The following is a 288358-nucleotide window of genomic DNA, read 5'->3' on the forward strand; positions in this document are numbered from 1 at the left end:
ATCAGTGACGTCCCAAATAAAGATCATCAGTATTTGAGATCTGCTTAAAAGTCTCTGCAACGCCTAAAGGATTTCAGACTCGCTATCTAGATAATATGTCAACGCTCGTTCGCTCTCTCCGCAAGCAGACGCTTTCTGTGTGTCTTGCATTGTTGGACGAAGTAAACTCACCAGCAAGCCGGGAGCCCGAAGTAAACTCAAGAGGCAGCACATTTCGCTTTCCCCTCTGCAGGCACCAGGCTATCTGCCCTCCGCAGGAAGCAACACAGCTAACCGCTAGCTGGATGCATCCCTTTTCCCTTTAAGGTCAATTAATTTGATGTCAACTGACGGACCTTAGGAGTGATCTCAGGTACTCCGCGGAATGCAACATTAGGAATTAATTTACTCCAGCGTTCCCTATTAAGCACTTTTGTGAATGAGAGTGTGTTTTCTCTGATGTGGCCCCTTGTCTGTTGATGCAGCCCTGCCGTGTGTCACCCCGCTTCCACCCATCCAGACACTCTGCGCTGGGATTCCTGGCTCACTTAGCGCCTGGCTATCTCCACTCACCCACAGCGAATTGACTTGGGTCCCGTTGCTGTATGGTATTTCGCCCTGAGGAAGGCAACTTTAACTATGTCATGGAACTATTGGCCAGACAGTTGGCACTTTTGCCGAAACGTGGTCTAATGATGTCAATTTAAATTTACTGTTTATGTCGCTAACTTTTTTGACACACACACATAGGCAGACCTGTTAGCAAATCGTAGGACATAGAACACATTTTACTCTTGCCAACATTTTTGAGAACAACTTGTGCAATGGCCCAATACAAGCCATAAATAAGAATATTGGCTGGGATCTAGGCCACTATACAGTTGGCAGTTTGTTGTCCAGTTTCTTTTAGAATACTCTTTTGTCTACTTTGTTCAAAAGTTTGAAGAAATACCTACATAGTCCTACTCGCCCCACTGCCATACAGTGTGAGCCTCTCCCCATGGACCTTCATATTATTCCGGAGCTTCAACGCATGTGCTATATGCTCTAGTCCTACTCACCCTACTGCCATACAGTGTGAGCCTCTCCCCATGGACCTTCATACTATTCCGGAGCTTCAACGCATGTGCTATCTGCTCTAGTCCTGCTCACCCTACTGCCATACATTGTGAGCCTCTCCCCATGGACCTTCATACTATTCCGGAGCTTCAAGGCATGTGCTATATGCTCTAGTCCTACTCACCCCACTGCCATACAGTGTGAGCCTCTCCCCATGGACCTTCATACTATTCCGGAGCTTCAACGCATGTGCTATATGCTCTAGTCCTACTCACACCCTGACAAATAACTTGTTACTCGAACTAATTATTAATTAAACCCACAGCAGTGCGGACCCTCTTGTTTTAGTCTAGTTCTTAATCCCTTTCCTCACTGCTTATGGGATAATTCCCCCCTTTTTCTTTGTGTTAGAACGCATGTGCTATATGCTTTAGTCCTACTCACCCTACTGCCATACAGTGAGAGCCTCTCTATGCTCTAGTCCTACTCACCCTACTGCCATACAGTGTGAGCCTCTCCCCATGGACCTTCATAATATTCAGGAGCTTCAAGGCATGTGCTATATGCTCTAGTCCTACTCGCCCTACTGCCATACAGTGTGAGCCTCTCCCCGTGGACCTTCATACTATTTTCCGGAGCTTCAAGGCATGTTCTATATGCTCTAGTCCTACTCACCCCACTGCCATACAGTGTGAGCCTCTCCCCAAGGACCTTCATACTATTCCGGAGCTTCAAGGCATGTCCTATATGCTCTAGTCCTACTCACCCCACTACTATACAGTGTGAGCCTTTCCCCATGGACCTTCATACTATTCCGGAGCTTCAACGCATGTGCTATATGCTCTGGTCCTACTCACCCTACTGCCATACAGTCAGGGGTGGACTGGGATTTAAAAGAGGCCCTGGAAACAATTACTGGGGACCAAAGAAGGCCCTAGAAATAATGTTCTAAGTGGCCACATATGACACATTTTCAGCAAGCCCAATGTTTTTCCTATGCGAACATTAGGAAATGCCACACAAAAGAGGCCCAGGGTGCAGAGGCCCACCGGGAAATCTCCAGAGTTCCCTATGGGCCAGTCCACCCTGCATACAGTGTGAGCCTCTCCGCATGGACCTTCATACTATTCCGGAGCTTCAAGGAATGTGCCTCTCCGCATGGACCTTCATACTATTCCGGAGTTTCAAGGCATGTGCTATATGCTCTAGTCCTATTCACCCTACTGCCATACATTGTGAGCCTCTCCCCATGGACCTTCATACTATTCCGGAGCTTCAAGGCATGTGCTATCTGCTCTAGTCCTACTCACCCCACTGCCATACAGTGTGAACCTCTCCCCATGGACCTTCATACTATTCTGGAGTTTCAAGGCATGTGCTATCTGCTCTAGTCCTACTCACCCCACTGCCATACAGTGTGAACCTCTCCCCATGGACCTTCATACTATTCCAGAGCTTCAAGGCATGTGCTATCTGCTCTAGTCCTACTCACCCCACTGCCATACAGTGTGAACCTCTCCCCATGGACCTTCATACTATTCCGGAGCTTCAAGGCATGTGCTATCTGCTCTAGTCCTACTCACCCCACTGCCATACAGTGTGAACCTCTCCCCATGGACCTTCATACTATTCCGGAGCTTCAAGGCATGTGCTATCTGCTCCAGCCCTACTCACCCCACTGCCATACAGTGTGAGCCTCTCCCCATGGACCTTCATACTATTCCGAGGCTTCAAGGCATGTGCTATCTGCTCTAGTCCTACTCACCCCACTGCCATACATTGTGAGCCTCTCCCCATGGACCTTCATACTATTCCAGAGCTTCAAGGCATGTGCTATATGCTCTAGTCCTACTCACCCCACTGCCATACAGTATGAGCCTCTCCCCATGGACCTTCATACTATTCCGGAGCTTCAAGGCATATGCTATATGCTGTAGTCCTACTCACCCCACTGCCATACAGTGTGAGCCTCTCCCCATGGACCTTCATACTATTCTGGAGCTTCAAGGCATGTGCTATATGCTCTAGTCCTACTCACCCCACTGCCATACAGTGTGAGCCTCTCCCCATGGACCTTCATACTATTCCGGAGCTTCAACGCATGTGCTATCTGCTCTAGTCCTACTCACCCTACTGCCATACATTGTGAGCCTCTCCCCATGGACCTTCATACTATTCCGGAGCTTCAAGGCATGTGCTATATGCTCTAGACCTGCTCACCCCACTCCCTCCCAGGTACAGGAATATGTTGCAGGTTGTGAGACTTGTATACGGTCTAAGGAAGATCATTTGAAGAAAGCTGGGTTGCTGCAGCCATTGGCCACTCCCACACAACCTTGGGGGTGTGAATCCATGGACTTTGTTACTGAGCTGACCCGAGATGGAGATTGCGATACAATCTTGGTGGTAGTGGAATATTTGGCGAAACAAGCTAATTTCATACTGTCTGATGGTATTCCAAGTGCTGGTACTCTGGTGGATTTATTCTTGCAGCATATAGTGAGATTGCGTGGACTGCCAAGAACAATAGTATCCTGCTGGGGGTCACAATTCACCTCTCGTTTACGGTGTGCTATCTGTAAGTTAAACAGAAATTTCCTGCACATTATCCACTAGTTACCATCCCCAGACGGATAGTCAAACTGAAAGAGTAAATCAGACCATGGGGCAATATCTGAGGTGTTTTCTAGCCAAGAGCAAATCCTCGTTGGTTTGGTCTCTTTGGCTGGCGGAGTTCTGTTATAAAAATGCCAAACATGATTCATTGGGAATGTCCCCTCATTTCTGTCTGTATGGCCAAGATTGTCAAATGTTACCAAAGAGGGTTACAAGGTTTAATAAGATCCCGGCAGTTACTGAACGCACACAGGAGCTTCTTTAAATACGAGAGAAGGCATTCCAAAATCTGGACAAGGTTAAGGTGGTCTATAAGAGGCAAGCAGATCGGAAAAGACGATCCAGTCCTAAGTATGTGGTGGGAGATTGAGTATGGTTGTCCACTCAGCACATTAAGTTGTTTGGGTATTGTAAAGTTTCCTTGCTTCATCAGACCGTATCCCAGACCGTATCCCATTGTTCAGTGTGTTTCAGATACAGCGGTGCAATTGAGCTTGCCTTCTCGTATGAGGATTCATCCAGTGTTTCACATTTCTTTGGTTAAAACACCAGCTCCTGGTGTGGTGACAAGAAAGGCTCTGGGGGTGATGAACGATGGTCAGGAGGAATTTGAAGTTCAGCACATTCTGGACTCCAAGTGGCATGGGAAATGCTTTGGTATCTGATTTCCTGGGTGGATTGTGGTCCAGAGGACAATTCTTGGGAACCAGTGGAGGCAATGCATGCAGACCATCTGGTAAGACTATGTCATTGTTCCCATCCGGGTAAGCCAGGTCCAGGGAATGGCCCTAGAGGAGTGGGTAATGTAAGGAAAAAGGGCTGCAAAGCGGCCTTAAGACAGGGTTCCCATGCAAAAATGGGTCAAAAACTACATTCCCATGAGTCAGTTGGGTTAAGGTTCTCTCTGACGGTGAAAATGTTAGTTATCTCTGGGCAGCTCTTACCGGCACTGTCTATATTGATTGCCGTGTAGATCTTATGTGCAGTAGGGAAGGCAGCTTTTGGTACAAGGGGAGGTGGATAACAGGGCAAGCCCAGCACTATCAAGGCAAGCCAGCCATATCAGGGCAAGCCCAGACCTATTAAGGCAAGCCCAGCCCTATCAAGGTGAGCCAACCCCTATCAAACCAAGTTCAGCCCTATTCAGACAAGCCTTGCCCTATTTAGACACGCTCTGCCCAAGTACAGTGAGTGAAGTCATATCACACAAGCTTAGCCCTATCAAGGTAAGTCCAGCCATATCAGGTCAAGTCCAGCACTATTAAGGCAAGCCCCTCCATATCAAGACAAGTCCAGCCATATCAAGGCAAGTCCAGCCATATCAAGGCAAGTCCAGCCATATCAGTGCAAGCTCAGCAGTATTAAGGCAAGCTCAGCCCTAGCAAGGTGAGCCCAACTTTATTATAGTGAATCCATTGATATAACGGCAAGCCCAGACCTATTAAGGCAAGCCAACCATATCAAGGTGAGCCCAGCCCTATCAAACCAAGTTCAGCCCTATTCAGACAAGCCTTGCCCATTTAGTCACGCGCTGCCCATGTACGGTGAGTCAAATCATATCACAGTAAACCTACCCTATCAAGGCAAGTCCAGCATATTAGGGCGGGCCCAGCACTATTAAGGCAAGCCCATCCATATCAAGGCAAGTCCAGCCATATCAAGGCAAGCCCAGCCATATCAAGGCAAGACCAGCCATATCAGTGCAAGCTGAGCAGTATTAAGGCAAGCTCAGCCCTAGCAAGATGACCCCAGCTTTGTTGAAGTGAATCTAGCCATATTAAGGCAAGCCCAACCGTATAAAGTCAAATTAAGCCATATTAAGGCAATCAGAGCTTTATTAAGTCAAGTTGATCCCTATTAAGATGAGCTTAGCCCTATCAGCCTTATATTTAAAAAAATGTATTTATTTATTGGATATTTGTAAAGCGCCTATATAACAAATGGAGTTTCAAGATGCCACAAGACAAAAAACGGGGGTGAAGGGGATAAGGGAGAAAGATACCAAAACGGTCCTACCATTGTGACATTTGAAATGTGCAAGTGTAGAACAAGAATTGCGAGGGCAGGGGGGGGTTCTGGTCTGCGCAAATTAAAGTAAGCTCAGCCATATTAAAGGCAAGCTCAGCCATCTTAAGGGAAGATCTGCCCTATTACCGAGAGACTAGGCATATCAAGGCAAGACAATCCACACAAATCTAAGTCAAGCCCACTCCTGCATCTGTGCCATGGAATGCTCAGCCCTATAAAGGGAAGCCCAGCCCTATCAAGGGAAGCCCAGCCCTATCAATGCAAGCCCAGTCCTAATAAGACAAGCACAGCCCTAATAATAAAAACCCATCCTTAATTAAGGAAAGGTCATTTCTATCTAGCAAGCCCATTCCTCAATCCCTACCAAGGCAAGCCCAACCCTTACAAAGCTAGCTCAGTCCTATTAAGGTAAACTCAGAATAATCAAGAAAAGCCCATCCCTTTGAAAGCAAGCTCATCCCTATCAAGGCAAGCTCAGCCATATTAAGGGAAGATCAGCCCTATTACAGCGAGTCCAGCCAGATCATGTCAAGCCCATCCCTACATTACTGCCATGGAAAGCCCAGTCCTATTAATGCAAGCCCATTCCTAATAAGGCAAGCACAGCCCTATTAATGAAAACCCGTCCTTATCAAGGAAAGGCCATTTATATCAAGGCAAGCCTATTCCTGAATCCCTACTAAGGCAAGCTCAACACTTGAAATACTAGCTCAGTACTATTAAGGCAAGCTCAGAAGAGTTAAGACAAGCCAGGACCTATGAAAGCAAGCTCAGCCCCAGCAAGGTGAGCCCAGGTTTATTAAAGTGAATCCAGCCATATCAAGGCCAGCCCAGCCCCATCAAGGCAAGCTGAGCCCTATTAGGTGACCATAACCCTGTCCAGGCAAGTCCAGCCATATCAGGGCACTTTCAGCACTATTAAGGCAAGCTCCGCCTCAGCAAGGTGAGCCCAGCTTTATTAAGGCAATCTCAGCTCTATTAAGGGAAGCCGAGCCCCATCAAGGCAAGCAGGGCCCTATGATGTGACCAAAGCCCTATCCAGGCAAGTCCAGCCATATCAGGGCACATTCAGCACTATTAAGACAATCCAGCTCTATTAAGGGTAGCTGAGCCCTATTAGGTGACTGGAGCCCTATCCGGGCAAGCCCAGCCATATCAGGTCACGTTGAGCCCTATTAGAGCAAGCTCAGCCCCAGCAAGGTGAGCCCAGCCTTATGAAGGCAATCTCAGCTCTATTAAGGCAAGCTCATCCCTAGCAAGGTGAGCCCAGGTTTATTAATGCAATCAAAGCCCTATTAAGGTGAGCTTAGCCCTATCCAGGCAAGTCCAGACATATCAGGGCACGTCCAGCACTATTAAGACAAGCTGAGCCCTATTAAGGTGAGCTTAGCCTTATCCAGGCAAAGCCTAGCCTTATCAAGGTGGGACTACCTTATTGAGGAATCTCTATTACAGCAAGTCCAGTCATATCAAGGCATGACAATCCATAAAAATCCAAGCCCAGCCATATCAAGGCAAGACCATCCCTACATCTCAGCTATGGAAATCCCAGTCCCATCAAGGGAAGCCCAGTCCTATCAAGTCAGGTCCACCTCTACAACGGTACCATGGGAAGCCCAGCAGAGTGAAGAGAATCCCAGTCTTATTAATGATAGCCTATCCCTATCAAAGCAAGCCCATCATTGTCAAGGAAAGCCCATCTCTGTCAAAGCAAGACCATTGCTCATTCCCTACCATGGCAATCCCAAGCCTTTTAATGGTTGCTCAGTCCTATTAGGGAAGCTCAGTCCTATTAAGGCAATCACATACCAATGAAGGCCAGAACAGCCCTACTGGGCTAGCTCAGCTGTAAGGCAAGCCCAGCAAGCCCAGCCCAAGTAATTTGAGTTTATTGCTTTAATGTGCTTTGTTGGCTTCTAAAAAAGCACCACTGTGTCCTGCCAAAGTCTTATCGGTGCCCCCCAGAAGTGGAAAATGCCTGGCCTTTCCTGAAATCTAAGGCACGTTATAATAAAAATAATAATAAAAATAAAAATAATAATAATAATAATAATAATAATAATGAGGCACATCACGTGGAGGTTATTCTGGAGTATTGAGGAATTATGGAAGTTCTCAATGGTGAGTTGAAGCTAATTCAAGAATTATTCATATATTAATGACTCTTCAATTCCTTGTTGCTCTCTGTTATACTGAGCGTCACGCTGGTGCTGCGTACATGTTCGCTGGGCCTCTAGCTTGGATCTTGAGGCCAGACTGATAACGGGGGACTTGAGAAGTTGATGTAGAGCAAGGAACTAACCCAACACTCTACCCTAATTCAGGAAGAGGGGTCAGTGCTGAGTCGATTCCCAACATCATGGGACAACACTTCCCTAATTTGCATGGTATTGTAACAGTGCAAGCACTGACAGGGCAGGCCACAGCGAATACGATGATGCAAGTAGGCAGATGGTCACTTGGGTTGAGACAGAGGAAAACGATGAGCACAACCCATAAGGGCTCCACAGGTGCATCAACAGATGGAGGAGGAAGGCTAGGTGGGTACACCAGGCAGACAGATAACCAGACAAAAAACTGGCTGGCAGGCAAGAGGGATCCCCATGACAAACAGGGAAAAGGCAGAATAAGAGGATCAAGGCAGGCAGTTAGAGCAAAGGGGAATCAGGGGAGAAAGTTGGCCAGGAATCAAGGGGGAGCATGAAGGCAAGATAAAGGCAGGTGACAAGCAGGGCAAGGCAAAAGGCAGGATCCAAGCAGGGCTAGGCATAACAAGGAACACAAGGAGCATAAAGGTGCAGTAAACGGACTAGCCAGGAACCGCTTTGAGACACACAGAGCCAACCAGCTCAGTACCTGAAATAGTGCTGCAGGAGGTAAAGCAAGACTTGAAGGGCATGCGGATGCATCTACGTAACCCTCAGTAACGATGAACATAGCTGTCAGTGCACGCGCAGTTCAGAGATGATGGCAGCTCCCCAGTGAGTGGAACACTGCAGGGTACCATTGCAGAAAAAACCCATTGTGGATACATGTGCCAGGATGGGACCCTGAGAGCCCCCAGTTGCCACACAAGATGGCAGGTAAGTGGGATGACACTATGCCTCCTCCCAGGAAGGGCCACAACCCTGGACTTCCCCGGGTACGTGCAGAAGAACATGTGGACCAGGCATGGTGCAAGGACATTGGAACAAGGCTCCCAAGAGCGATCAATGGCAGGATAGCCCTTCCAATCAACCAGATATTGAAGCACTCCACGCCGGATTTGCGAGTCACAGATCTCTTTTACCTCAAATTCCGGGACACCCTGCAGGAACGACCATCGGTATCATTTGAAATGGATTTAAAAGGGATACATGAAAGACCGGATGCACCCGCCAGGCCGTGGGTAATAGTAGGCGGAAAGCAACTGAGGACACTCATTTGATGATCTTAAAAGGACCGAAAAAGCTGGTAGCCAGCTTAGTGGGGGGATTCTTGACTGGCAAATTCTTAGAGGAAAGCCAAACCTGGTCTCCCACCTGAAACAAGGGCTCTGGTGTATGTCTCCTGTCTGCCTGTACACTCATGCAATCCTGTGCATCTGCCAAGGCCACCTTGGCCTTTAGATGTTGCTCCTGAATCCGAGCCACCACAATGTCTGCAGTCGCAATGGGACTGGGCATTACTGGCCGTAGAGGATGTAGTTTCAGATGTTGCCCAGTGGAGCAGTAGAAGAAACTCAGAAAAGTGGTTGAATGTATGGCATTATTGGATGCCACTTCTGCCACACCCAGTTGACGGTACCAATTTTCTTGGGTGGCATTTGCATAGCATCACCGATACTGCTCCGGGGTCTGATTGGTGCGCTCGGTCTACCCGTTGGTTTGGGGATGATAGCCAGAGCTTAATGCCCATTGGATACCTAGTTGTTTGCACAATTGAATCCAGAAGTTGGAAAGAAACTGAGAGCTCCGGTCAGACAGCATCTTCTCGGGTAAGCCATGCAGACAATAGACTTTGTGTAAAAATACCTATGCTGTCTGGGTTGCAGTAGGAATGGAAACCAGGGGTATGAAGTGGGTGGTCTTTGTAAAGCAGTCCACCACCACCTTGATACAAGTGTGGCCGTCAGATGCAAGAAGTTCAATAATGTAATTCATGGCAATAGTGTGCCAGGGAAACGGTGGAATTACGGTGGGTTGTAATAATCCAAATGGACATTTGTGGATGGTCTTATTCTGGTTACAGACCGGACAAGTACTCACGTAGTCGCGTACTTGGTCTGCCTATCGTGACCTGCAAAACTGTCAGGCTATTAACTGTTTTGTGGCCTTCACCCCACGGTGTCCACTCATCTTGGCATCATGGAAACTGTGTTATACCACAGAACAAAGAGCTGTCGTCGGTATGTAAAGCCATCCCTGAAAGAACAGCAATCCACTCCATTCGGTAACGTCCGACATTTGTAGAAGATCAGGCTTCCATGAGTCTGTTGCTGTTTCTCGTAGGAAGGTCTGTAGGTATGGTTATACCCGACACATGAAGCGTTTTGGGGAGAGAATCAGCGTTTTGTTCTCTAGTATCACTGGTACGGTCTCCAAGGAATGTGACAGGGCATCAGCTTTCTGATTCCTTTCACAGGGACTGTAAATCACTTTGAAGTCAAATTAGGAAAAGATGAAGGCCCAACAGGCTTGTCTGGACATTCGGCAATGCAAGAACTGTAAATGCTGCAGGTTCTTATGGTCGGTTCGTACCTCCACGATAAATTGACCCCCAAGGAGATGATGACACCATTGCTCGAAAGCAGCTTTTAAGGCTAATAGTTCTTTTTTGATTACAGAATAGTGCTGCTCACTCGTAGTCCGTTTTCATAAACAATAGGCAATGGGAATGTACCGTTCACATCTCCTGGATGGGTTACAGCAATACTGCCTCTACGGCAACATTGGAAGTGTTGGTTCCCACTATGAACTGTACTACTTCATTGGGATGGCATAAGATGGTACAGACATGAATGTAGTCTTAAAATATTCAAAATCCATCCGGGCTCTGTCTCCCCAAAGAAAATGCACCTTGATACTGGTCAGAGCGGTCAGTATTGAGGCCGACTGGGAAAACTTCATTTTTTAATGGTTTGGACCTTATTAGGAAACATTTGAATATCGACATTGCTGATAATGTATCCCAGGAATTCCATCTGTTCCTGGTGAAAAAGACATTTCTCAGGTTTGGCTAATAAATGGTTCTGGAGCAATTTTGCAGGACTTGCTTTACATGTAATACGTGGTGTTTGAAGGGAAACCAAAAAAAACAAAATGTCACCCAAGTAGACTCAGCTGGTTAAACCAATAATATCGGAGAAGATGTCTGTGAAACGCTGTAAAACGGCCAGGACATTACACAGTTGGGCACAACCAAAAAGGGCTCCACAGGTACACTGGCAGATGAAGGAGGCAGGCTAGGTGGGTACCGCAGGCAGAAAGGCATATAACCAAACAAAAGACTGCCCTGGCAGGCAAGAGGGTATCCCCAGGACAAACGGGGAACAGACAGAATAAGAGGATCAAGGCAGGCACTCAGAGCAAAAGGGTAAACAGGGGAAAATGCTTGCTAGGAATCAATAGGGAGGAGCAGAAAGGCAAGGGAAAAGGCAGGAGACATCCAGGGCGAGGCAAGAGACATCCAGGGCAAGGCAAAAGAAAGGCGCCGAGCAGGGCAAGGCAAAACAAGGAACACAAGGAGCGTAAAGGTGCGGCAAACGGACTAGCCGGGAACCGCGTTGAGGCTCGCTGAGCCAACTGGCTCGGTTCCTGAAATAGTGCTGCGGGGCGAAATCGAGGCTTGAAGGGCAAGCGGAAGCAACTGTGTAGCCCTCAGGACTGTGCATGTGCAGAACGACAAACACATTGCGGATACATGCACCAGAATGGGACCCTGTGAGCCCACAGTCGCCACACGGGACAGCCATTAAGTGGCGTGAGACTCTCTTTATCTCTTAAAGATAAGAAGTACTTTTAGAATAAGATAATGAATATTGCTTCTTAAAGGATTTACATATTATACAGGCATGAAATTCGATAGTAAATACAGAAATAGAGATGTTGGACTTTATGTTATCCTAAACCTTTTAAACAAACAAAAAATAATGTTGGGATCTTTCAAAGTTGGCCTTTCTGTTCTGGAGAAAGGTATTTCACACTTAACATTGACATTTCTATGTAGAATGAGGCTGGGCTATCAGCTGTGATTTGCAACTCAATTTAATGACATTAGCAAAGGTTCTTCATGACACGATGAAGCAATATATGAATGCTTTACCTGTACACATAAATATATGGTTTAACACATACACTGCAGCAACCAAGATCCATGTCAGGGGTGTGCTGCTCATCCAGTCCAGGTTTTTCTTGCATTATAACCTATCAGGTTATCTGTTCATGTTCTCCTCAATGCTTTCCCTATGAGCCACCTGGGACCTCTGTGTTTACAATTCAGGTATGGATCACCCCTGAATGGATCTTCTGATGACGGCCCATATCCCACCTCATAGCTCAGAGTTTCTCACTTGAATGGATCATCTGATGGCACACAAAGCAGACTTCTGAGCAAAGCTTTTCTTATGCACTGGTTCAGTTTCCTGCCAGCGTGGACCATTTGAGGTTTGTGCAGGTCAGAGCCCAGAGTGAAGCTTTGCATGCATTTTGTGCACCATTACAGTTTCTCCCCAGTTTGCTGCATCAGATGCCTGGAGAGAGACGAACCCGTACTGAAGCTCTTCTTGCACTCCGTGCACTGGTATGGTTTCCCCTCCATTATGCAGAATCTCATGTGATAACAGATGAGAGCTCTGAGGGAAGCTTGTCAATCACTCTGTCCACTGGTATGGCTTCACTCAATTATGGATCCTCTGATGTGATAACAGATTACCCCTCTGTATGAATCTTTTCTCACACTCCATGCACTGGTATGCTTTCACCCCAGTGTGCAACATCAGATGCCTGGAGAGAGAAGAACCCGTACTAAAGCTCTTCTTGCACTCCGTGCAATGGTATGGATTCCCCTCCAGTATGCAGAATCTCATGTGATAACAGATGAGAGCTCTGAGGGAAGCTTGTCAAACACGCTGTCCACTGGTATGGTTTCTTCCTAGTATGGATCCTCTGATGTGATAACAGATGAGAGCTCTGATTGAAGCTCCTCTTGCACACTGTGCACTGGTATGGCTTAACTCCAGTATGGATCCTCTGATGTGTTAACAGATTAGATTTCAGAGGGAAGCTTTTCTCACACTCTGTGCACTGGTATGGTTTCTCTCCTGTATGCAACATCTGATGTCTGGACAGATTGGAGCTCTTAGTGAAGCTCTTCTTGCACTCCGTTCACTGGTATGGCTTCAATCCAGTATGAATCCTCTGATGTGATAACAGATTAGATTTCAGATGGAAGCTTTTCTCACACTCTGTGCACTGGTGTGGGTTCTCTCCTGTATGCAGCCTCTGATGCCTGGAAAGAGAAGAGCAATGCCTGAATTTTTTATTGCACTCCGTGCACTGGTATGGTTTATCTCCTGTATGCAGCATCTGATGACTGGACAGATTAAAGCTCTGAGTGAAGCTTTCCATGCACTCCGTGCACTGGTACGGTTTCCCTCCTGTATGCAGCATCTGATGCCTGGACAGATTAGTGTGATGAGTGAGGCTTTTCTCGCACTCCGTGCACTGGTATGGCTTCACTCCAGTCTGGATCCTCTGATGTGTTAACAGATTAGATTTCAGAGGGAAGCTTTTCTCACACTCTGTGCACTGGTATGGTTTCTCTCCTGTATGCAACATCTGATGTCTGGACAGATTGGAGCTCTTAGTGAAGCTCTTCTCGCACTCCGTGCACTGGTATGGCTTCAATCCAGTATGAATCCTCTGATGTGATAACAGATTAGATTTCAGATGGATGCTTTTCTCACACTCTGTGCACTGGTGTGGTTTCTCTCCTGTATGCAGCCTCTGATGCCTGGAAAGAGAAGAGCAATGCCTGAAGCTTTTATTGCACTCTGTGCACTGGTATGGTTTATCTCCTGTATGCAGCATCTGATAACTGGACAGATTAAAGCTCTGAGTGAAGCTTTCCATGCACTCTGTGCACTGGTACAGTTTCCCTCCTGTATGCAGCATCTGATCCCTGGACAGATTAGTGTGATGAGTGAAGCTTTTCTCGCACTCCGTGCACTGGTATGGCTTCACTCCAGTATGGATCCTCTGATGTGATAACAGATTAGACCTCAGAGTGAAGCTTTTCTCACACTCTGTGCACTGGTACGGTTTCTCTCCTGTATGCAGCCTCTTATGGTTGGAAAGTGAAGAGCAATGCCTGAATCTTTTATTGCACTCCGTGCACTGGTACATTTTCTCTCCAGCATGGATCTTCTGATGTGCTAACAGAGTGGAGCTTTGAGTGAAGCTTTTGCCACACTCTGTGCACTGGTATGATTTCTCCCCAGCATGGATCCCCTGATTTGCTAACAGATGAGAGCTTAGAGTGAAGCATTTTTCACGCTCACTACCCAGGTGTGGTTCCCCCCCATCTGCAACATCTGATTCCTGGATAGATGGGAGCCATGACTGAAGCTTTTCTCACGCTCAGTACACTGTGTCATTTTGCCAGCAGGATGCTGTGATATCTGTACAAGTGTGAGCTTTGGGTGATGCCTTCTTGAACTCAGCACACTTGTATTAGTCTGTTCTCAGTACAGATCATCTGATGTGAGCAGGGATGCATGTTCAGAGCAGAGATGCAATGCAGAATGGGTGCTCCGGTGCATCGAGCTTAGCGTGATGTCTGATCACTCTCCCTCTGGCGACTCGTAGTGCTGTACTTCTTCTGCAAGGGCTGTTGCAGTTATCACTGCTGCTCGCCTGTAAATGAGAAATAATGGCCAGTGAGTGCATGAATTAAGGAGGGGGAGGAGGAGGGGGAGGGGGGCTTTCAGACTGTCAGCCAAATCTTACAGTAGGTGAAATATAATAGCTAACATTGCTATCACATTATATATAGCGCTTCATGCCGGGTTCCAAACGCTGTAATAACAGATGCTATTTCCCAATGTAAAGGTGCTCGATGGAAAGAAACCGGGAAGGGTTAAATGCTGAGTCAGCAGCACTGGGATATGAACCTGGGTCACGCAAGGTGAACACAGATGCCGGGGGCGAGCACCTACCTTGCTGACTTATAAGGTGAGGGGTAACCCTAAAGAGGAGCTCAAGGCCTGTGGTGCTATTGGCTATAATGCAGGGGAAGTATTTTTGTTGTTTGGCAAGTTCTGTTTGGGGCCAAGTGACTGAATACACCATGTTGATTGCACTCAATGTCAGTCGTCCAATGTGTTCCTCAGGTTGTTTCAGCTATTGGGGGCACTGCTTGCCTATTCCTCACCACCCTTTGGGGTGCAAGAATAAAGTGAGGAGTGCATCAGTACAGGCAGAGTTATACTGTTTCTCTGGTTCATCCGGTGCTAATGCAGAGGTCACAAGTGCTGGGGTGTCCCTGCATCTGCCCCTGTGGGGTATAAACAGTGCAGCAGTGTGCATCAGAGGGCAGGTCACACTGCTTGCTCTGGTTCATCTGGTACTAATGCAGAGATCTCAAGTGCTGGTGTGGGATATAAACAGTGCAGTAGTGTGCATCAGAGGCAGGTCACACTGCTCGCTCTGGTTCATCTGGTACTAATGCAGAGATCACAAGTGCTGGTGTGGGATATAAACAGTGCAGTAGTGTGCATCAGAGGCAGGTCACACTGCTCGCTCTGGTTCATCTGGTACTAATGCAGAGATCACAAGTGCTGGTGTGGGATATAAACAGTGCAGTAGTGTGCATCAGAGGCAGGTCACACTGCTTGCTCTGGTTCATCTGGTGCTAATGCAGAGATCACAAGTGCTGGGGTATAAACAGTGCAGTAGTGTGCATCAGAGGGCAGGTCACACTGCTCGCTCTAGTTCATCTGGTGCGAATGCAGAGATCACAAGTGCTGGGGAATCCTTGCATCAGCCCCCTGTGGGGTATAAACAGTGCAGTAGTGTGCATCAGAGGGCAGGTCACACTGCTTGCTCTGGTTCATCTGGTGCTAAAGCAGAGATCACAAGTGCTGGGGAATCCTTGCATCAGGCCCCTGTGGGGTATAAAAAGTGTAGTAGTGTGCATCAGAGGGCAGGTCACACTGCTTGCTCTGGTTCATCCGGTGCTAATGCAGAGATCACAAGTGCTGGGGTGTCCTTGCATCAGCCCCCTGTGGGGTATAAACAGTGCAGTAGTGTGCATCAGAGGGCAGGTCACACTGCTTGCTCTGGTTCATCTGGTGCTAATGCAGAGATCACAAGTGCTGGGGAATCCTTGCATCAGGCCCCTGTGGGGTATACAAAGTGCAGTAGTGTGCATCAGAGGGCAGGTCACACTGCTTGCTCTAGTTCATCCAGTGCTAATGCAGGGATCACAAGTGCTGGGGTGTCCCTGCATCAGCCCCCTGTGGGGGTATTAGCAGTGCAGTAGTGTGCATCAGAGGGCAGGTCATACTGCTTTCTTTGGTTCATCTGGTGCTAGTGCAGAGATCACAAGTGCTGGGGTGTCCCTGCATCAGCCCCCTGTGGGGTATAAACACTGCAGTAGTGTGCATCAGAGGGCAGGTCACACTGCTTGCTCTGGTTCATCTGGTGCTAATGCAGAGATCACAAGTGCTGGGGTGTCCATGCATCAGCCCCCTGTGGGGTATAAACAGTGTGGTAGTGTGCATCAGAGGGCAGGTCACACTGCTTGCTCTGGTTCATCTGGTGCTAATGCAGAGATCACAAGTGCTGGGGCGTCCCTGCTTCAACCCCTGTGGGGTATAAACAGTGCAGTAGTGTGCATCGGAGGGCAGGTCACACTGCTTGCTCTGGTTCATCTGGTACTAATGCAGAGATCACAAGTGCTGGGGTGTCCATGCATCAGCCCCCTGTGGGGTATCAACAGTGCAGTAGTGTGCATCGGAGGGCAGGTCACACTGCTTGCTCTGGTTCATCTGGTGCTAATGCAGAGATCACAAGTGCCGGGGTGTCCCTGCATCAGCCCCCTGTGGGGTATAAACAGTGCAGTAGTGTGCATCAGAGGGCAGGTCACACTGCTTGCTCTGGTTCATCTGGTACTAATGCAGAGATCACAAGTGCTGGGGTGTCCCTGCATCAGCCCCCTGTGGGGTATAAACACTGCAGTAGTGTGCATCAGAGGGCAGGTCACACTGCTTGCTCTGGTTCATCCGGTGCTAATGCAGAGATCACAATTGCAGGGGTATCCATGCATCAGCCCCCTGTGGGGTATAAACAGTGTGGTAGTGTGCATCAGAGGGCAGGTCACACTGCTTGCTCTGGTTCATCTGGTGCTAATGCAGAGATCACAAGTGCCGGGGTGTCCCTGCATCAGCCCCCTGTGGGGTATAAACAGTGCAGTAGTGTGCATCAGAGGGCAGGTCACACTGCTTGCTCTGGTTCATCCGGTGCTAATGCAGAGATCACAAGTGCTGGGGTGTCCTTGCAGCAGCCCCCTGTGGGTTATAAACAGTGCAGCAGTGTGCATCAGAGGGCAGGTCACACTGCTTGCTCTGGTTCATCCGGTGCTAATGCAGAGATCACAAGTGCCGGAGTGTCCCTGCATCAGCCCCCTGTGGGGTATAAACAGTGCAGTAGTGTGCATCAGAGGGCAGGTCACACTGCTTGCTCTAGTTCTTAAACTGAAAAGTGCACCAGCAATGAGGTGCTGGTGACCTGTTCATCAGCAGCACGGGTGTAAAGCAACTGTTGACACAGCCATCAAAGGATAAGTTCGGCAGCTCCCCAGCTCATCTGCTGCTGGAGGTTCTACTCCAAAGCTCACCAGTGCTGCTGCTGTTCTGTTCATCATCTATTTTAGCATAGGGGCCTCAAAGGGAAAGTGGCTGAAGGGAGGAATGAGGCGATGGCCCCTGGATGGCCCGTGCGGGAGGAAGATCACGAGTGCTGCTGGAGGTGGTTCTATTCCAAAGTTCACCAGTGCTGCTGCTGGTGGTGTGCTCATCGTCTCTTTTAGCATAGGAACCTCAAAGGGAACGTGGGTAGAGGCAGTAATGAGGTGATGGCCCCTGAATGGCCCCTGGGGAGGAAGCTCACCTGCTGCTGGAGGTGGTTCTGTCGAGTTCACCATTGCTGCTGCTGGTGTGTTCATCATCTCTTTTAGCATAGGAGTATCTAGGGTGACGTGCCTAGTGGGTGCGAATGTGGATGGCCCCTGGGAGAGGAAGAGCACCTGCTGCTGGAGGTGGTTATGTAAAGTTCACCAGTGCTGGGGTGTCATAATCTCTTTTAGCGTAGGAGTATCTAGGGTGAAGTGGCTACTAGGCAGGATAGTTGTTGATGGTCCTTGGGGAAGGAGGGGATAGTTATTAGCCTTCCCTTAAATTGCCATTAGGATTAGTGGTTACATAATAGTGGGAGTTTGAGAGCTGTGTCCTGTTCCACACTCCTGAGCTTCAGTGTCCAAGATCTTCTCTGCAGCACAGGTGAGATGCACTTACCTACAACAATGGGGGAGATCGGTCACCACAGCCCTCATCGCCCAGTTGCCATCATTTACTTCACTTGGGTGACACAAGGTGGTGATAGAGTGCATCAAACACCTGCTACATTTTTTTTAAAAGAGCTTTAACCTGGAGCCACTGCTGAGGTAGAGATACTTGCATTTGAAGCATGGGAATGCACCATAACAGCTGAATGGATGGTTACTGAAAGGACACTCATTTTTATCCCGCTACACTGACATCAACCAGTCCTGCTGGTACGCCATAATGGCCTCTGAATGAATAACTAGTGGACCCGTTCAAGATATCAGCTCTATAGCCGCATATAGTTGACCAGGGCTGGACTCTGCTGGTGCGCCATCCTACCCTCTGAACCATTGGATAGTGGACTTGCAAAAGAAGCAGCTGATGGGCTGCTCAATGTTGAGAAGAGCTGGAACCCTACTGGTAAGCCACCGTAGCCTCTGAATGAATGGCTAGTCGGATTGTCCCAGATAGCAGTTGAATGGCAGTGTATTGGTGAGAAGAACTGGAACCCTGCTGGTACGCCATCCTAGCCTCTGAACGAATGGCTAGTGGACCCGTACAAGATAGCAGATGCATAACAATGTATTGTTGACAAGGGCTGGACTTCCTGGTGCGCCATCCTAGCCTCTGATCCATTGGATAGTGGATTTGTAATAGAAGCAGCTGATGGGCTGCTCAATGTTGAGAAGAGCTGGAACCCTGCTGGTAAGCCACCGTAGCCTCTGAACGAATGGCCAGTGGAATTGTCCCAGATAGCAGATGCATGGCAGTGTATTATTGAGGTTAGCTGGAACCCAGCTGATGCCATCCTAGCCTCGAAACGAATGGCTCGTGGACTTGTGGAAGATAGCTGCTGCATGATTGCTCAATATTGCAAAGGACTGGAATCTTTCATGTTTTCCAAAGGTGCCATCCAAGGCTGTGACTGCACAGGACATTCACATCAACCATTTGAGCTGGGCTGATACTGAAGGTCTGACCCTGAACCTTGCAATGGAGGCATTACCACAGCAAGGGTCACATCAGTCTGTTTCCAGGCTCACTCTAAAGATCCTCGACAAGACCACCATCTCTCTAGTCGCTTCTTAAAAAGACTCTGGAATAGATTAATCTGGCAATCCTCTTGAGAGCCAAACGGATGCCCCGCTGAGAGGAAGAGTTTGAGATCTGGATTGATAGGGCCATTCCTGTGGAAAAGGAAGGGACCTGGCAGTCTAGTATAAAAATGGGGTAGAATCATTGAGGTTTTACATGGAGAAGCAGCTGAGACCAGCCACTTTGAGCGCCCCAGGGCCAGATGTATCTGTGTGGAAAGTGCTCACTACGCGGCAGCATTAGAACATTCAGAATCTGGGACTGAGGTTCCCCTATGGTATTTGAACATCAGAGGTGAGAAACTCCCAGTGTATGTGACTCACATGGAGTCACATTTATAACTGGCTCATGTCACACAGATGCTGCCACACATCAAAACTGGATGTCGCCCTTGTGGAGCAAGTACTCACTGGGACCAGAGAAGACCAGATAATGCAACGCAGAAGGAAAATTCACCAACCTTTATGGTCATCTATCCAGAAGGCAACAGATATCAAGACCACAAATCAAAGTGGAATGTCATGACTCATGCCCGTGAAGCAGTCAACCACCACAGGATGTGACCACAAAGAAATGCAGAAGGGAGAGGAAGACCTGCAGCAGACGATGGATGCTCCTGCAGTGGGAGTACCTCTGGCCAAGCATCTCAGAGCAGAGAAAAGGGGCTGTGGATATGAACTGAATAGAGGGGTACCCAAGTGACCATGAGTCAAGAGTATCCTGACATGGAAGCCCCCTGAAGAGAGGGGTACCCAAGTGACCATGAGGCAAGAGTATCCTGACATGGAAGCCCCCTGAATAGAGGGGTACCCAAGGGACCAAGCTTCAAGAGTTCCTGACATGGAAGCCCCCTGAAAAGAGGGGTACCCAAGTGACCAAGCTTCAAGAGTATCCTGACATGGAAGCCCCCGGAATGGAGTGGTACCCAAGTAACCATGAGTGAAGAGTATCCCAACATGGATGCCCCCTGAATAGAGGGGTACCCAAGCCAAGTGACCATGAGTCAAGAGTATCCTGACATGGAAGCCCCCTGAATAGAGGGGTACCCAACTGATCATGAGTCAAGAGTATCCTGACATGCAAGCCCCTGAAGAGGGGTACCCAAGTGACCATGAGTCAAGAGTATCCTGACATGGTAGCCCCCTGAATAGAGGGGCACCCAAGGGACCAAGCTTCAAGAGTTCCTGACATGGAAGCCCCCTGAATAGAGGGGTACCCAACTGATCATGAGTCAAGAGTATCCTGACATGGAACCCCACATGAATAGAGGGGTATCCAAGTGACCAAGCTTCAAGAGTATCCTGACATGGGAGCCCCCGGAATAGAGTGGTACCCAAATAACCATGAGTCAAGAGTATCCCAACATGGATGACCCCTGAATAGAGGGGTACCCAAGTGACCATGAGTTAAGAGTATCCTGACATGGAAGCCCCCTGAATAGAGGGATACCCAACTGATTGTGAGTCAAGAGTATCCTGACATGGAAGCCCCCTGAATAGAGGGGTACCCAAGGGACCAAGCTTCAAGAGTATCCTGACACAGAAGCCCCCTGAATAGAGGGGTACCCAAGTGACCATGACTCAAGAGTATCCTGACACAGAAGCCCCCTGAATAGAGGGGTACCCAAGTGACCATGACTGAAGAGTATCCTGACACAGAAGCCCCCTGAATAGAAGGGTACCCAAGGGACTATGACTCAAGAGTATCCCGACATGGAAGCCCCCGGAATAGAGTGGTACCCAAGTAACCATGAGTCAAGAGTATCCTGACATGGAAGCCCCGGGAATAGAGGGGTACCCAAGTGTACCAAGCTTCAAGAGTATCCTGACATGGAAGTCCCCTGAATAGGTGGGTACCTAAGGGACCAAGCTTCAAGAGTATCCTGACATGGATACCCCCTGAATAGAGGGGTACCCAAGTGATCATGAGTCAAAAGTATCCAGATATGGATGCCCCACTGACCTTCTGCTGCAAGTGTGGCAGGGCAGTCATTCTGGGGCCAGATGTAGATATCCTGGGACTCCCGGGTAAGAGGGAGAGTGATTGAAGATCTACTGGGCCTTTGGACTATAGGGAAATGACAAACCCGGGGGAGGAGCTTCTGTGAATGCTAAAGGGATGTGAGCTAGGAGATGTCAACCTCCACAAACAGCTCAGATGCTGAAGAACGCTGATGAGGCAAGATGTACCAAAGCCCCAGAGGCGGCAAAGAAATCATCCGAGTTCTGGTCAATCCCAAGGACAGTCTGTCACCATCCCTGCGGGAAGCAGCTTTATTATGGAAGGAGCTGCCACTCTGGTGGTCCTGGAGGAGGCCACCAGCATGGACACACTAGCACGAGGCATCCTGTGGAAGGTCCTGATGATGACATTGGGGGATATGACTGAAGCCACCATTCCCAAAGGACAGTCTGTCCCCATCCCTGCGGGAAGCGGCTTCGTGGTGGAAGGAGCTGCCACTTTGGCGGTCTTGGTGGAGGCCCCCGGCATGGACACACTAGTAGGAGGCATACTACGGAAAGTACAGCTGATAACAATGGGAGACATGACTGAATCCACCATTCCCAAAGGCCAGTCTGTCAACACCCCTGCGGGAAGCGGCTTCATGGTGGAAAGAGCTGCCACTCTGGTGGTTCTGGTGGGGGCACCCATCATGGCCACACTAGAAGGGGGAATCCTAGAGAAGATACTGCTGATGAAAGTGGGGGATATGACTAAGGCCACCATCCCCAAAGGACAGTCTGTCACTATCACTGCAGGATGCAGCTTCATGGTGGAAGGAGCTGCCACTCTGGTGGAGGCCCCCAGCCTCAGAGGCAAACCTTTAGATGAGAAAGTAGGAGTTAATCTCTCTTCTAATCTGACACCTGAACAACAGGAAGAGTGCAAAGTTTTGTTAAATCAATTTGCCCCTCTGTTTTCTCTAGCACCAGGCTTGACCCCTTGGGGCCAGCATGATACCAATACTGGTGACTGTTTACCTGTCAAAAGCAGGGGTTACAGGATGTCAGAAAATGTAAGAACCCACATCAAAGGAGAGGTCAACAAGATGCTTTATCTCGGGGTAAAAGAGCCCTCTACTAGTCCATGGTCTAGCCCAGTTGTGTTAGTACCAAAAGCAGGATCCAAGGAGTTGAGATTCTGTATGGACTATAGAGCCCTAAATGCAGTCACTAAGACTGATGCCCATCCTTTGCCAAGGAAAGATGAGCTGGTGGATAGACTTGGTTCATACGTTCCTCAGCTCATTTGATCTCACGTCAGGCTATTGGCAAATAGCCCTAACTGACCATGCCAAGGAGAAAACTGCATTCTCCACCCCAGTAGGCCTATACCAGTTTAGGGTTATGCCTTTTGGACTAAAGAATGCACCTGCTACATTCCAAAGGATGGTTAATCAGGTTCTGAATGGGATGGAGGACTTCTGCATGGCATACTTGAATGACATTGCAGTGTTCAGCCCTACTTGCAAAGAACATGTTGACCACCTAGGATATGTTTTGCAGGCTCTTGAACAGGCCCATCTGACCATAAAGGAACGTAAATGCCAGATTGGTTGGAGTAAAATGGTCTACCTTGGGAATGAGGTAGGAGGTGGTGAAATAAGGCCATTGCTCAGCAAGATTGAAGCTGTGCAAAATTGGACAACCCCTTCTACTCAAACCCAGGTGAGAGCCTTCTTAGGCCTCACTGGGTATTACAGGAATTTCATTGAGAACTATGGGTCCATAGCTTCTCCTGTGAATGTAATCTCCTCTCCAAAATTCCCTAAAAAGTTCAAATGGAATGAAGAGTGCAATCAGGCCTTTGAAATTCTGAAGAAAGCCCTTTGTCAATCTCCAGTTCTCAGAGCTCCTGACTACCACCAACCCTTCATTGTGCAAACAGATGCTTCCAATATAAGTATAGGTGCAGTCCTCAGTCAACTGGATGAGAAAGGTAGGGAGCAGCCTATTTGCTTCATCAGTAGGAAACTGAAGGAACCTGAAACAAGGTGGGCAACTATTGAGAGAGAATGTTTTGCCATTGTGTGGTCTTTGAAGAAGTTTAGACCATACTTGTATGGATCTACTTTCCTTATTCAAACAGACCACCAGCCCTTGAGATGGTTGATGCAAATGAAAGCGGAAAACCCAAAACTGCTAAAATGGTCAATCTGCCTCCAAGGGTTTCATTTCACCATTGAGCACAGGTCAGGGTGTCACCACCAAAATGCTGATGGTCTCTCTAGGATGTATGTTATCGTCTAGAGGTATGAGATTCATCCAGGAGTGGATTAAATCCTCCTGTCCCTTAGTCTTGGGGGGGGGCAAGTGTTAGGGAAAATTCTCTGAATAGGCTAATTTCCCAAACCTAGTGATTCCCCCAGCAGCTTTGCTGGATTTTTGGGGTTTATTTGTTTCTCCTGCTAAGAGTGAGACTCTTTTCCTCCCACTCTTAGACATGATTTGAGGATGTCCTTTGACTTTGTAATGTGTTTTATGGGCTATGGGGTATTTTACTCCATAGGGTTTGATTTTACCATTGAGCACAGGTCAAGATGTTACCACCAAAATGCTGATCGTCTCTCTAGGATGTTTATAACCGACTAGAGGTAAGAGACTCATCCAGGAGCGGATTAGATTCTCCTGTCCCTTAGTCTGGGGGGGCGAGTGTTAGGGAAAATTGTGATTCTATGGCTAATTTCCCTTACCTATAGACTCCCCCAGCAGCTTTGCTGGATTTGAAGGGTTTGTTTTTTTCTCCTGCTAAGAGTGTTACCCTTTTCCCCATTCTTAGGCATATTCGCTATGTGTGTTCTAGGCTATTTTTGTGTTTAATGTCTATGGGGTTTATCTCACCCTCATAGGAACCATCTTTATCCACAGGTGTTACACAGCACCCTCCATGCAGTGACACAGGGGTGTTGTAGCAACCTCTAAACATAGACTCCATACCCTGGGACCGACTACTGTCTCCCAGGGCATGTAAAGTCCCCATTGACTTTACTAGTCACTCTTTATGAACAAAACCATTACAAACCATCTTACTATGGGGGTACTGGCAAGGGTTAATAGTTTTTCCCTTATGTTCATTTTCGAGAGGGGACCGTACAGTCCCTCTCTCAAACGTTTCTGGCTGGTGGCAGTGGTTACTACCAAAAATATTCGAACACAAATATTTCCCTATGGGATTTTCCCATTGTTCGAGGCTACCACATTTACTGACAGCCTCTAACATACTGCCGGGTTATTTTTATATTAACTTTACTCCGGTAAGTTCTCTAAGATCCTAACCCAGGTCGGGGATCCTTTGGTTGTCCTTTTGACGGGCTTCTGCCAAGAAGCCCTCCTTTCGGCGCCACTGATTCTGGGGTGGATCCATTGTGTGGGAGGGGGAGTAGGACCGCTGGACAGGGTTGCCTCAGCAACCCATGTTGCATTCTGCCCTGATAAGATGGAGGATCTCCCGCCAGGATGACGACTCCACGGTGTGAGTGACAGCTATGCTGTATGAATGGGGATCTTTTTGCATAAAGGCAGGGTCCTGAGGACTGGAAGAGCAAGACGTTGCCACTGGAACTAAGAAGCCAAAGAGGAGAGTAGCCAAAGACATCTGCACCAACTGTACCACCGGTGAAGCCCTGCTGCAGCGTCTCACCACTTTTCTCCACATGACGAGAGAAGATCTTCATCTGCAAGAGCCTTCTTCCCTTGAGCTGGTGGGACCAACCAGTTTGCCAATCGCCTTCCAGGACCTGCCTGGTCGAATCGCCAGTGCCCTGCACTCGGAGACCGGATAACCAGGCACCCGTCCATCCGGACCGTGATTTAAAGGTGATTTTATTTTGTTTGGCAGCACTGCGGCTGGTTTCATCCCAGGGCAGTGAAGTAACTCGAACTTTCCTCCACAATGAGAGTCTCTCTTCCTCTGCTGGATCTCCTGAACGGCAAGAACTGCCAGGAACAACCGCCACCGCAGGAGCCTCTTCTCCATTTTAAGGTATTTTGTTCCGCCAGGCCTCCCTTTTCGTTTGGTAGCACTAAAGGTGTTTTAAATCCTTTACCTACCTGCTGGGTTGGCCGCTCCTATCCTCTAACATTGTCTTTCACCTTCTGCAACCACCTTTTCGAATCGTTTAACAAAGACTTGACTGTAGCTACAAGAACATTTTTGGTCCTGGGCTCTTTGCTCTGTACCACTGACTCTGGCACAGGCCTATTGACTCTGGCTGAATCTGTTATAACTGCCCTCTCTAGATTGCTTCTCACCTAGAAATGTGTTGGTGCACCTAACTCTTATAACCACCCTTTCCTTCCCACTTTTAAAACTTGTGAAGTGCCATTTTGCTCGGTTTTCACCTCAGTATTATACATGCTAAAGTACTGCCTTGTCTAAACCTGTTTCCAATCTTATTGGGAAGTGTTGCTAAGGTGTCTAAGAGTATATTCCTGTATAACTTGTCCTTTCCCTCCCTTGTGAGAAATTGATAGAGTGCCATTTGTGTTTGGTTTTCACTGTGCCGTTTTGCTCAGTTTTCACTCTTGCTCAAACTTGTCTACAATTTAACCAGGGAGTTGTGTATAACTTTCTTGACTGATTTTAACTTGCTTTAATAACTGTGATTTACGTGTTGAACTAGAGGTGTGTAAAATAAATAAATATATTCTTTTTAATAAAAGCTTTGGTCAGTGTTTCCTTGTACCATTGTATTGTAGTCATATGGTGTAAACCCTGAATACTGCTCATCTTCCTCTTGAGATACGTCTGACTACTTAGCCAAAGCTACCAACTAAATCTTTGTGGTACAGACTGATACCAAAGGGGATGTATTGCTCATACCTGTAGTCTTAATGTTCTGTAGTGCTCCACAAGGGAACTGCACAGGATTCTGCCTAACAGGGCCTGCTGGCAGGTGCCCGTCACTGGGGGTGGGGGACATGAGTCTGGGCCTGCTGGCAGGTGCCCGTCACTGGGGGTGGGGGACATGAGTTGGGGCCTGCTGGCAGGTGCCCATCACTGGGGGTGGGGGACATGAGTCGGGGCCTGCTGGCAGGTGCCCGTCACTGGGAGTGGGGGACATGAGTCGGGGCCTGCTGGCAGGTGCCTGTCACTGGGTCTGGGGGACATGAGTCGGGGCCTGCTGGCAGGTGCCCGTCACTGGGGGTGGGGGACATGAGTCGGGCCTGCTGGCAGGTGCCCATCACTGGGGGTGGGGGACACGAGTCAGGGCCTGCTGGCAGGTGCCCATCACTGGGGGTGGGGGACATGAGTCAGGGTCTGCTGGCAGGTGCCCATCACTGGGGGTGGGGGATATGAGTTGGGGCCTGCTGGCAGGTGCCCATCACTGGGGGTGGGGGATATGAGTCGGGGCCTGCTGGCAGGTGCCCGTCACTGGGGGTGGGGTGGGGGACATGAGTCAGGGCCTGCTGGCAGGAACCCATCACTGGGAGTGGGGGACATGAGTCGGGGCCTGCTGGCAGGTGCCTGTCACTGGGTCTGGGGGACATGAGTTGGGGCCTGCTGGCAGGTGCCCATCACTGGGGGTGGGGGACACGAGTCAGGGCCTACTGGCAGGTGCCCATCACTGGGGGTGGGGGACATGAGTCGGGGTCTGCTGGCAGGTGCCCATCACTGGGGGTGGGGGATATGAGTTGGGGCCTGCTGGCAGGTGCCCATCACTGGGGGTGGGGGATATGAGTCGGGGCCTGCTGGCAGGTGCCCGTCACTGGGGGTGGGGTGGGGGACATGAGTCAGGGCCTGCTGGCAGGAACCCATCACTGGGGGTGGGGGACATGAGTTGGGGCCTGCTGGCAGGTGTCCGTCACTGGGGGTGAGGGACATGAGTCGGGCCTGCTGGCAGGTGCCCGTCACTGGGGGTGGGGGCCATGAGTCGGGGCCTGCTGGCAGGTGCCCGTCACTGGGGGTGTGGTAGGGGACATGAGTCAGGGCCTGCTGGCAGGAACCCATTAGTGGGGTTGGGGGACATGAGTCGGGCTTGCTGGCAGGTGCCCATCACTGGGGGTGGGGGATATGAGTCGGGGCCTGCTGGCAGGTGCCCATCACTGGGGGTGGGGGACATGAGTTGGGGCCTGCTGGCAGGTGCCCATCACTGGGGGTGGGGGATATGAGTCGGGGCCTGCTGGCAGATGCCCGTCACTGGGGGTGTGGTAGGGGACATGAGTCAGGGCCTGCTGGCAGGAACCCATTAGTGGGGTTGGGGGACATGAGTCGGGCTTGCTGGCAGGTGCCCATCACTTGGGGTGGGGGATATGAGTCGGGGCCTGCTGGCAGGTGCCCGTCACTGGGGGTGTGGTGGGGGACATGAGTCAGGGCCTGCTGGCAGGAACCCATTACTGGGGTTGGGGGACATGAGTCGAAGCCTGCTGGCAGGTGCCCATCACTGGGGGTGGGGTGGGGTGGGGGGACATGTGTTGGGCCTGCTGGCAGGTGCCCGTCACTGGGGGTGGGGGACATGAGTTGGGGCCTGCTGGCAGGTGCCCATCATTGGGGGTGGGGGACATGAGTTGGGGCCTGCTGGCAGGTGCCCATCACTGGGGGTGGGGGATATGAGTCGGGGCCTGCTGGCAGGTGCCTGTCACTGGCGGTGTGGTGGGGGACATGAGTCGGGGCCTGCTGGCAGGTGCCCATCACTGGGAGTGGGGGACATGAGTCGGGGCCTGCTGGCAGGTGTCTGTCACTGGGGGTGGGGGACATGAGTTGGGGCCTGCAGGCAGGTGCCCATCACTGGGGGTGGGGGACATGAGTCGGGGCCTGCTGGCAGGTGCCCGTCACTGGGAGTGGGGGACATGAGTCGGGGCCTGCTGGCAGGTGCCTGTCACTGGGTCTGGGGGACATGAGTCGGGGCCTGCTGGCAGGTGCCCGTCACTGGGGGTGGGGGACATGAGTCGGGCCTGCTGGCAGGTGCCCATCACTGGGGGTGGGGGACATGAGTTGGGGCCTGCTGGCAGGTGCCCATCACTGGGGGTGGGGGACACGAGTCAGGTCCTGCTGGCAGGTGCCCATCACTGGGGGTGGGGGACATGAGTCAGGGTCTGCTGGCAGGTGCCCATCACTGGGGGTGGGGGATATGAGTCGGGGCCTGCTGGCAGGTGCCCATCACTGGGGGTGGGGGATATGAGTCGGGGCCTGCTGGCAGGTGCCCGTCACTGGGGGTGGGGTGGGGGACATGAGTCAGGGCCTGCTGGCAGGAATCCATCACTGAGGTGGGGGACATGAGTTGGGGCCTGCTGGCAGGTGCCTGTCATTGGGGGTGGGGGACATGAGTCGGGCCTGCTGGCAGGTGACCGTCACTGGGGGTGGGGGACATGAGTTGGGGCCTGCTGGCAGGTGCCTGTCACTGGGGGTGGGGGACATGAGTCGGGCTTGCTGGCAGGTGACCGTCACTGGGGGTGGGGGACATGAGTTGGGGCCTACTGGCAGGTGCCCATCACTGGGGGTGGGGGACATGAGTTGGGGCCTGCTGGCAGGTGCCCATCACTGGGGGTGGGGGATATGAGTCGGGGCCTGCTGGCAGGTGCCCGTCACTGGGGGTGTGGTGGGGGACATGAGTCAGGGCCTGCTGGCAGGAACCCATTACTGGGGTTGGGGGACATGAGTCGAGGCCTGCTGGCAGGTGCTCATCACTGGGGGTGGGGTGGGGTGGGGGGACATGTGTCGGGGCTCCAAAGTGCCCCGACACATGGATGCCTGCGGGACATGTGGAGGGTGCATGGGCTGCCTGCGGGGCATGGTGAGGGTGCATGGGCTGCCTGCGGGGCATGGTCTGGGGTCATAGGCTGCCTGCGGGTCATGGTCTGTGGTCATGGACAGAAAACTGTGCAGTTCCCTTCGGGACCACTGCCAGAAGTTTAAGACTACAGGTGTTGGCAGTAAACCCAATTGGTAGCAGTCTGTATCACCCAGATTTACCTGGTAGCTGTGGCTGAGCCTGCTGGCAGGTGACCGTCACTTTGGCTGAGCAGTCAGACTTCGTTCAAGAAGAGTTAGGCAGTATATAGAGTATACACATTAGGTACAAAAATACAGTAGCACAAGCAAACACTGACCAGAGCTTTGGTTAAAAGTAAATAATTATTTATTTAAAAACACACTTGTAAAAATACACTGGCACTAATATGTCAAGCAAGTTCAGACACAGTCATTAGAAATATATACACCTCCCTGATTAATTATTCGACAAGTCTTAGGAAAAGAACACCACTTATTATCAAATACAGAGGTGATCGCTTAACCAAGATGGCACTCCAATAATTATTTAAAAAGGGAGGGAAAAGGCAGAATTAGAAAAGCACACAATACCAATGCTTTTAAAAGAACCACAGCAAGTCAAGAAAGGCAGAGTCTATCGTAGAGAAAGAAAGTTCATAGGCCAAGCCCACTCTTGGAGAGAGCAAGGTGGAATGTGCCCAAGATCACACAGTTGACGTACACTTTAAAAGTCTTTGCAAATAGTTCAAAAGGAGTTGGATCAGTTCAGAAAAGATACTTAGCAGGTCCCGGGTCTCCCAGGATAGAGAGTCAAGGATTTACGGGACACCTTGAACAGTCTGTTGCAAGGGAGACCCGGCGGGACACAGTACCTGAAATGGTGAGAAAGCTCCAGCGGGGGCAGTTGTTCCTAGTAGCGGTTGCAAGTCAGTGCTTCGTCCAGGGTAAGAGAAGATCTCGACGTGGAGGAAAGCTGGAGGTTGTTGCACTGCCAGGGAAGAAACCAGCCGCGGAGTTTCTCGGTTAAAAGGTAATACCCTTTTATTTGCGGTAGTGGTAAAGCGTGGCTATCTGGCTGCCGGGGTGCTTGGCACAGGCGATTCGACCACAAGATGATCCAGGAAGGCAAAAAGAGGGTGAACTGGTTAACCTCACCAGTTCAAAGGAAGAAGACTCTCCAGGATGAAGATCTTCTCTGTCGTCGGGAAGTGGTGAGTCGGTTCAGCAGGGCTCCACCGGTGGTGTCGTTGTTGCAGGTCGGCTCAGCATCTCCCTCTTCGGATTCTTTAGGTCCTGTGGCGACTTCTAAAGTTCCAGTCCCCAAAGTCCTGCTTTTATGCAGAAAACCCCCGTTCACCAGTCCTAGCTGTCACTCAAACATGCTAAGTGGTGAGCCGGGCGGCACCACTGGGCCAATCACGCAAGAGTGCGACTTGAGTTGCCGAGGCAACTCAGTCCAGGGTGCCTATTCCCCCCTCCCACACATCCTGTAGACCCAGACAGAGTGGCACCACTTTTGGAGGCTTGTGTGCAGAAGCCTGCCAAAAGTGGAACAAAGGGCTCAACTTGGGTTGGAGTTACAGAGGTGAACACAAACGCCATTTTAAAACTGAGTCCTGGCAAAAAGACCCAACCAGGGGATAAATATTAATTAAATAACCTGGCAGTATCTTTAACATTGCACCAAAAAAGTGGTGCGTTTAAAATGAATGGGAAAATCACATAGGAAATATTCCGGTGGAATATTTTGCGTGGTACCCACTGCCACCAGCCAGAAACTCGATGAGGGGGGACTGCACAGTGCCCCCTCGAAAAACAGACCCAGGGGCAATCTAATTACCCCTGCCAGTACTTCCACAATATGATGGTTTGTACCGGTTCTGTTCACAATTTAAGACTAGCAAAGTCAATGGTGACTTTACATGCCCTGGGAGACAGTAGTCAGTCCCAAGGTATGGAGTCTATGTTTGGGGGTCACTATGGCACCCCTGTGTTACTGCACTGAGTGTGCTGTGTAACACACTTACCGAAAACACATGAAACCCTATGGAGTAAAAGACCCCATAGCCCATAAAACACATTACAAAGTCTAAGGACATTCTCAAATCATGTTTAAGAGTGGGAGGAAAAGAGTCTCACTCTTGCAGGAGAAAAAAAAAACCCAAAAATCCAGCAAAGCTGCTGGGGGACTCACTAGGTTTGGGAAATTAGCCTATACAAAGAATTCTCCCTAACATGGACTGCCTGCGGGGCCTGCGGGAGGTGTCGGGTGGTCCTCTGAGGTGGCCAAATTACATGTATTACTCCCTGCGCACCCCCGGAATACGCGTACCCCTCTCGTGCCAGGACAATCACATAGAAAACTCCACGCGCACCCCCGGAATACACGTACCTCACTCGCGCCACAACAATCGCATGTCAAACTGCACACGCACCCCTGGAATATGCGTACCCCGCTCGCGCCAGGACAATCGCATGTGAAACTGTACGCGCACCCCAGGAATACGCGTACCCCGCTTGCGCCAGGTCAATCGTGTGTGAAACTGCACGCGCACCCCTGGAATATGCGTACCCCTCTCACCTGTAAAACTCCCCACGCACCCCCAGAATATGCATACCCCGCTCATGCCACGACAATCACGTGTGAAACTGCACACACACACCCGGAATACGCGTACCCCACTCGCACCCGGACAATTGCATGTAAAACTCCCCGCGCATCCCCGGAATACTCCTACCCCGCTTGTGCCAGGACAATCGCGTGTGAAACTGCATGCGCACCCCTGGAATATGCGTACCCCGCTCGCGCCAGGACAATCTCATGTGAAACTGCATGCGCACCCCCAGAATAAGTGTACCCTGCTCGTGCCAGGCCAATCACGTATGAAACTGCATGTGCACCCCTGGAATATGCGTACCCCGCACGCGCCAGGCCAATCGCATGTGGAACAGCATGAGCACTACCAGAATACATGCAGGCAGCCCATCCCCCCTGCCCATGCCCTGCAGGCAGCCCATCCACCATGACCCGCAGGCAGGTCATGACCCCAGACCATGACCTGCAGGCAGGTCATGATCCCAGACCATGACCCGCAGGCAGCCCATCCACCCTCTCATTGCCTCGCCGGCAGCCCATCCACCCTCCCTTGTCTGGCTGAATCTTGGACCAGCTTCATCCCGAAAAAAAAGAGTACTAAAATCCTACCAAGAGATAGAAAACATAGCCATAAATTATCCCAACAGCCAGGAAATGTGAAGAAGCAATTTAATTGACACATGCAACCCAAACAAAGTACTGATTTGGAAAACATGTGTCTGTATGACATTGCCCAAAACTATGCCTACAAAAACAATGTCACACCAAATGAGACAACTGGCAAACATTCAATCTCACCAAACCCAGACTAATTAATCATATAAAGTTATCATTTAAATATTCACAACATAGAGAACTGCATTACATGGCCCTACCCCAACTTTTTAAACCTTGGAGAAAAGAAAACACATTATTACGTGACTATGACTCAATTGAAGCTGAATTAAAAGCAAATGAAAGCAGTATAACAAATGACAATGGACCATGAATGCCAACAAAATGAAGAAATTAAAGCTCAACTAGACAAAGGCACTCCTGAGGGCAGTCAGGAAGCCAAGAACTACTTGGAGAACCACTCATTCTAAATGAAGCAGAAATAGCCATGACTGAGGTAGAAAATACCTTGTATCAGTATAAACCATCTGAGGAAGACTTGTCAGTGATGGAATCACAGCTAAATGATGAACAACTCACCATTTATATAGACATGACTCAAGAAATTGAACATGGTTTTAAACATGAAATTAAAACCTATAGCTGTACGAATTATAAACCTCTGCTCCTGTGTAAGTGGTGGAGCTGGTTCTGGTAAAACATTCTTAATTAAAATAATCAGCAAATTTCTAAAAAACATAACAAACAACATACTTTCGGCTGCAGTAACAGCCCCACAGGTTTAGCTGCCTACAATTACAGGAGGTGTAATTTTACACCAACTATTACTCCTCCCCGCAGAACACCAAAACAAATTAGAATACTACAAATTATCAGCAGAAGCTTCTACTGAAGTACGCAGAATTCTAAAACAAATGAAAGTGCTCCTGATAGATGAAGTAAGCATGGTTTCTGACCTCATGTTGGCTTTAATTTATCTCAGAATGTAAGAAGTCATTAAAACCAACCAAAAACTGTTTGGAGGAAAACATGTTATTGTTTTCGGAGACCTCCTACGGTTAACACCAGTGGAAGGCCAACCCATTTTCAAAACATTAGGACACAAACAATGCCGCAATACCCTCGGCAGCATTGGAAATGTAAATCTCTGGCAACATTTTCACTGCAGAGAACAAACTCAAAACGTGTCAGTCTGCAGACCTCACATATGCTAACATTTTAAAAAGCAGTAGAACTGGTCTGCTTACTAAAGATGCAAAGTCCATCTTAAATACACTAATCCATGAGTTATATGGACGAAACACATCTGCTCCTGCTGTCCTGGCACAATTACCTCAACAAAATCTTAAATGTATGTCCTTACTGACAACCCTTGCAAGCTGTAGTCAATTCAACGAGACAATGTTGAAAAAAGAAATGCAAACCATACTACATATCAGCTCCACAGACAAACTAGAAGTGCACAGCATGACGCTTCCTATGTGTTAACAAGCAACAGCACGACTAAATACCTAAGAAAAATGTATCTCCAACACAGCCAGATTGGAGAAAGTTTTGGGTTTGGGCCTCATCACGAGTTGGGCGGTAGCCCTTAAAAGCGGCAGAAAGATTGAAGTGCTGCATTTACTACTCTGCCCAATCTTGAGTCTGGCATATTTACGCCCAGCACACAGCTGGGGCTAAAAGCACCAGATAAATTACCATTTTTAGCACAATTACAGCTGGTGGTATTACTGCACAGTAATTGCACCGAAAATTCCCCATTGGGTCCAATGGACCCAATGGGGAATAAGGAGTAATGTTGAATGCCCAATCCATGATCTGCCGGATGGTTGGGTGCTACCCCAAATAAAGTTGGATACCGCCCAACTCATGATGAGGCCCTTTGTGTCTAAACTGCAGAGTAATTCTAAAACGTAACCCTGACATAGAACAAGGTATAGTAAATGGAGCAATTGTTACAGTTGTTGGCTTCCAAACATATCCACATGACAACATTCAGTTTGTCAACATCCACTTTGACAAACTTGCAGAAGTTAAATAAATTGGCCGGACAATAGCACATTTCCTTCTTTTCAAAGACATGTACGTATGCATATGCAGAGCACAATTTTCTCTATCTCTTGCATATGCTGTCACCATTCACAAATCACAAGACCTGACCCTAGATCAAGCATTGATTGACATTTCCAGCACAGTCTTTAAAGAAGGTATGAGTTACGTAGCACTTTCACGTCTGCATACACTCAATAGTCTATTCCTAGTGAACTTTGATGCAAACAAAGTGAATGCTGACATTGCTTGCATCCTGGAATACAACATGTTATGGCCAGTATACACACCCCATCTAGATATATACCCTGTACCTCTAAAAAGAAATCTTCTAGAAGACAAGTAATATAAACAGAAGCTATAGCAGATCTCCCAATGATACCGCAAAACAAATAACCAACTCCTTCTGCATCAAACAATACATCCACAAGTCTGTCTAGTGGAAGTCATCTGCACATCCATCAGAAATGAAAGACACAAATGTCTCTTCTCCAGAAATATCTGCAGGCCCATCAAATGATCCACAAACATAACTCTCTGGTCCATTTAAATTCTGCAACACAAATAGAGTAAATGTTTATGCTAATGTGACAATGAATCTTCTCTTTCAATTGCCACCAACTGTTCACAACAGTTAGAATATGCCAACTGGTATGTAACTACTTCAAGCTTTCCCTTAGTTACAACATACTTCAAAGAAACATACTATCACTGTTTTTTAATCCAGTACAGATTTTCTTTCCCAATGATTATTTAATATCAAACCAACAGCAGTGTGTCGTACACTAATGTTGTACCAAACATAGTACTTAGAATGTACTGTTTATGAGGGTCTAAAAAAGAAAATGTATATGTAAAATTGTATACAACTACAGCTTTTGAACTGTCCTGCTTAAAAAATTGTACTGTTTCTTTTCCACAGAAAATAAACCGGACATTACAGCTTCATAACGCTACAAAACTAAGTAACCACAGCAATTATAGTCAAATACATATTCTATGAGCACTATCCTCAATTGTACTAAAATCATAAGTATCATATACAGTTCAATTACATAGTTCCTCCATATTACAAACACTTTGTACTCCCACTACATTATCTATAATTACTATACGCATATTACTACTATGGCGATTCTGGCCATACTCCTACGATATTACCTATAATTACAATACGCATATTACTACTATGGTGATTCTGTCCATACTCATACAAAATTACCTATAATTCCTATACACATATTACTACTGTGGTGGTTGTGCCCAGTGCACATATTCTTGGGGCCATGGCCTGTGGCAATATCGCCCAGAATCGGGCCACTGGCCTCAACCACCACAGTAGAATTAGCTATGTAACAAATACCTACCATACACTGCCAACTAATAAAACTCTCCCTGGCCCCTTGCAATCGAAATGATGTCCATGGAGACCGAAATTAACTGCAGACTCAGCAGCATTTCCAAACCCTTTTCACCTATAAAAAGAGCTCCGCATTACCTTCATTCCACTTCCCTACCATTTCTACACCCTCTTCCAACCATCAAATAATCCCAAATGTCTTTTACAAGCTGTCTGTCCACGGACGACCGCACTGTCCGTTGACAGCTGTGACACCTGCACAACCTTTTTCAACCTACATGAACAGCCCCATATGATCTTTCTTCCATTCCCCCACCCTTCCCAGCCTGTCTTTCCACCACCAAATGACCCAAAATGTTTTTTACAGACTTTTTCCCCAGCGTGCTGTCCATAGGCACCCGTGACTGTCTGCGGATCCAACATGGCGGGCGTTTCCAAAAATACACCTCATGCTCTTCAACATCCAATCAGCGGCCGTGTCCGAGGTTTGCGGACCTCTCATTGGCCTCTAGGCCAATCGTAGGCCTGTCCGCAGACCGAACAGGGAGATGAGTCCCCAGACTGAACCCAGATATCACTAATTTTATTTAACAACTTTTTGGTTGTTTTAAAAAAAAACTACTGGATGGATTTCCACCAAATTTGCAAAAGCACGTTGTCAGGACCAAGCCGCCACTCCTGCCTCAAACTTGTTGACAATCCATCCAACGGTTTGGGTTGTAGGTGTGAGCAACATTTTTTTTCCATTGCGTCTATGGGAAAAACACACATTTTGGGGCTCTGTAAAATTTTGCACCCCCTGCACAAGACCTCCCCAAACTTTGCAGTTGGGCTACATACGTTTTTGCAAACTTTTGTGAGGATTCATCCAGGGGAACCGGAATTTATAAGCCACCAAAAAAGTGCTCTTCTTATGGGTTGAGCAACTAACCATAACTACAGAACCGCTACTGCAGGCCCTGTAATATATATATATATATATATATATATATATATATATATATATATATATATATATATATATATATATATACATATATATATATCAGTGAAAAAAACTTTGTTAAAGGGACGTTATGGTTCCAAGTAAAACCGAAAAACCCTTGAAATTCGGCAGTTATGGTAAGCTAAGCAACCATAACTCGCGCCACCATGGTGCACTGCTAAGACTAACACCCAGGACATCAAAGATGACATCACAAATGTCATTGATGACATCACTGATGACATCACATGTGTATGTACTTCTCATGGAATATGTGTAGAAGGGATTCTTACTATGTTGCAAAAAAAGTGTCAAGAATCATTGCAAGAAATATACCCTAATAAGTGCATTGAACGATGCATTGATATAAATAGCATCCTATTATGGGGTTCTATCTAGTATACTAAGCTACTCATACAGAAACATAACATTGTGTGCAGCGTACAAGATGAAGGTATGATATTCGTAATGTTAATATGTTGAATAATGAAATGATAATTGTTTTCTTAATAGATTTTTGTGTACTGTGAAATATGTAATAAGTAGCTAATAAAACCCATGTATTACATAATTGCATTACTATAGACAAAACACAAAGACACAAGAACACATACCAATATGGGTATATACAGGGAAAGTGAAGTTAGCAAAAAAGCACAAGTAGTAGCAGAAACAATTCATAACTTAACTGATTAGTTTCATGCAAATAAATGATTGCTCTGTTTGAAAGCTGCTATCTACCCTATGTATATGTATCACTTGATGTGATTGGACCCTAAGGAAATTAGTGTGAGTACAATGTATACAAATATGACCATATATAGGGAAAGTACAGCCATAAAAAAACAACAAAACTGTCAGAAAGTGCTCATAAATCTAGTGATTATCTTTATGCGCAAAAAGGATTGCTGTCTTTCAAGCTTGTGTTTTCCCATATGTATATGTTTCATATGATGTGACTGTACTCTAAGGGAATTACTGTAAGAACCTATTAGAAGGATACGTCTACAAATAAAATATAATTCTTAGTTTCTGACTGTTACTGAAGAAAACCATGTGGCCTAGATATGTCAGCAAAAGAAAAAATAGTGAGGCAGACATGTGATGTCATCAGTGATGTCATCAATGACATTTGTGATGTCATCTTTGATGTCCTGGGTGTTAGTCTTAGCAGTGCACGGTGGTGGCACGAGTTATGGTTGCTTAGCTTACCATAACTGCCGAATTTCAAGGGTTTTTCGGTTTTACTTGGAACCATAACGTCCCTTTAACAAAGTTTTTTCACTGAATTTCATAGGTTTTTAGTAGCGCAACTTTACCATAACGTCCCTTTAACAAAGTTTTTTTCACTGAATTTCATAGGTTTTTAGTAGCACAACTTAACCATAACGTCCCTTTAACAAAGTCTTTTCACTGACTTTCATAGTTTTTTAGTAGCACAACTTAACAATAATGACTTTGACTTTATATACATGTCATATGGAACTGACTAGATCTCTTCTTATGAACTTGATGTCCGCAAACTTATTTAATGTTCGCGGACATGTTCGGAGAACAGTTCCACCACCTAAAAACTCTGGGGAGGTATTTGTAATAGTTATATCATAACATAGGAACATTTAACAAATTCACAAAGCAGCACACATACAAAGTATATGTAGTAATACTTAAAAAATGTTACCCATATATGTAACACACTAACCATTCATGTAAATACAATATGTTTTAAAATGGAATATACCAAAAGAAGATAAAGTGGCTTCCACCATAATTACCTCACAGACGCTCCACAACCAACAGCAAGACCAGACGTATACACTACTGATTACATATCTCACCAGACATAGCAAGTGCACTTCTTTTTACACATGTATTTATAAACTTTCTATATTAGAAAAAAAAAAAACATATTACTTCTTTGTTTTCTCACAGAAATGTGTAGTACTCTGGACTGGCTAGAGGAGCATTTCCCACGAGACGAAATGTTAGAAGATAGTCCACCTAATGGTACACACTTTACTGTATAAACCAATTGATAAATATTATTTTGTATACATTCAACATATACATTCTTTTTTTACAGACCCTACAAAGATTGCAACTACCAAAGAAAAAGAAGTGGTGGATAACACTCTTGAACACATTACCCACAAAATGGACCAATTTATGGCAAATTTTATGGATTTAAAGAACTTTGTGGAAGATCACCTAAAACCACCAACAACATACCATTGTCCCACCTGTACTTGTCCCCCCTCACAATATCCCATTCATTTATCCCCAAACTCTCTCCATGGACCACAACGTTTTGATGAGATTTGCATCCCTTCTTCACCTGATCCCACTGATATTGAAAACCCTAATTCTCCTGTTTTTGTTTCTGTTTCTGCCCCACCTTCTCAGTCATAAATTGTTTATATATGTTAAATAAAGTTACTTTTCTTATATTGTGTTGTAATTACTTTCAGTTCCTTGTAATAAAACCAATTTAGGTGTCCACGGACACCGCGGTTGTTCGGAAATGTTCATAAAGAAACGAAAATCTAACTGTCCTGAGGACACTACATCTGTCCGTAATGTTCTCATGCAAGTTCAAAATGTTCTAAGAACACTCGTAGTGCCCTGAAATGTTCGTAAAGAAACAAAAATTAAAGTGTTCTAAAGAACACTATATCTGTCCGTAATGTTTGCTATCAACTTAAAACTGTCCGAAGAACACAATTGCTGTCCTGAAATGTTCGTAAATAAATGAAAATGATGTGTCCTGAACAACAGTACAACTGTTCGTAGTGTTCGCTACCCAATTGAAAGTGTTCTAAGAACACAATTGGTGTCCTGAAATGTTCGTACATAAACTAAAGTACACGTGTCCTGAAGAACACTATATCTGTCCTTACTGTTTGCTACCAAGTTTAAACTGTTCTAAGAACACACGCGGTGTCCTGAAATGTTTGTTTCATGTGTGACGCACTTTTAATTACTTCAGAACCCGAACAGTGTCCGTAGGACATCAATGCGCATGCGCTAACCAATCTCCGTGCACTTGGTGTCCTGCGGACAGGCGCTTCCTTCACAGACTAGTTCGCAAACAGATCATATGACCGCGCCCACGCTCATCGTGTGTCCTGAAATGCGGACACTGTTCGTGTCCCCGAACAATTTAAAAGTACATTTTCAGTTAATCCATAATATTTTTCAATAAAATCTCACCATGCCAAAAGTCCCACATAGCAATCTTGAGTTTCTATATACCTTTTGAAACTTTCCAATCCTTTTTTTGTGTTCCATCTGTCCGCGCACAGTGCGCATGTCCACGGACCGCGCACAAGCACCCCTATAAAAGACCACGCCCAAGAGCTTATTCCCATTGTGTTTCTGGATATTCTTCAGAACACAGTGATTTTTGCTGCCACCTGCAGACTACACATCATCGACATGGCATCCTTGGCTGCTGAACTGCCACTTGGTGCTGCACCTGCTTCAGCACCACCACCACCCCCTCCACCACCACCACCTCCCCAAGGGCCTGAAGGGGGGAACAGGACTGAGGATGCGGAGGAGGAAGAAGAGGATGATGAGAATGAGGTAGAGGAAATCCCTACTACCCGCACTAGGCGTGAGTCTTGGGTGTGGCGGTTATTTACCATTCATGGGAATGGTCCTAAGGCTCGTGCGAACCATGTTACCTGCAATGAGTGCAAAATGATACTCAGTCGCGGGAAGCACGGTAACTACAGCTTTGGGACCACTACTATGAAGCGACACCTGAGGTCATTTCACTCTGGGGCTATTCGCAGGGTTGTACCTTGCGAAGAACGTAGCAGGTTGATTTCCTCTACTTCATCCTCTGTTTCTGATCCTGTCACCACAAGGACCACCTCTGTGGGAATGCTTATTTCTCAAGCTGCCTCACAGGCCATACAGAATGCTGATGACCCTTACCTTTCGAGGGTCACAGTTGTATGTATGTACTGTGACACATTACTCTGCAGGGGGGAGCGACTTCGGAGTGCTTTTGAGACTATCGTCTCAGAGCACGAGAAGACCTGCTCACTACCCAAACAAAACCCACTCTACATCTTCCTCTCTCAGCTCGCCCTTTCTTATCCCTGTGGTTGGTGTCCCCCCCCCTTTACCCTCCTTTACCCTCCTCTCCTAGTGTGTCATGTCTGAAAAAACAAAAAAAATACAAAATTACAAAAATCAAAAAAAAATAAGGCTCTTTTCAGAGCCGCCTTTCCCAGTTAAAAAATAGAAGTGAAAATAAACGAAGCAGGGCTCTTTGTATTTTTTAGAAGTCCGCGGACAGTTCGCGAACATTAAAAAAATTGGGTTACTACTCCATCACAAACATTGTAATTTTATCTGGAAAGAAGTGGTGGCTCTGAAAAGAGCCTTTGGGTGGTGTTTGTAAGTCAAAAATTGTAAATGCTTAACATCTACTTCAAAATCGTTGTTCTAATTCCAAAAAAGGTCGCAATGCATTTTGTACATTTCTCAGAAAAATCTGATTGCCAGCATAAGTAAGATGGACTCCATCTCTGCGAAAAATATATGTACTACAAAACATAATATTTTCATTGTGAAAAGAAGACATGCCAAAATCTCTTAGAAAGCCACAAACAGCCTTATTAACATTGCGCCTTGCTTTTTCCATTTGTGGACCAAATGAAGAAGAACAAAGCCACATTTGTCTCTGTGCAATCCGTGAAAATATCACTTGCGAATTAGGAAACATGTCCATAACCTTCCTCAGTCCTTCTTTCATAGCAAATTGCAAAACAATTCCAGTCACATGCCCTAAACTGTTCCCTCCACAATGAATTACAATTATGTCTGGATGTTGCTCTGTCTCCAAAATAGCACAGAGAGGTAGCAAGTCCAACCACTTCATTCCACGTACTCCATGCCAGTGTACTTCCACATGTGGGAATCCAAGATCTACAGCTACTCCACAGCTTTCTGCATGCACCTTCAACCAATGTATCCACGAATCTCCTAAAATCCAAACAATCTGTTTTCTGAAACACACAGCCATAGCTATCTTTTGTTCTCTCAGCAAAAAGAGTATCTCAAAAAATCTCTCCTGGCACAACACACCCACCAAACTTTCCTGACCAATCCCTTTCAGTGCTTATTCTCATTTGCATGACTTCTGAACCCACAAATCTCTGGATGTAACTCCCGATGGCCGGGAACTACCGCCATGCCGCGGACATATCGTAACATGAACAGCCCTTCTACCATTTCCACTACACTCTCTCTGCCATTCCCTCATTGGATGTACCTCAAAAATCACATGACCATGCACCAATCACATTCAAGACCTCTACATCTAACTGCATCATCATAGATCAGCACTGCAAATGTACTCTGAATCTCTCTGAGTACAAGTGTCATATCATTGGCAAGCAGCATCTAACAGAAATACTGTACAAGTCTTCAAGATTTCTACTTGCAACTCCACGCATATCCATATGCATGAACACAAACTTCAGGTATGCATATTTTCTGTATAGTACATGACATAGCTCTCAAACATTTTTGTTTTACAGGCGGGTTAAATCACCCGATTTTGTTTTTAGCGGGTGAGACGCCCACTGGAATGAATGGGCGTCCAGGAGGCTTGGCGGGTGAGTCTGCCCTTTACAAGGCGTGTGACACCCACCAAAACCGTGTCACTTGAGAGCTATGGTAGATGAACACATTTTCAAACAGACTTTTACCTTGTAAAATCTGTTAAATGAATTTACTGTACTTTTTTCAATTTCCTAAAATCAACTACCACTTATACACCTTTATACTTTTTACTTTCTTTAAACACACACTCAAATCATGTTAAACTAACATTTTTTAAATGAAATATATAGACTACATATATTCAAACAAAATTGCATGCATGCACAATCTATGTTTAAACCTTTATAAAAATACTTATACAATTTCATATTTTTGTTTTTATTTATTTATTTACTTAATTACTTTAAATTAGACATGACATTGAGGCGCTATTACCTAGAACAGTTTACTTACAGAAATAGTGGTATTCACTAATATATTATAAATTTCACAAGACATAGTAAGAGAGCGGATACTTGTCGAACAGCCAGTGAAGTCAGGAATTGTCTCTGACCCACTGCTTACCTGGAGTTCCTACTGGAGAAGTGCTGTCCTTCTTCTATTGCTACTATCAACCAGAGGGGTGTGGACTTAAAAACCTCCTCTTTCCGCGGAGCGGCGCGGAGTCGGTGCAGAGTCTCGTGAGTCTCTGGAGGCTCACGAGGCTTACGAGGCACCTTCTGCCATCTAGTGTGTGGTAAACATGGACTGCGAAAAGCAGCTACCGCGAATCATCCACCACCCTCTCACGCGTCTACAGCTGCGCAGAACTGAGCGAGGAGTACCTTCGAAGACAACCGAAACTACAAGCCCAAATAAGGAGGATTCTGCGACTGCACAAGTAAGAAAAATATGCGGCCTTTCTTCCCCGGCCCCTCGTACTATCTCTCTCCCAGACCCCTTAATACTTAAGCCTCGTGAAAATCATTCAAACACGAGAGCTAATAACATTGTAACTGATGCAACATCTATGGAATACTCATTTGATGACCCACCCCAGGCTCACCTCATGTTTAAAAAAAAAGTCCTTCCCTCACAGTCGGCTGGCTCCATTGGGGGCGGGTGAGGTGGGGGCCGCCGGGGTGTATGCAGCTGCCGCGGTCGGCTGCTGGTGCACCGAGAAGGAGGCGGCGGCGAAGGAAGGGTCAATCCCCCGCGATCCAAGAGATCAAGGCGTGCAGTGTGCCCGGGGGAGGGAGAGGGGTGACCCTGATCCCCTGGGGGCCACGGGAGGAGGGAATCTCATATCTGAGCCGCCGCAGTTGCGAGTGTTGGCCTTGCAAGCCGCGCAAGTGGCTGGACTGGACGCAGACCCGGTGCCTGTAGTCATAATGCCAAGAGACAGGCGCCTAACTTCAGACTGCACAAGTGACTGGTTAGAATGCGCGCTGATCTGTCCAGGAGTCCCCGTGAGTGCTCAAAAGTTTCATAAACCAATTACTCACCCTGCCCTCATACTAGAGCTAGATGATAACGATACAGTTTGCACCACTGAGACTCGAAAAAAATATACAGATTGTAATAAGGAGTGCATGGAAGTTTCCCACTTGTTGGAAGAAACAGATGTAAACTGTAACGTCAAGAACCCAGCATCTGAAAAACTGGAAAGATGCAATGACGCCTCTTGCCAAGACGAGGCGAGGATTGCCTCGCCACAAGAAAATATAAATCCTGTTTGTTCAAAGAGCAACACTATGAAAAAAAGCTTGCAATCCCCTGCAAAAAAACAAAATTCGCTGGCTATTGTAAACAAACTGCTGCTAGATTTGACTGAACTGAATGGCTCTCTAACCTCAAAACCAGCCATAGCCATTGAATCAAAAAGCAATCTAGAAGAAACACACAGTGAACCATGTCGAACACAGCAAACACCACCGATACCAGTTAAAGAATCTACCCCGCGGAATCACTGGCTAGGTGGTGCAAGAAAAAGAAGACGGGTAGCTGAAAGTCTGTCACCTCCGTTCGAATGCTCACAGAATAGACCCAGGCAAATCGATATTACTCCTTCGACAAACTTAAACGGCAATCATCAAGAGAGATGCTCCTCACCTAAGATTATTCTCAGCCTAAGTACAGAAAAACGGCCAGCCTCATCTAGCAATGATGAATCTCTCTCATACTCTCCAGAAGAACAAAGGCATAATTCAAAACCAAAACGATTGAGTAATAGAGTTCCATCAAATCGAAGTAGGAACGATGCAAACGTTCAGAAACTAATCAAGGAGGCTTTAAATGAATTAAGACCTTTTGTCATGTCTTCACTGACAATAGCGATAGCCCCTATGCTTAAGATGTATGAGCAAATTAACGAGAATATAAAAGATCTCTCAACCCTGTCTGCTTTGATGAATTCGAAACTGCCTCTCGCAGAAACCCAGGGAGCTATGACAACTGCCAAACTATGGGGAAACATCCAAAGAATAGACCAGTCCATTAAGGACCTTGCAGACCAAAAGAGAAATAATACTGAAGACAAGAGGGTTTTAGCTGAGGTGACCAGAGAGGCACTGGGGCTATTAAAACAAAGTCAAAAACTGAGAAGGGATGAAGTGGATCCAAACACGATGACATCTCAGCAATCTTCATCGAGGTCTGTTGTTACCCAAATGAAAGGATTTGAGGGGCTGAATCAACAACCGGTGAGCCGGACCGGTACGGCAATACCATATCTGTCTGGACACCCAGACAAAGAAACAACACAAGTTCGTCCTGGAGTAATGGAAGGCATGGAACCGTCTATCGTGGGAACTATATGTCCCACGTTGATGCAAACTATACAGGTTTCCTGCCCATCGTCAAATGTGGCGAATGTTACTCATAATCTTTACCCTGTAACGTGCCAACCAAACATTTGCAATCAATTGGAAAAAGAGAAGACTGCAGCCGTCCAGGATTCTACCCCCCAAACAGAAGTGTGCCCAACAACTTCTGCCAATGCCGATGGCATCACAGAGTCCGGTGACCTCAATTCGCAAGTTCCACATGTTAATCAAAATCCTCAGTCTACAGGTGAAAAGAAAAAGATCGTAAGCATCCTCAACACACCAAATGAAACGGACTTTCCATCCCCATGTCCGACAAATGAAGTGGAGGTCTCTAGTTCAAGTGGAGGAAATATTTCTGGTCAAAATTTAAGTAAGACTAAAACTTACGATATATTTCAGAAACCGAACCTGGCCACTTCAAGTCAAGAACTGGAAAAGAAAACAAAAAATCAAAAATGCAAGAGAAAACGAAATAATCTCGGCTCAAGAAAATTTCTCAGGAATCTGAAGGCAGTGAATGTCTTCGTAAACACAGAACAGCCGAGTGCAAGTCTCAAAAAAGCTCTGCCAAATCCTAAAACAAACGAAAAAACCATTGTTGATGAAACAATTGTCGTAGATGAAAGCGTAGAAATTGCACAGAGCGAACTACTTGATCTCTCTACCTACGAAGATGGATCATGCTATGAGGAAACTGAAGAGCAAACTGCTGAGGACTCTGCCAATCAAAGTTTTCCACAAATTGAGAACAAGCAGCTGGTAAAACACACACAAGTTATGGCAAACTGTGGAAGAATCTGCCAGCTAATATTGCCCATTGAAGACTTAAAAGCCCCAGACCCAGTACAACAAGAGACCAAATTCGAGACAATGGATGAGAAAAGAAAACGGCTAAGAGCTGGTAGCGGTTTGATTGAAATATCACACAACAGAAATGATACAGGGACTATAACAAACAGTCTAAAGGTGAAGGATGCTGCTGGAACACCGAGATGCCACACTCCACCAGGTAAACCCTTACTTAAAACATACTCAAAGGATCCTACAATAGGATCAACCGCCAAAAAGAATGACGGAACCTGGAGGCAAGCCATCCAAAAAAATAGTCTACAAAACAGGAAACACAAAAAGCCTGGGAGGCACGTATTGATCCTGGAACGAATTTTAGATACAAAAGATGGCCTAACGTTAAATAGAAATAACGTATTACGCCTATTACATCATGTGCCCGGCCTTCGCTCCATAGAGTCAAATGATATTCAAACAGTCGAATTTGTAAGTGATTATCGAAATGACAAAGTCTGGCTTCACATTGACTCCGCTTTACACCCGGCGAACAAATAAAAATTACAATAAATGGAAACATAAGCACTGCAACAAATGAAAACGATGAAATACAAGACATAGAAAAGCCAAATAAGAGACCAAATTGGAACTGGTTAGCGGGTGCCCTGGGCAGTAAATCGAGCTAATGCCAACAAGGGCCAGTCGGCCCGACCATTAACATTCTTTCTTGGAATACAAGAGGCTTCATTCACCTATTTAATGACCCAAAAAACTGGAGCAACGATCAAACCGTTATCTGCCTGCAAGAAACATGGATGGCAAATTGTCCTGTGTCCGACGTATACGAGATAGCTATAAACCCGGCTATTACAAGAGCCAAGGGACGTCCATCTGCCGGTCTCTTAACAATGATAAAGAAGAACTCTGGTTGGAAATTAGAGAAAACAATAAACGTATCACCCTTCATACAGTATTCTGTGATTGCCGCGAAAAATGAGATGAACAACAACACAACCCAAATTCACAGCATCAATATCTATTGGCATCACAAGAATGCAGGAAAACATAAATGTATAACAATGGTGTGTGATCTAATTGATGGAATAAACAGTGCTCACCCTAATCCAAACATTATCTGTTGTGGTGATCTTAATCTGGACTGCGTGAATGAGGCAAAGACGCCTGGGCCTAAAACCCTGCTACAAAAGCTGGCAAAAAATGGTGTGACGATCTAGAGGAAAGAAATGTCACCATCTTAAATGGGAACACCACGGGGGATATTCCGCCAAAAAAAACGTGGAGATTTCTAAAGCAGTCCTCCACCATAGATTACTTCTTCATATCTGACAATCTGCAACAACGCGTCATTGCTCTCAACATCACAGCAAACCTAAACAGTGACCACAGCCAACTAGAATTGACAATAAAAATGTCAAACATTAAGAAGCCCCAACAATGGCGCAGTCAGATCTCTGTCGAACCTAACAGATCTCGGCTGAGAATAAAACCTCAAGAAGTCAAGACTTTAACAAAATCCTATAACAAGTATGTACTGAGTGCAACAGAATCGAGAGCTGAATATAGTTGCCTTCTACAACAATTTATGACGGTAGACTTGGGGCCGAGAAAACCCTCCATTCTACCAATACATCGTTTTGATAAACAAGTTCGGGAAAGAAAACAACAACTGCGAAAGGAATTGAGGCAACATAGAAACCTGAATGTTGAACAACGAAAGAAGGCAGTTAAAATTAGCAAACAGAAATACAAAAATTGGCAAATATTGCATAAAGCAGTCATGTACCAAAACGACAGCGAAACAATGCTTACAAGCCTTAACAACAAAAATTCCTCAGAGTTTTGGAAACTAATAAACAACCTTAACTGCACGCAAGACGCAATTCAATCGAATATGGTGAATGAAAAAGATTGGATCAGCCACTATAACTTGGAATACGAGAAAAAAAGTACCACCATCGACCCGTTACTCCCTGAGCTCTCAAAATGGGACTTGTACTTCGATAAAGAGGACATCCTACAGAGTATCCAAAGATGCTCCAACTCCAGGGCACCGGGACCAGATGGCCTGACGAACTTTATTCTCAAACAAAACCCTGAAGAGTGGGCAAACTTCTTATCAAAACTGTTTGCTACAATTGCTAATGAAGCAAAAGTCCCAACCAGTTGGAAAACCGCAATTGTCATTCCAATCTTTAAAAAAGGCAATAGAGCTGAACCTAAAAACTACAGACCCATTGCCTTGCTGGACGTTGTGGGAAAAATATTCGCGACTCAAATACAGAAACAACTACAAGAGTGGATCCAAGAGTCAAGTCATCTGGACATCCGTCAAGCGGGTTTTGTCAAAGGTGTAGGCTGTGGCCTAAACCTTTTTCTGCTAAACCTACTTAAGATGGATGCAATAAAAAGAAACAAAAAATCTATTTGGCATTTGTGGACTTATCACAAGCCTTTGACAGTATAGACAGAGAGTTACTTTGGAAAAATGTTTGATTGGCAATGTCCAATTAGTCTACTTTCAGCAATAAAAGCATTACACACCGATACGGAGATAAAAATAAAGCTAGATAAAAGTGGCACCCTATCGGCTCCAATAAAAACATATCGAGGAGTAAAACAAGGGTGCCCTCTGGCTTGTATCATCTTCAATCTGTTTATCTCAGACTTGGGGCGATGCATACAAAGGTGCAAACACTTTTCCTCCAAAAGTTAATGGAAAAGGTCTTCATTGGCTTCTGTACGCGGATGACCTTGTTCTCTTGGACTTGACGCCAATAGGTCTGCAACGAAAACTCGGGATTTTAGCACAATATATCCAGCTAAACAACCTAAATGTGAACACACAAAAATCAGAAATTTTAATCCTGCAAGATCTGCAAAAGAACAAAGATCCCATTGGGAAAAAAAAGTTCACGTGGAAACTGGATGATGGCAAAATTGAGCTAAAAAAACAATCACTGTACTTGGGTATGTTGCTCAGCTCAAGTATAAACGATGCCCCATGGGTAGGAAAAGTCAAGTCAAAATGTAAACAACTGACAGCGCAGGCTTGCATTATAAACGCAAAATTCGGGAAACACTCATTAACACCTGTTTTAACATTCTATAAGGCAAAAGTCATACCGGCCTTGATCCATGAAGCTGAATGTGCCTTTGGCTGCCCAGCAGAGCTATGGGCCTCTTTGGAACACTCGTTTTGGTCGAAAGTCTTGTGTCTACCCCCTGGCGTACCAACCGCCTGTATAAGATATGAGCTGAGCCTCCCATCTATTAATGGAAGGATAACGTGGAACACCCTAAATGAATTCCGCAAAGTATCTGCTGAAAAGCCGATCATCCAATATAACATCTTAAAAACTTCAGTTATAGAGCATGATTATTCTGTGCTTACAATGTGGCTCCAACGTTGTGAAAAAATCCTCAGCGACATAGGAGCAGACAAAAATCTACTGCAAGAAAATCCGAATAAGGTCAAATCCTTGTTGTGGATCCAAGACTGGATTGACACGGGTGATACGTGCAAAAAACACAGAATAATGAAGCTGATGCCAAACGGAGAGAGAAAATTGAACATAACCCAGCCATACTTACACAAATTTCCAGATAAAAAACGTAGAGCACTGTTCATGAAATATCGTCTCAACCAATTTCCGACCAAAGAAAATCTATACATACGGAACGGCATGCATCAAACCTCCACAACGTGCCGACTGTGTGGGAAAGATACTGAAACGTTGAAACATCTGACACTGGAATGCAGTCACCTGATACAGGAACGCACAAAGCATTTTGGAAGGTTTATAATGGCAGAGCCTTCATTATCCGCTGAAGAATGGTGGACACGACTCTCTCAAGACTCTGATCGCAGCCTAACAATTGAACTAACCTTCTTTTTAGAATTAATGATGGAGAAGCTACTAAAGGCAGAACCTAATTTGGAAATACAATCGTCGAAGTTATCAGAGGCGGAAGTTTAATCAGCATCAGTGAAAGAACTGTCCCTTTCCTATAAACACCTAGCTTTGAAGTTTTGACGAATGTAAAATCAACCCAAAACATTGTCCCAACAAATCTATGTCGCATGAAGGACTCACTGACTGATTCTGTCCTCTTGTGGGCGCTGCTCTAGTTTGGTGGCTTTTCCTAGTCTTCTCCTATGTATTTCTTTTCTTATTTTTTAAAGGTTTGTAACAAACCAATAAAAAAAAAAAAAAAAATAAAAATAAAAAAAAAAATAAACAAGACATAGTAAAGATATTTTATTTTTGCTACAGTTAGTCATTCAATACAATTTTTTCATTAAGTACATATCATATAAACTGAACTAATGCAATGTATCTTATGTAAATAAATTAGTTTAATGGTTTTACAGAAGGCACTGAGGATTTCAATTAAAAAAAATCAATATCTAAATTAAAAACAGTGCTATATACAAACAAAGTTACTAATTTGAAGCTTTTACAGTTGCAGTGAAGACCAGTTTCCTGAAAAGAAGCAGCCGAATTCGAAGAAGAAAGAAAAACTAAGAAATTACCTGTTAATTAAAAAAATAAAAGTAAGTAAAATATCACCATAATATTTATATTATTAATCGAATATACTATAACATTAATACCAGCTATTTTGGTTTCTTAAAATAGAGATTTAGTACCATTTTGTCCAAAAATTTCCATGTCGTAAACAGCGATTTACAACCTGAATGGCACACAAATTTCTATTTTTGGACACACAAATTAGCCTACTGAACTACTACAATTTTCATATTATAGAACAAACAACTGTTTTAATTGTATACATTAGATTTACTATTTGTACTTTTCCACACCACTAGCTTACTTTTTTTTTGTCATCTGAACCCCAGTTTAGTGACACATAAATTCAAGAATACCTATCCCTACTAGTTTTAGTTCCCAATACACAATCACACACCATTACACACATCTTTATCATCTTACTCAAACACTCATGCACACAGCACACATACATTCCAGAACACCCCAACCCATATCTTCTTTATTTTTTTCAAACCCTAAAGAATGCCTACCATTCAAGGAAGCATTCTCCTATTTCTCTTCATAGATTCAGTAGCACATGATTATACTGATGTACAAGAATTCTCATATTTCTTTTAATAGATTCAGTAGCACATGATTACACTGATGTACACACATTCTCCTATTTCTCTTCATAGATTCAGTAGCACATGATTATACTGATGTACAAGCATTCTCATATTTCTTTTCATAGATTCAGAAGCACATGATTAGACTGATGTACAAGAATTCTCATATTTCTTTTCATAGATTCAGTAGCACATGATTAGACTGATGTACAAGCATTCTCATATTTCTTTCAGTAGCACATGATTATACTGATGTATAGGCATTCTCATATTTCTTTTCATAGATTCAGTAGCACATGATTAGACTGATGTACAGTCATTCTCACATGTCTTTTCATAGATCCAGTAGCACATGATTAGACTGATGTACAGTCATTCTCACATTTCTTTTCATAGATCCAGTAGCACATGATTAGACTGATGTACACGCATTCTCACATTTATTTTCATAGATCCAGTAGCACATGATTATACTGATGTATAAGCATTCTCACATTTCCTTTCATAGATTCAGTAGCACATGATTAGACTGGTGTACAAGCATTCTCACATTTCTTTTCATAGATTCTTTTCATGATTAGACTGATGTACAAGCATTCCCATTTTTCTCTTCATAGATTCAGTAGTATATGATTATACTGATGTATAAGCTTTCTCACATTTCCTTTCATAGATTCAGTAGCACAGGATTATACTGATGTACAAGCATTCTCACATTTCTCTTCATAGATCCAGTAGCACATGATTATACTGATGTATAAGCATTCTCACATTTCTTTCCATAGATTCAGTAGAACAGGATTATACTGACGTACAAGCATTCTCATATTTCTTTTCATAGATTCAGTAGCACATGATTAGACTGATGTACAAGCATTCCCATTTTTCTCTTCATAGATTCAGTAGCACATGATTATACTGATGTATTAGCTTTCTCATATTTCTTTTCATAGATTCAGTAGCACAGGATTATACTGATGTACAAGCATTCTCACATTTCTCTTCATAGATTCAGTAGCACAGGATTATACTGATGTACAAGCATTCTCACATTTCTCTTCATAGATTCAGTAGCACATGATTAGACTGATGTACAAACATTCTCATATTTCTTTCCATAGATTCAGTAGAACAGGATTATACTGACGTACAAGCATTCTCCTATTTCTCTTTATAGATTCAGTAGCACATGATTAGACTGATGTACAAGCATTCCCATTTTTCTCCTCATAGATTCAGTAGCACATGATTATACTGATGTACAAGCATTCTCACATTTCTCTTCATAGATTCAGTAGCACAGGATTAGACTGATGTACAAGCATTCTCATATTTCTTTCCATAGATTCAGTAGAACAGGATTATACTGACGTACAAGCATTTTCCTATTTCTTTTCATAGATTCAGTAGCACAGGATTATACTGACGTACAAGCATTCTCCTATTTATTTTCATAGATTCAGTAGAACAGGATTATACTGACGTACAAGCATTCTCATATTTCTTTTCATAGATTCAGTAGCACAGGATTATACTGACGTACAAGCATTCTCCTATTTCTTTTCATAGATTCAGTAGCACAGGATTATACTGACGTACAAGCATTCTCACATTTCTTTTCATAGATTCAGTAGCATATGATTAGACTGATGTACAAGCATTCTCATATTCCTCTTTATAGATTCAGTAGCACAGGATTATACTGATGTACAAGCATTCTCACATTTCTTTTCACAGATTCAGTAGCACATGATTAGACTGATGTACAAGCATTCTCACATTTCTTTTCATAGATTCAGTAGCACATGATTATACTGATGTACAAGCATTCTCACATTTCTCTTCATAGATTCAGTAGCACATGATTAGACTGATGTACAAGCATTCTCACATTTCTTTTCATAGATTCAGTAGCACATGATTAGACTGATGTACAAGCATTCTCATATTCCTCTTTATAGATTCAGTAGCACAGGATTATACTGATGTACAAGCATTCTCCTATTTCTTTTCATAGATACAGTAGCACAGGATTATACTGACGTACAAGCATTCTCCTATTTCCTTTCATAGATTCAGTAGAACAGGATTATACTGATGTACAAGCATTCTCCTATTTCTTTTCATAGATTCAGTAGCACAGGATTATACTGATGTACAAGCATTCTCACATTTCTTTTCATAGATTCAGTAGCACATGATTAGACTGATGTACAAGCCTTCTCACATTTCTTTTCATAGATTCAGTAGCACATGATTATACTGATGTACAAGCATTCTCACATTTCTCTTCATAGATTCAGTAGCACAGGATTAGACTGATGTACAATCATTCTCACATTTCTTTTCATAGATTCAGTAGCACAGGATTATACTGATGTACAAGCATTCTCATATTTCTTTTCATAGATTCAGTAGCACATGATTAGACCGATGTACAAGCATTCTCATATTTCTTTTCATAGATTCAGTAGCTCATGATTAGACCGATGTACAATCATTCTCATATTTCTTTTCATAGATTCAGTAGCTCATGATTAGACCGATGTACAATCATTCTCATATTTCATTTCATAGATTCAGTAGCACAGGATTATACTGATGTACAAGCATTCTCATATTTCTCTTCATAAATTCAGTAGCACAGGATTATACTGATGTACAAGCATTCTCTTCTTCTTTTCATAGATTCAGTAGCACAGGATTATACTGATGTACAAGCATTCTCATATTTCTTTTCATAGATCCAGTGGCACATGATTAGACTGAAGATGACTTAATGAATGAAGAAAGAAGGTGTGTCCAGCCCAGTGATTGGTACAACACAGCGTTTGACTGGGTACCATCATGGTTCAGGACTGCAATGAAACTACTGCTCCCTATCATCGTTTTCCAGCTACTGATCTTCTGTGTGTGTCAGGTAGGGGTTCGATGCTGTGCAAAGTCGATTCCTAGTAGTGCCATGATGATGGAGACAGTGGGTAACCCGAATAGGATGCCTCATGAAACCAGAGAAGCACAAGTACAAACTGATGAGAATGATGAGCCCAAATATCGTCTGGTAGCAATATACGACACAGGAGATGTAGTGGATAATTTGTATCACACAACAATTAGAGAACCCCTTGATTTAGAAAACTATAAAGAGGTGTGAATTGACCTGGCCGGTGATGGGGGTTGTATTTATATGACATGTACTCCTGAAGAATATGAAAGGAGGGGTGAGAGCTTAAGAAGTTTGTGCCGGGCTTGGATGCCAATAAAAGGTAGTGCAGCATGGGATGAAGCAGTAAAAAGGGCTGACAAACGTAGATGCACTGGACAGGGGTATTTGTTACTTTAGGAGTAATGAAAGGGGGGGAATGTTGGTTGGGGAGAGAAAGTCTTTCTGACCCCCCTCAACATTCCTGCGTGAAATGGATCTTGTGTTTTCTAAATAGTGGGAGCCATCCCCACATTTGTTTATCTGTTTGTGTGATTCGGATCAAGTACCAACCACAAGTAAGATGGAAAACAAAACCCTTTGGTGATGCATACAGACTCCATTTTGCACCACTCTGAATGCCATCTTTTACTTGGCCGCACAATGATTTCTAAAAAACCATCCCTCCCTCTGCCCGGTGCCTCACACAGCCAGTCCTGGCTCCCCCTCCGCCTCCTGCTGGCTCCGCGCAAACTCAGTTCTCATAGAAGTACAGCCATGTATTGTTGCAAACGTTCAGTATCTATCCAGCAGTGGGTGAGCTCATTGCCCTGTGTGTGACCAGAGCAGGGCCCAACTCAAGTGACCATCCGTCTCCAATAACCTGCCTAAACTCCCTCGACCCCCAACCTCCCAAGCCACAACTCACCAAGCACATACCCCTCTACCCACTTGATGCAGATACACATCTAACCCTTGTAGTGACCAAGCAGAGCACCCACCACAGTCTCTATCCCCTCAGACCATATATCTACTGTAGAAACAACACATGTTGATTCGTATCATGAGGCATCAGGTGGATCAAAAGCTCCCAAGGTGGGCACCTGGGTCAGGGCATTGTGCTTTATGAGTCCTCGGGTGTAAAGGGTAAGCTAACCATATACTTGTCAAATGAACTTTACAGCGCCCTTGTTCATGTCAGCGTCTTATGATGGTTCGTGGTCTCATGTCTCAGTTCCCGTTGTCCGTAGATAGATTATTTAGAGATGTTGCATCTTGTGCGTCTGACCTTCACCCTGCGGAGATGAGCCCAGAAGACCCACGTGCTGCCCGTTGAACATCCAAGCTACCAACTCATCCTGAGTGGCCGGCTCTTATGCTCCCATCATGTATCTATATGTTGTGCCAATCATGTCGTAGCCTTATTGTCATGATCTCTGCTTCCAAAAGGTCAGGGTTTTCCCAACTCCCTTGGAAGCAGATTCATAACCCAGGTTCCGAGTGCCAACCAGTCCCAATTGGGACCTTTTGGACCCAGTCCTGGCGCCAGTGGCACCAGGCTCATAAATATGCCCAGTCCCAGCGCTGGAAGCGCCGGGCTCATAATGCTTGGGTGGACTTACCTGCAGCAGACCATGCTGCTTACTTGCCTGCCAGTTGAGCCTCTGATCCTCTTCTGTTTGGAACTACTTTTCCTGTTGGGTAGGGCAGGAGCCACTCCCTAGGTTCAGAACACTGGAACTCTTCTGGAAAGCAGGAACTCTTTTCTTACCTAGGCGTGGCTGTGGAAGGAGACACCTAAGCACTACAGGAGGCTATTTAAACCACACCCGATGGATGAATCTTGCTTTGCGTTATTCTGCATCCTCTGCAGCAGAACGCTCATCGTGTCTTCTGCATCTGATCCTGGGCCTAAGGAAAAAGGCTTACCATCCTGAATCCAGTCTTCAGCAACACCTATAAAGACAAGAAAGAACAGGTTAGCATTACGGTCTTCAGTGACAGCTCTTCACTTACCTGGGCCATCGGCTGTCACCAACGCCTCGCGCTGCATTCTGAAAGACCAAGGCTTACCTACTCTTCGTGCGCTCCGGAGGTCTTCACACTGCATTCCGGCATCTGAAAGACAAAAGCTTACCAACTCTTCGCACGCTCCGGAGGCCTTCGGCGCTGCATCCCGCATCTGAAAGACAAAACAAGGTGCGTTTAAAGACATTGGGGAACTTTAATACTCACGTGCCATTACTCCTTTCCACATCTAACCCAGTGGGTATTCCGGCACCCTACAGCCGCTCCAAACTTGTACCTGCAAAATAAAAAGACAGTTAGAGCGCATCGTGAAGCAGGCAACAAGCGCTTACTTACGTGCTTCCAGGCGCTTCTATTCATCACACGGGCTCCATCTTCAACTCACTTCAGCCCGTCATCCACCATCGCTGGAACCCTGCAAAACAAGAGACATCATTACTAAAGACTTTAAAGACATTAGAATCACTTGAAACTTACCGTTCGTGCAGTAAACGACGGACAGCAGTCCTCTGAAGTCAAGAGGCCTGCTCCCCTTATCCAGTGAAGAAACTGGTTACAGCACCCTGCCCCGAGGCAGATGGAGAGCACGGCGTTCTCTTACCTAAGGTGAGAGCGTTAACCTTCGGGGTTCTACAGGAGAAGAGAAAGGGAAGAAGAGAGAGACATTCAATAACCCAGTTCATTAATCCCATATTTTCTATCTGCAGACATCTTACCCTTCGAGTCAAACATACAGTGCACAGAGGTCCAGCCCAAAGAGCCAGCCGTGTGTTACACATCACCTTTGAAGATACGGTATACGCCCAGTCAAGACCGGCGCCTCTACGGGAATCAGGTGAGCGTTACACTTATGCACCTATAGTGGAGTGTTATTAGTGATGTTTTCAGGACTTATAATGTGCTGTCCATGTACTGTTTGGCAGAGGGCTCTCAGGGCAGCAGAGTTCTCTGCATGCACAATTTATTTGATATAAACCTTTGTTCAACTTGCAATCGATCTCCTGGTCTCATTCCCTAGGGCGTGTGTCCATTATTTGCCTGATTTGGGGTATCGTGAAGGAATGGGCACCTCCACTATCTCTACTGTCTGGGATAGACTGTCATGAAGCAACCCTGGTGATTGTGACATCGTTGGAGGTAGCTTTCTAACACTTGCATTAGTCGCGGAAGACTTTCATCCACAACCATTCCAAACGTAAGCCGGAGATGCAGTCTAGTACTCAACCAAGATGGCCGCTGATGCAGTACGGTATACTATAACTACACACTGTGTCATCAGTTCTGCGCATTGTATCTTTCTCTCTTGGTACCCCGCTGCTGCACTTCTCGCAGTTACACTCCCATTGGAATTGCCCTTGGAAACCCTTTTCCTACCGTTGTTCTCGGGATAGACCTTTGCCTCTCTGATCTCTATTCTTATTCCGACTATTGATTTCCTCTGAGGCCGTCCTCGGCTGGTACCTCCCTTCTACAGGTACCACTCATCTGTCTTCATCGGTTAAGCCGCTTACCTTGTTTTCTCCATTTCGTGCGGACCGGACATTTCTTGCTTCTAGTCCGTACTGTCTTCTTCTTTTCTGTGCTAGTGCACGTCCCTGAGCCGATCTGGCATTCTCGCCGTTAACTTCCTTTCCGTGTCTTTGTCTACTATTTCCTTATCTGCTATCGGAGACTATTTTCCCTGTTGTTGGAGTTCCATTCATCTTCCTCAACTCCCACATCGGCACAAAGCATTGTTTACCGCAGCCTAAGATTTCCTTACTTGAGCGGTATACTATCTCCACTTTGCTCATCAGCCTCACGGACGATTGAACAACTGCACCAGCATACCTGCAGGGTTTTTTCTGCCAAGAGCTTTTTCCCTGCACTTGAGGCCGGCTCCCTCAGGTCCCCTTTGGTCAGGAACCTACAACCTGCCAAGGTGGTCTCTGGTGGAGCCCGTCCTTACCTACACGAAAATGAGGTTAAAAACAAGAAGGATAAAACAGACAGGAAGACCCAGAGAAGAGAAACATCCAAGACCCTGACTAAATCTTCAGAGGATAGAGGTGAGGAGCGGTCACGGGAGGGAACCCCTGATACAGCCATGGCTGACAGCATACGATGCCCAATAATTACTATGGTATCTTTGGAACAGTATCAAGATCTGGTGGCCGCTACTCAGGGCCTTACAGCGCAGATGCAGAATGTACAGGGTGAAAACGCTTCCCTGCGACAACAGGTGATAGCACGAAATGAAGATAGACAAGATCTACCACCTATGCCATTGCATTTTGGGAAATATGACGGCAGTCTCAAAACTTTGAAGGAATTCATGGATGCTTGTCAGGTCTACTTTACTTTCAGACCCAGTGCATGTGAAAATGGCAAGGCTCGAGTGGGATTTCTCATATCAAATCTGGTGGGCAACGCGTTGACATGGGCCACTCCTCTGGTAACAAACAACGACCCCACCTTACAAGATTATTCTCAGTTTTCACAGTTATTCCAGTCAAAGTTTGATAGACCTGAATGTTTATTCGACCTACAAAGTCATGCTGGATATCAGACAAGGTACTTCCGATGTTCAGACATATGTGTCTAGATTCCAGAAGAATGCAGCCAGTGCAGGATGGCCAGACTCGGCCCAGCAGACAATATTCAGAAGAGGGCTTCACGAAGACCTCAAAGATGAGTTGGCTCGAGTAGCTTGTCCTGGGACTTTTCAAGAATTAGTCACCCTCAACCTACAGATGGAATTCCGAATGATGTAAAGAAGACAAGAACGTCGAAGACATTGGACTTACTCACCTGTGACAGACCTCCCACCTCAGACCAAAAACTTACCATAGGCCGAACGTTCATCTGATGAACCCATGCAGATTGGAGCTACACGAGGGCCATCGACTCCGGATGAGAGAAAAAGAAGGAGGGATCTAGGACTTTGTATGTACTGTGGATCCTCCAGACACCTTCTACGCAATTGCCCAGAAGTAACACCCAGGAGGAAGGGAAACGCTTCCCCCCAAATCTATGCGGTGGAGATTTCGGGGGAAGATGTCAACAACCCTGCGACCAGACCCAAACAGTAAATCCTACTCAAGATTACAGACTAATGGTGTTCCTCATACAGATGAGGACTGCGCTAGAGAAATCTGTGGAGGTATTGGCAATGCTAGACAGTGGAGCAGCTGTGATCTTTATTGACATCTCTTGGGTGAAGGAACAGGAGATAGCTGTTCAGAACAAACCAAAGTCCACACCTGTAGAAGGGGTTGATGGTACACCACTCTCTTCTGGACCCATTGTGTTGGAAAAAGGAGTTATTGCAGTACGGATGGACAGTCACAGAGAAACCATGATTTTCAACGTGATCAGAGCAGCCGACTTCCCAGTTATTCTGGGAATCCCATGGCTGATGAAACATAATCATCTAATAGACTGGTCACAGAATACCATAAGCTTTGACTCTGACCTTTGCCAACAACAATGCCTAGAGTTCCCAACGGACAGACCTCAGGAAGGACAGGAAATCCAGATGCCCGAGCATGTGGTTTCCAGCATACCACTACAGTATCAACATTATTCGGAGGTATTTGAGGATAAGTTACCCCGGTTGCTTCCCCCACATAGACCAGAAGACTGTGAACTGGAATTACAAGAGGGAACCACTGTGCCATTCGGAAGAATGTTTCCTCTATCTCTCCAGAGAGTAAAGAACTCAAGGAGTACCTGGATGCTAATCTGCAGAATGGATTGATACAGGAATCCAAATCTTCAGGTGGGGCCTCCTTATTCTTCATCCCCAAGAAGGGAACTTCTGAGTTAAGACCTTGTATAGATTACAGAGGCCTTAATCGCATCACTCGGCATGATAGATGTCCCATGCCTTTGATCCGGTATATCTTGGAGGCTGTTCAAGGGTCTACAATATTTACCAAGCTCGATCTCAGTGGGGCTTATCACCTCCTGAGGATTAGAAAAGGAGACAAATGGAAGACTGCCTTCAGGACCCCCTTGGCTCTATTTGAATATCGGGTTATGCCTTTTGGCTTAGTGAATACACCAACAGTATTCCAAAGATTCATTGATAAGATATTTTCAGATCTTTTGTTCCTTTTGGTGGTGGTCTACCTGGACGATATCTTGATCTTCGTCTCCAATCCCACTGAACATCAAAGACAGGTTGAGGAAGTGCTTCATCGTCTGCAAAAGAATCAATTATTCGTCAAACAAGAAAAATGTCAGTTTAACGTTTCTTCAGTTTCCTACTTGGGGTACATCTTATCTAGAGACGGCATTAGGATGGACCCCGGTTAGGTAGAAGCAGTCCTGCGATGGCCGTAACCCCAGAATGTAAAGGACATCCAGAAGTTCTTGGGACTGGCCAATTTTTACCGCCGCTTTATCCCGTATTTTTCCAATCTGGTTCTCAGTCTCACTGCGTTGCTCAAGAAGGGCGCAAAGTTCCATATGAGTACAGAAGCGGTACAGAATTTTGAGTAGCTGAAACCAATGTTCACCTCAGCCCCAGTTTTCGTACAGCCCGACCAGACGAGTCAGTTTATTCTGGAGACTGACGCTTCGGACAGTGCATTAGGAGCTGCCCTTCTACAAAAGACTTTGGATGATCTGAAACACCCCATTGTATATTTTTGAAGAACACTCTTGCCCAGTGAAAGGATCTATTCAGTACTAGAAAAAGAACTATTAGACATGAAGAAGGCTTGTGAAGAGTGGAGGCATCTATTTCAAGGCTCTATTCAACCGTTTTTGGAAAGAACAGATTGTAGAAACCTTAAGGTTCTCCAATATGATTTCCAATTAACATACTTACCAGGCTCCCAGAGCATATTGTCGGATGCACTTTCGAGAAGTTGGAAGGGGGAGCCAGACTCTCTTCAGGCAAGGGAACTGCTTCTATCAGGCAAGAAATCCATTGGCAAGGTGTCCAGGTTCTTGCGAGACGTACAAGAAGTCTCATCCAGAAGGGCGGTTTGTGGTACCATGAAACGGCACTGCGAGTACAGGTGATGGACTGGTGTAATGATGTCCCAATGGCTGGTCACAAAGTACTGAAGAGTACCTTGGAGTTGGTTCGGAGAATATTCTGCTGGCCAAAGTTACATAAGGATGTCCAGAACTAAGTTCACGCCTGTCCGATATGTGCCACCAGTAAGACATTGATAGAGAAACCCGTAGGTCTCTTGCAACAACCTCCTTTACCGTCGCCGGCCCTGGGAACACGTATCTATGGACTTCATTGTTGACCTCCCTTTGTCAGAAGGTTACAGAGCCATTTGGTCACAGTAGATTCCTACAGTAAGTTGGCCCATTTCTCAGCTCCCTCTGGTCTTCCCATGGCCCCTGAAACTGCCTCTATATTTCTAAGAGACATAGGGCCTCATTACACGTACTCCGGTCCGGAATTAACACTGCCGGTAAAACCATACCGGCACCGTTACCATGTCCGCCCAATCATGACCCGCGGCCCCGGTAATAGCACCACCCTCAACCGCCACCGCGGAAATAGGGGTCCCGTTAAGTCCGTCTGCACGGAAACCTCTCTGTTACCGTCAACACGAAACACCGTGAGCATTACAACTAGCGCGGACACAGAAATACTGGCAAAAAAATGGCGTAAATACCGTAATCACGGTTGCGGAACCACCGCCACTGCGAACATGGCGTTATACACTGCCTGCTGAACTGAATCAGGGCACAGGTGCACCAAATCAGCCCAGCTGGACCTAGCAGGCGACTGCGAGCTTACAAAAGGGCCACACCCAGCCCAACACAACACAGAACCATGCAGGCAGCAGGTCTAGTAGCACTGGGACTGGGCCTACTCAACCAACAGGCAGCACTGCACATGGTGGCAGTAATGGCGCAGACGAGGAGGCGCAGGTGGCAACCAGCCAACCCTGCAGCTATGGCAAACCCCATTATCCAGCCAGCCCGACCCCGCCACCAGCCAGCAATACCACGCATCAGGGCCTCACCCTGGAACCTCACCCCAGGACAGATCCACACACTATACCGGCTGAACCGTGCAACAATCCTGCACATCACCGCCATGATTGTGGACAACATCAGCAGCCAAATTGACACCCCCACCGCCATCCCCCCCTCTTGAAGGTTGTCTCAGTACTGCATTTCCTTGGCACTGGCACCTATCAACACACGGTTGGTGAGCTGCACGGCATATCACAACCCTGTTTCTCAAAAATCCTGGTACAGGTACTGGATGCCCTGTTGCGCCATGTGTCGGAACACATAGCCCTACCCCGCACCCTCCCCGTGGTCATTGCCATCAAGTTGGCCTTCCATGCCATAGCAGGCATGCCAAATTGCATAGGCGCAGTTGACTGCACCCACGTTGAACTGACAGTACCACGTGCAATTGAGGCAGTGTTCCGCAATAGGAAACAGTATCACTCTTTGAATGTCCAGATGGTTTGTTATGCCATGCAACTGATTACACACTGCTGCGCACGTTTCCCAGGCTCATCACATGACTCAATGGTACTGCGGAATTCCACGTTGCCACGGTACATGGAACGCGATGCCGGACAAAGCACATGGCTATTGGGTGAGTACAGCTGACAATGCTACAACCCTGTCAAAGTGGTGTGTGCGTCCAGGCCAATGAGCATTGTGAGTGTGCCGCTGTGCCCGCACATGCATCACCCCCCTTCCATCTACCAAATACACAGCGGATGCCAAACATCATGAAGGAAGACATGACAGGGCACCACAATGTGCCCGTGCACACGCTGGCACAGCCAATCCCGTCACTGTCCCATGAACCTTGTGCCACTGCAGACACCCACCCTCAATTGAAACACTGCCTCAAAAGGCACGAGAGGCGTGTAAATGAGACGACGTGTATTTACTACTTCTGTACAGTGGAGTCACTCTGCCATGTGTGGACAGCACTGCACCGTGACATGCACACAATCAAATGTCGCCCGCAGGGCACAGTAAACATGCAAGTTAATGTGTAGGCCCATATCCAGTTAGCGACATACATTGTGATGCCCAAAACATACCTCCATACACTGCATGCTACATATGCATGAATGAATGATGATACAAGAATGCACAGCAGCAGATGAGGACATGATGCCACAAACACTGACATGTTCCCCCATCTACATCCCATGTAGGTGATGCGGGATATGCACTCACGCCATGGATGATGACACCTGTACGGAGACCAAGGAACAGGCATGAAGAGGCGTAAATAGGGCACATATCCGCACACGTGGAATGATTGAGAGGACATTTGGACTACTGAAGGCCTGTTTCTGCTGTCTGAGCAGATCTGGTGGATCACTGCTGTACAGCCCAGTGAAGACGGGTAAAATCACGCTCGTATGTGCCATGCTGCACAATATATGCCAGCGCAGGAACATCCCAATGCCACCAGACGCAGATGAGGAGGATGGGGATGGGGATGGGGAGGGAAATGGGGATGGGATGACACCGCCTCCCCCTGGGGGTCCACATGATGGTCAGAGAGCACGGGATGCCCTGATTCGCATTTACTTTTGAGTCACAGTACATTCACAGAAATGCACGAACATGGTGATGACAATGAATTAATAGTTGCACTGCAAAATAAATGATCAATGTCCACACATGCATGTCTTGATTCAAAATGGTGATGTATTGATGTAATAACAACAGGGAAGGAGGTGCATTGGTTAGGTAAGCTGTACACCCGGGGCCACCCACCACCCAAACGTGCCCACCCCCACCCAGGCCCCATTGTTCACTTGAGGCCAGCTCCCTGGGGTCCCCTTTGGTCAGGAACCTATAACCTGCCAAGGTGGCCTCTGGTGTAACCCGTCCTTACCTACATGAAAAGAAGGGTAATAACAAAACCCGGAGAAGAGAAACATCCGCTACCCTGGCCAACTCTTCAGAGGATAGAGGTGAGGCTGGGTCACAGGAGGGAACCCCGATACAGCCAGGGCTGACATAGACAGAATATAATAAACAAAAGGAAAGGATAGGGATTGACAATTTATGAATTAGATGGTTACTAACGCCTCTTCTATACTACTGTTCAGCCCTGAAAAAATTACTCAGTAGTCACGATCTAAAAGTTCCAATTCAATTTTATTTCATTATAATTGAATTCTAAAACATATAAGGCCTAAAACCTGTGAGGCTAAAAACCGTGGGGTCATCTTCGACTCCACACTCTCCTTCTCTCCTCACATCTCTGATGTCTCTAAGAAGTCACACAACCAGCTGCACCTCCTCAGAGGTATTCTTCCTTTCCTCTCCTTCCACCAGAAGCTCACTGTCTCCAGAGCTCTGGTTCTCTCTAGGCTGGACTACTGCAACAGCCTCTTTCTAAATCTGCCTGCCTCTACTCTCCGCCCTCTGCAACTCATCCAAAACAGGACTGCAAGACTTGTCCTTGGCCTAAAGTCCAGGGGTCGTATCTCTCCAGGAATTAAATCTCTGCTCCCAGTTGCTGCGAGCATTAAGTTCAAAACCCTCTGCATTGTCCACAAGGTCTTCTGGGGCCTCGGGCCTCAATACCTTCAACTCTCTCTTCCTAAATATCTTCCTTCTCGAGCTCTTTGCTCATCCTAGTCCAATTCCCTCAGGGTCAGTCGCTTCTCCAAGCAACAATTTGGTGGTAGATCTCTTTCTTCGGCTGGGGCCTCCCTCTGGAACAGCCTCCCTGCCTCTCTGAAACTTGAGGAGAACCAACTCCGGTTCTGGAAGCACCCCAAGACCTTCCTCTTTGCTTCTGATTTCTCTCATCCACTCTCCTGCTGAACTCCTGGTCGAAAATGAAACTACACTGGTCACCTGGCTACCCTCTGTTCTCGGGCCCAGCTCCCCTCCCCACCAGTTGCACACCTGCACTGCCCCCTGTCAATCCTTGCTCATGGGGGCTGTTTCTGTATCCCTACAGCCCCCTACCAGCACTTGACACCTAATGTCTGCACTTACCCTTGCACTTGCCGCCAGCTGGCCACACTGTTTATTTATGGTTTGTATTTATTTTACTGTTTATACTGTGTATTGCACTGCTCCTTCCGCTTTCCCCTCGCACTTTTCTCCTTCTCCCGTCCTCTGCACTTGTGCGATCTCAATGTCACCTAGCCTAGTAAGATCGTTCTCTGTCTTCCCTCTCTTCCCCCTCCCTTGCCTCGTCACACCTTGAAACACTTGTGTAGAGGTGCATTATAAATACCATATCATATCATAAGATCACCCATAGAATGAAAGTAAAATACAAAACCAAAAACAAAAAATTAATTGACACATTATTTACAACACACCCATAAAAAACATGATACAAAAACACAATGGGACAAACAATGGAATAATGATCCAATTCAGTTATCTGTTTTAGAAGACCCAACCTGTGCCTGTCCCTAGCACCACATTGGTTGGACATTCATCCGGGGATGTCCTCTTGTAACGCTTACCTTAACTCTGCGGGGACACACACCAGGAACTACTTCACTATGACTCTTCTTAGCTAGCGATGGTTCTACACTCTCCAACTTCTTCTATGATGCAGTTTTCCTAAATAATACACAGAAAATTCCTTAGTGTGGAATATGGTACTACAACCTTAAACACTGCAACTATTTTCTTGTTCCTAATTAGCTTGCAAAACTCCCTCTACTATTGTTGTCTTTACCTCATATTATCTTTGGGTGAGCTCTCCATCCTGCATCTGTGCAGGGGCTCTTGTTCTGTAGAGTGGCATTCAGTAGGATGTCTTCTATGACTGAAGGGGAAGTACACTGCACTTGGTATTCATATATATATGTATTGTAGGGCAGCCAGTGACAACAGCACTATCATGACAAGGAATGCTGCAGAAAACATGAGTGGAAAATGCCAGCCTGAGAATAAGAATGTCAATGCAAGTATTCTGGATAACTGAATAGGAATCCTAATTCCTGTGGGGAAGGTTAGTCAACACTTTAGCACACGTGACTAGGTTATATGAGCTGACTAACTGAAGAAATGTACAGTAAACATAAGAAGAGTTTACTGAAAACAACTTTCTGCTGCATCATGTGAAAATCATGGAATAGGCTAAACAGTAACCTTAGACCTTAAGACCCAGCGGAGCCCCACGAAGTAATTAGAATAGGAAGTTGAAATATTGCATTTCAAAAGCATGTGCTTAGCATTCAGAGAATGAACGGAACTCCGAGCACAATGCGCACATGATCTGCAATACGCGGTGAATCTAAACACTTCAACAAAAAACTACGCGTAACAGCGGAATCAATTTACATGTAAAAGCTACTTCAGGAAGTGCTGTGAGGCAAAGGATACTTGCGGTTTGTTGTCTCTGACTGGAATTGTGCGTAATGAAGAGAGCTACTAGTCGTGACAGGGAGACGGGAAACTACAGGAACTGAAACCGCGTAACAGAGTTACTTTTATAAACAGGACAAGGAATTCTATGGAGTTCAATGTTACAAGCTACTAGGGACTAATACAAGTTTCACAGGATTGACTGGAAAATAACTGGACCGCGGTAAGCGTTAACTGCGAGGCAAAAAAAACGTGAAGCGCAGAGCACTCGAGGGGAGGGGCTTAAATAGGAGCAGAATTTGAACACCTATACCTACACTGCAACTAATCAGAGGTCAACTAAGGCGGCCATGATGAGGAGTCAGGAAGTAACTACCTATGCCTTCCCCTTACACTGTGTTGCTTCCCCACCATCCAAGAATGGTATGCAGAGGACCAATTCCTTTTGTAGGCAATTCGAGGGACTTTCTCAGTGATCATGACACCTCTTTAAATCCTTAATCAGTTACTAAATCTTGTATTTTGGGTGAGATTCTCATAAAACCGCTTTATGCTTTTTATGCATGGTAAATGTCCATGTAGTGAAAGATTCATTCACTTGTCCTGCTTAATAGGAACCTCACTTCTTCAAAGCCTCCAGATTGGCCTCTGAGAAACACTTAACCAGCATGTGAAGCAATCACTATCCTCATGGTCTAGAAGCCAATTTTGTAAATCCCCACGAGTTAGAACCAGGTAGGCTTCAGAGGACTGTAGGGTTAATTCCAGCCTGAAGAAGGTTCATGCTGGGGCACATCTGGCCATCAGGGATGATGTCTATAGTTCCTACACGGCGGAAACTGTGCTACGTGGTTTCAGGAAATAGAAAAAGGCCTTGGATGAGGGTTCTGACTATGCCCCTCTGCTGTCCATTCTGGCGTTTGATGGAGTGCGTGGATCGGCCATGCATGGGTGCTGGTGTGTTGGCCCAGAGGCATGTGAATCTGCAGGATTGGGATACGGCTGGTTCTCAGAAGGTGGCTGCCCTAGGATTTCCTTTTGATGGGTCCAGACTTTTTGGTGATTCACTTGTGGATAGGATGCATAAGGTGTTTCGGGCTGACAACCACGCTGACAAGTTGCAGCAGAGGTCTACCTCGGCGGTCGAGAAGTCTTCGGGTGCAGGGACCGGAATTGTATGATAGGACCGAAAAAAAAACGTCAGACCATACAAAAAGTCTGAAAAATGCTACTGCCAAAGGTAGGAACACTAAACGTTCGAACCTTTGGTGGTAGCATTGTAGGTAAGTATATTAAAAAAAAGACTGCAGGAGCTGCGGGGTGTCCCCCGCAACACCACGCTCACTATACTGTGTGGTATAGTGAGCGGGTTGTTGCGGGGGACACCCCCGCAGCACAACCGGAAAAAAAAAAACAGGTGCTGCGGGGGTGTCCCCCGCAACACCCCGCTCACTATACTGTGTGGTATAGTGAGCGGGGGTTGCGGGGTACACCCCTGCAGCACCTGAAAAAAAAAAAAAAGGTAAGGTCCCTGCGGCGCCGGTTCTGATCATGGAAGTGAAAGGGAAATGCCGCTGCAGGGACTCAGCGTGTAAAAAAGGTAAGTAGGGTTTGTTTATGTTGGCGGTATGGGTGGTGGTGTGTTGAGGGTGTGGGTGGGGGAGTGTTGTGGGTGTGGTTGTGTAGAGGTTTTGAATGCGTGTTCACGTGGGAAATGTGCAAACCTTTTGTGGTTTGCACATTTCTCATGCAAACTTTTCCGTCGCAGACATTTCCGCGACGGAAAAATCACGCAGACCCGCGGGGACCCACCGGTCTTTCCCTGGTTCCTTTTCCCGCTCTTTTCAGGGAGCTATGGGGCCATGATCCTCCATGCTCTTCCCTTCCAAGGCCGGCCCTAGAGTCCTGATTGGACTGGTGGGCGGTCGTCCCCGGCTGTTGTTTCTGGTGGTGGGATTGCCTGGGGGTTAGGCTGCTTCCTGGGCAGATGCCAGGGGGGGATTTCTCTGCTGATGGTTTGTAGGTCTGCCACCTGGGCAGTTCTGAGCATTTTCTTCTGTCTGGTTGGTTGTCTTCCTCTCTGGGTATGGTTCCTTCGGGGTTGGGGTTTTGACGGTGGGGATGTGATTTTGGAGTTATTAAAGGTGTGAGTTTTTGTTCGGCACTTTTCTGGCAGTGTCTCATTGGAACCTTTTTCCCGGCTGCTGCTATGGTATGCCTCATGAGGTAAGTACTGGAATGAGGAAGAGTGGATGTGGAGGTAATGCTCTGATTACTAACTGGTAATCTTCATTACTCCTAGTCCTACTCTTCCTTGTCACAGTACTGACAGCCCTCCTCTGCCTCCCTGCGGGGACGGTCCTATGCTCTGTCTTGGTAATATAAACTGGGTGATGTGAGAGTTATAGGAAATATAAGAAATCAAAGAAGGTCCTGTGCGGAGGCAGGGGCCTCATGAGGTAAGTACTGTGATGAGGAAGAGTAGGACTAGGAGTAATAAAGATGACTGTTAAGTAATCCAAGCAAAAGCAACCATGAACTCTTGTAATACCTAATGCTGTGAGTTCCCTCAGGGGATTCGGTGGAGCAGATGAGTGAAGTGCAGGGGGCAAGCAAGGTGCTCAGCAACAAAGAAACAGAGAGTAAAGCCAAAGGAGTGCACCAAAGTTCAGTCTGGCAACCAATCTGTAATAAGGAGAGTAGGCACGTTGGGGTTTGTAGGCACATAAGTGGTTTATTCTGGTTCTTGTTGAAAATCACTGAAGACCTCTCCACTAGGGATATTGGGGCCTCCATTCAGCTTAGTGTCCAGCAGCAATTGTGCTTAGATGTAATCGATCTGCAATATGTTGAATGCTAACATCACCTTCGTATCCTGGAATGTACGTGGCCTCAACCATCCCATGATGGCCCGCAAAGTGGCAGCTTACATAAACCACCTGGCCCCCAAGGTGATAATGCTCCAGGAGACCCATGCTCTGGGGCCTACCTGCGATGTTTTTGCCAATCGTTGGGGGCCCCAGCGATTCTACACTATCTATTTGTCTCAGTCCCACCGGGTTCTCACATTGATACACCAGTCCATACAATTCCAGGAAACCAAATGAAGCATTGACCAGATGGGTAGATATGTTGTGGTATGGGGCTCCTTGCCTGGGGTCAGGGTCACACTTGTGAACACGTACAGCCCAAATGTAGATGACCCTCAATTCTATGGTCAGATTCTTGATCTCATACCTGACGACTCCCACTCATTATTTGGGGGGGTGATTTCAACCTTATACGAGATTGTGTTCGAGATCGCTCAAGAGACATGCAGAGGAAACTAACAGCAGCGGGACGGATGTAATTAAGCACGATAAATCATTTAGACCTAACAGACCGTTGGTGCTGCCGCAACCCGTCCAAACGCGAGTACACGTTTTACTCCACCGCTCACGATGCCCATTCCAGAATAGACTTATGGTTAATACCCTCATCACTTATTTCATGAGTGGTTGACTCTGCAATCCACCCGCAAGCTCTCTCTGATAATTCCCCCATCACATTGTCACTCCAGTGGCTTACCTCAATGGTGCTGCACCCTCTTTGGCGCATGCCCCCATCCTGCTTATTGATTCAACGCTCCTAGAGCATCTATATACTGAGACTGAGGAATTTTTTCACAGGAACTCTGAATCGGTCGGCCAGGTTAGTACAGTCTGGGAGGCCTACAAGGTGTGGGTTAGAGGGGAGATCATTTCCACCGCCTCCGGGGTGTTGCGTGAGACCAGACGGAATCTGTCAGAAGTGGAGGCTGATATTAAAAAGCTAGAAGACAAGTATGCACACACGCGAGACCGAGCACTTCTGGGCTACATAAAGGGAAACCTCTTGAGGTTTGGGGTATTAGCAGACAAAGAGGTCCGCTTATTATACCTCCCAATTCAGGCTAGAAGATACGGTGAGGCTGACTGCCCCGGGCTCCACTTGGCATGGACGGTGGGTCGGGAATCGGGGACACAGCATATTACAGGGATCCTTGACACCTCTGGAAAAGTCTCCCGAGGAAGTTAACACTGAATTCCATGGGTTCTATAGAACACTTTATTCCAGCTCCGACAGATGCTCCACTGTGGAGCTGGCGGCCTACCTCGACTCAATACCTTTGCTAAAACTAAACGAGGAAGCATACCAGACACTAAATCTTCCTCTCTCTACTGAAGAGATAGTTGAATCCATTAGATCTCTCCGCTCCGGGAAGGTCTCTGGCCCTTACGGCCTTGGGATTGAACTGTATAAGGAGTGGAGTGTGGTTCTGGCTCCCAATCTGCTTTGTACGTGGGAAGAGGCACTACAAACTGGGACTCTTCCCCCATTTGATGACAAAAGCACTGATTACTGTGCTACTAAAACCCAATAGACCCCCTGATGACATGAGCTCATACAGGCCCCTGTCTTTAATTAACTCGGACACTAAAATCCTCACCAAACTACTGGCTATCAGGCTCCTGCCGCATTATGCCGGATTTAGTTCATCCTGACCGGTCAGGGTTTATCCCTTGGAGGACAATGGCATGCAATATGCGCAGACTATCCGGTATAATTGCACAGCTTAACCCAGATGCGCAAGCCGTGGCCGCCTCATTAGATGCCGAGAAGGCGCTTGACTCGGCCTCGTGGCAGTTTTTGTTTTCTGTTCTTTGCCGTATGGGCCTGGGCGAGTTTCTAAATTCAATGTGTGCATCTGCTGTACTCCTCCCCAAAGGTGAGAGTTAGGATGGGTTCCTCTGTATCTCCCTTGTTCCTACTCGCACATGGCACTCGTCAGGGATGCCCTCAGTTGCCGTTACGTTTTGTCCTCTCTATTGAACCTCTTGCCTGCATTATGCTCCTCAGACCTATACATTGGGGTCTGCGTATGAGTGGTCCCACGCACATAATCTCTTTATAAGAAATCCAGCTGTGAATCTTGCCCCACTATTAGAAGAAGTTCGCAAATTCACTATATACTCGGGGTACCATATTAACGAGACAAAATCAGGGCTGTTCCCCTTAAATGAGGCCACAACCCCTCCAGCAGATCTCCAGGGCTTTAGATGGACACAAGAAAAGATGTAATACCTGGGTATAGTGATTACAAGACAGGATAACACACTACTTCTTGAGAACCACATGAAATACATGCTCACACTTGCAGACAAATTGAAACTGTGGGCTAGGCTACCCATCTCGTTGTATGGCAGATTATCGCTGCTGAAAATGACTGCAGTGCCGAAGTTGCTGTACCACTTTGTCAATATCCCCATGTGGCCTGGGAGGGCGTTTTTTTGATAAGCTCCGCTCAATGGCAATAGGCTTTGTCTGGGGCGAGGACACCCCTCGCATGAAATGGGAAGCTAGGACTAAACCGCATGACCAAACTGGCCTCCAGGCTCCTGACTTCGAGCTGTATTATGAGGGAGCCCAAGCACACTTTGGCAGTCATTTTTACTCCCCAAATACTCGTCCGCTGCATGCAGACCTTGAAAGATTTAGTGTCTCCCCCCCAGATTTGCGCTCTATTATCCAGCGATAGCCACCCAGACACCTGCACATTTGACCCGGTTCGGACTGCTGTCAATGCTTGGGTGAGGGTGTTTAAGAGGATGCAGGTTCTCGAAACTTATACTGGCTCCATTCCACTTTGGTGTTGCCCCGGACTCCCCCAAAATATGATCGCTCTATCCGGAGGGGTTGGCATCCTTCGGGAGGGATGATTCTGCAAGATATCTTCCCTGACAGCACTTTTGTATCTTTACCAATCTTTGCAGAGAAACTGGGGTCTGGCCCAATCAAAACACTACAGTATCACCAAACGAGTGCTGCGATCAGGGGGAAATGGTCTTCTTTCCCCAAGGAGCCAGCCACATGTCAGCCTCTGGAGTCTGTACCCGCTACTGGTTATACACAAGGGTTGGCTTCCACTTTATATAGGAAAGGTCAGGATGCGCACCCCATGCCGGGGCTGCCAGGTTGGCCTGGGAGAGACACTTGGGCACTCCACTCGATGATGCTAGATGGGCGCGCTGGTGTCACCTCACCAAGGATGTCTCCTTGATTGCCAGGCACAGGTTAAGTCAATTTAAAATACTTAACAGGCTCCATTACACCCCGGCGAGGATCTCCACGTTTGCCCCCACGGTGAGTCCCAATTGTAACAAATGCAATGCGACTGGTGCTGATGCGTATCATATGTATTGGTCCTGTCCTCAAATTGTTCAGTTCTGGTCTGAAGTGGCTGCAATATTAAGCGAGCCCTCATGTGTTCCCCTGATGTTAACATTCCCCAAGTACTTATTTGGAGACATAGGTAAGGTCTCACCCAAAAAGAGGCGACTTTTTAATATAGGTTGTCTTATTGCTAAAAAACGTATTCTACTCAGATGGAAATCCAAAACTGCTCCGACTGTTGAAATGTGGTTAAAAGAAATGACGCACGCTAATGAATGTGAGGAAACATACATGTTGTTGATTACCCCAACATGCAGACCAAAGAATATCTGGGAGCCATTTCAGGAGTATCTGTATAAGCAGACGGGCTGTACTGATGGAGTCCACTTATGCTAAATATGGGAATGTACGCTGCACTAGCTGTGGAAACGCGTTATTCATGTTTATGCACAATGTCGCATGACTGTATCCTGTTGGTAGATTGTCCTTGTAGTTGGATGTCTTCTACTGTATTAAAAATAAAGTTTTAGAAAATATACATTTGTGGATTTTTGTGGTGGGTCCTTAGGCTTGCTGTCATATCCTCTGATTATTTTGGTTGCAAAGAGCATTTTCTTCGAATGAACATTCCTTTAAACCACTCTTAACATGGTACACCAGCAACCCTGGGCTGCCACCACACAAATTAACAAAATGCTGTATGTTTAAAATCTCTTCAGGCAAAGCTGTATTAATGGGGTGCATTTTTCTGGCATGTGTATGGGTAAATTACCTCTATTTAACCTTCCCTCTCCAACCACTTCTCAGAAATCTGAGCGTCAGTATTTTCTCTTTGAACGCCCTGACTACACAACTACTTCTATGTACAGTTACCAGTCTGGATGGCTGATGATGCAAAACAGGACTAGATTCAAATGTCTTCTCCTGGTTCACAAATCTATCCATGGTAAGGCACCACTGTATCTATCCTCTATCCAATGCTACAAGCCTTCTCGTAACCTCTGCTCTGCATCCTTGACTACACTCGTGGCTCCTCGCCCACCCTTTGCTTCTGCTTTTTCTCTCTTTTTGCTCCACTTGCATGGAATTCTCTTCCTCCAGACATCCGAGAAACAATCCACACAGATTGGTTCATAACCAAACTGAATGCCTACCTCCTCGCCTCAGAGTTGTCTTTTTAACCTACCTCTCATCTGCCTGCTAGGAAATATGTCTCCCTCGCCTCTAACCTGCCTCTGTCCCTCACGTCCTCTGCCTCCCCTCTAGCACTTCATCCGTTATAATCACATCCCAAGCACAGCTGGCCGTACCGCCTACCTGCACTTAAAAATGTCCAATGTTGTTTGTCCTTAATCTATGTAAGTATACACATGTATTGGCCCCGGTGACTGCTGCATTTACTCCCTTCCACAACCTGGTCAGAATGCCCCTCAAACTCACCCTATTGTATGAAGCTCACTGCTTCCCACCAAATCTGATTTTCAAACTATTGTATGTTCTTTTTGATCAAAAGAGCATGGTTACTCCTGCATATAAGTAAATTAAATCTGACATCATCCCCAACTCACAGAAGTGTCCATAATAATCCACACAACATTGCTGCAAACCACTGCACCCAGAAAATGTGGGTTTTAGCACTTTGATTTTTTTTTTTTTTTAAACTACAAACATAAGCCACTTTGGATACTGGTTCCTTGTATTCCATGATTGGGGGCTGTAGTTGGCCTGAAACCAGTTCTGGTTGGCATTTTCAAAGTTCTGTCTGGGAATGTGTGGATTCAATTTTGTGTGTGAGTGTTGGTTTGTATGACTGTGCTTGGAAATTAGCTAAGACATCCCGTTTTTGAATGTAGGCTTGGTGTGTGACGGGTGCTGTGCTTTCTCGTTGCCTCCTGAGGGAGGATAAAAGTGATCCTCCTTACCTTTGACCTGGTCTGTAGATGGAGCTATACCTGAACTCTGGGAGTCCTGCTGCTCGAAGAAGGATCGGAGCTCTGGACCTGCATTCTTTTGAAGCTCTACTACTTCTTCTTCGGAAAAAGGAAACCCACAGCCGTGCTCCTTTGCTTAGATCCAATGGTGACATCTTGTTCAAAGCCATTGTCTACCTGAATCTCTTGGCCATGCATGCATCGCTTGAACCAGAAGTGGCTGCTAGGTATCCGACTTGCTGAACCAACCTGAGAATCTTCATCCCAGGACATAAGCACTCTGATTCCATCTCACCTGTATGGGAAGCTGCAATGTCCTGTGCTGCCTTCGACCCTGTGCCTCCACAGTGAGTTCTCCCGGTCTTTCTTCCGTGTCTGGTACATCTCTTCTGTGACAACCAGCAAGTTTTCAATAATCTTTCTTCGCCGGGGTCTCCTCTCCACAACCCTCAGCATTAGAAGCCACATCCTGTGCCAGAGGATGACTGCTGCTGTTCTGCATTTCCACTCCTGTGGCCGGGACCCTGGACCTGCGTATCTCAGTATTCAATAATCCCTCTTCTGTTATGTTATGTTCATTTATTTATACTGTGCACCAAAAGGCCCAGATGCATACAGGAGCACCACTACATAATAGATGTTAAACATAGCAACTTATTTGAATGAAATGGCTAGCAGATCAGCATTAGAGCTTGCTGCGAGCATGAGGAGGGAATCCCCCATGGCTAGCAGATCAGCATTAGAGCTTGCTGCGAGCATGAGGAGGGAATCCTCCATGGCTAGCAGATCAGCATGAGAGCTTGCTACGAGCATGAGGAGGGAATGCTCCATGGCTAGCAGATCAGCATGAGAGCTTGCTACGAGCACGAGGAGGGAATACTCCATGGCTAGCAGATCAGCATGAGAGCTTGCTGCGAGCACGAGGAGGGAATGCTCCATGGCTAGCAGATCAGCATTAGAGCTTGCTGCGAGCATGAGGAGGAAATCCTCCATGGCTAGCAGATCAGCATGAGAGCTTGCTACGAGCACGAGGAGGGAATCATCGATGGCTAGCAGATCAGCATGAGAGCTTGCTACAAGCACGAGGAGGGAATACTCCATGGCTAGCAGATCAGCATGAGAGCTTGCTACAAGCACGAGGAGGGAATAATTGATGGCTAGCAGATCAGCATGAGAGCTTGCTACGAGCACGAGGAGGGAATCCTCCATGGCTAGCAGATCAGTATGAGAGCTCGCTACAAGCACAAGGAGGGAATGCTCTACAGCTACCAGATCAGCATGAGAGCTTACTACGAGTATGAGCGGGGAATTCTTCCATGGTTAGCAAATCAGCATGAGAGCTCACTACCAGCAGGAGGAGGGAATGTTCCCTGGCTAACAGATCAGCATGGGAGCTCACTACGAGCACGAGGAGGGATTCCTCCATGGCTAGCAGATCAGCATGAGAACTCGCTATCAGCATGAGGAGAGAATCCTCCATGGCTAGCAGATAAGCAGGAGAACACGCTAAGAGCACGAGGAGGGAATGCTCCATGGCTAGCAGATCAGCATGAGAGCTCACTACACGCACGTGGAGAGAATCCCCCATGGCTAGCAGATCAGCATGAGAGCTTGCTACGAGCATGAGGAGGGAATTCTCCATGGCTAGCAGATCAGCATGGGAGCTCGCTAAGAGCATGAGGAGGAAATCCTCCATGGCTAGCAGATCAGCATGCAAACTTGCTACGATCCCAAGGAGGGAATCCTCTATGGTTAGCAGATCAGCATGAGTAGTCACTACGTGCATGATGAAGGAATGCTCCATGGCTAACAGATCAGCATGAGAGCTCGCTATGAGCACGAGGAGCTAATCCTCCATGGCTAGCAGATCAGCATGAGACATTGCTACAAGCACGAGGAGTGAATCCCCCGTGGCTAGCAGATCAGCATGAGAGCTTACTACGAGAATGAGGAGGGAATTCCTCCATGGTTAGCAAATCAGCATGAGAGCTCACTACGAGCATGAGGAGGGAATCCTCCATGGCTAGCAGATCTGCATGGGAACTCGCCACAAGCACGAGGAGGCAATCCTCCATGGCTAGCAGATCAGCATGGGAGCTCACTACGAGCACAAGGAGGGAATCCTCCCTGGTTAGCAGATCAGCATGAGTAGTCGCTACGTGCATGATGAAGGAATGCTCTATGGCTAGCAGATCAGCATGAGAGCTCACTATGAGCACGAGGAGCTAATCCTCCATGGCTAGCAGATCAGCATGAGACATTGCTACAAGCACGAGGAGTGAATCCTCCATGGCTAGCAGATCAGCATGAGAGCTTACTACGAGAATGAGGAGGGAATTCCTCCATGGTTAGCAAATCAGCATGAGAGCTCACTACGAGCAGGAGGAGGGAATCCTCCATGGCTAGCAGATCAGCATGGAACTTGCTACAAGCACGAGGAGGCAATCCTCCATGGCTAGCAGATCAGCATGGGAGCTCACTACGAGCACAAGGAGGGAATCTCCATGGCTAGCAGATCAGCATGAGAACTCACTATGAGAACGAGGAGGGAATCCTCCATGTCTAGCAGATCAGCATGAGAACTCACTATGAGCACGAGGAGGGAATCATCGATGGCTAGCAGATCAGCATGAGAACTCACTATGAGCACGAGGAGGGAATCCTCCATGGCTAGCAGATCAGCATGAGAGGTTGCTATGAGCATGAGGAGGAAATCCCCCATGGCTAGCAGATCAGTATGAGATCTCGCTAAGAGCACAAGAGAGAATGCTCCATGGCTAGCAGATCAGCATGAGAGCTCACTACGAGCACGAGGAGGGAATCCTCCATGGCTATCAGATCACCATGAGAGGTTGCTATGAGCATGAGGAGGGAATCCTCCATCGCTAGCAGATCAGCATGAGAGGTTGCTATGAGCATGAGGAGGGAATCCTCCATGGCTAGCAGATCAGCATGGGAACTCGCTACAAGCACGAGGAGGTAATCCTCCATGGCTAGCAGATCAGCATGGGAGCTCACTACGAGCACAAGGAGGGAATCTCCATGGCTAGCAGATCAGCATGAGAACTCACTATGAGCACGAGGAGGGAATCCTCCATGGCTAGCAGATCAGCATGAGAGGTTGCTATGAGCATGAGGAGGAAATCCCCCATGGCTAGCAGATCAGCATGAGATCTCGCTAAGAGCACAAGAGAGAATGCTCCATGGCTAGCAGATCAGCATGAGAGCTCACTACGAGCACGAGGAGGGAATCCTCCATGACTTGCAGATAAGCATGAGTGCTCCACTACATAATAGATGTTAAACATAGCAACTTATTTGAATGAAATGGCTAGCAGATCAACATTAGAGCTCGCTACGAGCATGAGGAGGGAATCCTCCATGGCTAGCAGATCAGCATGAGAGCTTGCTACAAGCACAAGGAGGGAATCCTTTGTGGTTAACAGATCATCATGGGAGCTTGCTACAAGCACGAGGACGGAATACTCCAGGGATAGCAGATCAGCATAAGAGCTCGCTACGAGCAGAAAGAGGGAATCCTCCATGGCTATCAGATCAGCATGAGAGGTTGCTACGAGGAGGGAATCCTCCATAGTTTGCAGATCAGCATGAGGGCTCCCTATGAGCACGAGGAGGCAATCATTTGTGGCTAGCAGATCAGAATGGGATCTCGCTACGAGCACGAGGAGGGAATACTCCATGGCTAGCAGATCAGCATGAGCGCTCACTACGAGCACGAGGAGGGAATACTCCATGGCTAGCAGATCAGCATGAGAGCTCGCTACAAGCACAAGGTGGGAATCCTCCATGACTAGCAGATCAGCATGAGAGCTTGCTACAAGCACTAAGAGGGAATCCTCCATGGCTAGCAGATCAGCATTAGAGCTTGCTACGAGCATGAGGAGGGAATCCTCCATGGCTAACAGATCAGCATGGGTGCTCACTACGAGACATGAGGAGGGGATCCTCCATGGCTAGCAGATCAGCATGAGAGTTCACTACGAGCATGAGGTGGGAATCCTCCATGGCTAGCAGATCAGTATGAGATCTCGCTAAGAACATGAGGAGGGAATGCTCCACAGCTTCCAGATCAGCATGAGAGCTTGCTCCAAGCATGAAGGAATTTCCCTTGACTAGCAGATCAGCATGAGAGCTGCTATGAGCACAAGGAGGGAATCCTCCATGGCTCGCAGATCAGCATGAGAGCTCGCTACGAGCACCAGGAGGGAATCCTCCATGGATAGCAGATCAGCATGGGATCTCGCTACGAGTACGAGGAGGGAATCCATCAGGACTAGCAGATCAGTATTGGTGCTCACTACGAGCAAGAGGAGGGAATCCTCCATGGCTAGCAGATCAGCATGAGAGCTCACTACGAGCACCAGGAGGGAATCCTCCATGGCTAGCAGATCAGCATGGGAGCTCACTACGAGCACCAGGAGGGAATCCTCCATGGCTAGCAGATCAGCATGAGAGGTTGCTATGAGCATGAGGAGGGAATCCCCCATGGCTAGCAGATCAGCATGGGAGCTCGCTACGAGCATGAGGAGGGAATCCGTCATGACTAGCAGATCAGTATTGGTGCTCACTAGGAGCAAGAGGAGGGAATCCTCCATGGCTAGCAGATCAGCATGAGAGCTCGCTACGAGCACCAGGTGGGAATCCTCCATGACTAGCAGATCAGCATGAGAGCTTGCTAAAAGCATGAGGTGGGAATCCTCCATGGCTAGCAGATCAGCATGATAGCTCGCTATGAGCACAAGGAGGGAATCTTCCATGGTTAGCAGATCATAATGGGATCTCACTACGAGCACGAGGAGAGAATACTCCATGGCTAGCAGATCAGCATAAGCGCTCACTACGAGCACGAGGAGGGAATACTCCATGGCTAGCAGATCAGCATGAGAGCTCGCTACGAGCACAAGGTGGTAATCCTCCATGGCTAGCAGATCAGCATGAGAGCTTGCTACGAGCATGAGGTGGGAATCCTCCATGGCTAGCAGATCAGCATGATAGCTCGCTATGAGCACGAGGAGGGAATCTTCCATGGTTAGCAGATCAGCATGAGAGCTCGCTACAAGCATGACGGAATTCCCCATAGCTAGCAGATCAGCATGAGAGCTTGCTACAACCACTAAGAGGGGATCCTCCACGGCTAGCAGATGAGCAAGGGAACTCGCTACGAGCACCAGGAGGGAATCCTCCATGGATAGCAGATCAGCAAGGGAACTCGCTACGAGCACCAGGAGGGAATCCTCCATGGCTAGCAGATCAGCATTAGAGCTCGCTACGAGCATGAGGAGGGAGCATGGGAGCTCACTACGAGACATGAGGAGGGGATCCTCCATGGCTAGCAGATCAGCATGAGAGTTCACTACGAGCATGAGGTGGGAATCCTCCATGGCTAGAAGATCAGTATGAGATCTCGCTAAGAGCATGAGGAGGGAATGCTCCACGGCTTCCAGATCATGTATGAAGGAATTTCCCTTGACTAGCAGATCAGCATGAGAGCTGCTACGAGCACAAGGAGGGAATCCTCCATGGCTCGCAGATCAGCATGAGAGCTCGCTACGAGCACCAGGAGGGAATCCTCCATGGATAGCAGATCAGCATGGGATCTCGCTACGAGCATGAGGAGGGAATCCATCATGACTAGCAGATCAGTATTGGTGCTCACTACGAGCAAGAGGAGGGAATCCTCCATGGCTAGGCAGATCAGCATGAGAGCTCGCTACGAGCACCTGGAGGGAATCCTCCATGGCTAGCAGATCAGCATGAGAGCTCACTACGAGCACCAGGAGGGAATCCTACATGGCTAGCAGATCAGCATGGGAGCTCGCTACAAGCATGACAGAATTCCCCATAGCTAGCAGATCAGCATGAGAGCTTGCTACAAGCACTAAGAGGGAATCCTCCATGGCTTGGAGATCAGCATTGGAGCTCGCTACGAGCATGATGAGGGAATCCTCCATGGCTAGCAGATCAGCAAGGGAACTCGCTACGAGCACCAGGAGGGAATCCTCCATGGCTAGCAGATCAGCATTAGAGCTTGCTACGAGCATGAGGAGGGAATCCTCCATGGCTAACAGATCAGCATGGGTGCTCACTACGAGACATGAGGAGGGGATCCTCCATGGCTAGCAGATCAGCATGAGAGTTCACTACGAGCATGAGGTGGGAATCCTCCATGGCTAGCAGATCAGTATGAGATCTCGCTAAGAACATGAGGAGGGAATGCTCCACAGCTTCCAGATCAGCATGAGAGCTTGCTACAAGCATGAAGGAATTTCCCTTGACTAGCAGATCAGCATGAGAGCTGCTATGAGCACAAGGAGGGAATCCTCCATGGCTCGCAGATCAGCATGAGAGCTCGCTACGAGCACCAGGAGGGAATCCTCCATGGATAGCAGATCAGCATGGGATCTCGCTACGAGTACGAGGAGGGAATCCATCAGGACTAGCAGATCAGTATTGGTGCTCACTACGAGCAAGAGGAGGGAATCCTCCATGGCTAGCAGATCAGCATGAGAGCTCACTACGAGCACCAGGAGGGAATCCTCCATGGCTAGCAGATCAGCATGGGAGCTCACTACGAGCACCAGGAGGGAATCCTCCATGGCTAGCAGATCAGCATGAGAGGTTGCTATGAGCATGAGGAGGGAATCCCCCATGGCTAGCAGATCAGCATGGGAGCTCGCTACGAGCATGAGGAGGGAATCCGTCATGACTAGCAGATCAGTATTGGTGCTCACTAGGAGCAAGAGGAGGGAATCCTCCATGGCTAGCAGATCAGCATGAGAGCTCGCTACGAGCACCAGGAGGGAATCCTCCATGGCTAGCAGATCAGCATGAGAGCTCACTACGAGCACCAGGAGGGAATCCTACATGGCTAGCAGATCAGCATGGGAGCTCGCTACAAGCATGACGGAATTCCCCATAGCTAGCAGATCAGCATGAGAGCTCACTACGAGCACCAGGAGGGAATCCTCCATGGCTAGCAGATCAGCATGGGAGCTTGCTATGAGCATGAGGAGGGAATCCTTCAATTTGCAAGGATGTTGCTTAGTTTGCAGCAGGGGAGAAATAGCAGCAGAGATTAATTGAAAACTAAAAACAAATAGGGGTGTCCAAGTGGAATGATTCACATGGCACCCCAAGTTCAATCATGCTCAAAAGAAAGGAAGTGATGGCCGGTCAGATGGATTGAACGATTTGAAATAGTTTCAGGTTTATTTTTAGGGTGTTCAATCTTGGTCTACAGAAAAGAATATATGGCAGTAAAGTTCACTATTTGGTAGATTTTTTGAGATGACGTTTGAAGTGTATTAAAGAAAATACTGCAAGATAAATGCCCATCATTATTCAGACAAACCGTTCTAAAACTGTGCAGACAAGGGTCTCTTCCAGCTTCTGCTCTCTCCCTCTCGGTGAACTAAACTGCCTAGTAGAGCATGTGAATTAATATTAAACATTCTAATAAAATGATTGGTCCAAGACACTAGATATATATAGGGTCATTACAACTTTGCCGGTAAACGGTAAAGGTGAGGGTAATACCATTTACCAGCACTCTTACCGGAGCGGCAAAGTATGAGGCACCCAATTGCCAAAGGAACAGTACTAAAGGGCCATATCTCCCCCAAGAACACTTTCCAACACAAGCATGCTGCCACTCATTGCTGCTACCATGGACGTGGCGGTGCCACATGCTGATGTACGCTTCTACCCTTCTGGAATATTCCACTTGCTAGCAGCACGCAAGGTGGTACCCCAGGTGCCAGGAGGGGTCGGCCTGGTCAAGCCTCCCCAACCAATTGGCCCTCAGCCATCATCACTCCTGCGGTCTAACTTCAGTTAAGGCATTGAACTTGGCCTTGAAGAGGCTCACCGTGCCTGAGAATAAAAGGGATTGTGCCATGGTCTTCTGGTTTCGGTGTAGCTCGACCCAAAGTCTATTTTTATCGGACCATGTGACTTAAAACCATGTTTTAGCTCCTGTGTTGCTTTTGAAACTATTAAATGATGAACTCTTGGAACGTTCAGTGTTTTTCCATTACACCTCAAACATGAACTTGCTTCTTTCTCATGTTCAAGTAGCTTCTTGAATAGACAACCAGGCTCACGGCGGCCCGAATCTTGCCACTGGGCTTTTCTCGATTTTTCCTTCACCATCAGCTGTTTTATTCAACTGCGCCACACTTCAAGCCCTTTCTAGTCACAGGGTTTCAAGTTTGCTAAAGTGCATTGTGGAACATCCAGATTCTATATATTCCTATGAATATAAAATGGCACATCACCTGCAGTCTATTTCACTACGTAGCCAGCCTTATAATTACTTTGTCTACTTGCATTACAGCATCTGCACAGTTATAAAATGACTTTATATTTTCTTCCGTGCGAAGCGAGCAATCTTCATTTCGATCTCAAAGTGTTGCATTACTTTGATTCTTCATTATCAGATTCTCCATAATGTCTATATTCTTTCTTGATTGACATCTCTTCTGGGTGCATCAGTTCTACTTTGCATGACATCTCCATGCTTCTTTCTCGTTCATATACACACTTCTTCCGGGACCTTTCCAGAAGACCATTATTTCTATGTGCATGCATAGAGGGTTTTCTCAAGGATTCTTTGCGGTATTGTCAACCTCACTGGTACTGAGCATTTCCCAATTTCTGGTTCCCAACATATAGGCAACATAGGGGCAGGACTTCTGGTAGAGGTACTTGGCTCCTCCTCTACACTCCCTCCTCTGGCGATTCATCGACCACTCTCTCGTCAGTCTTCACATCCAGACATCCTCTTTTGAAGTAGTGTTTCTTTGGAGTCCATATCTTTATGACTCCCTTCAAGCATTGTGCTGATTTCATGTGCTCATCAATGCTACAGGTCATGTGACTGCAGTGTCAATTCAGACTGCAGTAGATCCATCTTCCCAGATACTTATTGTGGTTCTTTGGGTATCGGAACCTAGTTCCTTCAGGTGCCTGATTACTGGCCTTCATTAAGTCTCTGAATCCTTCATCTGTCAGCTCTTTGGGTTTGAAACCAGATTCGATATCGATCAGTATCTTCATTCCTGTTGTTTTCTTTGCAGTCTTCTTGCATTGTGTGATTACTATCCTTATCACACAGAATCCAAACATGATCATCACCAGCAGGGCTCCAAGAAACTTAATATTCGCCATCCATTGTGGAACACGTTAGAAGATCGATGCAAACCAGCTGTCATCTGCAACGTCTTCTACTTCATCTTCCATCTTGATGGGCAAGATTGTCAGCATCGTTATGGCCTCTGTCAATGTGCCATTCTCGTCGTCGTGAGAAGGTATGAATGTGCAACATGATTCTCTGATTTTTGTACAAACACCTCCATCCTTTGCTGTGATCATATCCAAAACATATCTGTTCTGGAGAGCCATCCGTCATGTGGCTCTCAGTTCTCCTTTGATCGCATTGAATCCCTTTATGGTAGTGTTAATCATTTGCAAAAGCTCCCAGCAAGTGATTTGCAACCACTTTGCATTCACCATCATCTGGATCTCTGGCATAAAAATTGTTGTGAACACTGCTGAAGTCTGACTGAACAACCTGTGTTCATATGGAATAGAGTTGAAAGCTTCTATTGATTTTGCTGAGAAATAATTCTCCCTCTTTGTTCCATTGAGAGATTCAAATGATCTCCTCTTCCTCAGATGTGCATCTGGTTTTGGATATCCTCCAATGTTCAGGTCACTTTTTGGAATTACTAATGCTGGAACATGGACAATCACTATAGAACACAGTCCTCCACAATCTCTGGGCAGCTTCATGTAACCTCTGGATCATCAGGCCCAGTAATGGTCCATAATCACCAGTGTCCCATCCTTCATTCCTGGTACATCGTAGATTCGACAACACTGCTGATTTTTTCCAACTTACCTTGCGCCATTATTTGTGAAGCATAGCTCTGCACTAGCCAAAGGTACTATCTGCAATGGGCCTCCTTTGTCTTAGACCCATGTCAGTAATTTTGTAAGCCTCGGCCAGAGAGGTTTGCATCATTTTTCCACTCGTTCGATAACTGGTATGTGATGACCGGTTACTGCCACAGCTCTGCATATGACTATGCCTTCCTCCCAGCCATCTGGAGAAAGTACTTTTCCTCTCTCTTTGCAGCTTTGTATTTCTTCATCAGTCTTTCCTTGACAGTTGAGTTTCCAGTTTATCTCACATCTAATTCCAGCTCCCTTCATGCCAGGCTGTTTGTATCTTATCACATGACATCTGGTGTATGCTCTTGCTCTTGTCATTAAATCCTGAACATAATCATCTTCTTCTGGCACTGACCATTCCGTCACCCATACCAAGGATGTTGTTTGACCCTAGAATTGGACTCTTGTATGGCAGAGTGCAAGGTGAGTCAGGCAATGGGCTGTCTGAACATCTATCGCTATAGCCATGAATACCTTGAACTTCCCCATAGCATAAGGTAGGAGGGCACATACATAGCAATCCTCCTGTCAGGGCTGGGGCAGGTCTGAGGGTAAATGCCCTTATGGTTAGCCTGGGGGGCGGGCAAGCAACCAGAAAGCACCACACCAGGTACTTCAGGCGTGTTCTCCACCCTTTCCGCAGAACCGTGGTCCAGGGATGGAGAACAGCCCGAAGACTTCATTTCCCAGCAGGCCGCTCACCGCTTGGGCCTGCTCGGAGGAGGACTGCCACGCCCCTGACCGCGCCCGCATCAACGCGCATGCGCGAGCCGCGCCCGTGGGGAGCCGCTCGCAATCCTGACCGGCGTCCGAGAAAGACGTGTTTTCAGGAGCTCCGGAGGCAAGCTTACGCGGGGCGATTTCGCCCGATGCCTGCAAAACCCCAGGCCCCGCGTACAAGGCAGAGATAAGTACCCAGCCTTAATCTGTATTACTTACCCGAGGCACGCAGTGAAACGGCGCTGAGGCTCATCGGCTCACCAGCCCACCGCGAGCCGGAGCGCATAAAACGCCTGCAGGGAACGCTAGCAGTTAAACGTTCCTAATCATGCATGAGAATCCAACTAACAACGACCGCATGTTTTATTTAATTAACAGTGAAGTCGCATGAGTCCGGACCGGCGCTTCTCACCGTACAGGGTACTCAGGAAACTAATTAATCAAGCGTACTGCGCGCACTGTTACTGACTCAAGTTTTGCTCTTGCAGAGAGACAGGAACTCTGGGAGAAGTTCGTGGCCAAATCAGCACGAAAAGGGCAGAAAACCCATGCTGCAATCGAAGCTAAGTATTTATTTGTTTTGGGCAAAACCTCATTGGCACTGCATGCTATGAATGCAGGATTGGGAGGGCAGTTAAGCACTTGCTACAGAAATTGCATGAAGTAATGCAGCCTTGAAATACCGCATGGTGTAATGTGGATAAACTGCAGCTAAGTGTTTCTTGTAATGTGCTGGTTTGGGGCTCCAGTACAAAGGCCCGGGGTGAACCAAGGTGTTCAGTCAAGAGTGTGAGGTGAGAGTAGGAGTGCGTGGGCGGAGTTTTCAAAGGAGTCGAGGAGCATGTAACCCGACATCCCCCTTCCTATCCAGAACCTCTACCCAAACCTTTTCCCGGTGTTCCTAAAATTCCCCTACCTATCCAACCAACGGACCCTAACCCTCTTTCCCCGAAGGGTCAAAGTTTCCTGCGTTGTCTATCTCCAGGTGCTGCAACCTAACGGGGAGGGAGGCGTTCTAGCTGCGTTTGTGCTGCCTCTACGCCTGGAAGGAGCAAGGTCTGACAGAATTGCGAGCCCAAGTATTATAGAGGCGCCCAGGCAGCACAACCATGGCGGAAGTGGTAGCGCTACTCCAAGAACTAAAAGCGGAGCTGGCGGCAACAAGGCAGGATTATCAGACCCTGGCGGGACAGGTACATACCTTAACGGCGCAGAATCAGGCCCAGGCCACTCCCTTACCCAGAGCCCCTCCACCAGTCCCCGTACAGGTACAGGTAGCTACTGAACCATCTCTACCTTTGGCAGCTCCGGAACGATACCATGGAGACCCCCAGAACTTCAATCAGTTCATTATGCAGTGTCAGCTGCATTTTTTAACAAAACCCGTTGTGTTCAGGACAGCTCAGGCTCGTACGGCATTCGTGATCTCCTATCTCACCGGGGATGCCGCGTCATGGGCCACGCCTCTAGTCTGCAAGGATGATGCCTTGCTCTACAGCTGGGAACATTTCTTGGAGGAGTTTGGTAGGATATTCAATCGTAGGGCTGCTTCATTGCTCAAGGATAAGGAGTTGATAACACTACGACAAGGAAACAAAGATCTAGTCACTTATGTTACCACATTTAATCGACTAGCTATGGAAACGGATTGGCCACAGGAGAAAAGGATGGCTTTGTTTTACCAGGGTCTTAGGGAGGAACTGAAGGATCTGGTAGCTCAGGTGGACCCCCAACCAGACGATTGCTCAACTATGATTGACCTCGTTCTTCGTTTAGATCAGAGACAAAATGAACGGAGACAGGATCGACGCCGTTGGGAAAACGAACCAATGGTGAGATTGGATCAACAGAAGCCCATTCGGGTGTCAGACAAGGGGTCTGATGAACCAATGCAAATAGGGTCCATTCGGGGACCTCTCTCTAAGGAAGAGAGGGAGAAGAGGAGAAAGGAGAAATTATGCTTATATTGCGGAAAAGCTGGCCATTTTGTACGAGAATGTCCCAACAAACCATCCAAGGGTGGGGCGTCGGGAAACGCGCTAGCTCGCCCATGAGGGTGGCAGGAGCGAGCAACACGGAAAACACCCCACACGTGCTGGCAAACGTGCGCACAAATCAGATCACCCATGTGACCCTAGAAGGATGTCTACAATGGCAAGGAAAGCGTGTTTCGGTGACCTTGATGGTAGATTCCGGCGCCACAGGAAACTTCGTGGATGTGCAGATGGCCAAGAGGTTGGGCCTCCCGGTAAGCGCAAAGACAGTTCCTGAGGAAGTGAAGTCAGTAGATGGTTCACCTTTGGTCTCAGGGCCGGTTACCCAGCAGACGATACCTTTGCTGCTGGAATGCAGCACAATGCATCAGGAAACGCTCAGTTTTGACGTCATCGCAGCCCCACAGTTTGGCTTCATACTGGGGCTCACTTGGTTGAGGCTCCACAACCCATCCGTCGATTGGAATGCCGGCACAGTCCAGTTCAACTCCGGTTATTGTCAGACACACTGTCATATAGACCCACCAAAGCCATTGACCCATTACGTGGGAAGCAGTGAGGTAACAGGTTTGCCAGCAGAGTACGGGGAGTACAGGGATGTTTTTAGCAAGACAGCAGCTGAAACTTTGCCTCCGCACCGGCCTTTTGATTGTCGGATTGACCTAGAAGCAGGCGCAGTGCTACCCTGCAGTCGGATATACGCCCTCACCGAGGCCGAAAACAAGTATTTAAAAGAATACATAGAATCTAACTTGGCCAATGGTTTCATCAGGCACTCCACATCTCCGGTTTCTTCCCCCTTATTCTTCGTCCCCAAAAAGACCGGGGACCTAAGAACTTGTATCGACTACAGGGCGATAAACAAAATAACCACCAAAAATCGTTATCCCCTGCCCCTGATACCCGTGCTGTTGGACCAGGTACGTGGATCTACTGTCTATACCAAATTGGACCTCAGGGGGGCCTACCATCTAGTGAGAGTACGAAAAGGGGATGAATGGAAAACGGCCTTTCGGACCAAGTTCGGTCTCTATGAATATCAAGTTATGCCGTTTGGGTTGTGCAATGCACCAGCAGCTTTTCAGCATTTCCTGGACGAAGTTTTGCGTGGGTATCTGGATGTGTTTGCCATAGTCTACATCGATGACATCTTGATTTATTCTCAAAACTTGGAAGAACATCGAAAACACGTGCGAGCAGTACTCCAAAGGTTACGTGAACATCACCTCTACGCCAAGCTCGAGAAGTGTGAATTTCATCAGACTACCATCGAGTTCCTTGGATTCATTCTGTCACCACAGGGGGTCACAATGGACAGGAAAAAAGTGCAATCTATCATAGACTGGCCATCCCCGAAATCAGTCAAGGACATCCAATCAGTTCTAGGCTTTGCAAACTTCTATCGCCGCTTCATAGATGGCTTCGCAAAAAAGGTGCAGCCCATTACCAGACTTCTCCGGAAAGGAGTTCCGTTCTCATGGGATGCGAAGGCTGCTGAGGGATTTGAGGCACTCAAGACAGCGTTTGTCACCGCTCCAGTACTAAAGCACCCGGACCCGAGTAAACCATACGTCATCGAGACCGACGCTTCTAGCTATGCAGTGGGGGTGATCTTGTCACAAAGAGACAAAAACGGGCAATTACACCCAGTCGCCTACTACTCGCGGATGTTACTCCCAGCGGAACAAAATTACGCCATCTCCGACAAAGAATTGTTGGCAGTGAAAACAGCGTTCGATGAGTGGCGTCATTATCTTTTGGGGGCCCAGCACACCGTGACTATCTACAGCGACCACCGAAATCTGCAGTTCTTAAAATCAGCCAAAGCCCTTAGTCCCAGACAACTCCGATGGGCAATGCAATTCTCGGAATATGACTTTGTGATAACGTACCGTCCAGGAGCAGAAAATCGAAAAGCGGACATACTCTCAAGATACCCAGAACCAAGCTTAGACCCATCAGAGACAAGAAAAGAAGAACCCAGACCCATGGTGGACCCAGATCGGGTAATTGGGAGTGTAACAGTCGATTCAATGTTTGACAATATCAGGGCAGCTATGTCGGCTCAACAACTGGCTCAATGGGAGATGCAAAATGAAGACCAATCGGTGAAAGAAGGACTACCGTTCTACAAAGCCGCACTATATCTACCAACCGTACCATTACGTCAACAGGCAATACAATGGTGCCACGATTCCCCGTTTGTAGGCCATCCCGGTATAGTCAAGACCATAGAACTAGTGAGACGTCATTTTTGGTGGCCGACCATTTGTAACGACGTCCGGCAATACATAATCGCATGTGAAGTGTGTCTCAGAAACAAATCTGATCGCCAAAAACCAACTGGACTCCTACAATCACTACCAACGCCACCTACCCCATGGCATACTGTTTCGATGGATTTGATTGTTGAACTACCTCAGAGTAATGGCTTTACAGCGGTTTTGGTTGTGGTAGACTACCTAACCAAGATGGCGCACTTCATACCCTGTAAAGGAACCCCATCAGCAAGTACACTGGCCAGTCTGTTTTCACAACAGGTGATTCGTTTACATGGGTTACCGTACGGAATCGTTTCAGACCGAGGACCGCAATTCACGTCAAGATTTTGGCAAGCATTCTGCAAATCAGTTGGAATCGATGTACGTTTGTCTACAGGCTATCACCCAGAAACTGATGGTCAGACAGAAAGACTAAACCAGACTCTAGAACAATACCTTAGATGTCTCACCCAAGGAAAAGAGAAAGACTGGGCGGAGGTCCTCTGGCTTGCCGAACTCGCATACAATAATGCAGTACATTCCTCTACTAAAACGACACCATTCTACAGCCTGTATGGTTACCATCCGCGGTTTCAGCCAGTACCCCAAGAAAACATACCTGAAGTACCAGCAGTAGTGGAAAAAAAGAAAAAATTAAAAGAGGTTTGGCAAGTTATCCAACACAATCTAGTCGCAGCCAAGCATGCCTACAAGCATCATGCAGACAAGAAAAGACGAATCAGTCCCATGTACCACGTCGGGGACAAAGTATGGCTCTCTACACGAAACATTCGTCTACAAGGCTCACGCAAATTCATTCCCCGCTTCATAGGACCGTTTCCGATTGAGTCACTGGTTGGTTCGGTGGCTGTTAAGTTGACACTTCCCCCGCACATGAAAATACACCCGGTGTTCCATATTGCCTTGGTAAAGCCGGCCCCCGCCTTTATGAGAACTAGGAAACCACCACCCATTATGGTAGACGGCCACCCTGAATTTGAGGTCCGTGCTATCCTAGACTCGAGTGTTCGACACAGGAAATTATGTTACCTGGTGGGCTGGGTGGGGTATGATCCCGAGGAAAGGTCTTGGGAGCCAGCTGAGAACATCCATGCTCCTCGACTCCTCCGCCAATTTCATCTCCAACACCCTAGTAAACCAGGGCCTGCAGGAGGGAGGGGGAGTACTGTCAGGGCTGGGGCAGGTCTGAGGGTAAATGCCCTTATGGTTAGCCTGGGGGGCGGGCAAGCAACCAGAAAGCACCACACCAGGTACTTCAGGCGTGTTCTCCACCCTTTCCGCAGAACCGTGGTCCAGGGATGGAGAACAGCCCGAAGACTTCATTTCCCAGCAGGCCGCTCACCGCTTGGGCCTGCTTGGAGGAGGACTGCCACGCCCCTGACCGCGCCCGCATCAACGCGCATGCGCGAGCCGCGCCCGTGTGGAGCCGCTCGCAATCCTGACCGGCGTCCGAGAAAGACGTGTTTTCAGGAGCTCCGGAGGCAAGCTTACGCGGGGCGATTTCGCCCGATGCCTGCAAAACCCCAGGCCCCGCGTACAAGGCAGAGATAAGTACCCAGCCTTAATCTGTATTACTTACCCGAGGCACGCAGTGAAACGGCGCTGAGGCTCATCGGCTCACCAGCCCACCGCGAGCCAGAGCGCATAAAACGCCTGCAGGGAACGCTAGCAGTTAAACGTTCCTAATCATGCATGAGAATCCAACTAACAACGACCGCATGTTTTATTTAATTAACAGTGAAGTCGCATGAGTTCGGACCGGCGCTTCTCGCCGTACAGGGTACTCAGGAAACTAATTAATCAAGCGTACTGCGCGCACTGTTACTGACTCAAGTTTTGCTCTTGCAGAGAGACAGGAACTCTGGGAGAAGTTCGTGGCCAAATCAGCACGAAAAGGGCAGAAAACCCATGCTGCAATCGAAGCTAAGTATTTATTTGTTTTGGGCAAAACCTCATTGGCACTGCATGCTATGAATGCAGGATTGGGAGGGCAGTTAAGCACTTGCTACAGAAATTGCATGAAGTAATGCAGCCTTGAAATACCGCATGGTGTAATGTGGATAAACTGCAGCTAAGTGTTTCTTGTAATGTGCTGGTTTGAGGCTCCAGTACAAAGGCCCGGGGTGAACCAAGGTGTTCAGTCAAGAGTGTGAGGTGAGAGTAGGAGTGCGTGGGCGGAGTTTTCAAAGGAGTCGAGGAGCATGTAACCCGACATCCCCCTTCCTATCCAGAACCTCTACCCAAACCTTTTCCCGGTGTTCCTAAAATTCCCCTACCTATCCAACCAACGGACCCTAACCCTCTTTCCCCGAAGGGTCAAAGTTTCCTGCGTTGTCTATCTCCAGGTGCTGCGACCTAACGGGGAGGGAGGCGTTCTAGCTGCGTTTGTGCTGCCTCTACGCCTGGAAGGAGCAAGGTCTGACACCTCCTCAGAAGTCCTCTTTCCCACCTCTTTCATGTGCTGATACCATATGTTGATTCCCAAATATGCAGTACTGTCTAGATAATCATTTAACTCAATCATTTTCCCTTGCACTTCTCTTGGGTCTCTTTCTTGCCTGATGAGCTCATATAAGAAACTCACTAAATATATCAGTATACATCCTTCCTACAGGGGAAATCATAGGAAGACTTGTCAGAGAAATTGTTGACCTTTCATGTGTCACTGGTGTGGGGACAATCACATATGGCCTTGGTCCTCTTGCAATGTCTGGTTCTGCATAGGCCACTGGAGTGGGAAGGATCAAAGGAACTCTCTTTCTCTTAGGACCAATAAAGTACACAGTGTGAATCAACAGGAGCAGAAAAACAATAATAAATGCTGAACATGCATATAGTATGCACCAATACATTTGACCCCACCATATGTCTTTGGAGCATGAGGTGGTGGTCTGACCTGGGCTGATTCCTTACTGCATATTATGCAAGGGGAAGGAAGTGCTACCACCCCTTCTTCAGTGTCAATTTAAGCTTGTCTATCCTCTACTTGAGAAGACTGTTGAGTCCCTCACATAACCTGTTTGCTTGTGGTTGATAGGCATAAGAAAACATATGTTTAATACTGAGTAAAAGGCTGATCTATTCAAATACTTAATTTACAAAATGGGGACCCTTGTCGAACCTTAGCAGCTCACATACTCCCCACCTAGGGAATACTTCTCGAACTAAAAACTTTGCAGCATGAGTGGCATCCGGATGTGTGCATGGACCAGCTTCAATCCATCTCAAAAAGGGGCACACTACCACTATCATATACCTATATCCATTACATACTTGCAGCATATCAACATAGTCAATATGTAAATGCTGAAAAGGACTGTTTGGTCAAGGAATTACTCCTCTAATTGTTCGCAGTGCGTGCCCAGCAGTTAACCTTTGACATACGATGCAATTTACTACATAAAGAGCAACGTGTTCTTACAGTTTCGGTACGAACCAGTCCTCTGCAATAGATGCTGCAAGGCTCTCCCTGGTTACATGCGCAGGGTAGTGTAGCTGTTCTAATGCCACCCTTAATAAGGCTACAGGCATCACCAGCTTTCCAGTGCTGTCCTGCCACCACGCTGCTTCAGAGGGGGATAAAGATCACCCCCTCTGCATCCACAGTTCTTTCTCTTCTTGTGGAGCACAGCCTTGAACTTCCATCAATTGTGTTCTGGACAAATGGTTAAACCCTTCATTTACAACCACAATCGTGACTATTTTCTCTTTCACATCTGGAGTATCAAAACTCATAATATCAGGTGAATATGCAACCCTTTTGTCCTCTTCATCTGCTGCTTGGTTACCGCATGAAATAAAGTCAGTTCTCTTACATGTGCTGCACATTTTACTATCGCTATGGCTACTGGGAGTTGTAGTGCCTTAATGAGTCTGTCCAATAATGCAGCGTGTTGCACTGGAGTGCCATCCGCTCTGAGGTAGCCCCTCCTCTTCCAACGTGCTAACCTTGCATGCACGGTTGATGTCACATAGGCGGACTCACTATCCACCCTCACTTCCTGCTCTGCATGGTTCTCAAGTGCAACAATAAACCCTACCAATTCTGCAGCCTCCGCCGAAAAGTGAGACGGTAGTCTTACACTTGGCATTGCACCGAATTCCCCATTAACTCTGTACCTTACCACGGCAGCATCTGAATGCCTTTCTCCATCAGTATGACATTTTTTGAAGACCTGTCAATAAAGAGAACCTCCCCCCTGCTAGAGCATTCTCCTTCACTTTTGGAATCCCATCATAGAATTCCTCATAGTTTGAGCAATCATGCACTTGCTCATCCGCTGCCAGTTTTTCGGCTACAAGCGTGGCAGGATTCACTATTTTACACCTGACTATTTTGATTGCTGAGTTTGATATGACCACTTCATTTGCGGAAGCCCTCTGAGAGTTATGGAACACCCCATCACTATGCTTGTAGACTTCTCACTAGCGAACACGGCTGCTGCTAGCAATTTTTTGCAAGGAAAGTGGCCTCTCATGACTGGATCTAGAATCCCACTACAGTATGATAGAGGTGTATACCCAAGTGTGGTTCTTTGCATCAGCAATGCTGTCGTAACAGTTCCATCTGTGTGCGAAAATAGGAAGAACTCATCAGATTAATTGGGAATTCCTAAAACTGGAGCTGTACCAATTGTTCTTTTCAGTTCCTCAAATCCCTCCTCCATTTCCTCAGTCCATTCAATTCTTTCCTTATTCACCTGTGCTTTCTTAAGAGCCTGCAAAAGTGGTCTTGTATATGAACTATAATCAAATACCCATTCTCTAACATAATTGCACAGTCCCAGAAACTGCTGCATTTGCTTTATTGTGAGCATTTTTGGCGTTTTCATAATTGCCTCAGCACTTTCAGGTGTAACTTTCTTTCCCTCATGCAAAATTAACTGGCCTATGTATAACATTTCTTCCTGACAATATTGCAGTTTATCCTTGTCCACTTTATATCGTTTGTCTGCAAGGAAAGTCATCAGTTGAATCGAGTCTCGTCTACACTCTTCTTCTGTTGTGCTACAAACTAAAATGTCATCTACCTACTATAATACAACACTTGGCAAATCAATATTGCTCAGGTCCATCTACAGGACCAGATTAAAGATCAATGGACACTCACAATACCCCTGGGGCAAACGTGTGCTTTTCAGTTTTGTCCGATGAAACGTAAATGACGTGAGATCTTGGGAATCTTTATGCAAAGGGGTTGAGAAAAACGCATTTCTCAAGTCAATCACCATGAAATATCATGCTTCTGCGGGAACACTGCACAGAATCTTCGCAGGATCCAGAACTAGAAGAAACGCTGCTTTTACAATCTGGTTAATTGGCCTCATGTCCTGGATTAAGCATCATAACACTCCTTTCGATTTCTTCACAGGATACACTGCAGTATTACACAGTGACTCTGACGTTACCAAAATACCTTGTTCCATCATAGCTGATATAGGGCCTCATTACAGGTAGGGCGGTCCGGAATTAACAGTGGCGGTTTGCGATGGGTTTCTAAGATCAGGTGGACAACTAAGCCCATTCCAAGTGCAAGTCATCTTCCGTGTCATACTAATACATGGCATACTATTGGCTTCTTAACATAAGGGGCTCTGCACTTCGTGGCCCTCTACAATTGGTGTGCACGCTGGTACCCTTCTGGAATATTCCACTTGCTAGCATGATGCAAGCCACGCTTCAAGCCCTTTCCATTCACAGGGTTTCAAGTTTGCTAAAGTGCGTTGTGGAACATCCAGATTCTACCCATTCCTATGAATATACATTGGCACATCGCCTGCAGTCTATTTCACTACATATCCAGCTTTATGTTGCTTCGTCTACTTGCATTACAGAATCTGTTCAGTTATAAAATAGCTTTATATTTTCTTCAGTGCTTCTTCGCACGAGCAATCTTCATTTCGATCCTGAAATGTTGCTACTGCAGTATCAGATTCTCCATAATGTCTATATTCTTTCTTCATTCACACCTCTTCTGGGTGCGTCAGTTCCACTATACATGATGTCACCCGGCTTCTTTCTCATTCATTTTCACACTTCTTCTGGGTCTTCTTCCAGAAGACCGTTATTTCTTCATGCATGCATATAGGGTTTTCTCAATGGATATCTTGTCTCAAGGATTCTTTGCAGTATTGGCACTCTCTTTGGTACTGCACATGTCGCAATTTTCAGTTCCCAACATATAGGCAACATAGAGGCAGGACTTCTGGTAGAGGTACTTGGCTCCTCCTCTACACCAACTCCTCCGTCACGACCAGCTCCCTACAGGCTCACATATTTCCCACCCCTTCACTGAACCTACTACCACATCATTAACTTTACCCCACCTCCTGTCACTACCACTCACTTCATGTACACCTCTTTCCCACCCCTCCACTAAACCCATTACCACCTCTTCCTGTTTATCCCACCTCCACTGTCACTACCTGCTCCCTCAATTTTCAGCTCTTTCTCTCTCACCAATCCACAAAACCAATTACCACCTCCTCTTTACCCCTTATCCTGTCAATACCATCTCCCTCCATGTTCAACACTTTCCCATCTCTCCACTGAACCTTTCACCACTGCCATCTTTACCCCGCCTCCTCTCTCTGTCACAGTTTGTTTAATAAACACTCTGACCTGCAGATGTCTTCGGGTTTGTGTGGATGTAGGATAATCCCTGATTCTGTCTGTCCCCTGATTGGAGACAAGGGGGTTTGCAGAATTGGGAAAAAAAACCTTGAAGAGGGAAGAAAAAATAGTAGTTAGTCTGTGCTTTTGTCTGGGGAATGGTGTTGGTTTCAAGGCAAGACGACAGGAGTAGAGTAATCCGAAGGGTATCCTGATGGAGGCAGGATTTCCAGAGATGTTTATTTGCAGGAAGCTCAAGGGGGGAAGCAGAGTTTCAAGAAAGAAAAAGCAAAAACAGGTGGCTGCTGACAGAATGCGAGGAGCGCAAGTGTCAAAGGCTGTTGTCAAGATAATTCTCCCTGGCATTGGGCAGAAAAAACAAGGTTCAATGCAGAGAGAGAGGAGTACCATGCAGGAGAAGTCGCAAGGAGGACCAGAGCAGGTTGGGCGAGGGAAGGAGAATGAGAAAACATCCGGAGCGCGAGAGACAGTGAGCCGAGGAAAGTCAACCCAAGACTAGGAGGCACACCGGGAAAAGCAAAGTGTTACCAGGGTCGGGACCGTAGCTGTAGGTGGTCTCAGGTTTCAGAGGAAAGCTGGACCACAAGCCTGGCTGCTTGCAATGAAGATCACAAGAAAGTAGCAATGCTGCATGCAACTGGTTTCTCCTCGATTAAGTAGGGAAGAGTCTTGATGACCTAGACTGAATACTCCAGGACTGGGTCCAATGCTGGTGGCCATTTTAGGTGTGCTCTTTTGTATGGTTTTTGGCCTTCATTTGTTCCATGATTTCCAGGAATTGGGAAGATTCTTGACAGTATGCCCCCTCCGTGCCGGATAAGAACCAGGTTTCCAGGGGTGAGTCTGGTGGTTTTGTTTGAGCAGGAGAGGTGCATGAACTGAGGATGCCGGCTCCCAAGTCCGGTCAGCTGGACCATAGCCCTTCCAATCTAGGAGGTATTGCAGTCTTTCTCGATAGTATCTGGAATCATAGATCCCTGATACTTCATACCCTGGTACACATTTGGTATCGATAGGTAGTGGTTTATTCTGTGGTTGTCTGAGAAATCTATCATGGATGTGCGATCTCAACTGCGATACATGGAATACAGGATGTATCCTGGACCATGAAGGTGGTATGGATAGTTGATAGGCTACAGGTCCTACTTGGGCCTGGATGGAAAAAGGGCAAAAGAAGCAAGGGGAACGTTTTGATGTTACTAGCCTTCGAGGTAGGTATCTGGAGAGCAGCCTGACTTCTCCTATGTTGTATGGGGGTTCCTTTCTTCTCTTGAGATCTGCATAATGTTTGACTTTTGCTTGAGAGGCCTTCAGGTCAGACAATGCCTGGGCATGTTCGGATTCTATGTCAGAACAATAGTCTGTTAGTGATAGAAAGGTTCTGGTTGTACTAACTGGGATGGGTATACATGAAGGATGATATCCGTAAGAACAGTGAAACGGACTCATCCAGATGGCATTATGGAAAGAGTTATTCTAAGCATATTCTGCGAAGGGTAACAGGAGAGTCCAATTATCCTGTGTAGAGGAGACACAACATCTTAGGTACTGTTCTAGAGTTTGGTTGAGGTGCTTTGTTTGACTGTTAGTCTGGGGATGAAAGGGTGCAACAGATTCCTAGGATCTGGCAGAGTTCTTTCCAGAAGTGAGAGGTGAACTGGGATTCTCTATCAGATAATATGGTATCTGGTAATCCATGAAATCTGAATATGTCTTTCTGGAAGAGATATGCCATGTGGGTGGCAGAAGGGACTTGGTATAAAGCTAAGAAATGGGCCATTTTCGTCATGGTCTCTATGGCTACCATTATGGCAGTGTTTCTGGTGGAGTTTGGTAGATCTACAATGAAGTCTGTAGATATGTTTTGCCAGCGACGAGAAGGTAATGAGGGTTGAGTTAGATAGCCTATAAGTACACAGTGCATGCTGCAATGTAGTCACAAATGTCTTGGTTCATTGAAGGCAACCAGAAATGTCTTCCAAAGTCACGCATATGCTTCGATGTTCTGCTACGAACGACTCGTGACACATGCGTAGAATCTCTTTACGTAGTGATGAAGAAGGTACAAAAACCTGGTCACTGTGGAAAAGTAGATTCTTTTCTTGCAATAGTTGGAAGGTTTGAATATTCTCATGAAGGTTTGGATATAGCTTGGGTGTTTTTTTGAGAGAGTGATTGTATGGAATCCACAACACAGAAGAGAAATATCAAATTGGGTAGTACGGATTTGGGTTGAAACTAGTCCTTATTGTCCTTTTGGGCACGGGAAAGAACATCTGCAATGACATTTGCTTTTCCAGGTAAAAAGGTAAAGAGCAGTCTGAAAGATGAAAAGAAGAAGGCTGATCAAGCGTGTCAACTGTTCTGTGTCTCTGCCGCCTGCAATACTTGAAGGTGGATTGATCCGTGCGTATAGTGATTGGAAACGACAAGTCTGATAGAAGATGTCTCCATTCCTTACAGGCTCTTTTTATGGCTAGAAGCTCTTTTCCCTCTTTTTCCAATACTGTATAATTTAGCTCATAGGTAGTCAGAGTTTTAGATAAATAGGGTATCCTCTTTGTTTGTTTGTTTGTTTATTCATTTGGTAATGCGCACCAAACCCTTAGGTAGCTGGGCGCAACAGTACAAGTAGACTTAAAGCTTAGTTACAGTGCATATCACATGCATATGCATAAATATACATACATACAGGGAATATATAATACTGACACCACCGGTTACAGTAGAGTGGTGGCAAGTGCTTAAATATTAAGTGATGCATAGGCAGATACAATAGGTGCGGTCAAGCGTGTCCGGTAGAAAAGGAAGGTAGCAGTCTGGGAGTAGGTAAGGCAGGTTATGAGTCATTAGTACGAAGCCATTTGAGAACATTGTGTCTAAATTTAGGGTAAGGTTGTTCCAGTGTGAGGTCAGGTGGGAGTGTGTTCCAAGATTGCACTGCTTTAACTGGGAAATTGGTTCCACCAGCCATAGTACGTTTGAATCGGGGGAGCTCAAGCATGAAGGCATTGGCAGATCTCATGGGGCGGGCAGCTGTTCTCCTGTTGATTCTTTACGACAAGTATGGGGGTGCTAGATTATTCAGACACTTAGAAGTGAGAGAAACTGTTTTGAGGAAGATCCTATCATTTATTTTTAACCAGTGAGCATCTCTTCTAAATTTAGAAATGTGCTCTCTGTTAGGGATATTCAACGCTGCTCTAAGGGCATTGTTTTGCAATCTTTGGATTTTGTCCGTAACATATTTATTGGCTCCTGAGTACAGGGCGTTGCAGTGATCTAATCTGGACATTATGAGAGCATTGGCCAGGGTAATGCAGATGGTGCTAGAGAGAAATGGTCTGCAGGCATGGATGAGTTTGCACGCATAGGCTGTTGTAGAGGCAAGTGAGTTGACTTGCTTCTTAAGGGTGAGAGAGGAGTCCAGGTAGAATCCTAAAGTTTTAACCACAGGCATTACCTTGATAAAATTGTTATAAATATTGAAGGAGGTGTAGCTCGGGCTACATTTCTTAAGATTGGCTTCAGAGCCTAGGATCAGTATCTCAGTTTTATCATCATTCAGGCAGAGGCCATGTGATGCCATCCATGCCTGAATGAGGATTTATATCCTGTTTACCAAGGCCGAGTCCTCTACAAGTTGCCCGAAAGGGGTATGAGGATCTGGGTGTCATCTGCATAATTTGTGTAGGTGACACCCAGTCTGTCCAACTTGTCAAACAAGGGCTTAGTAAAAATATTATACATAGTGGGTGAGACACATGATCCTTGTGGTACTAAGCAAGATATTTGAATGGTGTCAGCAGAGGCTGATGGGGAGAAGACTCTCATTGTGCGGTTAGCTAGAAAGGATTGGACCCAGGCTACGGCCTCCCCTGAGAAGTGGGCAGCCCACTTGAGGTGGTTACATAAGACTGCATGATCCACCAGGTCGAAGGCTGCCGATAAGTCCAGGAGAAGTAGCATAGCTGTTTTTCTGTTATCCTTCAGCTCCTCAATTTGTGTCTTAAGGTCTAGCAAGGCTGTTTCTGTGCCATGAAGGGGGCGGAAGCCGGATTACCGTGAACCTAGCAGGTGATTAACTTCCAAATATTCCTGAATTTGTAGGTAGGAAACTCTAGCAATGATTTTGAGTAAAAAAGGCACAGTGGTGATAGGTCTATAGTTGGTTGGGATGGTAGGGTCTAAAGTTTGTTTTTTAAGCAGGGGAAGGAACCAAGATTCTTTAAGATTGATGGTACTATATTCGTTTTGAAGGAGGCATTTACGAGCTTTGAGATAAAGGGGGCTAGATCCATAGCTGCATCCTTTATTATTTGTGCTGGGCAACTGTCTCCCTTGCAGTTTGAGGGTTTGAGGGAGAGTATGACTTTCTCTGTTTCAAGGATAGAGATTTTCTTGAAACTGAAGGGTGGGGTTCTGATCCCAGTGTGTTGAGGTAGTTGCTGCTCAGAGGGGAGCAGTGTGGCCTTTTTGTTAACTATTTTGAGTTGGAGAGATGACATTTTATTTGAGAGAGCATGTTGTATGTTGGTGCACCATAGTTTGTCCTTTGAGACATTGGGCCTCATTACGACCCAGGCGGTCCGGAAATAACGGTGGTGGTAAACCCGCCGCCACCGTTGTTTCCGGACCGCCTGATCCCGACCCCTGCAGGCGGGAGGTGATGTTCCCGCCAGGTCTGACCTGGCGGATTTAACACCTCCCGCATGCAGGCGGACGAGGAAACACCGGCAGCATTAGGAGATGCTGCCGGTGTTTCCATGATCCCGATTCCCATTGAGTCCCATAGGACTCAATGGGAATTGGGATTTACACCATTCCGCCTCCGTGATTCCCAGAAAACCGGGGTTGTAATGCCCCGGTAATTCCGGGAATCACGGAGGCGGAATGGTAATAGGAGTCCGGCGGTAACCAGGTGGTTTTACCGCCGTGGTTACCGCCGGACTCGTAATGAGGCCCATTGTCTGTCAGTGGGATTGGGGATTCCATTTCACAAAGGATGGTAAAGAGTTCCTTGGTGTTAGATTTAGCCTTTGCAATTCTGTCATTGAATGTGTTCTTTTTAGTATTAATTATTTCATTTTTGTAGAGTTTGGATAGGTCGGTTAATTTGTCTTTGTTGACGTCAGTAGGGGAGCAACGCCAAATGAATTGGAGCTTTCTTTTTTGTAGTCTTAGATCTTTAAGTTGGGGCATGAAACAGGCATTCAGATGCAATTTCTGTCTACCTTTGCACAGTTTAACAGGTGCAATAGTGTCCAGGGCCTTAGTCATGGTGTTGTTAAAGGCATTCACTAGTATATTAGGGTCGGTATTGCTGTCCAGGTCGTTAATGGAAGGAAGGAGATAGGGGATTAGTTTTTCCGCTGTGATATCCTTGTTACTTCTGGTTGGGAGTGATGGTTTTTGGGCTGAGGAGATCTAGTGTAGCGGAGAAGGTAATTAAGTAGTGGTCAGTCCAGGGTTGCGGGACAATATCAGTAATGGCAATATTGGAATTTAGATCGGCCACCCAATCAAGAGTCCTTCCTTTAATGTGGGTGGCGGAGAAGACTTTTTGTGAGAGTTCATGGTCTTTTAGTAGGGCTGCTATTGATTGGGAGTGTTTGTTGTCAATATCATTAAAGCCAAGATTTAAGTCCCCCATCAAGAAGGATTGTGAGTGGGCTCTTGTATTATTGGCTATGATGTTAGTTAGGTCATCTTCGAAGGTTCCCAGTGGTCCTGGGGGCCTGTATACCGTGCGGTTATTGGATAACAGAGGTTTAGCTGTGAGTATTGCACAAGATGAGCAGGATGGTGAGGTGGCAAGTCTAATAGGAAGATTGGGTTTAGAAATTATGGCTAGGCCACCGCCTCTAGCGTTAGGCCTGTTTGCTCTAAGTATCTGATGGCTATCAGGTACCGCTATCATAAGGGTTGGTCCTGCTGCCTCATGAAGCCAGGTCTCAGTTATGGCAAGCAGGTCCAAATAGTCATTATTTAAAATGTCCGCTATTTTAGTGGGATTCTTAGTGGTAGTACAAGCATGAGCAGAGTTTAGGGTGTTCAGTTTGGTTGCCTGTGCTCGCTTAGTCGGGAGATCATTAGGTTGGGAAGTAATGTGTCTGGTAGAGCAATATATGTTATTTCTTGTTGGTTCATAGAGACGGGCAGTCTTGACCTGAGTCTCATGTTTCTGTCCTTAGGTGAGCATATTAAAGTAGTAGCAAGGGCCATTATAGTGATGAGACCAAGTGTAAGTAGTAAGGGCTAGGTCTCCTGGTTTTTACTCATATTCAAAGAGTTGGTTAGGTCAGGGTGGACAGCTCAATTTGTCGTAGGATAGGCTAGCTTCACTGTTCAAAGTAAGGGCGGCAGAGTACCCTTTCCACAGTATGGGTAAGTTTTAATTTTCTCAGTATGGGCAAAATTCACTTTCATGGTGTAGGCTAGTTTAAATTTTCACAGTATAGGCAAAAATTACTTTCGTGCTATAGGCTAGTTTCAATTTTCACAGTATAGGGAAAAATTACTTATCATGCTGTGTGATAGTTTCAATTTTCACAGTATAGGTGTAAAGACTGGAGGGGGGTCTGTACTTCTGCTCTCTATTTGGTAGAGGAAAGGCACACAGGACGCCAGCCTAGATTCTCTATTTGGTAGCTATGGTTGAGCAATCAAGGCCAAGCTTCTCAGGAGGTGATGCAGGCTGGTTCTTAAGTACAGTGTAGTCCCCAAGCCCCCCCACAAAGGAATGCCCACACACTGTATTAGTTAAAACACAGTCTTTATATAATTAATAGTCAAGGTTATGTACACTATCACAATAACTCACTTTGTGCTCCGAAAATCAGTGGTAAATATATACAGTTCTAAGTAGTACCACAGTTAATAGCAGATCTCATTAAAGTGCATCAACTGAGGAGGAAAGCAGTTGGTTGGAACAATTGGCAGAATACTGGCCCCGATACCTAGACACAGTTCTGTGTGGAGAACCCCCCACCTGGGCAACCTGTAAAGCAAAGATTTATTACAAGCCCAGCCCATATATTGTTCTGCAAGTCTTATTTCCTTCTACAATAGTTCTGCAACCCCAATGTACCTGGAATGTAGCGTTCGTCGGGGAATCGACGGCCCTTCTTGCCTGCCCTCTCTTTAAGGCAGGAGTCACGGGCCGTCGAACGTCCGACGGAGAACAGGGTGAACTACGGCGGTGAAGAGGCAGCTTCTTTCCTAGCGGTGCTCGTCGACGATGGAGCGTTTCCGTCCTGCAAGGAAGATGCGTGCGGGGCAGATAGTTCTGGACTGCAAAGAGATGATGAAGAACTGTGGCCCAGTAAGGGCGTCGAGTTGTCGGCGTCTTTGTGGTCTTTAGGTGGCGGGAAACCCAACGGCGGATGCTCCTCGGCGCGTCTACTCTCGGGCCTTCTCCAGTGGGACAAAGTGGGCGGCGATGCAGACGAGAGCGTCCTTGGATCTAATTAAGTTCTTAGGCAAATGGGAGCACAGCGGCTTGAGTCGGCGACGGCGGTCGTGGACAGTGCCGGACAACAGTCCGGGCGCTTCTCCTTGGGATTCTGCGGCAGTCCCCGTCTCCGGTCGGCAGCCTGTCGTAGGTCTGTCTACCAGGGAGCTTTGGCAAAGATCAGCTGGTTCACAATGGTCCCTCGTAGCTCGGGAAGAGGGCGCCTTACCAGGTCCTCTCTGGGTCAGTCCTTGGAGACACAGTAGCTTTCAGATTGTGAAGGAGAGCCACAGAAATTCTTCTCGTCCAGCAGGGCTTCAAGGTTAAGCTTCGGTTTTACTCCAGTTACTCTTCGTAGTGGACTTCAGCTTCTGAACACAAATTCTAGCAGTGAGAGGGCCCCAGATATACTAGTTGATCTCCCATTCATTCTGCTGGGTCACACTCAGGCAACCAATCGGTCAGAAGGGCATTCATGCAGGCAGGCATCCAATCAGGTGCATAGTGCATTCAGGCCATTCACTCCTCACCAGACACTCACAACAAGTTATGTGTATTGGGACAAGTACCCAGCCATTCAACACTCCACACTGCATTCATACCAGTTTCGGGCAGGGCTGTCTCAGTCATTGTGTCAAACACCAGATACTAGACATCCACAACACAGAATGCGTATTCGTCACACACTTCATTCACCCAGGTCCCACCCACAGGGTGTACCCACAACAAACAGTCACTGGGCTGGCCTGGACTTCACAACAACACCATGGGCCTCATTACACGTTATGCGGTAAGGGATTACCGGCACCGGTAAGGGCACCGGTGCCGGTAATCCCTTACCGCCCTACTACGAGGTCCCTCAGCGGGTCCCGTCCTTAACGTGTGGTCAGACCACACGTTAAGGATGGGACCCGCTGAGGGACTTCAGAGCAAAGAACGGTACCGCTAATAGCGGTAACGTTATTTGCTCCTTCCCCATTCCCATTTGAGCCCTAAGAGGGCTCAAATGGGAATGGGGAATGGTAATTGGCATGGGGATTTACCGGATCCTCCAGGGTCGGAATGACCCAGTAAGTCCCCATACCGCCTACCCGGACCCAGAAGGTGGTAGAGGGTAGCCATGGTGCTAGTAGCGCCATAGTTACCTCCTACCGTGTAATGAGGTCCCATATATGGAACTTCCACCCAACAGCCAGTCAGGGGGAAGGGACATAGTCAGTGCTTCCCAGGACTTTTGGAAACAAGGTAACAGGAAATAGAAAGCAAGAGGCCACAGGGGCCATCTTGTCTCCTATCAGGAATCCCAAAATGGAGGATACTCAGAGCACCTGTCAAATTCAGCACGGAGCTGCCACCAGCCCATACCCTGCTCTCTGGGCCACACACAGGTGCCCAAAAACATACACTGGGGACACAGGGTTGTACCCCCACCCATGGGTGCCATAAGGGTATCCCATGGGTCTGTTCACCAAACCAAAAGAGAGAGCTGCACCGCCAGGAGTCCCACATGAACTTCTGCGTCGAAAACACGACAGAACAGATGATAAAAAGCAGTAAAGGACAAGGATACGGAGGCCCTGTCCCTCCGATGAATTTCCAGCATCACAATAGGCAAAAATTACTTTCGTGCTATAGGCGAGTTTCAATTTTCACAGTAAAGGCAACAATTACTTATCGTGCTGTGGGCTAGTTTCAATTTTCACAGTATAGGCAAAAATTACTTTCGTGCTATAGGCTACTTTCAATTTTCACAGTATAGGCAGTTTTCAAATAATAGTATAGGCAATGGGGAGGGCATAGCAGTTGCAGTGTGAATACTATACTGTTGCACAGAGGTGAGCGGCCAACCTATGTAGGTACACTCTGTTAGCAGTGGTAGGGGAACCTGCTTAACAGACGTTAACATTGCAAGTGTAATAGCATAGGACATATTGCATTGTCAAATAAGCATTCTCACTTCATAGCACGTTGTGAGAGCAACCTGGACATATCATCCAGCAGGTATGGGCCAACAAAGTGTAGTGTAAGTCTAGGCGCATCAAGGAACGCAGTCAAATATATACATATTAGTGTGGAATTATATATTTTTAGGCAGGCACCGTGGAATGCATATAATAGTGGCAGACGATGTGGGAGTAGCAGGGGTCCAAGCACAACATGACAATAGTCATAAAACAATGCGAGCAATTATGCATATTGGGCGTATGGAACAAGAGGGGCTGGAGCATGTGCCGGATAGGCAAGCTAGTCGCGCATTGTTAGGAGAGCGTAGCAGGGTGGCGGAGTGGTGTATGCCGACTATAGATACATGGGTTAGCTAGGCAGTAAACTGGCAGGACTGGGACGGAGATCCTATCTGTCAGAGGAACGGTATTCGTATTAAACTAGCATCAGGATCATAGGCACAAGTATTGTAGACAGGTCACTGGGGCAGTTGCAAGCCTCGAGGAGCTAAGAGGTGCGTAGTAAGTGACATGACATGAGATTGGATGCAATTGAGGGGTATGAGCCGCCGGCCGGTAAAGCAGTTGGGAAGTCGAGGAAGCATGACGTCAAGTGAGCTTGCATAGTAATGGTGGCATGAGTAGGGTGACAAACTGGATGCACCAGCGACCGGCAGCAATTAACAGTATAAGCGCCAGAATTGGCGGGCACTATTTAGGCACACGGCCTTAGTGGCTTGCCTGTATAGGGGATTAAGAGTACCTTTTGTAGTGTTCTCGTGGAGCGTCCGCCTTGCAGAGTTTCTGGCTGACGGCTGGGAAGGCCTGGACAGGCTGGGACAGGAGATTGGCCTTAGTGCAGGCCTTCGTGCTGGAGGCCGGTTTACGCCTGCCAGCTTGTGGTTGGGCAAGAAGAATGCTCAGGCAGCCAATAGTGTGAGCTAGCAGCCTGGGTGGATCCAAACAAAGAAACAGGAAATCTAAAAGTGCCGGGCGGCCATCTTGGAGGGGCGCCAACGGATCCATGCATAAGGGATTGGCGTGTAGAAAAGTAAATAAAGCTATATAGCTTTAATCGAAGGCAGATGATAGTAATTTGTCTGCCAGGAGAGGCAATGCGCATTCAGCAGCGCTTTTGGCAAAGTTCGGTGGATTTCCGGAAAATGAGGGGTGAGCCCACAGGCCTACCTCAGTAAAGGGGGAGAAGCTCCAGCTTCTCTCCCAAGCATTGCACTGCCCCTGCAGTGTTGGAGGGGCTCCTGCTCCTCCGGTGCGGTGAAGGGAATTGTATAAGGACCATGCCTATTGCTGCATGGGAGGCGTCAGTCTCTAAAATAAAAGGTCTAATTTGATCAGTGTGTCTCAAGATGGGTGCAGGGGTGAAGGTTTCCTTAAGTTCCTGAAATGCAGTTTGGGAATTCTCGTCCCAGAAGAATGTCTTCCCTTTCTTCAATAGGGAGGTAATGAGTAGGATGTGATAGGAAAAGTTAGAGATACCTTTCCAATAAAAGTTTCCGAAAATGAGGAATCATTGTACTCCGTTGACGGTGTTTGGAGGGTGCCAATCAATGACAGCTTGAATTTTGGCTGGATCCATCATGGTTCCCTTTGAGGAGATGATATAACCCAAATAAGGGATTTGGGTTTTATGGAAGGCGCATTTGCTCACTTTCGCTTATAGATGATTTTGTCAAGAGTCGAAGAAGGACTTCTTGGACATGCTTTATGTGTTCCTTCAGGGTTTTAGAAAATACCAGTATTTCATCTAGATAGAAGATTACTGTATGGATTACTGTATGTAACCGTAAATCAGAAACAAACTTGGTCCTTAAAATGTCGGAAGACCACTGTTTTGTTTAATAGGCCAAAGGACATTAACCGGTATTCAAAGTGGCCAAAGGGGGTACAGAAAGCAGTCTTCCATTCGTCATCCTTCTGTACTCTCATGAGGTTGTAAGCCCCTCTAAGGTTGAGTTTGGTGAAATAAACGGATCCCTGAACTGCTACCAGAATGTCTGCTATTAAAGGCATAGGATATTTGTCAGGAATGGTCATCCGATTCAACCCTCTATAATCAATGCATGGTAATAATTCTGTTGTATCCTTCTTTGGTATAAAGAATAGCAATGCTCCGGCTGGTGATTTTGATTCTGTAATGAGGCTGTGGTGGAGATTTGTCTGTAGATGTTCGGGGAGGGCCTCTTTTTCTGGAATAGAGAGGGTATACATCCTCCCAAAGGGGAGAGGCTTGTCCGTTTGTATGTCTATACCACAATCGTCCCACCTATGGGGTGGCAACAGGTTATACTCTTTGTCATCAAACACATCATGGTATAATAAGTATGGTTCGAGAAGAACCAATTTAACAGATAAGGTCTGTGTCAAACAAGAATTATTTTTTGGAGAGGAATGCAAACCTACTGAACCTGGAATGAGACAGAGAGAGGTGCAATACCCTGCTCCCAAAAAGATAGTACCTGTCGTACAGTTTATATAAGAATTGTGCATTCCTTACCAGGGTAATCCCAGAATGATGGGCCAATGGGCTGCTCGGATCAAATCTAAATGCAGCCTTTCCCGATGGGAAGCTACGGTCATCCGTAAGTCCAGAGTATGCTCTTTGATGGGCCCAGAATTTAAAGGAGTCCCATCAATGCCTCCAACTGGGATTGGCACCATTTTCGGTTCTTGGGGGGATGAGATGGGTATCAGTCCATTGATGTCAATGAAATCTCTTGCTGCGCCACAATCTATCTAAACAGGTATGTTCTCCAGAAGTAGGTTGGGGAGATGTAATGCCATTCAAATCACCACCATGGAGGTATCCTGTGCAGGGCCTGTATCCGCTTGGGAACTGTTCTCTTTCCCTGGTCAATGTTCCCTCTATGAGCGGGAGGTGTGTTTACCTGATGCCTTGGGGGGCCAGTGGGCACTCACGAACCATGTGTTCCTTGGATCCACAGTACATACAAAGCCCTAATGTCCTGTGTCAGTTATGCTCTGAAGTGGTAAGAGGACCACACGCTGCCCTGATCTGCATGGGCCATGGTTGGAGAGGACCACACGTTGCCCTGATCTGCATGGGCCGTGGTTGGTTTCGGGCTGAGCATTGGGGTTTCCAAAAAGGCTCTAGGGTTTCTGTTCTTTCTTCTTTCGGCTAATCTTTCCTGGAGGCGATAGTTGACTTGCATCACTAGCGTGATCATATCTGCTAGATTGGCTGGTCGTGCTACCCTGGCGATCTCAGCCTTGAGGTGTTTGTTATAATGTGCTTGTAACAGTGCAGGTATTTAATGAATACACTGTGGGGAATGCTGCTATGAGCAGAATGTTGGGTTATGAATCCAGCCCCAGGATTCCAGCATTGTCAGTCGAGCCTACGTGATGGGACCCAGTGGTCCACTTAGTTAACTTCTTAATATAACCTGTAATAAAGTTCCTGTATATAAGTTCAGGGTACCCAGAGGTACTCAGCGCAAGGGAAGGAAAGACTAATGAAAGACTAGTGTACCCTGCGCGAAGATAAGGGGTTCAGAAGTAGAAGAAGTGGTAATTAGGGGAAGCTGTGAAGCCCCATAAACGAAGTGTAACCCCTCAGATGAAGCATGAAGTGGGACTGAATAAGTAGTAGTTGGGGAAAGCTGTGAAGCCCCAGTACGTAAGTGTAACCCCTCAGATGAAGCATGAAGTAGGAGTTGGGGAAGGCTGTGAAGCTCCAGTGTGGAAGCGTAGCTCCAAAGAAGAAGCATGAAGTAGGATCGAAGTACTGGCTATTGACGTCCATGTGTGCAGTGTGAAGAAGAGCTCAAAAAGGGAGAAGCTGGCTGTTAAGCGCTGCAGGGACAGTGAGCTGAGGGGGGCCCCAGTAAGTCCCAGCACTGTAAGTGAAGTGGTCCCAAGTAGCTAGAAGTAGGTGCTAGAGCAGGCACCAGAGCCCATTTACAAATTGACAAAAAGGGACTCCAGGGCTCCAACGCAAGCATGGACATATGCGTATATGCTTGTTAATTGTCCCAGAAGGAGCTGCGTGTGAGTTGGGGTGACCAGTGTGTAATTCAGCCTGGACTTGTACGGCGTATCGTCGATACAGAGATGACCATTGGGCCGGAAGAGCTCTATACAGCTCTGATGTTTGGGTGCATCTGATGACGTCACAAGCCCATGGGGGTGAGTCGGTGAAGTGTTTGAATGGAGACACTCACCGTTCCAGGTTATAGCAGGCAGCCGAAGGATTCCTGAGTAGTTTGTTACAAGTTAACCAACATCTGAGCAAAAGACCCTGCGACGTGCATCGGCATGCCCAGGGAGGGAAGCAATAAGTAGTCGCATAGAAAGGAAGTGTTGATGCTCTGACAGTGTGAAGAAGAGTGTCGGGAGGCAAGTTGGACCCTGTAACAGCGTTCAACAGAAGTAGTTCGGATGAATGGTTGAGGATCGGAGCGTTGTAAGTACTCCAATGTAATGGTCACCAGGCGCGGAAGTACTGAGGTGGGAAGAGCGTCCCATTGGAGTAATTGTGGTGACCAGTGACATTAGGAATACACCGAAGTGAAGGGAATGCAGCAATCTTTTCAGGTATCAAGGTGCCGTAACAGCAGAGGACTATTCGAAGTTCTTAGGATTATTTGAAGCCATGGCAGCAATGTCACTTCAATTCAGGTACCACAAACGTTGGACATAGGAGAAGTTCTAGTTCCGAGCAGCGCCGGAAGTTCGAGGTGGCAAAGACGTGGTCTAATCAGAGCCACGGTTGTTTGTCTAAGCAGAGTCACGGTCGTTTGGCTCATAGGAGAAGTTAAAGTTTCGAGCAGCGCTGTGTATCCTTTACTATTCCATGATGTAGCTTGCAGTTTTATGCGTGTATTGTAACAGTTTAAGGGTGAATGTGTGCATGGGAATTGCACGAGAAGTTGTGCGTTGGAAGAAGTTGGCAGGAAGTGTGGTTGAGGGATTAAAGTGTATCAGATATAACCCATTTGAGGCTTTTTTGGTTAAAATTGACTCGTATGGACTCCCTAGAAAAGAACTCGTAAAGTATTTGTAAGTGTTCAAGTCAGAAGCAAGGAGTGAGAGTCGGTTAGAGTAACCCTTTTGAGGCATTTCAGGGTGCCTTGCAGTTTGCAACATGGACTTATAGGAATTGAAGTGCCTGTGTTCCAATTACTGCAAAAAGGTTGTGCGCAAGTGTCACTGTGAAGTTGTGAAGTTAAACAGTGTACATTCTAAAAGTGTGAGTGTGTGGGAGGTGAAGAGTGGGTAGTGGAAGGGACCCACTTCTTGGCATGTATAAGCCTTTAGGATGAAGTATTAAGAGTGATCCTGAAGAAGTTCACTTCTGCTATTTTCAGCCTTAAAATGGGATGATTTGTATTGTTGTTCTACCTGCCTTGCAGTTTTTGTTTGGTCACTCTTTCCAGCAGTGCTAATGAGAGTAGGGGTGGATAAGTTTAGTTTGATGTTTACATTAGCAGCTTTCTACATCCAGTCTGCCAATCAGATTGCAGAGAACAATGGGTAAATCTGCAACAAGTAGCCACTGAACCCTGCTCTGGTATGTTCCAGCATGTGTCCATTTCTCTCACCAGTCACTTCCACCTCACCTATTACGCTTCCTGTCATTCCTTCAGGAGTGCTGTAATTTTACAGGTGGGCAGAAGGTGCCCAGACACCTGGGAGTTGTCAGAGTGTCGGCCACTGTTCATACGTGCCGGAATCATCACAAATCATACTCTAACCATGTTACAGCCTAGCACTTTTATGAGATTGATATGCATTGATATGTTGTATGAAACATATGTTGACTGAATTCAATAAAATAGGATCCTACGCATATATCATTACTCCTGTTGTGGTCAGAATTGTGTACCTTCAAGGAAAATTCAAAGAAATACAAAGATTTTGACAAGACAGTTTAAAAAGTGTATAACAACATTCATTCCAGAATAACACTGGAATAGAGGAGTTCACCCCACTAATTAAAACAAAATAATCTTCTCTGTTTCAGGAAGCAGTTTACACAAAAGTGAAGCCAGATAAAAGAAATGTAACACACAAATGGAGTTACTACTAACAATGTATTTTTTTATGTTGACACAGTGACATATTGGCTGAAGCTCAATATTCATTTAATCAGCCTTTAATTCAATGTATGAACACAGGTGGGAGACTTTTACATTAGACATGTCAGTTTATCCAAGATCAACTTTATTTTGTAAACATTTATTCCACTAGTCCTTCTTGGAATTTAGAGAACAGCTGTGATATCATTACACCCACAACTCTTCCATGTCAGGCAGAAAGGCACCATTTCATTTCCAAATTTGCAAATATTTCTATTCCATTTGCCATTTTCACTCTATTCACAAAATGTCACTTTTCTGGAATACATGTCCACATAATTTAATGGAACACTTGACATCTTCTCCCGGCCCTTTGCACCAAACCAATTTCAAATAGTGGGCATGCTCCCTCCCTTGTGTAATTGCACCTCCATATGTTGATCCCATGCTAGGAAACTATCTAATATTAAAGGCTCCAATAGAGATAGGCAATAGTGTAATACAGTACAGGGGATCCCGAGGAGAAAAGGAAACTGTAGTGCTGTAAAACTTGCTACACAGAGTGGAATCTGTGCAGCATTCAGCATCACTGACACTCCAGGGGAGGCATGCATTTCTTGCAAACTGACTTCTGGAGCAATATTGGAGATTCAAGTTTTATGGATTCCATTCTCCATGTTTTCCCTTTGAAAAACGGTTTTTTCACATGTGTTGTGCCAAGTTTAGTCTAATCAGCCATGTGAGACTACAGCTTTCTTCAATTGTATTATTAAGGAGGGCTTCAGATAATTTAAATATGGGTTATTGTAATCTCTATGTGTTGATGTTGAAAGTAGAATTACTTTATGAGGGTGTAAACATGTAATTCCTAGTAGAGGCATTTCTAATGGATTCCTTCCTGCCACGGATTCCTCATCTATGAAATCCATATCCCAGCGTAGCTGTTCTCCAGAAACATTTCTGCCGCCAGGGGGCACAACACGCCTCTGTCGGGTGCGTCCAATGCCTCTATGCACCTTGCACTAAAAATGACATTGAGGACAGTATAAGTAGCCGTGCCACACCCAATGACCTCTGTTCCTTTTTTCCACGCACTGTGCTTGCTTATCAGGAATGCCCTCATTGAGCTTTTCTAAATGTGTTTCGCCATGTAGACAACGTCAAAGGCCATGTGCAGACTGCGGTAGGCAGATGTCTGTCTCCGATCCGCACCGCGTTTTCTTGTACTGTCTGGCCAAAGACCACGGCACCCAAGATTGTGGATCGTGTAAGTCGATGCACCCAACGGTCTTTAGGGAGTGGGAAGCCTAATCGTTCACCTTCAAGAAGGTTCTGCAGTCCAGTCGAGGGCGCATGGCACGGATCGTCGTTCTGAAGATCGAACGGCTCTGCAAATGAAGAAGAAACACTGTAAGAGGTTGTGCTCTCTGAGTGACCTCAACGGCACTCTTATTCTTCCTCGACGAAAAAGAGCCACCTTTCTAAGGGTTCTCTGGAGCAGTTGGCCCAGGTACCCTTCACAAAGCAATCCTCCATGAAGGAGGAATGGGAAAGGTTTTCACCTGCAGATGCTTGACATCCTTGCCAAGTAACTGGCGGCTTCAGCCCCAGCACCTGTGGCACAGGCAGGGGTGCCATTGGCTTCAGCCATGGCAGCAATGGATTCTACCACGTCTTTTGTGACCGGCAGGGTACTCTTGGACAACCACTCTCGCACGCCGACAGGCTCAAGCCTGTTTCAAACAGTGCAAGGACGCCAAGCGCCGGCAGGCTGTGGGCGCGACATCTTCGATGACATCGTACCATGGACTACCTGGCTCTTTGGGAATATGGTTTAAGTTACTTAACTGTAACTATTGTTCTCCAGCATGGATTCACATAGTGAATATTCCCTGTAGTTAGGTTGGGAATACTCGGTAAAAGAAGAAAATGTTTCACTTTCACTTAAAACTGTATTTCTCCTTTAAACCAATCACTGTCTCCTGGGTCATACTGCCCCCATCCAATGACAGTCTGCTCCCTAAGCCCCTCCTCTGGCAGCAATCTTCAGATTTGGTCATACTGCCACCCTCAGGACAGAAAGTGGCAGTATGACCAAGAAGAGCCACAGAGGGGACAGAGGAAGGGTTTGCATGTGAATCCATGCCAGACCCATGCTGGAGACCAATAGTTACAGGTAAGTAACTTAAACCTTCTCCAGCATGGTCTCTGGCATGGATTCACATGCTCATGGATAACGAATACATAGCAGTACAACATTACACAACTACGGAAGGTGGCTCGGCTCAACAGAAGCAATTAACTCTTATCTGTGGAATAAGCTCACCTCAAGCAAATAGGTTGCACAACACTGTTTGGCCCACTGTGGACTTGTCCCTGGAATCCCTGTGGATGCAAAAGAACTTTGTGAAGGTGTGCCTGGACCTTCACGTAGTAGCCCTGCAGATGTCCAGCAGGGGCACACCAGACTCGAACGCCCTCGTTACAGTGATCGCTCTGGTGGAGTAGGCTCTCAGACAGCTGGGCAACAGTCAGTTCACCAACCGATGACAGTGCGTGATGCAGCCGGAGTGCCACCTTGAAATGGTTCACAGGACAAAATTTCACAAACAGTTGTGAAGTCTTCCAAATATCCTTTGTGTCTGCTATGTAGAACTTCAGGGCACGAGTAACATCCAGTGAGTGCCGGAGAGGAAGGTTTCAGGAAAAAAGCAGGTAACACCAAAGGTTTGATGAGGTGGATTTCCGATGGAACCTTTGGCATGAAAGAGGGGTGCATACGCAGCACCACCTTCGATTCATGGAAAGTCAGGTACGGTCGCTTGCTTGCAGGATAGGGCATGGATCTCACCTACCCTCCTGACAGAGGTGATGGCCATAAAGAAAGCCGTTTTAGACGAAAGGAACTTCAGTGGGGCCTGATGCAAAGGCTTCAAGGGGGCCACCATGAGCCTCGTCAAAACCATGTTGATTTCCCACACTGAGGCAGGAGCCTTCGCCGGCGAGAAATATCTGAAAAGTCGTTTGAGAAACTCCTTGAAGAGTCGGTGAGAGCTGACTGGTGACCTAGTGTAGCGGGAGATAGCTGCCAAAAGTACCTTGATGGAGGCGTGCACAATCCCTGCCTTGGCCAAGGATAGCAAGTACGTAAGGATCTGTTGGGGCTGTGACCCCCAGAGGAGTAATCTTCTGTGACCGGCACCACGTAGCAAAATGCTTCCACTTGTGACCGCACCACTTCAAGGTCGATGACGCCCTGGTCTTGGCAAGGACCACCCAGCAGTCTGCTGGCAATGCATACCCACCAAACACTAGGGCTGCAGGAGCCAAGCCCTCAGGTTCAGCAATCCTGGGTCGTGATGAAGGATCTCACCTCCTTCCGGAAACACTGGCAGCTTGACCAGAGGTGATGCTGACATGCTAAGAAGGTCCGGGTAGCAAGGTCCGGGTATGTTGATGACTCGTAGCAGGAGAGAGAATGGAGGAAACACATACAGAAACAGCCCTACCCATGGGTGGTGGAATCTACTGGCAAAATTCTGGCACTTGGAGTTTGCTGCTGTCTCAAACAGATCGATCTGGGGCCTGCCCTACTTGACGAATAGGCGGTCCACTTGATCCTGACGAAGCTCCCACTTATGGCAGGAGCACAGTTCCATGCTGAGGTAGTCTGCAATGATGTTCTTGACTTCCGCCAGCTGGAGAGGGATGAGGAACATCCCCTGTCCGATGGTCCAGCTCCACAAGTCCTGCGCTTCCTTGGAGAGGGCTGGGGATCGAATGCCCCCCCCCCGCTTCCTGATGTAAAACATGGCGGTGGTGTTGTCAGTGAAGATCCTCACCACCTTGCCTTTCAGAGATGGGAGGAAAGACTTGAGGGCCCAGAACACTGCCCGTAGCTCCAGGATGTTGATATGAAGATCCTTCACCTCCAGCAGCCACAGGCCTACGGCGTGCTGACGTCCGGTGTGCACTCCCCATCCCTCTATGGAGGCGTCCGTGGTGACCGTCTCCCGGTACGGCAGGCTTTGAAATCCTGTGCCTTCGGCAATGTTGGCACGAACATCCCACCATACTACTGCCGACAGAACTCGTCATTGAGCGATATCTTGCCCTTGAAGCTTTGGACACCTGTATCCAACGGGCATCCAGGAATTCCTGAAGGGGTCACATTTGCAACCTGCAGAGATGGACGAGGTAGATGCAGGATGACATCATGCCCAGTAACGACTTGATGCCCCGCAACGTGGCCGTCTTCGTAGACGACAGCTGTTGCACCTTCCCTACAATGGCTGCTATCCTCTTCTGTGAGGTTGACATCAGGCAAGACACCATATTGAGTTTGGCGCCCAGGAACATTGCGTTCTCTGATGGCGTCAAGCATGGCTTTGGATAGTTAACAGAGAATCCCAGATCCATTAGAAGCCGGACGGTCACCTATGTGTGTCCATCAGCTAGCTCCCGTGAGTGGCCGTGGATCAGTGAGTCGTCCAGGTACAGGTATATGTGTATGCCCTTTAGATGTATATGGGCTGCCACTGAGCCAGACATTTCGTGAACACTCTGAGGGCCGACTTCAAGCAGAAAGATAGTGCCTTGAACTGGTAGTGCTGTCCCTGACCCTGAATCCTAGAAAATGTCGATGCTGCCTGTGAATGGCAACGTGGAAGTAGGTGTCCTCCAGTCCAACGACGTTAAGAAGTCTCCTCTTTCCAGTTGGCCGAGCACGTGTTGCAACGTGACCATCTGAATTTTTGATACTTTAGGAATTTGTTCAGACGTCGTAGGTCTAGAATGGGCCTCCAGCCCACTGTCTTCTTTCTGACTATAAAGTATCTGGATTAGACTCTGGAGCCCTGGAGCCATTGGGGAACTAGCTCTATCACCCCTTTTCGCGTCATGACCCGTACCTCCTCCAGGAGCTAAGAGATGTGCTGTGCTGCTCCTGATGGGTAACCGGCTGGATCAGCGGACACCTGCATTGAAACTCCAGTGTGTGTTCTTGGGCGAGAGTGTCCAGCACCCATCTGTCGGTGGTGATCTTTCCTCACTCGCTGATGAACTTCATCAGCCAGCCTCCGAACGGGGTGCACGAGTGGCGGCCCGATGTCCCGGCCAGTTAAGGCTTGCTATGGCGCCGGCGTCCTGCCCTGTGGGCGAAGGCGAAGCTGTCCTCCGCTACTATAGGCCTGGGATCGGCCTCTGTAGGCTTCGTGGGTTGTGCATCTGGAATGCTGTCGGTATGAAGTTGAGAAAGCGTTGGAGGACCTGCTCGACTTTCCCCTGGAGGAGGGAAAAGAAGAGCAGTGGTGCAGGGAACGGGCAATCTCTATCCACTTTGATGGCCTGGATGGACTTGTCGATGACTTTTCCAAGCAGGTTCTCTCTATCGAACAGGGCATGTCCAGCACTTTTGCCTAGACCTCCTGACCGAAATTCATGACTTTCATCCAACCTTGGCAACAAAGGCAGACACTGTTCCTCATTTGCCAGAATCCTGTGTCTGCGATGTCCAATGCCACTGTGATGGCGTGATCAGCTGCCACTTCCCCTTCCTGGAAGAGAGCGATTGCCTCCATCTTATCATCGGGGAGGAACTCCATAATCGGCTGCAGCTTGTACCGCAACTCCCTATAGTACCTGACCTGGATCACCAGTGCATTGGCTGTCTGGATAGTAGACGCTGCAGTGTAAATCACCTTCTTTCCCATGACGTCCATCCTTTTCCCTCTCGCTGTCCGAAGGGACCGAAGATGGCGAGGAGGGGTTGGCTGACCGTTTCCTCATTGCCGCTGATACCACCGAATCAGGTAACAGCTGCGATTTCAGGCACTTGGGTGTGGAGTCTGGCACCCTATATTTCTTTTCCAGCCTGTCACGTTTGGCTGGAGCCGTGCAAGTGTTCTTCATGAGGTCCGTACCTTCATCCCAAATAGGGGGACGCCATGATCGTCTTCCTCTTTGCCTTGCAACTCTGGTACAAGAAGCCTTCCTTCTTGGTTTCCTCAGGCACCAGCTGCAATAGCTTGGTGGCTCGGGACATCATAGAGTGGAACGATCCCACCTCATCCGGTGGTGACACCCTATGTAGAGCATCCAAATGTGGGGATTCACTGTCTGCTGAAATTATATCCTTGTCATCATCCGTCCCGTACCGGTGTCTGGGTCGGCTGGTGGAGAAGGGACCCAATGTGGTGGCGGAGGTTGAAATGGGGCATCAGGTGATGCTTTCTCTTGTTCGTTGGAGGCTGATCAGGGACCTGGGGAACCACAGGTACCAGAGCCGGAGGCATCCTCAACTGGATCTTTTACACCAAGGTGTATAGAGTCAACAGAATAACCAAGGACATTTTCCTTGGCTGAGATGGCAGAACAGGAACACTAGGCCCTGTACCATTGTTGTCACAATCCTCCTCCTCCTCCTCCTATGACTCCTCTTCCTCCTACTCCTCCTCCTCCCCATTCTCGTGGACCATGGATAAGGACTCCTAATCATCATCGTCCGTGGACGAGACATCCATGGCTTGGCCGATGGCCTGTTAGACCTGTTTCGGGGCCTCGTGGCCTCCCAATTTTTCCCCCCTGAGGGTCTTGAACCGGGGCCTGAGCCGGTTTCCCCCCTTCTGGCGTGCCCATAGACTTTACCAAAGTCACTGCATCAGTGTCGCGCCTTGGAGGTAGGGTCACCTTCTGAGCTGTGGGGGCCTCCCTCGCAGGATCAGCACCTTTAGTTGTCGTGGTAGTAGCAGTCATCGGCGCAGTCACTGACGAGGTCTTCGCCTATACCAGTTGAGCCTGCTTGGGCTGTTTGCCCTTTTTCTCCTCCATCCGAGGCTTCTCAGATTTCTCTCGCAGTTTAGCAGGGCTACATGCCTTCCTGTTCAAAGAGGAGCATGATTGCCTTCTGGCAATGGAGGCAGAAGGTGATGACATGACATGAAATGATAGGTTATATATAACACGATTAATGCCCAGCGGTTTCTTAGCGCAGACCCAGGGATCGAACATGTGTTGCTCTATGTCGTCTTGCTTCCAAGGCAAGCACGTTGCCCCTAAACTATCCTCCCGCGACCCTAAACTAGCCTCCTGCGACAATGTCGATTGCGCCCTATCAACCTTGGGACTCGGTTCTGCAGAGAACCCAGTGGACTCAGACTTGAGGCTCTTGGCACCCCACAGATTAGGTGCCCTCAAAGGACTTAGAAGACCGCTCCTTAGACCGACCAGTCCCAAGTGAGGCATGATACTGCTTGGAGCACAGGTCAAAGGCCTTGAAGTTGAGCCACGCCGCCAATCTACTATGCCTGTCCTTCGTCATCTTCTTGGGGAAACCAAGGCATATATCGCACTCGACCTGCCTGTGGTCTGGGTGCAGTCCGTAGAGGCATTGCAGGTGCTTGTCCTCCACAAACATATTCCGTAGCCCGCATTTGGTGCAGGGCATGAAGAGGGACCTTCCCTCCTTCTTCCCCGTCATGGTCGGAGGGGGTGAAGTAGGCCCAAGGGCCTTCTCAAATCTTTGCCGTTCATTTTCCTTAAAGGGCGTGGAACTTCACCGACAATGGGTCCCAGCTGTCAGCAGATGATACAAAGAGCACGCAGGCTTCTTTGAAACAAAGATCGAACTTTTTCTGTCAAAAACACAAAAAAATATACAAATAGCTCAGACAGCAAACTCGAGGACTCCCAACACTTAATCGTGTGGTGAAAATCTGAAGATGGCTGCCAGAGGAGATGCTTAGGGAGAGGGCTGGCATTGAATGGGTGCAGTATGACCCAGAGGACAGTGATTGGTTTAGAGGCGAAGAGAAAGTGAAACAGTTTTTTTCTTTTACCGAGGATTCCCAGCCTGGCGACGGGGAATATTCATGAGTATGTGAATCCATGCCAGACCCCATGCTGGAAAAGTCCTGCTTCCCATCAATGCTTTTACGTTAAAAAGGTATGAAATTTACGACAAGGAAGGCGAGCAGATCCCATTTGGGCTGGAGCCCGTGGGTTTTAGGGAGGAGGTGGACTTTACTGAGGAGTGCTGTGGGAGTGGCGACAAGCTAGACCTGGCAGCTAACACATCAGGGCCCAGCAGTCTGGACACTTCCCCAGAGTTGGACATTTTGCCAGCATCAACACCAGGTAAACCATACGCCGCTTTTTAGTGCCTGATGGCAAAGTTGCCCAATAGCCTGGGTTTCTCAGAGCTGCACAGGTCAATAGTGCAATACAAACTCTGCAATATTCTGGACGATACACCAAAGAAAGAGGCGCTTCTGCCCTTCAAAGTGATGATAGAGGCCCCAGTGTTGGAAGCGTGGAAGAACCCTGCCTCTGTTGCCCCAGTGGACAGGGATCTGTTATGGAATCACTGCCCTGAACCTTCAGACCCAGCTTTCCTCGCCAACCAAGCATCACTTGAAAGCCTGGTGGTATAGCCGGCTATGGCGAGCCAGAAAATCTCTACCTTTCCGTCCCTTCCACCAGACAGGTAAAGCAAAAGGCTGGATGCATGGGGCAAGAAAGTGTTTGCACGGCGCAGTCTAGCTCTGAGAGGTGTGACTGCATCTTGTTCCATGGCAAAGTTCTCCTTTGCCCTCTATTTGGCTCTAGTCAGTGCGGCAGAGCATATTCCAGAGGGTGAGGTGAGGGATGGGTTTCTGTTCCGGTCTCAGATGACAAGGAGGCAGCGCGGCAGATGCTGCAATCAGGCCTAGCTGCAGCGAACTGCATGGGCAGGTCCATGACCACTAGCACAGCGGTCAGGCACCATGCATGGCGAAGGATGTCCGGGTTTGCGGCGACATCTGGTCAAGGCTGCTAGATATGCCTTTTAATCGACAGAACTTATTTGGAGTCAAGGATGACAACGCCCTCTAGAAAGTCCAATCGTCTAAGTGACCACCAAGACCTAAGGAATCGCAGTCCAGCAGCCCACCATGCAATTCTCATCACGGAGCAGGGATTTTCACCCCTTTCCTGTGTTTGCCCAGAGGGGCCATTGACAGCCTACCCTGAAAATGAGCCGAAGGGAGAGGAAGAGGTTTGCAGCAATGAGGTATTGCAGCAGCCTCTGGCCCCTCAGCTCCCTAAGGCACCACATCTCATTGATGGGCTCCAGCACCAGTCACTGGTGGAGTGGAAGGCTGTCACTGATCAACAGGGAGAGGTTGGAGCCCATGTCTAATGCTTGGGCACTACACATCATCAATCAGGGATATTGCCTTCCTTTTCTCTAATGCCAATTGGACCACAGTCCATGGGCCATCCCTTGCTCTCTGGTCTGCATCCTTCTGGAGGAGGTCCATCAGCTTCTGGCAAATAACGCTATTGAACTAGTTCCACCTTCAGAACAAGGGGGGTGGTACTCCACCTATTTTCTGGTGTAAAAGAAGGACAGAGGCTTGCTCATCATTCTGGATTTGTGGCTAATGAACTTGTTTGTTCGCAAGGACAAGTTGAAGATGGTCATTCTAGCCTAGATCCTGCAAGCCCTGCAGGACTGGTTGGTTTCTTTGGATCTTCAGGATACCTACTTCCATTTGAAGATTCATCTCAAGCACAGAAAGTACCTGAGGTTTGTCAACAACATTACCAATTCAAGGTCCTGTCAGTAGGTCTTTCGTCAGCACCCACGGTTTTCACCAAGCTGCTGGCAGTAGCTCGACTCAGGAGGGGGGGCATCAATGTCTTTCACTACCTGGGCAGCTGGCTCATCTGAGCTCACTCACCAGCGCTAGTGTCGGAACATATACTCTGTACATGGATGCTCTTGCACAGTTTGAGCTTTTGCCTGAACTTCCAAATGTCTCAGGTTCTGCCATTCCAGTCTCCGATTTATGGGGGCTGTCTTGGACACTCACCTAGGCAGGGCTTTCCTGCCCGAGGATTAAGTGGCAATCATTTTCCGGATGGACAATGTTTTTCTATTACAGGCATAAGTCTGAGCCTCGGCCTTCCTGCAACTTCTGGGCCTCATGGACTGCTGCATCCTATCCTAGTTTTGCTGGAGTCAAGACTGAGCACGAGATCGCTTCAGTGGCTTCTTTATTGCCAATGGTCACAGTTCCAGAGCCACACATCGGACCTGGAGGTTTAGAGTCAATGGCTCAGGACCGAGCAAGGTGGGCCGGGCGAGACAGTGTGCTGAAAAGCGCATTCTTTTGGGAAACTTGCCCCAGGTGACAGTGGTCATGGACGCATCTCTGACTGGTTGGGGTGCTCACTTGTCAGATCTTACAGTGAGCAGACTTTGGTCTCCCGCGTAGTCTCCACTTTCTGCCCCTCTATAAAATGCAAGGCTGTGTTGATCCTGATGGACAACACAGTGGCCATGCACTACCTCAACGAGGTGGCTTCAGCAGCGCTTGGTAATCCGACCCCATGCAAGTGCTGATCTGAACTCCATCAGCGTCAGGAGAGCCTTCAGGCTTAGTGCCGAAGAAGGCAGCCCAGTCTTAAAAACCAAGACCTTCCTGTGATCCACAGGCCTAGAGCCTTCGCAACGTGCCCTCAGCGCTCACGGGTCAGCCGGCCATGACAGCCACTCCTTCGACGTCAAAGGATAAGCCACCTGTTGTGATTGACTTTCCTCTTGTTCCTGCTTGCATGAGGTGTATGCAAGGTGTGATGTCATGTGTGGAATGTTAGTAGAATGATTGAAATGTTTGTGTGTGAATGTAGTTCCACCCAAGGCAGTTGAAAGATGTAGCCTGGGTGGTGGGAGCCAGTGGGTTCTTGTCTGTACTTCCTTATCTCCTAATGTACCTGATGAGATCTGATGAATTAAGCTACCTGAATAAAGTAACCTGAAGAATACCGACAGCCTGACAGCGTATCCTTTATGTGTAATCCTGTGAGATCCTGTCGTAATGTTTTGTTGATGAGGCCTGGTCTTGGCGAGGACCTTGGAGAAGGATGCTGGAGAGGACAGGTACCTGTGTTTGAGATCCAGGGAGAGGAGAGAGGAGACTGCTGCGGGGGGAGCAGAGCAGGAGGAAATTGAGAGGCCAAAGTAAAGGAGCGCGAACCCACTGCCCCCATGATGAGTCCCACCGCCCAGGGAGAAGAGACTAAAGGAAGCTGCTCTGGTAGACACCCAGGGAGAAGCATGAAAGACTGTCTGGCAGGCAGCCAGGGAGGCACCCAGGGGAGTAGAGTGCCATAGCTTGATGAAGTAGTGCCAGCGACCGTTCTGGTTGGCACCCTGGGGAAGCACACACCAAAGTGTGTTGGCCTTTCAGAAGCTCAGCAAAACTCCAGCGAGACTCACGCTGAATTCTTGATTCCTCAGGGACAGAGTCATGTCTCCTGTTCTCAGAGTGACCAGTACTGGAGTGAATATCAATGGATGTTTTAAAATGTGTCTTTCAAAGTCACCAGTGAAGACACATTTCATCCACTGTGAGTTGCGTTAAGATGCCTTTTATGGTGGCATGATGACATGGGAATCGTGTGAAGTTTCCCTTTCTGCTGCAAAGTGAGCAAATGTACCGGTATTGAAAGAGGACAGTCCGGCTGATGCCTGTAACAGTAGTCATCCTTGTGTGGTTTGTTTGGGGTGCTGTCTGGCTCAAATGAGCCAGTGCTCTAGGTTTGAAACTATGTTTGTTTTGGGACCACCCGCTGCAGTGGTTGGTGCTGCGGAGTCCTGCGCAACTCCACTTTCAGGATGCAAATGGTGATGTAGGCGGGTCAACTGTGGGAGTTGGTGACAGTGTTGGAACATGGACACGTCACCTGGTGAGCGTTGTGGCCGTTGGTATTACACAAGGCTCCAACGATACATAGAGTAAAGCACCCACCAGCGTGCTACACTGTCACCAGGAAGCAAGTTTTTTCTTCATCAAGTCTGACGGCAGCCCCGTACGAGATAATGTTTCCAGCTGCAAGGTGCTTCGGGTGCCGCGTGAGACGGCACTGTGTTCTTTTTGGAGTGAGGACTGCCATGTGGATTAACCATGAATCCAAGTGTCAGGGAAAGAAAAGGATCGACAGTCGTGTTGGAGGTGTGCAATATAGGTGGCCTGAGGATTGAAGCACAGAGGTCAGCTAACTTTGTTTGACCCTGCCATGGGAAGGAATGGGATCTATGTGATCACTGCGACGGCCAAAAATTGTGACTTTTTTTAACCCTTTACACCTCATATATATGCAGGGGAGACCCACGCAGACCCCCTCATATTAATATTATACTCTAAACCCCCTCACATACATATATATATATACATATATATATATATATATAGTGTAAGGGAGGGGTTAAAAAGAAAAATAAAGTTGGTATTTTCGGCCGTCGCAGTTCCCAGGTCGAGATTTTTGTACGATTCCGAAGGAATGTTTTCCGAGGGAAAAGTCCAAGTCCATTGATACAGGGCATGATGGTGTTTACTTTTCCAGATGGGTCTACCATTCTTAAAGGTGGTGTTGGATATGGTGAAGGGTTTTCAAGTTTAACACTGTGTTTCATTATAAGTAAAGGGGCGTTTAATTGTTGGTTACATACTAAGGTAGTGTTGGGCCAAGTGCTGTTGGGATAATGTTTTAGAACTAACTATTTTGAGGCATTTCAGGTGCAACCAATATATGCAACAAGATATCAGTGCTTTGAATAGAGTGTGCGGTGCGCGTGTTTAGAGGAGGTGTGGTGTTTAGTTTAATCAGCATGTACATTCACAAGGATAATCAGCGTGTGCATTGCAAGGAGGCAGAAGTGTGACTAATGATGGGAAGAGCTGGTTGTTGAGTTGATGATGGGAAGTGCTGGTTGTTGAGTTGATGATGGGAAGTGCTGGTTGTTGAGTTGATGATGGGAAGTGCTGGTTGTTGAGTTGATGATGGGAAGTGCTGGTTGTTGAGTTGATGATGGGAAGTGCTGGTTGTTGAGTTGATGATGGGAAGTGCTGGTTGTTGAGTTGATGATGGGAAGTGCTGGTTGTTGAGTTGATCATCCTACATAATGTTAAGTGGTAGGTTAGAGCTAAGCTACAAGGAAGCAACATGGACTCTTAGATTTGATGTTACAATCTTACCAAGCTGAGTTCATCCTGTTTGAGGTTTTGCAGCAAGGTTTAGGTGGGGACAATTCCCACATGGACTTTTAGAACAGTATGTGTTATTACTGTGCATTACGCTTTGGTAATGGGGAGTTGAATTTGCCATACTTTATGATGATATTCATTTTACTGTGCAAGTATGGATGAGGTGTGGGTAGGGCCATGCCCACACCACGCGGTTCTATATGACTATGTGTTATGTTGTTGCACTGTGTGAGTGTTCAAGTATCCAGTTTAAGCGACTGCAGCCCTTGAATGGATGGTGAGAGACTCTGGTGCAGAGTCTGTGGTGATGCATGGTATGTATGCAGCCACGGTAGTTGTGGTGTGTAGTGACCAGTGGTGGGCTGGTCAAGAGACCATGTTGCAGGGTTTTGTGGTGATGCACGGTGTGTATGCAGCCACGGGAGCTCATGTGTGTAGTGGCCAGTGGTGGGCTGTGTTAGGGAGAATTCTCCAAATGTGCTAATTCCTCTTAACTTTTGAGACCCCCAGTAACTTTGCTGGATTTCTAGGATTTTATTTTTTGCCTGGGAAGAGTGTGAGCCTTTTTTCCCACTCTTCCATGTATTTTGTGTGTGTTTTACTTTTGTGTTCTTTGGTTATGGAGTTTTAAAACAACTCCAATGGCATCATCTTTTTCTGTGTGTCACACAGCACCTTCAGTGCAGTTGCACAGGGGTGTCTTTCAGACTCCCCCAAGGTTTAAATACCTTCCCAGAGAATGACTACTGTCTCTCAGTGCAAGTAAAGTCAAATTGACTTTACTAGTCTCTTTAAATTTACTGACCCAACACACCCTATCCTACTATAGAGTGCTGGAGCGGTTGCTTAGCTTCCCGAGTCTAAACACTCATGTAACAGTAAAATGTTACCTTTTCCTCTTTTAAATGGCTGGTGGCAGTGGTTTAGATCAACTAGCGTGATTTTTCTCGACCGCTAACAACGGTATTCCAAAATCAGGGGTAGCCATATTTTTCAATATGGCGCCCAAGTCCTATCTGTAAAAACAGACTCTGGTCATCTTTTTGTGTGTAACTCTGCGCACCAAACCAGGTTTTGTCCCTTTGTTCGTGTCCTTTGGCAGGCTTATGTGCTGAAGCCCTCCTCTGGTGCCAGAGTGTCTGGGGTGGACAGGATGTGAGGGAGGTGCCCGAAACTCCCTGTGCTTAGTCTCCTAGGAGACCAGAATGCACTCTGGTGTGATTGGCTGGCTGACTGTCCGCCAAGGACAGCCACCCTGCTGGGTGAGTGACAGCCAGGCTGAATGAATGGGGGGGGAAACTGTTTTAAAGCTGGTCTCTGGGACTTGGAAAGGAGAGTTGACCACTGGAACGAAAGAACCGAAGAGGAGAGGAAGGAAGAGGACTGCTGCAACTCCTGGACGACCAGTGAAGCCCTGATGCAGGTCCGAATTGTCTGAAACTCTGATAACAGAGAAGCCCTTCAAGGTTAACTTTTTCCCTTCAGTTTGGTGGGAACAACCAACTCGCAAGCCACCTGGACACCGTCCTATCCTGGTCGAATTTTCTTCAGAGTGCTGTTAAAAACCAGATAGCCAGATGGAAGAAAACCAGGGGGACTTTAAGGCACTCCCACTTTAAAACCAACGTCTTGCTACAGATTTTGGCCTCTTCCCTGGGCAGTGCAGGTACCTTCCGATGTCCTCCTTCTTGTCCCCACGAATGAAGCACAGGAACAGCGAGACCTGCTCGAACTGCCAGGAACAACTGCCTCAGCTACAGTTTTCCTTAATTAATAAGGTACTGTGTAAACGCGGTCCGGAAATCTTTTCAGCCATCGAGAAAGTGCATGAGACTTTCCTCAACTATGAAGGCTTGTCCTTCCCTAAACATTCGTCAAACTTTTGGCCTAGCCAAATTCTTTAAAAATCTGTGGCAAAGACTTAACCGTTATGTACCAGACCTGTGCTATCATATACAATAGACTCTGAACCACTGACTCTGGCCCAGGCCTGTTGAGAAGAATTGCTGGTTGTATTTACCTTGAACCCTTTGCCCTGCCTATGAATGCATTTGGGCTGCATATTCTTATAACATTGTCTTTTCCCTCCTTTTCTAAGTATCTAAAGTGCCATTCTGCTCACACTTCATTTTTGAGCAAAACTTGTTTAGTTACTTACCAGTTGGATTTCTGTGGTGTATCTTTGTGTGATATTGAGCTGCTATGCTAGTGTAATGTTTTATAACTGATTGAGTAAATAAATGTATATTCTTTTACCAGGAAAACTTGGAAAAGTGTTTACTTGAATCACTGTATTGGTTAGTCCTTTGTGTAACTTGTTCTACTGCTCACTTAAACTCCTGAGATAAGTCTGGCTGCTCAGCCATCGCTACCACTTTACTAAATAGTACAGGCTTGTACCAAAGGTGAAATTGTGCTTACACTTGTAGTCCTAATAGCCTGTAGTGTTCCCAAAGGGTACTGCAGGTGATTCTGCCTAATGCTTGTCTACAGCAGTGAGGATAAAGTATACTTGTTACTTGCTACTTTTACTTTTGTTCAAATAATCCTCCCAAGGCAAAGCAACACTAGTAAAGCAATTGTTTTATCATGACTGATATGGAAAGCTACAAACAGGAGACCCTAGTGACTTTAACTGTTGATCAATTGAGAGATCTGTGTAAAGCTAGGAATCTCACTGTAAAAGGCAAAAAGGTTGAATTGATAGAAAAGTTGTTAGAATACCAAAGTCTGAGGAGTGGGTCTGAATCCCCCAAACCTACAACAAATGTAGAAAATGTTGATGGGGATGATAATGTTTCTGAGAGTAACTCAAATGTTATGGATGAGTTAGATGAGGAAGAAGAGTCTTCAAAGGATGGCCCTGTTTTACCTCGACCTGCTCATAGGCCTCAACCTCTGACCACAGGGACCCCACCAGCTCAACATTAAGTCCTGAATTTGTTTCATTAGAAAGAATGAGACTTGAGTTAGAGTTTAAAAGAATACAAGCTCAAACTGAATGCAAACATCAAGAACTTACACTCAGAGAGATGGAATTGAACCATGCACTAGAGATGAAAAAGTTGTCTTTTGAAACTAGTTCTCTCTCAGAGGCTTCTAGGTCTTCCAGTCCTAAGAGACCTTGCATGCCCAACGATGCAGTAAGTATGTACAAGGTTAAGCTTGATAGTTTGGATTGGTTGGCTGCTTTTGAATATAACCATGGGATTCAAGACATTACAGGGAATAAGTTGATTCCTTGGCTTTTTTCTAGGCTACCCCCTGTTGCAACTGATGTGGTAATGGAGTTGGGGGATATAGACAGAAAAGAGTATGAAACTGTGAAGCTAGCTTTGATAGCTAGATTTGGGAAGACGCCATCTCAGTATCTTAAGAAGGTTAGAACCCTCAAAAAGCATGATGGTACCCCTTGGGCTACCTGGGTAACTGAATGTTTGAAAAACCTAGATGGTTGGGTTAAGGGTTACAGTATGAACACTTATGAAGGTTTTAGAAATCTGTTCATGTTGGAGTGTATTTATGATGCCTGCTCTCCTGAACTGAGACAGCACTTGGCTGACTCTAAGGAAATTGATCCCAAGAAGTTAGCTAGGGCTGCTGACTTGTGGATTGCCAACAGGACTACTCACAAGGATTCTGGAGCAACTCAATGAAGGATGACGGGAAACAGCACAAGAAAGACAACAAGGAGAATTGTAATACTTCCAATCCAAAAGAGGGCCACAAACATAACAAGGATAAGCCACAATGAAAACCGAATCAGGCTAGTGTACCTTCTGGGGACAAACCAGAAGGAGGTTAGAACAAACCCCCATTCATCAAAACATTTGGTAAATGTTATGCTTGTGGGTCAACTGGCTATGTGAAAGGGGATCCCAGATGCAAGGGTACACCATCAGGGGTCCGCATTGTCTCCTTAGCCTTCTCCCCAGTGGATGAAGTACCAATAGCAAGTGGAAACTTTCACTTACTGGCTGTGGAACCAATGAAAGTCTCAGCCAGTGTCTCTTTAGTGTCACTGGGTCTGTGGGAACAACAGAATTTAGATGTGTATAACTCCATCCCAGATAATACTAAAGAGTATTACAAAGACAGTGGGCATCATTACAAATCGCCTGATATGGAAACAACGGTGGCGGTAAACCCGCCGCCACCGTTGTTTCCATGCCGGGCGATCACAACTCCTGCAGGCGGGAGGTGATGTTCCCCCCAGGTCTGACCTGGCGGGTTTAACACCGCCCGCCTGCAGGCAGACGAGGAAACACCGGCAGCATTATGAGATGCTGCCGGTGTTTCCATGATCCCCATTCCCATCGAGTCCCATAGGCCTCAATGGGAATGGGGATTAACACTATTCCGCCTCCGTGATTCCCGGAAAACCGGGGTTGTAATGCCCCGGTAATTCCGGGAATCACGGAGGCGGAATGGTAATACGAGTCCAGCGGTAACCAGGCCGTTTTACCACCTCGGTTACCGCCGGACTCGTAATGAGGCCCAGTGTTCTTGTCAATGGTCAGGAGACCCCTGCCATTCGAGACACTGGGGCCAGCATAACTGTAGTTGATGAATCATTTTTCAAAGTTGAGGATGTTGCTAAGGCACCCAAAATCTTAACTAAGCTTGCTAGAGGCCCTGTCCAAATGCTTCCACAGTTACCAGCTCTCATCCAGTGTAATGATCCGACTGTCAAAATACCTGTAAGTGTGCAGAGTGAAGTACCTGGGAGATTCCTGTTGGGGAATGACTTAAAAACTCTTCGAGTTGTATCAAGCACCCCCATGCCTCCCAGCAAAGGGAAAGAGGAGCAGACTAGGAAGGCCAGAGAGAGTGCCTTAAGGGGTTCTCTAGAGGAGATTATAGAGGAAACTATAACTCCTAGTCCATAGGACTTACCGACTGGAATTTCTAGGAGGAAGGAGGAAAAGGGGCAACCTAAAACCTACAGGAAGAAACCAGCCAGCACTCCTGTGCTACCAGCAAGGACATCCCCAAGAGGACTGTCCAAAGCCACACCTGTGACTCCTACACCAGCTGAGGCTGAGTGTGTGTAACAACCTTGTGTGGTTGAATCAGCTGCTGAGGAATCAGAGCTGGAAGAGGACCTTGCTCTTGTTGGAGATCTGGATCCTGCAGACCATCCTGAGCTGCAGTCTTTACTGGCAGAAGGTGGACCCTGTAGGGCAGACTTCAGCAGAGGTCAAAGAGAGTGTCCTAATCTTGAAGTACTTCGCCAACAGGCAGCTTCCCAGCTGGACGGGTAAGAGCTAGGGAAGCATAGGTTGTACTGGGAAGATGGCTTCTTCTACAGTGAACCGACTGAGTCTATCCCAAGACTTGTAGTGCCTCTTGAAAGCAGACTCCAGTTCCTACAGTTAGGCCATAAGATACCTTTGGCCGGTCACTTAGGCTTTATGAAGACCAAGGAAAGGCTCTCTTTATATTTCTACTGGCCTAAGTTGGGGTATGATGTAGATAAATTCTGTAGGAGCTGCCCTACTTGCCAAACCTCTGGTAAGAGTGGAGCCAAGAATGTGGCACCCTTGGTGCCTCTCCCAGTGGTGGGAGTTCCTTTTGAGAGGGTAGGAATCAACATTGTTGGTCCCTTAGGCCCTCCCACATCTTCAGGAAACAGGTTTATCCTGGTTGACCATACTACTAGGTATCCTGAAGCTATATCTATGAGGACTGTTACAGCTCAGGCTGTTGCTAAGGCCCTACTTGGTATTTCTACCAGAGTAGGTTTTCCTAAGGAAGTTATCTCTGAGAGGGCATCCAACTTTATGTCCCACTACATGCAGGCCATGTGGAAAAACTGTGGAGTAACTTACAAGTTCTCAACTGCCTACCATCCTGAGACAAATGGATTGGTAGAGAGGTTCAACCGTACAATGAAGAGCATTATAGGTGCTTTAGAGGAACCCCTTAGAAGAAAGTGGGACCTACTACTGCCATGCCTTCTCTTTGCATATAGAGAAGTCCCTCAGGAGGGAGTTGGATTTAGTCCCTTTGAACTTCTTTATGGCCATCCAGTTAGAGGCCCTTTGGCCCTAATTAAGGAGGGGTCGGAGAGTGTTCCTTCCCCCACGCCAGTGAGGCTCACTGACTATGTGATCGGTCTCCTGAGGAGAATGTCACACATGATGGCAGAAGCATCTGATAACTTAAAAGCAGGTCAGGCTTTGGTCAAACATTGGATGACCAGAAGGCCAACATGGTTGAGTTTACTCAAGACCAGCAAGTTTTAGTTATGGTACCTTCAAGGCAGAGGGCCTTACAGGACAAGTGGATAGGACCCTTCAAGGTTGTGGGTAAACTTGGAGAGGTCAACTATCTGGTGGACTTAGGCAATCCTAAGGAGGCTCCCAGAGTCGTTCACACCAACCGTTTGAAGGCATATGTCCCAAGACCACAAGTGGGAGCTTTGCTTCTAGCTTCAACCCAAGAGGAGGAGGAGAGTGAACCTCTACCTGACCTACTCAGAGGCCAGCCTTTAGATGAGAAAGTAGAAGGAGTTAATCTCTCTTCTAACTTGACACCTGAACAACAGGAGGAGTGCAAGTTTCTGTTAAATCAGTTTGCCTCCCGGTTTTCACTATCACCAGGCTGGACCCCTTTTGGGCAGCATGATATTCAAACTGGTGACTGTTTACCTGTCAAAAACAGAGGTTACAGGATGCCAGATCATGCAAGATCCCACGTAATGGAGGAGGTCAACAAGATGCTTGATCTCGGGTTAAGAGAGCTCTCTACCAGTCCATGGTCTAGTCTAGTTGTTCTAGTACTAAAGGCAGGATCCAAGGAGTTGAGATTCTGTGTGGACTATAGAGCTCTTAATGCAGTCACCAAGACTGATGCCCACCCTTTACCAAGGACAGATGAACTGGTGGATAAACTTGGTTCGACCAAGTACCTCAGTAAATTTGATCTAACTTCAGGCTTTGGCAAATAGCACTGACAGACCATGTCAAGGGGAAAAATGCATTCTCAACCCCAGCAGGCCTCTACCAGTTTAAGGTAATGCCTTTTGTATTAAAGAATGCATATTCCAAAGGATGGTTAATCAGGTTCTGAATGTGATGGAGGACTTCTGCATGGCATACTTGGATGACATTGCAGTGTTCAGCCCTACTTGGAAAGAACATGTTGACCACTTAGGATATGTTTTGTAGGCTCTTGAGCAGGCCCATCTGACCATAAAGTCTAGTAATTGTCAAATTGGTCAAAGTAAAGTGGTCTACCTTGGACATGAGGTAGGAGGAGGTGAAATAAGGCCAATGCCTAGCAAAGTACAAGCTGTACAAAACTGGGCCACCCCTACTACTCAAACCCAAGTGAGAGCCTTCCTAGGCCTCACTGGATACTATATGAACTTCACAGAGAACTATGGGTCCATAGCTTCTCCCTTGAATGTGATATCCTCTTCCAAATTCCCTAAAAAGGTCAGGTGGAATGAGGAGTGCACTCAAGCATTTGATGGTCTAAAGAAAGCCCTTTGTCAAGCTCCAGTCCTAAGAGCTACTGACCATAACCAAACCTTCATTGTGAAAACTGATGTTTCAAACACAGGTATAGGTGCAGTCCTTAGTTAACTGGATCAGAAAGTAGGGAGAACCCCATTTGCTTCATCAGCAGGAAGCTGAAGGAACCAGAAACAAGGTGGGCAACCATTGAGTGGGAATGCTTTGTTATTGTGTGGACATTGAAGAAGTTTAGACCATACTTGTATGGATCTACTTTTGTGATTCAAACTGACCACCAACCCTTGAGATGGTTGATGCAAATGAAAGGGGAGAACCCAAAACTACTGAGTTGGTCAATCATCCTGCATGGGTTTGATTTCACCATTGAACACAGGTCAGGGTGTCACCACCAAAATGCTGATGGTCTCGCCAGGATATTTGACCCACTGGAGTAAGGAGATTCATCCAGGATTGGATTAAACCCTCCTGTCCCTCAGTCTGGGAGGGGCGAGTGTTAGGGAGAATTCTCCAAATGTGCTAATTTCCCTTACTTTTTGAGACCCCCAGCAACTTTGCTGGATTTCTAGGATTTAAGTTTTTACCTGGGAAGAGTGTGAGCCTTTTTTTCCCACTCTTCCATGTATTTTATGTGTGTTTTACTTTTGTGTTCTTTGGTTATGGAGTTTTAAAACAACTCCAATAGCATCATCTTTTTTCTCTGTGTCACACAGCACCTTCAGTGCAGTGGCACAGGGGTGTCTTTTAGACTCCCCCCAAGGTTTAAATACCTTCCCTGAGAATGACTACTTTCTCTCAGGGCAAGTAAAGTTAAATTGGCTTTACTAGTCTCTTTAAATTTACTGACCCAGCACACCCTATCTTACTATAAAGTGCTGCGGGGTTGCTTAACTTCCCCCGAGTCTAAACACTCATGTAACAGTAAAATGTTACCTTTTCCTATTTTAAATGGCTGATGGCAGTGGTTTAGATCAATTACCGTTATTTTTCACGACCGCTAACAATGGTAGCCCAAAATCAGGGGTAGCCATGTTTTTCAATATGGTGCCCCAGGACTATCTGTAAAAACAAGACTCCGGTCATCTGTTTTCACCATTTCTTTTAGGAAAAGTCCTTCTTGTGTGTAACTCTGCGTGCCAAACCAGGTTTGGTCCCTTTGTTTGTGCCCTTTGGTGGGCTTCTTTGCTGAAGCCCTACTATGGTGCCAGAGTGTCTGGCGTGGACAGGATGTGAGGGAGGTGCCGAAACTCCCTGTGCTTAGTCTCCTAGTAGACCTGGATGCACACTGGTGTGATTGGCTGACTGTCCAGCAAGGACAGCCACCCTGCTGGGTGGGTGACAGCCAGGCGGAATGAATGGGGGAAAACTGTTTTAAAGCGTGTCTCTGGGACTTGGAAAGGAGAGTCGACCAGTGGAATGAAAGAACCGAGGAAGAGAAAAAGGAAGAGGACTGCTGCAACTCCTGGATGACCAGTGAAGCCCTGCTGCAGGTCCGAATTGCCTGAAACCCCGACGACAGAGAAGTCCTTCAAGGATAACTTCTTCCCTTGAGTTTGGTGGGAACAACCAACTCGCAAGCCACCTGGACACCGCCCTATCCTGGTCGAATTTTCTTCAGAGTGCTGTTGAAAACCGGATAGACAGAGGGAAGGAATCCAGGGGGACTTTAAGGCACTCCCACCTTAAAACCGATGTCTTGCTACAGCTTTTGGCCTCTTCCCTGGGCAGTGCAGGAACCTCCCGAAGGTCCTCCTTGTCCCCACGACTGAAGCACAGGAACAGCAAAACCTGCACGAACTGCCAGGAACAACTGCCTCAGCTACAGCTTTCTTCATTTAAAAAGGTACTGTGCAAACGTGGTCCGGAAATCTTTTCAGCCATCGAGAAAGTGCGTGAAACTTTCCTCAACTACGAAGGCTTGTCCTTCCTAAACATTCGTCAAACTTTTCACCTAGCCAAATTCTTTAAAAATCTGTGGCAAATACCTAACCGTTATATACCAGAACTGTGCTATCCTATACAAAAGACTCTGAACCATTGTCTTTGGCTCAGGCCTGTTGAGAAGAATTGCTGGTTGTATTTAACTTGAACTCTTTGCCCTGCCTATGAATGTATTTGGGCTGTCTATTTGTATAACCTTTTCCCACCTTTTCTAAGTATCTAAAGTGCCTTTTTGCTCATACTTCATTTATGAGCTAAACTTGTTTAGTTACTTACCGGTTAGATTTTTGTGGTCTATCTTTTACATTTATATTCTTTTACCAAGAAACCTTGAGAAAGTTTTTACCTGAATCACTGTATTTGTTGGTCCTTTATGTAACTTATTCTACTGCTCACTTAAACTCTTGAGATAAGACTGGCTGCTCAGCCATCGCTACCACTTTACTGTGTAGTGCAGGCTTGTACCAAAAGTTAAATTGTGCTTACACTTGTAGCCCTAATTGTCTATAGTGTTGCCAAAGGGCACTGCAGGTGATTCTACCTAACATGCTGGTCAAGAGACTCTGGTGCAGAGTCTGTGGTGATGCATGGTGTTTATGCAGCCACATGAGCTGATGGTTTTTTATTGACCAGTGGTGGGCTTATCAAGAAACTCTGGTGAAGAGTTTGTGGTGATGCATGGTGTGTATGCAGCCATGGGAGTTGATGTGTAGTGACCCTTTGTCATACATACAGTGGTTTGTGTGCCAGTATTCCATCTAGGATTTGTTTTTGTTGTTGCTTATTCATTGTAGAGTTTCTTCTGGAATCATCCTGGGTTAACTTTTGGGTGGTTCTGGAAGGCTGGGCAACGTCCACATCTTTGTGGCAGTGCCTAGCCGGTCTGGGTTAGTGCTTCATTTTGAGGGCTCAGGGTTTCTGGCCAACAGTTTTGGGCTGCTGTTTTGTGAGTTGGTTGACAGTTGTGTTTTTTCGCCGCGCAAGTTGTTTGCTGGTGCGTGTGTGTTGAGAATTGATCAGGTGAGATTGTGCATTTTAGGTCTTGTGAAAAGCATGTGTCTGATCTTTTTTAGCCTTGGTCTTTTGGTCTGTCTCAGTGGGTTAGAGATGTTCTCTTGCAGTGGTTTAGCGGGCCACATGCTAGCCCATATAGGTGGCCGTTTATGCTCAAGTGTGGCAGCTCTGAGGTTTGCCAGTGGTGGACGGGAGGTGTTTAGCTTTCCAGGATGGTTTGGGTGTTGTGGTTTGGTAGCCCAGAGGGGCAAGTGGCGCTCCAGTGTGGCAGGCTGGTGACCAGTCAGTGGCAGTGGTGGGTGAAGTTGTTTGAGTGTTGCTAAAATGGTAGTGTTTGGTTGCAATGTTGGTGTGGTGCCGTTACATGGAGGTTAGTTATGCCCGGTTGGTCAGCCATTCCCTTGGTTTAACTATTTGTTCTGGTGCTAGAGGTTCCACAGTTCAGGGGTTGAGTGTGGTGCTGTCTGATTTTGAGGGGTGTGCCTGTTTTGTGGTAGCGGAAGGAGGTGTTGGTGTTCTATGATTGTGTGCTTGTGGTAACGGAAGGTGTTGTGATCGACTTTCCTCTCCTCTTGTTACTGCATCCTGCTTGCATGAGGTGTATGCAAGTGGTGATGTCATGCGTGGAATACTAGTAGAATCATTGGAATGTTTGTGTGTGAATGTAGTTCCACCCAAGGCAGTTGAAAGATGTAGCCTGGGTGGTGTGAGCCAGTGTAATAAATCCATGCAAGGCATAAAGATTTATTCATAGAGCCCCCGGAGCGTATGGCTGTCAGGGCACCTTCACATGCCAATGGTTCTGGAATGGCTACATTCCACAACCATACCACGCATACTTGATGTAATATGTAGATTACATAGAAGACCCACTATAACATCCCCCTTCCTTATATTATGAAGAGGAAAGATAAACGGAAAAATAAGAATGAAATACAACAGAAATGGAGAGATGCGAGACACAAAACAAACAAACACAACTGGAACAAGAGAAAAGGATACATCTGTGTTCTCTAGGTGTGCAACACCACTCAGTAGTAAATATAGTCATTGTTGAAATTCTGGATCATCCTGCGGTTTCTCTTGGATAACGAACCTCACTCTTACTTCCCACCGCATTGTCTCTTCCGTCAGAGTCGCTGTCCTGTACCCTCCTGCTAGTGTGGTCTGTCCTCACTTGGGTACTAGGCTTGCTGGTACTTGGCATATTGAAAAAAGTGGTACTAGGCTTGCTGGTACTTGACATATTGAAATCCTTTTCCACCATCACAATATCATCGCATGACAACTTCTTTCCATCCTCCAACACAACTGATTTACCAGAACAACTTTGCACTCTTTGTTGCGATCTGAATCTGGTTTCACCTTTCAACATTTTCTTGGGCTCTTTGATACAAACCCAGTCTCCTCTTTTGATTATATTGTCCTTCACTCCGTTTCTCTGATCGTAGTACTCTGTACTTTGCTTGTTTCTCTCTCACTCCTCTTATGATTTGCTCAATGTCTAAATTAACTTTACCTGTATCCATGAACATCCTTGCAGGTCTCAAACGATTAGAAGCCAGTCTGCCACACATCATGGTAAATGGCTCTACATCTGTGGTGGAATGTGGAGTTGTTCTATATGTACAAAAAGCCTCTTTAAGAGCATCTCTCCATGGGAGTTTTTGTTCATTCTCTCCACAAGTCCATTGGCCATGGGATGATATAGTGATGTAGTTATATGCTCAATCGCTCTGTCTTTTAAAAACAATTGTAATTCTAATGAAGTAAACAGAGCTCCATTTTAGAAAATATCTCTTTGGGGTCACCTTCCCTATTAAAGATCTCATTAAAAAAACGTAACATTTTCTCAGTGGTGACATTCCCTTCCACAACTCCCCACTCAACCCACTTTGAGGCGTAGTCTATTGGGACCACAATATATATTTTGACAGTATCCAGATTTTCATATGGTCCCTTGATCTCAATTGCCAGCTTTGACCACACTCTACTGGGAATCTCCACTGGCTGTAAAGGTGTTTTCCTCACAGTTTTTACTTTATCACTTGCTGCATATGCAGTACAGTTCCTGACACTTTCCTCCATATCCCTCCACATTCCTAGACACCAGTAATTACTCCTCACCCTTCTCTTGGTTAAACTTCTGCCCAAATGTCCCTCATGGGCCAATGTGAATATCTTTTCCCTCAGCTTCGTGGGAGGAATGATACAATCTCCTCTATAAATGTGTGTCGAGTCCACAGATATCTCATCTTTTATCTGAGCATAGACTCCTAAGCTTTGTTCATGATCACTCCAATCGCTGTTAACAGCCTTGCCACCAAAGATTCGTCAGCATCCTATCTCCCTTCCTCTTGGACCATCTTAATTTCTTTGTCTTCACTTTTGTCAAATCTTTCCTTCATACAACGATCGGCCAGCTCCATAGTTCTGATGATCTCTAACGCTTACTCTAGCAATGGGTCTTTAGCTTGCCACACTCTCTGTTGTACACGTGAATCAGCCACGTTCAGCACCAATTGATCTCTTAAATACTCCACATCAACAACGGTGAAATTACAAGTGGACAGGAGGCCCCTCAGAGCTGCAATGTAGGTGTCTATTGATTCACCCTTTAACTGCCGTCTTGAAAGAAACTCGTACCTTTCTAGCACTACATTGGTTTTGTTACCAAAATGTTTGGCTAACTTTCCTAGTACACACTCAAATTTACAATTGTTGTCACCTGAACCTCCTAAAGCACCATACAGGTCAGGGAGCGCACTGAAAATCCTTAAAGCCTCTGCTCCAAGGCAGTTTAGCAAAGTGGCTTCCTTGAGGTCGTCATTATATGTGCTCCCACCAACTGCCCTTAAGTACCTGGAATCCATCAATCCACTGTTCCCATGGGCATGTGGGATTCCCAGGAAGCGGAAGGAACTGCATAGGTGCTGTAACATGCTGCATGATGGCAGGCAAACAGTCTTACGCTGTGAATGAAATCTGTATGCTTTTGCTTTTACTTGCCTCTTTACTTTTCTTATTGTTTTTTTTTTTTATATATATATATATATATATCTGTATTAAATGTAAAATGAAGATGTTGGTTCCAATTTCCAAAACCTCTTTAAAACATGTTTTCCTGTGTTATGAACTGTCCATGCAGTATCTAGAGTTCACTCAATTACATGTATTGTGATTTACTTTGTTGTTTGTGTGCACGTTATGCCAATCAACCAATCCATCTGCTTTCGACGTTCCTCCGTGCTCCATCACTTAGTTGCCCAGGCAAACCACTCACAGTAATGTTTTTTACAACATGGCCACCACGTTTCGGCACGCCTTTGGGTCCTCTTTTCTAATGTCTCTATTGCCGTTGTGGGAGTATTTTGTATGATGTGGCGCGCTCGCGCTGTGCTGGACCTTTGCAAACCCCCTTATTTTGATAATGAAGGGGAGGCTCACCCAAAGTCTCTTCGTCGTGGGAACGTTGGGGCAGGCAGTCTTAGACAGAGGGTGTTCCAGATAAAGGGAGCAAATCCCCCCCCCCAGAAAAGGTATACCACATACTCATCTAGAGGAATGGAATTAAAGGTACAGGAAGGACACAGATGGAAGGATCCAGTGCAGAAAGTGGGGACACTTACCATAAAAGGCACAGTGAGCCATACAAAGCACCTTAAACCCAATGTGAGAGATCACAGGGAGCGAGTGTGGATTGTAACAGAATATGGCCACATTTCTCAATTGTGCCATGAGAAGTTAGTCACATACACCAGGCAGCACTGAAAATAAATGGCATTGTCAGAGGCAAGTCTGGAAATAATTAGGGTTATAGCAACTGACATCAGAGTATAAACGTTAAGAAAAGGAAGGTTATTCTACAACTTAAAGGCATACTCTAGTAAAAAATGTTATTGTCCCTATGGGTTGGCCATGTTTTTTTAAGGCTAAGTGGGTCGATTTTAGAAAACTTTCCTATGGACCTTACCCGAGTTTTCGTCCATTAAACGGACGCGAAAACAAGCACCTGTGAGCCGCCATTTTCTGATAATCCTATCTTTTCCCCGATCGCCCTGGCAGACCTGCTTTTGCGGCACTAAATCAATTCCCCCGCCCCTGAGCCTGACATTATCAAAACATTCATATTCCCCGCCTCTCTCTGTGACATTTCTGTGCTGCATAGGCAAACGCGCCCAGTCGTCTTCTGCGCGACTCCACACAGAACCCGGAAACCAACACAGATCAACTCACAACACAGCGCGCCACAATTCGGAATATGAAACTGTACTTTAAAATGAAACAGCAACACGGTACATTTGGTAAAGTACATTTATTTGACATTAAATGTTTAGAGAATATTCAGCAATTGCCATATGAACTCCGAAAGCCATTTATTTTCTTTTATCTGTATCCGCAATAACTGTTCCGTTTCATCTTGAGTCACGCGCTGTTCCATTATGGCACACAGGGTGTTCATTTTCGTAAAAAGAATCACTTTGTAAGCACGGTGAACCGCAAGGCTGTTCCATCAACTAGGCACTAGTCCAGCCTAAAATGTGTTATGTTACTTCTAGCCACTAGTACAGCGTAAGGGCATGTGGGCCCTTGGCGATCGTCCCATAATATAGTGATCGTGCTCCAGTTGTTGACACGAAGCTGCAGGTGTCTGCTGAAGAATCCGTCCGCCGGTGTCTCAAACAGGTGGCAGTTGCAGAAAGGGATCAAATACCTGTTAAGATAACAAATAAAAGATAATTAGTCTCGCTAGCCGAACTTCATTAATATTACTCATTTCATTTGTTACGGCCGATCAGAAACTATTTGCTTGCAAGAGTAGTTCAATGGAGTATGTTGTTCTCTAACATAAATGCGAAAAGTAACGAGATAAATCGAGGGCAACACACAATGATAAACGACACTCTACATGCATGAGGAATGATATGATATATGATATGGCATTTGTAACGCGCGTATACTCAAGTGTTTCTAGGCGTGACGAGGCCAGGTGTCTTTCTGATCGCGCATGGGGAAGGGCTATACATGGTTAGTTGAATACAATTTAAATAATTGGGCCAGCTGTTGGCAAGTGCAAGGTAAATGCCGGGACAAGGGGCTGAAGGGTACAGAGACAGTCCCGTGGTGCAGGGAAAAGTGGCTGGGCCAAGGAGCGAGATCGGTGACACCAGTGTCCTGCATGCCGATGTGCCCACTACGAATAGTTTTAACATCTTTTACAGTCTTCATTCATTCATTTATTCATGCATCCATTCATTAAATCTTCATTCTAGTATAAAAGCGTGTAAAGATTTACTTACATTATATTTGAAATTTCCATTGTGTCTCTTCGTAATGCAGTCTGTAAAACGGACCGTGCTCTTGACAATGATTTTTCGTATACTGACCCAAAACTGAAACTCGGTCTAGTTTCTGAATTTTCTGCCTTATCGTCTCTTACGTTATTGTGCACTCCCTTCAAATGTAGTTCTTTCTGCATGGTCCCTGTCTCAAGGTCAAAAAACAATAGACCCTTATACTTCCAGTGCGACTTGTGGGCCTCATCTGTGCACTGTCCTTCACATTCTTTATTTGCAACATCACGTAGTATAGGCATCTATGAGAACTTGAAGTTTTGAACCCGTCTATGTAGTGCGCCTCAATGTGCAAATGCGAACTGGCTTCTCTCCCAAATGCCACGGCCTGCTTGGCTGGCGCGTTCTAAGTGCCCCAATTTTTTCCCCGTTGTCTGCGAGCTTTGCAGCCCAAATTGAGACATTTAGTTTTTTGCGGAAGGTCAGGGAAAGTATAAAGTACCACAGGAGTTGAGTTAAAAGTGAGATTTATTGTTTGTTTGTTTTATTTTTTGTAATACGCAAGCCTCCCCTCCGTTAACAGTGCGCAGCATTTACATTTACATGAGATGAGACATGAGAAAAATATATACATACACATATGTGAGGTGAATAGAGAGAATTCAAAGATGACACCCAGCTTAGGTTTACAGGTACACTGTACAATTACATTTATTTACAAAAATACAATCCTATTGCAATTATTTAAACCGCGATTTGTACTTCACAATCAGCTGTGCTTCGGGTGGGCATGGCACAGTCGCAATGTTTGGTGGCAATGGATCACTGCTCTGTACCGAAACGTCCAAAATTCCATATCTGTGCTTCTCTAACACAGCAACAATAAGGCCTTTCACAAAGTCGAACTGCATTTCATCATAGACTGGTTTGATCACCCATTGCTTACTTCGTTTTGAAAACACCTTGGTGTAGCGAGGCATCCTTACTTTGCCCCTAGTCCTAGATTGTTCTCGTCCGACATTGCTGTTATGGGCCAAGACCGCTAGTAGGGTGCGATGTTTCATGCCCCGAAAGCTAAAATGCAAGCGCTTTGGCCTGTACTTTAGGCACATATTGTGGAACACCTCCAAATCTCCTGTGTGACAGAATTCTGTCAGTCCTCTCAAATCTCTTGATAGAGTTTTGTCGAAAACAATCTTCTCAATGGCTTTGTGTGTCGGTGATGATGGAATCAACCACTTCTTCTTCCGTGCCTCCTCTGGGGACAAACGGCCATGTTCACATTGGTGGAAATGTTCATTTGCTGTCCAGCGGTGAACATTGGTACAGTGGTGCATCAGTGACCGCCATTTTTCAAGTAGTATTTCCACTGACCCCTCGCAAGTTTTTGAGCTCCACCAAAGATGGTTGGTGATAGAATGTGACCACAGCAAAATACTTTCAAAACCTTTTTTTTTTCCTGCAGCCGAGATTTTCTTATTGATTGATTTAGCAAGATGCCATATGTCAAATTGATGTTTAATATGTGGGAACTGCTCTCTCATTGTCTTGGCAATTGAAACGTGTCTATCCGTGGCTATGAGGTCGATGTGCATCCCCCTCGATTGTAGATCTTCCACTGATTTTATAAATCCTAGTTTCTCCATGGCCACTGAGGATGTACATTGTGTTACCTGCACGACCTCGGAACTCATAATTTTCTTACTATCCATGTCCTGAAAGTGGTAGGTGCAGTACTTGGCAGAAAATCCAGGGCTATGGCACTGTCCATCGCCGGCTAGCCTGAATCGTTTGCCTTCGAATGTACTTGCTAGAGAAAATTGTTCAATTCTCCAAGCATCACTAATGGCCGGAAACAGATAATCATGTTGGTATGTGTAGTACAGCGCACTTGAAATGAATTCGAGTCCCACAAACTGAAAGAAAGCTTCTAACTTTCTAAAACTTGAGCCACTAAAAAGTAAAGCCGCTGCACACAGTAAATTGCCTGCTGGCAGTTTCCCCAGCATTGGTTGTGCAAACCATGAGAACCTATGATTTAATCTACAGGCGGCATTTATTTTAAGGTTACTGCCTTTCATTTTACGAGTCACATTAATGAATGGCTTCCCACATACTTTCAACGGAATGCACACATTTCAGCATACTTATAATTTCCATCAAGCAACTGTCGAATACAATGTATTTGCTCTCTTTCATTAGACTGTCATCCTGCGTCAACGTTGTTTCGGCCTTTGACGTTGTGGAGATGTCAACACATTGGAAAGTAATATCGCTGCTATCAAGTATTGTTGCGTCTATGGATGCTGCGGCTGGTTCATTCTCTCTCATTTCAACATCTGCTAATTCAACATTGATGGGAGAACACAACAATGTCGACATGTTTTTTGGTGGCAATTTTTTGGCTGGTGTAGATTGTGTAAATTGATCTGCAACTACTTCCGAGCTATCTCCAAAACATTCAATAACATCTTCTTGTGGTGGTCCGGTCGCACAGTAGCCATGGTCCAATGCAACTTTGCTGTAGTCTCCAAACAGAGCTAATTCATGTTCTGGCCATTGGACATAAGCATCTCGAGCCTGAACACGCCTCGCCTCAATTAATAGTTCCTCCATAGTGTACATGGTCTGGCAAGCCACATCTCTCATTCGCTTCACTGTCTGTGTGTGTATAGTTCTGACGCCGATGGGTAACTGGAGGAGAGATTGGAAAAGGGATGTTCAGTTTAAACACAAGATGGAGTGTAGTAGAATTGAATAGAAAAAAACATAAAATAGTCCCCACCACAACAATTGTTTTAAAGTTATGAACTGTTTGTAACTAACCTTTTTTTGTTTTTTTTTCTTTGCAACTTTTTTGACTCGACCTTCAACATCTGCACGCTGTAGCTCCGATTCGTTTCCGCTTGTCCTCCCTTCCGCTTGCGCTGCAAGGACTATATTTTCTGTATCCGCATAGACAGCAAGGAATGAGGCTCCATCGTCTCCCTGAAACATAGTACTTTTATTACTATGTATCAAAATATTGTTCGCATAAAACACGTGAGGACACACAGGTACATCTCAATAGCCAAACACGATTTAAACATTGTGTGCAACAATCAAACGACAAGTATTCGACCAGCGATGATCTATTTCGATGGAACTGTCAGTATCCATACCTCTGGCTCTGCATGGACTGCCATGAATGGTTGTATTGGAGAGGAGGCATCCGCATCTCCCTGAAAAAAAGTACTTGCATTAGTATGCTTTTCAATATTGGAAACATAACACACACTTGGGGTCGAACGCACAGGTACATATAAAGAGATAACCGCGAAAGATGCATTGTCCAAAAGAATCAAGGAAAATCCAAATATGATCACATTTCATCGACTTATTTCAACGATTCCTTTACATCTGCATCATCTAAATGAGATGTTCTGATTGTGGTGGAAGCTCCGTCGTCTCCCTGAAACACAGCACTTGCATTAGTATGGTTTTCAATATTGGAAACATAACACACACCTGGGGTCGACAGCACAGGTACATATCAACGGCTACCACGAATGAAACATTGTGTAGAACAATCAAACGACAGGAATTCCGGCTCTGAAGATGACGCTCGATGGAGCTGTCAGTATCCATACCTCTTGCTGGTGAGGAACATCTAGAAACGTTGTAGATGTGGCGGACGCTTCAGCATCTCCCTGAAAGACAGTACTTGCATTAGTATGGATAACACTAATTATAACTGAAAACAAACACCAGTGGACGATAACTAAGGTGTATATTAATTGGAAAGCAGTAACCAAACATTCGGTAAAATAATTACACGATAGAATAAAACTATTACTTGACATGCATAACACAAGTATGTAGCGGATTAGCCTAGTAAGATTACCTGATACGCGCTAAAAGTGGTTGATAACTGCGACCACGTCAAGGATGTAGAATGTTCTTGCTTCAGATTCAAAGGATAGTCAAGAAATTGTAAAGGTCAATCAATGATTATTAATGAAATGCCAATATAAGAAATAGCCACGTAAGCCGACAGAATACTTGAAAAATGCTCAATACAGCACAGTTCCCTGTTCCCATATATATACATTGCGTTTGTGGGTTATGAAATCGAAAAAGAATATATTGATAAATGTCATTATTCAAAAAACTATACACTCATATCAATATCGAAATTATTACAAGGGATAGAACACCTACAATATCTATTAGTCCATTCGACTACACACTACCGCAAGGCCTAAAGCTAAATCCGGACACTTGACTCACTGGTGGCGGAATGTGGACAAATAGAGTGGGAATAGCGTTTGAGCAATTTCCGTGTAGTTCGCCGTTTATTCTTCTTTGTTACCCAAGAAGTTGTGTATATGTCCAAGGAAAAGTGCCGGCTGCAGATGCGGTATCGATCGCCCCTCTTGTCCTGTAAGAATTGTTGGACTCTACTTTCCAGCTCATCCAGTGGAAATCCGCAATGTCTGACCCATTCTCTTATTCGATCAACAGTTTTCGGGAATACATGCATTGTAGTTCCTTCAGATTTCGCATGGGTCTTCGAAGGGCAACCGCTAATCGAACAGGCAGGCATTGTTGATAAATCTGAAAAGTAAATATCGACATTATTATACAATCTTCAAGAATAAAGATTTGATACAAAAGTAAATGAATCATACATTGATCAATGCAAGGTTTGTTTTGGTCGCAGGAACTGTACCAGTTCATTATGTGCAGCTTAGTATTTGCATAAATTGCAGAAATGTATAAATGATGTGACTAAAATCTGAACATGTGACTCATCCCTTGGTTGTTCTGTATTGCACGAAAAGGAAACATGCTTACATTATAGACTGGACCCCCGAAGGATGCAATTCGATGACAATAGACACAGATGAAAATAAATAGATCTATTGATAGCATAGCAATGGAAACTCTAGTCAATAGCAATGAGACCAATGAACATAGCACTATTGTGTACTCTACTCGCAAATAGAAATTTAAAAATCTGCGAAATATGACTAGGATACATGGCCTTACATTGACCAATAAACAGTTGGATTCAGCAAGTAGAGCAGTATGTTACAGGAGAATAGGTGGATGGCCACAGGTAGCACACTGATGGGTTTGCTCTAAGCAGTCACAGAAGTTCACGGATAGCACGACGACGACCAGATTAGCGTAGATCTCGGTGGTTGCCAGGTAACACGTTCAGGAGTTGACTTGCAAAGCACAAAGATATTCTCATGAGACATATCAAGTGGTTTGTAAAGTATTTGGAACAGGGGTGTGTTGAATGACGTATGTATGTCGTGGACTTAGGGGGGCGGCCTGCTTCAAGGGGAGGCCTGGCTGGAGACACGGGGTCTGAGGAGGCCATGTGACCGATGGCCCCTTGGCGTGGGACACCTTTTGAAGTGTACATGTAGTTTGGCACCTTGGCCGTTTGCGCCTGTCACAGCCCCCCATGCCAGCGCTCATCCCCGGGTGCGAACCGCCTTTGATAGAGGGGGGTGGGATGGATGGGCCTGGGGCGCGCAGATAAGGCACAGGAAGACTGCTGAATGGAGACACACTTATGTGGATTGCAGGGGGGCGGTCTGCTTCAAGGGGAGGCCTAGCTGGAGACACGGGGTCTGAGGAGGCCATGTGACCGATGGCCCCTTGGCGTGGGACACCTTTTGAAGTGTACATGTAGTTTGGCACCTTGGCCGTTTGCGCCTGTCACAGCCCCCCATGCCAGCGCTCATCCCCGGGTGCGAACCGCCTTTGATAGAGGGGGTTGGGATGGATGGGCCTGGGGCGTGCAGATAAGGCACAGGAAGACTGCTGAATGGAGACACACTTATGTGGATTGCAGGGGGGCGGCCTGCTTCAAGGGGAGGCCTGGCTGGAGACACGGGGTCTGAGGAGGCCATGTGAACGATGGCCCCTTGGCGTGGGACACCTTTTGAAGTGTACATGTACTTTGGCACCTTGGCCGTTTGCGTCCCGGACAGCCCCCCATGCCAGCAAGCATCCACCGGCGCGAACCGCCTTTGATACAGGGGGGTGGGATGGATGGGCCTGGGGCGTGCAGATAAGGCACAGGAAGACTGCTGAATGGAGACACACTTATGTGGATTGCAGGGGGGCGGCCCGCTTCAAGGGGAGGCCTGGCTGGAGACACGGGGTCTGAGGAGGCCATGTGAACGATGGCCCCTTGGCGTGGGACACCTTTTGAAGTGTACATGTACTTTGGCACCTTGGCATTTCGCGCCCCGGACAGCCCCCCCCATGCCAGCGAGCATCCACCGGCGCGAACCGCCTTTATATGAATATACAGTATATCGCCTTTATATGAATGATAGTATATCGTTGCTTATCAATAACAAATGCCACATAACGCAGATTCTTGTGAGCACAGACCCACACTTCAACCAGTGTATTATAGTGGCCAAGACCCGTAGGCCTGTATAATCCAATGGTAATTGATAGTATAGATATATGTGATTCATTTAAAAAATCGAGACAAACGTTGTTAAAATAAATGTGGTGTTTTATTTTGTATCTTATTTTCATGAAAAAAAAATTAGAAGACTTTAAAGGTTATACAGGTCAGGTTGCAGCACAGCGAGAGAAAATCCCCTGTACTGACCGCTGTCACTCGGGAACGTGTCTCTAATGGCACGAACGGCACAGGCGGGTATCACTCTTCGAACGCGGTGTCCAAGCCTCCCGTGAAGCCACCATGTATAGGAACGATAGGCCACCAGCCTGTACCACCTGTGAAAAGGAATGAAACAAACTGTTTTTAAATGACCCAGATAAGTTTAATAAACTTTTGTTGTCAATGACAATTCTTGTAACTAATGGCATTTTACATGGACAAATGCTATCTAGACAATGCACACTATTGAACGACGTACATGCGTTACAATGATATGTAGATGTAATTTTGGATATAGTAGAAGAACATGAAATAGGAGTGGCATGACATGCAGAGTATACTTACTCGTTACTCGGATTACGAGGACGAACAGTTGCTCGAAGTTCGTGCATAAGCACCATCAAGATTCTCAACACAGCCCGTGTGAGGCAGGCTGCCCTGAAGTCTGGCAGCTCGGTGATGCATTGCGGTCGTGGCTCGCCTTCCGTAATGTAGGCCAGGCATCCCGAGTTTTCTCGGCAGCAGCAGTTCTCGTCCTCGGTTGGCATTAGCTCGCACCGATTGCATGTGCACCAGGTGGAGACGCCGTCCATGCGACTAGGCCCAGGCTCTTCATCTGTTGAATCGTCCTCCCAACTGCCGTCCGAATTCCCCATCGTTTTCACGTGCTTCCCTTTCCAGTAGTTCCTCCTCGGTATACTCGGGCTCGTACATGTAGGGCATTATTGTAGCCATTGTGTGGTAAACAGAGTAAAATAATTTACCGATATGGTACAGGTGTTTACACAGGCTACAAGCGACGAAGGTAGCTGAGCACTGAAACGAGTCACAGAATACTCAAAGTAACACAGAGAGAGGAATGGAATCGAAAATCGGCTGCTGTGTGTTGTGAAACGGTCTGTTTATACTTATTGAGGAGAGAGGCGTCCTGCCATTTCCATGGCGACACGTCATTAGCTGAAGCGCAGCGAATGTTGACACGAGACGTGCTTTGGCGTTGGGAAATGGGCGGTACGAGTCTGCTGATGTCAGGCTCAGGGGCGGGGGAATTGATTTAGTGCCACAAAAGCAGGTCTGCCAGGGCGATGGGGGAAATGATAGGATTATCAGAAAATGGCGGCTCAGAGGTGCTTGTTTTCGCGTGCGTTTAATGGACGAAAACTCGGGTAAGGTCCATAGAGTATGCCTTTAATGTGGAAATAAACTACTAGCAAACTGGGGCGTCTGAGAGGCAAGCAAGAGCTCAGTCAATGTTGACACCCAGGTAAATGGCATGAGCACCAAGCCCAGAGGAAAGACAGGGAAGCATGTCAAGTGTCTGGAGCAAACCTAACTACCAATATACAGTTTTGGAAGAGCTCAGCTTTAGTCAGTGAGAAACCATTCACCAGTTCACAGTTATCAGACAGCTCTGAAAGTTAGTGATGCCTCTGTAAGTGTAAGAGGATCAGAGGGTTGTAACTCTAGAATCAGAATGAGAATGAGTAGGAGTAAATTAGCCAGGCCAGATGCAGAATAACAAATGTTAAGGAGAGGGGGGTAAGGCCGAACCCTAGGACACACCACATCCTGTTAATCAGGGATTCTGATATCATATTACTCATCTACTGTGCGATGGCCACGCCAGCATCCCCAGATATTCCCATGCAGGATACCGACTCAGGAGTCCCCCCCCTCCCAGCCAGGCACCAGTCTCACCAACGATTCCTACATAACTAGTTACTATTCTGACCCTTCCTGCCCAAGGTATCATCGCAAGTCAGGACCTATAACCCTTGCCTCCCACCCCTGCCCTACCACCGAAAGAAACAACAAACTTTGCGCTAGACTCTCTAAACTATATGAGCCGCCCCGAAGACTCCTGTCTGACTCCAAATGCGAAGCCAAAAGCTCCACCAAAGGCCCTGCCATCCCCACAACCAAGTCCAAATCTATCGCTCATACAAACATCTCGGTAAAAACGGATGTACACTCCTACAAAGGAGCTCTCCTCAATACTAGATCATTGGTCGCACATGCCCTTGATATAGCAGACCTAATTATTAAAGATAAACTAGATTTTATTGCTCTAACTGAAACCTGGCTCCACAATGCAGCAGGCCCGTCTCTAATGTTGGCCATCCCAGATGGCTATACCATATCCAGGCAGGACCGGGTGGGCAACCGGGGCGGTGGCATCGCCATCATATCCAAAGAAAGTTTAGCTCTCAGACTAGCCCCGACCCAAACTCTGCAATCGTGCGAATCCCTCACTGCCAAACTCCCTATAAACAACACCCAATCCCTCACTATCCACCTGATCTACAGACCACCAGGTCCACTCGGGACCTTCGAGGAAGATTTGCATAACCTAATTTCCAACAATGCGAAAACCACCTCACAACTACTGCTACTAGGTGACCTTAACCTAGGATTTAACGACCCAGCAGACATACATGCCCCTACCATAGCCAATACGATCTCATCACTCGGACTCTCACAAAAAGTTAACCTACCCACCCACCTGAAGGGAAGAACCCTAGAGTGGGTTGCTGATGCTAACTGCTCAGCGGTCATCTCCTCCACCACACCACTACCTTGGACTGACCACTCGCTGGTCTCATTTAACCTACTGACCTCTAGACCACCTACCACAACCGTGTCACTGGCACCACCCTGCCTCACAAGAAAGAAATATATTTCAGTAGAAAAAATCATCCCAGCCATCCTTCCAACCCTAAACGCATTGCCAGACAATCTAGATCCCAACACACTAGTTCACGAATATAATAAAATCATGTTAACTACCATGAACAAAATTGCCCCACTCAAACTTCGCACCAGCAAGTCAAAAACCCATTTAAATAAATGGTACACACCTGAACTCAAAGCCCTCCGCCTAAAAAAGCGAAAATGTGAAGCTGATTGGAAACTATGCCCCTCCAGTGAAAAGAAAGCCATCCTTGACATAATTTCTCGTCATTACAAAGCTGAAATCTGCTTAGCTAAACGGAATTCCTATAACAACCGCATTGCCAACTCCAACTCAAGTATGAAGGAGCTCTTCTCCATACTGAAGGAACTTGAGTCAACTATTGCCACACCCGACACCTGCACCAAGGACCAGACTTGGTGCACAGACATCCAACAGGCACTAGCAAATAAAATAAACACCCTACAAAACAAAATTCAACTAAAAAAAGACTCCTTAAACCTCACTAACTCTCCCACATCTCCGCCCAATGCCTTACCAAGTACACACACCAACTCATTCACCTTCTCTAAAACCACCACCCTGGAGGTTGAGAAAATCATTCTTTCTCTTAAACCCTCAAACTGTAAAGGCGACATCTGCCCTGCATACATAATCAAGGACGCAGCCAGAGACCTGTCGCCCTTTATCTCCAAACTCATAAACGCCTCTTTTTCCTCAGGCAGTATCCCTTCCAACTTAAAACAATCCTGGGTGCTCCCCCTCCTCAAAAAGCAGACGCTTGATCCTCTCATCCCCACCAACTACCGACCCATCACCACGGTACCCTTCCTACTGAAAATCTTGGACAAAGTGGCCTATGTCCAGATTCAAAAATACCTAGAACTACACAAATTACTAGGCTCAAGACAATCAGGTTTCCGCCCATTACACGGCACGGAAACAGCCCTCATTGATCTGAAAACCCAAATTGATGATCTGAGGGACAAGGGTAAGACAGCACTCCTCCTCCTACTCGACCTCTCCGCGGCATTCGACCTCGTCGACCACAAGGTCCTCTGCAGACACCTTGATTCAGCTGCTCATTTCTCCCCAGAAGCTATCAGATGGATTGAATCCTTTCTGAGTGAGAGAACAATGAGAGTCTTCTCCCCTTCAGCAGCAGCAGACCCCTCTCCTATTACCTGCAGAGTCCAGCATGGCTCATGCGTCTCCCCCACACTATACAACATCTTCACCAAACCCCTGTTCGACGATCTGGACCATCTGGGTGTCACCTACACTAACTATGCAGATGACACTCAGATTCTCCTCCCACTTTCAGGGGATCACAGTAAGGACAGAGAGTTGGTGAATAGGGTATATCTCATCATTCAGGCATGGATGGCATCTCATGGTCTATGCCTGAATGATGACAAGACAGAGCTCATCATTTTGGGTACCCCTGCTAATATCAACAAACTAGGCCTTGAATATGCCGAATTTAACATAGATGGTAATTTTATCAAAGTATCCAGGGAAGTAAAAACCCTCGGCTTTTATCTGGATGCCACTGTGTCATTCACTAAACAGGTCAACTCACTAGCATCTACCACTGCGTATACTTGCAAATTAATAAGAGCAGGCAGACCATTCCTATCCAATGACAGCTGTATGATCCTGGCAAGAGCACTCATACTATCTAGGCTCGATTATTGTAATGCCCTTTATAGCGGTGCTAACAAAGCCATTATCCACAGGCTACAAATCCTACAAAATAATGCCTTGAGAGCTGCCCTCGGCATTAATAAGAGAGATCATATCTCCACCACCAGACGCCAACACAAATGGCTCTCCACAGACAACAAAATCAAACTAAAGTTGGCCTCCCTAACCCATAAAGCCCTCAACAATGCCGCCCCTAGTTATCTGATGGACAAGGTAAAGAGAAAGTCTTCCATCAGACAAACAAGAACTATCAATTCCAACTGTCTGATAATTCCCAGATTCAAACTCTCCACCATTGGTGGCAACAGTTTCCCAGTGAAAGCTGCCACACTTTGGAACTCTTTGCCACACAACCTAAGAGCTGATCAACCATATTTGCACTTTAGAAGGCACCTCATCAGTCACCTGAACTCCAATAAGCCCTGTATTTAGTTGCACTTTCTATGCCTATGTATAGATATTGATACCCTTTGTTTGCGGCCTTGCCCTCGCCTCTAACAGCCCTGTACACATCTGTATATTTCTCTCCTGTATAGATATTGATTTTTTATGTATGAAGATTTGTATATTTCTTATTCCTGTAATCCTTGAATATTTTTATTTTACTTCAACTGTATATTTCTGTAACATTGTAAGCTTCGAATTATCTTTTTGCCTGTGCCCTGTTGCCCCTGGGTAAGGTGCGCCATACAAATAAATAAACAAACAAACAAACAAACAAAGGAGGCATCATACCTGCTTATGTTCGATCAGCCTGGAAGGATTGCAAAAAGGAGAAGGTAGAGTCCCTGAGGCAGGCATCTCCTCGACTAAGTAGGGTCTAATGGGCAATGGCTGAGTCCCTGATGCAGGAATCTCTTAGACCAAGGAAGAAATAATGGTCAAAGGCTGAGGGCCCGATGCAGCCATATCTTGGACCAAGGAGGATATAATGGTCAATGGCCGAGTCCCTGATGCAGGCATCTCTTAGACTAAGTAGGATCTAATGGTCAATGGCTGAGTCCCTGATGCAGGAAGAAATAATGGTCAAAGGCTGAGGGCCCGATGCAGGCATCTCTTAGACTAAGTAGGATCTAATGGTCAATTTTGTCACAGGCAACCAAGGGGTCCAAGAGAATACGAAAAGCTTCCTGCATTTACTGTGCTAATGCAGTTTCACATCTGTATATGTTCTCTGGCACCACATACACACAGGATTACTCATAAGTGGTAGCCAGTGTCTCGGCAAATAATTCATAGAACAGTGCCGCCTGTCATGGGACTTCACCCATTCTGCCCTGCGGGATAGGAGCAACACATGAGATGCCATTTCATGTCAGAACTCCCCTCATAATAGTATAACAACGTTATCTTGACAAGGCTTAGTAAAAGGTGATGCCTTGAAGGACAGTATATATTATAGTAGTTTTGTAAAGCAGCAGAGAGTATACGTAACATGCTTTATGCTGCTAGAGGCCTGTAATAGCCTTGTTTTGAAAAAGTAGCTACACAGCAAGATGGGAGCTTTGATGTGTAGGCAGGTATTCAAGGAGCATCATGAGTATGCTAACAAGTGGATCGATTGGAGTGCTCACACTCAAACACGAAAAAAAGGAGGCCACCCGTCTCGGCGTACCTAGCCCTAAGGAAGAACACCCTAGCCCTGGCAGAGTGCCTATCCCTGGGTAGCGCATGGTGTATCGCATCAGCACCAATTGAGTCCTGCAATTTGCCGGACCATTGGTAGCCTGAGCGCGCTCTCCTGTGTTTTTGAGAGGCACTCGGGCTCTCATTTCCGCTGCCTCCACACGCCCGAGGCGTTCCTATGGAGCCAGCTGCGTCATTACATCGCTTATGCGAGCCCGTTTGACCGCGTTTCTGCGCTCTTTTTATAGGCGATGGGCCTTACTTTGCCAGTATCGCCAGTCCGGAGCTGTACAGCTAGATACAGCACACGGACCACCCAGAGGCGAGCAGCAGCCCCCTTGCAGGTACGGCCCACACCCAGGCCCCACAGATTTGTCTCCACATAGCTTCTGCCATGTTTGTTTGGAGCCTAATTTATCATCACTTGTGTTCTTAACAGGTACGCGTGACCTGTGGTTTGGATTGCCGCTTTTTTTGCATCAAATTGTGCTGCTTTGAACTACCCTTGATCTCCTATCGCCTCCTGCCTCCTACTTTGGACGCTGGCCCCGAGGTAAGGGTTTTCAAGATCTTCACATTGGCACACAAAATACTGCACCTGCCTGGGTGTTTTACCACATAGGGGCTCACACATTTTTTGCCCCCTTGGCACTCCGTCCACCATTAGTGTGCATGGTGCATTCACCCCTTTCCCCTTTGTTCCGCCCACCAGTCCTTCCCCCCGTGACCCAGTCACGCACTCCCCCTCCTCTCTCCGGCGGTGAGACCCCTCACAGGTGCCCAGGCACCCTCACCTCTCCTGTAATAAGTGACCTTCACAGTTCCTGCTCCACATGCTCACCCAAATGCATTAAGAGCTCCACCCCTACGCTTGCACTGAATAGTTAGTTGCCAGTGTCCTTTACATGCCCTGATCGCTTTTCCCTCTCTACCCTCCCCCCCTCTTCTTTTGCCTCCCTACAGGAGACACCAGCAATTTCCCGATCACGTTCAGCTTTTCTCTGAACCCTGGCAACCCAGTTTGCATGTACAATCACGGTCCTGATGAAGATGGCTCGAATCCCCTACGCCATTGAAACCGGTCGACCCCTTTCGGTCATGAGGGCTCTCATGACCCACCTCTGATCTCTCTTATACCAACAGAGAGACTTTTTTCTAAATAATACTTGCTGTAGCACACTCATCACCATTGAGTGAGCTAAACATTTTTATAAGAGCCAATTTTTAGTCCTCCAGCCCGTCGGCTGTGTTTTACTGCTCTACCCACCAGTGGTTTCTCCAGTTGAACTGTTTTTCCATCCCAACCTCAGTGACCCACGGGCACCATTAAAGTTAAACACTTTGGAAGGTATACAAACAGTTGACCTGCCCCGCAGGTTGTACCCACACTCCAGACAGAGCAGCCCTAAGATCTAATCCACATCTTTGTTGAATATTGCTCAACCTTCTGGAGAACACCATTTTTTATTCTTTTTCTTTTTGGACGATCTGTGCCTGCCAACAGACACTACCACCAGTATAGAAGGTTGAGGGACAGGCGATACACCACGCGCTACCCAGGGATAGGCACCCCGCCAGGGCTAGGGTGTTCTTCCTTAGGGCTAGGTACGCCGAGACGGGTGGCCCCCTTTTTTTCGTGTTTGAGTGTGAGCACTCCAATCGATCCACTTGTTAGCATACTCATGATGCTCCTTGAATACCTGCCTGCCTAGAAAAAACGTTGTTGTTGTGCTACCATACGTTTTCCTTGTTAACGGTTAAAAGGACGATCACGGTTGTACCGTGCACTCTAGCTTTCTAAGCTTTCCCTGTTGTTTTCAAGCTTTGATGTGTAACCATTTATTATAGCAACGGGCTTAGCAATTTAAAAACAGCTTATTCATACATGCATGCATGCAAACATGTTTATACATGTAGTTTTGAGCAGGGCAGTGCGTGAACCTCAAATGCATACCTCCCATAGGCTGTAAAGTCAATTTCATTTTATTTTCTGTGTTAAGGGAATAAGCAGCAGGCTGCTTCGGCCAAGACAAAAGCAAGTGTGAGGCAGAGTCTTTGACTTAGGACCTACATAGATATTTCACCAAGCGGCTTCGAAGCATCTAGCTAAGAACTGATAGGTTAGCATTGTGCGAAGAGCTGATAATTAAGCGACTTACTAAGGACTGATAAATCATTCTGAAGAGGAGGTACCCCTCAGATTGCTTCTGTACATCACAGAGGAAAGGAGGAACTTCCAATGTTATACAGGTTAGGGAGAAAATCTCAAATTCTGTTCACAGAATGACAGCATTTTCATGTTAAGAGGATCTCCAAGATAGAGGTTCTTCTCAGTGTTAGTCAACAGCCATGCCAAACTCAGTAGCATTGTAGAAGCACCTCCGTCTCTCTGAAGCACCTTCAATTGCAGAAGAGATTTCACCACCTACATGTCCTCTCTCATGGCAGATAAGAACATCCTGTGTACTGAAGTATTCGCCACATTCACTACGCTGAAATGGACCCAGGCATGCATGTTTTGTCTGATGCGTAATAAGGAGACTGTTCTGACTATAGCATTTTCCACATTCAGTGCACCGATAAGGTTTATCACCTGTATGTCTTCTCTGGTGGTTAATAAGGTATTGTTTCCGAGCAAAACCTTCACCACATTCAGTACACTCATATGGTTTCTCACCTGTATGTGTTTTCTGGTGGATAGTAAGATCTCCCTTTTGAGCAAACCCTTTCTCACATTCAGTGCACTCATAAGGTTTCTCACCTGTATGTGTTCTCTGGTGGATAGTAAGCACTCCCTTTGTAGCAAATCCTTTTCCACATTCACTGCAGACATGTAATTTTTCACCTGTATGTGCTCTCTGGTGGCGAATAAGAGGTCCCTTCTGAGCAAACCCTTTCCCACATTCAATGCATTCATAAGCATTGTCACCTGTATGTGTTCTATGGTGGGTAATAAGGAGTTGTTTCCGAGCAAAACCTTTCCCACATTCAGTGCACTCATAAGGTTTCACACCTGTATGTGTTCTATGGTGGGTAATAAGGAGTTGTTTCCAAGCAAAACCTTTTCCACATTCAGTGCACTCATAAGGTTTCTCTCCTGTATGTCTACTCTGGTGGATCGTAAGCTCTCCCTTTGCAGCAAACCGTTTCCCACATTCAGTGCACTCATGAGGTTTCTCATCTGTATGTCTACTCTGGTGTCTAATAAAATGCATCTTCTTAGTAAACCCTTTCCCACATTGAATGCACTCATAAGGTTTTTCACCTGTATGGATTCTCCGGTGGTTAATAAGGAGTTGTTTCCGAGCAAAACCTTTTCCACATTCAGTGCACTCATAAGGTTTCTCACCTGTATGTGTTCTCTGGTGGCTAATAAGATGTCCCTTATGAGTAAAACCTTTTCCACATTCAGTGCACTCATAAGGTTTCGCACCTGTATGTGTTCTCTGGTGGCTAATAAGCTCTCCCTTTTGAGCAAACCGTTTCCCACATGCAGGGCACTCATGAGGTTTCTCACCTGTATGTATTCTGTGGTGGCTAATAAGATGTCCCTTATGAGTAAATCCTTTCCCACATTCAATGCACTCATAAGGTTTCTCACCTGTATGAGTTCTCTGGTGGATAGTAAGATCTCCCTTTTGAGCAAACCCTTTCCCACATTCAGTGCACTCATAAGGTTTCTCACCTGTATGTGTTCTCTGGTGAATAGTAAGCTCTCCCTTTGTAGCAAATCCTTTTCCACATTCACTGCAGACATGTAATTTCATGCCTGTATGTGTTGTCTGGTGGCGAATAAGATGTTCCTTCTGAGCAAACCCTTTCCCACATTCAGTGCACTCATAAGGTTTCTCACCTGTATGTGTTCTCTGGTGGATAGTAAGCTCACCCTTTGCAGCAAACCCTTTACCACATTCAGTGCACTCATGTGGTGTCTCACCTGTATGTCTACTCTGGTGGTTAATAAGGTACTGTTTCCGAGCAAAACCTTTCCCACATTCAATGCACTCATAAGGTTTCACACCTGTATGTGTTCTCTGGTGGCTAATAAGATCTGCCTTCTCAGCAAACCATTTTCCACATTCAGTGCATTCATGAGGTTTCTTATCTGTATGCATTTGTTGGTGGCACATAAGTGTACCATGCAAATGGAGGCTGTTCTTAAATTCAGTGCACTGATAAGGGTTTTCACCTATGTCCTCAAGTGGGCAATAAATATGTTCATGAGATGGCAATTGTTCCCACATTCTGTGGGTGTGTAAAGTTTCCTGCCAGTTTAATGAGAGGACCCTTTTCACTGAACCTTTTCCAAATTCAGAGCACAAATGAGAAATACTTTTCTTACTGCACATAACACATTGTCATGTTCATGCTAGATATCCCTCTCCCCCAGGATTGACAGAATGAACATGCTTGGTTACTGGATGTTACCACAAAGGGGTTGCATGGACGGCAGCCATCATGTATCCAACTGGCCTTTCAATCCCAGTTCCTGAATACTCTGAAAAGGCAACTGGACCCCAAATGTGCACACTTCTAAGATGCTTGGAAATTGCATATTCTAACAATGAAGCTTTTCACTGCGATAGTCCAGAGAATGGAACAATCACTGTTGCATTTCTTGGGCATCAGTCACCTATTAACATAAAAGGAGATGCATATTATTAATTTCAACACGTTCACAATCGCAGGCATCACATGTAACAAGAAGAGTCTACTCAGTAACAGTGATGTGAATCCTCACGTAGTAACTTATACGACTTTGAAGTGCCATCTATTGGGGAAAGGCGCCCTAATAGGTGGCAGAGTAGTGATGCTCCAATGGGAACATTTAAATGGGACAGAGGATACATACTGCATGAATAGTGGGATTCATTTTTATTTAGAACATTTTAGCATCCAAAATATTAGGAAAAAAACACAGCCTGGGTGAAAAAAAACATTTTAAATGGATATTTTAATCATCAGGAACATGTATATATGTTCTACCATTTTAATTATTCAGAAATGATCACATTATTACATGGAAGCTCCCTATTTCCATATACAAATGATAAAGGCAGGGGTTTAACACTAGCTCAGCAGCTTGTCACCAATCAGACACATGTTTGACCAATCTATTATGTAATCACTGATGACTCCATTACATTTGGGCTAATGTGTTTTCGCCCAAACATGAATAATATATCCAACAGCCATTACTTTATAAATGTGACCAGAGTATTCAGAGAGCACTCTTTAGTAACCCTTACTTCTAGTGGTGTATTAGGAAAACAAATAGACCTTCAGACACTTGGAAATTGCTAAAACAAACTATACATTGCTAAAATAAATGCAACAAATATATAAATCCATCAAATGGCAAAACATAACATGTCCATCTCATTTACCAAATGATAAATCACATTAATGTAACAATCACAAGACAATTCACCTCTCAGTGTGAAACCTAGCACCATTCTAAGAAAGCAGATCACTGTGAAATGATAGAATCCAAAATGAATGAGGGAGAAAAAAACGAAAGCAATTTTTTTCGGAAATAATTTTTGGTTTTGTTTCCCATGTACATTTCAGACCACCCGCTCCTCTCCACTGCCTTACGTACCTTCTGGCGGTAAACGGCAAAGTGTGCCATTGCCTCCGCAATCCCTGTGCAACGCCAATTCCCTTCACGCACATGGAAGGGAGACTGTGTCGCAGGGTCCTTTCCTTTTGTTTTTAAGTTTGCCTTCCCCCGTTTTCCTTTTTGTGGAAGCAGGGGACACCCCAGAACCCACAAAGACCAGGAATGTCGATCAAAGAGAGCGGGAACACCCCTGCAACCCCTGCTCCCTTTGATCACATTTTTGGAATTAGGTTATTTTTCCAATTCCCTTCTCCCATTCGTTTTTTTTTCTGTTTTTGTTTAGTTCTTCGGATTCCTAAGAAAGCACAGTACATAATCACAGAGAAACATTATCAACAATATATAAAAAGGAACTGTGGTATTCTTCTCCATTATTGGTGTATCATATTGCAATTCCTATGACACTGCTCAACATGTTTCAATCCCAAATCTGGTTGATGTGATTTTCTTCAGGGGCTAGACAAAGTTTTAAAGTGCATGGTGCCTCACATGGCTGTCTTTAGAAGGATTACTTATAAGTTGATCTGGTGAAGTGTAAATCTAAGAATTATTTTACCAACAGCCTTTATTTTTCATTAGCGGGACCCTCTTATGTATGTGGCAGAGATTCTACATATTACTACTGCAAGGTAAATAATAATGTTGCTGTCCTGTCTAGGCAAGCCAAACCCCTACAATGTGCAGGTGTGCTCCAATCATTGAAGTGGTGTGCAATACTGCAGAGCCTCTGTTTTCTCACACAAACATGTTCCCAACAGCATCATTGAAGAAACAAGAACTGAATTGTGATTTAAAGAAAAAGCGCCAATCTCTTCCCACAGCGAGAACGGCACAGGCTATTCTGGCGCTAAATTCAAACACTGGGCCTCATTAGAAGGTTGGAGGTAACCATGCCGCTTTTAGCGGCATGATTGCCTCCATATCGCAATCCGGGCCCGGGTTCCTCGAATGAGGAATTACCAGGCCATCGCAACCTTGACGGACCCGGTAATTCCCCGTCCAAGGAACCCAGACCCGGTCCATCACCATTCCCATTCGAGCCCCCATAGGGCTCAATGGGAATGGGGATGGAGCTAACAACGGGCCCGTTAATGACGGGCCCGTTGTTAGCTACCTGGTCCCCTCGCGGGACCCGGTAAGGATGCCTGTTTTCCAAGCCCATTGAGGGTCCCACGAGGAGACCTCGTAATAGGGCGGAACGGGTTTACCGGTGCCGGTAAACCCATTCCGCCAACCTTATAGTGAGGCCCAATTGAATTTAAACCTATATAAACTCCAAACCCATCCCTCTCCCCCAGAATTGACAGTAAGAGCAAGCATGTGTCAGAGACCAATAGAATTATATTTCTGGCAATGAGGTAAAGTGTATAAGGTAAGCAAATAGCGCCTAATAGGTCAGCACACCTCCATTACAAAAATATATATTTTATATATTTTTTATTTAGAACAAAACAATGTTAAAATACAACATCTCAACAATTCATATTGTCCAAATACCATAGGAATCTATGTTTGCATCATCGTGCCAATTGTTTAGCATAATAGAGTCGATCACAATTCAATATGGGCACATTTGAGGACACTAATGAGATTGTCATATTTAATGTGCCACTGATATCTAATCTGTTGTCTGTCGACACGCTGTTTGTCGGTCCACTTCGTGCTTAGAGTCTTATGGCTCTGACTACGGGACATTTATCAGGACAAAAAATTGAATATGTGACATAACAAGGACCTCCCACGTGTTTTGTAAAGAATCACAGATTCCGATCGGAATAATCAAATATATATATTTTTTTTTAGAAATTATATTGATTAAAAAAATGAGAATGCACTGGTTGCTCCTCTTGAAAATACTCACCCTTGGTGCTTTCATATGAAAAAAAAATTGTAGGCATACTTTGTCAGCCATTTTACCTACACGTAAATGTAAATGCATTTTTTAGAGTCCTATCTCATTTTTAATGTGACAATCATTCTAAATGTCACTTAAATACAAACTTTTTACTAACCGTTGCCAACAAAAAGCTTCACGTCAGGCAATTAGTTCTTGTATTTCGAGTAGGGACATGTGTTCACTGGTGTTATGCTCATGTCTGAAATGCCACGTGTCTGCAACAGATAGATGTTTTCTGTTGCCCAAGATATCTATATACATCTTTCTATATGCCTCAAATTGATCTGTGAATTGAATACACACCTCCTCTTGATGTGAGGGAAATCGCGCAGCAGCTAAGCATTGCAGTCTACAACCATGGTGTTTGGCGTCTGTTCGGGCTACACATCATATTCAGTGCCTACATTGCAGCAACTAGACCCGTAAAGTAGGGTATTGCAGTGGCCATATACAAAGTAAAAATGGCTGTAACTCTAGACAAGTGTATTGCAGTAGCCATCTTTAAAACTACCAAAGATGTATGGAAATGTACATATTAAAAGAAATGTGCGTTGTGGGTTAAGTATTAGCAGAAAGCCTAGTATGATGAATTTATGGAATTCTTCCCTTCTCTCCAAAGGGGGAACCCCCTCCCTGTGAGGCTAGAAAGGTGAGCCTGCTCCGCACCACCCTCTCTAGGGGCAGAGGCAAGCTAGACCTCAAAGGGAGAGACTCCTTCTTAGGGGACAAGGATTCCAGTTCCTGTGTGGATCTCCCTTCACCAGTAAATACGACTACATATATGGGTCTGTCAAACCCTATCAACTATCAGGACTGGGCTAAAAAGATAACCTATGTTATTATGCTGAAGAAAGTGAAACTGTCTCTTTTTCTTAAAGAGACCAATCCAATGAGATGAGTGAACAGAAAAAGGAACACTCATCAAGTAAAAAGCTGAGAGGCAGAGGAGAAGTGACACAGGATGGCAACATGAACCTGTGAAGAGGCAGAGCCGCAAGAGGACACTGAGTCCGCAAAATCCAAATCAGCTGGGAAGCAGCAGAGATAACGCAGAGAAGCCAGCGTAACCGAGAGCTTGAGAAAGGATGAGCCGAATGGAGCTTGAAACTGGGAAGTGCCGTGACCAAAAAAGAATTGTGGTGGGCAGCCGGCCCGGGCAACTACACCAATACCACTGATAAGCTACAAACAACTGAGTGGCTCCCCTTTGACACTCCGAATAACTGAGAGGGGGAGCGACTAGCGTATGAGAGAGATGCATAGGAAGTTGGCACAATAGTGCAGCGGAGAAATAAAACCGTTGCTGTACCCATAAGATCCCTGAATAACTTTCCTGGTCAGACCAAAGATTACGGGGGACAGGCTGGCACGGCAGGGGACGATGACGGATGAGTATTATACAACACAAATAACTAGTATCAGTACTAATGAAAAGACCCTGAAGAAAAACCTACAGAATGTGAACTGTGATAAGGCAAGAGGCGAGCAATACCATTCTCTGAAGGAGAGGTGAATGGAAGTAGAATATCCTTGCTGAATGTGAACTGTGGTAAGTCAAGGAGGAGAGCAATACCGGTCTCCGAAGGAGAGGTGAATGGAAGTAGAATATCCTTTCTGAATGTGAACTGTGATAAGGCAAGGGGGAGTGCAATACCACTCTCTGGAGGAGAGGTGAATGGAAGTAGAATATGCCTCCTGAATGTGAACTGTGGTAAGGCAAGGAGGAGATCAATACCACTCTCTGAAGGAGAGGTGAAGGGAAGTAGAATATCCTTGCTGAATGTGAACTGTGATAAGGCAAGGAGGCGAGCAATACCACTCTCTGAAGGAGAGGTGAATGGAAGTAGAATACTCTTTCTGAATGTGAACTGTGATAAGGCAAGGAGGAGTGCAATACCGCTCTCTGGAGGGGAGGTGAATGGAAGTAGAATATCCCTCCTGAATGTGAACTGTGGTAAGGCAAGGAGGAGAGCAATACCGCTCTCTGAAGGAGAGGTGAATGGAAGTAGAATATCCTTGCTGAATGTGAACTGTGGTAAGGCAAGGAGGAGAGCAATACCACTCTCTGAAGGAGAGGTGAATGGAAGTAGAATATCCCTGCTGAATGTGAACTGTGATAAGGCAAGGAGGAGTGAAATACCACTCTCTGGAGGAGAGGTGAATGGAAGTAGAATATCCCTGCTGAATGTGAATTGGGATGAGGCAAGGAGGGGAGCAATACCACTCTCTGGAGGAGAGGTGAATGGAAGTAGAATATCCTTGCTGAATGTGAACTGTGATAAGGCAAGGAGGAGAGCAATACCACTCTCTGGAGGGGAGGTGAATTGAAGTAGAATATCACTCCTGAATGTGAACTGTAGTAAGGCAAGGAGGAGAGCAATACCACTCTCTGGAGGAGAGGTGAATGAAAGTAGAATATCCTTGCTGAATGTGAACTGTGATAAGGCCAGGAGGAGAGCAATACCGCTCTCTGAAGGAGAGGTGAATGAAAGTAGAATATCCTTGCTGAATGTGAACTGTGATAAGGCCAGGAGGAGAGCAATACCGCTCTCTGAAGGAGAGGTGAATGGAAGTAGAATATCCTTGCTGAATGTGAACTGTGATAAGGCAAGGAGGAGTGCAATACCACTCTCTGGAGGAGAGGTGGATGGAAGTAGAATATCCCTACTGAATGTGAACTGTGATAAGGCAAGGAGGAGAGCAATACCACTCTCTGAATGAGAGGTGAATGGAAGTAGAATATCCCTGCTGAATGTGAATTGGGATGAGGCAAGGAGGGGAGCAATACCACTCTCTGGAGGAGAGGTGAATGGAAGTAGAATATCCTTGCTGAATGTGAACTGTGATAAGGCAAGGAGGAGAGCAATACCACTCTCTGGAGGGGAGGTGAATGGAAGTAGAATATCACTCCTGAATGTGAACTGTAGTAAGGCAAGGAGGAGAGCAATACCACTCTCTGGAGGAGAGGTGAATGAAAGTAGAATATCCTTGCTGAATGTGAACTGTGGTAAGGCAAGGAGGAGAGCAATACCACTCTCTGGAGGAGAGGTGAATGAAAGTAGAATATCCTTGCTGAATGTGAACTGTGATAAGGCCAGGAGGAGAGCAATACCGCTCTCTGAAGGAGAGGTGAATGAAAGTAGAATATCCTTGCTGAATGTGAACTGTGATAAGGCAAGGAGGAGAGCAATACCGCTCTCTGAAGGAGAGGTGAATGGAAGTAGAATATCCTTGCTGAATGTGAACTGTGATAACGCAAGGAGGAGTGCAATACCACTCTCTGGAGGAGAGGTGAATGGAAGTAGAATATCCCTGCTGAATGTGAACTATGATAAGGCAAGGAGGAGAGCAATACCACTATCTGAAGGAGAGGTGAATAGAAGTAGAATATCCTTGCTGAATGTGAACTGTGATAAGGCAAGGCGGAGAGCAATACCACTCTCTGAAGGAGAGGTGAATGGAAGTAGAATATCCTTGCTGAATGTGAACTGTGGTAAGGCAAGGAGGAGAGCAATACCGCTCTCTGGAGGAGAGGTGAATGGAAGTAGAATATCCTTGCTGAATGTGAACTGTGATTAGGCAAGGAGGAGAGCAATACCGCTCTCTGGAGGAGAGGTGAATGGAAGTAGAATATCCTTGCTGAATGTAAACTGTGGTAAGGCAAGGAGGAGAGCAATACCGCTCTCTGAAGGAGAGTTGAATAGAAGTAGAATATCCTTGCTGAATGTGAACTGTGATAAGGGAAGGAGGAGAGCAATACCGCTCTCTGAAGGAGAGGTGAATGGAAGTAGAATATCCTTGCTGAATGTAAACTGTGGTAAGGCAAGGAGGAGAGCAATACCGCTCTCTGAAGGAGAGTTGAAAAGAAGTAGAATATCCTTGCTGAATGTGAACTGTGATAAGGCAAGGAGGAGAGCAATACCGCTCTCTGAAGGAGAGTTGAATAGAAGTAGAATATCCTTGCTGAATGTGAACTGTGATAAGGGAAGGAGGAGAGCAATACCGCTCTCTGAAGGAGAGGTGAATGGAAGTAGAATATCCTTGCTGAATGTAAACTGTGGTAAGGCAAGGAGGAGAGCAATACCGCTCTCTGAAGGAGAGTTGAATAGAAGTAGAATATCCTTGCTGAATGTGAACTGTGATAAGGGAAGGAGGAGAGCAATACCGCTCTCTGAAGGAGAGGTGAATGGAAGTAGAATATCCTTGCTGAATGTGAACTGTGATAAGGCCAGGAGGAGAGCAATACCACTCTCTGGAAGAGAGGTGAATGGAAGTAGAATATCCTTGCTGAATGAGAACTGTGAGAGTCTGAGCTAGAGAACAATATTGATCCCTGAAGGGGAAGAGAATTGAAATGTGATATCCTTGTTAAGAACGAACTGAGCAAATACAAGAAAAGTAATAAGAACGATACAGACAAGGGAGGTAAAGGAGAGTGAGAAAAGCTCAACGTTAACATTAATGCACTTAAGTGTTTTGAATAAAAGATAGAAAGACACAGATACCTGAAGTGGGGAATAATAAAGTGAATAACTCTTTGTCCAGCAAAGAAAGGAAAATAAAACCTGTGTCCCAAGCAGAAGAGTGGGACGTAAGAAAGAAAGAGTATGAAGAGCTGAAGACCAGAGCGGTGTTTATGATAAATCAATCTGAACCAAGTAAAGCCACATCCAAAGTGAAGAATACATAGAGTAACGCGAGGAAAGAATTCAATGAACTGATGAAGAGTTACCAAGAACTATTGAAAAAGCACATTTTGAGAAGAGAAGTGCTGGAAGCAGCGAGCAGGAGAAGGGAGTCGTTCTCCTGCCCCTTTATTGTGTTTGTACTAGTGATGGGGTCAGATAGTGTTATCTTTTGGACGGTGGACAGATTCTTGCTTTGGACATTGGAAAAGACTGCCAAGCACCTTAGGTAGTGCTGTAGGTAGGGGATAGCCATAGGGATTTACACTGTATTATTTAATAAACCTTGTTGAAGAATGTCCTAAAAAGAGCCTGTGTCCTTCTTTTGAACCACCACACTTGTCATACACACAATTATCGAATGGAGAGAGAACCAAACCAGAATATTGCTATTTAAGAAAATGGCCCTCTTTACGACACTGGCGGTAATACAGCAGTAATTACGGTTACCACTGAGGTGTCGGGCGGAATCACCACTGCATTACAACCTGGCAAATATCTTTTTTCCTCAGGCGCTGCTAAGGTCGGCACTGTAGGCAGACATAGGTGGGCAACTATGCACAGCAGTATGAATGTGCATGGGAGCTCTTGCAACTATGTGCAATACCCATGTGTGCTGAGAAAGGACAAGTGCCAAAGTGGACCTGCAGCACACCCGTATGTACAGGCCACCTCGTCAGCACCAGATGGGAAGAGCACATGCCAACGGGGTGTACACCCTCAGCTGAGACTACCCCCACCTTGCTGTGGCCATATGCATTTGCCTGCAATCGACCATACCCCCCCCATACCAATGCGTAGGATGTCCCTCCACCATGTAGCAGGTGTGACTAGCAAGCCCACATACAAGTATGTGTCATCAACCGTCGTTTGTGCCTCTTCTGGACTTCCTGGTCCCTGACCCATAGGGGATTGAATGCAGTGATCCTTCCGTTTTGAGTGGCCATGTTGGACAGCTTCTGGTCAGTCTCTACGTTCCACGCTGCACGCTCTACAAGAGAGACACGCCCCCCGTGGCTCTGCATATCTCAATGCTACCGCTTGCTGTAGTCGGACGTGTGTTGCCGGAGTTTGTTCGGGGCTCCCATTTGATTCCTTGTTCCCGATTCCTTGAAACCCCATCCTTTCTCCTATTCCTTTACCTTATCTTCCTGTAATTCTTACGCGCTCGGGTCACGGCGTTCCGTGCCTCCGAGTGCAACTTCATTGCTTCCTGGTATCCATCCTGGACTTCTGAACGCTCCCGTAAACTGAATACAGAACCCCGCGCTGGACCAGCGTTCGGGTTTGTACAAATCCCAGACTGTGAGAAAAAAAGACATCCCAGAGGGTCGCAAGCAAACAACAAAAGCAGGTGAGATGGGGAGAGACTTGTGATAGTATGTGTGATGACTAACAGCATGTCATTGTTCACCCTAACGGTTCATAGGCGACGGAGGAGGAGGAAGAGGAGCATTTGTGTTGAAGACTGTTGCCCCAGGTGCACAGGAATGTTTACCTGGTGCTGGGGTGATAGCACACGACTCTGTATTCCAATGGAGGATATTCCTCACTAAGACAGTGGGGGTCATTCTGAGGTTGGAGGTAATGGAAAAACAATGCCGGTAAAGGATTACCGGCATCGCATACGGCTCCGGGTTATTCCCACTTAAGACCCCGCAATTAGAGGCACCGTTAATAACGGTGCCTCTAATGGTGGAAAGGGAATGGGCATGGGCATGCGGCCCTTCATACCGGCAATACCGGCATGTCGCTAATGGGAGGAAATCACAAGTCAGGCGGACAAGCAAATACCGGCATCATGAAGGTGCTGATAGGGGATACCGGCATGCCGGTAATACCTGCATCGTGAACCAACTGTAAAATGCTATGTGAAGTGAACCAACTGTAAAATGCTATGTGCAGTGTTCCCAACTGCCACAGGTGCACACAATCAGCACAGGTGGAGGCAATGGAGTCTGGGCCAGTACAGCCAGTACAAAAGGAGCACACCCACACACCACATCCCTTCCCACAACAAGATGATTCCAATAGTAGTAGCAATACTGGAGCTGGAGGACATGCTTGCATTGCCACACCAGCAACAACAACAGCAACAGCAGGCACCACAGAGGAGACACAGGAGGAGAAGGAGGGTGAGACAGGCCCAGCATGCCCCACCAGTGCAGCCAGTGGTACCACGCAGGCAGCCCCCAATCCCTCGCATCAGAGCCAGTCCTTTCAACCTAACCCCTGAGCAGATCCACACCCTGTACCGTCTGGACCGGGACACCATCACCACCATCGTGGACATGATACAGGATGACATTGTCAGCCTCATTGAAATACGCACCGCCATCCCCCCTCTACTGAAGGTAGTGTTGGTGCTCCACTTCCTTGCCACAGGCACCTACTAGCACATAGTGGAGCACATGCATGGCATATCACAACCCTTATTTTCTCGCATTCTGAACCAAGTGCTGGATGCCCTCCTCAAGCACACAAGGGACTACATATCCCTACCATGGACTCCCCAGGAGATGTGTATTTATTTTATTTTATTTTTTTACATTTGCAGAGCACTCTACAGCCCACGGGCATTGAGGTGCTTAAAACGGAGCGTAAGAAGGCTTATTTAAGGGTTACAAGAAGCCGCCCAAAAAGTAGTCTTGAAGTTACAGGTTACATACATGTTGGTACATACATTAGCAAAAGTGAACATACAGATTGTTTAGGATGTACACGTAGGGCCTGCAGGTTTACATGAAGAGCTTGGTTTTGATGGCCTTACGAAAGGCACCATGGGATTCAATTTGCCTAAGGTGTGGTGGTAGGGCGTTCCAATGTGTGGCAGCCATGGTGGGGAAGCTGGTGCCACCAGCACGTGCTGTGTTAGTTTTGGGAACAGTCATCATGTTAGCATATGCTGTTCTGGCTGGCCTAGTGGTGCAGGGTTTGGAGATCTTTTGGACAAGGTAGGGTGGAGCCATGTCATGAAGGCACTTGTGCGTCAGGGCAAGGGTTTTGAAGATGATTCTTTCCTTGACTGGGAGCCAGTAGACTTGTCTTCTGAGACCAGAGATGTGGTCCCTGCGTGAGAGGCCGGTGGCGGCCCTATGGACATTATTCTGAACCAGTTGTAATTTAGCAAGGTTTTTCCTGATGTTCCTATGAGTAGGGCATTGCAGTAGTCAAGTCCTGAGCCAATTATTTCCCTGGCGATAGTGAGGCAGTTCTGTTGGGAGAGATAGGGCCTCACAGCATTAAGCAGTTTAGAGTGGTAGGCTGAGGAGGAAACTATGGCATTGACCTGTATGTCCATAGTCAGGTTCGGATCCAGGTAGACACCAAGGGTTTTGACTGTTTGAGAGACTAAGATAGGGATGTTGTCAACGGTGAAAGAGCTGTATTGCTTGTCCAGCCTGCCCAGGGTGGACGGGGATCCAATAAGCAGTTCGGTTTTCTCAGTATTGAGGCATAGTCAGTTTTCTGCCATCCGAGATTGGATTGTGGCGTGTATATAGAGTTGAGGGTGTTAAGGTCAGACGTGTAGTCACCCGAGAGGGGGATGAGCACCTGAGTGTCATCATTATAGTTAGTGTATGAGATGCCCAGGGTGTCCAGAATTTTGAAGAAGAGGGGCCTCGTGAAGAGATTGTAGAGGGTGGGGGCAATGCAGCAGCCCTGTGGGACGCCACATTGGATGAGGCTGGGATTGGCAGAGGCTGTGTCGGAGAAAACCTTCATTACTCTTTCTGGCAGAAAGGAGGTTATCCATTTACAGGCCCTGGGGGAGAAATTAGCTGTGGTGACAAGATGGTGGCATAGGGTCTTGTGGTCAACAAGGTCAAAGGCAGCAGATAGGTGTCATGATCACTGCTTCCAAGGAGCTAGGACCAGCCCAACGTTCTTGGAAGCAGGCCCCTAACATTCATCCCAGGCACCAGCCGGTCCCAACTGGGTCCTTTTGGACCTTGTCCTGGCGCCGGTGGCACCAGGCTCATCATAATCACTGGTCCCGGCACTGGAAGCGCCGGGCTCATGACTTGTATAAAGATGCTTGGGTGGACTTACCTGCAGCAGACCATGCTGCTTACTTTCCAGCCATATGGGAATCCTCTGCAAGCCGGGACTAGTTTCTTACCTGGGTGGGGCAGGCTCCACTCCCTGGATACAACACTGGAACTCTTCTAGAACAGGAACTCTTTTCTTACCTAGGCGAGGCAGTGGAGGAAGACGCCTCATCACTCCAAGGCTATTTAAACCACACCCGATTGATGCAACATGCTTCGCGTTATTCTGCATCTGCAGCAGAACGCTCACCGTGTCTGATCCAGTCTTCTTTCTTCCGATCCTGAACCTGTGAGAACAAAAGCTTACCTTTCTTGTATCCAGCCTTCAGAGGCACCTGCAAAGACAAAGAAACAACAAGTTAGCACGGCATCCTTCGCTTGCAGCGCTTTCCTCACCTGATCCGTCGGCAGTTACCAACTCTTCTCGATGCTCCTCCGCCGTTGTAAAGCCTGTGAAGACAAAAGCTTAATTATTCCTGTGGGGAATTTACTTACCGGCATCCCTCGAATTCCGGTTTTCTTCAACGCTGCATTCCTGCATCTGAAAGAGAAAAGGAGAGACATAAGGCAGGTTATTTACTCACGTGCCATCGCGCCCTCCATAAATAAGGCGCCTGCAAATACTCTGGCGTTTTCCAGCGTCTCTTCAGCATCCGAACTCTTAGCTGCAAAAGAAAAGAGACAGTTAGAGTGCATTATACTACGTGCCCACGCACCTAAAGACTGTAAGGACATAAAAGGTGCCCGGAAACTCACCGTTCGTGCTGTCAACGATGGTTAGTAATCCTCTGAAGTCAAGAGGCCTACGTTGCAACCCAGTGAAGGAACTGGTAACGGCAACCTGCACCAGACGCAGCTGGAGAGTCCAGCATTCACCTATCTAAGGTGAGCACCTTGACCTTGGGGCTCCACGGAAAAGTGAGAGGGGAAGAGAGAGAGTGATACCCGACAATCCCAGGGTATTAACCCCATATTCTTTCACCTGCAGACATCTTACTCTTCGAGTTAGACACACAGTGCGAAGAGGCCCAGTCCCGGAAGCCAATCGAGTCCTGCACTTCACTTTTCGAGATAGTCACCATCCTGCCAAGATCAGCACCTCTGTGGGAATCAGGTGAGCGTTGCAATAGGTCCAGAAGGAGAAGTAGTGCCGGTTTGCCTGCATCTCTAAGATCGTCCATCTGATTTTTAAGGTCAAGGAGGGCTGTTTTGGCACCATGTCGCGGCCGGAAGCCGGATTGCCGAAGACCAAGGAGGTGGTTGTCCTCCAGGAACTGTTGCACTTGCAGGTAAGCTGCTTTATCCAGAATTTTCAGTAGGAATGGGACAGTGGTGATAGGTCTGTAATTCCCTGGGACCGATGGGTCTAGGGCGGGTTTTTTAAGGAGTGGTCGGACCGACGCTTCTTTGAGTCCAGCTGGGACGTGGCCAGACTGGAAGGAGGCGTTGATGAAGGCGGTGATAAAAGGCGCAAGGGGGATTGCACAGTCCTTGATGACCTGTGCAGGGCAGGCGTCCCCTTTGCAGTTGGACGGTTTGATAGACCTGAGGAGGGCACTGACTTCAGACTCAGTCATGTCCTTAAATTCAGAAGGGGGGGTTGGTTAGTGTCGGTGGCTGGTGAAGGTGAGCTGTGGCTGTTGGCTGTGATATTGATAAGAGCCCTTTGGTGGGCCAGGATCTTGGAGTGCAGGGTGTCCAGTTTCTCGAGCATGGCCGATTGAATTTTGTTTCACCAAACCTCAGCTTTAACAAGAGCGGGAGGAGGGGAGGTGGGGGTCTCAGGCTCTCTGAAAGTGGTAAAAATGTCTTTAGTGGCGGATTTGGCGTTAGCTATCCTTGGGCCTCATTACGATACTGGCGCTAAACCATGGCGCTATTAGCACCATGGTTGGTGCCGGTAACGTAACGAGTCCGCCAATGTTCAATGGGGAATTACCACCCCATTCCAAGGTTGGCGGGGCGGTAATTCCCCATTGAACATTGGCCCTTCCCCATTCCCATTTTTGCCCCATTGGGCTCAATGGGACTGGGGAAGGCGTCAAGTACGGTACCACAAATTGCGGTACCGTACTTAGCACCAAGGTCCCTTTGCGGGTCCCTACTTTAACGGCTGGTCTAGACCAGCCGTTCAGGTCGGGTCCCGCAAACGGACCTCGTAGTAAGGCGCTAATGGGTTAACGGCACCGCAGCCTTTTACGGCGCCGTTAATCCATTAGAGCCAGGGTCGTAATGAGGCCCCTTGTGTTGAAGGATAGGGCTTTGGCCTTGATAATGCCTGTCTTATATTCAGTAGACAGGACCTTGAAAGCAGCTTTAGTGGAATCTTTGGGGTTGTTCTTCCAGGAAGTATGTGCAGCTCTCTTCTTTGAGCGCAACTGTAGGAGCTCCTGGGTAAGCCAGGCGTTATGTTTGACTTTCTTTGCTTTTTTGAGGGTTAGTGGAGCTACCGTGTGTATGGCTATAGTGATGCTCTTTTTAAAGTCATTAGCAAGAACAGTGGGGTCATTGGTAAAGGGGGGAGCAGTGCAGGCACCAGAAGGTGTGAAGGGAGTGAATTTATGATACAAAAGTTGGCTTCTATGCACTGGCAGGCATGCCAAATTGTATAGGTGCGCTCGACTTCACCCACGTGGAGTTGGTGGTCATGCATGCCATGGAGGTGGTGTACCGCAACCGCAAGCAATACCACTTCATCAATGTACAGATGGTATGCGACCCCAGCAAGATCATCACACATTGTTGTGCCCGATATCCTGGATCAACTCATGACTCCATGGTCCTGGGGAACTCCACGCTACCACGCGTCATGGAGCGACATGCTGGACGTTGTGTCTGGATGCTTGGTAAATTGCATGACAGGCACATGGCACTGCAATGGGGGGGAGATGCACACACCACCATGGTGTCAATGTTGATGTGACAGCACGATGTGCACATCACTAAACACTGCCTCAAAGCATCCCAAACAGAACATCACACCCAAATTCCATAGGAATGAAGTAAGGTCACCACCTATCACAACATGACAAACAGTAAACCACCCTACAACACGTGCACCACTCATCAGCGGACCTCACCCTCCGTAACAACATCCAGCAACATGCAGTGTATATGCACTATGTTGCTGTCTCCAGCAAATCACCACACAGGACAATCATCCATGGGAGTGCATTGAACAGAAACAAAAGAAAACAAGGCAACTTTGCCTTATTATAACTGACGCTTCTCAGTTGGCCCCTAGAGAGGGCTGCAAGTTCCCAAAATATTTATATCCAATGTTCTAATAAAATCAAAGCATCAGTTAGATCCGTGCAGTTTTGGCCAGGAAAAGTGCATTGAACAGAACCACCAAGGGAATCCACTGTCTGTCACAAGGCCGTCATAACCACAGGAATGCTGCATGTCACCATGGGATAAATTAGCGCTGAATGCCTAATATTGCAGAGCCTACTGCCAACGCTCCCAGACTGAAAATCATACAAAACACAACACATCACAAATTTGACACGAACACAGCTGTATGCGTACACAATGCATGAGCAACAAGACGGCAGTGCACACCGTGTATCATCTTGAAGATGCAACCCACACCATTATTCCATGGCACAGGACACAGTGAGGGCTTAAAAACGGCGTGCATACAACCAGGGACATGTGCATGTGACCAACGATAATCTGCAGACATGTGTGACTAATACAGCTGTCCATCATGAATCGACTGACATACCTTTTTTGCCTCCCGTGCAGGGGACAGTGGCTATCCCTTGAAGCCGTGGCTCCTCACCCCTGTCTGAAACTCACAGAACAGGCACGAGGAGGACTACAACCGATCCCACACATGTACCCATGTGGTCATTGAGAAGACCTTTGGCCTGTTGAAGGCACGGTTTCGCTGCCTTAGCCGGTCGGGTGGGGCACTCCTCTACAGGCATGAGAAGGTGGCCAAGATCATCATGGCATGTGTCATGCTGCACAACATGTGTATCCGACGGAACGTGCCCCTGCCCCCTGACATTGAACTGCTACCACCTGGTGATGATGAAGGGGATGAAGAAGATGTGGCTGCACATCATCGCGGTGCCGATGCACAGGAGGGACGTGCTGTGCGTCAGTCAGTGATTGCACAATATTTCTGACACACATGGCTGCAGAGGGTGACATGATAGTTGGACAGAGGGCACTGGGTGTGGGGTACATGTACACTATGCACTGTAAATGAATAAATGACACATGCGCAATGATGAATGTCCACTCAAGTAATTTTTTTGTAATGCAACGGGTGTATTGAAATGTCCAATTAAGATGAAAGTGCACTAACCCTCCACCACCCTCACCCCCCCTTCTGCTCCACCCACAACTTCCCCACACACCCTCCCCCCCTCCCCCACAACTCCCCCACACACCATCATGCCCCTCCCCCTCCCCCCACAACTCCCCCACACAACCTCACCCCGTCCCCCTCCCCCCACAAATGTCCCAACAAGTGTCTATTGCCTTCATCAGGCTGGTCAGTCTACTTCATGCACCTGGTGGCGGCATGTCCGGGCGGCGCAGGGTGCATGCAGACCTGCGTAGTGGGCTGGTCTGTGTGGAGCTCGAGGAAGATGGGGTGGCCGCCTGCTCCATTTGGGGGGCCGGACGCTAGGCCTCCATTGCATCAGCTATGCGGCCGAGGACCTGCCGCAGGGCTGATACCTCCTTGCACAGTCTACTTGTGTTTTTGGCAAAGATCTTGCCCAGGGAGGCGGTGTTATCGGCAATGATCTTGCCCAGTGAGGCAGTGTTTTCGTGCCACTCCTGCCTTGCTTGGGCATTGTCATTTACAAATTGTCGCACCAGCGCAGTTAGCTCATCCTGCTGCTGCACCCCCGCCAGTACACCTGTGGAGGTGGAGGGTGCTTGGGTGTCATGCCCAGCTTCTATCGGCTCCCCTATGGGACTCATGGCCCCTTGGTTGAACTCCCCCCAAGACTGCTCCGGGGTGGTGGCGTGGTCGGAGTCTACCGATGTGAGCTGGGGGGATGGTGCTGGACTTGGTGTGAGAGGCAGTTCGGAGGAGTCATCCTCCACGGGCACCCACACCTCTTCCTGCACCTCCTCCTCAGCCAGGGGTGCTGTAGCTGCTGCCTCCCCGACTGAACTGGACTCTGCTGAGAGTGCAGCTTCAGCTGTGTCCTGTGCCAGTGTGACTGGAGTTGCGTGTTCTGTGAGGACGGATCTTGGCGGCACCAGTGCCGTGGCATCCGGAGGTGGTTTCCTCTGTGGTACATGGCGAGGCTTGTGTTGGGCTTTTGAGGTCGAAGGCCTGTTGCCCTCATCCCAGGCCCTCTTCTGGGGTGTGGTTGGCTGTGGGGGTGAGTCCCGGGCCTCACTGTCATGGTCTGAGCATTTGGGGGTCGAAGAGATGGACGGCATGAGTGATGGTTTGAGAAGCATCATGCATACATTTGTATTATTGCTCATCTCCAAAATAGAGGGTAATAGGCAGTTGAATTTGGATGATCACATTGCTTGCGATATGGGCGGGTTATGCAGGCATACGTCGGGGTCACTCATGTTGGGGCAGACGTATGATATGTGACATGCATATTTGTTGTGGCCTGCATGCAGTGTGATTTATGCCATTGACATCTTAGTGTGGTTTGTGTAAGGTATGGCATTGCCTTGCTGCAGGCATCAGCATGTGTTTGTGCTGCGTACGACAATTATGCTGGGAATGTGTGTGTATTGGGCCATGGCTAGCCTCCTTAGACAGACATATTGGTGGACTATTATCAGACTCTGCATTGCAGTGTTTTCTTAGGACACTCACCTCCATCCGCCGATGACGTAGCGCCACACTCCATGTCTTCCATGCCTTGAATGGCCACCACACCGATCAGGCTTGCACATATGTCCTCCCACCAGGACAGCTTTATGGGAGAACTTGCTCCTCCACCAGTTGCCATGGCCTGGCTCCTGTTCGGCGAGAGGATGTTGCGGACTCACAGCGCAAGTCATCCCACCTCATCCTGCATTCCTTGGTTGTGCGGGGTGTATTGCCAACCGCACTTACTTTTTGCGTCACTAGTGCCCAGATCTCCTCCTTTCTGATTATGGTCTCCCTCTTGAGGCTCTGGGCAAACACAACATCGGCATTTTCTGCCAGGGTCTCCGCAAGCATGGTTAACTCATCTTCATTAAAGCGCTCCTTGCGCTGGTGAGAGGCACCCTTTTACACAGCCTTGGGCATTGTAGTGTTGTTGTGGATTGGATTTCACACACATCAATATCCTACAGGTCCTGGCTGCTGAGGATGGCAATGGATTGTGTTTTTAAAGATGGCCGCTGTGCTCTTTCCTTTTCCTGTGCGATGACGCTACTTCCGGTTCCACTTATTTACAGTGACCGCTAATAGCGGTGACCTCTAATGCCGTCTTGCTTCATGCCGGTAGTGCAATCTGTGCTTTACTTGATGCCGCTAAGGGCCATTTTTGGGACTTTAGTGGCATGCCCACGAGGTCGTAATAGCCCTATATTAGCGGGCTCTGACCTACACGGACACAGTATTTGCCCCATGCCGGTAAGGACAGTAGCTTACCTCCAAACTCGGAATGACCCCCAGTGTCAGTTGCCCTGCTTGTTTTGGAGGGGGGGCTATTTAGCTTGACACTGAATAAAACAGTTGAAGACTTACCACGTTCTCTGCTTTGTTGGATTTCCTACAAAACAGAGAGCTACTCTATTTTACACATTTATTGCAACGCCAACCATCCTGGTGATGGCGTTGCCTTAACTTTCAAAAAGTCCTAATTTGTTCGATTTTACCTCGGACTCTGGATATAGAATTGTAATCTATGTTAGTGAGAATTTCGGCTACTTCCTATTTTAAACTTCACTTTTTGATTGTATATGCCTACCTACATTAAGCTTTATGAACTTTGAAAAAGGTGTTTTTTCAAATGTATCTGCTTTGGCTCTTTCCCATCTTAACCATCTGTGTATTTTGGAGATTTAGATTTCTGGGCTGACTCTCCTCATTGAGCCACGGCAGCCTCCTTTTTATCTTGTATGGACAGTTTATCACTGCCTCAATTAGTGGTAGGTTCTACACATACAAAGAGACATGCTCTTGATCTAATTTCTGCTTCTCCAGACTTACGCTGTGTTTCTTCAGGGCCTTTCTTACTATGGACGGATCGTTTGTTAATCCCTTGTAAAATTGCTCTAACTTCACCTACTAAAAGGCCGGCTCAGCCCAAAGTATTGCAGAGAGTTTGGCACCATATTGAACCGTCAGTACTTGAACAGATAACCTCAAATGACCACGTGGCAAATAAAGATGGTCTGCCCCTGCCTCTACCATTGTCTCAGCATACTGCTGCTTGCTCAGCAGCTGCAAATGAATTGGCATGTTTAGAATTGGTAAAGAAAGATGCAAGTTCATCAGCTCTCTGGTTCTCCCTGGAACTCCGGGCATAGCGGGCAACTGTCCACAGAGCTGAACGGAAATGGACCGCACGCCTGATGGCTTAAAAAAAAACCTGTTTGCTGGCCACCAGGGGGCGCACGGACGATGAGCACCGCCTTGTGAGCTCCGCACCCTCAGGTCCCAAAAGCGCTTTGAGCCCCCGCTTTTGACCCCCCTGAGGAGAAGTAACTGCTGCTCATGCCACCCGAAGTGGCCCCCCACCCGCTGAGCGAAGTCTGGGTGAAAAACGGACTTCCCATCCCGGAGTAAAGTCCATCCGACAGCAAGGCCCCTCTCCGCCGCACACGCAGCAGCCGGAAAGCGGGACATCGAGGAACCCGGCTCCCTCCACGAGCCGACTGCGAACGACGCAGGCCCTGCTGCGAACCCTCGCCGGCCGCAGCCCTTCCACCTGTCCCGCCTCGCCTGCAAGGCGAGCGACCTTCTGGGGCGGGGGAGTGTGGCCGCACTACCCGTGCAGCTACCCGAGCAGCTCCGGGCCATGAGCGAAAGGAGACTGTGGAGAGGGTAAGTGACCTCCCCCCTCGGAGCACACAGTGGCGCTTCGCCTGGCCAGGGGTCCTCCCTATCCCCCCCGGCACTCTCTTCATCAAGGGCCCGGGGCCGAAGATAGCGTTTGGGGTGCAGATGAGAACCGCCCACCGTAACCGGGCCACATAGGCGGCACGCGGCCTCAAGAGGGCCTCCACATCAAGGCCGGACACGCGGGCCGCTGTATATATCGAACGCGGCCTACGCCCAGCCGCTCCGTAGGACAAGCGCAGTGCCCTGGGAGACTTAGACGCCACAGCCAGCCACGGAAATCGGGGTGAGGGACGTGCGCCCAAAGTGAGGACAGTACAGAGGTTTGGGCCCCCATCTATGGGGCGTGTGCCCTCCTCTGCACAACCACCAATCTTTTGCCCCCTCCGGGGCCTGAACCTCAATTTAAAAGCTACTGGTCAGGAGATCTCCCCCACGCCATCTTGCCTGGGCCTACACCCAAGACCTCACCAACAGCGGAGAACCCCTCTCATTGGAAAGGCGCCCCCACACTGAGAGCTGGGCCTCCACGTGCTGCGGGGCGTGTGCCCTTCTCTGAACCAACGTCCATAACGAGGCCTGCCTCCATTGGACCTCAACACGGTTAAACGGGTGCCCCCCAAGGAGCAGCACGCACCCTGCCCTCCTCAACTGCCCAGACTCCTCTTCCAGAAGGCACCCGCCAACCTTGAACCATATTCAGTCGGGTGGCTGTGGAACCAGGGACAAGCCCCGATTTCCACCCTTTGACTGTACCCTTGGTGGGATCTCCTGCCCAAACACCGCCAAACCCAATGTATGAACACCAAGGAGAGACTGGCGGCATACCAGTTCTCACCCTCGCAACACGGCTACTGCGCACCCGGAGTAGCCACCATGTCAACACCGGGCCCCGAGGCAGCCTCCACCAAAGCGGACGTCGCCGATATCCTCAACGAAATGCAGAGTATTAGAGCTGACATCGGCGGCAAGATCGATAAAATAACTCAAAGAATGGACAAAATGGAGGACAGGCTTGAGGAAGTTGAGCACAACCAGACCTTGCTGAACACCCTGGAGACCCAGATGGACGTGCAACTCGCCGGACTCGAGGCTAGGGAGGAGGAATTTCACCTAAAAATCGATGACTTGGAAAACAGGGAGCGGCGCAATAACATATGCATCTTTGGAATTCCGGATAATGAAGGCGAGACCGAGTCAGACCTGAAAAGAACATTGCATAGCATAATGAAGTCGCTTTTCAATGATGACTCAATTGATGAGCCCAAAATTGAACGTGTGCACAGGGCTGGGGGAAAACCAGGAGGCCCACGATCGGTGCTTGCCCGATTCCATTATTACGCAGACAAGGCCAGGGTCCTGGACAAGGCCAGAAACACTCCGCAAGTCGCGTTGGGCCCGGTACATGTCTCCATTTACCAAGACCTATCCTCCCTCACACTAGCAATGCCGAGAAAGTGCCAACCACTCACCAAAATGCTGAAAGAAAAAGGGGTCCGATACCGTTGGGTTTATCTCTTCTCGCTCTCCTTTGAATGGGAAAGTAATGCCATCAAACTAGTCTCGGAAAAGGATATTAGGTGCTGCATATTTGACCTACTGGGTACCCAAGAGGAGGAACCGTAACAGAGCGGAAACAGGCCGGAGGCAAAGGAATGGCACATCAAAGGTCCACGGAGAAAGAAGATGCAGGGCGCCAGGAAATATAGACGGATGAACGCCTCCCGGGACACTGAACATTGAACCTACTTTGTTCTTTTACCTATTTCTCTTTTCATGGGTGCACCTGGCGACGGACATTAGGCTAACTAGAGACCCTGGAGATCGTCAGATGGACACCCATTGGGTAGCAACGGGGGAAGGTAGAATCCGTGTCCTCACACCACCTCACCTGATGCGGAAGAGGTGCTTGTAAAGCAACCTGGGATGAGGGTACACTAAGATGATGTGACTCGATGAGCTTAAGTGGACCCTAAAGAAGATGGAGAAAGCAGAGGTCTGTGTGAGGCCCGAGAAAGGGTAGCACGTAGGAGGTGGTGTGAACCGATATGAAAATGAAGGGGGGTCCTTACAAAGTTTTACCGGGGGCCGAATATCGGGCGCAAATGACTGAGATCCTATTGTTGAAATGCAGTTCAGTACGTTAACATGTTTACATATGAAGGGGTGGAGTTGGGGGGCTCATGGTTATGTTTTATTATTATGTGGTTGGGACCGTTTGAGGTGCGGTTCCCATTGGTGGTCCGAAGACGATTGGGTGAACATAACCCAGCCGGATCGGACGCCGTATGGTTTAGGGGGGAGGGGTGGGCTAGTGCGACTGGAAAGGTCAGGTGGAACGGATGAATACGAAAATGAGAAGAGAAAGGCACACTTAATACTGTTGAAGGTTGAGCGACAAAGATGGTCAGTGGCCCCCATAAGGCCACATAGGAACCGGCTTACTTGTGTAGGAATAGGCATATGGCAGGCTCTTAGAGCAGAGACATTGAGGCAGGCGCACCTATGGGGCTACCTCACACATTGCAATAGCAGCACCATCTAGACATCACAAGCTACGCATATGCACACTTAATGTAAAAGGCTTGAATTCTCCCACTAAACGCTCGCTGGTAGCGAGGGAATTTAAGAGGTCGAACATTGATATTATGTTCTTACAAGAGACGAAATATCAGAAGGGTAGCGAGATGGGGATCCCCAGTGGTCTGGTGGGGCATACATATTGGAGTTCGGGTGTCCTCAAGAAAGCCGGGGTGGGGATCCTGGTCCGGAAGAATCTCCACATGAAGGTCCTAAATTCCTGGTCTGACACGGAGGATAGAGCCATGTTAATATGGGATCCATTCAGAACACAGTTGTGACCCTTGCCACAATTTATGCACCCAATCAAGGCCAAAAAAGATTCCTCCTTAAAACGACCGAATGGCTGTTTAATAAATCGCAAGGTCATACTATTCTTGGGGGCGACTTCAACACAAGGATGAACAGTGCCATGGATAGGCAAACCGCACACAATGTCTCCCAACCTCCCCAGTCGCAGGAACATGCAGAAATTAAAACAATGCTTGCCCTGTACGGCCTCTCGGACAGTTGGCGTCTCTTACATCCAATGGACAAAGGATTTACCTTTCGATCCACCCCTCATGACATGCTCACAAGAATAGACTCGGAAGACCTGATGAGAATACTCCACACCGCAGACATACATCCCATCGCATGGTCTGACCATGACATGGTTATGGCAGAACTAGACTGGGATGGCCTTGCCCATCGCAACACTAAGTGGAGGTGCAACGAAACGTTGTGGTCGGATGTGGTTTTCAGGGAGGAATTGGAAAGTGAAATCAAACAATTCTTCATGACCAATGACACGGGTGAAGTCGCGAAAGTGAATGTCTGGGAAGCGGCAAAGGCCACGTGGCGTGGGATCCTAATCAGGGAGGGGGCGAGGAAAAAGAGGGAACACACCTTGCTGGAGGCTAACGTTAGAAAGAAATTAGGCGAAGCAGAGAGTCTAGCCCAGACATCTCCTCAACGTAGAGCTACACACCTTGCGGAAGCTAAGGCATTACGGGAGTAGCTAAAAGCCCTTGAGATGAACAAGGTGACCCAGACTTTACAATACCTGAAACAAAAGTACTATGAAAAAGGAGACAAGGCCGATGCCCTTCTTGCGGCAAGGCTCTGCGCGCAAAGGTCAGAAAGATGGGTAGACATGATAGAGAGGACAGATGGCACTCTTGTGGATACAACAGAATCCTCCCCAGAGGGCATACGAGAGACATTTGCCTTCTTTTATGAAGATTTATATACCTGTGACCCTCCTCCCCCACTGGGGAGTGTAGATGCCTATCTCAAAGAGGCAGATCTCCCAGCGCTTAAACGCCCGGAGGCGGAAGCTCTTGACGCTCCGGTCACTGAGGAGGAGGTGGCTGATGCCATTAAACGTCTCAAGTCAGGAAAGGCGCCCGGGGACGATGGCTTCACCCCTGGCTTCTACAAGATGTTCACTGCGTTCCTTACCCCCTTCTTGGTGACTCTATTCAACCACATCTTCGAAACAGGGCAGGCACCCCCGTCCTTTGCTCAGGCCCTTCTATCGGTCATCCCAAAAGAAGGCAGAGACCCCAAATACTGTGGGTCATATCGCCCCATATCACTCCTTAACATAGATGCCAAGATATATGCAAGAGTGATAGCGGCCAGATTAGAAACGCATTTGCCGGAATTAATACACACTGACCAGGTCGGCTTTGTTACGGGGAGGCAGGGAGCTGACACGATGAGGAAGACGTTACACTTGATACACGCGGCACAGGGGAGGAATGACGACCCCACCCTCCTGTCGCTTGATGCCGAAAAGGCCTTCGACAGAGTCGATTGGGAGTTCCTAGAAAGAGTTCTAGTGTGGATAGGTCTTGGCCCCAAACTACGCTGTGCCATTAAGCCAATATATTCAGCTCCCCGGACCTATGTGGCGGTGAACAATGGCTACTAAAGGTGGTTCCCATTAGAGAGAGGCACCAGGCAAGGCTGCCCATTATCTGCTATACTGTTTGTGTTGTCTCTTGAACCACTGGCACAGAAGCTTAGACTTGATAAAAGGGTAGGAGGAATTACAGTAGGGGATCAGGAATACAAGCTAGGCCTATATGCTGACGATATCCTCCTGCATACAACGAACCCCCTGAGCTCGATACCTGCGGCCATGGAAATAATTGACGAATATGGTCAATTGGCGGGCCTGAAAATCAACACAGAGAAATTGGTCCTCCTCCCGCTAGACAAGAGTAGGGACTCAGAGGTTGAGCGATTTACACCCCTAGGGATGGAGGTTAGTCTCACTACACTGCGATATTTGGGCATCAATGTGACTCGTAACCTGGGTGACCTGTTTGAAGCCAACTTCCCCCCGATGCTAAGCACAATACAAAAAGACATTGAACGGTGGACAAGGCTCACCATCTCGTGGATGGGCCGACTGAACACCATTAAAATGGTAATCCTACCAAAGTTACTTTACCTATTTCAGATGCTCCCCATACAACTCCCCAGGGACTTCTTTACAACCACCAAAAAAGTCCTACATACCTTCCTATGGCAAAACAAAAAACCCAGGGTCCCTGCTGCCTTACTTCACCCCCCGAAAGACGAGGGCGGGGTGGGTCTCCCAGACATAGAGCTCTACTATAGAGCAGCACAACTGCGAGTACTAATCCCACACGTCAGACAACAAAAAGACCCCCAATGGATAGGCTTAGACAACTACTATCTCCGTCCTTTTATTGTGGGAGAATGGTTATGGGTACCTGGGCCCCAATTACGAAATAGCATCAAAAACCACCCCATCCTCGGGACCATATGGGCCATATGGAAACCAAACAAAGGAATGAAAGGAGTCACAACATGGCCCTCCCCCTGGTGCATTTTTTGGCCCCGGGCATCCGAGATGACATTCCCGACTCAGGCAGTTTCGAATCATGGTACGAGGCAGGGTTTGAAAGGGCAGGCCAATTACGGAGGAATAACGCCTTCATCACTATCCAAGAGCTGGAAGAAGCTCTCGGCATAGGTCGGCTCTCAGTTTTCCAATACCTAAGACTAAAAGGTGTTATGACCCGGGAGGTATGGAGGGAGGCTCTACAGAGAGACCTCACACTGTTCGAAAAATATCTAGACACATACATAGGCTCCAAGGGACTCATCAGTGCAATGTATGCAGCACTAGTTGGAGTCAACACAACCCCCTCAATCGCTCTGAAACAAAAGTGGGAAAAAGACCTTGGGAGACATCTCACCCCAGAAACATGGCTCAAGATTTGTAGAAGGACCTCGAAAACCTCTATCTCCTGCCAGTACAAATTGCACGGGATCAAGCTTTTGTATAGGTGGCAGTACGACCGACTCCGACTAGCCAGGATGTATCAGGATGTGAGTCCTCTCTGCTGGCGGGGCTGTGGCCAGAAAGCGGACTACTGGCACATGTGGTGGGGATGTAGGGCGGTCCAGGCATATTGGGACGAAGTACTCAGTTGGATAAAAGAGGATGAAGGAGAGGAAAGGGAGAAGCACCCACTCTTGATTCTATTTGGTTTGGTCGAAACAGAAGAGCAAACAACCAAATTACCCATAATGACGCATGGGCTCTTGCTTGCTGCGAGGACCTGCCTTACAACTGTGTGGAAAAGAATTAATTTACCAACTAAAGCTGAGTGGATCAACGTCTCCCGTAATATCTTCAAAATGGACAAGCTAACAGCAGCCATTCATGGTGACCGCACTTCCATTGACAATGAATTGTCCGAGTTCCGAGCCAAGTATATCGCACAAAGTTGAGTGTGCAACATGATATAGCCAAAGCGCAATTTCAATGATCTGCCTACTGCTCTAATGTTAATTCTGAAAAGTCTTATGCAAATGCCACTTTTCCAAAAATTCGTTTGCCTATGAACTCCTTCGCCGGACTGTAAAAATTACCTTAGACCAACTGTCGCTTCAAGGGCTGCAGGGTGGGGGTGAGGGGGGAGGGGGTCAAGTTGTGGTTAGTCGTTAAGTATGTGCAAATGTAAAGCAGTTGAGTTATTCTGTACTCTTTGTAATGAAAACTGCATTCTCTGGGTTTGAAAAACAATAAAACCAATTTACAAAAAAAACCTGTTTAACAGCGGTCAGCAGCAGGATGGGCCAAAACTGGCTGAAGCCTAATGGAGGAAAAACAGAGGTGCCAGTGGTGGACCCCCCGGCCTCAACCCAGTCCTGATATCAGACTTTTGGCAGTCTGATCTTGGCCCTCTGCATTCTCCTATGAAAGTCATAGAAAAACTAGGAATGAAGATCACGGACTCCATGTCACTGGAGGCTCAGGTCAGTTCCATTTGCAGCGCAGGCTTTCTCAAATTGAAGCAACGGAAAAAGGTTCTGCACTATATTCCCTCTTGTTTCCAAGCGGCAGTTATTACTGCCATAATTAACAGTAGTCTGACTACTATAATGCTGTCCTTCTAGATCAACCCGCTTATCTACTCAACCAGCTGCAAAATACAGCAGCCACACTGGCTAAGGGCATTCCTTATGGAATGCTTATTTCTTCTTCTTGACAAAGCCTCCATTGGTTTCTGGTCGGGGCCCAGATTCAGTTTAAATCACTGTGTATTTTTCATCGAGCACTTCAGGGCAGAGGATGCCTGGCATTAGAGGAGAAAATAACTCTGTATTATCCAAATCACCCATTAAGTTCGGCCTCCCAATGCATTTTGAAAATTCCATCCTAACGGCTGAAAAGATGTGGAGGTCAAGCTTTTTCTGTAGCCGGCCCAAAACTATGGAACTCTATCCCTCTGTCTCGATGAAAGATCCAGGACTTTGATCTTTTTAAAGGCACAATTAAAAACATATCTGTTTAGCTGAGTTTGTTATCATCCTTACTCCAGCACCTTTTTAGCACCCTGATGCCTATGGTGAAGGTTGTTGGCACTATATACGTGTTGGATTGATTGATGGATTGATAACACTTGCGGTATTACAATTTATAAAGATTCTTTGGAATCATGGTGAGTGCTATCGAGTAGCTGGGTGTTGTAGGGATACAGACTGAGCACCTCCTGCATCGCGTTTCGCGGGAAATTTGTCTTGGATTCCACAATTCTTTTTGCTGGAGAACAATAGTTACAGGTAAGTAACTTATACCTTCTCCCGCATGGGGTCAGGCATGGATTCAAATGCTCATGAATAACGATTACACAGCAGCACACATAAACAACCAAGGGTGGTGGCAAGGCTCAACAGAAGCAATAAACACACAGCTCTGGAACAGACTCACCTCAAGCAAACAGATTGCGTAGCATGGCTTAGCCGACTCAGACCTCCTCCCTGGAATCCGTCAACGCAGTAGAAACTTGTGACGGTGTGTGTGTGTGTAACTCCACGTCGCAGCCCAGCAGATGTCAAGCAGGGGCACACCAGAAAGACAATGAACTAAGGACTACTACTTGAGCAACCTCAAAGGACCCTGGATCCGGAGTAAATTAGAAGAAAATGAGAACAAACAAAACTGTTAACTTCGAATGGTATACTTTTACCTTACCCTAAGAACCACAAGACACTCGTCCACTCAGCATCATAGACTATAACAATTAGGAGAAAAAAATGTCAAATATGAATGCTGCTCAGACAAAAACAATGTGTTAAAAGACAAATGTTGGAAAAGAACATCAAATTGTTGAATGACTAAACATACTTGTGCCTTGAGGAAGCCCGAGCAAGGGCGAAACGCATGCACGTGCCTCCTAACGGAGCTTGTTGGCACTACTGCACTGATATTGATGTTTGGAACACTTATAGGAATACCTATTGAGGATTTGAAGAAACATAGGCACCACTGGTTTAACATTGATGTCTGGACCATATATATGTATTTCCACTAGTGACATGATTCACTAGTGTTATGCTCATGTCTAAAATTCCATGTTTCTGCAGCACATAAGGATGTTTTCTGTTGCCAAAAATATCTACATACATCTTTCTATATGCCTCATATTGATCTGTGAATTTAATACATACCTCCTCTTGATGTGAGGTAAATCGTGCAGCAGCTAAGCTCCTTTAACTGTATTTCTCCTCTAAACCAATCACTGTCCTCTGGGTCATACTGCCCCCATCCAATGACAGTCTTCTCCCTAAGATCCACCCCTGGTGGACATCTTCAGATTTGGTAAGCACGTAAAGTGGCAATATGAACTAAGAAGAACCACAGAGGGGAAGGTGGGAGGCTTCGCATGTGAATCCATGCCAGAACCACGCTGGAGAACAATAGTTACAGGTAAGTAACTTAAACCTTCTCCAGCATGGGGTCTGGCATGGATTCAAAGGCTCATGAATAACGATTACACAGCAGTAGATATAAACAACCATGGGTGGTGGCAAGGCTCAACAGAAGCAATAAACACACAGATCTGGAACAGACTCACCTCAAGCAAACAGATTGCGTAGCTCTACTTGGCCGACCCAAACCTCCTCCCTGGAATCCCTGTCAACGAAGTAGAACCTTGTGAAGGTGTGTGTGGACCTCCGTGTCGGAGCCCAGCAGATGTCGAGTAGAGGCACATCAGAAAAAAACGCTGTTGTCACTGTAATGGCTATGGTTGAGTGAGCTCTCGGCTGGCCAGGCAGTGGTCTGCCAGCTAGTCAATGCCAGTGCATGATGCAGCCAGAGAGCCAACTGGAGATGGAAGGCCATTCCTTAATTTGCAGGTCCATATTTGACAAAAAACTGAGAAGTCTTCTGAAAACTCTTTGTATGTGCCACATGAAACTTCAAGGCACGAGCATCGTCCAGCGAATGCTAGGTCCTTTCCGCTGGTGACGACGGGTTTGGGAAGAAGACAGGTAACACCAAAGGTTTGTTGAGGTGGAATTCCGATGGCACCTTTGGCATAAAGGTTGGGTGTGTACGCAGTACAACCTTTGAAGCGTGGAAAGACAAGAAAGGCTGATGGCAAGGCAGTGCCTGACTCTCCCCGAACTGCTTGGCCAAGGTGATAGCCACGAGGAAAGCTGTTTTCCATGAGAGAAACTTGAGCAGGGTTGTCGCTGGCGTAACCGGCATCCTCCTCTGTATCTCAGAGAGCAGCGTATGCAGAGTAGAGAGAATGTTCACTGAAAGGTCTCTAGGGGGCAGCTGATGCGCAGGGCATATTGAAAGCAGGGGCGCAGGGGCAGAGCCAAGGACCTCATCGTCCCAAGGCCCTTGGTCGCCTTCCTCAAAGGTATTTTCGTCATGGTCGCCCTCGTCGGCACCCTCGTCGTAGGGCGCAACTCCAACATTTCCTTTGTTGCTATAGCCTTCCTGGACAGTCTGTAGGTAGAGGAGTTCCTCCTCTGAGGAGATATCCATGCCCTGGAGGACGTCCGCGCTCCCCCCCTTTCTTCACATCTAGAGGGGACTGTCTCGGGGAGAGGATCGGCAACTACTTGTCCAGGGTCTTCTGGGTGGGTGGAACGCAGCAACCCTCCTGGGAGGGAGGAACACTCTTGCCTTAGGAAGGGTGCCCTGCGGGTCCGCCCCCACGGCCTTTAGAAGGGACACTACCACCACCTCGATGGAAGGAGGCATCTTCGTTTGATGCACCTGGGCCTTCACGGTCTGGACAGATCCCTTGTCCTTTGTGGTCATCCCGGACACATTGTCCTTCTTGACCTTCTCCTTAGGGGATGGGTCGGGACTCGGTCCCCTTTGGCCTTCTCCGCCAAGGGTAGGCCGGAAGCTGTATCCTGTTTAGTCTTCTCTTTGGTCGCCTCTGGGGCCACCTTGAGCTTGCCCGGGTGGTCCGACTTCCTCTAGGATGAAGATCCAGAGCAATGACTGGCAACCGAAGCAGCTGGACATGTCGAACGCACCCTGACCTCCAGGAGCCCGCTGCAACGGCGCTCCTGAAGGTAGTGGACTTGCAGTGCTTGCCATTTTGTTGGACTCCCACGGGAAGGGCGCCCTCAAAGGATTTAGAAGGCCGCTCAGCTTTCCCGGACCTGGAAGAGGCATGCCCCTGGGTGCCACCCGGGGTAGAGGCCTTGACCTGCAGCCACTCCTCCAGCCGTTTACGCCGATCCTTCAATGTGTGTTTCGAGAGCTCACTGCAAAACGCACAATCTTCCTCCTTGGGTGCAGGCAGTAGAGGCACTGGGAATATTTATCGTCCATATAAACATTCCGCAAACCGTAGTCAGCACAAAGCTTAAAGAGAAAGGGGGAATCATTCTTCCCGTCCGCCATGATCCACACGGTGTAGGCCTTGAAGAATCTTCTGGAAGCCTCCACGAAGAAACTAGACGAAATCCGCCTCGAGGGGCGCTGAAGAATCCAAAAAACGGTTCACCGTTAATCGGAAGGTTAATCGATGGAGCAAAAGGGCTCGAATGACCAAAAAATAGAGTAACACTCTTCCAAAAAGCAAAAAACGCAGTAAAAGTTCGAGAGCTAAGCATGAGGACTCCCAACACTTGAACAAGTGGTAAAAATCTGAAGATGGCTGCCAGAGGAGGGGCTTAGGTAGAGGACAGTCATTGGCTAGGGGAATTATGACCCAAAGCTCAGTGATTAGTTAGGAGAAATACAGTTCAAAAATGAAACTGAAAATTATTTTCTTTTCTTTTACCAAGGGTTCCCAGCCTGACGACCGGGAATATTCATGAGCATGTGAATCCATGCCAGACTCCATGCGGGAGAAATTTGAATTAGCAAAGGCTGCTAGTCAATTTTTGAAAACTAATGTATGCCCTGTGAGAAACCTGAAGGTATCTCACCCGCTAGTCCCCAGGGATCTGTCATCTAGGTGGCCAAGACATGGCCATCGCTATTGGGTCCAGTTCCTGGGGGTGGACCGGTGTGGGAGGATCGCCTGGATGAGGGGGCCTCAGGAAGTGGAAGTGGGACACCAACAGGTGAGATGCATTACCACCTTCCCTATAACACATTTTCCCCATCCTACCCCGTCGGATGCTCAGAAATTCTACCCCCTGCCCCTTTTCCAACACAAACACTTTCCTACACCATGACAGACAACAGCCTAACAACCAAGCCGTTTACCTAACATGTCCCAACATAAGGGTAGACGGGAGAGCCCTGGTGGTCTCGGGCTTCCTCGAACACTCCAAAGTAACCATTGTATCAGTCTACTGCCCAAACACAGGCCAAATGCAAGTTCTGAGGGAAGCCATGGGCGAGATATTGAGTAGGACAGAGGGTCTCCTTATCCTGGGGTGGGGGGGGACTTCTACATGTGGGCAGGCAGGGAAATGGACCACAGTGGAGGGCAAGTCACCTCTGGGGGCAGGTCTGGAACCACAGGAGAGGGACTGGGAGACTTTATGTGGGACCGGGGGCTGGTTGATGTATGGAGAGACGCCAACTCATACATTTCACTTGCCAGTCCACGGGTCTAGAATGAGGATAGATTATTAGTTCATGCAACAACAGAAAATCAGCAGGGCTAGTAAAAGCGAGCATCTACCGATCAGCTGGTCAGACCATGACATGGTGAGACTTGATGTGGTCCTGTCAGGCCTGAGACCACAGGAATCTTTTTGGAGATGCAATGACCTCCTCCTCAGGGACACAGTCTTTGCCGCGGAAATGAAGGAGGCAATTGGGGAATACCTCTGTCTCAATGACACAGGCGAGGTTGAGAAGGGTATGGTCAGGGACGCGGCAAAGGCGACATGGCGGGGTCTCCTTATTAGGGAGGGCGCCACCAAAAAGAGAATTAGGACCCTACTAGCCCGAAACCTCTGGGGGGGGAGATTCGCAACCTAGAGAGGGTGGAAGGTAAGGACGACGCAAAACTGGCTGAAGACCTTGGGGTGGTGATGGGAAAATGCCTGGAACTCAGACATAGAGATGGGTAGGGTGTTGTCTAGCCTGCAGTTCCTGAAACAAAAATATTATGAACAATGGGACAAGGCAGACACAAAACTGGCGGCGAAACTCTGTGGCCAGAGGGTGGAGAGGTGGGTGACGGCGGTCCTGGGGGACGAAGGGCCCAAGCGCACTGAGGCAGGGGAAATCACTAGCAAATTTGCTGCATTCTACAAATATTTACACAGAAAAGAGGAGACCCCGGACGAGGACTCACAAAAAGGGTACCTGGTAGGGTCCCCCTCCCAAGCCTCTGGGATGGAGAGAGCCTTGAGTTAGACAAGCCAATCGCACCGGAAGAGGTCCTGAACGCCATGGCGGGGTTGAAACTGGGAAAAGCCCCAGGGGAGGATGGTTATACGGTAGGGTTTTACAAGACCTTTGCGGGGCCCCTGGTGTGTCACTTGGCAGACCTCTTCTCCAACATTATGGCCACGAGCAGCCACCCCCTTGGGAAATAACTGATTACTGTTATACCAAAGGCAGATAAGAACCCTGAGAGCTGTAAATCGTATCGTCCCATGTCCTAGCTAAATGTGGATGCCCAGATCTTCACCAGAATTTTAGCCACACGAATGCAGAGACTCATAGGGTTGTTGGTTAAACCCTACCATAAAAATAACAGAAAAAAAATCACTCTTACATTACTCCAATCATCATGTTAAACACATGAGAGATAACCTTCCATATGGCCAATTTTTAAGACTCAAGAGAAATAGCAGCCAAAATGCAGACTTTGAAACAGAAGCAAAAAATCTGACGGCCAAATTAAAACAAAGAGGATACCCCAAAAAACTGATCAAAAAGTCAGCCAAAAGAGCGGCGAACAACAACAAGGAAGCCCTCCTAGAAGCACAAATTAAACAACCGCAACAAGATATGCTAGTATGTGTTAACACTTTCTCTAATTTGGAAACAAAAACTAATGACTAATTGCAATTCTGAGTATGTAGTATACATGATCACATGTCCGTGTAATAAACACTACATAGGGAAAACAAACCGGAAGGTAAAAACCAGGATGCTTGAACATAAAAGCTGTTTGAAAAATAAAGTCACTAACGCACCTCTAGTAAAACATTTTGGGGAAGCACAACATGGTTATGAAAACTTCAGCTGGACCGTTTTACTAATGGTACAAGGGAGAGATCACAATACAAAAAATAGAATCCTACTTGAAAAAGAACAGAGATTAATTTTTTTAACTAAAAGTGACAAAATAGGACTCAACGAGTCTATAGATTGGTTAAAAATCTGATCGCCCTAATGTGTAATTTATAATCATTGGCACAACCTTCTTTTTGACTGTTAATAGCAGAAACAGAGAACACAATTGAAGTAGAGGCCCTTTAATGACATAAACACTAAAAAAGGACTACTAGAGAGCTATATATAGACCTCTCAAAATGGCGGCCGAAACATAGATACTAACCAGAACAGGCGCCGGCACCCATGAAGGAGGATCTTACAGAAGGAGCTAGAATCAGCCCATAGAAGACACCAGCCCACAGGGATACCACTCCACCCCGTAGTGGCACCATTGGGAATGACTAGAGACGAAGAAACAGGTAAATCATGATACACACGGTAGCCTGTGCAAAGTATTGAAATACAGAGAAGTAAGATAGCACTTAGATTTAAACTCAGCATTTTTTAACATCCGTTTAGCATTTTTTTTAACACTTTTCTAGCTTTAAGAATAGCTGGAGAATAGTTTTACTAAAGTCTTTTTTCGAACTGTTTTCAGCAATGGGAAATAGGAATCCATTTAGAACTAACGGATACAACCCGTGTGGTTTATTTCAGAAACCAATTGTAGAAGCCTCTACACAGAAGCTAAAACTTCATTAACACATCCGCAAAACATTGCGGCAAGGAAAAGAACAGAGAGAGTTTTCTGACTAAACTACTGGTAAGCTGACTAAAATGCGACCTTTTTAAGAACCCATGCATAAGGGATAAGCTATTATGATCTCGCCATTATGTTTAAAATACGTTTAAAATATATAGAAACCAAAACCAATTACTAAAGAAAGGACACCACTCCTCTCCAAATTAAACGACCTTGCAGAGGAACTGCAATTACCAGAATGCTTTGTGTTTTCTAAGCTGAAGGCTGGAGTAAACTTTCTTGTAAATAAAATAATTTGTTGTTTGCAGATTCGGTAGGAATATCCTTCCTCCCAAGAAAATTACGCCCAACACATGTGGACATTTTTTCGCCTGCTAATCAAGAAAGCCCCCACACTAAGAAGACCAGGTAACCAAATGGACCCTGTAGTCTTTTTTGACACCTCTAAACGTGTCTAAAGAAACATACATTGATTCTTTTTTAATGTTTCTTTATCAACAGTTATTATCATCTTAAAGAAGAGGCCAGAAGAGTTCATACTTAGCTGAAGCCCATTCTAAACCCCCCTTATTGACCACTCCTGAAGAAAGTCCCAAGACCTACACAGAGGACTGAAACATGTCGAGAATTTTTTGTCAGTCTAATTAGTTAAACTGTCTGAGTGAATTGAAAATTCCAATGAAGGGACAATCTAATCCTAATTATTGAATAGAATTAGAATAGAAGAATTAGAGATTAGAAAGTCATAATCTCTAAGATCTTTTAGAATTGTATGTTCTTAATGTTTGTCTTTGTCAACACGATACACTTGTATCTTTTTAGAGGGTTTAATCATGTATTTTAGACTATTTTGCTATCTCCATTAAAATTTGTACTTTTTGAATTAACCAATGGCATTCAGATGAATGGATAACTGTTGATAAAGGACTAAGTCCTATCTTTTCGAGTCTTGTGTAACCTTAAGTCCCAAAAACAAGATAGGACTCCACAATCGTGGAATTTGGGCTCTCTTCATTGTATTCCTTATGCCCTCCAAATGGTGCCACTCTGTCTGGGTTCCACAGGATGTGTGGGGAGGGGAATTGGCACCCTGGACTGCGTTGCCTTAGCAACCCAAGTCGCACTCTATTCTGATTGGTAGCATGTGTGAGTGACAGATAGGCTGTTGAATGGGGGGTTTTCTGCATAAAAGCAGGGCTTTTGGGACTGGAACTTCAGAAGTCGCCACAGGACCTAAGAATCCGAAGAGGGGAGAAGCTGAGCCATCTGCAACGACGACACCACCGGTGGAGCCCTGCTGCAACGACCTCACCACTTCCCCAACGACAAGAGAGGATCTTCTGCCAGGAGAGTCTTCTTCCTCTGAGCTGGTGGGATCAACCAGTTCACCACCTTTCGCCTTCCAGGATGTCTCTTGGTCGAATCGCCCGTGCCAAGCACCCCGATGGACGGATAGCCAAGCTTCACCACTGTGACCGCGAATAAAAGGAACGCACCTTTTAACCGACGAACTCCGCAGCTGGTCTCTTCCCTGGGCAGTGCACCGACTCCAAGTTTCCTCCTTGACGGGATCTTCTCTTCCCCTGGTGGAAACAACAAACTGCAAACACTGCCAGGAACAACTTCCACCGCTGGAGCTTCCTCTCTCTTAAACGTACTGTGTTCCACCTGGCCTCCCTTTCTACGGTTTGCTAGAGGTGACCCTTACATCCTTTGCTTTCCAACTGGGCTGGCCCCCAGACCTTCTAACTCTACCTCTTGAACCACCCCAACCTCTTTTGAACATTGTGAAAAGACTTTTAGTGCATTTTAAACTGTGTGATCTTGGGCACATTTTGCCTTGCTCCATTTAAAGTGGGCCTGGCCTATGAACTTTGGCTCTACAGTGTATACTGCCTTCACTCACTTGCTTTGAACTTAACAGTGTTGGGAACCGTTTTATTTGTATGCCCTGCCTTTTTCTCTCCCTTTAACTTAACTATTGGAGTGCCAGCTAAGTTACACGCTCACATCTGTTTTGACAAATAGTGGCCTTTTAACTCTGACTTGTCTAATAGTTATCAAGGGAGGTGTGTATACTTTGCCTGACTGTGTTTTAACTTGCTTTTGATTTAGAGTGATAGTGTATTTCTTAAAGTGTGTTTTAAATAAATAATAATATACTTTTGATACAAAGCTCTGGTCAGTGTTTGTTTTCTCTACTGTGTTTTTCGCCCTATTGAGTATACTCTATATACTGCCCTACTCTTCTTGAGAGAAGTCTGACTGTTCAGCCACAGCTACCAGGTAAATCTGGGTGGTGCAGACTGCTACCAATTGGGTTTACTGCTTACTCCTGTAGTCTTAAATCTTTTTGCAGTGTTCCCCAAAGGAACTGCACAGGATTCTGCCTAACAACATTGTCCGGCCTGGGCAAGATCTGGGGCTAGCTAACTACCCCACGCCCCCGTTTGACAAACTTTTTAGCGAAATTGAGGCATGGGGTAAGGGGCAGCTGTCTTGGATGGGGAGGCTCAATGCCATAAAGATGAACCTACTTCCGAGGGTGCTTTACCTCTTCCAAATGCTTCCTATTCGACCACTGGAAGCATACCTGAAAGCATATCCTGCGGTTCCTCTGGCAGGGCCAGAAGCCCATGATGGGATATGAGAGTCTTATTCTGCCCAAAGATAAGGGAGGGGTAGGTCTCCCAGACCTGACAATGTACTATAGAGCGGCACAACTTAGAGCGCTGGTGCCACACTTGAGGGAGGACGCGGACAAACAGTGGGTGTTACTGGGAAATGAACACCTACTCCCTGTAACGGTGGGAGAATGGCTCTGACTTCCTAGAAATAACCTCCCGAGGTGGATCAGAGAGCATCCAATACTGGGGGTCCACTGGGAGGTACTGGTCAAAGGGGCTAGGGGGGAGAAGGTCACCACGTGGCCCTACCCGATGAGCCACAACTGGGCACCACCAGTCAGGGACGCTATTCCGGAGATCGAGCATTACCAGGCCTGGTTCAAAGGGAGATTAGCTAGAGTGGGTCAACTAGTAAAAAAAAGGAAAAAAAGGGGGATTTCACGAGCATTCAGGAGTTGAAGGAGCCACTGGGCCTAGGCACACCGTCAGTACTGTTATACCTTAGACTGAAGGGAATGCTCATGTCAGAAAAATGTAAAAAAGAATGCCCCCAGAGAGACCTCTTTCCGGTTGAGAGGGTTCTAGATGAACATCCGGATATGAGGGGTCTCATCTCCCGCCTCTATGGAGCCCCACTGGAGCCCAGGGGAGGGGCTATACAAGGGCTCTGAACACGCTGGGGGAAAGACTATGCATGGAGCTGGGAGACAACCTGTGGAGGCAAATGCGTAGACTGGCTTTTAAAACATCCATCTCCTGTCAGTACAAGTTGCATGCCATAAAGCTGCTTCATCGTTGACAATATGACCCTGGACGCTCTCCAGAATGTTTCCAGCGGTTGATCCCCACTGTTGGCATTGATGTGGAGCTAGGGCCAACTACTGGCACATGTGGTGGGACTGCCCCAGGGTGCAGGGGTTCTAGACAGAGGTCCTGGGATGGATCAGGGATGCTGGCGGGGTAGGACGCAGGCTAGACCCGATGCTGATTCTCTTCAGCTTGGGGAGGAGAGATGGGGAACACCCACGCCCAGTGCATTATTTTCTACTGGCGGCTTGTGCATGTCGGGGCAGATTCTGGAAAAGGGGGTCCCTTCCCACGATGCAAGAGTGGTCGTCCACAGCAAAGGACATTTACCTTATGGAAAAGATAACAGCAGCACTCCACCGGAGTAACGCCACAGTGGAATCGGAATGGTTGCAATTCCACAATAGGTTTCAGTGAAAGGACAGGCCCGGCCTGACAAAACGTTGAACATGAGAGGAAAGACACAAGGTCGAAAGGAAAGACACAAGGTCGAAAGGAACAGAGCTCCCTCGTAAATAGCCCACTTGGTCCAGGACTTACGAGTTTTGGTTACTGTTCCAATCGTTAAATTGCAAAGAGAATGAAAAACTCTTGCTGCAAGGGGGGGGGAACAAGGTGGTAATGTGTCCAGTTGATTACAGCATGTTTAGAGAGTCCACCCCTCATGTTGTTAAATTGCTTCAATGCTTGACCCTGTCACAAGTTAATAAAAATAGATTTACAAAAAATTAATTGGTAAAGAAAGCGGCATGTCCCTCAGCTCTCTGGTTCTCGCCGGATCTCCGGGCATGGTGGGCAACTGTCCGTAATGCTGAGCGGAAATGGCCTTTATATGTTGATCCTGCTTTGAAACTTTATTTTAAGATGAGTTAGTCTCATATCATCTTGAAATAAAGGCTGCAAGAAAATCTTACTTTGGCAGTATTTTTTCAATCGGCTGTCAATACTCCAAAACAACTTTTCCAGACAGTGAAAGATCTTTCTGCTCAGAAACTGGCATCGGTAGCGCTAGCTTCCCAGAAACGTTGCAACAATCGGTCCCCACCCCCCCCCACAAATAAAATAAAGGTTATTAGGGATAACATCAGAAACCAAGAGCCCTCTACATCTGTGATGCAACCTTCTGTACCTCCTTCCGAGACTGTGGTACCTTTACAGAGTTTCCAGTCTTTCCAATTTATTAGCCTCTCCACAACAGTAAACATGGGGCTTTGTCTAAAATCAGCCTCATCTCTAGATGAGATTCCTCTTTCCATCTTTAACTCTATAGCCAAGGAGATAAGCGAGTTTCTCGCTAGAGACCTCAATTCGTGTCTGGTTTCATTCCTGCCACTCTGAAACATGGGTTGGTTATCCCACTATTGAAGAAACCATCTTTGGATGCTACAGTTCTAGCAAACTACAGTTCCATTTCTTTACTCCCTTTCTTTATGAAATTGTTGGAGTCAATAGTCACTCCCCAGCTTAGGTCTTTTTTGGAAGACCAGCAAGTTCTGCATCTTTCACAACTGGGTTTCTGCCCACTTATGGGCACTGAGCCTGTACTGGTTTCCGTCTTGGATGATCTCGCCTGAATTAAAGATCAGGGCGGTGTGACGGGTGTGATGAATCCTGTGGAGTCATCACTGATTCCCCGGCATTGATCTCCTCCCATGTGACCAAGGGACGGTAGTAGCTCCTGTTCCTCACCCTGGGGGTGGTACTAGAGGGGGGGGGGGATCACATGGGAGGAGTCGGCTGTCGGGTAAAGGTGATGACCCCATCATGAGGGATGCAGTATTCTTCCCCCTCTAGCAGGAGGGCCTCATAATTCTTAAATTATTGATGGCTTGTTGTCACAATATAAATCCCTCCCCCTGTAAACCCAGAAACCCCTACATGCAAATCACTCTAGACAAAATACCATTCATAACTCATACACACAACACACACCTCACCTCTCCTGTCTCTAATATATTTCTAAATAAAAGTCCTAAACAATATCACTTTGGGAATCCTAGAAATTCTATGGACTCCAACTCCGATAAAGCCTCAAGTAATGAGATGAGGAGGAGGAGGAAGAAGTTAGTGCAGATTGAAAGAAACACAATGTTGAACATGCAGACTAGTTGTTTTGAGGAAGCATGAGTGCGCGGCACATTTAGAAATTGTGTCTGAACTCAAGTATATGGCAGAGGGCCGTGACTTGGGGGGCTGTGACCCTCAGAGGGTTAATCTTCTGTGACCGGCACCAAGTTGCGAAACGTTTCCATTTGTGCCCATAGAATTTAAGAGTCGACAACGCCCGGGCCGGCAGCTCGTAACCACCAAACTAATGCTGCAGGAGCCAAGCCTTCAGGTTCAGTGATCCTGGGTCGTGGTGCAGGATTGCGCCTCCTTCCCTGGCGAGCAGATCCATGACCACTGGTGGCTTGACTGGAGGCAAGGCTGACATGCCGAGAAGGTCCGGGTACCAGATCTGTCTCGGCCATGCTGGTGCGACGAGGATCATCCTGCACCACCGCCGTCTGAGTTGACTTATGACTCGTAGTAGTAGAGGCAACGGAGGGAACACTTACAGGAACAGGCCTTCCCACAGGAATGAGAATGCATCCCCCATGCTTCTCTGCATGCAAATCGATCTGGGGACTGCGCCACCAGAGGAAGACTTTATCCTGCCGAAGCTCCGATTCGTGGCAAAAGCGCAGCTCCCTGCTGAGAGAGTCGGCAACGGTGTACTTTACTCACGCCAGGTGAAAAGGAACGAGAAACATCCCTTGGTCGACGCCCCAGTGCCACAGTTCCTGCGCCTCTCTGGAGAGTGCAGGGGACCTGGTGCCCCCCTGCTTCCAGATGTAAAACATTGTGGTGGTATTGTCCGTGAAGACCCTCAACACTTTGCCCATGAGGGACTGAAGGAATAACTTGAGGGCCCAAAATACTGCCCGCAGCCCCAGGATGTTGATGTGTAGCTGCTTCTTCTCTGGCAGCCACAGGCCTCTGGCATGGAGACATCGGGTTTGGGCTCCACAGCCCTCCAGGGAAGCGTCTGTCATGACTGTTTCCCAGTACGGGGGGCTCTGAAAGTCTGTTCCTCTGGCGATGTTGTAGCGCACGCCCCACCACCTTATCGCTCAATGGAACTATTCGTCGAGCACAATCCTGTCCTTGACGTTTCCGGACATCTGGAATCCTACCAGCGTCCAGGTATTCCTGGAGGGGTCGTATCGGCACCCTGCAGAGCCTGATCAGGTAGATACACAACAACATCATGCCGAGCAGTGACTTGATGGTCCTCACCGTAGCGATCTTCAGTGCCAACAGCCGTTAACCTTTTCCCAAAATGGCTGCCACCCTCTCTTCCGAGTGGGCAGCCAGGCAGGATATAGTTTTGAACCTGGCCCCCAGTAACAACACGTCCTGAGATGGAATCAAGCAGGACTTTGGATAGTTCACCGAGAACACCAACAGCAATGTCCCTTGACTTGGTCCGGATGAGCCAGTCGTCGAGGTATGGATCCACATGTATTTCCTGTAGGCGCAGATGGGCCGCCACCAGAGCTAGGCACTTCGTAAAGACTCTGTGCACCAACTTCATTCTGAAGGAGAGAGCCTTGAACTGGTAGTGTTTCCCTTGTATGACGAATGGCAGGAACTTGCAATCTTTTCTGTGAATGGGGATGGGAAAGTACGTGTTATCTAGATCCAGTGACGATAGGAAGTCTCCCTGCTTCAGTTGGCCAAGCACGTGCTGCAACGTGACCATCCTGAATTTTTTGGACTTGATGTACTTGTTGAGTCGTCATAGATCGAGGATGGTCCTCCAGCCCCCGGTTTTCTTTCTTACTAAGAAGTATCTGGAGCAAATTCAGGAGCCCCAAAGTCACTCCAGAACTAGCTCTATCACCCCTTTTTAACATTGCCTGAACTTCCAGCCGCAGTTGATGTACGTGTTGTTCCTACCGGGACACTGGTGGTATCCGCAGACACTTTCGCTGAAACTCCAAAGTGTGTCCGTGGCCGAGAGCGTCCAGCACCCATCGATCGGTGGAGATGTTTTCCTACACGCTGACGAAGTTCGCCAGCCGGCCTAACGCATGGGTGGGGGCCCGACGTCTTTGCCAGTTCAGTCCTGCTTGGAGGCCAGTGCGCCGCCTTGGGAGCCTTGACGACAACAGCAGCCACCTCCAAAGGCCTTGGAAAAGCCTCTCAAGGTCTCCAGGGTTGAGGAACGGGAGGGCTGGCGGTAAGAGGACGATCCTCCGCCGAAAGCCTTCAAGGATCTGGTCGACTTTTCTTGAGGATTGAAAGGACAGACAGTGCTGTTGCAGTGTGCCCGGGGCACGGCCGTCTGTGTGGGTCTTGATGGCCTGAAGAGATTCATCGACGGCCTTTCCGAAGAGATTGTCTCTGTCAAAAGGCATGTCCAGGACCCTCATCTGAACCTCTTGCCTAAAGTTGGTGGCCTTCAGCCAGCCACGACAACAGAGGCAAACCCTGTTTCCGTACTGGCGGAACCCCCTGTCCACAATGTCCAGGGCCACGGTGATAACATGGTCTGACGTAACCTCGCCCTCCTAAAGGATCTCCATCGCCTCGACCCGTTTGTCCAGGAAATCCAGTATCAGGGCCATCTTGTACCATAACTCCAGGACATACCTGGCTAGGATAGCTAAAGCGTTTGCCACCTTGACCGTCTTTGTCGTTGAGTAGATGACCTTTCTACCTAGGGCGTCCAACTTCTTCCCCTCGTTAACGGAGGCTGACAGATTGGATGATTTCTTCTGTGCGGACGCCGGGAATACCGAGTCCGGTGATGGCTGGGATCGCAGACACTTTGGGGCAGACTCCGGCATCTGGTATTTTTTCTCCAGCCGGTCTCTCTTCGCCAAGGCTGAGGCGGGGGTACTTCAGCAGTGCCAGACCCTCATCCCAGACGTCGTCCAGCAGGGGCACCGCTAGAATGGTTTTCCTTTTTCCCTCCCGGCGTTGATAAATGAAGTCCTCCTTCGTCGTCTCATCTGGCATGAACTGGAAGAGTGTCAATGCGCATGTGACCATGTAGTGGAAGGAGCCCATTTCGTCCAGGGAAGATACCACTGTTGTCGTCGGTGTCTGTCGTCGCCGTGTCCATCCCTGTATCACTGGGGGTGGGAGGGTGGCACTGGCGGCTGGAGCGGAGGCGTAGGGCGCCTCTTCCTTTTCTTTGGCGGTTGTCGCCCTAGTGTCAAGAGGGTCATCGCCAGTGGTGCTGGTGGAGATGCCATCGGCAACCTCGTCTTTATCTCTGACACCAGTGTGTGGAGGGGTGAGAGAAAGTCCTGCGACAGATCTCTGGGAGGTGCCTGGGGAGTAGGGTAGCTGAGCCCAGCGTCCATGTCATCATCGTCGGCGGCCTCTCTGGGGTGGACTACCGCCTCAACATCCCAGTCATCCCCAATGTCTTCTTGGATGGTATGGATGGAACCCTCATGTTCCTCTTTGAAATGAAGAAATATCCGTGCCCTGGAGCTCTTCTACAACTCACCCACTGACCCTGGCCGCCCGGGTCTCCGTAGGGTTACCCTGGACCAGAACAGCCCCTTTTGCCTTCGAAAGGGCGGCCGCCACCAGCTAGATAGATGAGGACGATTTAGCTTGTATACCCTGGGCTTTTACGGGCAGGTTGGACATCTTGTCCTGCTGTCTGGCCTTCTCCGGTTTCTCCCGCAGCTTGCCCGGGGTACCCGACTTTCTCTATGGCGAAGAACTGGAGTGACAGCTGGAGACTGAGGCCAATGGAGATGTTAATGAGTGCGCCCTGGCCGTCGTGGAACCCGCTTGCACGGCAACCCCAATGGAAACTGCCTCACAGTGCTTGGCCTTGTCTTGGGCACCCACGGATGGAGCGGCCTCAAAGGAATTAGAAGCCTACTTTGACTGGCCGGATCCGGATGAGGCATGCCCCTGTGAACCACAACGGGCAGGGGCCTTGGATCTGAGCCACGCCGCCAGTCTGGTGTGCCGATCCTTCATAGTGCGCTTGGTAAAGCCACGACAGATCTCACAATCTTCCTCCTTGTGTATCGGGTGAAGACAATAAAGGCACTGGGAATGCTTGTCCTCCATGAAAACATTCTGCAAACCGCAGCTGGTGCAGAGCTTGAAGAGGGAAGCCCCGTCCTCCTTCACCTCCGACATGGTCCGGCATGCAGTGTAGGCCTGATGGTCTTCTGGAAACTTTGAAGAAGAAATACTTGATGATTCTGCCCTTGAGGATCCTATGAAAGATGCCGTCAAACAGAACCCCATTAGTCAGATGAAGAAATGATAGCTCACAAACTCGATCGAACAAAAATAGGATTTTACTAGCAAAAAACCGCAATAAACGCAAAAAGCTGTAAGAGCGAAACACGAGGACTCCCAACACTTGGATGTGAGATAAAAATCTCAAGATGGCTGCCAGAGGAGGGGCTTAGAGAGAGGGCAATCATTGGCTAGGGGCAGTATGACCCAGAGCTCAGTGGTTGGTTTATAGGAGAAAGACCGTTTTTAAACTAACGTGAAACTGTTTTTCCTTTTACCGAGAATTCCCGGCCTGACGACGGGGAATATTCATGAGCATGTGAATCCATGCCAGACCCCATACTGGAAAATATAAGGATGAACAAAAAAACAAAAACACATGGTAATGCAGGTTTAAATGAAGATGGGGGACAGAGGGCAGCTTTCTGATTGTAAGAAGTAGACTTGGTGTCCTTTTGGTGGGCAGAGGCTTGGAGGCCTGTGTTCATTGCATGCTTAGGGAGAGCAGTGGCACTGTCTTGCTCTGCATTTCTCTTGCATACTTTCCTGAAACCAAGATGGAGAGTAGGTCCTTTGGATGAGTAAATGCATGCTACTTTGCCCTTGCACTTCTTCCCCTCCAGGCAAGCAGCATGCATTTTAGGTTCAGCTTTTCTGCATGGGAATACCATTGTAAGTACCTCCTCAAGTCATGCTACGGTGCTGGACATGGAGGGCATCACGGGAACTGGAGGTGCAGAGGCGGGTGCCAGCAGCTAGGAGGCATGAGGTGAGTCAACCGCCCCTGCCCCAGCACATGTGCATGCATCAATGACAGCCTAGCAGAAGATGCCCCAGTCAACAGAATCAGGAGACAAGCATGGTGACATGGTGCAGTGAGTGGGTACCACATCTACCACCTACCACAATAGCCATGCAAGTCTGAGAAGTGGGGAGGGGCGCGAAGGGACCCATCAAAGTGTCATGCAGTACATACCCATGCTGGCATCATAGCAGAGTCATGTAGCTAGCCAAACCCCCGCCGCCCCAATTTGAGTGGCACCTGTGGAGGGGACTTGCGAGAATGTGCACCAGAAGCATGCATGCCAGACAACTGCCCAGCACGGACCCCCTTGCCATTCCCACACACAGGCCAACAACCAACTGTCCATGTGACACGCACCCATATCCACATCTGTCCCCATCATTGTGAACACACATGTGAACACCCCTGACCAACCATGCCCATCAGCCCAATTGTCTGGGGGTCCTACTCAGCACCATGTAATAAATGTCTTGCATGCCAAAACACGCGGGGAATGAAACCTGACGGCATCTCCTATGTTCCATACAGGCACTCAAGCAATGCCAGAGGCATTTGATGATGAGTTGGCAGGTCCATCTGGGAGTTGCACGTCCCGCCAATACTACCACCACCACCCCGCAAAGAGGCAGACAGGCCATGCAATGGTGCATGTCCCACCATAACAACATATCACAGCAACACCAGGCCCACCTCCCACCCACAGTCCACCAGGAGCACAGTAAACCGAGCTGCACCCACTCCTGCAGCTGTGGGCTCCGCCACAGAGGCTACGTAACCTAGCGGAATGACCGTGGAAACACAGGGAGACAGCAACCTGGTCACAACACATGTGAAGTGCCACCAACCTCTGGCTGCAGTCTCTGGCAGCCACCTCCCACTACATCCGAGAGCTCGCCCAGCCGTAAACAGCGTAGACAGACCCCATGAGAGCCCACCATGCTGGCAACAGCATGGACAGACCCCTTAGCGCCCACCACACCATCGACGCATGCATACGCCCAATCCGGACACTGACACACCATCATATGGCTCCCCTTACAACTGCCCACGCCGATAGCGCACCCCCTCTCAAGCGCAGCCTTCACCTACACTCAGCATGTTGCTGCAGAGGTTGCGGTACATGAAGCAGAGACAAAGGGAGATGGAGGCCATTGAGCATACACTCTCAGGACACCTGCAGACCATAGGCGACAGTACCCATGGGAACACACGCAGGATTGCGCGGGACAACGCAAGGAACCGGACAGTGACAACTGCCAGTATGGCCACACTGATGCCATTTGGCCAGAGGGTCATGGAGTTGATGTAAGGCGTATCAGCACTTGCAGAGGCCATCCGCCAAAGCAATGAGTTGGTGCGCAAACATCTCCCAGGGCCTAGCTACATCCCTTCAAGTTCCATTACCCCAACAGGGGACTCGAAGGAGAGCACACTGAGGCGTCAGTCCCTGCGCCACCATTGCTCCAGATCACCAGGTGCTGGGAGAGGGAGGCCAGGGGGAGGGGAGGGGGGAACGAGGCCACGGACACAGTCAATGACGTGACACCAATTGCCCCGAGTGGCCATGCCATGGAGTTGGTGGTGGGAGGGGGGATAGAGTGCTGGGGAGTTGGTGGTGGGAAGTGGGATAGTTGGTGCACAATAATAATTCACTAAAACTGTTCAACTTCATAAATGCGAGAACATTCCTGATTGTGTTCATGTGCAATGTATTCACAGTGTTGGAAGTGGCTTGAGTCAGGGTAGTGCTCTAGAAGAAATTGTCTATTAGTGCCTGCCGTGCAAGTCTCCCATCTCTCACGTCATTCCTTTGAGTGGCTGGTCTGGCTCCTGCCTCATGCAGTTCATCGGAATCTTCCTCTGGGTGAGGCATGCCCTCGTCTGGGGTAGTGGCACATTCCTCCTCAGGCAAATGTTATGCAGCATTGCGCACACTAGCACAGTTTTTCCAACCTTGTCCAGGGCGTACATTAGGGCTCTGCCAGTACGAACTAGGCACCAGAATCGTACCTTGACGATTCTGAAGGTGCGCTGAATGCACACACTGCACACTGAGGACATGGTTGTAGGTGGTCTCGTATGGTGTACATGGGTCATGCAAAGGGGGCATCAGTCACACCAGCTGGGGACATCTGCAGTCATCTGAATGAAATGATGCACAGATAATAGTCACAATGTCATACTTGGGGGAGGTCTCACGCAGTATTGGGGCAATGGTCATCGTGTGCATGTATGTGTTCATGCCACCCATGCCATGTGTATGTGTGATGTCTGTGCAGCCTTTGTCAAAGGTGTCATGTATTCCTTTGCCTGCACATGCACCCTGTGTCATTGTGGTGGTTGTTCAGCGGTGTGTCCCTGGTGGTTGTGTGCAGCTCTCATGCATGGGACATGCTGGGTTGGTTTGTGTCCTACCCTACTACTCTAGGGGCAGTGTGTCAACATTCCCAGGTGGACGCGCGTGGGCTCATGGCTGTGGCACTGGCTGTCCTGCAATTGGGTGCTGTAGTGTGGTTATGGTACATGTGGTCATGTGTGTTGTAATTGCTGCAGTATGTGTATGTCAGCGTGTGTCCAGGTGTGTCCAGCGTGTGCATGTGCCCTTTGCTATCCCCTGTTGTTGGTGTGGGTGCTTGTCGGGTGCTGCTAGTGCAATCACTTGCCATGCCATGCGTCAGTGTTAACTCCCCCCAACCCCAATTTTTGTCAGGTGCTTCACTGTGCATATGTGGAGGCGATTGTACTCACCCAATATACACGTCCGTTGTCCTCTGCGCCTCTCCATGTATCCCGGAAGTGTGCTGTAGTGAAGGACCATGGAACCAGCTTGACCAGTGGGGGCACAGCTGTGCAGATTTTGATACTGCTCCCAATGTCCTCCTGGATTGTGGCCAGCAGTTTGGTGATGTCTCCCTGTTCATGCGGTACATGGTGACCAACTGGGTGTCAGTGAAGGTCCAGGGTAATGGTTTAACCCTGGGGATGGGTGCTCACCTAGCTTGGAAAGTTCTCCTCCTCCTCTTCCTATTCCCCACCCCCTGTGCTCACTGTGCCCTGGCCTGGTTGTCCAACATCTCAAGATTCAGATGCAGCACGGAGCAGCTGGCTGTTCCAGCGTGCAGCAAATAATGGCAGCATGGTGTTAGAAACAGTGTTTGGGGTAGGGGTGTGCCTTTGTTAGGCAGAATCACCTGCTGTACCCAGTCATCTTGGGAAACAAAGCCTATAAAAGGCCATACCACTCTGCAATCCGTTGTTAGGCAGAATCATGTGCAGTACCCTTTGGGATCACTACAGGCAATTATGACTACACGTGTAAGCACACTTTCACCTTTGGTACAAGCCTGTACTACACAGTAAAGTGGTAGCAGTGGCTGAGCAGCCATACTTCTCAAGAGTTTAAGTGAGCAGTAGAACAAGTTACACAAAGGACCAATGATACAGTGATTCAAATATACACTTACTCGAGGTTTCTTGGTAAAAGAATATACATTTATTTACACATAGGGCCTCATTAGGACCCAGGCGGTAAGGGGTTTACGGCGGCGTAAACAGCGCCGACCCTTACCGCCTGATTCCGAGGTCCCTTAGCGCCATGGAGGTTTTAACACCTGCTTTTAGCAGGTGTTAAAATCCATGGCGCTAAGGGACCTTGTTGTTAATTACGCCACCGTAATTTACGGTGGCGTAATTAACGCCTTCCCCACTCCCATTATGCCCTATGGGGCTAAAATGGGAATGGGGAAGGGTAAATGGGTAAATGGGGACTTACCGCCCCACTCACCTCGGAATGGGGCGGTAAGTCCGCCAACCACCATGGCGTAAACGTAGTTTACGCCATGGTGGTAAAGGTATGACCCAGGCGGTAACTTACCGCCTGGGTCGTAATGAGGCCCATTGACTTCGAAAACATTACACTAGCACAAGCAGCTCATTATCACACACTTATAAACCACATAAATCGAACCGGGAAATAAATGAACAAATTTAGCTCCAAAATGAAGTGGGAGAAAAATGGCACTTCAGATACATAGAAAACGGAGGAAAAGACAAGGGTATAAGAATAGACAGCCCGAATACATTAAAAGGCAGGTCAAAAGGTTTTAGTTAAATACAACTAGCAATTCTTCTCAACAGGCTGGGCCAAAGTCAATAGTTCAGAGTCTTTTGTCTAGGATAGCACAGTTCTGGTATATAAGGGTTAAGTTTTTGCCACAGATTTTCAAAGGATTTGGCTAGGTGAAAAGTTTGACGAATATTTGGAGAAGGACGAACCTTCGAAGTTGAGGAAAGTTATACGCACTTTCTCGATGGCCGAAAATATTTCCAGTCCGCTTTTGCACAGTACCTTTTTAAACTGAGAAAGCTGTATCAGAGGCAGTTGTTCCTGGAAGGTCCGAGCAGGTCTTGCAGTTCCTGAGCTTCAGTCTTGGGGACAAGAAGGAGGACGTCAGGAGGTTCCTGCACTGCTCAGGGATGAAGCTAAAGCTGTAGCAAGATGTTGCTCTAAGGTGTGAGTGCCTTAAAGAAGACAAACTGGTTTCCTTCCAACTGGCTATCCGGTTTTCAAGCAGCACTCTGCTGAAAATGCGACCCGTATCAGACGGTGTCCAGGTGGCTTACGAGTTGGTTGTTCCCACCAAACTCAAGGGAAGAAGGTAACCTTGAAGGGCTTCTCTGTCGATTGGAGTTTCAGGCAATTCGGACCTGCAGCAGGGCTTCACTGGTCATCCAGGAGTTGCAGCAGTCCTCTTCCTTCAGCTAGTCTTCGGTTCTTTCGTTCCAGAGGTTGACTGTCCTTTCCAAGTCCCAGAGACCTGCTTTTAAAATGTTTTCCCCCATTCATTCAGCCTGGATGCCACTCACCCAGCAGGGTGGCTGTCCTTGCCGGACAGTCAGCCAGCCAGCCAATCACACCAGAGTGCATTCAGGTCTCCTAGGAGACTAAGCACAGGGAGTTTCGGGCACCTCCCTCACAACCTGTCCACCCCAGACACTCGGCACCAGAGGAGGGCTTCAGCACAGAAGCCCGCCAAAATGCATGAACAAAGGGACCAAACCTGGTTTGGCGCACAGAGTTAAACACAAGAAGGACTTTTACTAAAAGAAATGGTGAAAAAGTTGACCGGAGTCTGTTTTTACAGATAGGTCTTGGGCGCCATATTGAAAAACGTGTCTTCCCTTGATTTTGAGCTACCGTTGTTAGTAGTCGCGAATATTCTAGGTAGATGATCTAAACCACTGCCACCAGCCATTCAAAATAGGAAAAGGTAACATTTTACTGTTACATGAGTGTTTTGACGCAGGAGAAGCTAAGCAACCCCTCCAGCACTCTATAGGAAGATAGTGTGTGCTGGGTCAGTAAATTTAAAAAGACTAGTAAAGCCAATTTAACTTTACATGCTCTGGGAGACGCTAGTCAGTCCCAGAGAAGGTATTTAAACCTTGGGGAGTCTGAAAGACACCCCTGTGCCACTGCACTAACGGTGCTGTGTGACACACATAAAAAGATGATGCCACTGGAGTTGCTTTAAGACTCCATAACCACAGAACACAAAAGTAAAACACACACAAAATACATGGAAGAGTGGGGAAAAAAAAGGCTCACACTCTTCCCAGGTAGAAAATGTAATCCCAGAAATCCAGCAAAGTTGCCGGGGGGTCTCAAAAGGTAAGGGAAATTAGCACATTCTTGAGAATTCTCCCTAACAGCCTTATGTAGCCCTCTGGAGTGCAGTGGATGCACCTGTGGCTTCATTTCTAGCACCTGTGTTCTTTTACCTCCAGCTGGAGGCTGGAGATAAATCTCAGCTGGATTAGCGCCGGTTTTCGGCGCCAATACTGCCGTACATGGACTTGATATGGCTGTAATTGCCCTTTGTGTTGTCAGGGCTATTAGCGCTGGCTGTAATAGCACCAGTTCGTTTTGGTGGCTGAAGGAATTAGCTCTGACTTGTGATCCGGTGGAGCGGTATTGCTGGTGCTAATTCCCTTACCGCTGCATTTAAAGGCTACTGCCTAACTCGCGATAAGGCCCGTTATTGTTTACTGTGGAAGTCTGGGCTTTGTGCCAGACTAATCAGTAGTTATGGAACAGGAAGGTACACTATGGCTAGTGTAGCTTCTGGGCTGCAACACAATGGTCTGGGATGTGTTGCAATAGTTCAATAGTTCTTTTTGTTTTGGTTAATAGTATCCAATGTTCTGATAACAATAATTAAGTCCTGAAAGACTACAATGGACTACCAGGCTTCTGGGCTAGGCCGGATATGAAGGAGATGGTTGACTGATGTCAGGATTGAGCAGCAAAAAAGGGGCAGGTTCTCCATAACACTGACCCCCAGCCCACATAAAACACCAGGAAGGGGAGGCACAGTACACTCCTTACTCACAAAGAAAGCCCTTTTTTGTATGTATTAAGCCATACCGCACCTGGAGGCAAAGGATTCTGTGTGCGTGGTTTGTCTTGAAATGCTGCGATCTGTGCACAGAGATCAAACTACCTTTTCCAAAATGCCCAGCTGCCCATCATCTTGGGAAACAAAGCCTATAAAAGGCCATGCCACACTCCAATCCGTGCTCAGCGTTTGCAGTTCAGGTGAGTAACGCTTACCTGTTAGCAACCCGGTCCATGTGGCGCGTTTTCTTCCTACGTCGTTGCCTCCTTGTTTCTTCCTGGACGTTTTTCATTCGTTGGGCTACCGTCTGGTTTCAGGATGAACCCCTGCCCTTTTCCAGACCTGAAAGAAGAAAAGAAGCAGATAAGGGTTACCGAGCAGCATGTCCATGAAAGTTGAATCCATTGTAATATCTGAAAGACCTGTTGCATGCTGGAGTGTGTCGGGCACTAGGGCAATACCTTCTTATCTGTAAAACTATGCTGGAGACCTGTTGACTGCCAGAAGTGCATTTGACCTTTGCGCTAATACTTTGTTAAAAAATGCTCAGTGTGAGGTAGATATCTCCAGGAACTCTAAGCACTCGGGTGAGGAGTTCATTCATAGTAACAGCGTGCTTATGGAAGGGTGCTGATATAGAGAAGCTAATGAAGAGTGGCACTAACATTGCGGCTGCCCACCTTATACGCAACCAGAGAACTTCTCCTCATTAACCTATCCAACAGCATTATGAGCCCCTTGCAAAACCGCCAGGTACATATCAGTGATGGGAGGGGAAAGAAACCAGGGAAAGGAGGGGACGAAAAGGGTTGGAGCCTAGGTTACACGCTCATTGCTTTTACCGCTCTCTCTCCTCCATGCAGGCAGTGCAATTCACAACCAAGGATTACAGACTACATGACGGGTTGATTCCGCCACAAGAAGGTTCTGCACATAGAAACCCATTTCTTTTGGGGGACCTGGGTGGAGGAGCTGTTTCATTCCATTGCTGCTATCCAGTCCCGCTTTGGAGTCTGTGTGCTATCATCACTTGTGCCTCTGCGTTCCCTGGGAAATATGTGACGACCCCGCGGGACCTCAGGTAAGGTGTTACAACTGATGGGCATGGAGAAAAAAAGAGCATCAGGCTTTTAGACATATAAAAGCTTTCAGCTTTTATAGATAAAAAATCTTTAGGCTTTTGGTAAACAACTTTTCTAAAGCTAGAAAAAAAACAGTTTCTAGGCGGAGGCAGGCAGTGCTATTTGTGAATCCTAAAGGAATGCCATCTGACTGGAGAGCAGAGCTCGAGGACGAGCATCGAGCTGGAACAACTTCCTCCATTATGGCCATAGGGGAGGGGTTAATATTCACACCTTTATTCTGCTTGGATTTTGAAGCTTTTGGAATAGAATGTTTGGGCTCTAGAGACCCAAAGCTTTTCTTTTTGCGAGAATTACTATATTTGACTGATCTGCACAGGGAAGTAATCCTACTTATGGTAATTAGCTCACTACCTATGGAACGATTTTATTCAGATTTGGCTTATGTTTGCATCATGGACAATTCCAATTGACACTACATTTTTTAAGGCACAATTACCTTTTTTGATGCTTTTTGCTAAGTGACCATGATGTTTGGATAGGCGGTTTATCCAACTGGATTTTATATTTTAGAATGTATGGATCGTACAAACCACATACCTTTGAAAGGATGGCAGACAGAAAACGTATATTTAAAACCAATCCAGATTACCAATATAATCACTGCACCTCTTTGCAAGTAACAACAAGGTTTATTATATGCAAAAAGGGTCTCAGACAGTTCCATAGAACGAACCTGACAAAGAGCTTGTCTTATCTCAAGACGTTACACCTTATATAGCAGGAAAAACCCAAATTAACAATACTATGCTTAATAATGAGTACAACATAATCCCACCACCCTCATTAGCTACCATCTATAGAACAAGGTAATCGCCCACCCTGTAGTCCCATGACCGATTGGCCACATCCACGCTACCCCCATTTCCATAGACACATGGTCCCCTACATAGTCACTGCCGAACCCACATGTGTGATTGATGCGTCCTTATCGATAAGCTTGTAAACCTGGGACCATCACATGATGTTCACCCTCCTGTTCTAGGCGCGATCAAAGAAACTTTGCGAGGCCAACCCTGCTTTTGACGAGACAGTAGGCTTCCTGATTAACCTAGATGCCATGGCGCACGCGTGCTGCACCTCCCAGTTTGTACAAAATGTATTGGCATCAACTCTGCTACTCCTGTGCCGAATCACAAGACTTTCCAGACACAGCTCCCTGCCCTTATCTCCTCACAACCCCAGGTGCCCATGGATGATGTGACAAGGGCACCTTTCTCGAGTCTGAATTTCAAGGATTTGTTTGCTTAAGTTGTGCGTCTAGGTGTAATCCATATGGGGTGTTCGTCCCAGGGTGAGTGCAGTAGTGTTCTAAATCATCGGCTGGCTCGTTGGCATTACACAGCCACGTGCACTAGTCTCATGAATTTGTCTTTCAAAGGGCACATCCCGGACTGCTCTTTTACCAACTAACATTCCGTTCCCATCACATCCAGGCCCTGCAGTTGGATACAAATAGTGTTTATCTGCGTACAATGAATGCCTCCGACCTCGGCTTCTCTGCTGGGGGAATGGAAAAAGGGCTTTGTTTTTGGAGCTGGTGTTACCGAGCAGCAGATCCACACCAAGTCCTGCATTCTCATCTGTTCATCGTGTGCTAGGCCTTAACATCCAAAATGGCGTTACTCATATCACTTTTACCACACTGATCTCGTTTATGCCACACTACCCTACTGACTCCATCTTCCCCCATATTGCACATCAATACGTACTAATAATACAACAACTAAACACCAGCCTATAAAGGTGCCCTACCTATAACCGCTGCAACTGCAACATAAATACATTTGTTGCTCTTACTGTGTTGCTATATGTGGGTATCTAAATGTATCGGACCTAACTAAGACAATGGGCCTCATTACAGGGACGGCGGTAAGGGTTAACGGTCACCGTTAATGGCAACGGTGACCGTTAACCCATTGGGGTGACCCACTTCCCTGAACAAAAAGGAAATAAGAATGAAGCACAAGTTACCGTACCACAATAGTTCCACTAGATCTCTCCCACGGTGCAGCTGAGGCTGAGTCCGGGTCTAGGTCTTCAACGAATCCTACGGGGTGGCTAGAATGGGAAACACAACACTCCCACGTAGCAGCGGAGGCTAGCAGGATCCCACGATGCAGCAGAGGCTGATACTATTCCGCTGTGCAGCAGCGGCTGAACCACTCCAAGCCCGCAAGGAAGCGAGGTTGAGAAAGTTATCGTTACAAAGAGTATGTGGAAGTCACAAAAGTGAGTGTACAGAAAGGAACTCAAACACGGAAAATCCGAAATCCGTAAAGGCGTCAAAAACAAGGGGGTCAAGAACAGCAAGCCAAAATCCAGTCCGAATCAAAAACACAAGCGGGCGGTGACAGAACCAGGGAGCAGACAAGTAGCGAGTCCAGGGACGAGTGCCGTAAGTCGAAAAAAACAGAAGTTCCAGGTACCAAGACAGACTAGGGAAATCCAAAATGCAGGTCCGAGAAAACGTAAGCAGAATCACAACAAGGCACAAATCGAAGCAGTAAACCAAAAAGAGCTCAATCAGAAGCACTGAACTTAGGACAGGGTGGAGTTTAAGAAGAGGAAGTCATGTGACTAGTGTTTGCTTCCTGAACGCCGACTCCCTCCCCTTGACAATGGCTTCCACCGTTGCCAAGGTAACTTCCAAGCCCTTCTGCATGAATCAGGTCGGAATTGCAGGATTCTTTTGCTGCATTTCCGTCTTACATTAGGTTTAGCGAGACTCTTGGTGAATCGCGGATTTCTTGAAACCCGTCTCGAGTCCCGTGGCGTGACAGTACCCTCCCCAAAAGGTAGACCCCCTCTCCGGGAAGCCCAGAAGTCGGCAATCAAGCGCAGGGCATGGATATGATCCACGGGTTCCCAAGTACGGTCTTCCGGCCCATAGCCCTTCCAATCAACAAAATACCATCGAACACCCTTGGAAACTTTAGTAGAGAGGATCTTGTGAACCTCATATTCCTCCTCACCCTGTATCTGTAGAGGTAGCGGACGTGAAGGCAGGGTGGTGTTTGGGTAGAAAGGTTTCAGAAGGGTCACATGGAATACCAGATGTATCCGCCACTTCAAAGGAAGGCGCAGACGCACCGTCACTGGATTTATTAATGCAGTGACCAAATAAGGACCCACATAACGAGGCAAGAGGGCCCTTTTCCCTGGCAAGTGCAGATTCTTCGTAGATAACCACACCTTCCCACCCACAGAATAGCTAGGGGCTGGAGAACGATGAGCATCAGCATAGTGGTTGGTGCGTTCCTGAGTCAGTTCCAAATGTTGTTTAACCTGACTACGGATCGACACCAAACTCTCCACACAAGAGGCTGCTGCGGGATGATTATAAGGACAAACAGGGGACATCGGCAAAGACCTAGGATGACGTCCAAATAAGGCAAAAAAGGGCGAGGACTGAATAGAGGAGTGCAGAGAATTATTATATGCAAATTCTGCCATAGTAAGGACTGAGAGCCAGTCGTCCTGATATTGATGGGTCAGACATCTTAGGTATTGCTCCATGGTGGAATTCAAATGTTCCGTTTGCCCATCTGTCTGGGGATGATATGAGCTAGAAAATCTGTCATCAATACCAAAAGAGGTAGTCAAGGATTTCCAAAAATGAGAGGTGAATTGTGAACCCCTATCCGAGATGATAATTGAGGGAAGACCAAAGAAACGGAAGACATTCTTTAGAAACAACTCCGCCAACACCGTAGCAGTAGGTATCCCATGACAAGGTACGAACAAGGCCAACTTGGTAAAATAGTCGATGACGACCCAAATAGTATCGAAACCGGACACCGAGGGCAGTTCAACCACGAAGTCCATAGATATCATATACCAAGGCTGGTCTGGTATGGGCATGGATTGAAGTAAACCTACTGGTTTAGCATGGGTACTTTTACACTGGGCGCAAACATAACAACGAGCGATGTATTCAGTAACATCTTTGCCCATGGATGGCCACCAACACCTTTTCTGTTATGGTATAGTTGCTTTCATAAGATGTTAATTTTCGGGAATGAAAAGCGACCGGGTGCTACCCATGAGTATCTGGGCATTCTTGAGACAGGATCGCACCCAGAGCTATGTCAGAAGCATCAGCTTCAACCACAAAAGGAAGGGAAGGATCTGGATGTTGAAGAATGGGAGTGGTTGTAAACGCCGTCTTGAGATTAACAAAAGCATTAGTACACTCCTCTCCCCATATAAACGACTTTTTACTGCTTGTGAGAGCAGTTAAAGGAGCCGCCACTGTAGAAAAGTCCCTAATGAATCTTCTATAGAAGTTTGCAAATCTCAAAAAGGATTGGAGAGCTTTAAGGGATTTAGGTATTGGCCAATCTAACACCGCTTTGACTTTAGACTGACTAATTTGAATTCCCTTGGACGTGATATCATACCCGAGAAATTCCACTTCAGTGGCATGGAATATACACTTCTCTAATTTAGCATACAGGCGGTTCTCTCGAAGCCGTTGTAAGACCTGGGTGACATGTTGTACATGAATATCATAATTAGCTGAGTAAATCAAAATGTCATCCAAGTAGATAACAAGGAATTGATCGATCATATCATGAAAGACATCATTTATGAAGAACTGGAAGGTAGCAGGGGCATTACAAAGTCCGAATGGCATAACTCTGTATTCAAAAAGGCCATATTTAGTTTTGAATGCAGTCTTCCATTCATCCCCACTACGAATTCTAACCAAATTGTAGGCCCCTCGGAGATCTAATTTGGTAAAGATAGCTGAAGAACCCAGCTGATCCAACAAGATAGAGATTAGAGGAATAGGATATTGATTCCTAATAGTGATTAGATTCAGAGCCCTGTAGTCGATACATGGACGCAGATCCCCGTCCTTCTTAGGAACAAGAAATAGGGGAGAAGCCGCGGGAGACCGAGAAGGACAAATAAACCCAGACTTAAGAGACTGATCAATGTATTCTTTGAGCACTTGGTCCTCCTTGTGTGTCAATGAATAAACCCTCCTGGAGGGTATCTTGGATCCGGGAATAAGATCTATGGGGCAGTCATAGGGTCTATGAGGTGGTAAAACCATGGCACTTCCTTCATCAAATACGTCTTGGAATTCAGCATACTCTTTAGGTAGCTCCCCTGTGAGCACTGCTCCGATGGTGGAAGTAACCTCCAGCAATGGACGACATGGGTTATCTACTGGAGATTTTGACTGCCAACACTGGTTTTCACAGTGTTCAGACAAGAATTCAATATTGTTTGTGAACCAATCAATGGTTGGATTGTGTGTTCTAAGCCAGGGAATCCCTAAGATTAACTTGAGCTGTGGGGCTGAAATGACATCGAATCCAATGGTCGCAGTATGCCCCTGACCAGTTTCCATAACCAGGTCAATGGTTTGATGGGTAACCATACCAGACAACAAGGAAGAACCATCAACAGCATTAACAGCCACTGGTTTGTCCTTCGCAAGAATAGGTAAGGCTAGCTCTTTGGCATTTGGCGAATCAATATAGTTTCCAGTGGCACCTGAATCAAGGACCGCAGTAGCTGGAACCAATTTCCCAGGGGGGAACAGGAACATAACTGTGATAGTGAAGGGCGTTACCAAGTTGGAGTCCATTAACATAGAAGGGCTCGACAAACGGACTCCTCTTATTGTCGAGCTTTCAAGTTTCCCTGTTTCTTCATGGGTTTCTTAGTACACTCTTTCTAGCGGCCTTGCGGGCATCGATCTGTAGAACCAGTTCCAACAATCCTGGAAATGTGTTTGGGACGACTGGTACCAAAGCAAGAGTATCTTTCAATGAATCGGATAACCCTTTGTAAAAAAGCGAGGCCTTCTTATCATCTGGCCACCCTGTCTCAGCAGCCAGTTGATTAAACTTGGCCAAATAAGCCAGAAGAGTTGAATCCCCCTGTTGTAAACTTAACAACTCCAACTCCATAACCTGGGCCTTGTACCGTGTATCGAAAACCTTACCCATGGCTGCAATTAATGCATCACAGTCAAACAGTAGAGGGCTACCCTCTGCCAATAAAGGGTTAGCCCATGCTGCAGCAGTACTCCCAAGGTGGGATAACAGGAAGGCTGCTTTAGTTGCGGAATCAGGGAAAGATCCTGGGCGACATAAGTAGTGTAACCGGCATTGATTAAAAAATGTCCTGAAGTGTTTAGGATCCCCATGACACCGCTCAGGAGGAGCTAACGGAAACTGTGAGGTGACGTAAACCGGCCCTGCCTCGGCCTGTGTGGCTGCAGCACCTACACCCGAAGTGGATGGAGGTGGACGAACCGGAAGGGAGGGGGGGATGCATGGCCGTTTGTATTTCCAAGATCTGTTGTTGGGTCGTGGCATGTGCATTAGCCATGTCAGTGCGCAAATCTGCCGCTAACTGAAACAAATTAGCCAGCGTCTCGTTAGATTCCATTTATGAGGCTTCTGATTTTGTCAGAATTCTTCCTCACAAACTTGACCCCATAGTGTAGAGGAAGAATTTTTTCTATCAATATACCTCTCTGAATGTACAAAGGAACATCCAGAAAGACTGATTAATCGAAAGACTGGAATCCTTGGAGACCTCATGGCTGTGAAGAAAGGTAAATTAATTAATAACGTGAATTCTATAGCAAAAATTACGAGCAAGATATCTATTACACTAACCCGTATGGATTGGGGTGACCCACTTCCCTGAACAAAAAGGAAATAAGAATGAAGCACAAGTTACCGTACCACAATAGTTCCACTAGCTCTCTCCCACGGTGCAGCTGAGGCTGAGTCCGGGTCTAGGTCTTCAACAAATCCTACGGGGTGGCTAGAATGGGAAACACAACACACCCACGTAGCAGCGGAGGCTGGCAGGATCCCACGGTGCAGCTGAGGCTGAGAACTCCTAATCCCACAATGCAGCGGAGGCTGATACTATTCCGCGGTGCAGCAGCGGCTGAACCACTCCAAGCCCGCAAGGAAGCGAGGTTGAGAAAGTTATTGTTACAAAGAGTATGTGGAAGTCACAAAAGTGAGTGTACAGAAAGGAACTCAAACACGGAAAATCAGAAATCCGTAAAGGCGTCAAAAACAAGGGGGTCAAGAACAGCAAGCCAAAATCCAGTCCGAATCAAAAACACAAGCGGGCGGCGACAGAACCAGGGAGCAGACAAGTAGCGAGTCCAGGGACGAGTGCCATCAGTCGAAAAAACCAGAAGTTCCAGGTACCAAGACAGACTAGGGAAATCCAAAATGCAGGTCCGAGAAAACGTAAGCAGAATCACAACAAGGCACAAATCGAAGCAGTAAACCAAAAAGAGCTCAATCAGAAGCACTGAACTTAGGACAGGGCGGAGTTTAAGAAGAGGAAGTCATGTGACTAGTGTTTGCTTCCTGAACGCCGACTCCCTCCCCTTGACAACGGCTTCCACCGTTGCCAAGGTAACTTCCAAGCCCTTCTGCATGAATCAGGTCGGAAATGCAGGATTCTTTTGCTGCATTTCCGTCTTACATTAGGTTTAGCGAGACTCTTGGTGAATCGCGGATTTCTTGAAACCCGTCTCGAGTCCCGTGGCGTGACAAAGCTATTAAACTGAAAGCTTGAATGTATTTGGCCGGTGAGGAAGCCGATTAGTGTGATGCTGGAAAGGCATTGGAGGGACAGGGCCTCCCTGTCCTTGTCCTGTAGTCCTTTTTCATTTGTGTTCTGTATTATTTTCTGCCCAGGAGTCCATGTGGGACTCCTGGCAGTACAGCTCTTCCAATTTTTGGTTTGGTGTACAGACCCATGGGATACATTTATGGCACCCATGGGTGGGGGTACGACCCTGTGCCCCTAGTGTATGTTTTTGGGCACCTGTGTGTGGCCCACACAGCACGGTATGGGCTGGTGGCAACTCCATGCTGAATTTGACAGGTGTGACGAGTATCCTCCATTTTGGGAATACCCAGGCCCTGCCATTGAAATCAGTTGATTCCTGATAGGAAACAAGATGGCCCCTGTGGCTTCTTGCTTTCTATTGCCTGTTACCTTGTTTTCCCAAAGACCTGGGAAGCCCTGACTGTCCCTTCCCCCTGACTGGCTGTTGGGTGGAAGTTCCATATATGGTATTGTAGTGAAGTCCCGGCCAGAATGGCTAGAGCCTTCCCAGTGACTGTATGTTGTGGGTACACCCTGTGGGTGGGACCTGGATGAATGGAGTGTGTGAACAATATGCACTTCTTGTTGTGGATGTCTGGTTTCTGGTATGAAACACAATGACTGAGACAGCTCTGCCCGAAACTGATATGAATGCAGTGTGTAGTGTTGAATGGCTGGGTACTTGTCCCCATACACTTTCCTTGTTGTGAGTGTCTGAGAGGGAGGAGAATGGCCTGAATGCACTGTATGCCCGATTGGCTGACTGACTGCTGAATGCCCTTCTGAGTGATTGGGTGCCTGAGTGTGACCCATCAGAATCAATGGGAGAACAACAACCTGCGCTGCGCCTTGAACATACCGCGCTCGAGCCATATCTCGTCCTCCAGACACAACTCTCACTGGTTACCAGTACGTGACAGAATCAAACTTCGCACACTTGTCATTACACAAAAATGCCTGGCCAACATAGCTCCACAAAATCTATCAGACAAATTCTCAAGACACCGATCCACCAGACCAACCAGATCTACCTACCTGCACTGCCTCAATATACCCAAGTTTAAATTGAAAATGGCAGGGGGAAATAGAGTTTCCCAGTGCTGGCGCCAAATGCTGGAACTCCCTCCCAACAGCAATCAGAGGCGAACCCTCTTTCTGGGCCTTCAGAGCTAAAGTAAAAGAATGGCTCTTCGCCTAACTACTTCGATCACTATGTACTCAGTACTGTTAATCGTCTGTCTCATCCCCATTTTGCCGATTATTGTCATCACCCTGACCACATATAACCTGGCCCTAAGAACTATTTAATACACTTGGCCTCATTACGAGTTTGGAGGTAGCCATGGTGATATTAGCACCATGCCTGCCTCCAATACCGGTACCGACTTCGACCTGGTTCAATGGGGACTTACCGGTGTAGTCAGACCTTTGCGGGACCGGTAAGTACAAGTCCCCATTGAAAAAGGCAGTCCCCATTCCCATTTCAGCCCCCATAGGGCTCAATGGGAATGAGGAGGGAGCTAATAACGGTACCGCAATTTGCGGTACTGCTATGCAGAATCCTGTGCAGTGCCCTTAGGGACCACTACACACAATTAAGACTACAGGTGGCAATACAAATTTTACCTTTGGTACAAGCCTTTACTACTATGTTTAAGTGGTAGCAGTAGCAGAGCAGCCAGGCTTATCTCAAGAGTATATGAGCAGTGGAAGGGATTACACAAAGGGACCACAATTACTGTGACTCAAGCAAACACTGACTCAAGGTTTCAGGTAAAAAAATATAAGTACATTTATTTTAAAACCATTCATTATCAACACAACACTTCTATTAAATTTAAAACCACATGTTAAATACACTACAACTGACCAATTCACTTTGCACGGTATGAATCAAGGTAAGTACCCTGTGTTTGAGAGAACCAGTGTTACGGAACAATACAAGTTACCGTGAATACGATTGCGATCACTTTTGACTGTTCGGTCTACTAAATAAATGCGTATCCGCGGCAAGAAATGCTACCGGGGCAAAAACACACTTAGCGCACCTGAGATACCCAGAGAGAGTTGGGGGCAAAAATCATAGGCAATATGTTAGTTAGGCAAACAGAATCGAAGAACACTCATGGACAGAAATGCAAGAGTCAAGAGGCCGGAGTCAGTGTCAAGTGGAACCGGGTTCCTGTGTAGAGGATCACACGTCGGATAGTTTGCGATTCAAAGTTGCCAAGAGTACTTTAGATATTGTCAAATGTTCGGAAGCAAAAGTTATAAGAAGGAGGGAAAAATAAGGGCAAGCCTTATAAGCGAGAAAGAAGGACACAGTACCTTTTCAAAGAAGAAGCTGATGCCAAGGCAGTTGTTCCTGGTAGTTTCCTGTAGACCCACGATTCCTGGTTTCGGCACGAAGAAGGACGATGAAGGGGGTCTACACCACACAGGGATGAGGCCAGCAGCAGCGACGATGAATAAAAGGTGCGCTCCTTAAAAACAGGAGAGGCTCTTCAGGTGGCTATCAGGACCATTACAGCAGTGTGCAGCGATTTCGATCACGAAGGGGGCCTCTGGCTGAAGAAGATGAGCTGGTTTTCCCCACCAGGTTCAAGGGAAGAAGACTCTGGACTGGATCTTCTCTTAGTGGTTGATGGGTAGATAGCTCAGGACTGCAGCAGGGCTTCACCGGGACGGGATAGTTGCAGCAGTCGACCTCTCCTCCGATTCTCTTCTGTTCCCTGTAGTTCCAGTGGCGATTCTCTGACTTCCAGCCCAAGAGACCTGCCTTTTCTGTGAAAATCCCCCATTCACACAGCCTGGCTGTCAATCACCCAGCAGGGGGGTTGTCCAGCCCGGACAACCACCTCAGCCAATCATGAAAAAGCGTGACTTGGGTTTCCTAGGATACCCTGTGCAGGGGGCGACTACACCCCTCCCTCACATTCAGCCCACCTAGACACCCAGGCGCCTTGAGGAGGGCTTCTTAGCAGAAGCCCGCCAAAAGACAGTGAACAAAGAAGGCAAACCTGGTTTGCCACACAAAGTAAAACACAAGAAGGAGTTTAACAAAAAGAAATGGTGAATAAACCGCACTGGAGCCAAAAGAAAAAGTATTTGGTCAAGCGGGTTTAAGTTCGAGGCTAATATAATAGCCTACAATATTACCACGGTTATATAAGATAACCGCGGTAGGAAATATGGGTAGATACCACTGCCACCAGCCATGTCTAAATATTAAAAGTGCGAAACAATGCTCCAGGAGGTATAGATAAAAAGGGCTAAGAGTTAACCCTTCCAGTACTCCGTGTAAGATGGGGTGTACTGGATCGGTGGTTAATTTGACTAAGTAAAGTTAATGGTAACTTTACCCTTTTCTGGGGGACAGTAGTCAGCCTCAGAAATGGAGTCGATGGGAAGTCTGAACGACATCCCTGTGTCGCTGCACTGAAGGTGCTGGGTGACACACAAGAGAAGGGGGCTACTGAAGTGGTGTACTCCAGAGTCCACAATCACCAACAACAGGTGAAAACACATAGCAAAACACAAGTAAGAGTGGGGAAAAAGCTCACACTCTTACCCAGTGGAAAGAAATAACTCCAGAGATCCAGCAAAGCTGCTGGGGGACTCACTGGGTAAGGGAAATTAGCCATAAAATGAGAATTCTCCCTAACAGCTACTGTTATTTGCTCTCTGGTCCTTTTGCAGCTCCCGCTAAGGGCGCCTGGTAAAACCAGGTGCCCATAGCCGGACCCGCTAAGGGACCTCAGAATAGGGCGCAAAGGGATTACCGGCACCGATGTCCTTAACGGTGCCCGGTATCCCTTTGCGCCCTACTCGGAATGAGGCCCACTGTCTCTGTAACTGTTTAATATACTGAATCATGCTGCTGTTAGCAACAGTATCTGCAGCGTCTGAGCTGTGAGGACTTGATGAAGAGCTAAGGCCTCATTATAAGTATGGTGGTACAGTAACAATGGTGCCAGTAAGCTACTAGCACCGTTGCTACCGTACCGCCATACTACGAGCTGTGCTCGCGGGTGCCTGTCAGCCTGCCAAGTCTGACATGGCAGGCAGAGCGGCACCCGCGAGCACAGCATGTCAGATGCACCGGTGCATCCGACGTCCCCATTCACATTGAGCCCTATGGGGCTCCAATGGGAATGGGGACTGACATTTACCGGCACCCGGAAATGGAGGACTTACCGGATTCGGCAAAGTCGGAATACCCCGGTAATTCCTCATTGATGGGTGCCAGAACTTTTCACAAGTTTGACAGCTTTACCGGCAAGGCTACCGCCAAACTTATAATGAGGCCCCTATGCCCAGTTGAGGGAGCTTCCCTCCCAGGGCAAGGTGTGGGCGAGTGCTTCAAAGTGGGTTTTCATCAGGAATGCACACGGGATGCTAGCCAATAGGGGGTCCTAACACCTAACAATGGCATTTGGTCATTATTTCAATAACTGGAGACAAGAAGGGATACAGATGATTCAGGAGCCTGTAATAATCTGATCACCTGAATCTCTAACCATTCACGAACGCGCGTACGCAGGCATGTCACTGTCCTTGACTCACCTCCCTTCACAAGCGTGAAAAAGGGGCTTCCCTTTCAGTCACCTCTTGCTGAGGCGCCTCTAGCGGGTGGACAGGCAAGGGGAGTGTGGGTCTGTCATACTTCTGCACTCCATACCATCCTTTCCATCGACTACCTCTTGTTCTCAATTCCTCTCCCGAATGCTCCCTCATTCATACTTAGACACGAAACAACACCCAGATAGATGGCCAAGTGCAGATCTGGCGTTCCGTTGCTCCCCTGGTGATCTGGAAGGAGAACAACCAACACTACTTGTAGCTACCAATGTGCCTATTTAATTCACTTGTAGACCTCCACTTCTCCACCCCTATAGCAAAGTGCTGTGATCCACCATACAGGTCCAATAGCAAATTACTAATTAATAGGAAGGCACAGAGGAATGTATTAACATAAAATAATTCGTGTATTTGTAGAGTGCTGCTCCCCCCCTCCCCCCCCGCTCTCCCACTGGTGCATTTTGGTGTTATAGACAGAAGCTAACAGATGGTCATTGTTACACAACTCAGCGGAACCCATTCTGTTAATCTTGGATGGATGAAGGGCTGGGTGGACCAGTGACTATAAGTACACACACATTAGTCCACTGAACCACATACATGGACACTAAACCTGGATCAGGACACCACTTCCAGGATGAGGCAGGGGGGAGAAATGGAGACAAGACAGGAGAGAAGGGTGCATGAAGGGTTCAGGAACACAGGGAGGGAGACAGGCTATCTCAGAAGCATAGAGCAACCTGTGCAGAGAAACAAACTACAATAATTATTTACCTTTTGGTGCCTGTGCTTCTTACGTTGTGCAGAGTAGGATGACGCAATAGTGTGTTTAGATCTAGAAATGGAAGACATTCTTACGTTATTAATTAAATACTACAAACACAAGACATCTCCTCTCCCTGCCCAGTAATGCATCCTCCATCACATACACAGAAGACAGGATTAACTGGAGGTTTATGAAGAACAAGCAGAGACAACTTAACACTTGGCCAAAAAAGAGGATTGCTTTCTCACCAAAGGGAATAGTCGCTGGTCACTCACCTACAGAAAATGATTCCCCAATTATTCCTTAAAAGATTGTGAAGGATTTAGTGGTTAAAATGTTTTTTTTAAAATGTGTGAAAACTGTGTTCCCTCACCCTGCCTCCATTTCTGCCCACTGCCCCCATACTCATGGGTCCTTCCTTTCCTCCACTGCGCCCTGCAACATTGTGTATTACAACAGTTCTAGTAAAACTGAAGAAAACAACGAAAGAAAATTGATTTAAATGAATACCATTAGTGTGTCATTATCCCATTCAGCCTGCACCTTCATGCAGCCTCCCCTTCACTGTTCACATCTCTTAAAGAACATGCCTAGCCACATGCACCCCCCTCCCCGACCCCCTCCCATTACATGCAAACAAGATCCCACAACCATTCACAGGCAGATCCAGATCACTGTCAAACTGGGCTTCTTGGCTGTTTGGGAATAGGTTTTACATCCCAGTCCATTGAAATAAAGTATCCCTTTCAAACACGTGAGAGATAGAGCAGTGCAATTCTACACTGGCTTGATACCGGGAAGGCCCAGGTTCGAGTCCCCAGTAGGGATGACTTTGAAAACAAAGTATACGGTTTTTTTTTTAAAAAAAAGGGGACATCGTGCTCTTTAGTTCCCGTGCGCTTACACCGCTGGATGTATTTCACATTTGATAACGTCATATTTGATATCGCAGGAAGACAAAAAAAAGACCACATACCACGCTTTGGATCTCGGAGAGTAACTGCAGATTAGCTGAGATAAAGATCACCATCAGCAAATCCAGGCCGCCAAACTAAAGAACAGACATGCGCAATGTAGAGATACGGATCCCGAGAGCATGCGCAGTACCAAGATACTGATCCTTAGAGCATGCGCCCTGCTGAGATACTGATCCTCTGAGCATACACACTGCCGAGATACTAATTCTCTGAGCATGCGCAGAGTTGAAACACGGATCCCAAGAGCATGTGCTGTGCTGATATACGGCTCCAAGGAACATGCGCAGTAAAAGCATGCGGTGCAGGGCATGCGTACATCATGGAAAAAAACTGCGCATGCTCAAGTATCAAGACCTATGCAGAGGTGTAAACTTGCCGGGCGCTGAGAAAGCAAAAGCAAGTATTGGGCCCTGAGAGAGAATCACCAAAGTACAGGCAGGAAGAGGAACAAACTGCGCATGCTCAAGTATCAGATAGGAGACATGGGAGATGGGTAGACCTCTACTTCACTGACAAAGAGGAAGTAACAACTATAATATAAATAAAGTATGCCAGCGGAAAAATCAAGTTAAAGGCGGAATCCGGCTAAGGGACAGGGAGAGGGACACCCAAATTCGGAACCACAGATCAAACCATACCAAAAACAAAATAATTAGAAAACATGAATATTTTATTTGTATTTCATTATTTATTTAAAATATACATATTAAATCATGTTCGAGCTCATTGTCTAAATAACAACATTTGATTAGAAGGTAGAATATAAGATCAAGCAAAGTGCTTGTCTAAAAATACGACTGATAATTCAGTCAGTACTGGTTTAGTGTAGCCAAAGCAATCTGAACATCATGCTGGTTGAAGGGGATCATCCGGCTGGTGGTCAGAGGCTATGGCCACATTAGGTAATGTAAGAACTACCACAACTACATGAGCAAGGCAATATTGGTTATTTCTGAAGTTGGAACTAAAAAAGGAGGTGGGTGCCGTACGTCAACTACTATACTGTCGTGACCTATTGTATACACTGGGTTTGACATGCAAAGAAACAGTAGTTTCGATGGTACAGAGCATCTAAGCTGTTTCACGATTGATGTCCATCTTCTTCAGGACGGTGCACTCCCATCAAAATGTATGCCACTGGAATTTGTAATGTGGAAAACTGCATATATGAGGCAATGATGATTTGTGCAGGCTGAATCCATAATTTTGCCATTATCTCAACCTTTAAACTGGTTACCTTTTCCCGAATATATATCGTGAGAAGTAAATGTAGACCAATAGAACCAGTTCTCTACCAAGTAGAACTGAGTAAGAATGAACAAGGCGAGAAAAGAATACATCTTGACATTGTGTTGCAGACGATAGATGGCGTTAGGGCGTCTTGAAAAAAGTGTCCTACCAGGACGGAATGGTATTCGGCATGGTGTAGTGGACATACCAGGAATTGAGTTATGTTGGTGTCTGAAACTACATCCCTACACGGATGTATATGGAGTTGTACAGTGTGCATCTGTACGGGGGGCTGTGCAGTGGATGTCTGTAAGGGGGTATGCAGTGGGCAGCTCTACATGGCGCTGTGCATTGGGCATCTGTACGAGGGGCTGAGAGATGGGCATTTGCAGCACCCACCTGTGAGGTCCCCGGGAGGGCTGCATGGTGCCTGGGCCCGGCCAGGCTACTGCGCCAGCCTCTCCTGCTCCCGATCCTTTTTCTATGAATACTTTTTTGCACCTAGTCTCCCCATCATCCGCACCTGCCCTGGGAATACAACCTCAATGGCTCACTTTAGGCAGCCACCAGGGTCGGACTGGGGCATAAAACTGGCTCGGGAACCAATGAAAAAGTGGCACACAGATGCAAATGACAATTCATTCTTTTTGTGACAGGCTGTTTGAATAGTACCCAATCGGTGGGGGAGGATGGGGGGTGTTCAATGATTTAAAGGATATTCAGCAACACTGGTCAAAACTAGTAGTTGCATAAAAAAGCAACTCATCAAAGGGGCGCACTTTGACCAAAAAAACAGTCCCACACTACATTTAGCGTTTTTGCAAAGTTCTTCAGTCACAATGTAATGAAACCTGTTTGATTTGTATAGCAGTGATTTATTGGCATTGGGGTGGAATTACTTAACTGTGAGGTGTAGTTTGGAAGTGGCGTGCATGCCAAGCGTGGGGGGCGCATTGTAGTGTTTCGCCCTGGGCACCAAATGGACTAGTAACTGCTCTGGGTGGATGGGCTCCTTTTTGCCTCCCTGGAACCTCACATGATACATTTTTAAATGTGAAATATGTCTTATAAGGATTAATTGGGGTTCGTTTACTATAGGTGAGTGACCAGCGACTATTCATTCCTGTTTTATTGTTCTTCATAAACCTGCTGCCCTCTATGCTTGAGCGCTTTGAAACACTTGTGTTGTGTATAGGCGCTATATAAATAAAAATTACCATAACATTGTCATTCTTGACGTTCCTCAGCCACCCTGTGCTTCTCCGTTTTGTTCTTTTCCTCTTCTTGCACCTTCTTGCACAAAATCTGACAGCCTAACCTGTCATTTTTTCCTACCCATCAGAAAATCCTACCAAGAGCAGGCATTGGGCAACCCACCCAGGGGTAGGACAAAGTGACGGGGTAGGAAAATCTGACAGCCTAACCTGTCATTTTTTGCTACCCATCAGAAAATCCTACCGAGAGCAGGCATTGGGCAAACCACCCAGAGGTAGGAAAAAGTGACGGGGTAGGAAAATCTGACAGCCTAACCTGTCCTTTTTTGCTACCCATCATAAAATCATACCAAGAGCAGGCATTGGGCAACCCACCCAGGGGTAGGAAAATCTGACAGCCTGACCTGTCATTATTTGCTACCCATCAGAAAATCATACCGAGAGCAGGCATTGGGCAACCCACCCAGAGATAGGAAAAAGTGACGGGGTAGGAAAATCTGACAGCCTGACCTGTCATTTTTTCCTACCCGTCAAAAAATCCTACAGAGAGCAGGCATTGGGCAACCCACCCAGGGGTAGCAAAAAGTGACGGGGTAGAAAAATCTGACAGCCCGACCTGTCATTTTTTGCTACCCGTCAGAAAATCCTATCGAGAGCAGGCATTGGGCAACCCACCCAGGGGTAGGAAAAAGTGATCAGGTAGGAAAATCTGACAGCCCGAACTGTCCTTTTTTCCTACCCGTCAGAAAATCCTACCGAGACCAGGCATTGGGAAACCCACCCAGGGGTAGGAAAAAGTGACGAGGTAGGAACATCTGACAGCCTAACCTGTCATTTTTTGCTACCCATCAAAAAATCATACTGAGAGCAGGCATTGGGCAACCCACCCAGAGGTAGGAAAAAGTGACAGGATAGGAAAATCTGACAGCCTGACCTGTCATTTTTTCCTACCCCTCAGAAAATCCTACTGAGAGCAGGCATTGGGAAACCCACCCAGGGGTAGGAAAAAGTAACAGGGTACGAAAATCTGACAGCCTGACCTGTCATTTTTTCCTACCCGTCAAAAAATCCTACAGAGAGCAGGCATTGGGCAACCCACCCAGGGGTAGGAAAAACGTGACGGGGTAGGAAAATCTGACAGCCTGACCTGTCATTATTTCCTACCCGTCAAAAAATCCTACCGAGAGCATGCATTGGGCAACACACCCAGGGGTAGGAAAAAGTGACGTGGTAGGAAAATCTGACAGCCTGACCTGTCGTTTTTTCCTACCCGTCAGAAAATCATACCGAGAGCAGGCATTGGGCAAGCCCCCCAGGGGTAGGAAAAAGTGACGGGTTAGGAAAATCTGACAGCCTGACCTGTCATTTTTTCCTACCCATGAGAAAATCCTCCCGAGAGCAGGCATTTGCCCTTGTACCAGGAAAGTGGGGTAAGTGGTTATGGAAACAATTCCTCTTTTTTCAGTTTGATGACATACCCAAGTGGATTGAAACCTCTCCCGATGCAAACTCCTCACGGAGCTCGGTGGAGGTTTCCGAATGGCCAGCCAGCGTGTGTGCCGAGGGGGCAATGTTCAAGGCGCTTTAGGAAGTAGCAGCCTATAGAGAGATGGTGCTTAAAGAGTCGCGGACTGAGACCCTGTGAGTTCCCGGTGGTATGCTGTCACACCTGGGTGGGGTGCAAAGGGCCCTCTTACGGCAGCCCAAACATTGATGTGCTTTCTTCAAAGAGGCGTTTTATTTGCAGGTAATTTCTTAATAGGGCGGGCATGTTAATGGCAAAATGAGGAAAGCAGATTATTGTGTAAATATAGACTAGGGTGTGAGAAAATCACCCCTCCAACAAAAGGGCCCTGCCTCTCTGACTTTCGATCCTCGATCCCCGGCCCAGCCCAGATCCCCCATGAATGAGGGTCTTGTGGAACGCCAGGATCCCCCTCCCTTCTCCCTGGCATCAGCAGGCTTTGCCCTGTCCGCCTCATGTTACTGCTGGGGGAGATGGCTCATCCGGGCAGCACTGAGCCTTGACCACATCAAGCAAGATCTAAGGTGGGGGCACACCCTCACCCACGCCCTGGGCCGGTGTAAAATGGCTGAGGTGTGTAGACACTGCCCCAAGCGCCCCCTCCCCTGCCCCTATTGCTTTCCTCTGTACAAAGATGCCTCTGCTATTTCGGCAGCCCTGCTCCCACTATTTAACTATAAGTCATGACTGAGCATGCGCACGCACAGCACACTTTATTTTCTATTCATTTTTGCAGTTACATAGCGCTACAGGCTTCTGAGCGCTGCTCATTACCAACAGAGTATGGTGCTCATTTATCGACCTCAGCAGGTTAAACATCAAAGCTTTCTCTGAATACGGAACATGAGGGAAGAAACCTGGGCATGTACTGCAGTGGGGGCGGGGAGGGGGGGAACAGATGGATGCGAGCACGTGCGCATGTGTGAAGGAGCCCGGGGGGGGCATGTCTGCATACAGACTGGTGCAGCAGAGGTCCACTAATGGCAGCGTTCTCTCTGGCCATCTTACGGTCACAGTAAAAAGAGCTTCATGGGGGGCCAGCGTGGGTGGGGGGGGGACACAAACATCACAGAGGCAACATGCCCTGGTCTTTCTACAGCAGAATTCCAACCATGGAAGTGACATTGGAATAAGTTGCCATAAGTAAGCAAAATGGGAAACAAAAGCAGATGTAAATTATTTAAGAACAAACTTACCTGGAAAGGCAGCAGCAGTACTACTCAGGGACTCTACACCTTTCACTGTTCAAGTCAGCAAACAAAGAGGGCTACTACTCCCCAAACCTGTGCATATAAGCATTTCCCGGCCTCCCACTATCCAGCCTTGCCTCTGGACAGCCCCTCACACCTTGCCCCAGTATTCAGCCAATGTCCTTCTGCCTCCTGCCATCCTCTTCACCCCAGCATGCCCTCCCTTTTATCACACTCTCCCATTTGCCAGGTGCCCCTTCCCCTTGGAGCTGCCTGTATTCCTTCCTCCCAAGCCGGTGAATCTCCATGGCTGGTGGGGGGATCACCACTAGGTGTTAGGTGTGGGGGCCACCAAGAGGCCAATGTGGACAGGTCTGCATACAGACTGGTGCAGCAGAGGTCCACTGCACACTTTTAGTATTCATTTCTGCATTTACATAGCGCTACAGCCGTCTGCATTTTGGAGCTCGTAGTATTTATTATATGTCAAATTTAATATGGATCTCCAAGTTCCAGAGTGCAACACGCGGTTGGCTCAAATTATAGGATCGTCCTACCATTTCATACGCCATGAGGAGAAACTGTACGATTTGGTCACAGAACAAGTGTGTTGATAATTGTCCAGTAATCAGGGTATCTGCAAAGAGAAAGATGTTTTTGGAGGGGCCACCATTGTGTTACCTGACTGGCATACTTTTGTGTTCTTCGCTTGAGTTTGAGCCGGGATCATGACCTAATCCCGTTGAACGTTAAATAATGAACAATGTGCGCATAACTTTTAGTTTCCTCTCAAGGGCAAAATAGCTCTGGGAGCTAATGCACTCCCTACACACGATCAGCTAGCAACCACCTGGTCGTGCATTCACATCATGTCAGGGTGCACAATGCTCAACTCTTCTTAATTCATTCCATTTCATTACAACTGTTAGGATGCCCAGTGCCTGTCACAACAATTCTTAATTAACATCACGCTTCATTGCACCCAGAGTTTGCGTTCTATCTATGCTGTGCCCTGTCTACTGGTGCTGAAATCGCTTGCACATCAGTCTCCTGCCTCTGTTTACTGCCCTAAATTCCTTCACCTTGTGCCTTAACCATTGGACAACCTAAACCATTCACCACGAGGTGTTTGAGACATGCTTGACCTAGGGTTCGGGAGGCGCTGTGCAATGTTTTATGTACTTCCTTATGTGGGTACCCCACCAAATGCATTCTGGTATCTGTGGTCCGGAGCTAACTATCGCAGTAAACAGACGTTGGGTCAGTGCTGTTCTGTGCTGTGCCAGGATTGGTGGAGGCTATGCTGGGGTACACATATAAATATAAAAAAAATCAGGATGAGAGATCCTACAAGCAGTTGTGTGGTTCTGAACATGTAAATTTATTTCAAACACACACGTTTTTTTTGGATCAAATTTTCAATTATTTTACAGAACTTTCGATAAGCACGAAATTCAGTTGACACCGGACAGATTGTGATTATAAACAGTGGAAATACAGGATAGATATCAACCTCTATAGTGTAGAGGTAAGAATCCACAAAAGGGCACAGTCACATATGATAGTAGGATGAACCTACAGTTGAAGCAAGGTGCACCCGGGACTGCAAGTAGTGCAGGGTATGACTAACACAGAGTGGACACAACAAAATCTACAGAACATACACAAAGGGGAGTTTTTGCAGTTGTGTCACAGGGGATCGACACAGGTGTGTTTTGGCCACGTGGGGCTGGATTGGAGCCTGTCTGGGTTTTGGCCTTCATCAGGATTGTCACCAGTTGTGGTGCTTGTCCATAAAATCTGTGTGTGAGATAAAGGCTTGTCAGGATCTCGGGGTGTAGTTCAATGATTTAAGAATTAATAAATAATGGCTCAGTGGTGCCACGATGATACATCAAATGAGTGTATCAATGCACAGCTTACCTGCTGCTGCATTAGCAGTTGGATGCTGTGTTTGGACAATCCTCAATAGTGTTTGGATTGTGGGTGCGAAATGCACTCCAGGTGAGCCATGGATTCCTGATGGCTGGGTTTGTCTCAGGATCCTGTGGGCTGGAAGAGGGCCTGGATGGGTCCCAAATCTAAGATAAAAGCACGGACCATAAGGTGTCAGTGCTGTACAACAAGTTGGTGACTCCTTGTGTGATGGTTCCAGTTTTTAAATGGGAGGAACCACGAGGGGTTAGTCTTGTCCATCGAACAAGCGGACCCAGTGGTGGGTGCTTGTGATGGTCAATGGCGGAATCGCTAGACGTGGTGTACGTGGAGCGACATCTGGCTGGATTGGAAGTGTTCGTAGTGGCACAGCACGTGGGAACCACCCTGTTGGGTAGTCTCAACAGGGCGAGGGATGAGTGTTTGCCCGTGGAGAGTGCGGTGCCGTTGTGCCATTTATGCTGTGAGGCGACTAGCGCCAAAATGTTAGAGCAGTTGTCAGAGAGTGGGCTAGGTGATGGAGTATGGCCCATAAACTATTTTATTTTACACGCGATGGAGTAAGGCCCATAAAATCTATACAGAACTGTTTACATACACCGTGCGTGTCTACAAAGGTGGATGAGTTACTTTTGACACAACTGCCAGTATCAAAGATTAGCGTGCAAGGTCAAACTAGACGGTAAGCGTGCTGCCATGGGAAAAGAGAAAAACGTGTGAGCACAAGTCCATAGTCTAAAACTTACCGTGGATCGGATGGTACAAACGTTACCATGGAGTCCACAGCCTGGAATGGTAGCTGTGATGAGCAAACCCTGTGGGAATGGCCGGCCAATGGGGTCCCAAAGGCGTGTCCCTCGTCCAATCCCCGTGCTTATGCAGGCATAGACAAGAGGCACAGGAGATGATTAAATAAGAGAGTTAGAGTGTTGTGGCCTTAAAGGACGACAGGACGCTGCAGTGGGCTTTAACTGTCTTTATTACAAGACAAACAGCTGGGCATAAACTTGGTATGCTGCAACGGGGGAACTACTCACAGTTCAGTTCAGGGCCCTACCAGTTGCATCACTGGTGGCAAGATGTGCACAAAGATGGCACACTGCAAGCTTCCAGGACTCCCATGTGGCCTCATATGGCTTTGGAGTTATGCCCTGGAAGCTGGTGTCAATAGGCTCTTCAGGGCCTCAGTTCCGATGGCTCCTCATCAGGAGCAGTGCTCTCAGTCGACCTCCTGGTCTGGCGCTTCGCCAACTCTGGCGGGAACATTGTCTCGCGGAGCATGGGCTCACAAGATCTCGTCAAGTCCAGATCTCGCGAGACCACGCTCCCGCGATCACGTGACGTTCCCACACACCTCCTTTACTGGGAAAAAGGATGGATGGTCATTCCATGACAAAGTCTGCAAACTTGCTGGGTCTCCTTCTCTCTCTCTGTGGTCTACTCCGATCTGGACATGGGGCAGGACTGCGGGAACGCTCTTGAAGGGGTGCAGGTGATTTGGGTTCTCCTTGGCTTGCTCTTCGCTGTGACTCCCTGAGTGGGGTTGAAGAGTTGGGGCTAGAGAACTCGCTGCCATGGTGTGACTCTGAGTTATCTCTTTCTGAGAGGTGAGAGTTTTCAGATGTCTCCTGGTGGTCTTGATCTTCTCCGGCTTCCCAGTGTGGCTGTTCAAGGGATCCTTTCCTGCGGTACATGGCCACCCTTTCTAGATTCCATTTCCTTCCATTGCTGGTGCAAATGTGGTTTGACCCTTTCTCCAGGACTTCTATGGGACTGCTGTATCTGGAGCCAGTCGAAGTGTCTTTGTGGGGAAGGCGTATCTTTACTAGGTCGCCTTTGTTAACTACTGTGTGGCGAGCGGCTCGACGCAAGTCCCCTTGATTCTTCATGGCTTCTTTGTTACGCTGCATGCGGAAAGCTACGTCTTCCATGTCCTTTTCTTCGTAGGCCCTCACTGGTGGAGCCACGGTGGTACCAGCGTGGATGCTGCCCTTCTCCCCCTTAGCAGATGGAATGGCGAAACACCCGTGACGGCGTTGTGGGTGATACGGTGGGCTGCTACAGCTTCCTTGACTGTCTTGTACGGATTTAGGCCTAAGGCATGCGCCAGTTGCAGCGCCCCTTTAATGAAGCGGTTTGCCCGTTCAACCAGGCCATTGGCCTGTGGGTGGTAAAGACTTGCTCTCCGCTGTCGAATGTTGTTGAGTTTGAGGAATTTCTCCATTTCTCGAGAGACCGTTGTCCGTGACGAGTTCTTCTGGTAGGTCTTCCCGCTGGAATACGGCGGTAAGTGCTTCGATGACTGTGCTTGTGGTGATGTCTGCGGTGAAGTCAACCTCAGCCCATTTGGAGAAATAGTCGACCATGACTATCCCGTATTTGTGTTGTGGGGGCATGTTGTCCAAAGGCCCAATGAAATCCAAACCTAGTTTGCACCACACCCCCTTGGGGACTTCGGTGGGCAGCATGGGAGCTTGCCTCACGGCTAGGCGCTTGTCACTGTTGGTGCACTCATGGCACCTTTCGACCATTTGTCATATGTCCTGGTCCATGCCCGGCCACCAGTAGGCGTTGCGTATCCTGCGTCTGGTCATGTTGCACCCCAGATGGCCTGCGTGTGCTCTGCACAGTATCACTTTGCGGATTCCGCTGGGCGGGATGACTTGATCGCCTCTGAGAATGAGACCGTTCATGGTGGTGATTTCCTCGTTCACCTTCCAGTAAGGAGGAAGGCCTTCGGGGATCGCTCTCTCGTCGGGCCACCCTTCGCGAACCCAGACACCTACGCGCCGTAGGCCGTCATCCTACTCGAATTCCTCCTGCCAGTGGTGCTCACTCAGGTCCATGTACTCGCCGTTCCTCAAGTCACTGATGGAGGCTACGACACACTCATCTTCCAAGAATGTGGTACCAGGGGCATTTTGGTCCAGGAGCCTGGACATGCAGTCCGCTTGTGCATCTTTCCAACCCGCAATGTGCACTATCTCGTATGTATATTCTTGAAGCTTTGCGGCTATCCTGGCCAGCCTCGGGGTGGCGGTCTTGGTACCGCCCGGGCTCAGCATGTGAATGAGGGGTTTGTGGTCGGTGACCAACCAGAATCTCGTGCCCCAAACATAAAATCTGAAGTATTTGACGGCCCAGGCACATGCCAACATTTCTTTCTCAACGGTGGAGTAATTCTTCTCCGATGATGATAACGCTTTTGATGCAAACGCCACAATGTTTTCATTGTCTCCCTTTTTCTGGGTCAAGGTGGCCCCCAGGCCGTATGCACTGGCGTCTGTGGTAATGCAGGTGCCCCATTCAGGGTTCAACGGTTTCAGGCATGGCACGTGTAGAATTGTCCTTTTGATTTCACTGAACGCTTCGTTTTGCTCTGGTCCCCAGGAGTAGGCTGCCCCCTTCTTCAGAAGCTCCCTCATGGGGGACGTGATCTCGGAGAACCTCGGGACGAATTTAGCATAGTACTCGGCTAGGCCCATGAATGAGCGTAGTTCCTCTCTGGACATCGAGCCGGGGCTTCTGTTATGGCTTCCATGAGGTTCTTCTTGGGGCTGACGCCTTCACTTGAGATTCAGTACCCAAGGTATTCTACCTTGCTCACTCCAAAGATGCATTTTTCGTGGCGTAGATGAATGCCCGCCTCTTGAGGTTTGCTCAGGACTGCCCTGAGAGCTTTGTCATGGGTCTCGTTGTCTTTTGCATACATGAGAATATCGTCTTGAAAGAAAGAAACATTTGTGAGTCCTTTAAGTAGAGAGTTCATCATCCTCTGGAATGCGGATGCTGCCGACGACAACCCAAATGGCATGCGGGTATATTGAAAGGTGCCGAAAGGGGTGATGAACTCTGTCAGAGGGCGGGAGGATTTGTGTAGGGGAATCTGGTGATAGGCGTCACGCATGTCCAGCTTCAAGAAGATTGCCGCCTCTTTCATCATGAGGACAATCTCGTTGATGCTGGGGAGAGGAAAGCTATTCGTGACTACCTCTAGATTCAGGCTTCTCAGGTCGATGCATATTCTGAGGTCGTTGCTGGATTTCTTTTTGACCAACACCACTAGACTCAGCCACTGTGAAGACTCCACAGTCTCGATGGTGCCTTCTTCGACCATCTTCCGGAGGTGGGCATCCAATGCGGGTCTCGCCGTGGCAGGTACTGCCCTGACTGTGTTTCACCGGGACCGCGTTGGGTTTCAGGCGAATCTTGTGGACAAAGTTTCTCACTTTCCCTGGGTTCTCGGAAAACAGGCTCGGGAAAATCTCCTTATAATTTTGCGCTGCTCCTGAGGAGACCATGAGTACCTGTTCCGGAGTGCTGGGATCTAGTTTTATGCTGAGTTTGTGTTGATTGTCCCATCCCAGCACGGCTGGGCCTTTGGGTGAGAAGTACACTTTGGTAGTGGTAGACCTCCCTTTGAAGTCGATCCGGGCTCTGATGTAGCCTAGTAGGTCGACAGTGCACCTCCGAACACCGTCAGTTTTTGCCTGGTCGTTCTGATCTCTACTTGTGCTTGTCCCATCATCTCCTTATACGTGTTGATGGGCAGGATAGTGAGGTCAGATCCCGAATCTGCCATGACACGTGTTTCCATTCCGTCCACTTTAATGGTGCAGTGGGGCTTTTCCCTCCTGGCATGGGGGGTGTGGACCATGACGACCATGGGTCTGTCCTGTAGTTCGTCATCATCGCTCGAAGCGCTGTCGCCATCGACGTGGGAAACTGTTTTCTCCCGCCATGTACATGCCAGAGCCACATGACCAATGCGTCCGCACTTGGAGCACTCCTTATTCCTGGCGGGGCAGTCGTGATCATTCGCCATGTGCTTGGTGCTGGCGCATCTATAACATTTCGGCACCTCCTTTTGTCTGGGGCCTTTGTCTCTTGGGCTGTCGCGGGACTGCTTGTCTCTGCGCCCTCTCCATTGTAGCGCCGCAAGTTCGGGCACGGGCAGGTGACTTCCCGCCTCTTTGCGTCTGCTGGAGGTTTCTTCCTCTGCCCTGGCAATTTGGATGGCCTTGTCAAGGGTTTCCTCCTTTTCTTGGATGAACTTGTCCTGGACTTTCCTAGAGTTAGTGTGAACGACGAGCATGTCGCAGATAACTTGTTCTGCATTTTCGCCAAAGGCGCAAAGAGAAGCCAGCTCCCTCATCCTGGTGACGTAGTCGTGCACGGGTTCGCTCCCTTCCTGTTTGCGGGTGTAGAACCTCAGCCTGTGCAGTACCACGTTCTCCTTATTCGTGAACCTCTTCACAACGCGACGAGTCGCTTCCTTGTAGACATTGTCGTCATCGTCGTCGTCGGCCGCAGGTATTGCTTTCAAGCTGGCAAAAATGTGCTGACCTTCAACCCCCAATGCATTTAGTAGCATCGCCCTCTTCCTGACGGGGGCATATCGCGTGCCGCCCACCGCTTCCAGATAGGTGGAGAAAAGGGGCTACCATTGCATCCATGGAATCGCTGGGGTTCCTGGCGAAGGGAGAAACGCAGGGGCGGTGTGGCGCCTTGCATGTTGGGCCCGTGGGTCTTTTGATATCCTCGTCGCCAATTATGTTGTAGCCTTAAAGGACGACAGGACGCTGCAGTGGGCTTTAACTGTCTTTATTACAAGACAAACAGCTGGGCATAAACTTGGTACGCTGCAACGGGGGAACTACTCATAGTTCAGTTCAGGGCCCTACCAGTTGCATCACTGGGGGCAAGGTGTGCCCAAAGATGGCACGCTGCAAGCTTCCAGGGCTCCCATGTGGCCTCCTATGGCTTTGGAGTTATGCCCTGGAAGCTGGTGTCATTAGGCTCTTCAGGGCCTCAGTTCCGATGGCTCCTCATCAGGAGCAGCGCTCTCAGTCGACCTCCTGGTCTGGCGCTTCGCCAACTCTGGCGGGAACGTTGTCTCGCGGAGTGCAAGCTCACGAGATCTCGTCAAGTCCAGATCTCGCGAGACCACGCTCCCGCGATCACGTGACGTTCCCACATAGAGTCATTACAAAGGCATGTGGTTTAGTCGTAAAATGAGTGGAGCTAATTGTTCAAGAACGTACATCCTCATGACGGTGGTTTGTACACAGTCGTCTGAGTTTATTGGACATGATAGCCAGCCATCAAAATGGATGCATATCACCTCTGTGGCTAAATAAAAAGACACTCAATTTTCAAAAAACTTCGGGCTGTGTGTAATGACCAAGGGTAAAATGTTTGCAAATTGTATTTTGCAATGTGCATGCATTAGTTTAGTGGTGTCCTCAAGCGGTGACACATAATCAACCTCGATGGGGCACTATCTGTTGGGTGATGTTTGTACCGTGTAGTTACCCCATAGATGATGGATGTAAATAGATGCACGTTAAGTTGACCTCATGGCAATATGCTGGGGTGACCTAGGTGAGTGGGCATTGCAGTGAGTGAGCTGCGGTGGGTCAGTGTTGTGCTGGGGGTGGTTGAGGTGCTGGCTTGATCTGGGGCATGTTGGGTGCCAGGTCTAAGCTAGAGTGGGAGGGTGGAGTGCTTGGAGGCACTAGGGTTTGTGGAGGAGGTCCTACAGTGACCTGGTTTGGGTGCAGCGCTGTGGTGAGTGGGCTGCTGGGCTGTGCTAATGTGGGTGCAAAGAACCTCATTACATGTTTGGTGTTCATTCAGTGGCCCCTATTCTTCATTACCATTACCGCCACTTGGTCCCATGAGTGCACCATGGGATTACAAGTGGTGGTAATGTGGTGTAATTCCCCATGCGTGTAGTGCACAGGGCTCCATGGAGATTTGTGGTGGATTTACCACTGGCTGATATGTTGCTGAAGGTAAATCCTCCACTTTATATCCAAATGTATAATTCAGTGGTTTGTGAAAAATGGCGGTAATTCTGCTACTGCCCAAAAAGGTGGCAGTAATGGAATTACCACTTTTGGCAGTGCCAATGAACTTGTAATGAGGCCCTTAAAGTGTGCTGCTTTTAGCTCAGTTGGATGTGTGTTGTGCTCGATCAAGCTATGGGATGCTTGTGTGTGCTATGGGATGCTTATGTGAGCTATGGGATGCGTGTGTGAGCTAGGGGATGCATGTGTGAGCTATATGATGCTTGTGTGAGCTAGGGGATGCTTGTGTGAGCTATATGATGCTTGTGTGAGCTATATGATGCTTGTGTGAGCTATGGGATGCGTGTGAGACCTAGGGGATGCGTGTGTGAGCTAGGGGATGCGTGTGTGAGCTAGGGGATGCTTGTGTGAGCTACGGGATGCTTGTGTGAGCTATATGATGCTTGTGTGAGCTATGGGATGCTTGTGTGAGCTATGGGATACTTGTGTGAGCTATGGGATACTTGTGTGAGCTATGGGATGCGTGTGTGAGCTTTATGATGCTTGTGTGAGCTATATGATGCTTGTTTGTTTGTTTGTTTGTTTGTTTATTTGGTATAGCTCAAAACCAAACCCGAAGGGGTAGCTGGGCGCAGACAATACAAGGATACTTGAGAACTTGGTTACCGGAAAAATACAGTTATACAGTTCATATTACTAACAAAGTTGCATGTACAAGAAAATGCAAAAGTACAGTTCAAGCTGGTTAACCAGATATCAGTTCATGTAGTTGCAGTCATCTAGGGTATCTAGAGCAGGTGGCAATGGGACGGTCAAGCTAAGTGTCATTGGAACGTATCCAGGTGAGGGCTTTCCGCCTGAAGCTAAGATAAGGTTGGTCCATTCTGAGATCCAGAGGGAGTTTGTTCCAAGTTTGCGCAGCTATGACCGGAAAACTGGAGCCGCCAGCTGTACTTTTTTTATATCTAGGCACCACTAAGGTATAGGCGTTAGTCATTCTAGTAGGACGGTTTGAAGTTCTCTTGTTGAATCTGTTTACCAGGTAAGGGGGAGCTATATTGGTAAGACATTTGGAGGTGAGGGAGAGTGTTTTGAGGGCAATCCTGTCTTTGATTTTTAGCCAGTGGATATTTTTCCTAGAGGTGGAGATATGAGCACTATTAGGAATATTTAAAGATACTCTAATAGCATTGTTTTGGAGAGTTTGGAGTTTATCAAGGATATGTTTGTTAGATCCTGCATATAGAGCATTACAGTAATCCAACTTGGATATGATGAGTGCATTAGCTAATGTAATGCAACTAGTCTCAGTTAGAAATGGTCTACATGCTCGGATCAATTTGCAAGTATATGCAGTGGAAGATGCTAGTGAGTTTGTTTCTTGAAGGTGAGCGCTGAGTCGAGATAGACCCCGAGGGTTTTGACTGCAGGCATCACTTTGATGACATTATTGTCGATGTTGAATGATGCATAGTTTGGGTCAAGTTTTTTGATGGCCAGCTCTGAGCCAAGGTTCAGTAACTCAGTCTTGTCGTCATTCAGGCAGAGGCCGGGAGATGTGTAAAGAATGTAATGTGCCTCGCGGCGGTCGCGCGCGCTCTCGAGCTTGTATGGAATGAGAGTCGCGTGACCGCAGCGAGGAACGGCAGTTGAGGGAGATGAAAGGCGGCCTGAAGAAAGAGGGGCGACTGGCGAGCTCCGTGTTAAAATAAACAACTAAATGTTTATTCAGTGTGGCCTCCCTTCTTCAAGTGGCGACGAGGGGGCACACGGAGCTTGCAGAGGAGCCTAGTGACGTTCCTTTGAAGCGGAACGTGCTATTTATAGCTGGAAACAGGAGGAAGCCGGTGGAGAGGTGGGGGCCTGAAGAGCAGCTGTCTCCGCAGTGCCTCGGAGCGTGGCGCTGCAGGGGGACGTTCTCCCCACTCTCACGTGAACGGCCACACAAGGAAAGGCTGTTGTCCTGGTGGGTGCTGCCCAATCCCCCTCTCATTGGACACGAAGGTGAGGAGCAGGGAGAGGGGGGGTTGGGGGCACAGCCAGGGAGGAGGTGCAAGGAAGGAAATTCTGAGTAGATGAAAAACACCATAAGAGGGGTGTGTTCAGAACAGGACATTAAAGATACAGCAGAGGTGAAACCCAGTGGCTGGTAGTGTGCACAGGAAGACTTCCTCCCAGAGGACAGTAAAGTAACGGCACAGTCTTAATTATATGGTGTGTCGAAGTAAGACTGTAATATTGTGAACAGATACTATTCATATATAAGAATCGCCTAAAGGGACAGCACAGGAGACTGGCAGAAAGTATTGGAGATAAAAGTAAAGTAACACCAAGGGCGAAAATTGGAAAGTAAGCCACTAAGTACAAGAAAATGGCTGTGGCAAGTATGGCACCTCCGCCACTGTTCCTGTCAGAACCTGGTGCTCCACCTATAAGGTCGGATAGGTGGAAGAAGCTTTTTGTGACGTACCTGATTGCCATTGGAGGGGATAAGTTTGCAGCAGCAAGAAAGGAGGCAATCCTGCTGCACAATTTGGGAACCGAAGGCAGAAGTGTTTATGATGGATTACCGGATCCTCCACAAGAAGGCCAGGGAGAGATGGACCAGTATTCTATAGCAGAAAAGAAGTTGGAGGTCCATTTTGAGGCCAAGAAAAATATAACATTTGAGAGACACAAGTTCTTCCAAAGAATACAAGATCCACAAGAGCCGGTGGAAAACTTCATTGCAGCGTTGAGGTCTCTTAGTCATACGTGCGAATTTGGGCCGCTCACAGACTCTCTTATGAGGGACCAATTAGTCCGTTGCACAAATAACATAAAGATACAAGAGAGGTTACTATCAAAGGATGCATCACTGGAGTTGGCCATAGACATGGCAAGGAGTATGGAACAGACCCATAAATATATGACCACTATGAAGGGAGACAAGTCAGAGGGAGAAGTGGCTGCTGTAAAGGGATTTCGCAAGACTGGCTTCAACAAAGGAATCAAATGCTACAAGTGCGGTAGTAACCGTCATATTTCCACAAGCATGTTTTGTCCAGCCAGGAACATCTCGTGTTTAAAATGCAAAAAGAAAGGGCATTTCGCGAGAGTGTGTAGGGAATCAGGGACAGTGCAGAGCATTGAAGCAGGAGGAAGAATGTCGGAACAAGGTGAAGATTTAGAAGTGGGAAGGAGCAACCAAACAAAACATGTATTGGAAGTAACAGAAGTATCAAGCAAAGGAGGTGCACCCACCGATGTATTCATGGTTGATGGAAGAGTGGTGACAATGAAGGTGGACAGTTGCTCACCGTGGACATTAATGTCCAAGGCGACATTCTTGAGTTGCATGCAAGGAGACGTGACAAAATTAAAGGAGCATAATATTGAGCCGTATGCATATGGAAATGTTAAAATTGGAATTATAGGGATGTTCCGAGCTTCCATCAAGTATAAAGGGAGGAGCTGTGAAGCAGAGATATACGTTACTCAAGAAGGTTCTTCACTTCTGGGATGGGAAGAACAGTGGAAATTGGGAATTAGGATACAGGCGAATGCGGAGAGACCAGTTGATGTGGCTGAATTGAAGGATAAATGGGAAAAAGAGTATCCCATGGTGTTTCAGGAGGAACTGGGATTGTTGAAAGGTTTTAAACATGAAATTCAATTAAAGGCAGGGGCCAGTCCGAGGGTGCACAAGGTGAGACCAGTACCTCACGGATTGAATGAGAAACTCAAAGAAGAAGTGGAGTCGTTACTCCAAAGAGGAATAATAGAGAAGAGTGAAAGCTCGGAATGGCTATCGCCGGTAGTAGTAGCAGCTAAGGCCAATGGAGACATTAGGTTATGCGTGGATTTGAGAGATCTGAACAGAAATATACTAGTGGATAGACATCCCTTACCAATAATAGGTGATCAGCTATCAGTACTGAGCAATGCCAAAGTGTTTTCAGTTATTGATCTTTCACAAACTTATCATCAGATCCCGTTGAAGGAGGATTGTCAACACCTGACAGCATTTATCACGGTGTTTGGTTCATTTAGATACTGTAGGATGCCATTTGGGCTGGCGTCCGCAGCAGCCGTGTTCCAAAGGGTCATGGAGACGGTGTTGAGTGGAGTGAAAAACATTATTGTGTTCCAGGACGATGTGTTGATATATGCTAGTTCTACTGAAGAACATGATGAAGTGTTGAGACAAGTGTTAAGCAGATTGGGTGAGGCAGGGTTGACTGTGAAGAGGAGCAAGTGTAAGATTGCGGTACATAGGGTGGAGTATCTGGGACATGAGATAGATGAGCAAGGGGTGAGGCCAAAAAAGAACTTGGTGGAAGCAGTAATGTGCGCACCTGTACCCAAAGACAAAGAGCATGTGAAATCATTTCTCGGTTTGGCCGAATATTATCATAGATTTGTGAAGGATTTTGCCAAGGTATCAGTGCCTCTCAGAATGTTGCTAAAAAAAGGAGTGAGGTTTGAATGGTCTAAGGAATGTGATGTGGCTTTTGAGTGTATTAAGCAAGCAGTGGGAGAGGCGCCATCCATAGGTAGATTTGAACCCAAGGACAAAACGGTATTGGTAGTGGATGCGAGCATGTTAGGACTGGGTGCGACGTTAGTGCAGTACAATAAGGACAATACTGAGAGAGTGATAGCATTTGCGTCTAGGACGCTAAGAGGGGCAGAGAGCAAATATTCTGTCATTGAAAGAGAAACAGAGGACAGAGTGACAGAGGAGGAGTTAGTGGTAGCAGAGGTAAAAAGTGCGGTCAGCAAGGAGGAATGGGCGAAGGAAGAGGACTCTGATAATGACCTCAAGTTAGTCAAAGGTTGGACGGTTCCGGGGTGGCCAGAAAGGAAAAATTTGGATGGTAAATTCAATACTTGGTGGGAAGTAAAAAAATGAGTTAAACTTATGTGAGGATAGGTTAAGGAGGGGGAGGTGCATTGTTCCTCCTCATTCCCCGAGGTCAGTACTAGTTGAACTGGCTCATCAGGGGCATCCTGGAGAAGCGGCTATGAAAAGGAAATTGAGGCAGAATTATTGGTGGCCGGGAATTGACAGGTGTGCAGAAAGGTGTGTCAAGGATTGTATAGTTTGCCAAACGAGTGACAAATGCAGAGTGGTGAGAGAGGCTCCAATAGTTCCAAATGTGGTACCGGACCAGCCGTGGAGTAAGTTAGCAGTGGACATAATGGGTCCGGTGGCAGGTCTGGGAGATGGTTTAAAGTTTGTATTTGTTGTAGTGGATTTCCATTCCAAATGGTTTGAGTGGGAGGCTGTAAGGGAGGTCACGCAAGGGAGTTAATTGGATTCTTAGAAAAAGTATTTCTTAAGGAAGGAGTCCCGGTGGAAATTGTGTCAGATAATGGGGTACAATTTGTGTCTGGGGCAATGAAAAAGTTTCTTGCAGGATACAGTATAAAACACACAAGGACGGCTCTGTATAATCCTAAAGCAAATGAACTTGTTGAAAGAGTTAACAGGTACATAAAGGGGGGCCTGCAGATGGCCATGAATTCGAGGCAACCATGGAGGGAAGTATTAAGGATGCTGACATGGAATTATGTCACTACGCCTCATTCGGTGACGGGAGTATCCCCATTTGTTTCAATGAAGGGAAGGGAGCCTGGGACAAGGCTTTGTCCAGGATGGCTAGGAATGGCTAAAGTGGGTAATGTGGACCGAAATCAGATTATGAAACTTATTGCATTGAGTCAAGAAAGAAATAAGGAACTGTTTGATGACAGGATGAGAGTGAAGGAACGTGATTGGAAGGTGGGAGAAAAGGTGTATGTCAAAAATCCTAGACTAGTAAACAAGTGTGTGGAAAGTAGATTTCTGGGTCCTAAGAAAATATGTGCAGTAAAAAGTAATGTGGTAGTTCTGGAAGGTGGGGAAGTTTGGTCGAAAGGAAGATTGGCGAAGGCGGGTGATGAGAAAAGGAGTGAAGATGAGGAGCAGTTGAGGAAGGTGGAGAGGAATAACATTAAATTTAATGAAAAGGTGAGAGGAGAGGTGACGGATGAGAACAGGGAAAAGACAGGTGGGAAGGTCAGAGAAGATGATAGTCAAAGGTCAAAAGTCGAAGAGGATTCTTTACATAGAGCCAGGTCTAAGCCGGTGTGGATGAGGGATTATGAGACTTGACATTATAGTGTTCAGGTCGTGTTTAAAGTGTCTACAATGTAAATGTACACGGAGGATACTAGGTCATGTGGAAGTTGTACAAGTCTGTCGATTTTCTGTTATATTCTAGTCAAACAAATTTTCTGATTAATTTTAACTATAGTTGTTAAGTTTTACATTACAGTTATAAGTATTACATGATGTATATTTGCTCTGTTTGAGGGGGAAGATGTGTAAAGAATGTAATGTGCCTCGCGGCGGTCGCGCGCGCTCTCGAGCTTGTATGGAATGAGAGTCGGCAGTTGAGGGAGATGAAAGGCGGCCTGAAGAAAGAGGGGCGACTGGCGAGCTCCGTGTTAAAATAAACAACTAAATGTTTATTCAGTGTGGCCTCCCTTCTTCAAGATGCCATCCATGCCTGAATGAGGAGATATATCTTATTTACTAAAGCCGTGTCTTCCAAGAAGTTGCCCGAAAGGGGGATAAGGATCTGAGTGTCATCTGCGTAATTAGTGTAGATGATACCCAGTCTGTCCAACTTGTCAAACAAAGGCTTAGTAAAGATGTTGTACATCGTTGGAGCTACACATGATCCTTTAAGGACATCGCATGAAACTTGTGTGGGATCAGCGGCTGCTAAGGGGGAGAAGACTCTCATTGTCCGGTTTGCAAGGAAGGATTGTACCCAGGTTATGGCATCACTTGAAAAATGAGCGGCAGAGCTGAGGTGATTGCATAAGACTGCCTGATCTACCAAGTCGAAAGCCGCGGATAGGTCAAGGAGGAGTTGCATAGCTGATTTGCCATTGTCCTTCAACTCGTCAATTTGGGTCTTGAGGTCAATCAGGGCTGTTTCAGTACCATGAAGGGGACGGAAGCCAGATTGCCCTGAGCCTAGTAGATTGTTAGTTTCTAAGTAGTCCTGAATTTGCAGGTACGCTACTCTGTCAATAATTTTAAGCAGAAATGGGACAGTGGTGATAGGTCTGTAATTTGTCGGTATTGCGGGGTCAAGTGTTTGTTTTTTTAGCAAGGGAAGCACCCAAGATTGTTTGAGGTTATTGGGCACTAGGTTAGACTTAAAGGATGCATTGATGAGTTTAGAGGTGAAGGGGGCTAGGTCTCTAGCTGCATCTTTCATAATTTGGACAGGGCAATTCTCTCCTTTGCAGTTGGAGGGCTTTAGAGATAGTATGATTTTTTCTGTCTCCAATATAGATATTTGTCTGAAGCTAAATGGGTGAGGGGTGTTAGGCTGGTTTGGAAGGAGCTGTGGCTGAGGTGTAGGCTCCGTTGGCAGGAGCAGGGAAGCTTTTTTATTGGCAATTTTGGTTTGGAGCAAGCTAATTTTGCCCACCAGGGCATTTTGTATATTAGTGCACCAGAGCTTATTTTTAGGAATGTTATCAGTCGGGGGTATGGGTGATTCCATTTCACGGAGGACGGAGAATAGCTCCTTGGTATCTGATTTGGCCTTAGATATTCTATCATTAAAGGTATTTCTTTTAGTGCTTATGATTTCCTTTTTATACTGTTTGGCGAGAGTGGCTAATTTAATTTTGTTCTCCTCAGTGGGTGAGTGTTGCCAATTTGACTGCAGCTTTCTTTTTTGAATTCTAAGGTCTTTCAAGTGTGGTGTGAACCAGTTGTTTAGGTGACAAAGTTGTTTGCTTTTGCATATTTTGGTAGGGGCAATCAAGTCAAGTGTCTTGATCATCGTGCTGTTATAGGCTTCCACAAGCAACGTGGGGTCTGTGATGTTATCTAGATTGTCGAGAGTAGGGAGGAGGTGGGGTAGGAGTTGTTCTGCTGTGATGTCTTTTTTACTTCTGGTAGGGAGTGGTGGGGCCATAAGTATAGGTTTGGGTTGGATAAGGTCAAGTGAGGCATTGAATACAATTAAATAATGGTCAGTCCAGGATTGTGGCATTATGTTGGTAATGCTAATGCTACAATTCCGATCAGCAACCCAGTCTAGGGTCCTGCCTTTGGCATGAGTAGGGGAGGAGACTTTTTGTGTTAGGGCGTAGTCATTCAGAAGTGAGGCAATAGATAGGGCGTGTTTGTCATTACAGTCATCAAAGCCCAGGTTAGTCTCCCAGTAATACAATTTGAGCGTGGTCTTTAGTATTATTAGTTAGGATACTTGTTAGGTCGTCTTCAAAGGTTCCTAGTGGTCCGGGTGGTCTGTAGATGACATACATGGTGAGGGTGCGGTTACAAGAAAGGTGAAGTTTAGCAGTAAGGAGTTCACATGATGGAAATAGCAGGGTAGTAGCTAATCTGATAGGTAAGGTAGATTTATGGATGATAGCTAGGCCACCTCCTTTGGTGTTGGGTCTATCGACTCTTAGTAGTTCGTAGCCATCATGTATAGCTAGCATGATGGCAGGGCCAGCGGCCTCATGGAGCCATGTTTCGGTTATGACTAGTAGGTCTAAATTCTCATTGGTTAGAGTGTCCGAGATCTCTGTGGCGTGGGCTACCATGGATCTGGCATTGATGAGATATCCAGTTTGAGATAGGGTGCTAGTTGGTTTAGTAGAGGGAAGTAGTTTATTTTTAGTGGGGGTGACTCTTTGTGCAGGTGACTGGTTAGTAGTTATGGGGGCAGGGTGGAGAGTGGCAGATTTTAAGTATTGCGAACGTTTGTTTGCTAGATCGATATAGCCTCTATAGCTGTGGTGGGATGATGGTTCATGAAGACGGGACAATCTTGCCCTCAGTCTCATGTTTCTGTCCTTAGGAGGGTATGAGGCAGCGGATGCAAGTGCCATGGTGGTGAGGAGGCTCAGTGCAAGGTGTAAAGTTTGGTATTGGGTGATTTTCATTATGGTCGTGGGCAGGGAGGAGTTGATGATAGGCAAGTCCAAGTTCGGGCTATAAGTGTAGACTGGTGCTGCGTGCGAAGGCGTGTAACTATATAAGTTATAGCACTTCGGTAGCAGGGAAATCTAAGCAATCTATTAAGAGACCGTATAATGGTAGTTGGGTAATCTAGGCAAGTACAAATGGGCTGGGACCTAGGTAGGCAGGCAACTGGCCAGTACAAGTGGTGGCAGACTAGGCAGGTACAGATGAGCTAACTAGGGCAGTGTATCACCTAAATGCGAGAGTCACAGTGCAGCCAAAAACACATTGGGGTACATAAAGTAACTAGGGCAGTGTTTTACCTATTGACGACCATAAGGCACAGCACAAATCAGAGGCATAACACAAATCAAGTGTGGTCTATTGGCGACCATAAGGCACAGCACAAATCAGAAGGCACAAATCAAGTGTGGTCTATTGGCGACCATAAGGCACAACACAAATCAGAGGCACACATCAAGTGTGGTCTATTGGCGACCATAAGGCACAAAAAACAAATCAGAAGGCACAAGTCAGGTGAGGTCTATTGGCGACCATAAGGTGCAACACAAATCAGGTGTAGTCTATTGGCGACCATAAGGCACAACACAAAACAAGTGTGGTCTGTTGGCGACCATAAGGCACAACACAGATAAGAAGGCACAAATCAAGTATTATCTATTGGCGACCATAAGGCACAACACAAATCAGGAGTGTTCTATTGGCGACCAGAAGGCACAACACAAATCAGAAGGCCCAAATCAAGTGTGGTCTATTGGAGACCATAAGGCACAACACAAATCAGAAGGCACAAATAAAGTGTGGTCTATTGGCGACCATAAGGCACAACACAAATCAGAAGGCACAAATCAAGTGTGGTCTAATGGCGACCATAAGGCACAACACAAATCAGGTGTGGTCTATTGGCGACCATAGGTGCAGCACATGATACAGTGTGGCAGGGTCTGAGTCCAGAATAGAACATAGGCTGGATTGGGTAGCGCCTGGGTTCGGGTAGGACACTTAAGCCAATGGAGCCGTAAGGCAGCTGCTAAGTTCCAGGTCGTGCATAAGCTGCAAAGTTGAATGTGACATGTGCGAGGACGGTAGCAGGGTGCCAGAGCGCAGATCTAAAGGCACAAGCTGGCAGGTTAGAATGCTAAGGTGCAATTGACTGTCGTGGAGAAAACAATCATGTTACTAAAGATCTAGAGTGCGGCTGGGAGAGGCATCTGGCCTACCTTATATTTGGCACAGCACACGGGCCTCAATTCTATCGCCTGCTACTTCTGTGGTGGGTGGGAGGAGCTCCTACTCCTCCCTGGTACACCCGGAGATTCTTCCGGGTGTGAGGGCTCCAGCACAGCAGTTCAGTGTCAGTCGGTGATGTAAGTTGGGTGTAGCGCTCACATGCACCAAACAGGCGAATAAACAGGCCTTTTCAGTGAGGGCCTTCTCGGGTGGTGGGCCGGCTTCCGCCTGCCGGTGGGGGCTTCTGGGCAAAAAGCTTGGCGTTGCTTGGCAACTGGCACATCAGCCTCGTTTTCGTGCCGATCAGCCTGCTAATAGCTGGCGGCCATCTTAGAGGCAGGTGCACGGGGGAACAAAGGCTTGCCAGCTGATCCAGTGCTTCGCCTGGATGCGGGGAGCACCGGGGCTCGTTTTTGATGCTGGCCGAGAGATGCTGCAGTTAGGGATCCGTGATGGGGCATCTGCTTCAGTGTGCAAGCAGGGTGATCCTCGTTCCTCGTGTTGGTTTGTGTGCATGAGAGTGCGGCTGGAGCTGTTCCTGGTATGATGTGCTGGGGAGGAGCTCCTGCCCGCTCCCGGTCTCCGGATGATCTGTGTGAGCTATATGATGCTTGTGTGAGCTATGGGATGCTTGTGTGAGCTATGGGATGCGTGTGTGAGCTATGGGATGAGTGTGTGAGCTATGGGATGTGTGTGTGAGCTATGGGATGCTTGTGTGAGCTAGGGGATGCTTCTGTGAGCTATATGATGTTTGTAAGCTATGGGATGCGTGCGTGAGCTAGGGTTTTCTTGGTTGATGCAGTGGGCGGGCATCAAGAAGATGCAATCTAGGGTGGTGCGTGACGTCTTGAGATGAGCCTGTACTGGGATGTAATTGAGTGCTTGGCTATACAGCTTGGGTGAGTTTATGTGGGTGGGTGGGCTGCTGGGGTGAGTTAGGCTGGGTGGGTGCTGTGCTGGGGTGAGTTATGGTGGGGTGCTTGGATGAGCCACAGTGATGTTGTTATTTGCTATAGTGTCCTAGGGTGGCTGGGTGATGTGCTGTGATAAGCTATGTAAGCTTGTTCAGATGCTGGGTGACTAGGTTAAGTGGGCTGGGTGCTGGTATGAGCTTAGGTCCAGTGGGATGATGAGGTGAATTAGGGTAGGCGGGTGGGGTTGTGGTGAGCTAGAGTGAGTGGCTAGGGGCTGAGATGAGTTCAAATGTGCGCAGTGTTGGGGGAGCTTATGCTGGATAGGATGCTTGGATGATGTGATGCTTTGGTGAGCTTGAGTTGACAGATGGGGTGCTATAGTGACCTTGTGCTGGAGTGATCTAGGGTGCAGGGTGTGTTGCTAAGAGCTAGAGGAGGGTGGTTGTACTGCACAGGTGAGCTAGGGCGGGTATGCTAGTAAGAGTTAGGGTGAGTGGAATGTTTTTTTGTGGTGATCTATGTTGTGAGCTAGGGTGAGTGGGTGGAGAGCTGGGGAGAGGAAAGGTCGGGAGTGTACTGATGCAAGCTGGGATTGGTGTGTGGATGGTTTTGCTGAGGCAGCTTATGGTGCCCTGGGTGAGCTACAATACGTATTGTGCCAGGGCAAGCTAGGCCGGGAGGTTTATGTACTGGAGGGAGCAAGGGTGGATATGCATTATGCGGGGATTAATTAGGGTAGATGGTTGGCGTGCTGTGGAGAGCTAGGGTGGGTCAGTGTTATGCTGGGGAGCTAGGGCGGGGTGACCTTGTTGGGTAGGCTTGTGTAGGATGTTGAAGTTTGGTGGGGTGTGTGAGGTCGGGTGAGGTGTGAGGGAGGTTGTGTGACTCGGGAGAATGGGGCACTAGGGTGAACTCATGTTTTCTGGGGTTCTTTGGCAGTGGTTGGCTAGGTGGGCTGCTGGGATGAGCTATGTTGAATGAGCTGTGCTTGTTTTTATTGCATTTGCATTGGGGTGAATGCTTGGCTGAGCTAGGGTTCCTGGGTGAGGTAGGTTGTGCTGGGGTGAGGTAGGTGTGCTTGGCTGGGCTAGGGTTCCTGGGTGTGGTAGGTTGTGCTGGGGTGAGATAGGTTTGCTGGGCTGGGCTAGGGTGCCTGGGTGTGGTAGGTTGTGCAGGGGTGAGGTAGGTGTGCTGGGGTGAGCTAGGGTGCCTGGGTGTGGTAGGTTGTGCTGGGGTGAGGTAGGTGTGCTTGGCTGAGCTAGGGTTCCTGGGTGTGGTAGGTTGTGCTGGGGTGAGGTAGGTTTTCTGGGCTGAGCTAGGGTTCCTGGGTGTGGTAGGTTGTGCTGGGGTGAGGTAGGTTTGCTGGGGTGAGCTAGGGTGCCTGGGTGTGGTAGGTTGTGCGGGGGTGAGATAGGTGTGCTGGGGTGAGCTAGGGTGCCTGGGTGTGGTAGGTTGTGCTGGGGTGAGGTAGGTGTGCTTGGCTGAGCTAGGGTTCCTGGGTGTGGTAGGTTGTGTGGGGTGAGGTAGGTTTGCTGGGGTGAGCTAGGGTTCCTGGTTGTGGTAGGTTGTGCTGGGGTGAGGTAGGTGTGTTTGGCTGAGCTAGGGTTCCTGGGTGTGGTAGGTTGTGCGGGGGTGAGGTAGGTTTGCTGGGGTGAGCTAAGGTTCCTGGGTGTGGTAGGTTGTGCTGGGGTGAGGTGGGTGTGCTAGGGTGAGCTAGGGTTCCTGGGTGTGGTAGGTTGTGCTGGGCTGAGCTAGGGTTCCTGGGTGTGGTAGGTTGTGCGTGGCTGAGCTAGGGTCCCTGGGTGAGGTAGGTTGTGCTGGGGTGAGGTAGGTGTGCTTGGCTGAACTAGGGTGCCTGGGTGTGGTAGGTTGTGCTGGGGTGGGGTAGGTGTGCTTGGCTGAACTAAGGTTCCTGGCTGTGGTAGGTTGTGCTGGGCTAAGCTAGGGTTCCTGGGTGTGGTAGGTTGTGCTGGGGTGAGGTAGGTTTGCTGGGGTGAGCTAGGGTTTGCTTTGGTGCGCAAGGGTGGTTGAGGTGCTGGGGTAAGCCGCATGTGTTGCAGTGATGTAGCCGGGCTGGGAGTGATCAGGGTGTTATAGGGTATGGGGTGGGCTAGGGAATGGGAGTGAGCTTGGTTGTGTTCTTAGGGTGTGTGTTTTGGTGTGATGCTGCAACCAGCAGGGGGGATTCTAGGTGAGGAAGCGTGGGTAGAGGGTTAGGTGTGATGCTGGGGTAGCAAGTGTGGGTGAGCTATTGAGATGTTAGGGTGGGTGGACTCATGGGGTGAGCTCTGGGTGGTTGCTGGGGCATGCTGGGTTGGGTGGGTGGTGTGTTACTTTGAGGTGACCTAGCATGTGTGAGTGGGGTGTTGGGGTGAGCTATAGTGTTCTGGGGCTAGTTATGAAAAATGGGTTGTTGTGCCTGGATGAGCTAGGGTAGGTGGGTATTTTGCTAGGGTAAGCTAGGGTCCTCAAGCGTATGTGCTATTGTTAGCCTAGGTGGGAGCGGTCCTGGGGTCAGTGAAGTGGTGGGGTGATATTATGTTGGATGAGGCACGCTAATGTGATGAGTTTGGGTGAGCAGGTGACATGGTTGGGTGGGTGCTGTAGATGGGAGGATGTGAGGTAGTAGGGGGGTGGTTTGGTGGAGAAGAGGCGGTGGTTGGGTTGAATTAGGTGTATTAGTGGGGTGATTGTGGGCGGTCTGAGATTTCTGGGTGAGGGTTTAGGGCGAGGTTAGGTCGTTGGGAAAGGCTGGGTGGATGAAGTGAAGTGGGGTTGGGTGTGGTGAGCTTTAGGCTGGCATGTGCTAGGGTACATGGATGGAGGAAGGGCAAAGCTGAGGCAGGTAAGTTGTTGACCAGAGCTACGATTCCCGAGGGCGTTCAACCTACCAGTGCTTTGAGGTCATATCAATGATATATAGAGTGCTATATGAATGCCAAGTAACATAACATAGGACTGGGGTGTGCTCGGATGGTTGGGATTCACTACTGGGGTGTTCTAGAGTGAGTGGGTTTCAGTGCTAAGCTAAACTAGGCTAGGTGTGTTTCGGGAGTAGGTAGGGTGACAAGACGATCTGAGATGGGGTGCTAGGGTGAAGTAGGTGAGCTGGGGTCAACAAGGGATGGTTGGTGGCTGAGGGGCTAGTGAAAGTTTGGGATTCTGGGTGGGGCTCTGCTGGGTTAATGCGTGGCAGGCCAGGGTATGCTAGGTTGGGTGAGTAAATGGGGTGCTGTTAGGTTTCACGGCTATTTGGAGTGCTGCAGTGAGGTAGGATGAAAGGGTGGGCAGTAGGGTGAGCATATACTGGAGGTCGGGCTACTGGGGTGATTAGTGTGGAAGGATGAGCTGCTGGGGTGATCTAGTGTGGAAGGGTGGGCTGCCGGGGTGATCTAAAATGGTTGATGTTGTGCTGGGGCGACCGAGGGTTGCTGGGATGTATGCTTTGTCAAGCTACAGTGGGAGGCAGTGAGATGGAATGACTATACCGTGCTAGGGATGAGGTAGGATGGGTCGTTTGAGGTGTTCTGAGGTAAGTTTTGTTGGGTGTGCAGGTTGGTGTGTTGAGCCAAACCAGGGTGGGTAGCATGCTGGGACGACATGTCGTGGGCGTGTTTGTGTCAGGTAAGGCGAATGGGTGGAGGGCTGTGGTGAGTTAGGGTCTGTGCATGTTGGGTAAAGTGGTGCAGTAAGGATGTGTGGGATGAGGTAAGAGTGTTTAGCTTTGGTGAGTGGATGGAGTGGGCAAGGTGGTGGGTTAAGGGTGGCTGGGGTGATGTTGGTGAGGTGGTGAGGAAGCGGACTGAGGTAGCGTGGGTGGGTTATGTGGAGGGGTGGGGAGGTTGGGTGGTGTGAGCTGTTGTGCTGCGGTGAGTTAGGGTTGTGGTGGGTGGCAAGAGTGGTTCTGTCATTATGGCGGGGAGTGTGGACGGTGCGAACTAGTGGGAATAACCTTCCCTTATACGTAGGACTTGCCTATAGATGGCAGCAAGGCAGGAGAGCAAGGCAAACGCCATGCGGTTGTCTAAATTTAAGTTTCAAATGGAATGTGTTTGGCAGTGTGTTTAAGTTGATTGATGAAACTTCGTTGATTGATGAAAACATTCTCCAAACAAGGAGAATGGAGCGGTCATCATGCTGGCTAATGTGGAACTAGGCGATGGAAGTGCTGTGTTTGTTTCAGGTATGCAGCTCCCAGGGTTATAGCGAACGGAGCGGTCCTCGTGCCGGCTAATGTGGAACTAGTCAATGGAAGTGCTGCGTTGGTTTCAGGTATACAGCTCCCAGGGTTATAGCGAATGGAGCAGTCATCATGCCGACTAATTTGGAACTAGGTGATGGAAGTGCTGCATTGGTTTCAGGTATGCAGCTCCCAGGGTTATAGCGAATGGGGAAGTCCTCGTGCCGGCTAATGTGGAACTACTCAGCTGTCGCCCTCCATGTAGCAGCCCTGCAAATGTCCAGCAGGGGCACACCAGATAGAAAGGCCATCGTCACAGCGATCACTCTGGTAGAATGGGCTCTCGGACGGCCAGGCAGATGTCGGTTTGCCAACCGGTGACAATGAGTGATGCAGCCGGAGAGCCACCTGGAAATGGAAGCCTTGGACAGGGCCTTCCCATGGTTCACAGGGCCAAAGTTCACAAAAAGCTGAGAGGTCTTTCGGAAACTCTTCGTGCGGGCCGCATAAAACGTTAGCGCTCAAATCACATCCAGCGAATGCAAAGTCATCTCAGCCGGCGACAAAGGCGTCAGAAAAAACACTGGCAACACCAAGGGTTTGTTGAGATGAAGATGGGGTGCCTCCAAAGCACCACCCTCGTCTCGTGGAAAGTCAAATAAGGCTGCTTGTAAAATAGCGGAAGCAGAATCTACTCTGCTCACGCTGAGAGCGCTCTGCAGAAAACATGTTGCAATTCAGTTATATACAGGGAAATCGTCATCAGGCTGTGGGAAGGCCTAGGGGACACATGAACAGTTGGGATTGGACACTAAGAGTGGACACCTATAGGTGCCATAGGGTCAGAGATACTTGGTTGGCTCAAGGGCACATGGTGAGATGATGTTGTGTCCTGGGTCAATCGGTCAGCTGGGCTCATCGGGTTGGTATGTAGAGTTGACACTTGCACTGTTTTCTTCTGTTACACTAACCATTTGACATTTGCCCTTGTGGCCACACACTCCCATTCATTCATTACCATAAGCTGTCCGGTAAATTCAAAGGCCTGTATCTCAAACACTTGTGAAATCATGTTTCAAAGGTAGGTTATTTATTACTGGTCATAGATTAAGCTTCACCCATTAAATTCTGAGCTCGACCTGTTTAAACACGTCAGGATATACTGACTCAGGGGTAGAGCTCATGGGGTCATTGTATGGTCTGAGGTGTCCGTCTGATAACAACAAAGAGGATTCTCAATATATGGCTGAAATGACTAGGTCACAGGAGGCACATATCATCGTGGGCATACGTTTCATTGTGGGGGTTCAGTGATCAAATGTCCAAACATCATCACATCTCTGATAACCTTTCTTGACACCATGATGGGCAGAAGGGAACCGAGACCTCTTTGCGGTATGGTTCCTCGTTGCACATAAAAACAGGGCCTTTAGACACACTTTTATATGCAGGCTTTTACACGTGGCTTACTATGTTGCACTCAGGTCATACTGGTTTAAAGTATACTATATCTTTCATCTGGCTAAGCACTCCCATCATAACAAAGGAAAACAAAAGAACTCATCAAGAAATAAAACGTGTACTTGAATCAATGTTCATCTTTCATAAAAAAGGCAGTTCATAGCTCGGGGTCTGTGTGCGCATCCTTAGTAGGGATTGTGGCTTGTTGAGAGGGATTAGCTGCTGTATTATGTTTAGACGATGTTGTACATGTATTTACATTTGAACTTATGAAAGTGAGGTAGCTTAGTGCTGGCGTGTACAGTATTATACTGGTTATACATTACATTGTTACAAAAATGCTCATGGAAATAGATTGCATCATAGGTTAACATGCATCATACTTTCATCGTGCAAGTTTAACATGAGAACTTCTAATTACACATGTATGTTATATTGTTCACTCGTATACACATTAGCCCATCATTAGGTTTCCCCAACCCCGCATGCAAAAGGCACGTTGGCTCTGTCCATATTAGAGCGTAAATAAACAGACAGACTCAAGGGTCACTTTTAACTGTTGACTCTGTCCTTAGGGGCATGGGGATTATGTTCTTTATGGCCAGGGTCTGTGGGGTGCGGTGCAGGTTTATAGAGACAGATAGCTTTTGCTCTGGCCCCTGCTCAGGGCTGTATCTGGGTCAATGAAGTGGGACGGAAGACAGAAGATACAGTGTGGATTTTGTTGCATTCTCGCAGCCAGTCTTCTCATGGGAACCGAACAACTGCAGAGACGCCAGAGGGGAGGAGGTGGGGGGGAGAACTCGCTCACTGTGCGCGCCTGGCTGGGAGAGCTGCAGGCCTGCGTTGGAACCTCATGGCTGTTTTATCATTACAAAATGGAGTCCGTGGCTTACAAAAAATTTTTCACCCCTGATCTTATACTGTTATGAGGGGTGTTACAAGGGGGGTCACAGTTCCTAGGGGTATTCCCGCACGAATACTCTGGGGACGGGGCCCTGAACCCAAAGCAGCCGCGACTGGGCCTACCCAGGAAGTGTAGAAGAAAGCAAAGTGGGGGGGGGTGTTTCACAATGCCCCCTCCTTCCACTCACTTCCAAGACAGAAACGTGAGCGGAGCTTGATGCACAGGCTCGAATGGAGGCCCATGAGCCTAGTCAATACCACGTTGAGTTCCCACACCATGGCCTGAGATTTCACTGGGGGGAACGAACAGAACAGTCCCTTGATGAACTCTTTGACTAAACGGTGCAACAAAAGGTAAGATCATCCTGGAGATCGGGTGTAGTGAGAGATAGCTTCCAGTTGCACCTTGGAGGCGTGTGCCAGCCCAGATTTAGCCAATGACAACAAGTACGGAAGAACCTGGGGTGCCATGAACCTCAGAGGGTTGATCTTCTGAGACCGGCACCAAGGTGCAAAATGCTTCCATTTGTGTCCGTAGCACATCAAAGTCGACGACACTCTGTCCCTGGCGAGGATCTCTCTGCAGTCCGGCAACAGCTCATAACCACCAAACTCTTAATGCTGCAGGAGCCAGGCCTTCAGGTTCAGCGACCCTGGATCGTGGTGCAGAATTGCGCCTCCCACCCTGGCGAGAACATCTGCGACAACTGGCAGCTTGAGTGGAGGGGACGCTGACATGCTGCGAAGGTCCAGGTACCAGATCGGCCTCAACCACATTGGTGTGATGAGGCTCATCCTGCACCGGTACCGTCTGAGTTGACTGATGACTCATAGCAGTAGTGGCAACAGGGGGGGGGACGTGTATCGAAACAGGCCTTCCTAAGGGAAGGGGAATGCGTCCCCCATGCTCGCCGGCTGGGGAAACCTGCAGTCGAAACTCTGACACTTGGTGTTCGTCCCCTTCACAGACAGAGCGATCTGGGCACTGCCCCACTGGAGGAAAGGTTTGTCCACTTGATCCTACCGAAGCTCCCACTCATGGCAAGAGCGCAGTTCCCTGATGAAAGAGTAGGCGACTGTGTGCTTTACTCTTACCAGGTGAACCGGAACGAGGATCATCCTCTGGGCGACGGCCCAGTGCCACAAATCCTGTGCCTCTTTGGTGAGCACTGGGGAGCTGGTGCCCCCCTGCTTCTGGATGTAAATCATTGTGGTGGTATTGTCCATGAAGACCCTCACCACTTTGTGCTTGAGGGACGGCAGAAACAACTGGATGGCCCAAAACACTGCCCATAGTTCCAGTACATTGATGTGTAGCATTGCAAGTTCCTTCCACGCGTACTTCCACGTGTATGGGACGTGGAAGTACGCGTGCTCCAGATCCAACAAGGCAACATTGAGGGAGCTACAGTCGTTGCAGAAAAACTGAATTTCGCCAGTAGGGTGATCCCAGCGAGCAGGATGTTTGCCAGGAGCATTGAATGGAAGACAGTGGGGCTCCAACATGCATCTCAATACGTCCATCTGGGGGCAGAAGTAAACGAGGATCTGAAGATGTGGGACATTTTACTGGATAGGTTTAATGGGGTGCTACTATGGAGGGAGCAGTGGGCAAGTAGTGAAAGCAGAAGGATTTTTACCGACACATCAGGCCTCATGGGTTTGGTCGATTTTAGGGAAGATCTGGTGTGCACACACATGGCCAGCATCATGGCATGAGGAGGGCGTAACCCGAGACATCACACTGCTGGAGTTGTTTCCCATCGTGGTGGCAATTCGGCCATGGGAGACGTCACTGGCCAATGAAAGGGTGATTCTGTAGTCAGATAACCTAGCAGTGGTACAGATTATAAATCAAAGGACATCTAGCAACTTGAGGATTTTGAGGTTAGTCAGGGAGCTTGCACACTTTAAACTCGGAAGTGAGAGTGAGACACATGCCCGAGGTAAGGAACGTAGCAGCTGACTCTTTCTCTCGTTTACAGTTGGGAAGGTTTCGGGAGAGCAGACCAGAGGCAAACAAGAGGTTGACCCCATTCAAAAGCCAATGGTGGGGCATGATTGGGAAAATGTGAGCACACTGATCAGCACGGCATTGGCGCCAGGCACAGGGAGGTGATACAAGGCGTGTTGGGAGCGATCCCTGACTTTCAGGGAAGGTTTCCTGGTGGAGCACAGAGGCAGATCTCCAGTGTTCACCTTTATCGGGTTGGGTTGGCAGACTCAGAAAACCAGAGCCTGGGTAGCTTACCACCTGGAGGAAATAGCCCACTACAACAAACTGGGAGGGAAGGCTGACCCCACTAAGGAACACTATGTCACGATGGCTATGAAGGGTTGGGCTAAACGCATGGAGTAGAAAGTCAATCCCAGGTGCCCCATAGACATGTTGAAGCTCCACAGGTTGATAGGAATACTGGCAAAGACATGCCGTAGCGAAGGGGAAGTGGTACTGTTCACGGAAGCATTCACCTTAGCCTTCTTTCGGGCGTTCAGAGTCAGCGAGTTGGTCTCAGAGAATAAGGAGGGCCGGGGTACAAGTTTCAGGATGGAAGATGGCATGATGGCAGGGGATCGGGCACAGATACACATAAAAAGGTCTAAGACGGACCAAAAAGGGAAGGGGCGAACAATCACACTCTACTGCACTAAAGAAAGCCCATGATGCCCAGTAGCTGGCCTAGCCACATACCTAAAAGAAGACCTGCGCCAGGAGCAGTTGTGCCTCTCCTGCTGCACAGGGACGGGACGGCCCTGAGCAGGTGCCAGTTTAAGAGCGTGATTACGGGACCCACTCGATCAGAATTGGGGCAGCCACATCAGCAGCAGGGCTGGGCATCAGTCCAGAAGCAATTATGGAAATGGGGGGATGGAAGTCTAGCTGTTTCAAGAGATATGTAAGACTGGACAACATGTGATGTTACTATGACACGTTCTCATCTCCTCTCAAAAAAACAGCAGCTCTAAGGGGGAAGCGGTCCGTGTGGGTGGTGGGTCATTCCTTCGTGACACGGATCATGGATAAATGGACCCCGAGAGGGAGAGGATGACAGCAAGTGAGTTTCGGATCTGGTGGCATGGGGTGCCAAGGATGAGATAGGGGCAGCTGGAAGGGCATGTGCAAAGGCTGTTGAGTGATCATCTCAGGCCTGACGTGCTACCAATTCATCTGGGTGGAAACAACCTCACAAGTCTGGGCAGAGGGGCGCTAATGGGGGAAATGATGGACAGCCTTCAGAAATTGGCTTTCCAGTTGGGATACACTGAGATCATTCGGTCGGAGGTTATACTGAGGAAAAAGGGGAGAGGAGCTGAATGTCATTCAGCTGTGGAAAAATCAAGAAGGAAGTTGAACGGGGCAATGGCCAAGTTCTGCAGGAGCAGAGGTTTCACCCAGGTCAGGCGCGGTTTCATCAACCTGAACTCTCCAGAGTATTATGAGAAGGATGGAGTGCATCTATCTATGGGGGGCATGGATTTGTTTTTCTGGAACGTGTTCACAAAGCTGCTGGAGCTATGAGCCAAGAACGGGGGGAGCCATGGATGGGCATGGACCCATCAGTGGCATGGCAGTGTTTTAGTGACCAGTGACACTGTAGGTACTACAAACGAGCCGTGGGAGAGCAGGAGGTGTTTTCGCTTCTCTCGTGATCAGCGCTCCTCTGAGACCTAGCGATAAAGGCACTTGAGGTATCTAAGAGGGCGCAGCTTCCCCCGCAAGAACCGCACTCCTCCAGCCCAGCATCACCTGCAAGGGCAGGTGGGCCACAGACAATAACCGTTGGGGGGTGGGGCTTTGGCCTAGAGTAGACTTGGTTGAAAAATGGGGGAAGCAATGTTCAGATGGAGCAGTCGGCTGGTCGCCGCACCTGGAGATCAATTTTATAAAGTTTGGTTTTGCAGCGATGACAAACATGTAGTGTTGAGTATGTTGTGATAACCTGGCAGCATCCTCCTTCCTTTCCCTAGATAAGGTTAGGGGTGGGATAAAGCCTGCGAAACCAGGGCTGCAGCCCGCAAAGAAGAAAGGGTGCGGGATTCCCGCCAAACAGGAGCAAAAGCCTGCGAAAGGGCAACAGTGGGAAGAGGCGATCCAGGAAATATAAGGGGGCTCGGACAGCAGGCAGCATCATCTTTCGCTGCATCGTCGCTGTCGGAATGTGTCCGGGGGCTGTTTTTCCTCCCACCCACCCTATATAGGGAATGCTACAGCAAAGGTAGCGGAAAGGCTTCACCATTACAGTCGCAGAGCGGTGGGTCAGTGTTTTAGCGACAAGTGACACTGTAGGTACTACAAACGAGCCGTGGGAAAGCGGGAGGTGTTTTCACTCCTCTCACGATCAGCCGCAAGGGTGCTGCAGGTATCTAAGAGGACTCGGCTTCCCCCGCCAAGACCGGCACTCCTCCAGCCCAGGATCACCTGCAAGGGCAGGTGGGGTGCAAACAATAGAGGGTGGGGGAGCTTTGGCAGAGAGTGGACTTGGTTGGAAAATAGGGGAAAACATTTTGAGATGGAGCAGTCAGCTGGTCGCCGCACCTGGAGAACAATTGTATAAAGTTTGGTTTTGCAGTGATGACAAACATGCCAACAAAGGAACAAATGTCTCTATCTGCCTTTTTTCCAGAATAAGGGGAGGTAAGGGTAGCGAATGGAAAGAGCAATGGTGTTGGTATATCTATGGACAAGTGCCCAGGTTATGAAGGGTCCAGGAACGAAGGATGGGAGACAAGTTATCTCAGAAGCATAGCAACCTCTGCAGAGAAACAAACTACAGCAGTTATTTACCTTTCGGTGCCTGTGCTGCTGACGTTTTGCAGAGTAGGATGACACAATAGTGTGTTTAGATCTAGATATGAAAGACATGTTGTTAATTAAATACTACAAACACAAGACATCATATAACGATATATAATCGAAACGTACAAAGAGGAGTTGCTGTTCCCCTCTCCCCGCCCAGTAATGCATCCTCCATCACATACACAAGACAGGATTAACTGGACGTTTATGAAGAACAAGGAGAGACAACTTTACACTTGGCCAAAAAAGATGATCACTTTCTCACCAAAAAAGTAGTGAATAGTTGCCGGCCACTCAACTAAAGCAAATGATTCCTTAATTATTCCCTAAAAGACATATTTCACATTTAAAAACGTAGCATTTGAGGTCCCAGGGTGACAAAAAGGAGACCATCCACCCAGGGTAGTTTCTAGTCCATTTGGTGCCCAGGCCGAAACACTACAATGCGCCCCCCTTGCTCGGCATTAGCGCCCCTCCCAAACTACACTCCACGGTTAAGTAACTCCTACCCAATGTCAATAAATCACTGCTATACAAATTAAACCGGTTGTATTACATTTGGATTCAAGAACGTTGCAAAAACGTAACATGCTAGTGTGTGCATTTTGTTTGGCCAATGTGGGCCACTTTCGTGAGTTACTTCACTATGCAACTATTACTTTTGACCATTGTTGCTGAATAAATATCCATTAAATCGCACAATTTGCATTACATTTGATCGAAAACGTAATGCAAATTGCGCGAGACATTTGCAACTATGGGCCACTTTTTCATTGGTGCCTGTTAGGCAGAAACCTGTGCAGTTCCCTTGGGGAACACTGCAAAAGATTTAAGACTACAGGTATAGCAGTAAACCCACTTGGTAGCAGTCTGTACCACCCAGATTTACCTGGTAGCTGTGGCTGAGCAGTCAGACTTCCCTCAAGAAGAGTTAGGCAGTATGTAAAGTATACACAATATGTATTCAGACACAATAGCACAAGCAAACACTGACCAGAGCTTGGTTTCAAAAGTATATAGTTATTTATTTATAAAACACACATAAGTTGAAAACACTCTAGCAAAGTATAGTAAAAACACTTCAAACACAGTTATGATGGAAGCAGTTTCAACCCTTACTCCTATCTAGACAACTCTAAGTTAACACCACATAATTAAAACAGAGGTGAGCGCTTAACGTTAGATGACACTCTAGTAGGTTAAGGCAAGGGGTAAAAAGAAACAGAAATGGGTTAAACACACCACTCTAAGATCCAGAACACTTGCAATAGGCTCAAAGAAGCACAAAGTCACAGGTGAGCAAAAGTCACTAGGCAGGGCCCACTCTTAGAGTAGCCGGAGCGAAAATGTGCCCAAGATCACACTGTTATTAGGGATTCAAAGTCTTGCAAAGAGTTAGAAAGAGTTTAGAGTGGCTTAGAAAGTTTAGCCAGGGTGTCCCAGGCACTCCCAGGTTCGAAAGCCGGGGGCTAAATCTACCCCGTACAGTCGGTAGCAAGGGAAGCCAGGCGGAACACGGTACCTTAAGCGGAAAGGATCCTCCAGCGGGGGCAGTTGTTCCAGGCAGTGGCAGCAGGGCTCGACGTCGGTCAGGGGAGACGAAGTTCTCGCTGAAGAGCAGAAGAAGAGGGTCGTTGCACTGCCCGGGAAGAAACCAGCCGCGGAGTCCTCCGGTTAAAGGGTTGTACCGACTTTCGTGGTTGGGGTAAAAGTGGTGGGGTTCCGGTTGCCGGGGTGCTTGGCACTGGCAAGGCGGCCACGAGATACCTCGAGAAGCGAAAAGAAGGCGAAAACTGGTTGTCCCCACCAGTCAAGGGAAGGAGCCACTCCGTTAAGAGTTCTCCTCGGTCGTCGGGAAAAGTGGTGAGACGGTTCAGCAGGGCTCCACCGGGTGGTGTCGTCGAAGCAGGTCGGCTCAGCTCTTCCCTCGTCGGATTCTTGGTCCTGTGGCGACTTCTGAAGTTCCAGTCCCCAAAGCCCTGCTTTTATGCAGCAAACCCCCATTCACCCAGCCTAGCTGTCACTCAAACATGCTAAGTGGTGAGCCGGGTGGCTCACCACTTGGGCCAATCAGGACGGAGTGCGACTTGAGTTACCAAGGTAACTCAGTCCAGGGTGCCTAAATCCCCCTCCACCCCTCCTAAGTACCCCAGACAGAGTGGCACCACTTTGGAGGGCTTCTGTGGAGAAGCCCGCCAAAAGTGGAACAAAGAGCTCCACTTTGGGTCAGAGTTACAGAGGCGAACACCAACGCCATTTTAGAATCAAGTTTTGGCAAAAAGTCCCAACCGGAGTTATAAAAATAAATATATAAACCGGCGGTATGTTTAAGGCTACCGTAAATAAATAATTAAATGTGTTAGCCTAAAACAATGGGAAATCCCATAGGAAAATATTCGCGGTTGAATATAAAACGTAGTTTCCACTGCCACCAGCCAAAACTCGATCAGGGGGGACGGAGACGTGCCCCCTCGACTAACAGACCCTGGGGCAATCGAATTGCCCCAGCCAGTACGTCCACAATATGATGGTTTGTACTGGTTCTGTTCAGGATTCAAGACTAGCAAAGTCTTTGGTGACTTTACATGCCCTGGGAGACAGTAGTCAGTCCCAGGGTATGGAGTCTATGTTGGGGAGTCCCTAGGACACCCCTGGGTCACGGCACAGAGGGTGCTGTGTAACCCACATCACAAAAATACATGAGGCCCTATGGAGTAAAAGACCCCATAGCCCATTCAACACAAGGTTTGTCCAAGATAACACAGTTCAACATGTCCAAGAGTGAGGGTAAAAGAGTCTCACTCTTGGCAGGAGAAAAAAATAAACCCCAGAAATCCAGCAAAGCTGCTGGGGGACTCACTAGGTAGGGAAATTCAGCCTAAACAGAGAATTCTCCCTAACACTCGCCCCCCCCAGACTAAGGGACAGGAGGATTTAATCCACTCCTGGATGAACCTCATACCTCTAGTCGATGATATACATCCTAGAGAGTCCATCAGCATTTTGATGGTGACACCCTGACCTGTGCTCAATGGTGAAATCAAACCCTTGCAGGCAGATTGACCATCTCAATAGTTTTGGATTTTCCCCCTTCATTTGCATTAACCATCTCAAGGGTTGGTGGTCAGTCTGAATAACAAAAGTAGAACCATACAAGTATGGCCTAAACTTCTTCAGTGCCCACACAATAGCAAAGCATTCTCTTTCGATAGTTGCCCACCTTGTCTCAGGATCCTTCAGTTTCCTACTGATGAAGCAAATGGGGTGCTCCCTACCCTTCTCATCCAGTTGGCTTAGAACTGCACCTATACCTACATTGGAAGCATCAGTTTGTACAATGAAAGGTTGGTGGTAGTCAGGAGCTCTCAATACTGGAGCTTGGCAAAGAGCTCTCTTCAGTTTTTCAAAGGCCTGATTGCACTCCTCATTCCATTTTACCTTTTTAGGGAATTTGGGAGAGGAGATTACATTCAGTGGAGAAGCTATGGTCCCATAGTTCTCAATGAAATTCCTGTAATATCCAGTGAGGCCTAGAAAAGCTCTCACTTGGGTTTGAGTAGTTGGTGTTGTCCAATTTTGCACAGCTTCAATCTTGCTGGGCAAAGGCCTTATTTCTCCACCTCCTACCTCATGTCCAAGGTAGACCACTTTACTTTGACCAATCTGGCACTTACTGGCTTTGATTGTCAAATGGGCCTGTTCCAGAGCCTGCAACACATGTCCTAGGTGGTTCACATGTTCTTCCCAGGAGTGGCTGAAGACTGCAATGTCATCCAAGTATGCCATGCAGAAATCTTCCATCCCAGCCAGAACTTGGTTCACCATCCTTTGGAATGTGGCAGGTGCATTGTTTAGTCCAAAAGGCATGACCTTAAACTGGTACAAGCCAACTGGGGTTGAAAATGCAGTTTTCTCCTTGGCATGGTCTGTCAGGGCTATTTGCCAATAGCCTGACGTCAGGTCAAATGTGCTGAGGTACTTGGCTGCACCAAGTTTATCCACCAACTCATCTGTCCTGGGCAAAGGGTGGGCATCAGTCTTGGTGACTGCATTTAGAGCTCTATAGTCCACACAGAATCTCAAGTCTTTGGATCCTGCCTTTGGTACTAACACAACTGGGCTAGACCATGGACTAGTAGAGGGCTCTATTACCCCGAGATCAAGCATCTTCTTGACCTCTCCTTTGATGTGGGCTCTGATATGTTCTGACATTCTGTATCCTCTGCTTTTGACTGGCAGACAGTCACCAGTGAGTATCTCATGCTGGCCCCAAGGGGTCAAGCCTGGTGACAGTGAGAACAGGGAGGCAAACTGATTTAACATAGATTTGCACTCCTCTTGTTGCTCAGGTGTCAGGTCTGAAGAGAGATTGACTCCTTCAACTTTTTCATCTAAAGGCACACCTCTGAGGAGATCAGGGAGAGATTCACTCTCTTCCTCCTCTGCAGCTGAAGCTAGAAGCAAGGCTCCTACATCAGGTCTGGAGATGTATGCTTTTAGTCGGTTGGTGTGGAAGACTCTAGGAGCTTCCCTGGGTTTGCCCAGATCCACCAGATAGTTGACCTCTCCAAGTTTTCCCACAACCTTGAAGGGTCCCATCCATTTGTCTTGCAAGGCCCTCTGCCTTGTTGGGAGCATAACTAGAACTAGCTGGTCTTGAGTAAACTCAACCATGTTAGCCTTCTGGTCGTGCCAATGTTTGACCAGGGCTTGACCAGCTTTCAAGTTGTCACTTGCTTCTGCCATCATGTGTGACATTCTCCTCCGGAGACCTATCACATAGTCAGTCACTCTGACTGGCTTGAGGGGAGGAGCACCTTCCAATCCCTCCTTAATCAGGGCCAATGGACCTCTGACTGGATGGCCATAGAGAAGCTCAAAGGGAGAATAACCTACTCCCTCCTGAGGGACTTCTCTATAAGCAAAGAGAAGGCATGGCAGTAGAAGGTCCCACTTTTTCTTAAGGGGTTCTTCTAAAGCACCTATCATGCTCTTCATGGTTCTGTTAAACCTTTCCACCAACCCGTTTGTCTGGGGGTGGTAGGCGGTTGAGAACTTGTAGGTAACTCCACAGGTTTTCCACATGGCCTTCATGTAGTGGGACATAAAGTTTGACCCCCTGTCAGAGATTACCTCCTTAGGAAAACCAACCCTGGTAAAAATACCAAGGAGGGCCTTAGCCACAGCCGGAGCTGTAACAGTCCTCATAGGAATTGCCTCAGGGTACCTAGTAGCATGGTCTACTACAACAAGGATAAACCTGTTGCCTGAGGAGGTTGGAGGATCAAGGGGACCAACAATGTCAATCCCTACCCTCTCAAATGGGACTCCCACAACTGGGAGAGGCACTAAAGGTGCCACATTCTTGGAACCAACCTTACCAGAAGTCTGGCAGGTATGGCAGCTCTTACAATATCTATCTACTTCAGCCCCCATCTTTGGCCAATAAAAGTAGAGTGAGAGCCTTTCCTTGGTCTTCTTGAAACTCAAGTGACCAGCCAAAGGTATCTCATGGGCTAGTTGTAAGAACTGTTGTCTGTTCTCTTGTGGGACTACAAGGCGTTTGTAGTCTCCAGGTTCAGACTCAGTGGGTTCACTGTAGAAGAGGCCATCTTCCCAGTGCAACCTATACTTCCCAGGCTCTTGCCCATCAGCTTGAGAAGCTGCCTGGTGGCGGAGACCTTCCAGAGTTGGACATTCTCTTTGCCCCTTACGAAAAGCTGCCCTGCTAGGCCCACCTTCTGCCAGTAAAGACTGCAGCTCAGGATGGTCCTCAGGGTCCAAATCTCCAATAAGGTTGGGGCCTCCTTCTAGCTCTTCCTCAGAGTCTAGCTCAACCACACAGGGTTGTACCTCCCTCTCAGCCTCAGCTGGAGGTGGAGTTACAGGTGTAACTTTGGACAACCTAGGGGAAGTCCTTGTTGGAAGCACTGGAGTGCTTGCTGCTGGCTTTTTCCTAGGAGTCTTGGGTTGCCCCTTTGCTCCTGATCTGGTAGTTACTGCAGTAAGTTGCTCCAGTGGGAGGGGAGTGATTTCTGTCATCATCTCCTGAGATAACCCTCTCAGGGTTTTCTCCCTTGCAGGTTTTGTGAGTTCCTGGAACCTTTTGCTAGGAGGTCTGGGGGTATGAGATACAACTCCAAGAGCTTTGAGGTCATTACCCAACAGAACCCTACCTGGCACTTCACATTGTACACTGACAGGTATTTTTACAGCCATATCATTACATTGGATGAGAACTGGTAACTGGGGACACATCTGCACAGGCCCACCAGCTAACTTGGTGAGGCATTTGGGTGCCTTAGCAACATCCTCTGCCTTGAAAAATGATTCATCCACCACAGTTATGCTGGCCCCAGTGTCCCTAATGGCAGGAGTCTCCTGACCATTCACCTGGACACTGTCCTTATAATACTCTTTAGTATTATCTGGGATAGAGTTATAGACATCTAAATTCTGTTGTTCCCACAACCCCAGAGAGACTAAAGAAACACTAGCTGAGACTCCAGTGGGTTCATCTGCTAGTAATAGAAAGTTTCCACTTGCCATATGTACTTCCTCTTCTGGAGCGAAGGCTAAGGAGGCAAGCTGGACCCCTGAAGGTTTACCCTTACATCTGGGATCTCCTTTCACATGGTCAGTAGCCTTACAAACAAAGCATGAGCCAAAGGCTCGCTGGAATGGAGGCTTGTTCTGACCTCCTTCTGGTCTGGGACCAGAAGGTACACTAGCCTGATTTGGTTTCCCTTGTGGCTTACCCTTATAGTTTTGTTTGGGGCCCTCTTTGGAGTTTGTAGTATTAGAATTCTCTTTGGAGTCCTTTTTAGACTGTTTCTCCCCATCCTTCTTCTGAGTTACCCCAGAATCCTTGTGAGTGGCCCTGTTGGCAACCCACAAGTCAGCAGCCTTAGCTAGCTTCCGGGAGTCCAATTCCCTGGAATCAGCCAAGTGTTGCCTGAGCTCAGGAGAGCAGGCATCATAAATAGTCTCCAACATAAACAAATTCTTCATACCTTCATAAGTGTTCACCTTGTAACCCTTAATCCATCCCTCTAAGTTTTTCAAACATTCACTCACCCAGGTAGCCCAAGGGGTACCATCATGCTTTTTGAGGTTCCTAAACCTCTTAAGATACTGGGAAGGGGTCTTCCCAAACCTAGCTATCAAAGCTAGTTTCACACATTCATAGTCCTTCCTATCCTCCTCCCCCATCTCCATTACCACATCAGTTGCAACAGGGGGGAGCCTAGAGAACAACCAGGTGAGTAAGTCATTTCCTGTGATGTTCTGGAGCCCATGATTATATTCAAACAGAGACAACCAATCCAACACATCCAACTTAGGCTCATACATACCAACCAATTCTTTAGGCATCCGGGGTCTTTTAGGACTGGAACTTCTAGAGGAGCCAGAGAGAGAAACATTCTCAACAGATAATTTCTTCATTTCTAAGTCATACTTGAGCTCCATTTCCCTTAGCCTTAGTTCTTTGTCAGTTTGAGCATTAAGTTTCTTATACTCCAATTCTAGCTTCATTTTCTCCAGTTCAAAGTACTGAGGACTAAATGTGGGACCTGGTAAAGGTCCAGTAGGTACAGCAGGTAGAGCAGGCAGAGGCCTAGGGGGGGCAGTTACAACAGCCTCACCCTCCTCTTCTGACTCTTCCTCAGAATCATCAACATTTATCTCCATGTTAACTTCAACACTGTCATCTACAGTTGCTGGAGTGGTAGGTTCCTCTGAACCATCACCCAGACTTTGGTTAGCTAACAATCTTTCAATCAGCTCCATTTTCTTGCCCTTAGTCAGGAGATCCTTATGTTTACAGAGCACTCTTAAACAATCAGCAGTTTTGGCTGCAAGGGACTCTTGACTATAGCTTTCTATAACTGACATGTTAGAGGTTTTACTTTTACAGTGCTAAGCTTTGTGGTTAGTTGCACTAAGGTATCTAAAGCACAATAAAATGTATACTCAATACAGATCCCACCGCTGTACACCAGTGTTAGGCAGAAACCTGTGCAGTTCCCTTGGGGAACACTGCAAAAGATTTAAGACTACAGGTATAGCAGTAAACCCACTTGGTAGCAGTCTGTACCACCCAGATTTACCTGGTAGCTGTGGCTGAGCAGTCAGACTTCCCTCAAGAAGAGTTAGGCAGTATGTAAAGTATACAAATATGTATTCAGACACAATAGCACAAGCAAACACTGACCAGAGCTTGGTTTCAAAAGTATATAGTTATTTATTTATAAAACACACATAAGTTGAAAACACTATAGCAAAGTATAGTAAAAACACTTCAAACACAGTTATGATGGAAGCAGTTTCAACCCTTACTCCTATCTAGACAACTCTAAGTTAACACCACATAATTAAAACAGAGGTGAGCGCTTAACGTTAGATGACACTCTAGTAGGTTAAGGCAAGGGGTAAAAAGAAACAGAAATGGGTTAAACACACCACTCTAAGATCCAGAACACTTGCAATGGGCTCAAAGAAGCACAAAGTCACAGGTGAGCAAAAGTCACTAGGCAGGGCCCACTCTTAGAGTAGCCGGAGCGAAAATGTGCCCAAGATCACACTGTTATTAGGGATTCAAAGTCTTGCAAAGAGTTAGAAAGAGTTTAGAGTGGCTTAGAAAGTTTAGCCAGGGTGTCCCAGGCACTCCCAGGTTCGAAAGCCGGGGGCTAAATCTACCCCGTACAGTCGGTAGCAAGGGAAGCCAGGCGGAACACGGTACCTTAAGCGGAAAGGATCCTCCAGCGGGGGCAGTTGTTCCAGGCAGTGGCAGCAGGGCTCGACGTCGGTCAGGGGAGACGAAGTTCTCGCTGAAGAGCAGAAGAAGAGGGTCGTTGCACTGCCCGGGAAGAAACCAGCCGCGGAGTCCTCCGGTTAAAGGGTTGTACCGACTTTCGTGGTTGGGGTAAAAGTGGTGGGGTTCCGGTTGCCGGGGTGCTTGGCACTGGCAAGGCGGCCACGAGATACCTCGAGAAGCGAAAAGAAGGCGAAAACTGGTTGTCCCCACCAGTCAAGGGAAGGAGCCACTCCGTTAAGAGTTCTCCTCGGTCGTCGGGAAAAGTGGTGAGACGGTTCAGCAGGGCTCCACCGGGTGGTGTCGTCGAAGCAGGTCGGCTCAGCTCTTCCCTCGTCGGATTCTTGGTCCTGTGGCGACTTCTGAAGTTCCAGTCCCCAAAGCCCTGCTTTTATGCAGCAAACCCCCATTCACCCAGCCTAGCTGTCACTCAAACATGCTAAGTGGTGAGCCGGGTGGCTCACCACTTGGGCCAATCAGGACGGAGTGCGACTTGAGTTACCAAGGTAACTCAGTCCAGGGTGCCTAAATCCCCCTCCACCCCTCCTAAGTACCCCAGACAGAGTGGCACCACTTTGGAGGGCTTCTGTGGAGAAGCCCGCCAAAAGTGGAACAAAGGGCTCCACTTTGGGTCAGAGTTACAGAGGCGAACACCAACGCCATTTTAGAATCAAGTTTTGGCAAAAAGTCCCAACCGGAGTTATAAAAATAAATATATAAACCGGCGGTATGTTTAAGGCTACCGTAAATAAATAATTAAATGTGTTAGCCTAAAACAATGGGAAATCCCATAGGAAAATATTCGCGGTTGAATATAAAACGTAGTTTCCACTGCCACCAGCCAAAACTCGATCAGGGGGGACGGAGACGTGCCCCCTCGACTAACAGACCCTGGGGCAATCGAATTGCCCCAGCCAGTACGTCCACAATATGATGGTTTGTACTGGTTCTGTTCAGGATTCAAGACTAGCAAAGTCTTTGGTGACTTTACATGCCCTGGGAGACAGTAGTCAGTCCCAGGGTATGGAGTCTATGTTGGGGAGTCCCTAGGACACCCCTGGGTCACGGCACAGAGGGTGCTGTGTAACCCACATCACAAAAATACATGAGGCCCTATGGAGTAAAAGACCCCATAGCCCATTCAACACAAGGTTTGTCCAAGATAACACAGTTCAACATGTCCAAGAGTGAGGGTAAAAGAGTCTCACTCTTGGCAGGAGAAAAAAATAAACCCCAGAAATCCAGCAAAGCTGCTGGGGGACTCACTAGGTAGGGAAATTCAGCCTAAACAGAGAATTCTCCCTAACACTCGCCCCCCCCAGACTAAGGGACAGGAGGATTTAATCCACTCCTGGATGAACCTCATACCTCTAGTCGATGATATACATCCTAGAGAGTCCATCAGCATTTTGATGGTGACACCCTGACCTGTGCTCAATGGTGAAATCAAACCCTTGCAGGCAGATTGACCATCTCAATAGTTTTGGATTTTCCCCCTTCATTTGCATTAACCATCTCAAGGGTTGGTGGTCAGTCTGAATAACAAAAGTAGAACCATACAAGTATGGCCTAAACTTCTTCAGTGCCCACACAATAGCAAAGCATTCTCTTTCGATAGTTGCCCACCTTGTCTCAGGATCCTTCAGTTTCCTACTGATGAAGCAAATGGGGTGCTCCCTACCCTTCTCATCCAGTTGGCTTAGAACTGCACCTATACCTACATTGGAAGCATCAGTTTGTACAATGAAAGGTTGGTGGTAGTCAGGAGCTCTCAATACTGGAGCTTGGCAAAGAGCTCTCTTCAGTTTTTCAAAGGCCTGATTGCACTCCTCATTCCATTTTACCTTTTTAGGGAATTTGGGTGAGGAGATTACATTCAGTGGAGAAGCTATGGTCCCATAGTTCTCAATGAAATTCCTGTAATATCCAGTGAGGCCTAGAAAAGCTCTCACTTGGGTTTGAGTAGTTGGTGTTGTCCAATTTTGCACAGCTTCAATCTTGCTGGGCAAAGGCCTTATTTCTCCACCTCCTACCTCATGTCCAAGGTAGACCACTTTACTTTGACCAATCTGGCACTTACTGGCTTTGATTGTCAAATGGGCCTGTTCCAGAGCCTGCAACACATGTCCTAGGTGGTTCACATGTTCTTCCCAGGAGTGGCTGAAGACTGCAATGTCATCCAAGTATGCCATGCAGAAATCTTCCATCCCAGCCAGAACTTGGTTCACCATCCTTTGGAATGTGGCAGGTGCATTTTTTAGTCCAAAAGGCATGACCTTAAACTGGTACAAGCCAACTGGGGTTGAAAATGCAGTTTTCTCCTTGGCATGGTCTGTCAGGGCTATTTGCCAATAGCCTGACGTCAGGTCAAATGTGCTGAGGTACTTGGCTGCACCAAGTTTATCCACCAACTCATCTGTCCTGGGCAAAGGGTGGGCATCAGTCTTGGTGACTGCATTTAGAGCTCTATAGTCCACACAGAATCTCAAGTCTTTGGATCCTGCCTTTGGTACTAACACAACTGGGCTAGACCATGGACTAGTAGAGGGCTCTATTACCCCGAGATCAAGCATCTTCTTGACCTCTCCTTTGATGTGGGCTCTGATATGTTCTGACATTCTGTATCCTCTGCTTTTGACTGGCAGACAGTCACCAGTGAGTATCTCATGCTGGCCCCAAGGGGTCAAGCCTGGTGACAGTGAGAACAGGGAGGCAAACTGATTTAACATAGATTTGCACTCCTCTTGTTGCTCAGGTGTCAGGTCTGAAGAGAGATTGACTCCTTCAACTTTTTCATCTAAAGGCACACCTCTGAGGAGATCAGGGAGAGATTCACTCTCTTCCTCCTCTGCAGCTGAAGCTAGAAGCAAGGCTCCTACATCAGGTCTGGAGATGTATGCTTTTAGTCGGTTGGTGTGGAAGACTCTAGGAGCTTCCCTGGGTTTGCCCAGATCCACCAGATAGTTGACCTCTCCAAGTTTTCCCACAACCTTGAAGGGTCCCATCCATTTGTCTTGCAAGGCCCTCTGCCTTGTTGGGAGCATAACTAGAACTAGCTGGTCTTGAGTAAACTCAACCATGTTAGCCTTCTGGTCGTGCCAATGTTTGACCAGGGCTTGACCAGCTTTCAAGTTGTCACTTGCTTCTGCCATCATGTGTGACATTCTCCTCCGGAGACCTATCACATAGTCAGTCACTCTGACTGGCTTGAGGGGAGGAGCACCTTCCAATCCCTCCTTAATCAGGGCCAATGGACCTCTGACTGGATGGCCATAGAGAAGCTCAAAGGGAGAATAACCTACTCCCTCCTGAGGGACTTCTCTATAAGCAAAGAGAAGGCATGGCAGTAGAAGGTCCCACTTTTTCTTAAGGGGTTCTTCTAAAGCACCTATCATGCTCTTCATGGTTCTGTTAAACCTTTCCACCAACCCGTTTGTCTGGGGGTGGTAGGCGGTTGAGAACTTGTAGGTAACTCCACAGGTTTTCCACATGGCCTTCATGTAGTGGGACATAAAGTTTGACCCCCTGTCAGAGATTACCTCCTTAGGAAAACCAACCCTGGTAAAAATACCAAGGAGGGCCTTAGCCACAGCCGGAGCTGTAACAGTCCTCATAGGAATTGCCTCAGGGTACCTAGTAGCATGGTCTACTACAACAAGGATAAACCTGTTGCCTGAGGAGGTTGGAGGATCAAGGGGACCAACAATGTCAATCCCTACCCTCTCAAATGGGACTCCCACAACTGGGAGAGGCACTAAAGGTGCCACATTCTTGGAACCAACCTTACCAGAAGTCTGGCAGGTATGGCAGCTCTTACAATATCTATCTACTTCAGCCCCCATCTTTGGCCAATAAAAGTAGAGTGAGAGCCTTTCCTTGGTCTTCTTGAAACTCAAGTGACCAGCCAAAGGTATCTCATGGGCTAGTTGTAAGAACTGTTGTCTGTTCTCTTGTGGGACTACAAGGCGTTTGTAGTCTCCAGGTTCAGACTCAGTGGGTTCACTGTAGAAGAGGCCATCTTCCCAGTGCAACCTATACTTCCCAGGCTCTTGCCCATCAGCTTGAGAAGCTGCCTGGTGGCGGAGACCTTCCAGAGTTGGACATTCTCTTTGCCCCTTACGAAAAGCTGCCCTGCTAGGCCCACCTTCTGCCAGTAAAGACTGCAGCTCAGGATGGTCCTCAGGGTCCAAATCTCCAATAAGGTTGGGGCCTCCTTCTAGCTCTTCCTCAGAGTCTAGCTCAACCACACAGGGTTGTACCTCCCTCTCAGCCTCAGCTGGAGGTGGAGTTACAGGTGTAACTTTGGACAACCTAGGGGAAGTCCTTGTTGGAAGCACTGGAGTGCTTGCTGCTGGCTTTTTCCTAGGAGTCTTGGGTTGCCCCTTTGCTCCTGATCTGGTAGTTACTGCAGTAAGTTGCTCCAGTGGGAGGGGAGTGATTTCTGTCATCATCTCCTGAGATAACCCTCTCAGGGTTTTCTCCCTTGCAGGTTTTGTGAGTTCCTGGAACCTTTTGCTAGGAGGTCTGGGGGTATGAGATACAACTCCAAGAGCTTTGAGGTCATTACCCAACAGAACCCTACCTGGCACTTCACATTGTACACTGACAGGTATTTTTACAGCCATATCATTACATTGGATGAGAACTGGTAACTGGGGACACATCTGCACAGGCCCACCAGCTAACTTGGTGAGGCATTTGGGTGCCTTAGCAACATCCTCTGCCTTGAAAAATGATTCATCCACCACAGTTATGCTGGCCCCAGTGTCCCTAATGGCAGGAGTCTCCTGACCATTCACCTGGACACTGTCCTTATAATACTCTTTAGTATTATCTGGGATAGAGTTATAGACATCTAAATTCTGTTGTTCCCACAACCCCAGAGAGACTAAAGAAACACTAGCTGAGACTCCAGTGGGTTCATCCGCTAGTAATAGAAAGTTTCCACTTGCCATATGTACTTCCTCTTCTGGAGCGAAGGCTAAGGAGGCAAGCTGGACCCCTGAAGGTTTACCCTTACATCTGGGATCTCCTTTCACATGGTCAGTAGACTTACAAACAAAGCATGAGTCAAAGGCTCGCTGGAATGGAGGCTTGTTCTGACCTCCTTCTGGTCTGGGACCAGAAGGTACACTAGCCTGATTTGGTTTCCCTTGTGGCTTACCCTTATAGTTTTGTTTGGGGCCCTCTTTGGAGTTTGTAGTATTAGAATTCTCTTTGGAGTCCTTTTTAGACTGTTTCTCCCCATCCTTCTTCTGAGTTACCCCAGAATCCTTGTGAGTGGCCCTGTTGGCAACCCACAAGTCAGCAGCCTTAGCTAGCTTCCGGGAGTCCAATTCCCTGGAATCAGCCAAGTGTTGCCTGAGCTCAGGAGAGCAGGCATCATAAATAGTCTCCAACATAAACAAATTCTTCATACCTTCATAAGTGTTCACCTTGTAACCCTTAATCCATCCCTCTAAGTTTTTCAAACATTCACTCACCCAGGTAGCCCAAGGGGTACCATCATGCTTTTTGAGGTTCCTAAACCTTTTAAGATACTGGGAAGGGGTCTTCCCAAACCTAGCTATCAAAGCTAGTTTCACACATTCATAGTCCTTCCTATCCTCCTCCCCCATCTCCATTACCACATCAGTTGCAACAGGGGGGAGCCTAGAGAACAACCAGGTGAGTAAGTCATTTCCTGTGATGTTCTGGAGCCCATGATTATATTCAAACAGAGACAACCAATCCAACACATCCAACTTAGGCTCATACATACCAACCAATTCTTTAGGCATCCGGGGTCTTTTAGGACTGGAACTTCTAGAGGAGCCAGAGAGAGAAACATTCTCAACAGATAATTTCTTCATTTCTAAGTCATACTTGAGCTCCATTTCCCTTAGCCTTAGTTCTTTGTCAGTTTGAGCATTAAGTTTCTTATACTCCAATTCTAGCTTCATTTTCTCCAGTTCAAAGTACTGAGGACTAAATGTGGGACCTGGTAAAGGTCCAGTAGGTACAGCAGGTAGAGCAGGCAGAGGCCTAGGGGGGGCAGTTACAACAGCCTCACCCTCCTCTTCTGACTCTTCCTCAGAATCATCAACATTTATCTCCATGTTAACTTCAACACTGTCATCTACAGTTGCTGGAGTGGTAGGTTCCTCTGAACCATCACCCAGACTTTGGTTAGCTAACAATCTTTCAATCAGCTCCATTTTCTTGCCCTTAGTCAGGAGATCCTTATGTTTACAGAGCACTCTTAAACAATCAGCAGTTTTGGCTGCAAGGGACTCTTGACTATAGCTTTCTATAACTGACATGTTAGAGGTTTTACTTTTACAGTGCTAAGCTTTGTGGTTAGTTGCACTAAGGTATCTAAAGCACAATAAAATGTATACTCAATACAGATCCCACCGCTGTACACCAGTGTTAGGCAGAAACCTGTGCAGTTCCCTTGGGGAACACTGCAAAAGATTTAAGACTACAGGTATAGCAGTAAACCCACTTGGTAGCAGTCTGTACCACCCAGATTTACCTGGTAGCTGTGGCTGAGCAGTCAGACTTCCCTCAAGAAGAGTTAGGCAGTATGTAAAGTATACACAATATGTATTCAGACACAATAGCACAAGCAAACACTGACCAGAGCTTGGTTTCAAAAGTATATAGTTATTTATTTATAAAACACACATAAGTTGAAAACACTCTAGCAAAGTATAGTAAAAACACTTCAAACACAGTTATGATGGAAGCAGTTTCAACCCTTACTCCTATCTAGACAACTCTAAGTTAACACCACATAATTAAAACAGAGGTGAGCGCTTAACGTTAGATGACACTCTAGTAGGTTAAGGCAAGGGGTAAAAAGAAACAGAAATGGGTTAAACACACCACTCTAAGATCCAGAACACTTGCAATAGGCTCAAAGAAGCACAAAGTCACAGGTGAGCAAAAGTCACTAGGCAGGGCCCACTCTTAGAGTAGCCGGAGCGAAAATGTGCCCAAGATCACACTGTTATTAGGGATTCAAAGTCTTGCAAAGAGTTAGAAAGAGTTTAGAGTGGCTTAGAAAGTTTAGCCAGGGTGTCCCAGGCACTCCCAGGTTCGAAAGCCGGGGGCTAAATCTACCCCGTACAGTCGGTAGCAAGGGAAGCCAGGCGGAACACGGTACCTTAAGCGGAAAGGATCCTCCAGCGGGGGCAGTTGTTCCAGGCAGTGGCAGCAGGGCTCGACGTCGGTCAGGGGAGACGAAGTTCTCGCTGAAGAGCAGAAGAAGAGGGTCGTTGCACTGCCCGGGAAGAAACCAGCCGCGGAGTCCTCCGGTTAAAGGGTTGTACCGACTTTCGTGGTTGGGGTAAAAGTGGTGGGGTTCCGGTTGCCGGGGTGCTTGGCACTGGCAAGGCGGCCACGAGATACCTCGAGAAGCGAAAAGAAGGCGAAAACTGGTTGTCCCCACCAGTCAAGGGAAGGAGCCACTCCGTTAAGAGTTCTCCTCGGTCGTCGGGAAAAGTGGTGAGACGGTTCAGCAGGGCTCCACCGGGTGGTGTCGTCGAAGCAGGTCGGCTCAGCTCTTTCCTCGTCGGATTCTTGGTCCTGTGGCGACTTCTGAAGTTCCAGTCCCCAAAGCCCTGCTTTTATGCAGCAAACCCCCATTCACCCAGCCTAGCTGTCACTCAAACATGCTAAGTGGTGAGCCGGGTGGCTCACCACTTGGGCCAATCAGGATGGAGTGCGACTTGAGTTACCAAGGTAACTCAGTCCAGGGTGCCTAAATCCCCCTCCACCCCTCCTAAGTACCCCAGACAGAGTGGCACCACTTTGGAGGGCTTCTGTGGAGAAGCCCGCCAAAAGTGGAACAAAGGGCTCCACTTTGGGTCAGAGTTACAGAGGCGAACACCAACGCCATTTTAGAATCAAGTTTTGGCAAAAAGTCCCAACCGGAGTTATAAAAATAAATATATAAACCGGCGGTATGTTTAAGGCTACCGTAAATAAATAATTAAATGTGTTAGCCTAAAACAATGGGAAATCCCATAGGAAAATATTCGCGGTTGAATATAAAACGTAGTTTCCACTGCCACCAGCCAAAACTCGATCAGGGGGGACGGAGACGTGCCCCCTCGACTAACAGACCCTGGGGCAATCGAATTGCCCCAGCCAGTACGTCCACAATATGATGGTTTGTACTGGTTCTGTTCAGGATTCAAGACTAGCAAAGTCTTTGGTGACTTTACATGCCCTGGGAGACAGTAGTCAGTCCCAGGGTATGGAGTCTATGTTGGGGAGTCCCTAGGACACCCCTGGGTCACGGCACAGAGGGTGCTGTGTAACCCACATCACAAAAATACATGAGGCCCTATGGAGTAAAAGACCCCATAGCCCATTCAACACAAGGTTTGTCCAAGATAACACAGTTCAACATGTCCAAGAGTGAGGGTAAAAGAGTCTCACTCTTGGCAGGAGAAAAAAATAAACCCCAGAAATCCAGCAAAGCTGCTGGTGGACTCACTAGGTAGGGAAATTCAGCCTAAACAGAGAATTCTCCCTAACAGTGCCCGAGACAAATTTTATGCCCCAGTCCGACCCTGGTGGCTGCCAAGAGTGAGCCACAGAGGTTGTATTCCCAAGGCAGGCGCGGGTGATGGGGAGCACCGTGTGCAACAAGTAATCATAGAAAAAGTATCGGGAGCAGGAGAGGCCGGGGCAGTAGCCTGGCCGGGCCCAGGCACCATTCAGCCCTCCCGGGGACCTCACAAGTGGGTGCTGCAAATGCCCATCTCTTAGCCCCTCGTACAGATGCTCACTGCAGAGCCCCACATAGAGCTGCACACTGCATAACTCCATTTGCAGACACCCCCATGCACAGCACCCGTGGGCCGTAGATGCACACTGCAGAGCCCCCATATAGATGCTCACTGCACATTGCCTCCTTGCAGACACCCACAGCACAGTCCCATGTAGAGTTGCCCACTGCATACCCCCCCTTGCAGATGCCCACTGCACAGCCCCATGTAGAGCTGCCCACTGCATATCCCCCTGTACAGATGCCCACAGCAGACCCCTGTACAGATGCCCACTGCATATTCCCCCTTGCAAACGCCCACTGCACAGACCCCTGTACAGATGCCCACATCAGACCCCTGTAGAGATGCCCACAGCACAGACCCCTGTTTGTTTGTTTGTTTGTTTGTTTATTATTTGTAATGTGCGAGCATACCTGAAGGTAACAGGGTGCAGCCTTTACATGGATATGCGAAGCTTAGTTACAGCAATCATAAAAAATACATAAACACAATGAAAGTAAAATGCAGGGTTATATACATATATACAAATAGGCACAGTTGGTTACAGTATGTGTTACAGGCATAGGTAGGACAAGCTAGGTGCTGGCATATTTTAGGGCTTACCTTTCATCCAAGAAATTACCTTTGATCTGAAGCTTTGATAGGGCAGGTCCCTTCTGAGGGTTGGCGGTAGTGAGTTCCACAGCTTGGCTGCTTGCACTGGGAAGCTGTTGCCCCCTATTGTAGAACGTTTAAAGATAGGGATCGAAAGGCAGTCCTTGTAAGCTGTTCTTATCGACGTCATCTCACCACGTGCCCTTGAGCCAACAAAGTATCTCTGACCCTATGGCACCTATAGGTGTCCACTCTTAGTGTCCAATCCCCACTATTCATGTGCCCCATAGGCCTTCCCACAGCCTAATGACGATTTCCCTGTATATAACTGAATTGTAACATGTTTTCTGCAGAGTGCTCTCGGCGTGAGCAGAGTAGATTCTGCTTGCCCTATTTTAGATAAAGCCTTTGATACCACCAGCACTTGGTCTTGGTCTCATTCCCTCCTGGGATGTGTTTTTATTGACTCCATTGGGAGATTTAACTGTATTTTTGGGGGCCTCTCACTTACAGAAGACAGCTTTCCTCATGGCCATCACCTCTGCCAGAAGAGTAGGTGAGATCCAAGCCCTGTCCTGCAATCAGCCTTATTTGACTTTCCACGAGACGAGGGTGGTGCTTTGGAGGCACCCCTCCTTCATGCCCAAGGTTCCATCGGAATTTCATCTCAACGAACCCTTGGTGTTGCCAGTGTTTTTTCTGACGCCTTTGTCGCCGGCTGAGATGACTTTGCATTCGCTGGATGTGGCTCGAGCTCTCTCAGCTTTTTGTGAACTTTGGCCCTGTGAACCATGGGAAGGCCCTGTCCAAGGCTTCCATTTCCAGGTGGCTCTCCGGCTGCATCACTCATTGCTGCCGGTTGACAAACCGACATCTGCCTGGCCGTCCGAGAGCCCATTCTACCAGAGTGATAGCTGTGACGATGGCCTTTCTATCTGGTGTGCCCCTGCTGGACATTTGCAGGGCTGCTACGTGGAGAGCGACACACCTTCACAAAACTCTACTGCGTTGACAGGGATTCCAGGGAGGAGTCCAGAGACGGCCATGCAGTGCTGCGTAACCTGTTCGCTTGAAGGTGAGTAGTTCCACTAGAGTCGGCACGAGGACTGCCCCATTCGCTATAACCCTGGGAGCTGCATACCTGAAACCAACGCAGCACTTCCATCACCTAGTTCCACATTAGCCGGCATGAGGACCGCTCCATTCGCTATAACCCTGGGTGCTACATACCTGAAACCAACGCAGCACTTCTATCACCAAGATCCACATTAGCCGGCACGATGACCGCTCCATTCACTATAACCCTGGGAGCTGCATAACTGGAACCAACGCAGCACTTCCATTGCCTAGTTCCACATTAGCCGGCACGAGGACCGCACCATTCGCTATAACCCTGGGAGCTGCATACCTGAAACCAACGCACCACTTCCATCGCCTAGTTCCACATTAGCCAGAATGATGACTGCTCCATTCTCCTTGTTAGTTTTCATCAATAAAATTAAACACACTGCCAAATACATTCCATTTGAAACTTAGATTTAGACAACCGCATGGCGTTCGCCTTGCTCCCCTGCCTTGCTGCCATCTATAGGCAAGTCCTACCTATAAGGGAAGGTTATTCCCAATAGTTCGCACCGTCCACACTCCCCACCATAATGACAGAACCACTCTTGCCAGCCACCACAACCCTAACTCACCGCAGCACAACAGCTCACGCCACCCAACCTCCCCACACCACTCACATAACCTACCCATGCTACCTCAGCCTGCTTCCTCACCACCTCACCAACATCACACCAGCCATCCTTAACCCACCACCTTGCCCACTCCATCCACTCACCAAAGCTAAACTCTCTTACCTCATACCACACATCCTTACCGCACCACTTTACCCAACATGCACAGACCCTAACTCATTCCATAACAGCCCTCCACCCATTCACCTTCCCTCACACAAACACACCCACGCCGTGTCGTCCCAGCATGCTACCCACCCTGGTTTGGCTCAACACACCAACCTGCACACCCAACAAAACTTACCTCAGAACACCTCAAACGACCCATCCTACCGCATCCCCAGCACGGTATAGTCATTCCATCTGACTGCCTCCCACCGTAGCTTGACACAGCTTACCTCCCAGCAACCCTCGATTGCCCCAGCACATCAACCATTCTAGATCACCCCAGCAGCTCATCCTTCCACACTAGATCACCCCAGCAGCTCATCCTTCCACACTTATCACCCCAGTAGCCGGACCTCCAGTATACGTTCACCCTACTGCCCACCCTTTCATCCTACCTCACCGCAGCACTCCAAATGGCCGTGAAACCTAACAGCACCCCATTTACTCACCCAACCTAGCATACCCTGGCCTGCCACTCATTAACCCAGCTGAGCCCCAGCCAGAATCCCAAACTTTCACTAGCCCCTCAACCACCAACCATCCCTTGTTGACCCCAGCTCACTTACTTCACCCTAGCACCCCATCTTAGATCGTCTTGTCACCCTACTTACTCCCGAAACACACCTAGCCTAGTTTAGCTTAGCACTGAAACCCACTCACTCTAGATCACCCCAGTAGTGAGTCCCAACCATCCGAGCACACCCCAGTCCTATGTTATGTTATGTTACTTGGCATTTATATAGCACTCTATATATCATTGATATGACCTCAAAGCGCTGGTAGGTTGAACGCCCTCGGGAATCGTAGTTCTGGTCAACAACTTACCTGCCTCAGCTTTGCCCTTCCTCCATCCATGTACCCTAGCACATGCCAGCCTAAAGCTCACCACACCCAACCCCACCCCACTTCACTTCATCCACCCAGCCTTTCCCAATGACCTAACCTCACCCTAAACCCTCACCCAGAAATCTCAGACCGCCCACAATCACCCCACTAATACACCTAATTCCACCCAACCACTGCCTCCTCTCCACCAAACCAACCCCCCACTACCTCACATCACCCCATCTACAGCACCCACCCAACCATGTCACCTGCTCACCCAACCTTATCACATTAGCGTGCCTCATCCAACATAATATCACCCCACCACTTCACTGACCCCAGAACCCCTCCCACCTAGGCTAACAATAGCACATACACTTGAGGACCCTAGCTCACCCTAGCACAATACCCACCTACCCTAGCTCATCCAGGTACAACAACCCATTTTTCATAACTCGCCCCAGAACACCATAGTTCACTCCAACAACCCACTCACACACGCTAGGTCACCTCAAAGTAACACACCACCCACCCAACCCAGCGTGCCCCAGCAACCACCCAGATCTCACCCCAGGAGTCCACCCGCCCAAGCATCTCAATAGCTCACCCACACTTGCTACCCCAGCATCACACCTAACCCTCTACCCACTCTTCCTCACCTAGAATCCCCCCGGCTGGTTGCAGCATCACACCAAAACACACACCCTAAGAACCCACCCAAGGTCACTCCCATACCTTAGCCCACCCCATACCCTATGACACCCTGATCACTCCCAGCCCGGCTACATCACTGCAACACATGCGGCTCACCCCAGCACCCAACCACCCTTGCGCACCAAAGTAAACGCTAGCTCAGCCCAGCACAACCTACCTCACCCCAGCACAACCTACCACACCCAGGAACCCTAGCTCAGCCAAGCACAACCGACCTCACCCCAGCACAACCTACCTCACCCCAGCACAACCTACCACACCCAGGAACCCTAGCTCAGCCAAGCACACCTACCTCACCCCAGCACAACCTACCACACCCTGGCACCCCAGCTCAGACAAGCACACCTACCTCACCCCAGCACAACCTACCACACCCAGGAACCTCAGCTCAGCCAAGCACACCTACCTCACCCCAGCACAACCTACCACACCCAGGCACCCCAGCTCAGCCAAGCACACCTACCTCACCCCAGCACAACCTATCACACCCAGGCACCCTAGCTCTGCCCAGCACAACCTACCTCACCCCAGCACAACCTACCTCACCCCAGCACAACCTACCACACCCAGGAATCCTAGCTCAGCCACGCACAACCTACCTCACCCCAGCACAACCTACCACACCCAGGCACCCTAGCTCTGCCCAACACAACCTACCTCACCCCAGCACAACCTACCACACCCAGGAACCCTAGCTCAGCCAAGCACACCTACCTCACCCCAGCACAACCTACCACACCCAGGCACCCTAGCTCACCCCAGCACACCTACCTCACCCCAGCACACCTACCTCACCCCAGCACAACCTACCACACCCAGGAACGTTCGCTCAGCCAAGCAAACCTACCTCACCCCAGCACAACCTACGACACCCAGGAACCCTAGCTCACCCCAGCAAACCTACCTCACCCCAGCACAACCTACCACACCCAGTAACGTTCGCTCAGCCAAGCACAACCTACCTCACCCCAGCACAACCTACCACACCCAAGAACCTTAGCTCAGCCCAGCACAACCTACCACACCCAGGAACCCTAGCTCAGCCAAGCATTCACCCCAGCACAACCTACCACACCCAGGAACCCTAGCTCAGCCAAGCATTCACCCCAGCACAACCTACCACACCCAGGAACCCTAGTTCAGCCAAACATTCACCCCAGCACAACCTACCACACCCAGGAACCCTAGCTCAGCCAAGCATTCACCCCAGCACAACCTACCACACCCTGGAACCCTAGCTCACCCCAGCAAACCTACCTCACCCCAGCACAACCTACCACACCCAGGAACCCTAACTCAGCCAAGCAAACCTACCTCACCCCAGCACAACCTACCTCACCCCAGCACAACCTACCACACCCAGGAACCCTAGCTCAGCCAAGCACACCTACCTCACCCCAGCACAACCTACCACACCCAGGCACCCCAGCTCAGCCAAGCACACCTACCTCACCCCAGCACAACCTACCACACCCAGGAACCCCAGCTCAGCCAAGCACACCTACCTCACCCCAGCACAACCTACCACACCCAGGCACCCCAGCTCAGCCAAGCACACCTACCTCACCCCACAACACCCTACCACACCCAGGCACCCTAGCTCTGCCCAGCACAACCTACCTCACCCCAGCAGAACCTACCTCACCCCAGCAGAACCTACCTCACCCAGGCACCCTAGCTCTGCCCAGCACAACCTACCTCACCCCAGCACAACCTACCTCACCCCAGCACAACCTACCACACCCAGGAACCCTAGCTCAGCCAAGCACACCTACCTCACCCCAGCACAACCTACCACACCCAGGCACCCTAGCTCACCCCAGCACACCTACCTCACCCCAGCACAACCTACCACACCTAGGAACGTTCGCTCAGCCAAGCAAACCTACCTCACCCCAGCACAACCTACCACACCCAGGAGCCCTAGCTCACCCCAGCAAACCTTCCTCACCCCAGCACAACCTACCACACCCAGGAACGTTTGCTCAGCTAAGCACAACCTACCTCACCCCAGCACAACCTACCACACCCAAGAACCTTAGCTCAGCCCAGCACAACCTACCACACCCAGGAACCCTAGCTCAGCCCAGCAAACCTACCTCACCCCAGCACAACCTACCACACCCAGGCACCCTAGCTCACCCCAGCACACCTACCTCACCCCAGCACAACCTACCACACTGAGGAACCCTAGCTCAGCCAGGCACACCTACCTCACCCCAGCACAACCTACCTCACCCCAGCACAACCTACCACACCCAGGCACCCTAGCTCACGCTAGCAAACCCTAGCTCAGCCCAGCACAACCTACCACACCCAGGAACGTTCGCTTAGCCAAGCATTCACCCCCAAAGCAAATGCAATAAAAACAAGCACAGCTCATTCAACATAGCTCATCCCAGCGGCCCACCTATCCAACCACTGCCAAAGCCCCCCAGAAAACATGAGTTCACCCCAGCGCCCCATTCTCCCCAGTCACACAACCTCCCTCACACCTCATCCGACCTCACACACTCCACCAAACTACAACATCCTACACAAGCTTACCCAACAACGTCACCCCGCCCTAGCTCCCCAGCATAACACCGACCCACCCTAGCTCTCCGCAGCACGCCAACCATCTACCCTAATTAATCCCCGCATAATGCATATCCTCCCTAGCTCCCTCCAGTACATAAACCTCCCAGCCTAGCTTGGCCTGGCACAATACTTATTGTAGCTCACCCAGGGCACCATAAGCTGCCTCAGCAAACCAATCCACACACCAATCCCAGCTTGCATCAGTACACTCCCGACCTTTCCTCTCTCCAGCTCTCCCCCCACCCACCCTAGCTCACAACATAGATCACCACAAAAAAAAAACATTCCACTCACCCTAACTCTTATTAGCATACAATCTACCCGCCCTAGCTCACTTGTGCAGTACAACCACCCTCCTCTACCTCTTAGCAACACCCCCTGCACATTAGATCACTCCAGCACAAGGTCACTATAGCACCCCATCTGTCAACTCAAGCTCTCCAAAGCATCCAAGCATCCTATCCACCATAAGCTCCCCCAACACTGCACACATTTGAACTCATCTCAGCCCCTAGCCACTCACTCTAGCTCACCACAACACAGCACCCACCCACCTAGCTCATCAGGGTACAACATCCACCGACCGTAGCTCACACCAGCAAAACGCCCCAGCCTAGCATCACACAGACTAGCATGCCGATCTTAATTCACCCCAGCAAACCATCCGTCCTAGTTCACCCTAGCCCCACACCCACCAGAGCTATTCCCACCAACCCCACCCGCCTACCCTAATTCACCTTATCATCCCGCTGGACCTAAGCAGTGTCCAGTCAAAGGATCTAAAACAAAAGGATCGAATGCAATAGGGTCGAGTCAATAGGACTGAAAAAAAAGGTTGAATGCCTTTTTTTAAATGTATATTTTTTTTTTTGGTTTCCGTATAGAGGGAAAAAAAGTGGTTTTTACACCAAAAACGGGGGTTTGAGTGGGGACCCCCGAAAAAAAAAAAAATACAACCTTTTTGTTTTCGGTCCTTTTGATTCGATCCTTTGACCTACAACCGACCTAAGCTCATACCAGCACCCAGCCCACTTAACCTAGCCACTCAGCATCTGAACAAGCTTACATAGCTTATCACAGGACATCACCCACCCACCCTAGGACACTAGAGCAAATAACAACGTCACCGTGACTCATCCAAGCACCCCACCGTAACTCACCCCAGCACAGCACCCACCCAGTTTAGCTCACCCCAGCAGCTCACGCACCCACATAAGCTCACCCAAGCTGTATAGCCAAGCACCCAATTACATCCCAGTACAGGCTCCTCTCAAGACATCACACACCACCCTAGATTGTGTCTTCCTGCTGCCCGCCCACTGCATCAACCGAGCAAACCCTAGCTCACACAAGCATCCCGTAGCTCACAAGCATCATATAGCTCACACACGCATCCCATAGCTCACACAAGCACACACAAGCATCCCATAGCTCACACAAGCATCATATAGCTCACACATGCATCCCCTAGCTCACACACGCATCCCCTAGCTCACACACGCATCCCCTAACTCACACACGCATCCCATAGCTCACACACGCATCCCATAGCTCACACACGCATCCCATAGCTCACACACGCATCCCCTAGCTCACACACGCATCCCCTAGCTCACACGCATCCCCTAGCTCACACATGCATCCCCTAGCACACACACGCATCCCATAGCTCGATCGAGCACAACACACACCCAACTGAGCTAAAAGCAGCACACTTTAAGGGCCTCATTACAAGTTCAGTGGCACTGCCAAAAGTGGTAATTCCATTACTGTCACCTTTTTGGGTGGTAGCAGAATTACCGCCATTTTTCACAAACCACTGGATTATACATTTGGATATAAAGTGGAGGATTTACCTTCACAACAAATCCACCACAAATCTCCATGGAGCCCTGTGCACTACACGCAAGGGGAATTACACCACATTACCACCACTTGTAATCCCATGGTGCACTCATGGGACCAAGTGGCAGTAATGGTAATGAAGAATAGGGGCTACTGAATGAACACCAAACATGTAATGAGGCCCTTTGCACCCACATTAGCACAGCCGAGCAGTCCACTCACCACAGCGTTGCGCCCAAACCAGGTCACTGTAGGACCTCCTTCAAGCACTCCACCCTCCCACTCTAGCTTAGACCTGGCATCCAACATGCCCCAGATCACGCCAGCACCTCAACCACCCCCAGCACAGCACTGACCCACCGCAGCTCACTCGCCACAATGCCCACTCAACTAGGTCACCTCAGCATAGCCTCCACCAATCCTGGCACAACCCAGCACAGCACTGGCCCAACTTCTGTTTACTGCAGCTCCGGACCACAGATACCAGAATGCATTTGGTGGGGTACCCACGTAAGGGAGCACATAAAACATTGCACAGCGACTCCCGAACCGTAGGTAAAGCATGTCTCAAACACCTCGTGGTGAATGGTGTAGGTTGTCCAATGGTTAAGGCACAAGGTGAAGGAATTTAGGGCAGTAAACAGAGGCAGGAGACTGATGTGCAAGCGATTTCAGCACCAGTAGACAGGGCACAGCATAGATAGAACGCAAACTCTGGGTGCAATGAAGCGTGATGTTAATTAAAAATTGTTGTGACAGGCACTGGGCATCATAACAGTTGTTATAGATAGAACGCGAACTCTGGGTGCAATGAAGCGTGATGTTAATTAAGAATTGTTGTGACAGGCACTGGGCATCCTAACAGTTGTAATAAATGTATCTGGAATGAATTAAGAAGAGTTGAGCATTGTGCACCCTGACATGATGTGAATGCACGACCAGGTGGTTGCTAGCTGATCCCTTGTAGGGAGTGCATTAGCTCCCAGAGCTATTTTGCCCTGAAGAGGAAACTAAAAGTTATGCGCACATTGTTCATTATTTAACGTTCAACGGGATTAGGTCATGATCCCGGCTCAAACTCAAGCGAAGAACACAAAAGTATGTCAGTCAGGTAACACAATGGTGTCCCCTCCATAAACATCTTTCTTTTTGCAGATACCCTGATTACTGGACAATTATCAAAACACTTGTTCTGTGACCAAATCGTACAGTTTCTCCTCATGGTGTATGAAATGGTAGGACGATCCTATAATTTGAGCCAACCGCGTGTTGCACTCTGGAACTTGGAGATCCATATTAAATTTGACATATAATAAATACTACGAGCTCCAAAATGCAGACGGCTGTAGCGCTATGTAAATGCAGAAATGAATAAGTGTGCAGTGGACCTCTGCTGCACCAGTCTGTATGCAGACCTGTCCACATTGGCCTCTTGGTGGCCCCCACACCTAACACCTAGTGGTGAACCCCCCACCAGCCATGGAGATTCACCGGCTTGGGGGGAAGCAATGCAGGCAGCTCCAAGGGGAAGGGGCGCCTGGCAAATGGGAGAGTGTGATAAAAGGGAGGGCATGCTGGGGTGAAGAGGATGGCAGGAGGCAGAAGGACATGGGCCGAATACTGGGGCAAGGTGTGAGGGGCTGTCTAGAGGCAAGGCTGGATAGTGGGAGGCCGGGAAATGCTTATATGCACAGGTTTAGGGAGTAGTAGCCCTCTTTGTTTGCTGACTTGAACGGTGAAAGGTGTAGAGTCCCTGAGTAGTACTGCTGCTGCCTTTCCAGGTAAGTTTGTTCTTACATAACTTACATCTGCTTTTGTTCCCCATTTTGCTTACTTATGGCAGCTTATTCCAATGTCACTCCCATGGTTGGAATTCTTCTATAGAAAGACCAGGGCATATTCCCTCTGTGATGTTTGTGTGTCCCCCCACCCACCCCCAGCCCCTCTTGCCCCCCAGGAAGCTCTTTTTACTGTGACCATAAGATGGTCCGAGAGAACGCTGCCATTAGTGGACCTCTGCTGCACCAGTCTGTATGCACACATGCCCACACTAGCCTCTCAGCCCTTGTGGATGTTTCTCCATGCCCCCCCTGGGCTCTTTCACACATGCACGCGTGCTCGCATCCATCCGCTCACCCCCCTCCCCGCCCTCACTGCATTACATGCCCAGGTTTCTTCCCTCATGTTCTGTATTCAGAGAAAACTTTGATGTTTAACCTGCTGAGGTCGATAAATGAGCACCATACTCTGTTGGTAATGAGCAGCGCTCAGAAGCCTGTAGCCTATGTAACTGCAAAAATGCTAAAACAAATACTAAATAAACTGTGCAGTGCGTACGCATGCTCAGTCATGACTTATACTTAAATAGGGGGGGCAGGGCCGCCGAAATAGCAGAGGCATCTTTGTACAGAGGAAAGCAGTAGGGGCAGGGGAGGGGGCGCTTGGGGCAGTGTCTACACACCTCAGCCATTTTACACCAGCCCAGGGCGTGGGTGAGGGTGTGCCCCCGCCTTAGATCTTGCTTGATGTGGTCAAGGCTCAGTGCTGCCCGGATGAGCCATCTCCCCCAGCAGTAACA

General features: G+C 47.6%; 2 protein-coding genes across 3 annotated transcripts; both read right to left on the minus strand.

The window, feature by feature from the left end:
- Positions 1 to 11913: 11913 nt before the first annotated feature.
- On the minus strand, positions 11914 to 185048 carry LOC138498518 (zinc finger protein 271-like). The gene is made up of 3 exons (XM_069622299.1): positions 184917 to 185048; positions 65387 to 65486; positions 11914 to 14576 (listed from the first exon to the last, which is right to left on the minus strand). The coding sequence occupies exon 3, from the start codon at positions 14064 to 14066 to the stop codon at positions 13047 to 13049; it is 1020 nt and encodes a 339-aa protein (XP_069478400.1). The 5' UTR covers positions 14067 to 14576; positions 65387 to 65486; positions 184917 to 185048; the 3' UTR covers positions 11914 to 13046.
- LOC138498508 (zinc finger protein 268-like) lies at positions 154812 to 208576 on the minus strand. Of its 2 annotated transcripts, none has more exons than XM_069622285.1 (2): positions 208475 to 208576; positions 154812 to 157477 (listed from the first exon to the last, which is right to left on the minus strand). In XM_069622285.1, exon 2 carries the CDS (start codon positions 157191 to 157193, stop codon positions 155181 to 155183), a length of 2013 nt encoding a protein of 670 aa, XP_069478386.1. In that variant the 5' UTR covers positions 157194 to 157477; positions 208475 to 208576; the 3' UTR covers positions 154812 to 155180. The 2 variants fall into 2 exon arrangements, with proteins under 2 accessions (XP_069478386.1, XP_069478385.1); XM_069622284.1 differs by lacking the exon at positions 208475 to 208576 and adding an exon at positions 184917 to 185053.
- Positions 208577 to 288358: the final 79782 nt, after the last annotated feature.

The sequence above is a fragment of the Ambystoma mexicanum genome, chromosome 5q (assembly GCF_040938575.1).
Source record: "Ambystoma mexicanum isolate Mex_15411 chromosome 5q, UKY_AmexF1_1, whole genome shotgun sequence".
NCBI lineage: Eukaryota > Metazoa > Chordata > Amphibia > Caudata > Ambystomatidae > Ambystoma > Ambystoma mexicanum.

Coding starts and splice junctions, on each gene's coding strand:
- LOC138498518 (XM_069622299.1), bottom strand. CDS start 14,066: ATGTACCAGTGCACGGAGTGCAATAAAAGATTCAGGCATTGCTCTTCA.
- LOC138498508 (XM_069622285.1), bottom strand. CDS start 157,193: ATGTGCAGTAAGAAAAGTATTTCTCATTTGTGCTCTGAATTTGGAAAA.